At 43.1% G+C, this 288,358-nt stretch overlaps 1 protein-coding gene and 1 pseudogene across 2 annotated transcripts; one reads left to right on the top strand and one right to left on the bottom strand.

The window, feature by feature from the left end:
• Nucleotides 1–55,376: 55,376 nt before the first annotated feature.
• On the top strand, nt 55,377–67,814 carry LOC139317592 (uncharacterized; annotated as a pseudogene).
• An 11,740-nt stretch (nt 67,815–79,554) lies between these two features.
• LENG8 (leukocyte receptor cluster member 8) lies at nt 79,555–192,586 on the bottom strand. Of its 2 annotated transcripts, XM_070944409.1 has the most exons (15): nt 191,741–192,586; nt 172,431–172,593; nt 171,801–171,902; nt 170,277–170,390; nt 169,529–169,811; nt 168,094–168,241; nt 165,832–166,017; nt 164,631–164,945; nt 153,682–153,810; nt 150,716–151,004; nt 147,107–147,208; nt 105,615–105,683; nt 103,018–103,147; nt 82,885–83,092; nt 79,555–80,736 (listed from the first exon to the last, which is right to left on the bottom strand). In XM_070944409.1, the coding sequence occupies exons 1-15, from the start codon at nt 191,776–191,778 to the stop codon at nt 80,574–80,576; spliced, it is 2,439 nt and encodes an 812-aa protein (XP_070800510.1). In that variant the 5' UTR covers nt 191,779–192,586; the 3' UTR covers nt 79,555–80,573. The 2 variants fall into 2 exon arrangements, with proteins under 2 accessions (XP_070800510.1, XP_070800511.1); XM_070944410.1 differs by lacking the exons at nt 79,555–80,736; nt 82,885–83,092; nt 103,018–103,147; nt 105,615–105,683 and adding an exon at nt 120,996–121,397.
• Nucleotides 192,587–288,358: the final 95,772 nt, after the last annotated feature.

The raw sequence follows: 288,358 nt of genomic DNA, 5'->3' as shown, positions 1-288,358 counted from the left end.
CCCTTGCTGGCAGTATCACCATGGCGACTGGAGGTGGGGCAGGTACCTGTTGGGGTGCTGCAGCGGGCGGCGGGGTGAATGCCGGCGGCTGAACTGGAACCTGGGGCAGCGGCGCTGCTGGCTTGTGGATCAGACCCCACGGCAGTGCTGGGATCGTCGGGGCAAAATGGGCCCATGATGATCCTGTAAGAGTGGGAGGAGACAGTGCTGGCATCCACTGGCACTGGACCCACCCCTGGCCAGGATAGAATCCCCAGCCTGGGAGGATAAATTCCTCAGGGGGTAGCATGAAGGCAGGTTGACGAGAGCTGGATATGGGACGACATCCAGGAGATCGTTCTTTCGGTCCCATCTCTGGAGTTGGATCAGGCTGGTAACTTTTCCCAGAATCCATCTCCCTGGACCGAGCGCCTAGGCTTTGCATCATCTCTGCAGCTTCAAGGCCTCATACCACGCCTTCAGAAGGAGAATACCAGGTCTCAATAAACCTTCCGATATGTGCTCCCATGGCTCCCTCTGCAATCTCCTCTCTCTCTTCCATCTTCGCTGAGTCTTCGCACCACCCAAGCTTTAGGTTGGTGCTGGGGTTCAGCACCCCATTCAGCCCCCTTTTCGGGGTGCTGTTTAGTTATTTAGGAGATTCGGGTTAATGTCAGGGTTCCAAGGAACACCCCCAATGAAATAAAGCTCTGAGGCTTGAGATTCCTCAAAGTTCCAATTTATTAGAGATGTCATGTTGGCACATCTGGGAAAACCCGAATCTGAAAGCTTCCAGGTTTTCCACACCCAGCTGACAGTTCACAGCCCTGCCCCACACCCACAAATTCATCACATTGTCTAATCAACTCTTCATACTGAACTGGATACAATCTTCAGGCAGTCTCCATCAGACGCAGGCAAAAGTCCTTGAATACGGAATGTTGTTATGACTAACTTTCTACCACTCCAACAACAACCCCCTCCCAACTTCCCCAGCTAAAATATGTGGCAGTTAAGAAGCAAAGAAGAAAATTGTCTTCCAAAACTGACAGCCACACTTGGAATACTGCATCCAGTTTTGGTTGCCACGATGTAAAAAGGATGTTGAGACTCTAGAAATTGTGCTGAGAAGAGCAACAAAGATGATTAGGGGACTTTCGAACCGCTGCACCCCCCCGCAGGGAGGCGGAGCCGGTAAGACGGTTCCGCCCCAGGCGCCTGATGGAACCTGACAGATTCCAGACGGAGCTTGGGCCATTTCCTGAGGTTCTGGCACACGCCTCGACTGGAGACCTGGTGGCCGCCTGGGATAGGGCGGCTGCTGGTGCTCTGGATCGGGTCGTGCCTTTGCGGCCTCTGACCCGGCGCCGATCTCAATTGGCTCCTTGGTTTACCGAGGAGCTGAGGGAGTTGAAGCGCCGGAAAAGACGCCTAGAGAGTAGTTGGAGGGCCAGTCTTTCTGAATCTGACCGGACACTAGTAAGATCCCATATTAGGAATTACTTAGTGGCGATAAAAGCAGCGAAATGTAGTTATTTTGCTGCTCTTATTGCGTCATCAGATAATCGCCCGGCCGCCCTCTTTAGGGTGACCCGCTCCCTGCTCCACCAGGAAGCGCGGGAGGACCCCTTGGAGGGTAGAGCCGAGGATTTTGTTCAGTATCTGTATGACAAAATCACTCAGATTCGGGAAGATTTGGACTCCGACTGGGTAGTCTCAGGGGGAGAGACGGGGCAGGTCTTGAGAATGTTATCTGGGATGAGTTTGATCCTGTGACCCCTGAGGACGTGGACAGGATTCTGGGTAGACTGAACGCGACCACTTGTTTATTGGACCCGTGTCCTTCCTGGTTAGTACTGGCTTCCCGGGAAGTGACACGAGGCTGGCTCCAGGGGATTATAAACGCTTCGCTGAGTAAGGGTGACTTTCCCGCCGCCTTGAAAGAGGCGGTGGTGAGGCCTCTCCTCAAGAAGCCTTCCCTGGACCCGGCAATGTTGGTAAATTATCGTCCGGTCTCCAACCTTCGCTTTGTTGCGAAGGTTGTTGAGAGTGTGGTCGCACAACAGCTCCCCCAGCACCTGGATGAAACGACGTATCTGGATCCGTTCCAGTCGGGCTTCAGGCCCGGGTACAGCATGGAAACGGCATTGGTCGCATTGGTTGATGATCTCTGGAGGGCTCGGGACAGGGGGTGCTCCTCTGTCCTGGTCCTGTTAGATCTCTCAGCGGCTTTTGATACCATCGACCATGGTATCATGCTGCACCGGTTGGAAGAGTTGGGGGTGGGAGGCACTGTGTTGTGGTGGTTCTCCTCCTTTCTCTCTGACCGGTCGCAGTCTGTGTTGACAGGGGGACAGAGGTCGACCCCGAGGCCCCTTATATGTGGGGTGCCGCAAGGGTCGGTCCTCTCGCCTCTCCTGTTCAACATTTATGTGAAGCCGCTGGGCGAGATCATCCGTGGTTTCGGGGTGGAGTACCATCAGTACGCTGACGACACCCAGCTGTACATCTCCACCCCGGATCACCCCAACGATGCCCTTGAAGTGATGTCCCGGTGCCTGGAGGCCGTACGGATCTGGATGGGGAGGAACAGGCTCAGGCTCAACCCATCCAAGACTGAGTGGCTGTGGTTTCCGACGTCCCGATATAGTCAGTTGACGCCATCACTGACTATTGGGGGCGAATCATTGGCCCCCACGGAGAGGGCTCGCAACTTGGGCGTCCTCCTGGATTCACGGCTGTCTTTAGAAGAGCACTTGACGGCCGTGACCGGGAGGATTTTTCATCAGGTTCGCCTGATTCGCCAGTTGCGTCCCTTTCTGGATCGGGACTCGTTACGCACGGTCACTCATGCCCTTGTCACCTCCCGCCTGGACTATTGCAATGCTCTCTACATGGGGCTCCCCTTGAGGAGCACCCGGAGGCTCCAACTGGCGCAGAGTGCGGCCGTGCGGGTGGTAATGGGAGCGACATGGCGTTCCCATGTAACACCCCTCCTGCGCGAGCTGCACTGGCTCCCGGTGGTCTTCCGGGTGCGCTTCAAGGTTCTGGTTACCACCTTTAAAGCGCTCCATGGCTTAGGACCTGGGTACTTGCGGGACCGCCTACTACCACCAATAGCCTCCCACCGGCCGGTACGCTCCCATGGAGAGGGGCTCCTACGGATGCCGTCAGCCAAACAATGCCGACTGGCGGCCCCCAGGGGGAGAGCCTTCTCTGTGGGGGTACCTACTGTCTGGAACAAGCTCCCCCCAGAGATACGGAGGATCCCGGATCTGCGCACCTTCCGCCGCGCCTTAAAGACCTTACTATTTCACCAGGCCGGCCTGGCCTAATTTTCCCCCTCTTTTATAAAAGATTTTTAAAATTTTAAATATCTTTTAGTATTTTATATATTCAATTTTAAATTGGTTTTAAAAGTTTGGGGTTTTAAATTTGTTGGGGCCAAAATGATTTAATTTGATTTTATTCTATTTTTAAATTTTGTATTGTATGTGTTTTTATTGTTTGGCTGTGCACCGCCCTGAGTCCTTCGGGAGTAGGACGGTATAGAAATCTAATAAATAATAATAATAATAAAAAAAAAGAAAGACAAAAATGGAATGATATTTGGTTAGGATTTAAGATTTAAGTAACGGGTTTTTGGGGAGAATGGCATACTTAAATAGATAGAATTGAGGAAAATAACTGAATAAAATATTAAGTTGTGTTAATTGAAAATTAAGATTTGTTAGTGATTTGTATCAATCTGTGACCGGATCAAGGCTTCATTTTGGAAAAGATATGTTTTATGTTTATGTTTTAAAAAAATAATAAAAAACTTTTTTTTCAAATACCAGGTCTCGATAAACCTTCCGGTATGTGCTCCCATGGCTCCCTCTGCAATCTCCTCTCTCTCTTCCATCTTCACTGAGTCTTCGCACCACCCAAGCTTTAGGTTGGTGCTGGGGCTCAGCACCCCATTCAGCCCCCTTTTCAGGGTGCTGCTTAGTTATTTAGGAGATTCTGCTGCCTCTGCTGATTAGGCAACTCAGCTTGGATCGTCAGAGGCTTTGAAAAGAAAAAAAAACTTCTGCCAATCAGGCAATTCAGCTTGGATCGTCAGAGGCATTTAAAAGAAAAAACATCTCTGCCGATCAGGCAACTCAGTTTGGATTGTCAGAGGCTTTTAAAAGAAAAAAAGCCTCTGCCAATCAGGCAACTCAGCTGGGATCATCAGCTGACGATCCCTTTGACAATCCCAGCTGAGCCGCGCGATCATCAGAGGCGTTTTTTTTTTACTTTTAAAAGCATTTTTTTACTTTTAAAAGCATTTCTTCAAGCAGCAAGAGACAAAACCTTGAAATATAAAGATAAAGAAGTAGTGGTCTTGAGACAGATACCAAGGAAAATCAGAGAGCTGAGAAGAGAATATCAATTCTTGACAAAAATCTTGATTCAAAAAGAAATTAACTTTAGGTGGTTGACCCCAGAAGGACTGGTTGTTACATGGCAATTCCAAAGGTACAGGTTGAATACAATTGACAAAGCAAGAGCATTTTATGAACAATTCTTTCAAGGAAAAGACACGGAAACCCAATTTGAACCCCAACCGGTAGTCCCATTAAAACTTACTGAGGAAGAATTGATATTCCTTGAATCGACTGAGGGAGCAGTTGGCGGAAGCACTGAACCAAGGGAAAAATGTGAGATAAGATCGACTAGAGCAATAAAACCTATATATAAAGTATGAAGATGGAAGAGAGGAAATTAATCTCAATAAATATAAATGGACTCAATTCGGCCACTAAAAGAAAGACAGTATTTCACAAACTAGAGAAATTAAAAGCTGATATAATATGTCTACAAGAAGTACATATCAAAAAACAGCATGAATACCTATTGACACAACCAAAATTAGGGAAAATTTTTTCATCATTAGCGCAAAATAAAAAAAGAGGAGTGGTAATATATATTAAAAAGACAATTTTGGAGGAATGTAAATACTCAGACTCGGATGGAAGAATTCTGATGGTGGAAATACTTGATAATAACAGAAAAATTCTTTTAATAGCAATCTATGCTCCGAATGAAAACCAAAGTGACTTTTACAGAAGACTACACAATAAAGTAACTGAAATGGATTATGACAACATATGCATGATGGGAGATTTTAATGGAATTGTGGAGGAAAACTGGGATTACAAAACGAATAAAGCAACAAAGCACAGTAGGAAAATATTGCCAAAGTCCTTCTTTAAGATGATGGAGGAAATGAATATGAAAGATATATGGAGAGAAAGAAACAAAGGAAAGAAACAATATACATTTTATTCAGATAGACATTTATCGTGGTCTAGGTTAGACATGATATGGTCAACAACGGGATTGTTGTTGAATATAGAAGATGTGGAAATAGAAACTAATTTATGGGCGGATCATAACCCGGTGACAATAACTTGGAAAGGACAAAAAAGAAGAGCTAGATGGACTTTAAATAATACAATATTAAAAGAGCAAGAGTTTGTGCAGAAGATGGAAAGAAAATTGGCCTTCTTCTTTAAAGAAAACAAGAAAGATGAGACGTCTATACAAATCCTCTGGGATACAATGAAGGCATTTGCTAGAGGACTAATTATGGATTATACAAGAAAAAAGAATGTAAAAAAAAGATTAACTCTGAAAACACTGATTGACAATTATAAGAGACATGAGAAGGAACTTCAGAATGATCCACATAAGAAGATTGTTAAAATTAAAATGAATACAGTAAAGCATAAAATGGATTTATTGGAGAAGGAAGAATTGGCTCAGAAGATAAGAAGTGCTAAACAAAATTATTTTGAAAATGCGAATAAACCAGGCAGATGGCTAGCATATAAATTGAAAAAGGAAAGAGAATCGAGGAACATAACACACCTTATCGATGAACAAGGGGAAAGCAAATTTGGACATAAAGAGATGGGAAAGATTATACATCAGTTTTACAGAAAACTTTATAAAAGAGAGATAATACAGGAGGAGAAAGTGTCTAAGTACTTACAAGATGCAAAACTACATCGGATTAGTAAAGATATTGAGGAGATGTTGGAAAGAAACATAATGATGATGGAGTTAATAGAAGCAATTAAGAAACAAAAAAATGGCAAAGCACCAGGGCCCGATGGCCTACCAGCTGAATATTATAAGACATTACAAGAACCTTTGACCATCCCATTATTGGAGGTGATGAATGAAGTGATGATAAAGAAGGAAATACCCAAATCATGGACAGGATTAGGATATGGTGTAAGCCTACCAGGTTGTCCAGGCCATATATATGTGTGCTATAACTTTAAATGTATTCTGTAACTTTAAGATGTAATGCTGAGTAATTGTACTGATGAGTCATTGTAACTGACTGCTGACTGAGTGCTGACTGCAATTATCCTAATTGTACTGTTGAGTCATTGCACTGCTGAGTTCACTTATCTTAAGTGGATAATTACTAGTGTAAACTGTATATAAGGAGGGAGCCGAGCTATAGTCATTGTTGGTCAGAATTGGTTGGACTTGTTGGAACTGTTACAACTGTTACCATCGTGTGAAGAAGCTCTTATCGTGAATGGATCTGCTACCATCGTGATATGTTACCAGTGTTGAATTGCTGTTTATTACCTACTGCTGTTTTTGTATGGTAAGATTTCTGTAACTCTGGACTGATTTGAATGGCTAAAGACTTGGATTGACTAAAAGACTATGCAATTGTTTTTCACTACAAAGTAAAAGCTTTGTTAAACCAGTTTGTATGTATTGTATTCATTGCTCTCAGTACCGTTTCTCTGTGCACTTACTCTGCTGGTTGGTAACACAACAATATCCTTAACATTGGTTATGGGCCCAGAGCCAACCAGAATTAACTAGGATTGTTCAGAGCTAAACTGAGAGTTAATGTGAATAATACAGAAAACTGTGTTTGTGATATATAATCCAAGTGAAGATGGCATAAGAACAGTTATCGAATATTTCCATGATAACCCGGCTGGATGGAACAAACTATGTATCCTGGTCTACAAAATGTAATCTACTACTGCGTAGAGAAGGACTTTGGGACGTAGTAATTACTCCACCAGATGTAACAGCATGGAATCCTGATGACGATGAAGATGCGAAGAAATTAGCCAAGTTTACCAGAGACAACGAACGAGCTCTTTGCATAATTGGACTGACACTGAGTGACCAGCAACTTGTCCATATTCATGGCGAAGAGTCTGCTGCTAGGTGTTGGACCAAGTTGAAGAGACTATATGTTCGTGACACTGTGGGTGCTCATATAAATCTCACACGGAAATTGTTTAAGGAACATCTTCTTAAAGGAGGAGATATGATGGCTCATTTGGAATCCATGACCAGAATTTTCCAGGAGCTGCACGAAAAGGAACTTGTTTTCTCGGAACTACAGCAAGTTTATTTAATTCTTTCTTCTCTGGACAATAGTTATGACGACTATGTTTCTTCACTGGAGGTTTTGACCAGAGATGACCTCACATTGGCTGGCGTAACTGGTAGGTTATTGGAAGAATCCAGAAGAAGACAAGAAAGGGATCAGTTGAAAGTAAACCAACCAAAAGAAGACAACATGTATTCAACTGCTTATGTTGTAAAAAGATGTTTTGCTTGTGGGGCTAAAGGGCATATAGCTAAGTATTGTAAGAATAAGAAAATGTCTGTTAGAGATAATAATAGACCCAAGAAGGGTTGTAATTTAGCTATATCCAGTTCAACAACTAATGTTAACCAGGATTGGTGGGTTGTTGAGAGTGGTGCTTCTCAATCTATTACTAAGAATAGAAACAACTTTGTAAAAATGAATAAGAGTAACCAACATGTTAGATTAGCAAATGGTTGGAAAGTTAAGGTAGCTGGAGAGGGTGTTGCACGTTGGTCATTTAGCAATGAACCATTGCCTATGTTATATATTCCTGGGTTAAAGTATAATTTGCTCTCTGTTAAATCTTTATTGCAAGTTGGGTTTACAGTAACATTTAAAAATGATAAATGTATAATAGAAAAAGATGGAAAGGTTGTTACTGCAATATTAGAAAATGATTTATTCATTCTAAGAGAGAACCCAGCATTAGTAGCAAATTCTAAATCGGTGTACAGGAATGATAAACCACATGATGAATGTATTCATCTATTACATCGAAGACTAGGGCATATAAATTTCAGGTCGTTAAAGAAAACAGTTCAGCTATCTGAAGGTATAAAACTACAATCATGTAGTAAGTATTTGAACTGCAATGCCTGTAATCAGCAAAAGAGTAGGGTAACACCAGCAAATCATTTTAATGGTTTTAAAACCAAAAAGCCATTAGAAGTCGTGTTTGTAGATTTGATTGGACCCAAGAAACCCAGTATAGGAGGTGCCTGCTATATTCTGAGCATAGTAGACCATTACTCTAGGTACGGATTCTGTTATCTTATGAAAACGAAATGTGAAACATTCCAGCATATAAATAACTGGCTGAGATTTGTTGAAAGGAAACAGAAGTATAAAGTAATGTGCTTAGTAACAGATAACGGTACAGAATTCACTAACCAAAGGTTAGAGAAGTTTTTGCGAGAGGCAGGTATACAGCATAAACAGTATGCTCTGTATAGACCACAACGCAATGCTTATGTTGAGAGAAGGGGTCAAACATTACAAGCCATGACTAGAACAATGTTGGCAGATTCTGGTTTGCCTGAAACATTATGGGGTGAGGCTGTTATGTGTGCTAACCATGTATTAAACAACGTGGTACATTCATCTACTGGTGAAATACCATTTACATTATGGCATGGGAGGAAACCAAATCTTAGTTACTTACACACATTTGGAGCCCCAGCTTGGGTGCATATTCCATCTACTGTGAGAAGGAAGGAACAACAAAGAGCCAGAAAAATGTTTTTCGTAAGCTATGATTCAAACCATAGGTCTTTTAGATTTTGGGCACAGGGAACTACTAGCGTGTACTGTAATGCTAATGCAAAATTTCTAGAGCACGAAGGATGGGAGAAATTTGAGCGTGCAGATTATAAACAGGATGACAATACTGTTAGCATTGAGCATCAAATGAGTAACGATACACCTGATGAGGATATAGATAATGTAGATTCTTCTATTAAGGTTGAAGAAGAGGAGGTAGTTTTAGGGGAGGATGAAATTGAATCATCTGCAATGAGTCCTGTATTGCCTAGGAGATCCAGTAGGGAAAGAAATCCACCTGATAGGTATAAAGCAACTGTAGTTTGTCAGGTTAATATAGAACCTTCAAGTTATGAGGATATTAGGTTGTATCCTGAAAAAGAGCAAAATGCATGGAAGGAGGCAATGAGCAGAGAAATCAACTCCTTAACTAAATTAGGTGTTTATGAGGATGTGAAATTACCACCTGGAGAGAAATTGATTGGGTGTAGATGGGTGTTTAAAGTAAACAAAAGTATAGATGGGACAATAACCCATAAAGCTCGCCTTGTAGCTCAAGGTTTCGCTCAAATGGAGAAAGATTTTGATGAGGTGTTTGCTCCAAGTTTAAGAGCTAGCACGTTAAGAACTATGTTAGTGTGGGCGGCAAAGAATAAGTACATTATTAATCATATAGATGTGGAGACAGCATACTTGTATGCTCCATTAAGACATACCATTTATATGAGGAAGCCGTTAGGAGTGAAAATAAACGATCAAACTGATTGTTAGAAATTAAATAAAAGCCTTTACGGTTTAAAACAATCAGGGTTTGAATGGAACCAGTGTATAGTGAAAGAGCTGAATAATATTGGTTTTCAGGAAGGTGTAGCAGACAAATGTCTCTTTAGAAGAGAGAATAATGGTTTAGTATCGTTTTTGCTATTGTTCACGGACGATATAGCAATTGTAACTAAAACTGACAAGGAAGCAATGGATATTGTTAGACAGTTACAAGAGAAATTCAAAATTAGAAATTTAGGACATATTAGACACTATTTAGGTCTTGATATTGTTCAAACTGCTAGAGGGCATAAACTGTCACAGGCTAGCAAGATAAGTCAGATGTTGAAATGCTATAGCATGGAGCTATGCAAACCAGCTAAAACGCCTATGGCACAGGATTTTCAACATGAAGAAATCCAAAGTTCTGGATTTAGTAAAGAGATCTATCAATCGTTGATAGGGAGTCTATCATATATTAGCAATTGGTCGAGACCTGATATCTCGTATAGCATAAACCAATTAGCAAGATATAATTCAGAACCAACAGATAGGCATTGGCAAGCCGCAAAGCGGATATTGAGATATTTAAAGATGACAATGCATTATGCATTATATTTAGAACCTAACCGCGATCTTACACTGAGTGCATATGCTGATACTAGTTTCACTACTGATTTGACCACCAGAAAGTCTACATCAGGTATTGCGATAATGTTAGGTAATTATTTAATAGGATGGAAATCAATAAGACAGAAACATATTATGGCATAGGACCTGGGTATTTGCGGGACCGCCTTCTGCCGCCGATAGCCTCCCACCGACCAGTACACTCCCACAGAGAGGGACTCCTCAGAGTGCCGTCGGCCAGGCAATGTCGGCTGGCGACCCCCAGGGGGAGGGCCTTCTCTGTGGCAGCCACCGCCCTCTGGAACGATTTGCCCCCGGAGATAAGAAGGATATCGGATCTTCGGGTCTTTCGCCGTGCCCTGAAAACTCTTCTTTTCCAGCAAGCAGGGCTGGCGTGAACCCCACCCCCCTTTTTTAGTTTTTAATGGTTATTAATTGTTTAGTTTTAATTTGTTAATGGGTTTTAATTCGCACTGTTTTAATTCGGGCCAAAGTATATAATTCTTTTAATTAATTTTAAATTTTGTATTGTTATGTATTTTAGTTTTGGCTGTGCACCGCCCTGAGTCCACTAGGAGAAGGGCGGTATATAAATTGAATAAATAAATAAATATTAGTGTATCCACTATGGAAGCAGAATTTTCATGCTTGTCACTAGTATGTACTGATTTAATTTATTATAAACAATTAATGATTGATGTTGGATTAAAGGTAGATTATCCTATCGTAATTTATGAGGATAACCAAGCTGCTATAAAAATGGCAACAAATTTAGCAGTTAAGACAAGATCAAAATATACTGATATTCGTTATTTGAATGTTCGTCAGAGTATTCAAAGTAATATGGTTCAGTTGGAATATTGTATGTCTGAAAACAATATTGCCGATAATTTCACCAAAGCGCAGGGTGCAATTAAACATAAAATGTGTTGCGAAAGCTATGGCTTGAGAATTTGAACAGGTATATATTAGCCTGTCCAAAGGGGAGAATGTTAGGATATGGTGTAAGCCTACCAGGTTGTCCAGGCCATATATATGTGTGCTATAACTTTAAATGTATTCTGTAACTTTAAGATGTAATGCTGAGTAATTGTACTGATGAGTCATTGTAACTGACTGCTGACTGAGTGCTGACTGCAATTATCCTAATTGTACTGTTGAGTCATTGCACTGCTGAGTTCACTTATCTTAAGTGGATAATTACTAGTGTAAACTGTATATAAGGAGGGAGCCGAGCTATAGTCATTGTTGGTCAGAATTGGTTGGACTTGTTGGAACTGTTACAACTGTTACCATCGTGTGAAGAAGCTCTTATCGTGAATGGATCTGCTACCATCGTGATATGTTACCAGCGTTGAATTGCTGTTTATTACCTACTGCTGTTTTTGTATGGTAAGATTTCTGTAACTCTGGACTGATTTGAATGGCTAAAGACTTGGATTGACTAAAAGACTATGCAATTGTTTTTCACTACAAAGTAAAAGCTTTGTTAAACCAGTTTGTATGTATTGTATTCATTGTTCTCAGTACCGTTTCTCTGTGCACTTACTCTGCTGGTTGGTAACACAACAATATCTTTAACAGAGGCATATATTACTTTGATTCATAAAGAAGATACAGACCCACAACAAATCAAAAACTATAGACCTATATCCTTGTTAAATTTGGACTACAAAATTTTTGCTTCAATATTGGTGGAGAGATTTAAGAGATACTTAAATAATTTCATACATTCGGATCAAAATGGATTTCTTCCATTTTGACAAATTAGGCACAACATAAGAATAATCTTGGACACTTTAGAGTATTATGAAGCACACCCTGAAAAGCAGATGCCGTTGGTTTTTCTAGATGCGCAAAAAGCCTTTGATAATGTAAACTGGCTGTCGAGCGTCAAGAAGCACTCAACACCATATACAAGATCGCTGATCCATGGACGTTCGTCCTACCTGCCAGGGGGAGGAATGAGGCGGGCTGCACGGGTGTTGGTGATGGGGACAGGCTGGCGATTAGGCGTTACAACGCACGGGTGTTTATGGGGGCTCGCGGGGGTGTAGCAGAGGCATGAAGGCAAGCAGCATAAATGGATCAAGACAGCATGGATGACATCATCGCTGTGCGCGCGTGAAGAGAGGCGGGAAGTTGAAACCTCCGCGCAGCTGCCTGCCTTTAGAGAGACCCCTATAAAAAGACTCTATGCGAGGCGTGTGGTAGCCGCGTCTTTGACTTGCATAGCAGTCCGACTTCCATACGAGCTGTTTGTCACAATAAACCAAGTTGCTTCGAACCTCCGAGTGCATTGCTTGTGAATTCGTGATCACAGACCGAGGGAAGCCGAGAGGAAGACGCGGCTCACCCTCCTTTCATCTGGTCTGGATTTGGAGCGGCGCGATGGCCGAGGGTGTGGCCGAGGATGTGCTGCCCATGGAGACGTTGCGAGACGAGGAAGCGACGGGGGACGCTGCCGTTTCCGATGCAGCCGAGACGAACGCGCAGCTGGTGGTGCAGCCAAAACGACGGGAGCAACCGAAGGGCAGTACCGCGGAGCCGCAGCCAGAGGTGGGGCATGAGGAGCGGGAGTTGCAAGAGCCGGGAACGACTGAGGCACGTATACAAGCCCCACCTTATGCAGGCGCCCAGTTCCAGGGCTGGAGGGAACGGCAGTGGGTCGAAGAGGAAGAGGGGGAGTGGAGTTACTCCACTGGCCCAGGGGCATCCACTATGGACATTCTGCGCGATAGATTCGGGGAGGCCAGCTTTCGCGACGCGTCCTCCTGGCAGCCGTGGGCACCCACAGTGGAGTCATCTGGTTCCTGGTCCAGTGGTACGGCGGGAGGCAGCTCAGGCAGCAGATTCCGTCTTGCCAGCCCGAAGTTCAAACCTGAGCGGCGGGACCAACGTACACAGCGGGTAAGTGGAGAACGCCTGAGCACTAGCGCCGTTCCGTTATTAAGTGGGGACGGTGTGCACGCCTCTACAGGGGCTGTGGCGCAACTCCGCAGGGAGAGAGGGGCAAACCACGGTAGAGGCAACCAGCAGAACCAGCCCGGTCCGGAGCTTAGACCACCACAGCCACACCAACTAGATTCTGTGCCGATGTGGGGCCATGGACCCCTCATCAGACCCCCTGGAGCTTACCTCCCATACAGGCGGCCTTTGATGGCACTGCAGAAAAGGTGGCGCTCTTTCTCAGCCAAGTGATAAGCCATATGGATCTATATGGTAGGCTTTATCCCTCGCAATGGTCCATGGTGGTTGCTGTGACAGCGGTGTTAACAGGCAAAGCTGCTGATTGGGTCGCTGACCTGCACAGCGAACATGCTCGCGAATTGACGGATCTAGGGCTTTTCTTGGAAGCGTTGCGGAACCGATTCGAGGATGAAACCCGAACGCAGGTTATTGAAGGGGAATTGGTAAACCTTAGACAACGTGGCCGCCCAGCGAAGGACTACGTTAAAGAATTTTGTAACCTGGCCGGAAAGCTCCGCTCTTGGCCGGAACGCCTCTTGATTCATCAATTTCAGGCGGGGCTTGATAGAGACATCAGACAGGCCTGTGTCTACCGGGGTCTAGGGCCCCGCCTGTCTGAGTGGTACAAAGCGGCTGTTAGCTTGGACATTGGGTTGCGGGAATTCAAGCCCCGTAACGTAAACCAAAGTCCAGTACGACGAGGACCGATGGGCCGGTCTAGTGACAGGAACATGGCTCGAACAGCCCCGTTCTTTGGATCCACAAGCGGTGAGGTGGCCAGATGGCCGTTCCGTTGCTTCAGGTGCAATCAGGAGGGGCATCGAGCAGCAGAGTGTCCAGTGCTGCCGCCTCGGATGTCCACCCCACGACCACCGGGCCCAAGTACTACACCACAGGACCGGCCTGCACGGACGCCAGAACGATCCAGAGCGGTTATGCAGACATCTTTGGTAGAGGCAACACCCCGTTCCATCACAGGTGGTCCACCAGGAACAGCCCGTGTGCCCGAGGCTCCGGAGGAGAGTGATACCGAGGAGGACGTACACGATCCTATGGTGAGTGATCCCATTCGCCCATTCCTGATACCGGTAACCCTTAGGCACCCCGCAACCAACCGGGAGTGCGATCAAAACGCATTGATAGACTCTGGGTGCACCCGTTGCCTTATCCGCCGGTCCATAGCAGAGGCTTTAGGCCTCCGGATACTAACGCTACGCGACCCCATTAAATTCGAACAAGTAGATGGCACTACTCTGGGGGATGTACCCACCGCTAGCGTAACAGAACCTGTGGTGTTGAGAATAGGGGCCCATCAGGAACGCATCCGGTTCATAGTAATAACACAGATGATAGAACCAATTATTCTTGGTCTTGCCTGGTTGGATAAGTGGCAGCCTCACATCTGGTGGGAGGGGGGTTTCCGTAAATTAAGGCTTCCGATCACAGGAGAACCTTGTGTTGCACTCCAGTATGAGGCAGTGCCCCAACAGAAGTACCCTTCCGTGTATGCCGATCTTGCTCGAGTGTTTAGCGAGAACGAATGTGACATATTACCACCACACCGAGATACGGACTATGGTATCGAAATCGTCCCCGGAGCTCGACTACCGAAACCCCGAATGTACTCGATGACCCCAAAAGAGTTTATTTATTTATTTATTTATTTATTTATTAGATTTCTATACCGCCCTACTCCCGAAGGACTCAGGGCGGTGCACAGCCAAACAATAAAAACACATAAAATACAAAATTTAAAAAATAGAATAAAATCAAATTAAATAATTTTGGCCCCGACAAATTTAAAACCCCACACTTTTAAAACCAATTTAAAATTGAATATATAAATACTAAAAGATATTTAAAATTTTAAAAATCTTTTATAAAAGAGGGGGAAAATTAGGCCAGGCCAGCCTGGTGAAATAGTAAGGTCTTTAAGGCGCGGCAGAAGGTGCGCAGATCCGGGATCCTCCGTATCTCTGGGGGGAGCTCATTCCAGATAGTAGGTGCCCCCACAGAGAAGGCTCTCCCCCTGGGGGCCGCCAGTCAGCATTGTTTGGCTGACGGCACCCGGAGGAGCCCCTCTCTATGGGAGCGTACCGGCCGGTGGGAGGCTATTGGTGGTAGTAGGCGGTCCCGCAAGTACCCGGGTCCTAAGCCATGGAGCGCTTTAAAAGTGGTAACCAAAACCTTGAAGCGCACCCGGAAGACCACCGGGAGCCAGTGCAGCTCGCACAGGAGAGGTGTTACATGGGAACGCCATGTCGCTCCCATTACCACCCGCGCGGCCGCACTCTGCGCCAGTTGGAGCCTCCGGGTGCTCCTCAAGGGGAGCCCCATGTAGAGAGCGTTGCAATAGTCCAGGCGGGAGGTGACAAGGGCATGAGTGACCGTGCGTAAAGAGTCCCGATCCAGAAAGGGACGCAACTGGCGAATCAGGCGAACCTGATGAAAAATCCTCCCGGTCACGGCCGTCAAGTGCTCTTCTAAAGACAGCCGTGAATCCAGGAGGACGCCCAAGTTGCGAGCCCTCTCCGTGGGGGCCAATGATTCGCCCCCAATAGTCAGTGATGGCGTCAACTGACTATATCGGGACGTCGGAAACCACAGCCACTCAGTCTTGGATGGGTTGAGCCTGAGCCTGTTCCTCCCCATCCAGAGTTAGAGGAATTACGTGCATATATAGACAAAAACCTGGCGAGGGGTTTTATCCGCCCTAGTAGGTCACACCTAGCAGCACCGGTGCTCTTCCGAGAAAAAAAAGACGGGGGGTTACGGTTATGTGTCGACTACCGGGCACTAAATGCTGTCTGTGTCGAGCCGCTATATCCACTTCCGTTGATAACCGATTTACTGACGACCCTGGGCACCGGGAAGATCTTCACGAAACTAGACCTACGTGAAGCCTATTATCGGGTGAGAATACGTTCAGGGGACGAATGGAAAACCACGTTCAACAGTCCCCTCGGTAGTTACCATTTCCTAGTGATGCCGTTCGGCCTGCAAGGTGCACCAGCTGTTTTCATGCAGCTCATAAACGGAGTGTTACATGAACACCTATATAGGGGGGTCCTAGTCTACCTGGACGATATACTTATTTATTCAAACACGATGGAAGAGCACGTCCAGTTCGTTAGACAGGTAGTTACTAAATTACTGGAAGCACACCTCTTTGTTAAACTTTCGAAATGCGAATTTCACCAGAAAGAAATAGATTACCTTGGCTTTCGGATTAGTGATATGGGAATTCAGATGGATCCGAAAAAAGTAGAAGCAGTGATGGAATGGCAAGCCCCGCGAACACGTAAGCAGTTACAGAGCTTTCTAGGGTTTGCGAATTTTTATCGACGGTTCATCCCATCCTTTGCGAAGATAGCATTGCCTTTAACCGAGCTCTTACGAACGAAAGGTCTAGTGGCACCCAGAGTGAAACCCAGGCCGGGACATGTGCTGCAATGGTCGTCTGTGTGCCAACAGGCATTCGAAAGTCTCAAACGCCTCTTTGCTAGGGAACCTGTGCTCAAACATCCAGACACATTACAACCATTCATCGTACAGGCAGACGCGAGTGACGTGGCCGTGGGGGCTGTGCTACTACAAAAAGACACAAACGGTGACTTGCGGCCTTGTGCATATACCTCGCGTAAGTTTACGACAACAGAGAGAAACTGGGCCATATGGGAGAAGGAGGCATACGCCGTGAAGCGGGCCTTGCAGACTTGGAGACATCTGCTAGAAGGAAGCACAAAGCCCTTTGAGGTCTGGACAGACCACAAAAATCTAGAAGCGCTCCAAACCCCTCGAAAGTTGTCCCCAAAACAGATCAGATGGGCACAATACTTTCAGCGCTTCCGGTTCTCTCTCGTATACAAACCAGCAGGTAAGATGTTTTTGGCTGACGCTTTGTCACGAATGCCTCAATACAGAAGCAAAAGAGATGAGGTGTTACAGGCTATGATTCCACCCATAAAGACGTATATGCTTGGGACTCGACAACCCACTGACTGGTTATCGACACTGCGAAAAGACCTGCTAACGAATAAGTGGGTACAAGACAACCACTCTTCTGTCACCCACCGAAATGGCTTGGTATGGTGGGGGGATAGGTTGTATATCCCCGTTTCCTTGAGGCATCGAGTGTTGACTCAATGCCATGATAACAAAACCGCAGGACATTTTGGGTTCTTGAAAACATTGCATCTAACCCGAAAACAATTTTGGTGGCCCAAAATGAGGAAAGACATTGACCAATATGTCCGCGGATGTCACGTATGTGCTATGTCCAAACCACGTCCTGGAAAACCGTTAGGGCTATTACAAACAGTGGCAGATCCGAGCAGGCCGTGGGATGAAATCGCCATGGACTTCATTGTAGAGCTCCCTAACAGTAGGGGATATACAGTCATTTGGACGGTAGTCGATCTTTTTTCAAAACAGGCCCACTTCATTCCTTGTAAAGGCTTACCATCCACAAAACGACTAGTCCAGATGTTTCTCCAACATATCTATCGATTACACGGAGCGCCCAAACGGATCATTTCAGATAGAGGGGTGCAATTCACTGCCAGGTTCTGGAGAGGTTTCCTTCATGACATTGGAACAACACAAGGCCTAAGTTCAGCATATCACCCCAGCACAAATAGAGCAGCCGAGCGAGCGAATGCCATGGTGGAACGGTATCTACGTTCCTACGTATCATACCAACAGAGGGACTGGGTGGACTATTTGCCATTCGCTGAAGCGGCATATAACAACTCGGTGCATCGAAGCACCGGATATACTCCCTTCCAGGTTGTTATGGGACGGGACTTCCCAGCTATTCCCGACCTGGACCTCCCAGCTCCACACCCGATGACTCCCCAGGAGTGGGTGGCTAATATACGGAAGACATGGCCTCTAATAAAGCGAGCACTGACTAAATCAGCTGAGGAATATAAAAAGCAGGCCGACAAAAAACGCGCCACGTGTCCTTCTTTTCAGGTTGGGGACTTAGTGTATGTGTCCACTAAATATATATGGTTACGGTTACCCAGTAGAAAACTAGGTCCCAAATATATAGGTCCGTTCCCCATAGTAAAAATCATTAACCCGGTAACATTTATGTTAAAACTACCCTCTCTGCTTGGGAAAATTCATCCTGTTATCCACTCAAGTCTGTTGAAACCAGTAACCGTACCCCCTAAGCCAACACAAACACCCCCAGGCCCAGTAACAGGGGCACACTATGAAATTAAAGATATTCTCGACACGAAAATACGAAGGGGCCATTTACACTATTTGGTTCGGTGGAAAGGATATCCCGATACAGAGGCCTTGTGGGTTCACAAAGAAGATGTAAATGCTCCACGGCTGGTAAGGAAATTTCATAAGGAAAACCCCCACAAACCGAGGCCAATGTAAGAACGCTAACCACTATTTGTTTTCTATTCTCCTTTAGGTGGACACCTGGTAGGGGGAGCCGCCTGTCGAGCGTCAAGAAGCACTCGACACCATATACAAGATCGCTGATCCATGGACGTTCGTCCTACCTGCCAGGGGGAGGAATGAGGCGGGCTGCATGGGTGTTGGTGATGGGGACAGGCTGGCGATTAGGCGTTACAACGCACGGGTGTTTATGGGGGCTCGCGGGGGTGTAGCAGAGGCACGAAGGCAAGCAGCATAAATGGACCAAGACAGCATGGATGACGTCATCGCTGTGCGCACGTGAAGAGAGGCGGGAAGTTGAAACCTCCGCGCAGCTGCCTGCCTTTAGAGAGACCCCTATAAAAAGACTCTATGCGAGGCGTGCGGTAGCCACGTCTTTGACTTGCATAGCAGTCCGACTTCCGTACGAGCTGTTTGTCACAATAAACCAAGTTGCTTCGAACCTCCGAGTGCGTTGCTTGTGCATTTGTGATCACAGACTGAGGGAAGCCGAGACTGGCAGTTTATGACCCTTCAAATGGAAAGGATGGGCTTTGGGAGGAAATTTGTACAGGCCATTGAAACTATCTATTCTAAACAAACGGCAAAAGTAATGATAAATGGAGAATTGACAGATGCGACTGAAATAGAAAAAGGCACGAGACAAGGATGTCCTTTATCCCCATTGTTGTTTATATTGACATTAGAAATTTTAAATAGGCATGTCAGAGGAGAAAAAGAGATAAAGGGCATGAAGATTTGAAAGGAAGAATACAAACTCCAAGCCTTTGCAGATGATTTAGTGTTTATTTTTGAAGAACCATTAACAACAATAAGTAAACTAATAGAAATTATTGGAGATTTTGGAAAAGTAGCTGGCTTGAAAATTAATAAGGATAAAACGAAAGTAATGACTAAAAATATGTTGAAAAAACAGAAAGAAGAATTGATGGAGATTTCAAAAATGCAGATCACAAAGTGAAATACTTGGGGATACATTTAACACCAATTGAAAGAAAATCAATTTAACACCGCTTTGAAAGAAAATAATTATAACAAGCTTAAACAACAGGTAGGGCAAGATTTGTTGAAATGGGGTAACTTGCAATTGTCTTTGATTGGTAGGATTTCAACCATTAAGATGAATGTCTTGCCTAGAATCCTGTATTTATTTCAGACAATTCCAATTAAGTTGGATAAAGAATTTTTTATAGACTTAGATAAAATGATAACGAGATATATATGGCAAAGGAAAAAGGCGAGAATAAAGTTAAAGCTGTTACAAGATGCTAAATCAAGGGGGGGCTTCGGTCTGCCCAATTTTGAATGGTACTATCAAGCTGCAAGTTTAATGTAGACGAAAGAATAGATAACTCTGAGGAATACTAGATTATTAAATTTGGAGGGACATGATTTGTTGATGGGTTGGCATGCTGGTACAAGGAACAAAAATACAAGGGTATTTTAGAAGACATCAAATACGTGAAGCTTTATGGTTGAATTGGGAGAAGGTTAAAAAACTTTATTATTTGAAAATACCTGTTTGGGTATCCACAATAGAGGCTTTTTCTTATCCCGTAACATTTAGAAAGGAACAAACTATTAGGTATAGTGAATTATTGGATGAAAAGGGTGAACTCAAATTAAAACAGGAACTAGAGGAACAGGGATTTAAGATGGACTGGTTTTCATACTGTATATGCAAATATTTTCTAGGTATCGAGAAGATTGTAAGCAAGAAGGGTTTTACAATGCATTGACTAATTTGGATAAGATTTTAATGGGTGCTGATGATCATATTATTAAAAAGTTGTATGGGTTTTTGCTAGAGCTAAAATTGGAAGAACAAGTTAAAGAATCGATGGTAGCATGGGGGGAAAACTTTGGTTACGGGATTGATTTAGAAAAATGGCAAAAATTGTGGTCTCACAACTATAAAATGACAATGTCTACAGCATATAAGGAAAATTTGCATAAGATGTTTTACAGGTGGCATTTATCCCCATCGAGAATCGCCAGAATGTTCCAGAACAAATTGGAGAAGTGTTGGAAATGTCATCAGACCCCAGGATCCTATTACCACATGTGGTGGACATGCCTAGAAGCAAGGAGATATTGGTCTAAGATACACATGTGGTTGGAAAAAATGACCAAGAGACACATAGACTTTAAACCAGAGATATTTTTATTAGGGATTTTACCAGAAATATATAACAAAGAACTGCAGTATTTAATTGTGAATCTTCTAACAGCAGCTAGAATTGTATTTGCTAAAAATTGGAAAGAAGAAATGATGCCTACGGATGAAGAAATTATTAGGAAAATGTTGGACTGTGCCGAAATGAGTAAACTGACATTTGAAATAAGAGAGCAGGAAGAAAAAATGGTGATATGTAAGTAAATGTTGAAATACTTTAAATGATGATACAACTGATATATTTTATATAAGAATAAATTTTGGATATGTAGTGATATTGTGAAGAGAGGAGAGGGCACTAGGGATGTAAACCAACCGATGTACTGTCTGCACTTGATTGAATGAATGATATTTGAATGTTGTTTTTTTGTTGTTTTAAAATAAAAAATGATTTGGAAACATAAAAAGCATTTTTTCTGCCGAAGAGGTTGTAGAAAAAATGCTTTTAAAAATTAAAAGAAAAAGCCTCTGATGATTGTGCAGCTCAGCTGGGCATGGGGGGGGCAGGGATTTTTGCTACCGGTTCTCCGAACCACCCGCCTCCATCACTACCGGATCGGGCGATCCAGTCCGAACCAGGAGCATTTCACCCCTGTCTCCAGGAAGCCCAAAGTAGGGCTTAAAATCTTAAACTGCAACAGAGCTGTTGGTGGCTGAGTCCGTCATGGATTGTGAGTGGAGTAGAGAGAGGCTTCTTCACAGGAACCTGAGCCTGCTGTTCTCTTGGCTGTTCATCCCTTTGGTGTGTGTGAGATTAAAGGAAAATACTGACTCTGTACATGTCACTGTGGGAAGATTCTGTAAGCATCTCCTGGCTATTGTGTAAAACAGGATGTGGGGCTGTTGATAATGCTGTAGTTCCCTTTCTGTGCACTGTGGGGAGCTGTGTTTTTGTTTATCTGTGCATATAAAAATGCTAGCATTTGGGAAGAAAAAGTGGTTTAGCAGCCTAAACATGCCCAAGGGAGGAAATAAAGAGGGATGCTAAGATTATAAGATACTGGGGTCAAGCAGTACTTCAGTAGGGAGGTTAGCCCTTGGTCTGCAAGAACCATCAGCTTGAGCTCTAAAGTCCAAAGCAGTTTGACCCTTCCCTGGCAGATAGGGGGAAAGGAGAGAAAAAAGTGTGCTATAAATAACACAACTGGGGAGGGGGAAGAACAAAAGGGAAACACGTTGGTCCCACCTTCTACTCGTCATTGGCATGATTGTGGGTCTTCTCCAGCATTACTTTTGAAAGAATGTAGCTCTTGATGGGGCGGGCAGGAAGATTGCCTGCTCTGTTGAAAGGATATCCAGATATAGTGAATTGTAGAGCTGGGCTGTAATATCTGTGTGAAGCAGACAAGGGAATCCCATCAACCAAGATGAAGTTCTTCCAGAATGGAGAGGCTGGGAAATACAGCAGAGGTGATTTTCTGAAACTTCCTGATAGGTGTTGTGATGCAACAAGGCGGCTTTCCAGGACCTACTGCTCCCTCTGCCCTGACGGCATTTTGAAATTCTGTGCTGATTGTGATTCTGGGCAGCTCTTCTCTATGCAAGCATTAGTTCTTCCATTTTGGAATTTGCATTGGCAAGGACATCATGATGGGCTGAGAGGAACAGGTAGCCTTGTCTTGCAAAGACTCTGGACTTTGGGGCAGCCTTGAGGGTCTCAGTGGTCCCTCATGCTATGTTTGTATTAATGTAAATTGCATATTGGGCAGCCCTGCTTGAGAAATTGCTTGCTAACGATCCCAGGACTGCTTGCTTCTAAATTGTATTTTAAGCAGCTACATATATACTAGAGTAATTCCTCCATTATTTCCCCCTTCATTTGTTTATACAAACAATAATTTCTACAGTGCCCAGAGGAACAGAGGTGGTATTCAGCTGGTTCAGACTGGTTTGGGCGAATCAGTAGCAGAAATTTTACCTGGCTCAGAGAACTGGCAAATACCACCTCTGGCTGGCCCTGCCTGGTCGCCCAGTCACTGCTCACCCTGCCCGCCTGGTCACCACTCACCTTGCCCCACCCAGTCACTCCTCACTGTGTGTGGGTCCTTGCGCATGCGCACAGTCTCTGCTCCAAGTTGCCTGACTAAGCTGCCTTCCCACGCGGTACATGCCTGCTGCACCCCAACTGAGTGGCCCTGATCTGCCTCCTCCTGCCTACAGGTAAGCCTGCGAGTCGCACTAGCCCCCCCCTCCACCATCCCCGGAGCTCACCTGGCTGGCTTTGCCACCAGCACGGTTCCATCCCAGGTGGCAGCACTCGCTGCGGCCTAGCTAGCTGCCCCCCCATCCCTGCCTGCCTTCCCCTACTCCCTTCCACATGGCCCGCAGCCCTGCCATGCTTCCCTGCCTTCCACACAGCCTTCCTGGCAGTCCCCGACTCCCCGTGGCCAGGCCCGCTGCCCACACTCTCCTAGAGAACCATGCCCTGGCCTCATTGTTCCTCCTCCCCCAGGCCAAAGCAATTTACCCCACCTGCGGCCTGCCACACTCAGCCAAAGGGCTGTGGGGGGGGCAGCATGGGTGGGTGGCTAGTGGGGCGCAGCACAGATGCAGGTGGGCTGAAGCAGTTTGGAACCTAGTTTACCGAACCATCCGTAAAGCGCTGCAGTGGAAAGAAGCAGCCGCTGACCCGGAGAGCACATGGAGCCGCTCCACGTGTTCTCCGGCGACCTGTTTTGTCTCCCCTGCTGCTCTTTCTGGGAAAGGGTCTTTCGCACAGCAAAATTTACTTTAGCAACCGGGAGTTGCCGCTTTGGGTCCTGTAAGTCACACTCCCATCGGGAAAACACTGCTGGCGGCAGAGAGAAACAGGTGCTGGGTGCTTCTCTCTGCCGCCCGCAGCACTTTCCCGATGGGAGTGAAGTTGGACCCAAAGCTAAATTTCGCTGTGCTGCACAAAAAGCGGCAACTCCAGGTTGCTAAAGTAAATTTTGCAGTGCGCTTCCCAGGGCCCTAAAGGCCGCCCTTCTGGAGCACCGCTGCCGCCGCTCTGGAACTCTCCTTCCACCGCCACTACCGCCACCACTCTACAGCTCGCCTTTGGGATGGATTAGTAAGTTCTTGCTTTGCTCCCTGGGAAGGGCTCCGTTGTGGAGGACTGTGTGTCCAAAACAAGGGAATTTGCTTAAATTGAGTGTGTGTGTGTGTGTGTGTGTGTATGTGTGTGTGTCTTGGGTTGAATAAGCCAGATGGCAATGGCCGGTTTCATCCAAAGGAGTTTTTGTTTTGGGTGGGTCTCACTCACTTAGCCTTTGAAGGAGAGAGGGAAGGAGGAAGGGAAGGGAAAAAGAGAGAGAGAGAGAGAAGGAAGAGACAAGAAAGAAAGAAAAAAGAGAAAGAAAGAAAGAAAGAAAGAAAGAAAGAAAGAAAGAAAGAAAGAAAGAAGAAAGAAAAAGAGAGAGTGAAAGAGACAAAGAGAAAGAAAAACAAAAAGAAAGAAAAGAAAAAGAAAGAAAGTGAGAGCGACAAAAAAAGAAAAAAGAGAGGGAGGGAGGGAAAAGTGAAGTTGTTGCATGGATGGATAGATACATGAAGGGAGGGAGGGAGGAAGAAAGAGAGAGAGAGAGAGAAAAAGGAGCGGAAGGAAGGACCACAAACCCTGGCACTAGATGTGGCTTCAGAAGACGCTTTGAAACAGCATAGGAATCTAGGGCTAGAAGGGATCTCGGAGGTCATCTAGTCCAACCCCCAGCTCCAGCAGGAGATCCTTACAGAATCATAGAATAGCAGGGTTAGAAGGGACCTTGGAGGCCAACTACTGCAACCCCCTGCTCCAGCAGGAAACCTTATATTGTCTGGATTATTTTGGTGCCTCTAACAGAGAGGAAAATTGCCAGAAAGGAGGAGTTTACTAGGACAAGGCTGCCATGCAGAGGAAGGCAGAGATAGTCCTTGACTTATGACCACAATTGAGCCCAAAATTTTGGTTGCTAAGCAAGAGCGTTCTTAAGTGAGTTTCACCACATTTTACTCAATCCATGACATCTCCTGGCTCTATGTGCAAGCTAGGGAAGAACATCTGAAGGCATGTGTAATGTTCTAATGTACAGAAATTATAGTTAAATGTGTGGCAGAAAGTGGACTCTGGGTGTCTTTTTCCAAATGCAGTAAGTGTGATTGAATGTGAATAGTTTTAGAAGAGCTCTGTGTGTGTGTGTACATACACGTACAGTATGTATAGTAGATATATGCCACGGCATATAAAGAAAATCAATATGGCTTCCGGCGTGACGTCAAGCGGTGTGGGAGAGGGAGAATTTGTCAGCTCCCGTAAACCCACCCAGCTAATCCTTGTATAGGAGCCCCAAAAGGGCAGTTCCAGACCCGGAGAGTCTGGAACATTAAAGGGGAAGATTTCAAGCTTCGGACGAGGCACTAGTGTCCTGGAGTGTGAAGCCGGACCCCTTAAATCTAGCAGGGAAAAATTTGCCTTCTTAGGCAGATCGAAAGCGATGGCGGCCGCCTTTGAGAAGAAGTAAAGAGTGATTCCAGCTACAGCTACAGCGATTGAAAGGGGAGGAAGGAAGAAGAGAGAATTAGTGGGACGGCAGAAAAACAAAGGTGGCGTTGAAAAGAGAGTCACAGAGAATATTTAAAGAGGCGACTACAGAGAAAGGCGCTCAGCGGGAGATGAACGAAAGAAGTTAACAACGTAGCGGAAACAGTAAGCAGAATCAACAAAAGAAGGTACAAAGTAATTACCCTGGACTTTCTGGATTGATACAGAGGAGACAGTGGAGAAAAGAGAGAACAATTGTAAAACAGTGACTTTGCTTTAACGGATACTCTTGGTGGGTGATTTTGGAACGAGCTATCTGATTTGGTTTTGGAAAGGAGATTTTGGACAGAGCCAGAGAAGTAAGTAAAACAATTCGATACTGTGGATTTATAAATAACAAGAACGACAACAAAGTTTGAGACTGTGTAGGACTGGAAATAAGGAAGAATTGGACGGGGGTGAGAAGAGTGGAGGAAAAAAAAACTGAACTGGACAATCTGATGCAATAAGGAACAGAAGGAGCGGAGGAAGGCATCTTGGGGAAAAAAAAACCCTGGCTTTGAATTTGATTTAAGTAATCCTAAATAACTATTAAGTAATTACTATTAAGTAATATTTTTGAAAGATTTTTGTAATTGTGAAAAAGGGGGAATCTGTTTTGCTGATCGTATGAGCAAAAATTATATGCTTTATAGAAAGGAGTAAGAATTAAAGGAGATCAGACAGTGGTGAAAAAGGGATTGGTTTAAAAAAAAATACAGTGAAAAGAGAGGGGAGAAGAGGCATAATAGTTGATAATTGTTGTTTGTAAGGTACATTTGAGAGAGGTAGCAATTTTCTAACTAAGTATTAACGTTGCAAAGTAAAGTAATACCTAAAAATTTATGATATTGTGGAGGAATTGGACTAAAAATATAATAATATCAACAACAACAATAACGAAAACAGGGGAAAAAACCTATAGTAAACACAACTGCAACACCCTCACCTACAATGCAGCAATCGATTGAATCCATGCTGGGAAAAGAAAAGGATAAGATGGAACCAACTATAAGCAGCATGCAAAATATGCTACAAACAATTCAAGAAACTTTATTGAAATCGCAAGAAAAAATGGCAGATCACCAGGAGGAAGCCAGAAGAAATCACCAAGAAATTAAAGATGAACTAGGAGAGCTAAAGGATAATTTGAAAAGTATGAAAGAGAAGATGGAGAATATTCAACAGACAGTAGCAGAGAACGAGCATAAAGTAAAAAAAATAGAAGATAAAGTAGAACATTTGGATTTAAAGTTAGAAATGGCAGAACAGAAATTACAACAACAAAATAAAGAACTGGTTGACTCAATTACTTTCCTAGAAATGGAAAAAGCCTCCTTCTTCCTACGCTTCCAGAATGTCACTGAAGAGAGAAAAGAAGATTTGGAAGAGAAAATGTGTGATATAATAGCGGAAATAATACAGAAAGACAAAATAGAAGTAAAAGACTCGATAGATGAAGCATACCGAGTACACAATAATTACATTAGAAGGCACCGATTGCCACGGGAAGTATATATCAGATTTTGCAAAAAAAACCAATAAGAAATGAAATATATAAAAAATCAAGGGATGGAAAATTAACGTATAATGGGAGATTATTATCTTAAAGCAAACCCCACGAAGAGTATGGGACCAAAGACAGTTATATTACTTCCTGACATCCAAATTAATTCAACACAAAGTAATGTTCCGCTGGATCATGCCGGAAGGAATCCTTATTACATGGCAAGAAAAAAAAATTCAAAATCGATACAGTAGAAAAAGCACAGGAGTTCTATAAAAATCACTTAGAAGAAGAACAAGAAAGTAAGGAAGAAATAGAAGATAAAAGTCAGGAGGAGGAACAACAGGAAGAAATAGAAAGAGAGGAAGAACAAAAGAAAGCCCGAGAAAAGGAACGAGAAGAAAGAGAGGGAGCAAAAGGAAGAGTTAAGAGAGAAACAAGAAACACTAAAAGGCAAGTACAGTAAGAGATGGAAGAAAAAATATCTCTATTCTCAGTGAATATTAATGGCCTAAATGCTCAGAAAAAGAGAGCCCAGATATTTACGAAATTAAAAAAATTAGACATGGATGTGATCTGCCTACAAGAGGTCCATATAAAGAAAGACTTTCAAAAACTATTGGAAAATAAGAAATTAGGAAAACTATATGTGTCACTCTCCCAACAGAAAAAAAGAGGAATAGCAGTGTACATAAAAGAAAGATTAAAATCAGAATTGAAATATGCAGATGATGAGGGAAGAATTCTGATGATCAAATTAGATACTGAAACAATTCTTATTAGTAGTGATTTATGCCCCTAATGCAAACCAAAAAGATTTTTATAAAAAATTACATGATAAAGTATTAGAACAAGAAATAGAAAATATATGTATAATAGGAGATCACAACGCGATAGTCGACAGTAAAAAAGATTACTATAGTGATAATAAGAGTAAAAAAAAAAAAAAGGAAATATTACCAAAAGAGTTTTTTAATATGATATCTGAATTAGGTTTAAAAGATACATGGAGAGAAATTAATAGAGAAGAGAGACAATACACATACTATTCCCACCCACACCAATCGTGGTCCAGTATCGATATGGCCTGGATGACGGTGCAACTGCAATTGGAGATACAAAAAATAGATATTGGAACAAACGAATGGGCGGACCACAACCCTATAATAATACATTGGAAGGGACAAAAAAAAATACAAAAGATGGACTCTAAGCCAGTATTTATGTAAGGAGAAAGAATACAAACAACTAGTGGGAAAAGAGATAGAGATCTTCTTAAGTATAAATAAAAAAGAACACACCTCGCCCCAAAATCTTTGGGACACTTTGAAAGTTTACATTAGAGGGGTGTCAATTGCATATACTGCAAAGAGGAACAAACAGAAAAGATATCAACAAAATAAATCACAGGAAGAACTCCCAAAAGTAGAGGAAAAACTATATAAAGAGCCGCAAAATAAGAAATTTAAAGAGGAATGGAGAATAATCAAACACAAATTAAATTTGATTACACAGGAAGAAATTGCTCTGAAAATAAAGGCAGCGAAACAAAACCATTTTGAGCATGCAAACAAAATAAGTAGATGGCTAGCTTCTAAGCTGAAAAAAGAAAAAGAAAAAAGAATGATACAATACTTGAAGAATGAAGAAGGGGAAGTATGTTACAAAACAGAAGAAAAAAAATAGTACATAACTTCCTCTCTAAACTGTATACTCAGGAACAAAAAAAGGAAACTGAAATACAGAGCTATATAGAGGAAATAAATGTTTGCAAGCTGACAGAGGAACAGAAAGAAACATTGAATAGACCAATCTCCGAAACCGAATTTGGAATGGCAATGAAAAAACAAAAAAATAATAAATCCCCAGGCCCAGATGGATTACCGATAGAACTATATAAAAATATGATAGAACAGACTGGAGAACTTATGTTAGAAATATTTAATGAAGTATTGTAAGAGACAAAAACACCCAAATCCTGGTCAGAAGCTCTAATTACATTAATCCATAAGGAGGACTCAGACCCACAACTAATACAAAATTACAGACTTATCTCTCTACTGAATTCTGATTATAAATTATTTATGTCAATAATTGCGGATAGACTAAAAGTGATTCTGAACAAACATATACATTTGGACCAAAGTGGTTTACTCCCAGGACGGCAAATCAAAAATAATACACGGACGATAGTAGATATACTAGAGTATTATGAGGTACACACAGAGAAACAATTTCCACTGGTTTTCCTTGATGCGCAAAAGGCCTTTGACAATTTGAACTGGAATTTCATGATACAATTAATACAGAAATTGGACTATGGACAAAAATTTGGACAAATGATTGGGAAAATTTATTCAACACAGACGGCAAAGGCATTGGTTAATCAGGATATGACAAAAGGCTTTGAAATAACAAAAGGAGTAAGACAAGGCTGCCCACTCTCCCCACTTCTTTTTATTCTAGCACTGGAGCCACTTTTAAATAAAATTAGGGAAGATAAGGAAATAAAGGGCCTGAGAATTAAAAGTGAGGAGTACAAAGTCCAGGCATATGCAGACAATATGCTCTTTATAATTGAGGAACCTTTAGAATCTGGCCCCAAACTGATTAGAAAAATAGAAGAATTTGGTGAAGTAGCAGGGTTAAAAATTAATAAGAATAAATCGAAATTACTAACTAAAAATCTTACAAAAAACCAGGAGATAGAATTAGAAAGGATTATGAATATCCAAGCAACAAAAAAAATTAAATATTTGGGAATCTGGCTCACGGCAAGAAGTTCCTCAATTAAAAAAGAAAATTATGATAAATTAACTGAGCAAATTAGGAAAGATTTGGAAAACTGGACAAAGTTGCAGATTTCATGGATGGGAAGAGTGGCAGTAATAAAAATGAATATCTTGCCCAAAATTTTATTCCTCTTCCAGACTATTCTGATAAAAATGGGGAAAAATTTTTTCGACTTATTAAATAGATTAACTACAAAATTTATTTGGCAAGGAAAGAAGCCTAGAATTAGGTTAAAAGTATTACAAGATACCAGAGAGAGTGGAGGAGCCGCCCTCCCAGATTGGGAGACCTACTATCAAGCAGCAGGATTAGTTTGGATAAAGGAGTGGATGGAATTGGAAAATAAAAGGCTGCTAACATTAGAAGGACATGATCTAACTATAGGGTGGCACTCATATCTGTGGGGAGGAAAACAAAATATTTATGGATACTTTAGAAGACACACAATTAGGAATTCTTTACTAATAATTTGGAATAAAATTAAAAAACAACATTATATACAAATCCCGTCTTGGATTTCCCCAGAGGAAACTTTAACATATCCAAATTTAGTAGACTGGACAAAATTAATTAGATATAGAGACATAATAACTAAGAGGGGAATATTAAAAACTAGAAACGAATTGGAACTGGACTTAGGAAGAGAAGTGCAATGGTGGACATATCTGCAGATAAATTCAAAGTACACAGAGGATATAAAAAAAGATCAAGTTCGACTAGAAGAAACAGAATTAGATAAAATCATACTAGGGAATGATGGAAAACTAATAAGTAGACTATACAAATTTCTAATACGGTATAAAATGGAAGAGGAAACGGTGAAAGACACGATGATCAAATGGGCACAAAACTTTAACCATGTGATAGAACTAGAGAAGTGGGAGAGGATGCGGAAAACGAACATGAAACTAACAATTGTGACGGCATACAAGGAAAACCAGATGAAAATGTTTTATAGATGGCACCTTCCACTGGCCAGAATTGCGAAAATGTTCCCTACCAACTCCCCGAAATGTTGGAAGTGCAAGACTGGCTACGGAACATACTATCATCAATGGTGGACCTGCACGATGGCACAAAAATCAAAACTTGGATAGTAGAAATAACTCGGAATCCAATAGAGGGAAAACCGGAACAATTTCTGTTAGGAATCTCAATAGACAATTATACTAAAGAAATACAGTACCTTATATTGCATATATTGACTGCGGCACGTATTGTATATGCACAATATTGGAAGAAGGAAACACTACCAACGGAAGAGGATTTAATTAAAAAAAATTCTAGAATGTGCAGAATTAGATAAATTAACTAAAGAAATTAAGGGGGAAGAAGAATCAAAGTATTATAAGGTTTGGAGTAGATGGTGTGAATGGTTGAAACATAAGGAAATAAGTTAAATGAATGAAGAAAGGAGGGGGAAAATGTGTATGATCTTTTGTTAGTAAAGAAGAAATGATATAAATAGAAAATGAACGTCAAATCAGTTTATACTTAAATATTTGTAAATATTGATGCATAGAAAGAGCAGACCGCTGTGTATAGCTGAAAAGAAAAGTGATATTTTTCTTTTTTGTGTTACTTTTTGTTGTATGTACATGTTTGATTTTTAATGTGTTTTTAATGTGTTTAAAATAAAAAACTTTTTAAAAATTAAGAAAATCAATACAAGATGTTTTACAGGTGGCATTTCCCACCCACAAGACTGGCCAAGATGTGCAAAAATTGCTCACCAAAATGTTGGAAATGTAAAGCAACACTAGGCACTTATTATCATATGTGGTGGGGGTGCCCGAAAGCCAAGGACTTTTGGCTCCAAATAAAACAGTGGCTAGAAGAGATGTTAAACCAGACAATAGATATGACGCCAGAACTCTTCCTTCTGGGTATAGTAAGGGATAATTACAAAAAGAAGAAATATATCTTATGGTACACATATTAAGGGCAGTGAGGTTGATATTCGCACAAAATTGGAAATGCAGAGAGAACCCACAGGAGGTAGAAATAATCAACAAAATATTGACCTGTGCAGAAATGGACAGGTTAACAAAGGAGCTCAAAGATAAAGATGAATCAGAATTCTATGTAACCTGGAATACTTTTATAAATGACTAGAGAAAAGGAAGAATGTAGGGATAGAGAATTAGAAACAGAGTGAAGAAAAGGGGAGAAAAATAAATAAAATAATATAAGAAATATTAGATAGGATTAAATTGGATTTGAATAGATATGAAGGGAATATGTATGTAACTGAAGTGTGATTGAATGTACAAAAAGTATGTATGGAATATGCACGATGTTATATTGTAATATACACGAAAGGAAAAGTGTTACAAAAGTATGCACCAGACAAGTCGCACCAAGTCTAATGTTTTTAAATTTTATATTCAATAAAATTATTTGTTTTAAAAAATGTATAGTAGATAATGTATCTTTTTGTGTGCCTATACACACTCTATACTATGTAATACTAGCTGGATACCCGTGCTTCACTACGAAACTATGTGATCGGGCTTGATAAATTGACACTTACAGCTTGAAAATTAATGAGTAGTTACGATCGGCCTCTCCTCTCCCCTTCTCTCCCTCAGCCTTGCCCCACAGAACCCTATCCTATCCTATCCCCTTCTCTCCCTCAGCCTTGCCCCACAGAAGCCTCCCCTATCCTATCCCCTGGTTGCTGCTGCGAAAGTAAAACTGAAAGTGAAACTCCTGTCCTCTGCTTGTGTTTTGCATTTGGAACAGATTTCTTTTTAGGTGGGGAGGGGGAGTAGAAATCCTTAGCAACAGAGCACGTTAATCATAATATAGGAAATACTAATGCTCTGATGGTCATTTCGAAAAATCCTTTCTTAGTGAGCACCTAGAAGCCAAGAGGAACATACGTGGCAAATTTCAAGTTTGTAGGCTTTACGGTTCTGGAGATTTCATGATTACAGCATGAGTGGTTTTTGCATTTATATATATAGATGTTTGTATACATATGGCATATATACATAGGATTAAATAGTGTATTTTGGATGTTCAGTAGTAGTAAATAAATAGACAGGGAAATTGTATCTCGTTGAGGCCTTTGAGGCGAGGAGAGGCCAGGCAAGGCGCCCCTTGACGTGACTGATGTCAAGTTGGCCATGACCACCCAATCACATGACCACCAAGCTGTCAGGGCATTTATTAATCCCATGTTTGGCTCTGGGACTAATTACCCTGGTTTAATTAGAGGAGATGAATCGAGGCTCCTCCTTGTTTGCAATATTCTGAAAAAGAAACGCGAAGAAAGGTTTCTAATAAAACTCATTTATTTGTTATAAAGAAAATAAAACACCTCACTAACTAAGAAAGATAAATTGCTACATTTTTGAAAGTAATTCGGGCCGGCTGCCTTCCAGCAGTCGACACCCCCATGGCAAGAGAACAAAGGAAAAAGTGTGAGAAGGAATGTGAAAGAATGTGGGTGGATACGGAAACACGTAGCTTACTGATAAGAAGTTGGCAAGCTACGGAGAGTCTGACAGTCCAGAAATGATGAGTTCAGCTGGCAAATAAAATAACGCAGTGACATTCCCCTTCTTTGCCAGTTGAGCGAATATCAGTACATCATCAAATAAGGCACATCTTCTTGCGCAGATACTCATGTTGAGCTGCTGGAAGTGGTTTGTTGAGCATATCAGCAATTTGATCATGTGTAGATACATATTGCATTTTGACAAAACCTTTTTTCACTAAATGCTTTATGTTTTGGTAACGAATGTCAATGTGTCTGGACCTAGAACCTGTGAAATGAGATTCAGAAATATAAACCACCGATTCATTGTCTTCCATCACGGTGATCGGTCGGATCGGGTGTGTCCAGATATCTGTGACTAAAGCATCAAACCAAGTTAGAGAATTACATGCATCTGAAACACAAGCATATTCAGCTTCAGTAGATGAACAAGAAACAAAATTCTGTTTACGTACTTGCCAATAAACAGGACATCCATTTAAGAACATCATATAACCTGAAGTACTTTTATGTGATTTCTTATCACTTGCCCAATCAGAATCTGCATAACAACATAATTCTGCATAATCAGTATGTGTTGGTTCTAACAATAACTTCAAATGTTTGGTGTATTTTAGGTATCTCAATAATTTCTTAATACATGTCCAATGAAACTGTTTTGCCTTACCTACATGTCGAGATAAGAGATTAACACTAAGTGCAATGTCGGGTCTGGTCCAACTACTAATGTACAATAGTGACCCAATGACTGAACGGTAAAGTGTTTGATCCTCGAACTCAGGACTTGCTTCTTGTGTCAAGTTGTGAAAATCTGTTTGCATGGGTGTCTTTGTTGTGTTAGCATCTTTCATGTTGCAATGATGCAAAATTTGTTCAATTTTATCTTCTTGTGAAAGACTAAACCCCTTCTGTGTTTTTTCAATCTGAACACCTAAATAAGTGCTAATGTGACCTAATGATTTCAATGTGAAGTATCTCTGCAAAGCTTTGGCAAAAATCTCACTCATTTGCTTATTTGGACCAATATAAACAATATCATCAACATAAACAAGAACTATCTTATATGCATTGTTAGATCTTTTTGTGAACACGCACTCATCAGTTTCGGACTTAATAAAGCCCATTGAATTTAGTTTGTCAGTAAGACATAAATACCACATTAAACCAGATTGTTTCAGACCATAGAGACTTTTGTTTAGGAACCAGGTATCCCCTTCTTGCTGTCGGAATCCTGGAGGACTTCTCACGTAGATCTCTTCGTCTAGGTCTGCATGTAGATAAGCCGTGTCAACATCAAACTGGAAAACTTCTAAACCAAGGATAGTTGCAGTTGCTAAAGCAATTTTTACACTCTCAGTTCTGACTGTCGGTGAGTAAATATTTGTGTAGTCCTCAGGATAACGTTGAGCGAAATCCTGAGCCACAAGTCTGGCCTTGTACAATGACTCACCATTTGGCTTCTTTTTGATTCTGTAGACCCATCGAGTGCCAATGACCTTTTTGTTTGCTGGAGGTTTTGCAGGTGTAAATACTTTAAGTTTCTTTAGACTGTCCATTTCAACCTGCATTGCTTCATACCATTTGTCTTGCTCTGAATCAGGGAGCTGCTTGATTTGTGTGAAATTATCAGGTGGAAGTGTAACATTGCAAATCAAAGGCAAGGGTGCTTTTGTCAGTTGCCAAGAATATCGTTGTGGAGGAATTCCTTTTGTGGCCCTCTTGGAACGTCTCGGAACAACTGTCCAGTCTTCTTCTGCTTCGTCCTCATCCTCACTTTCGTCGCTAGCGTCAGCATCCGCGACTTGCGAAGACGGAACATCGGGTTGAGAAGAATCAGTGGAATCTTGATCATCAATCTGCGTAGCATCAGCAGTATCATCTCTAGGAAAATAAACTCCAGGATCATTGGAATGAATCCTGGACCAGTCAATATCTTCCTCAAAATTAGCAGATTGAGAAATCACAATTGCATGTTTAGAGTCAATAAATCTGCTCCATTTTGAGTTATCATCAATACCCATAAATCTCAGTCTCTTTGCTGCTGGACTTCCTTTTCTTCTTTGAGCTAAGGGAATGTTCACCATAGCATATGAACCAAAAATATGGATGTTTTTAAGATCAGGCTTGTAGCCATACAACATGAAGAAAGGAGTCTGATTTGTTACACTGCTCCAAGTACGGTTGACAATGTAATTTGCGTACTTGATAGCTTCACCCCAGTATATCATATCAAGATTGGTGTCTTCTAGGAGACAACGCATCATGGTTTGCAGTACCTCTCCGTTGTGAGCCGGTGTGTCAGAGGCCGAAGTCTGATGAATAATTCCATTCTTACGCATCCAGTCCTGGAAACGCTGAGACATGAATTCGGCACCACGATCACTCTGGATTCTGGCGATGCGAACTTGGTGTTGGGTAGAAACAAGGGTTGCAAAGTCTTTAAAGATCTGAAAAGTCTCTGATTTTTCTTTCATAGGATATACATATCCATATCTAGAGTAATTATCAACAATTGTTAGAAAATATTTTCTACCACCAAATGATGGCGGGAAAGGACCAACTATGTCAATGTGAACCAAATCAAAAATGCATGTTGACAGGCGTGTAGCGTGTTTGGGAATGGCTGCTGCTTTGGATTTGGCCTTCTTGCATACAGCACAATCCAAAAACACCTTACACCCCTTTAGATCCAAACCTTTTGCGAACTCCGGCATCTTCCTAAGAACACGGAAACTGGCATGCCCCAATCTTCTATGCCATTTGTGGATACACCTGGAATGCAAAGGTTTACCAGTTAGTGAATTCTCAACATTAACATTTTTATGCGGAACCTCAGGCTTGCTCTGAGCAACCTGTTTACCAATTCTATTTTTGTTGGCTTTAGGAGCCTTAGGAATAGCAACAGGATCTCTCACTGGAGCATCTCTCTCTGGGCCTGTGCCTTCCCTTTTTGGAGTTTGTATACTTGCCTGTGTTTGCGGTTTAGGCTTTGGCTTTAAGTAATAAACACCACCAATTAATATGGTTTAAGCAACAATATCTCCATCTTTAACTATGTAACTTGCTTTTTCAAGGTGGTGAACTTGGAACTTTAACATTCTAGACAAGTGACACTGACTAAGCAAATTACTGGTTGCTGTTGGTATGTAATAAACATCAGGAATGAATGCATCGAGCTCTTCAACATAAACAGTTCCTTTTCCTTTGACCTGACAAGGATGATTGGAAAAAGAATAAAGTTCACGTAGCTCTGGTTCAGGCTCGTGCATTTCTGTGAAAAGTTCCTTTCTGTAGGTAACATGCAATGCTGCACCACTGTCCAAAGTCCACAGGAATCGTCTGTCGTACTCTGGTTGAGGTTGTGGATCATTGGTTAAAGCCAATGTGGCGAGTGGAGTTTGTGGATCACGCCGGGGACCACGACGACCTTGTCTTCCGCCTCTGCCTCTGCCTCTGGAATCTGTTCCTCTGGGCTGGTACGTGACGGGAGCTGGAACTCGTTGGGGACAATCCCGGGTGGCATGTCCCACACGATCGCAGGTGTAGCATCTTGGCATCCTAGGAGCATAGGTCCTTCCTCGGAAGGGGCGTCTAGCTGGAGCTCTTGATGCGGGTGGTCCTCTCAAGTGTGGCGTGGCCAACATGAATGCCTCTTCTTCAATTAAAAGTCTACAGACATTGTCCACTGTGCGTTGAGCAATTGAGACTTGGTTAATTTTTGTAACAGTATCTTTCCATTCATAATTCAAAGAGTTAATAATGATGCTGATCATTTGAATATCTTCAATGTTATGGCCTCTTTCTCTCAATTCTGTTCTCAGACCTTTCAGTTTGGTCAAATGCCCTCCAATTTGTTCACCGGGTTTCAATCTCGAACCGTGGAGTTCAGACATGAGTAAACATGAAGATTCAATTGAGATAGGCCTGTAGCAATTTTCCAATTCAGCCCAAATTTGTCGGGCTGTTGTATTTGGTGGAAAAGTGACCTGCAGTTCAGTATCCATGGACATCAATAATGTTGTGCGAGCTCTTATCTCTAGATCTCGTATTGCAAAATCCCATGGTTGTGCAGGAGGGTTAAAAACCATGCAGTGAATGCCTTCTCTAAGAAGCAATAGTGTAATCTCACTGACCCAGGCTTTGTAATTGTGTCCTGACATTTTTAGTTTTGACTCACCAGTTAGTGGAGAGACAGAAAATGCCTGGTAAGGAGCCTGCACTTGATATGCTGGCTGTGCTGGCAGAAATGCCTGTGGTATTTGCTGTGCCTGTTGTGGACCTAAAAATGGTCTTGGTTGTGCCATTGGAGGTGGGCCAGGAGGTGGCCCTCTTTGCACTTGTGGCTGGGGCACATATGCAGGCATTTGTAGCTGCTGTGGCTGATGCACTGGAATCTGCTGTATTCCAGTTGCCATTTGTGCTTGATCTGCAATATTGGCATGACCTGCTGGAGATGCAGTCATTTGCCTTTGCTTCATAAAGCGTGCCTGTGTTCCATCTAAAAAGACACCAACACCACCAGGGGGTGTTTGAGATTGGGCCTGTGGAAACACTTGTGGCATTTCAGCTTCCTGTAGTAAATTACTTTTGCCAGCAGATGGTGCTGCACCTTTAGCTTCGGGCAGCTTTGCAGTTACAAGAAATGATTGCGTGGCAGGTTTATGTGTAACTTGATCAGGGAGACTTTCATGTGACGTATGCAGTGCTCTCTGCCTTAATTGGCCTGACACAAAATCCACCAGGGGGAGTGTCTTTGGCTCCGGAGAAGAAGGCAATATGGCGCTTTTTGAAAATCTTAAGTTGTCTCCCTTATCTTGCTCAAACATAGATATAGCCATTTTTGCCTGGGATAGCTGCTGTTCATAGAATTTTATACGGTCACGAAAGGCTTTCATAGCCAGCTCATCCAGGGTGAGCTTAGAGCTTCGAGGAGAATAATGAATTGTTTCTCTCTCTGCGTGGGAGGAATTTTGCTCAGCAAAATTACAAGGCTTTGGCCTTGCACCGAGCGTTACAAATTCAGAAGGTTCTGGGAAGACTTTTTCAGAGCTTGGAAGATCAGAAGAAAATGTTACTGACCTCAGTCGTAAATCATCATCTTCAAAAACAGCTTCTGTCTTATCTCCCTCCATTTCTGTTCCCACGGCTTTTTCTCGTTCCAGGCGTGTGGCTGTAGTAAGGGGCTGGAAATCTGAAAAACTCCTTTCTGCCACCTTCTCAGCAAAATACATTTTGTATTTGTTTTTCTTCTGTTTCGGCATCTCAGCAATATAATTAGCATACCTCAGTAGCTAAAAACTAATTGCCTATGCGCTCTTATCAGGAATAACAAAACAAGGAAAAAAACATAAATCAAACCATCTGAGCTACCAGATGTCAGGGCATTTATTAATCCCATGTTTGGCTCTGGGACTAATTACCCTGGTTTAATTAGAGGAGATGAATCGAGGCTCCTCCTTGTTTGCAATATTCTGAAAAAGAAACGCGAAGAAAGGTTTCTAATAAAACTCATTTATTTGTTATAAAGAAAATAAAACACCTCACTAACTAAGAAAGATAAATTGCTACATTTTTGAAAGTAATTCGGGCCGGCTGCCTTCCAGCAGTCGACACCCCCGTGGCAAGAGAACAAAGGAAAAAGCGTGAGAAGGAATGTGAAAGAATGTGGGTGGATGCGGAAACACGTAGTTTACTGATAAGAAGTTGGCAAGCTATGGAGAGTCTGACAGTCCAGAAATGATGAGTTCAGCTGGCAAATAAAATAACGCAGTGACACGTCCACAGAACCGGTAGTAAAAAATTTTGAATTCCACCACTGCTGTAAAGTGAGAAATAAGGCCATAAGATTGGAGTCAATCCTGGGCGTGATATAAGCACCTGGATGATTAAAAATAAATTGACACACATACTGAGAGTCAGAGATCAGATTAAAAGGCTGTTGAGAAAAAGTATGGAAAGCTAAGATAGCCGCAGACAATTCTGAGCGCTGAGAGGAAACTTTCCAGATGTCGTCATGAGGATCTTTGTAAGCAATCACTCCTCTCGTTCATCCTCCATAAAAAACAAAGAACTTACGATAGTGGAGAAGGAAAAAACAATGGACGAATAGGAAAGGAGGAAGTCATTAAACAAGTAAACCTAGGATCTTTAGGCAAATGATATGAAATGCAACCTACATAGTCAGTTAGAGCACACTGAAGAGCTAAATTATTCTGAAAATAAAAGTGAAAGTCAGATTTTGAGATAGAAAGAACAATATTTATTAAGTCAGTTCCATTTCTTCGACAGGCTCGAGTACGCCCCAAGGTTATAATTTCAGCAGCAGCTTTGATAAAGGGCAAAACATTTTTAGATGGTAATGAGGCAAATAAAGCCATTCAATACAATATACTTTTTGCTGTTCTAAAACAGCCATTACTCCTGTGGGTAGTTTACTAGTAGGAAATATTAACAGAGATAACTGACAATCTCTATGAGGGATTCGATCCACAGAGTACTCAAGATGTTATTAATTTTCTCAACTGTAGCAAATACTACAGACGGAATTATAATTAAATCTCCTGGCTTTTTTCCTTTAGTCAATAACTCAAATAATGGACTAAGTAAATGCGTAGGTAAAGAAAAATATGGGCAGACCCAATTAATAGCACCCAGCAATTGTTGCAAATTTACTAAGGAAATAACTTTGGGTAACTTTAAACAAGGAAAAGCCGGAGCAGAAAAAGACTACAACATTTTATGTCCTAAATACAGATAAGGAGCGTGCAGCTGTATTTTTTCCGGGGCAATTTACAATCCATAGACACATAAATCATTTTGTATTTCAGAAAGCCAATTAGATTGTATTTTTGCGCTCCAATTAAAATGTCATCCATACAATGATATACCAGGGTTTTGAGCCCTGATGAAAGAGAGTGTAGGAGGTTAGCACACACCCCTTTCCTGGAAGAGTGAAATATTTTGGGAAATATTAAAAAGGCAGAATATTATATTTCCCTGGATGAGAAATGGATAAGCATATTTTGAAGCAGCTCCCGTCTTCCTGCCCCCACCCTTTGTCAATGGGCCATTAAGGCCTGGGCCAGTCTATTCTACATAACAAAGATCTACCTCCTTCAGGCAGAGCCATAGTAGGAATTGCCAAAGATCCAACAAAGATAGGATTAGCCCTCTACACAATAGCAGCAGAAACTCACCACATGTGACCTGGGAAGCACATGTGAACATCAGCCAGCAAGGCTAGCTAAGACCCCCAGCCCCTGGGAGTCTGACAACCAATCAGGATACTCTTTCTGGGCCCCAGGAAGTTCAGAGCCAGGGAGAGCATAAAAAACCCAGGGACACACTGTATCTGCCCTTTTCTGTTCAGGAACTCAAGCCATGTGATCCTGTCCACCATTAAACCATCTTTCCAAGCAGTCTCCATGTTTCCAGTGTCTTTTTCTCCACTTGGAGCAGAACCCAGGAGGATATTTCTTCCAGCGAGAGGGCGAGATGTTACAGACATGCCCCCCCTTGGATTTTTACACACTCTTTTAAAATAACCAGGTTTTCCACAATCGTAACACTTTCCTTGAAGTTTGCTGCCTGGTGATAAAGCAGCTGCTAACAAATTAGTTTTATAAGAAGATGTTCCTATATCTTGACACACTTTAATCATATCTGCCAAATCAGGATCTTTTCCCAGCCCAACAATTGCTCTTCGGCATTCAGAAGTGGTGTTCTCTTTAGCTTTTTTCTTGATGTTAGAGAAGGCTTGTTGACGCTTGCCAGAAACAGGCACTTTTCCGAAAGCTTGATAAGCACATTCAGAAGAAACTTGCAAAGTTGCAGCCGGTGGACAAACAGAAAGCATATCAGCAATTTCTTCTATATTCCCCCCCCCCTTTTGTCTAACTGTTTCTTTAAATTCTGCCTAATGGGGGTGTAACTAGCTCCTAGCTCCTGGTTGTTAAGTAGTTAAGTAGTTAAGAGAACCGGTTGTTAAAAGAAATCTTTTGTTTTTTCCCACTTTACTATGGTGGAACAGGTAACAAATAAAATAAAATAATAAGTAAACACGGGTCCAGCTAGATAGTCACTGAAGGGCCCTCTTTGTTCTTAATACTGTAAGAGAGAAATTACTTGCAATTATATTCAGAACACAGGCAGGGACATTCCTTTCCGGTAGGACGCTTACTTCAAGGCCTCTCAGTTGTCACAGATAAGAACAGTCTAGGTGATTTACACTATTGAAGGTCAAAGTAACAGAGATGTCCACATTGTTGTTTCAACAAGAGATAATTTGAAAATTATGCTTCAATAACTTTTTAGAAGAATTATTATAACTGTTCTGCAAACTTAGTAATTAGGAAATGTCAATTAAAAATGATAAATGTATAGGACCATATGAATTGCTGACTTCACAGAATCCTTTGTTTGAAACTGTATAAAAGTTCTGAGTAGATAATCATATGGCGTTCAAACCTCTTCTTGATAGATTTGATCCTTTATTGCAATAAATAATTAAACTGATTCTGTCTGCCCTATCGGGATGTTTCTTGATCCCCATCTCCACAACAATTTTGGCACCCGGCAGAGGGGACTTTGAGAAGCAGAGATTTTTTCCTTCCTAGGCGAACTGCCCCAGCGGGACCGGCCTTTTTTACATCGAAGATTCAACAGCCGGCACAAGACTCCTTTGAAAGTCTCTAGAATTCTTCATTGAGAGACGGCCGTATGCTCGCTGGCGAAGCAGCTTCAGCCAAGGACCCACAAGAGGGCAGACAAGACCCAGTAACTCCGCAGACGGCCGAAAGAAAACAACGCCTGACAGGCAAGTAATCATTTAAACGGGGAATAGATAGGACTGTCTATTTTTGAGACAGAAAGGGGATCTGATCAATCTCCTGAGAGGGGAAAACGGTGTTTTTCAACCCTCTAGATCAGGCTGTGAAGGGTGGTTAAACCAACGCAGTTTCTGACGGTGACTGTGAGTGTCCAGCGCCCCAGGTCGTTGGTAGTGTGTTAGGATGGGAGGAAAAAACAGTGTCCAGCGGACACCGTTACAATGCATGCTAGCCCACTTTCAAACCGTTTTTTCTGAATCTTACGGAGGTCCTCCATGCGATCCTGACAAGTTAAAACACTTCTGCCTCAATGTTTGGACAACTTTAGGCATGAGATGGCCAGCAGGGGGCTCGCTCGATCCAATAATAATTTCAAAGGTGCATAAAATCATAACACAGGAGGGGCTTTGGGACCAGTTTCCGTACATCGATCAGTGGCAGCTCATTCAAATGGCAAACCCCAAATGGCTTAAAAAGTATCAGTTGGAATGTGTGCGTGTGTGTGTGATGGCAGAACAGAATAAGAAAACCAAACAGGGAGCTAAAACTAAGATTTTCAGCCAAGAAGAGGAGGAAGAGACAAACCGCCCCCCTCCCTATGCCCCCCTTCCTGCAGCACCAAGAAAAAACATTCATCCAGCGCTGCCTGCAAACATTCCACCTCGGAAACCTAATTTACAAGTCAAAAGAGAAGTTAAGAGTGAAGGAGAACAAGAGGAGGCAGAAAGCCCTGTTAGTTCCCGGACCAGATCTCAGACAAGTCTTAAAAAGGTAGCAATTGTGGCTCCTTTAAGGGAGATGCTGGATCATGGACAGGACCCACAAGGCCAGCCTATTATTAGGTCATTATTGCAATATCAGCCTTTTACAACAACGGATCTTTTGAACTGGAAACACCAGTACAGTCCGTTTAGCAAAAAACCCTTTGATTTTGTAGACCTCTTCAACACTCTTATGCAAACTCACCGACCCACGTGGGGAGATATCCAATTGCTGTTAAATACATTGCTTTCTATGGAAGATAGAGAGAAATTCAAACTTGCTAAAGGAAAAGTATTAAACCGCATGTTTCCTGATGCTAATCAGGCTGCCGCTAAGATTGCAGCAGCCACAGAAATAGACCCCAATTGGAATGCTAACCACCCCCCACATCAAACGCTGCTAAATAACTACCGCCTCTTATGTGTAGAAAGTTTGAGAGAGGCTGCAAAGGGTCCTGTTAATTATGCAAAGACCGCCACTGTTTTGCAGGAAAAAGATGAATCCCCGGAAGCATTCTTAACTCGTTTGATTGAATCTTATAAAACTCATACAGGCATAAATGTTGAGGATCCTGCAAACAGATTTATGTTAAATGAAAGGTTTATCAGCCAGAGCGCTCCTGACATCAGACGCAAACTTCAAAAGCTAGAGGGCGCTCTTGGCAAAAATACTTCTGAATTGTTAGAAGTTGCTAAGAAGGTTTATTTGAACAGAGAAAGAGAGGAAGAAAAAAGGCAAGTTGCTAAGGACAGAAAGCAGACGGAGATGTTAGCCTTGGCACTTGGTGGGGTCATTTTAGGACCAACTCAGTGCGCATTTTGTGGGGAAAATGGTCATTGGAAGAAAGAATGTCCCCGTAGAAGGATGGAACCCAGAGAAGTATCCTACGGGCGTGGATTTCAGATGGTGAGAGGAAGTCATAGAGGAGGATTTAACGGAAGGTCTGTGAGAGGGAATATGAGAGGAGTTTTCAGAGGAAGAAGAGGAAATGAGAGGCAATTTATTTCACCCAGCCAGTCAACCCAGAATCCAGAAGTTATTGGCTTAGCTGATATGGACTGGGACGATTGAAGCTGCCTCAGCTCCGCGGCTTCACCCCACCCCCCGGAGCCCTTGATGGATTTATGGGTGGGAAAACATCACGTACGCATGCTGGTTGATACCGGAGCCAGTCGATCAGTAATTAACACACAAGTGGCTCCTTTGTCAGCTAAGAAGATTAGAGTCCAAGGCGTTTCTGGCGATGCAGTTACACACAGTCTCCTGAAACCAGTTAAATGCAAAGTTGGAAACGGCTTAGTAGAGCATCAATTTTTGTACATGCCTAATTGCCCAGTTCCACTGATAGGCAGAGATTTGCTTTCTAAACTACAAGCCACTATCTCTTTCAATGATAATGGACAGTACTTAACAGTAACACACCCAGTGGAAGAAACGTGGCGATTAATGCTAATGCAAGACACACTCATTGAAAGCAATTGGGAGAAATTCAATGTTCCTACCTTGTGGGCAGAAGACAATCCCCCTGGGCTTGCTATATTTGCATCTCCAGTTGAAGTCAAGCTGAAACCAGGATGCCAGCCCATTAGAGTACCCCAGTATCACATTCCACAGGATGCGGCTACAGCCATCCAAGTCTTAATTGACAAATTCTTAGCTGCAGGCATATTAAGGGAAACTAAATCCCCATGGAATACTGCAATATTACCCATAAAAAAACCAGATGGGAACTTTAGACCGGCACAGGATTTAAGACCAATCAATAACCAGACTGTAACGCTTCATGCAATTATGTCTAATCCATATATTTTGCTTGGAACTATCCCTCCTTCAGCAACATGGTTTTCAGTCATAGACTTGAAGGATGCCTTTTTCACAATACCCTTACATCCTGATAGCCAGGATCTATTCGCTTTTGAGTGGAAAGACCCTAACTCACGTCGCCATTCTCAATATACATGGACTAGGTTGCCTCAAGGTTTTAAAAATTCTCCAACTCTTTTTGGTCAAGCCCTTGCTTTGGACTTACAACGCTTTCACCCAATTCAGGAAGGTGACTGTCTCCTTCAATATGTAGATGATGTCCTAGTGACAGGAACCACGCAGGAGACCTGTTTCAAAAATACCCAAATGCTTCTGGAATTACTGAGAGACTGTGGTTACAGGGCATCCAGAAAGAAAGCACAATTAGTTAAAAAGGAAGTTACATATTTGGGATATAATTTGTCTCAAGGCCAAAGAAACTTGGGCTTACCTAGAAAACAGGCAATTTTACAGCTGCCCCCACCTAAAACCCGAAAGGAATTGAGAGGCATTTTGGGAGTCATGGGCTTTTGCCATTTATGGGTCCCTAATTTTGCTCTCCTGGCCAAGCCTTTGTATTCATCGACTCGAGGCGCTGAAAACGATCCTTTTGAATGGGGCACGGAGCAAGTAAATTCCTTTGAGCAATTAAAAACACTTCTCACATCCTGCCCTGCTCTCGGCTTGCCAGATCTCACTAAGCCCTTTCGTCTCTATGTAGACGTCCGTCATAATGTGGCTTTAGGGGTGTTGACACAACAGCACGGGTCATGGCAACGGCCTGTAGCTTACTTATCTAAACAACTTGACGCCCCGGCCCAGGGATGGCCGCACTATCTTAAAATGCTGGCTGCTGTCTCAGAACTTGTGAAAGATACAAACAAACTGACTTTTACTTCAGACGTAGCAGTTTATACATCACATGCTCTGCAAACTATTTTAGAACATAAAGGACATTTGTGGTTGAGTAACCAACGGCTGCATACATATCAAGCACTCTTGCTAGACAATCCTCAAATTACACTTCATCAATGTGCAACCATTAACCCGGCTACCCTCATGCCTATCCCAGATGCATCTCTCCCGCTGCATGACTGTTTATATGTTTTAGATCATCAATATTCCTGCAGACCGGATTTAACTGACACCCCTCTTTTACATGCCCAGTTTACTTGGTTCACGGATGGATCCAGTTTTGTAGAACACGGGACTAGATATGCGGGCTATGCAATTGTTAGTATAGAGGGGGTCATTGAAAGTTCGTCTCTTCCTGTGGGCACCAGCGCACAAGCAGCAGAATTATGGGCTCTTATCCGTGCATTGGAATTAGCCTCAGGCAAAACTCTTAACGTCTACACTGACAGTAAATATGCCTTTTTGACTATTCAAGCACATGCTGCTATTTATAAAGAAAGGGGCTTCACTGATTCTTCAGGCAAATTAATACAACATGCCTCTTTAATCGAAAGGTTGATCCAAGCTGCACAATTTCCCAAGTCTTTAGCTGTTATTCATTGCCCAGGTCATCAGAAAACAGACACCTTCATTGCCCAAGGCAATCGATTTGCTGATAAAGAAGCTAAACTTGCAGCACATCAGCCTATAGACAAAACGAATTCTCATCTCTATTTGGCACATGAAATTGAATCATACATTGAGAAATCCCATCCAACCTATACACCTGTGGAAAGGGAGAAAGCTGTCGGGGATCTCAAAGCCACTCTTGTGAGGGGATGGTACACACTTCCAGACAATCGCCCAGTGGTACCAGTTTCCCTCGCTTGGCCCCTAGTAATGGAAGCACATCAAACATCACACATCGGCAAAACAGCTTTGGCCCAGCAATTACAGGCTGCTTTTTACATTCCTAATTTGCAGAGCCTGGTGGCCAAGGTCACTTCTCAGTGTTCCACTTGTGCTCAAGTAAATGCCAGGCAAGGACCACGTTTACCTGAAGGACAACAGCCCATCTCTTACTTGCCAATGGACTATTTAGTAGTGGATTTCACTGATATGCCCAGATGCAATGGTTATAAAGCTTTGCTCACCTTTATTGACACGTATTCTGGTTGGCTGGAAGCCTTCCCTACTCGAAACAAGTTAGCTATACAAGTTGCACGCTTTCTTTTAAAGGAAATAATTCCAAGATTTGGCTGCCCATCCCACATCAGTTCTGATAATGGCCCTGAATTTGTACAACGTATAAATCGCCACTTAGCTGAAGCAGCAGGTGTAAAGTGGAGATATCATTGTTCTTTTCGTCCTCAATCGGCTGCGAAAATTGAGAGAGCTCATCGCTCATTGAAAGCAATCATTACCAAGTTGTGTCTAGAAACACATTTGCCATGGCTTCAAGTTTTTCCTATGGCTTTGTACATTTTTAGAACTACCCCACGAACCAAATACCAGTTATCTCCTTTTGAATTTTTATATGGAAGACCCCCGGCTTTGTTCAAACACCATTTTCAAGGTTGGCCTGACTTAGCTCAGAAAGGGGGAGTGGAAGCCAAAAGATTACTTTTGCAGTTACAACAACATAACAATCATGTTAACCAATTAAGGCATTATATGCAGGAGTGCAGACCACCCCCTATTACAACAGCAGGTCATGATTACAAGCCAGGTGATAGAGTGTGGGTGAAACATTGGAAAGATGAACCTTTAAAGCCTAGATGGAAAGGACCATATACTGTTGTGATGTGTTCACCTCTTGCAGTTAAAACGCTAGAAGGCAAATCCTGGATCCATTGGACAAGGCTGAAACCGGCGAACCAGGCTGATCCAGTGACGTACCAGGTGATACAGACGGAGAAACCCCTAGTGCTGAGATTTAAGAAGAAGAACACGCCCTGCTGAGCCCTACCGGCAACGGGCTCTCTACGCACGGTGGTGATCGTCAGCCTTGCTGAATCACTCCGGAAGCTGATTCTCTACGCACGGCGGAAGATTCATCAGGAGGAAACTACCTTCACAGTGCACATATACATTTTCTTAGCTTTAATATAACTCTTTCTTACACATGCTAATGTCATTAGAAGTTTGGGAGTACGTTTTGTGGGTATTTGTTTTTCTAATCTTGCTAGTAATTTTGTTTTACATATATAAGGAACGTTTTTGTGGTAGACCTAGGATTTTTCTTGCTACTGCTATATCCCAAACCACACGCACCATTAACCCTCTCCCTGACGTTGTGAGCTACACACCACAGTGATTATGTTTTGCTTATGGCTTTGGACATTATTTGCTCTTGCATTCTCAAGTAACCATGTAGGGAACATTGATTCCCTAGGTGACTACACTTTAGGTCAAGTTCGCTCCCGCCAAAAACGCATTGTCTATGCACGAGGTTGTTACCTTAGACCTAAGTCAACTCCACCACCTAAGGTTCCTATCTTGACATACCCAGCTGAGGGGGGAGTAGATAAGGAAAATGGGCCTGTCATGGGTAAATGCCTTATTCTTAAATGAAAGAAATATATACTCATAGAATAGCAAGGGTTAATTTATTCTTCCTCTCCTAATGTATTCCTCTGTAACCACTCCTACTCCCTAATCCCGCCTCACTGATATAAAAGGGGATGCACACTCCTCCTCCTTGCTTCTATCTACAATCACTCAGTGAATATAGAATGCCTTCTGTAAATAAACAATACTTTGTTTGAATACTATAATTCTGAATTCTTTATTGAGTCCGATCCTCGAATTACGGCAACAATCTGGTAGCAGAGGATGGTTGGCTGACTCAATAAGAAACAGACATGCCAAAGAAAGAAAACTTCACAAACAAAAGAGAAAGACCCAACACCAGGGCACACAACAAAGAAATGGAAACAGATCAAGAAATGATCGATGAATCTACAACTATAATGACAAGAGAATCTGAAAACTTCACTACAGACAACAAAGAGGTAATCGATGAACCCGACGAACAAGAAACGAGCGAGACAGAAAACAATACGCTCAGATCAGAAATACTAAGACTGCTGAAAAGCCAAAAAGACGACAAAAATCTCATCGCGAATCTCCAAGACATCATAAAAGATAGCGGAGCAGCGAGAGAAAATCACACCAACGCACCAGAATCTAAAGACCACAAAATGGTAAGCGAATTACCTATAGATGAGAGTGTAACTAAAAGAAAGACTAATGGTCCCACGCAAAATTTTGAATGGCAGCCATCTTGGTTTTGCCAGCCCAGCAAAATGGCCGACTTAGAACCAATCAGAAAGCAGAGTTCAAAATGGCTGGCGCGAAAAGCTTTACACAGCATGAAAAATAAAAAAGAAAAATTCTATTCATCAGAAGAATCTGATACAGACACCGAAGAAACACCAACCGAACTACAAATCGAAACAGCTATGAAAACACTTTTTGCAACCTTCGGTCTGAATTTAAAAATATCGAAGAAATCGACGAAAATACCAAAGCCAGCCGATCAAACAGCAAAGAAAAGACAAACAGCACAATCCAAAAGCAAAGATGCAAAAGCAAGCAAGCAAACGTTCCAGCATCTATCCACTTCAACCTGAACGACAAGAACACTAACGCCCAAACCCAGAGAGCCTTGCAAGTACTCGCCCACACCGCAAATGCTTCCGGGAGCCAGAGGCCTCAACCAAGACGACTACGATGGAAAGAAGCAAGCCCCGATCATCACCTGGACACCTAAAGTCGAACCAGAGAGCGAGTCATCAGAGGAAGAACACTACGAGGGAGCTACAGCGACGAGAACCTCTTCCGACAGCTTCAGGAACGAAATGAACTACGCGCATGCGCAAATACGCCCAGATGAATATAGAGACAATAAAGAACAGAGAGAACCTTTCAGACTAATCGCGAGTATACCTACACCATCTGCAATTATCAACATATACAGGACCATGGACAGTCTCCAGTTGTAAGTAATGCAACAAATAACATTGGAAACTTGCCTAATGATTTTCCAAAATTGAGAATAGATGGTATTAATTTACAGGAATGGAGTCAACAACTCCAGGTTGTTTTCTTAAAAGAGAATTTATTATTTTTCATAACTAACCCTCCTAAAAAACCATGGACCCTAAAATTGGACTGCCTACACCACAGAGCATTTTATTTACTAATCTCTAGTATATCACCTGCTATCTATCATAGTATTAAGCATAATCTAACTGTCTCAGAAATAATTCATTGTATGTTTAAACTGTTTCATAGTGAAAGTGTGGCAACCACAACGAGAATGTCTAAAAACTTTTTCTCAGCCAGGATAAAACCTGGAACTACTATAAGTGAACATTTATTATCACTAAACACAATTAGAGCAGAACTTCATTTAAGGGGAGAAATAATATCTGACCAGACGATGAAAAGCATTATCATTAATTCATTAGACTCATCATGGGACAATTACATATCACATTTGGATACAATTAATTTAGGATATCTATCTATAGAGAGTTTATCAAATAGATTAATAGCTGAAGATAATTTGAGAAGAAGCCGCTACAGTACATACAAAGAACACAGACAGACCAAAAGGGTAGTATTCCAAGACAGGTATCAAGAATCAATTGAGTGTTATAACTGTGGATCCAAAGAACATTATAGAAGAGACTGTCCAAAACCTCCTAGGGAAAGACAAAAACATGACACTAGAAACAGATACCACGACAGACAATCATCTATTGACAGATACAGATATAGAAACTCACCAAACTTTAGAGAACATAGAGGGGGCAGAGATAACTCAAGAGATAGAAAGTCTGGATCATTGTATGGATTAGATAAGTATACTATAACCAAAAACCAAGACTCAAAGGATAATGCCTGGCTCATTGATTCCGGGGCAACAAATCACACAACACACGATAAGAAAATATTATCTTCCTTCGTAGAAGATAAATTTGTAATTAAAGTAGCAAATCAAGAGGAAGTCCAAGTCATTGGAAGAGGAAATGTAGAATTACCTGGTCTAGGGAAAATAGAGGGGGTTCTATTAATACCCAAAATACCTCACAACATTCTTAGTGCAATAAAGCTAAGCAGGGACTCTAACATAAATATAATATTCTCAAAGGGAAAAGTAACTCTAGAGAAAAACAAAATAAACATAGGTAATATAATTACCAAAGGAGATTTACCATATTTGATCACAGAGGAATGATGGCTACACAACATTGATTCAAACATAGAAAATGACACTAGCATAGAAAATGAAAATGATAATGACAGTGACAATGAGGAACATGAACCAGAACATCATGATGAAACTATATCTGTCAGCAATACACATACTAACAAAAGACCAATAATTGGAAAACCAATTCATGATGAATGTGCACATATATTACACAGAAAATTAGGACATGCCAGTTTTCCTGTAATACAAAAAATGATTGAACATGCTGAAGGTGTTAAAATAAAAGACTGTAAAAATTACTTGGAATGTTCAGTATGTAAGTCCTCAAAGCTCAGAACCAAGCCCAGACCCAAAAAGGCAGCAAGATCATCAAATCATATTTTTAACCTGGTACATATGGATCTAGTTGGTCCATTAACTCCATCAATTACATACAAAAAACGATATTTTCTTACTATTGTAGATGACTATAGTCGTTATGGCTTTGTCTACACCTTAAAACACAAAGATGAAACATTTCAAAAGTTTAAAGAGGGGTGGGGGAGTGGTGGTGATTATTAGGGAGAGTCTTTGTCCGAGGGAGACCACTGTTCCTCAGATAGCCGGATGTGAGTCCCTCTTTGTGAAGTGGGGCCGTGGGGTGCAGATGGGTTTGCTGACTGCGTACCTGGCTCCCTGCCACGTGGCAGCGACCCTACCCGAGCTACTCGACGTCATCGCCGGGGTGGCGGTGGATACCCCCAGACTTGTTGTCATGGGGGATTTCAACCTTCCATCCGCAGGTGAGACATCAGAGGTGGCTCGGGAGTTCATGGCTTCCATGACGGCCATGGACCTGACCCAGTTAGTTCAAGGCCCCACTCACATAGGAGGACACACTCTGGACTTGATTTTCATCTCTGGTCAGTGGTTGAATGATCTTGGTAGAGGGGACTTAGACATTAAACCCTTGTCATGGACAGATCATTCGCTCCTTCACTTGGACTTTCCTACCGCTTCCCCCTGCCGCAGGGAGACGGAACCGACTAAATGGTTCCGTCCCAGGCGCCTGATGGATCCAGAAAGGTTCCTGACAGAGCTTGGGCCGTTTCCTGAGACTCTGACACACAACTCGACTGAAGAGCTGGTGGCCGCCTGGGAGAGTGCGGCCGCCGGAGCTTTGGATCGTGTCGTGCCTTTGCGGCCTCTGACCCGATGCCGATCTCAATTGGCTCCTTGGTTCTCTGAGGAGCTGAGAGAGATGAAGCATCGGAAAAGACGCCTAGAGAGCATTTGGAGGACTAGTCATTCTGATTCCGACCGGACACAGGTGAGGTCTTATATCAAGACCTACCTAGTGGCGATAAAAGCGGCAAAATCTAACCATTTTTCCGCTCTTATCGCATCTGCAGAGAACCGCCCAGCCGCCCTGTTTAGGGTGACCCACTCCCTTCTTCGGGTGGGAGTGCGGGAGGATCCCTTGCAGGGTCGAGCTGAGGATTTTGTGCAATTCCTGCACGATAAAGTCGCTCGGATTCGGGAAGGCTTGGACTCTGACTGGGTGAGTCCAGGGGAGGAGACGAGGGTAGGTCTTGAGAATATTATCTGGGAGGAGTTTGATCCTGTGGCTCCCGAGGATGTGGACAGGGTTCTGGGTAGGATTAGTGCCGCCACATGTTTACTGGACCCGTGTCCCTCCTGGTTGGTACTGGCCTCCCGGGAAGTTACACGAGGCTGGCTCCAGGGGATTATAACTGCTTCTCTGAGTGAGGGTGCCTTTCCCGCCACCTTGAAAGAGGCGGTGGTGAGGCCCCTCCTCAAGAAGCCTTCCCTGGACCCGGCTGAATTAGTTAACTATCGTCCGGTCTCCAACCTTCATTTTGTGGCGAAGGTTGTTGAGAGTGTGGTGGCACGACAGCTCCCCCGGTACCTGGATGAAGCTGTCTATCTGGACCCATACCAGCCGGGCTTCAGGCAGGAGCACAGCACGGAAATGGCATTGGTCGCATTGGTTGATGATCCCTGGAGGGTTCAGGACAGGGGTTGTTCCTCTGTCCTGGTCCTATTAGATCTCTCAGCGGCTTTTGATACCATCGACCATGGTAACATGCTGCAGCGGTTGAAGGGGTTAGGAATAGGGGGCACCGTGCTGCGGTGGTTCTCCTCCTTCCTCTCCGACCGCTCGCAGTTTGTGTTGGCAGGGGGGCAGAGGTCGACCTCGAGGCGCCTCGCCTGGGGGGTGCCACAAGGGTCGGTCCTCTCGCCTCTTCTGTTCAACATTTATGTGAAGCCGCTGGGTGAGATCATCCGTGGTTTTGGGGTGAAGTGTCACCTGTACGCTGATGATACTCAGCTGTACATCTCCACCCCAGACCACCCCAACGATGCCCTTGATGTGATGTCTCGCTGCCTGGAGGCCGTGCGGGTCTGGATGGGGAGGAACAGGCTCAGACTCAACCCTTCCAAGACCGAGTGGCTGTGGCTTCTGGCGTCCCGGTATAGTCAGTTGACGCCATCGCTGTCTATAGGGGGTGAATCTTTAGCCCCTACAGAGAGGGCTCGCAATCTGGGCGTCCTCCTGGATGCACGGCTGTCTTTAGAAGAGCATATGACGGCCGTGGCCAGGGGGGCCTTCTATCAGGTTCACCTGATTCACCAGTTGTGTCCCTTTCTGGACCGGGACGCCTTGTGCACGGTCACTCACGCCCTTGTTACCTCTCGGCTGGACTACTGTAATGCTCTCTACATGGGGCTCCCCCTGAAGAGCACTCGGAGGCTCCAATTGGTCCAGAATGCGGCCCGCGCGGGTGATTATGGGTGCAACCCGTTGCGCTCATGTAACACCTCTCCTGCGCAAGCTGCACTGGCTCCCAGTGGTCTTCCGGGTGCGATTCAAGGTGTTGGTTACCACCTTTAAAGCGCTCCATGGCTCAGGACCTGGGTACCTACGAGACCGCCTTCTGCCACCGATAGCCTTCCACCAACCAGTTCGCTCCCACAGAGAGGGACTCCTCAGGGTGCTGTCGGCCAAATTATGTTGGCTGGTGACACCCAGGGGGAGAGCCTTCTCTGTGGGAGCCCCTGACCTTTGGAACGAACTGCCCCCGGAAATACGCACTATCTCTGACCTCCGAGTTTTTTGCTGTGCCCTCAAGACCCTGCTCTTCCGACAGGCAGGGCTATCTTTGTAATGGAGTTTTAATTTTGGAGTTTTTAAATTTTTGGGTTTTTAACGAATTTCGGCCGCAAATGTAAGAATTTTAATAATTTTTAAATTTAATTATGATGTTTGTATTGTGTTTTTACTTGGCTGTACACCGCCCCAAGTCCTTCGGGAGAGGAGCGGTATAGAAATAAAATTATCTATCTATCTTTTTTTTTTTTTTAAATTTGATTTATATGCCGCCCTTCTCCGGAGACTCAGGGCGGCTTACAATGTGCTAAGCAATAGCCTTCATCCTTTTGTATATTTATACAAAGTCAGCTTATTGCCCCCACAACTGGGTCCTCAAGATCTATCTATCTATCTATCTATCTATCTATCTATCTATCTATCTATCTATCTATCTATCTGTTTGCTGCCTTGAGTTACTTGTAAAGTAGTAAAGGTGGGATAAAATTCTAATTAATTAATAAAATGTGTATGGCAGACTAGTTGAAGCCATTGTACTGGTGTTTCTGGCAATCAGAAACTGTGGTTCTGAAGAAGCTAGCAGGCCCAAGGAAGGGGAAGGCAAATTTTGCCTGTTGAATCAACCAGGTCACTATTGTTTGCCCTGATAACTGGTAGTTCTGGGTATCAGCAATGCTTCTTTTATTGCCTGCTGTCTAATCCTATCAAAATGCCAGCTGGGGATACCAGGAATCAGACCTCCAAACATATTGTAATGCTGTACCTTTTCTTCAGTATGGTTTTGTATTTAACCGGGCACACAAATGCACTGATGACCCTTGAAAGGGCTTTGCAACAGATGGGAAGTTTCTGCCTCACCCTATTGGCCCTGCACTATGGATTTTCTAGCCATGACTGGACTAAGGGACAGGCTCGTGTCATGCACCCAATCTTGAGGCCTCATGCTTCCTGTGGCTGGGCCCAACCCTCCCCGCAGCTGCTTGTCATTTGCAAAGCATTTCCTTCATTTCTGATGGTCAGACTTGGAATGCCAAGGGGGGGGGGGGTGAACAGTATTCTTTGGGATTTGGAAAGTCGTCTTATCATAGATTTACAAAAAGGACATATTAAATTAACGAAGCTGTTCCTGAGAGGAAACAAAGAGAAAACGGTAAGAAATTAGTTTGTGGGACGTTATTTGATGGGATTTAAGATCAATCTATTTGATCAGGAGGAATTCAAATTGGAATTATTTGATCAGGGTTAATACTGTATATATGTTGTGATTTCTGATAGCTATTAATGGATTTCTTTTTTATTAGAACTGAACAGGGTTGATTTGATTTAAATCAAGTCAATGTAAATCACGATTTAAATCTTGATTTAAATCACTAGTAAAAAGGCTTGATTTAAATCAACTCGATTTAAATCATAATTTTTAAAGAGCAACTGTCATCTCTGTCCCACAGCGGCTCTTCCTCTGACCCGCTGTTGACTCACCGACAGTCCCATTCACTTTAATGGGATGGCTGGTGATGTGGCAGTGACACAACAAGGTGAGGGACATGGCGGGCAGCAGGTGAGTGGATGCCCACTAACAGGTACTGCCATGATGGATCTGAAATGACAGGTGCTCTTTAAATGTAAGGACTCATTCTTGCTGGTAGTTAGAATCTTTAATATTATTTGTAAACAAAATGAAGGTTTCCTATTTAGCTTGCAGAGCTTGGATTCATTGAATGACTTTACCAAAAATGTAAATATTGCAGAATATACAGCCTCATGCTACATAACTAAGCTCCATTTCATGCTGAATAAACTAAATTATTAATGTATCTTAAATAGAAAACTATATTTAGATAGATTTTTACTCCAAAAGCATTTTATTAAAATAAATTTGATAAAAATAAAAAAAATCTGATTTTTAATTTGTTTTTTAAAAAATCATCATTTTTATCCACCCTGGAACTGAATGATGAGGCTTTAAAGATCTGTTTATAAATGGGGAGAAATTTCTTTTCCTTCTCAAAGAAAGTGATAAACTGGAATACAACACTGATTTGTTAGATTAAGGTTAAAATATGATAGATTACTATTTCTGATAAGTCTTAATAGACTTTTGCTGATTAGAAATGAATGATTAATTTTTATAATAAAAGAGCCATGATGGTGCAGTGGTTAGAATGCAGTATTGCAGGCTAACTCTGCCAGGGGCGGGTTTCAAAACCTGTTGCTACCGGTTCACTCGTGGGCGCGCGTGCACAAGAGCACAAACACGCAGGTCCAGGCGGGTGGGCAGAGCTTCCCGCTGCTGCTACTGGTTCGCCCGATCCGGGGCGAACCGGTAGCAACCCACCACTGAACTCTGCCCACAGCCATAGGTTCGATCCTGACTGGCTCAAGGTTGACTCGGCCTTCCATCCTTCTGAGGTCTGTAAAATGAGGACTCAGATTGTTGGGGGCAATATGCTGACTCTGTACACCACTTGGAGAGGGCTGTAAAGCACTGTGATGCGGTATATAAGTCTAAGTGCTAGTGCTATTGCTATAATGTGATTATTGATAAAGGATGAGATATGGAAAGAAGGTATCTTTTTTAAATTGCAATATTAGAGAAAGCGTTAAATTACTGAAGTTGTTTATACTTGCCCAGAGGAAATGAGGAGTCATCTTTTATATATCTTATATATCTGTATTAGTCTTTTATCTTTGTTATCTGTAAACTCTAATCAAAATTGTTTTTTTAAAAAGCCCTTCTTATGTATCCAGTTCATTTGGGTTCTCCTCATTTCTTTCTGATCATACTTCCTTTCCTGGCCTCAAACCATTATGTGCAAAGAGTAAATACCTTCTATGAAGCAAGAAGGAAGAGAATTAATTGGGAAAATTTTTCCAAGAAGGTGATTTCCTCCACCTACTCTAAGATTTGACTTTCAGGAAACTCACGGAAGATGGTGATACAGGGGTGTCCACAAAGTATGATCAAAAAAGCCAAAATGGCAACCACAAGGGTGCAACAAAGCTGTGCCTGTTTTTTTTTTTTTGTGCATCACACATGAGAAAGTACAGGTAGTCCTCAACTTGCGATCACAATTGAGCCCAAATTTTATGTCGTTAAGTGAGACATTTGTTAAGTGAGTTTTACCTCATTTTACAACTTTTTTGCCACAATTGTTAAGTGAATCACTAAAGTTGTTAAATTAGTAATCCAGTTGTTCAGTGAATCTGGCTTTCCCATTGACTGCTTGTCAGAAGGTCACAAAAGGGGATCACATGACCCTGGGACACAGCAATGGTCATATATATGAACCAGTTGCCAAGAGTCTGAATTTTGATCACACGACCATGGGGATGCTGCAAAGGTTGTAACTGAAAAATGGTCATAAGTCACTTTATTCAGTGCTGTTGTAACTTTGAACAGTCATTAAATGAACTGTTATAAGTCAAGGACTACCTGTACTGCATGGATTTCTTTGAAAGAAGATGGAGCCAAGTCTTACAAACGTCTGGAAACTATAATCCTGTTTCTCAAACCTTTCTCCTTAATGGGCAAAGTGTGAGAAATGACAGTGATCACTCTGTTGTTGTGAAAGACCACTTAGCCTATGTGGCCTTTGACTATGGCCCAAAATCACAAGAATAAAACTCAAAGCCAGGAAAAGAAATACAGAAACTGCTAAAGGTAAAAGAACACCATCTTTTTTTCCTCTTCTTTTCTTCCCCTAATACAGGGGTGTCGAACTCAAGGCCCACAGGACAGATCCGGCCTGCAATGTGGCTAGATCTGGCCCACGGGGCTGCCCTGGAGACAGCGAAGGACCGGCCCCCGGCACCTCAGCTCTGGCCCAGGCCAGCCGGGCACTGATCTATAACTTGATGACAGCCATCCGGCCCGGGACACAGCCAGCCTTAGATCTGTGGGGCTGCCCTAGAACCAGTGAGGGGCCGCTCCCACCCTGCCCCCTGGGCGAATGCAGAGGAGGCAGCAAGTGCTTATGGGGACTGGCGTCCCTGGGGACCATCTTGCCCCGCAGGCTAACTGCATTCTGAGTGCTTCCCTTTCACTGAGGACATGCGCGCCACTTACTGTGTGCACGCCCAGGGGGCTGGGCCAAGGCATCAGGGCGGTCTCTCGCTGGCTCCAGGGCGGCCAGGGGGTCGGATCTAAGGTTGACCGTGTTCTGGCCTGGATGGCCGCACTAAGTTGTACATCACCGCTGCGCCCACATCAACACCTCCATGTCCCGCTGTCCAGCCTGGCCACACAGCCCCCTTTCACTGGGACCATCCCACCCCCATGTGGGAAAGCCATGGCCAGCGGCAGCACTGCCAATCTCCCCCTCCCCTAGTCCCTTCCTGAGCATGGAGGAAGGAAGGAGATGAGAATGAGATGGAATGGGACCTTTAGGGGCATGGTGCTTCTGCCTGCCAGCGTGCAATGGGCGATAGGCAATCACAGGGGCTGTGGGGGGGACGCAGCAGGCGAATGGCGGTGGCGTGCAGCTTCTGGCATTGCGGGGTGGGGGTGGAAGCAGAACTGCCCTTTCAGCATCAGGCATAGAGTCAGTCCAGGTGTGGAGGCAATGGAGGGGAGGGTGGACAAAAAGGGAAGCTGCTTCGCAGGTTTTTTTTTTTAAGCTGCCATAGGCTCCGGGCAAAGGCTTCCCATTTTGACCCCCCTCCCCCATCGTTGCCTCTGCGCCTGACAGGCCTCTGCGTGGTTCTCAGCTCACCTCTCCCAGACCCGTGCATGTGTTTGTGTGTGCGTGTGCACACGCATGGGAGTCTCCCTCTCCCTTGCGGCCCCGCGCTGTGACATTGGGGAGTAAAAGAACAGGAGAGATAAGAGAAGCTGGGATGGGAGCTTCTTGCAGCCTTCCACGGGGCTGGGAGCAGGAGCTGGGGGAGCAGGGTGTGATGCGATTGGTGGCAGGTTGGGGGGGATGTGCAGTCCACAGTATCTTGAGCACACACCATTGAAGTGGTAGTAGTGGTAGTAGGTGAGAAAAAGAAACACGCACTCCAAAAAACAGCTTTCATTAGTTTGCAGCCTGCCATCTCAGAAGGTCTGTTGAGGGCGCGGGTCTGCAAGGAGTGAGACCAGAGGTGGTATTCAGCAGGTTCTGACCAGTTCTGGAGAACCGGTAGTGGAAATTTTGAGTAGTTCAGAGAACTGGTAAATACCACCTCTGACTGGCCCCGCCCCCATCTATTCTCTGCTTCCTGAGTCCCAGCTGATTGGAAGGAAATGGGGATTTTGCAGTAACCTTCCCTTGGAGTGGGGAGGGAATGGAGATTTTACAGTATCCTTCCCCTGCCATGCCCACCAAGCCACACCCACCAAGCCATGCCACGCCACGCCCACAGAACCGGTAGTAAAAAATTGAATCCCACCACTGGGTGAGACCCCACTGCGCGTGCGCACACACACATAAACACACAAACAAACGTGCACGGGCTGGGAGAGGTGAGCTGAGAGCCACGCAGAGGCCCATCAGGCACAGAGGTAACAACAGGGGAGGGGTCAAAATGGGAAGCCTCTATCCACCGCTGCCTGCCTGTTGCCAGCTCTGCCCAGAGCCTCTGGTAGGTCAACCTGCAAATAGCAGCAGCAGCCCCTTGTGTGTGGGGGGGGGGGGACTCATGAGTAGAGCAGGACTGGCAAAGTGACTTAAAAAGTGAGCTCATGCTTTCAGTTTCCAATCATCATCATCATCTGCCTATCCCAGGTCCTTGGCGATAGAAGATGGACGAGCCCATCCCCACCTTAAACAGATAGGAAAACATGATTCAATAAAATAATAATCATTTCTTTAGTAAATAAGCCCCTAGCACAAAAGCCACAGAATAAATGTTCCCCAGAAAGAAAAAAAACCTGCCTGGCTCCCAGCCAAGTCAAATAGCCCCAGGTCAGCTGGGGAGCTTAGCTAATGGCAACAATGTAACCACTTGAGAAACCAGAAATATGCAGCTGGAAAGCAGCCCTTTCGCTTCCAGCTAAAGCAATCAATACTGAAAGAAGCTATACAAAACACACAGAAACTCACTGGATTTTCATCCCCACTCCTCCCCAGCAGCTAGGATTAACCTCTTCCTTTCTGAATGACCAAAAGAAATCATCCCATCAAAAGACAATGATTAAGCACCATTAAGAACCTCTAAAACTCAATAGCTAGGAAGGGTATAAAATCCGAATACCTTGCGCTCTATCAGTCTAGCTAGACCGGAACCCATTGCTGAATTGTCACTTGTTCTCTGGCTTCAAAAATGAAACTTCTTTCTGGCAGCTTGCTTCCTTGTCTATTTGTCCTCGAGCACTGACAGCTTCATCCCAGCTGCAGGAACTGACCTGGGGGAGAGTTCCTCGCCAAATTGGTAAGGACTCGATAGGTAGACCAAAATGCCTAATCCAGTCTGAACATCTGGCTGACTGTGCGATGATCAATAATAATAATTTATCAAATTTGAATGCTGCCCGACTCTAGATGGTTCATAACAATCAAAGAAAGTGCAATAAAACATAAAAGATTGCAAATGTGCTGAAGTACAGGAATGGTGGATGGGTTACTTTTGTCAAAATTAATTAATTTTGGTTTACGAATTTGTTCTGTTACCTGAACTCTGGTGTTCTGTGTTCTGTTTATCACCTCAGCTACTTTAAAATGTACTGATTTCAGTTCTGGGAGTTGAAGTCCACAAAACTTATGCTGAGGTTGAAAAAACATTGGACTAAAAGGAAATTGGTGACTCTTAAACTACTTTGTCTGTGGTGTCTTTATGCCCACATTTAAAAAAAAGGATTGAATTTCATCAAGGTGGTTGGAAAGCTGTGAGGTATGGACATATTGTACAGATTACAATTAGCAATGGAGGTTAATGTCTCAGTTTCTGAATCTCTGAAAACCCAACATTGTTGACAAAGATGAGTGCCTTGAATGAATGTGTTGGGAGGCTTCAATCTGAGACATTAATAGGCAGAATAATTCATTGATGGCCATTACTGTAGTATATTCAAATAGTGTCTCCATGGGAGAAGATTGGCACACACCTGAACTTGGATTTTATGACAAAACTTCCTGGTTCATCATTCATCATCACACTGCCTAGACCCTAGAGCAGTGATGGCAAACCTATGGCACATGTGCCATAGGGGGCACTTAGAGCCCTCTCTGTAGGCACGTGTGCTGTCGCCCCAGCACAGAGTTCATCAGCGTTTGCCGATTGGGGCAGCCCCGGTGGGATCAGGCATCTTGTGGGGCAGTATAGGGGGTGGGGTCCTCGCCCTGGCAGAAAGTGATGGGGGGGGGAAAGAAGAGCCTGATGGAGCTGGAGCTGCAGAAGCGGAGACCAATGTTTACATCTGTCAGCCTCAGCTTTGCCTGCTTCAGCTGCCATAAGAAACGGGGGGAGGGACCAGTTAAGGGGGCGAAGGGGGGGAAGATTGCAGGAGGTGTCTTTCCAATGCAGGAGGTGTCTTTCCAATGCAGGAGGTGTCTTTCCAAGAAACGAAACTGAATCTCCAAAGGGGCCAGCTGACCAACTGCCCTACATTCCTGATGAATGACGTTGCCAGACGTGATGCCACCTGACCTTTGGGAGACCTTTGGATTGGATGATGGTCAATGGACACAGGGGGGGGAAGAAGTTTACTAGATGCTATTTCGTGTGTTTTGCTCACTTCCAGCTTTACCTGGGTTGCGATCATTTCATATTCAGTAAAAGTACTAATCTCTTTTAAAATATTGAGTTTGGGTTTTTCTTTCCTGGATATTGAAGGAAGCACACCTGACATTAAGTTGGAAGTCACATCCAGTCATCCCGGACAAAAACCGCGGGGACTGTAAATCCAAATTATGTCAGATCGAGAGAGTGATGGAGAACAAATGTGGGCAGCGAGTTCAACTGCAGCCGCCCTCCAAGCGGAGAAAGAGAATGTGGAATGGTTGGAAAAACTCTGATTAGAGCTGGAGGAAGCCAGATGGTCAAAAGGAGTGGGGAGGCTACCAGACTGGGGGGAGAACCCCCGAGGAGTGACGACTTCCAGACCCCGTAAAAAGGAGGCAGTGTGGATGCAAGAGCAAAAGGAACGTCTCATGATGGAACAAGCCTTGCAGCTTATCCGTGATGTGGAAGAAAGCAGAAAAAACCGTGAGTCTTTTGGAATTCCTGTGGAGAAGGGGGGAGAAGGCCCCAGGGGGGAGCCAGAAGAGACAGCCTGTGGGGGAGAGGAAGATTTTGAGGAAGAAACATCCCAGGCTTCGTCAGCTCAAGGGAGAGATGCAGCTGGCCAGAGAACCCCAGCCTTGCAGCCCCCCCCTCGCAGACGTAAAAAGCCAAAAATCCCCCCCCCCTTCCTGGGAAGTATGATGGAAATCCGAAAACCTTGGGATTTTTCCTGACCCAAGTGTGGAACCACATGCAGGATTGGGGGGAGGACTACGTATCAGATGCTGCCAGAGTGAGAAGTGTCACGAACGCCTTAGAGGGAGTAGCCGCTGAGTGGATGGTGGTTCTCCACAATAACAACTCCCTCTTGCTGAGAAATTACAACCAGTTCATGGGGGCCCTTAGGAGGCGTTTTGAAGACCACTTAGCTGAACGAAAGGCGAGACTCAGGATGAAGAGCATCCAGCAGGGCCGGAGACCGGTGGCAGAGTATATCCAAGAGTTTCGTGAACTGGCACCCTATATGACAGGCTGGTCAGAAATGGCTCTTTTGGAGAGTTTCAAAGATGGTCTGAATGAAGAGATATATCGAGACTGTAGAAGTATGGGGGTCCCCGAAGATTTGCAGAGATGGTACATAGTAGCTGAGGATGTGGAGATCGAACTGAGACGGAGCCAACTCCGAGGAGGGCATATGGGGGACCAGTCATCTTCTTTCCACCGTAAGGGGGCACCAAAGATGGATGGGGGGAAGGCCGAACTCAAACCCAAGTCAAAGCCCTTCACCTGTTTCAAATGTGGGAAAGAAGGACACCAGGCTGCCGAATGCTTCTCCAAGCCACTGCCAAAAGCTGCCGGGGCCGGGCTGAAGAAAGGCGACAAAATACCCGCCAAAACCCGCGGCACCGCCCTGAAAGGAGAAGTCGTTGAGTTCGCTCCCCGACATCCGGGTGAGTTGGGAACTCCGACCCACGATGAAGACAGCGAGACGGACTCCGACTCCGACGATCGGGTGAGTCACACGGAAAAACCCTTGCTCATCCCCGTAGAAGTAAGGGTGCCATCCACAGGGGCCCATGCGCAAATGTTAGCCCTATTGGACTTGGGGTGCACTAGGTGCATAATTAGCCCCAAGGTGGTGGAGGAAATGGGACTGAGACTAAAAACTTTAAAAAGACCCATTGCATTCTGTCAATTAGACGGGTCGATTGCAGGAGGGGGCCCAGCTAGTTTTATGACCGAACCCCTTGAATTGCAGTTGGGGAATCATGTAGAGAATCTCAGATTTATTGTGGCCCCTGGTATGGAGAGACCCCTCATTCTAGGACTGCCCTGGCTTCAAAAATGGAACCCACGGGTGAATTGGAAGACGGGGTCCTGCGCATCCACACGGCAGAACCGAATCCGGGGAAGGAAGGCCCCCCCTTGAGGGATGACATAAAACCAGAAAGGGCGGCAGTAGCCATTGACTATATTGAGGGAGAAGAGAAGATTCCAAAGGAATATTGGGATCTCAAGGAAGTCTTTAGCGAAAAGGCATCGGATGCTCTGCCTCCCCACAGGGCTACCGACTGCACCATTGAAATACTCCCTGGGGTGAAGCTTCCCAAACCAAAAATTTACCCCATGACACCTCGAGAATTGGGGGAATTGCGAAATTTTATTGACAAGAACCTAGAATGGGGATTCATCGAACGAGCCAAACCCAAGGTGGCGGCGCCAGTAATGTTCCGCGAAAAGAAAGATGGATCCTTTCTTTTGGTGGTCGATTATAGAAATATCAACGCCATTTGCGTAGAAAATGTCTACCCCCTCCCACTCATGAAGGACATGTTAGCCCATTTAGGGAAGGGGAAAATTTTCACCAAACTTGATTTAAGAGAGGCATACTACCGAGTGAGAATAAAAGAGGGGGATGAATGGAAAACAGCATTTAATTGCCCACTGGGATGCTTCCAGTTCAGAGTGCTCCCTTTTGGACTACAGGGAGCCCCTGCTGTATTCATGCAGTTGATCAACGAAGTATTGCATGAGCACCTGTATAAGGGGGTGTTGGTCTATTTGGATGACATTCTGATCTATTCTGACAACATGGCCGACTATGTAAAGTTGGTGCGGACGGTCTTGAAGAAACTCAGAGCGGCTGAACTCTATGCCAAACTTTCTAAATGTGAATTCCACCAAGACAAAATCGACTATCTTGGATATCGTATATCGCATGAGGGAATAGAGATGGACCCTGAAAAGGTTCGGGCAGTGTTGGAATGGGCTGTACCACGCACCCGTAAACAGTTACAGAGCTTCTTGGGGTTTGCTAACTTTTATAGACAATTTATCCCCTCATTCGCGAAAATCGCACTACCAATTACAGACTTGCTAAAAACGAAAGGGGAAGTAAAGCCCAAACCCTCGAAACCACTAGAATGGACTATGGACTGTCAAGCCGCTTTCGAAAAATTGAAATGGCTGTTTGCGGCTGAACCAGTGCTCAAACACCCAGACATGGAACAACCTTTTGTAGTACAAGCTGACGCCAGTGACGTAGCTGTAGGAGCAATACTCTTGCAAAAGAATGAAAACAGGGTATTACAACCCTGTGCCTACACGTCCCGTAAACTATCAGAAACGGAAAGGAGATGGGCCATATGGGAGAAGGAGGCTTTTGCAGTTAGATGGGCGCTATTAACATGGAGACAATTTTTAGAAGGAGCGAAGCACCCTTTCGAAGTTTGGACTGATCACAAGAATTTAGAGGCGTTAAAAACACCACGCAAACTGTCACCAAAACAGGCTCGTTGGGCCCAACATTTCAATCGTTTCAATTTCACCCTACGTTACCTTCCTGGTGGAAAGAACTTCATGGCGGACGCACTTTCCAGATTGCCTCAGTACAACAGCATCAAGAAGGAGGTGTTTCAACCTATGATCCCCTCCACACAATTGGCAACACCTGCTACTACCAGAGCGCAGGCAAAAACCGAGCCAGAACTCTCGGGTGATTTACTCAAAAAATTGCGAGAAGCGCTAGAAACTGACGAGTGGTTTAAGAACCACTCGAATGAATGCACGCTTCGTGACGGACTAGCTTGGGTTGGATCGAAATTGTATGTTCCGACCACATTAAGAACAACCGTATTGAAATATGCCCATGATGCCAAGGCCGCAGGACACTTTGCATTTGTTAAGACTCTACATCTTGTTAAGAGGCAATTTTGGTGGCCTGCACTCAAAAAGGACATAGAGGCATATGTGGCTAGCTGTCCAGTATGTGCCTCGGCTAAAAGACCTCCAGGAAAACCCCCTGGATTACTGCAAGGTGTGGCCAGACCGAATGCCCCATGGAAGGAAATATCTATGGATTTTATTGTGGACTTACCAGAGAGTGAAGGCTGCACTGTCATTTGGGTAGTAACTGATTTGTTTTCCAAACAAGTACATTTCATCCCTTGCTCAAAGATCCCTTCAGCAAAAACCCTTGCAAAACTATTTATTCGGCAGATTTACCGACTACATGGATCTCCAAAAAGAATAATTTCTGACAGGGGTGTGCAATTTACTTCCAGTTTCTGGAAAGAGTTTTTGAAGTTGATAGGCTCCGCCCAGGGGCTGAGTTCCAGTCACCACCCTCAAATAAATGGGGCCTGTGAAAGAACCAATGGGGTTCTAGAACAATACCTGAGGTGTTACATAAATTACCAACAAGACAATTGGGTAGACTTGTTGCCATTTGCAGAAGTGGCATATAATAATTCCATACACAGTAGCACCGGTTTCACTCCTTTTAAGGTCGCATCGGGCCAGGATTTCATACCCATTCCCGAGCTACCACAAGATGATCCCCAGAATCCCTCTTTGATGGATTGAACAATTAAAGAGCACATGGGCAGTAACTCGGAAGGCATTAGATGAGGCACACCGGGCCCATAAGGCGCAAGCTGATAAGAAAAGGTCCCCAGCTCACATTTATAAAGTGGGTGATAAAGTCTATTTGTCTACTAAATACTTACAGACTACCCAGAAGTCAAAAAAGCTGGGCCCTAAGTATGTGGGACCATTTTGTGTGATTAGACTGATTAATCCAGTAACAGTTGAATTGTAATTGCCAAAAACGTTGAGACGTATACATCCTGTATTTCATGTTAGTTTATTAAAACCTGAACACTCGTCTCCCCTAAGGGCTGACCAAAGCACCCCTCCAGTTCCCATTCTCATAGAGGGGGAGCAACATTTTGAAGTTAAGGAAATCTTGGACTCTAGGAAACACCATGGTAAAGTCCAATATCTGATAGCCTGGAAACATTTTCCTTTGTCTCAGGCTGAATGGGTAAATAAACGGGATGTCCGAGCTCCCAAGAAAGTACAGCAATTCTATACCAAATACCCAGATAAACCATAATTATTGTATATATTCTGTTTCTCTCTCTTTTCCTTCCTCTTATCTAGGAATAATGTCTCTTCTGCAAGAGGGGCCGAATGTCAGCCTCAGCTTTGCCTGCTTTAGCTGCCATAAGAAACGGGGGGAGGGACCAGTTAAGGGGGCGAAGAGGGGGAAGATTGCAGGAGGTGTCTTTCCAATGCAGGAGGTGTCTTTCCAATGCAGGAGGTGTCTTTCCAAGAAACGAAACTGAATCTCCAAAGGGGCCGGCTGACCAACTGCCCTACATTCCTGATGAATGACGTTGCCAGACGTGATGCCACCTGACCTTTGGGAGACCTTTGGATTGGATGATGGTCAATGGACACGGGGGGGGGGGGAGAGAAGCTTACTAGATGCTATTTCGCGCGTTTTGCTCACTTCCAGCTTTACCTGGGTTGCGATCATTTCATATTCAGTAAAAGTACTAATCTCTTTTAAAATATTGAGTTTGGGTTTTTCTTTCCTGGATATTGAAGGAAGCACACCTGACAACATCAGGTCTTCCAAATAGTCTCCAAGTTGAAGAAGAGGTAGATGGGGATTCAGCCAAAGAGAAAGAGTTGAACGGTACAGCTAGTGGACAAAAGTTAGTGATGGCTGTGGGGGAAGCTGAGGATAATTTGGAGTTGGTTGAAGACATGTCCATCAACCAAGAAGGAAACATACCCAAGCAAAGAAAAGGAAAGGAAAGAGAGCCAGTCAGCTCAGTTAAGTGTGAAGAATTCAAACATATTTGTGCTGTTGGAATAGAAGATGAACCAATGATGGTGAAGAGAGAAAACATGGATTTGGAAAGGAGGGATGGGAAGAGCTTCTCCTATCCGAAGAAACGCTCCACCCATTTAATTGCTATCCCGATCACGAGCCCAGAAATCCAGGAAGCTGCAAAACATTTCCAGGAGGCTCTATGTGCAGTCAGCTCAGACTTTGCTCCCTTCTGTGTGCCCAGAGCTACACTGCATGTCACCCTTTGCCTGCTGCACTTTGGATAGCCCTGAAGAAATCCACAAAGCAATGATGGCTCTGGAAGAACTTCAGGCTGGTTTTCAGTGACTGCTGCCCCCAGTCTTACTTCTCTCCTTCTTTAACGTAGTCTTTTAATTCACAGGTTTTGTATTTGGCACCAGACCCTGTACCCCAATTGGGAGCCCTGGCTCAAAGTCTGGAAGACGCCTTTAGTAAAAAGGGCTTGACTGTGATTTGCCCTCCTTCCAAAAGCAAGTTCCATTTGACTGCTGTGAAGGTTCCTCCTAGGAAGGGAATGCTACAGCTCCCATCAGGTTTGACTTGGGCTGCTACGATGGAGGATTTAGGAGTACAGGCAGTAGAGTCCATTGGTTTGTATGAGGTAGGAAAAGGCAAAAGAACCGATCATGTGTATGTCATCATACTGAAATTGGATCTATATGGAGGAAGTTGAACTTAATGGGAGATGCCTTCCAAATGAATGTCTACTCTTACAGTGGGTAGGGCTGGGCAAGTGGAAGCTGTGTGGACTTCAACTCCCAGAATTCCCCAGTAGCATCTGTTTGGAGCAACTCTAATGGAAAAGTTGATCAAAACAGGGCAGGGAAAAAAAGAACAGGAGCATTGCAATAACACTAATGATATTTTTTGCCTTGATTTAAACATTAATAATGCACAATAAATGCATGACATTTTTACAATCTCTTTTCAGATACTTTTAAATAGGGTTATAGGTATGTCACATTTTTAGAGACTCCTTTATATTAGTAATACAAACGAAGGAAAAGGGGGCTACATCTTTTTCTGAAATTGTATAATTGCTGTCCACAGATGATCCTAGAAAAGGACATGTCTGCTTTAAGGTGTTGCAGACAATTATCATATTTGTATGCTCCAAGGCTGCTTCTGATAATTAAATCCAACATGCTAACCAACCCTGAAAAAAAGACCTTGATGCATAAATGCTGTAAAAGGTGCTGCAAAGGGCTGACTGAGATACTGGAATTTATCTGTATTAAACCAAAGCCCTTTGAGGTTGCAAAGGTGGAGGAGAAAGTAGAACAATATACTGTAAAGTAACTACCTGTCTCATGTCCTCTTAATTTTTTTTGTTTTGTTTTGTTTTTTAAGGTGCTGAAAGCTAAGGTATACGGCAGGGGTGAAATGCTCCTGGTTCAGACCGGATCACCCGATCCGGTAGCGATGGAGGCAGGTGGTTCGGAGAACCGGTAGCAAAAATCCCTGCCCCCCCGCCATGCCCAGCTGAGTTGCACAATCATCAGAGGCTTTTTTTTTTACTTTTAAAAACATTTTTTCTACAACCTCTTCAGCGGAAAAAATGCTTTTAAAAGTTAAAAAAAAAAAGCCTCTGATGATCGCGCAGCTCAGCTGGGATCGTCAAAGGCTTTTAAAAGAAAAAAACCCTTTTTTTCTTTTAAATGCCTCTGACAATCGAAGCTGAGTTTTTTAAAAAGCCTCTGCTGATCAGGCAACTCAGCTTGGATCGTCGGAGCCTTTTGAAAGCATTTTTTTACAACCCCTTCGCCGAAGATGTAGAAAAAATGGTTTTAAAAGTTTAAAAAAAAATTGGCCACGCCCACCCAGTCACATTACCCCCCCCACCAAGCCACGCCCACAGAACCGGTAGTAACAAATTTTAGATTTCACCACTGGTATACGGTAGTCTCTTCTGCTCTGGTTTAGCATTTCCGATCCACAGTCCTGATAGTCATGTAGGGTTGAGAGAAAGGTGCTTTTGCTTTGTTTAGTATAACCAAATTAAATGTGCAATTTTCAGTGGTTTAAAAAAATGACCCCAGTCGTAATGAAGGCCTTTGAACTGTACTTTAGTTTTCAATCAAGACACCTGTCTCTTGATACATATATTAACATTTGGGCATGCAATACAGATCCACCTTCAAATTTGGAAAGGTGTTTCCAGGACTTCCATCTCAGAAAAAAGACATTGGCTTGCCCTGTAGATAAAAAAATTAAGGCATAATCCTCTTAACTGGTAGTAAGCTTTCTCCGTCTAATTTAATTTAATTTAATTTTAATTTTATTAAATTTGTATACCGCCCTATTCCCGAAGGACTCAGGGCGGTGAACAGCCATAAAATAAAACATATAAATACAAAATTTAAAATAGAGATAAAACAAATTAAATAAATTTGGCTGAACCATTTTAAAACCCCAATAATTTAAAACCAAATTTAAAATTCCCATTTAAAAAGAGGAAAAGTTTAGGTCAGGCCAGCTTGATGGAATAGGAACGTCTTAAGCGCGCGGCAGAAGGTACGCAGATCCGGAATCCTCCGTATCTCGGGGGGGGGAGCTCATTCCAGATTGTAGGTGCCCCCACAGAGAAGGCTCTCCCCCTGGGGGCCGCCAGTCGACATTGTTTAGCCGACGGCACCCGGAGGAGCCCCTCTCTATGGGAGCGTACTGGTCGGTGGGAGGCTATTGGTGGTAGCAGGCGGTCCCGCAAATAGCCAGGTCCTAAGCCATGGAGCGCTCTGAAGGTGATAACCAAAACCTTGAAGCGCACTCGGAAGACCACTGGGAGCCAGTGCAGCTCGCGCAGGAGAGGCGTTACATGGGAGCGCCACGTCGCTCCCATCACCACCCGCGTGGCCACACTCTGCGCCAGTTGGAGCCTCCGAGTGCTCCTCAAGGGGAGCCCCATGTAGAGAGCGTTACAATAGTCCAGACGGGAGGTGACGAGGGCATGAGTGACCATGCGTAACGAGTCCCAATCCAGAAAGGGACGCAACTGGCGAATCAGGCGGACCTGATGAAAAATCCTCCCGGTCACGGCCGTCAAGTGCTCTTCTAAAGACAGCCGTGAATCCAGGAGGACACCCAAGTTGCGAGCCCTTTCCGTGGGGGCCAATGCTTCGCCCCCAATAGTCAGCGATGGCGCCAGCTGACTATATCGGGACGTCGGAAACCACAGCCACTCGGTCTTGGATGGGTTGAGCCTGAGCCTGTTTCTCCCCATCCAGATCTAGGGACGGTGCTTTAGCTTCATGCCATGTCCAGAAGCTCCAGTTTGGTGCTGCCATCACCAGAAAAAGCAATGTGGAACCCTTAACCTCTGGGGGAGAAAAAAATCAAAATTATACTGATATTTAAGAACGACAACAGAGGCTCTCAAATGTGCCAAGACCCTCAGCTGAGAATTAATATTCTATTAATGTTCCAGCCATATTTCCTCTGGGGGACCACAGATAGGATGCTGGGCAGCCACTTACTACCCACAGGTTACCTACCTCTCTTACATATACTTTGGAAATAATTGCCTCACCTAAGCACTTGTTATATACCCATTTCCATTAGTAAGACTACTCCACACCAGAACATGTAGCTATCTATAGTAACCTTGTCAATCATTCTAATCTATGATATTCTGGAAACCAAACCAGAGTTAATGTACCATGTTAGCTCATCAATCTTCTCCAATAAGTATAAGAATAAAATACTAAAGGGATTTAGCTTTAGCAGAAACTAGCAGAATCCAATTGAACAACTAACTTCTGTATCTTTACACTTGAAATAACTGCAGAAACACTGCACTAAGATCCTTGCGTTATCCATTTCTGCAGCATGAATAAATACTAAATCTCCAAACTGTTCTACATGAAATTTGCCTGCTGGAAAAAGTAGTCCAGCTGGAACTTAAACATTCCTCTCCCATGAGACAGCAACAAACTATACTACAAACGAGTGACACAAATATGTTAACACGTTTACCCTCATTGGCAGTAGCTGAAATGTGCAAGGCTGGGGAAAAGACAAAACTTGTAATTCAGGTAGTCCTTCATTTATGATGGTAAGGGGGTCTTTGCCCATCATGGCTGCAGTTGTGATGATTGTAAAATGGGTGTTGGTCCTACCTGAACACCTCTTCTACTGGAGGCTGGGAGAGAGAATCCAGGATGGGTGTTGCTCTGTTCTTCTTCTGCCTGGAGACTGAGCACGTGATCATAATTTGCGTGGGTAGTCCCTCCTTCCTGGCCTGGTGCTCCCCAGTTCAGCGAAGGCATAGCAATGAAAGAGTGTGACCTGAAAGATATATGCCCCTCCTGGACTGTGGACCAGACGCTAGTAAGGGTGGGGCTGGATTCTCTCTCCCAGCCTCCAGTAGAAGAGGTGTTCAGGTAGGACCAACACCCATTCTCACTGGAGCTGGATCAAGAGAAACCAGGATGGGACATACCAAAATCTGCCTGTCCCTGTATCGGGTGGGTAGCTGTCTGGTCCTACATCCCCCCCATCGTATGTACTCTCTGGAGGACTCACCTCCCAAATGCCGCTTCAGCCGAAGTGTATGTATCCACTTTATAATGTTGGATAAATGGGGAAGGTGAGGACCAGGTGGCTGCCCGATACACCTCCTCAATGGAAGTCTGTGTTGCCCATGCCACTGTGGTGGCAGCGCTTCTGGTAGCTACCGACGCCTTGGATGGCTCAACCTGCGACCTGGAACACCAGGTACCGAAGGCCTTCCAAGTTGCATTGTAAATTCTGGTGGTGGACTGCCTTCTGGATGCCTGAATAGTGTGGATTACTGTAGGGGAGAACTGACTTTGGTGCAGTGCCCGCCACTCAACCGCCAGCTGGTCAGGTGGAGCCACTGAGGCTCCAGGTGCAGCAAAGCTCCCTGACTGAGATCTTGTTGTGTGGAATCCTCCAGGATCGCTCCACGGATAAGGTCACTAGGTCCGTGAACCAGGGCCTCCTTGGCCAATGAGGCACTATCATGATCACCTCTGCCTCTTCCTCCAATATCTTCCAGATTACAGCTGGGATTAGAGGAAGAGGAGGAAAGGCGTACAAAAGGCCCAGTGGCCACGGGATGTGAAGGGCATCTATTCCTTCTGCACCCTGGTACCTGCTGAAAAACCATGGTAACTGGGTGTTCCCTGGAGATGCGAAAAGATCCAGGACCGGGGATCCGTATCTGTGTGTCAGCTGTTGAAACAGTGAGGGATGCAGGTGCCACTCCGCATGGTCCACTGGCACCCTGCTGAGACTGTCCGCCTGCGCATTCAGGGTTCCTGATGTGTTCCGCTCGCAATGAGAGGTGGTGCTGCTCTGCCCAGCGACCCAGGTGACCTGCCTCCTCCATGAGGGACCTGGAATGCATCCCCCCTTGTCTGTTTACGTGTGCTTTAGCCGTCACGTTGTTGGTTAAGACAAGAACGTGATGGCCTGTGATGGAGTCCTTGAAGCTCCTGAGAGCCAGATGTATTGCCCGGAGCTCTAGCCAATTGATCTGGTGGGATCTGTCACCCTGAGACCACCTGCCCTGGGCTATCAAGGCTTGGCTGTGGGCTCCCCAAACAGAAAGGCTGGCATCCATAGTAATGGTAATACGGGACGGCTCTTTGAACAGGCAACCCTTGTGGAGAGCTGGTGAGGCCCACCAATGGAATGAGTGTCGCACCGTCAATGGGCATCTTACCCTGTCCTGCGAGTGGCTCCTGCCGGATCTTTGATGGGGCAGGAGAAACCATTGCAGCTTCTTGGCATGTAGTCGTGCCCACGGTACAATGGAGAGGCACGACATCATTTTCCCGAGCAGCTGCGACATAAGTGCTAAGGGAACCTCCCTCATTGCCACGATACGTCTGATGAGTAGCTGAAGGCTGGTTTGTCTCTCCGGAGAGAGGAAGACTTGGCAGGTCACTGTATTTATTATGGCCCCCAAATGGAGCAAATTGGTAGTTGGAACGAAATGACTTTTCTTGTCGTTTATGGAGAAGCCATGTGCCTGCAGCGCCTGGATCATGGCCCAAAGATCCTCCTCTGCCTGGACGACTGATGAGGACTGGATCAAAATGTCATCCAGATAGCACTGGACTCTTATTGGGACCAATCTCAGGTGGGCTGCCAGAGCCGCCAAAATTTTGGTGAAGGCTCTCGGTGCTGATGAGAGGCCGAATGGCATGGCTCTGTATTGGTAATGATTGTCCAGATAGGCAAAACGAAGGAACTGTCTGTGCACATTCCTGATTGGTACATGAAGGTATGCTTCTGTTAAGCCTACTGAGGTAAGGAGGTCGCCCTCGTGTGTCCTGTCCAAGATTGATTTGAGTGACTGCATTTTGAACTCCAGACAACGGTTGAGGCATTTCAAATCCAGAATCGCCCTCCACCCCCCACCCCCCGAGCTCTTTTGTATCATGAATAGAATCAAATAGAAACCCTGTCCCTGTTGTTCCAGGGGAACTGGTTCGATAGCCTGGATATCGAGCAAGTGCTGGATGGCAGCTGCCATCAGGCTTTGTTTGTCTGGGTCCCTGGATTTGGGGCATCGGATAAAGAATTTGGGGGGGGGGTGGAGAGAAACTCCAGAGCCAAACCTGATCTCACCATGGTAAGGACCCATTTGTCTGAAGTTGTGGCCTCCCACTGATGGGCGTGGAGACTGAGCCTTTCACCTATAGGTGGCGTGGCCTTGCAGTCACTTTGAACGGTGGTAAGGACGATCTCCTGCCCCTCAAAAGGGCTGCTTGCCCTGAGACTGTTGGCGACTCCTGAAGTCTGGTCTGTCAGGGTGTCTATCCTGGCGGGTAGGGAACTGCCTTTGGAATTGCTGATAGTCGAGACCCGGATCTGGGGCTCAAAAGGACTGTCGCCTATAATAAGGGGAGGTCCTTTGGTCTCCCCATCTGTAAAGGGACGGCATGGCTTTGCCTTTGCCCCTGGTTTCCACCAGGATAGGTTCCAAAACCTCTCTGAATAATTTGCTGCCTGTAAAGGGAGACGAAGCTAATTTCCATTTGTTTTTATTATCGGCCTGCCAATGCTTAAGCCAGTGGGTCTCAGCCTTCCTAATGCTGCGACCCTTTAATACAGTTCCTCATGTTGTGGTGACCCCCAACCATAAAATTGTTCCATTGACCATTGAAAATATGTGTTTTCGGATGGTCTTAGGCGACCCCTGTGAAAGGGTCGTTTGACCCCCAAAGGGGTCCCGACCCACAGGTTGAGAACCACTGGCTTAAGCCAAAACAGGTGGCAGGTAGTAATGGTGGATGCTATGGACCTTGAAGCGAATTTGGCCACATTCAATGTGGCATCTGCAGAAAACTCAGCAGCAGTCAGTTTATTAATATCTTGGGGCACCCTAAGATCTTCTGGTGGAATGTGTTCCTGCATTTGGTGAAGCCATAGCAGGGAGGCCTGGTTACAGCCAAGGCAGCCGCCTGATGGGACTTACGTAACGATAATTCAACCTTCTTGTCATCAGTTCTCAAGCAATCTAATGCATCGGTTGGAAGAAGAGCCACCAATGTCAGTGCTGCCACTGGCTTGTCCACTGAAGGAACCTGTAAAATGCCAGACAGATCTGGAGCTACGTTATAAAGCTTCTGCTCTGCTCTGGAAGGGGGGATCCCTGCCCCTGGGTTGTTCCATTGATGTTTAACTACGTCTAAAAATAATTTGGGTGAGGGAAACACCTCAGCCTCAACTGCTGGCTCGGCAAAAAGGTCATGGCCAGATCCCCCTGGGCTAGGAGCAGGATCCTGAGCAGCCTCAGATTTCAAATTTGTAATGGACCTTGCTGTTGTGGCCCCGCCCTCTGAGCCTATCCCATCGGAGGAAGAAAGCTCCGAGCATGAGGAAGAGGAGTCAGCCAGGCCTCCCTCTCCAGGCCCCTCCCCTCTGGCACTGTCTCAGGTGCCGGCCGAGGGAGAGGAGATTAGCCGGGAAACAGGTGTCTCGGATGAGAGTGAAGGAGAGACATCATTCCTGGACGCACGCCACCGAAGGCGTGATAAACGATTGCAGCAGCTCAGGAGGCGTGCTAGGGATTAGAACTGAGTCACTGGACCACACCCCAGAGACTATATAATAGAGGGTGGTGGCCAGTGATCCCTGTGACGAACAAAAATAAACCTTGGATAGTCACTAAAGCTTCGTCCGAAACTGCGGAGAGGAATATTATTTTCTGTTGGACTCTTGTACGCTGAGTATATTATCTTTCTGTTTCTGTGGAAATAAAATCACTTGGCAGACGGTGTGTATATCGCTGCCAAGTTGGAGATAAAGACCTGGGTGTGTGCCAAGTGCTTCCTTAACCCTCGGCTGGCTGTGTTTGTGTGTGTGTGTGGACGGGGACAGATCACTTGCCTTGCAAAGCAAGGTTTTGAAAAGATCTGGTTTGAAAAGGCCTGTAAAGGGAGAGGGTTCTGCCTCCATCCCTTCATCCTCAGAAAATGCCATCAGGTCCTCCTCCTCAGCCGAGGAGTCACCACTTCTGATATAGTGGGCCACAGATGGAAGACTCTGCGGCTCCATCCAAGCCTCTTGAAGTGCCGGTTGCAATACTGGAGGCTGATGGAAGGGAACCCCCTGAGAAGGTTGGGTCCTTTGCTGTAAGCCGATAGCTATCCCCTGGGTAATAGCCTGAGAGATCAGTTATTGCAGTTGATCAGGCACAACCGGCCCAGCTTCCTCCTGCAGGTGGATCCCTGAGGCCATAGGAGTAAATGAAGCTGTAGGCCCAGGACTGGAGGGTAGGCGTGGCTCTGCAAGGCTTGCAGCTTGCACGCAGGGGTTTGCAAATGCAAAGGCTTCAGCCCTATCTAAAACCTCTCCCAAGGTTGGAGAGGACGACTCCCTGGCGCCATCTGGTGACCAGGCGTTGGAAGAGGCAGGCTGCAAAGCCGATAGATCATTAAACAGATCCTCTGAGTCATGTCCCTGAGGGCGGGAAAGTTCCGCACCTCCTGTGGGGGTGGGGGGAGGTCGTTTCGCTCCTGGCTTTGTTTAGCCTTCTGGAGCCTGGCCAGTTCTTTTTCCAAAGCCCTCTGATGCCACTCTGCGTCTTTTTGGGCCGATTTGGAGGTCGTCTTGCCACTTGAAATGGTGGCCTGACTCCTTGTTGTAGCCCCCTTCACTGCAGCCCTCTGGCTGGAGGCGCTTTGCCTCTGACCCGGGGAGGCTGCAGGGGAAGTCCTCTTATCCCCTTTCTGGGTCTGCTGGCTGGAGGAAGGCGTGTGAGATGCCATTTCCTCTTCAAAGCTGGCTAGCCGGCCCACGAAGGGCTGAAGCAGCCGCGGCTCTAATTAGCGCTCACACTGCTTTTCAGTGTGCCCAGCCAACTGGGCAGGGACTGATAGCCCCCTTCCGCCCTCCAGCGGGATGACTCAGGCCTTGGCCTCGAAGTCAGCCTGCTAAGGCTCTTCCACTGAGCGTGGCAGGCTGGGGCCTCGGCTTCTGAAAGCCGGTAGAAGGCCGCTAACAGGCAAACTGGTTTGCTGGAGCAATCCCTTTACAAGTTTAACCGTTTCCAAGCTCACACTTTGCTGATCACGCCAAATGTGAAGCCGTTCGCTCAAACACGTCTCTCTGTGCTGAAGACTGAGCTGGACTGGGGAGCACCAGGCCAGGAAGGAGGGACTACCCACGCAAATTATGATCACATGCTCAGTCTCCAGGCAGAAAAAGAACATGGCAACACCCATCCTGGATTCTCTCGATCCAGCTCCAGGGAGAACAGGTTGGTCACATAAGGAGTCCCCAACCCCTGGTCCGTAGCCCAGTACTGCACTTCCGTAAATGGCACATGCACGTGTGAAACCTTCCCCTTCCCCGCCCCCACCCCAGTACACAGAGCTGAAGAGTTTGGGGACCGCTGGGTCACATGACCAACCTGATTTTACTATCTTTTTTTTGCAGTAGTTGTTAAATGAACCAATGGTTTTGTCAAAAACTGGAAGCATATGCCGTTTTTTGTTAGACAGACTGGAATGCTGCAAACAACTATCTGTGGTCCAGCTGCTGAGCACCCAAAGTTTAGTCATGTGACCTTGAGAGGATCAAAATTTCAAATCTGGTTATAAGTAGCTCCCAGGTAGGTCTGTCATAATCTTGACTGGTTGCTAGCTGACCAGTCGTAAGTCAAGGACTACCTGTATAAATGGAAAAAAAACAATGGTCACCCTTTAGAATTTCAGGGGTGAAATTCAAAATTTTTCCCTACAAGTTCTGTGGGCGTGGCTTGGTGGGCATGGCAGGGGAAGGATACTGCAAAATCCCCATTCCCACCCCACTCTGGGGCCAGCCAGAGCTGGTATTTGCCGGTTCTCCAAACTGCTCAAAATTTCCACTACCGGTTCTCCAGAACCTGTTAGAACCTGCTGGATTTCACCCCTTGAACAGGGGTACCTCTGCTAGCCAAAATGAGCCACAGGGGGCCACGCATGAGCCGTTTTTGCCCCCCATGGCCTCCTACAGCAGTCTGGTGGCCGAAAACGGGTGGCAGGGCCCCACCTGTGTTTTATATGTTTCTCTCTGAGCCTCATGCACTCTTATCTTCCTTCCAGTTGGCTGCTTTACACGATTCCTGGTTTCATCCAGTTTAAAAATATGGAACAGGCCTAATCCAAAGAGTTTGCTCACTTATCTGTGGCTGTAATGTAATTTGCTTGGTTTTGACTTACAACTGAATTGTGTTATCTCCCCCATAATGGTTTGTAAACAATAGAGTCTAGAAACTTAAAATACAGAACATGACTGGATGTAGGATACGGTGGTATGCACAAGCTATAAGATTTTTTTTAATGCAGTATGTCAGGTGAAAACGTCCAGTGGTTATTTCTAAATTGTGATTTACTTTGTAAAGCGCAAATGGCTGAATTTACAGAACACAAAGAGTCAAAACCAAATCATATTATGACTGGATAGTGTGCAAATCTGGCAGATAGAACGCAGCTTTTGTCAGGTATGCACAAAACTCAGTGAAGTCAGTGAGATTTAATTGTGTATCCAGTTGTAGTCCAAATGGACCTGGAAATGTTTCCACACAGCATGCATATTTTCTGAATCTTTCTAGACATTTAGCAATATATTGTGATGATTTTGTTGTGTTGTACAGTGTTCCTCTTTACAATGGATATCTGGAATAAAATTTTAATGTTTTCAAAGAACTCTATTAAAAATGAAAAATGGGCGGGTCAGCTAAAGTATTCTACACAGAGTTAGTTAATATTTCAAAGGACAAATTCAACAGGGAAAAGGGAAACCTGAGTTGATATTGCCCAAGCAATAACAAAGAGTGTACAATTTTGTTATTTGGGGATGGAGACATGCCATGAATAAGGCAGACGGATTAATACATGAAGAAGACAAAAAAGGAGATATGGATGAATTAGAGAGAAATTAATTGTTTTGTTTAAAAGTATTTTAAGGTTCTAAATGTTAATTTATCATTCAACGCAGTTAAGTATAAATATAATACCCTGGATGCTGTTTAGGTTGTCTTAACTCACATTAGGCTTTTGAACATCTCTGTTCTGACAATATTATGCACATATTCAGATCTGCTCCTATACAAGAGTCAAGCCCCATAGCAGCTGGGGACTCTACAGGTCTTTAATCTCTACATTATGGAATTGAGACTATTTGTGCCAAAAAGTAAATCTCCCTTTGTCTGGAATAGCTGTTTTGAATGCAAATGGGAAAAAATGCATCTTGAGCCTGTGTCAAACGGCTACCATGGCCATGCCCACCCTGGCCCTCCGAGGTCAAACACAACCCTGATGTGGCCCTCAATGAAATTGAGTTTGAAACCCGTGCTTTAGAATATTAGATTGCACTGACAGAAAAGTTAGTTGCGCGTCACTGCTGCCCCTGACCTCTGCTAGGTTTTGAACACCACCACACTGAAGCAGATGGTGCTGTTTTAAAAAACGGACTTTAATGAAATGGGAGAAAACTCAGGTTTCTGAAAAGGAAAAAGGAATCTTTGAAAAATCCAGCCCAAGCCAAAATATCCCAAAATTACACATGTTCAAAAACAAAAAGAGGTGTTAGAGCAAAGGAGAACAGAGAGGAAGAAGGGATTATGAGAAGCTAAAGAGACTAAGAGTGGGGGAGAGGGTGGGAGAAAGAAAACAACAGAAAAAATTATTGGACAATCTTTCAAAACTTGAAAAACAAAATTGAAACAATGTGACAAGAGAAAAGTGAAAATGGGTGGTGCATTTTCAAGTTTACCTGTAAAGAACTGAGGACAGAGGGAGAAAAAATAAATTAAAAAAACTTAGCATGACAACTCCAGAACACAATAGAAGAGGAGATTGTGAAGATTGTTTGTTGATCTGATTTCACAGCTGCAAAACCGGGCCTTCACTGGATTTGCTTCATTTGTCGTGGCCACATCCTTGCAATGTTTTGTATAACAAAGAAGTCTCTCACATTCTTCTTTGCGTAGGAAAAAAGTCTTTGAACTGGTAGGAAATATGTGAAGACAGATTTTGCTTTGCTCTTTCCCCCTCGGGCTGTTTTTGTGTTTGACTGGAGAGGTGGTATCTCTCAAGCTGTTTCATAGCCAGACCGTAGCTCGGAAGAGGAAAAAACTGAGACAGTGTTAGTTTTTGAGGAGCATAATAAAGAACACAAAATGTGCACACAAAACTTGAATTTTTCATCTTTAGAGGGAACCATCTGTTAAATTCATCATTATAAAAGTAGAAAAACATGGATTTTTTTCTCTTAAGAAACAAAAAATTTGCCTAGTATTATTTACAACTGGTAGCTTCTGTACAAAACCATATTTCACATATATTCATATAGAGCCATATGCACTCATGTATTGGTGCCTTTTTCAGATCTGTCAAGTGGAATAAAACAGTGCCTGGTGAGACTTTTACCAAAAAATAATAATTAAAAATTAATTAAGAGGGATTGTTCTGTGGCTTAGGGGGAAAAACTTCTAGCTTCCTGAATCCTTATGACAATGAAGAGATGGTAACACACAAGGTGGCAATTTCCATCATCTCCCACAATTAATCCACAGATTTCCAACTTTTTATCTTGGCAATTTTGGACTATGGGGGAAGAGAGAGGGGGGCTCTAGCAACTCATGGATCTTGACATGAGAGGAAGGGGGGGAGGAACAGATGATTGTAAATGGTGCTAAACTATTCTTCCCTGAAACCTCCTTTTCCTGTTGCTGGCAAACCCCAAGACTCCTGCTCTTCTGCTTCTGGTGATCTCAGTTGCCATCTGATGTCCGTGGATCTTACCCTCTTCTATCCAAGTGCGTTGTGGACAGCGGGTGAAGTGGCAGCTTGCCCACAGCAGCCAACTGTATCTGATTTTATATATATACACACACAAACACAGACATATATCTCTCTATACATGTACATGTTAAAACAGGCTAGAACAGGGCAGTGGAGTTTTTTTCCTGCTTTCAGAAATTGGCCAGGACCGCCAAGCTCTGCTTGCAGTCAATCTTGGTGGCGTCGGGACTAGTGTACACAAGGGACAGAGCTGCAAGGAAAGCTTGGCACTCCTCCTCGCTCTCGAAGGCCAGCTCTGACACAACGTAGGAGATCGGAAGCACCGGGCGGAAACTGAGGGAAATAAAAAGAGAAACTGGTGAATGGGAAAGGACAGCACATGAGAAACTATGACAAGCAGCATCCTGCTGATGGCTGGCTCTTTACCTTTAGTTACCTTGGCAATAGGTGGAAATGAAGTCAACTCATCTTTCAAATTTTTCATTCCAGTATTTCAACTGACCTCAGAAGTTCAGCACTGAGGACATACCTACTGAAGGATGGTCCTGCATATAATATATGCTGCTTGTGGGCTTGCTACAGATATTGGTTGGTCACTGAGGGAAAAGTGCTGGACCAGACAGACTTCTGGTAGAGTTTAGGAGTTTCCTTGTGTTGAAAAGGGGAGAAATGGAACTACTCAAAGAGGCTTTGAGTATCACCATCGCCACCATCACAAAAATGACAAATATTGAGTTAAACTGCCTTCTACCTTTTAAGTGCTTCTGAAACATGGATCAAGGAAAAAAGAAAAAGTACTCCTTAGAACAACTCAAGATGAACAGATTGGGATGCTTGAGAATGGAAGCTGATATCTTTTTTTCATGCAATCTCTAGTAGAGATCATTTCCAAAAGATAGTTTGGTAAGATTCATTTTCTTAGTGTGTTTGCTGATCAGTAATAGTAGTATTACTACTGTAGGCTAGCGTACTACATCAGTGTGACGTGCTCTTTTTTTTGTAACTGATTAGCCAAACCAAAAGAAAATGCTGTAAGGGGTTAGTCATGACTCTTGCGCATCATTGGAGAGCAGGAGACTTGGGACTCAGAAAAAGGAAATGATGTCTCTTCACATCGATAAGGACAGCATTCTAAAAAATAAAGTTGTGCCTCCCATAGTAGAGAAATAACTCTATACCAGAATAACTTTCTATGGCATTCTTCTTAGTGACCAGAACTATTTTTTTGGAAAGAAGCAGGACAGAGAATGTTACATGTGTGCAGAAGCATACTACCTGAGCAACTAACACTTAAATTATTATTTAGAGCAAACTCAATTCTTCCTGCCTCCCTGGTCACTAACTATTCACTACCAGAGACAAGCATACAAAATAATAGATTTATCTTTTTATCATTCACCAAACATTTGCTCCTATGTCCTGGCCACTTCTTGCTCCCATACTAGAATTCCTTTCTACACTGAGGCTACCTTGATCCAACCACCGGTGTGTGTGTGTGTGTGTGTGTGTGTGTGTGTGTGTGTGTGTGTGTGTGTGTGTGATCTCTACAGCAGGGCCAAGCATCGGTACAGTACCTCACCTCGCTGTCTCCCTATTTTATCTGCCCAAAATGTGGGAAGGGAAAAGGCCAGAAAGGAGAGCTACAAATGGAGAGATTGCCTCCTAACTGAAGAGTGCGAGAGAACCAGGATGAATATTCAAAGCATAAGGACATCTATTGAGAATGCCTGTTTCTGGTAGACCGAGTCTGTCCTTTCAGGTATAAAATAAAAGATAAGAGCAAAACGTAAACCACGAAGGCAATCTGTGGTCTTCTCTGATTCTTCCCACAACCCCGTATTTTCAGTTTGGCTTTGCTTTGTCTAATGGCTTATTTTACTATTTGATTTATATCTCACCTTTATTTGTGAAATTCAAGCCAGCGTATGCAATGCTCTCGCCTCCTATTTTCCCCACAAGCACAATCCTGTGAGGGGACATGGGCTGAGAGACTTTCCAATCACCTGCCATGCCTAAAGAAGGACTAGAACTCACAATCTCCCAGGTTCTAGCTCAGCCCCTAAACCACTTATCGTCAGGTACCCAAAATAAAACTACAACCATGTCTCAAAGGAACATGACTTCTAGATCCACATTTCAGAGTCAAAGATTTCTGCAAAAGAATTTGTTTTCTATCTAAGCGAATCAAGAAAGTTCTAGTGAACCTGTCACCTGGTCAAGCGGGACAGCCAAGCCAGTTTACAATTAAACACCCTAAATGCTTGCCTTACTAGACTGCAATTACCATACTTACCTGCCATGGCCATAGACACCTTCCTTGAAGTTGCTGAAAAGAGTACCTCATTTGACGCACTTGTTACTACTGGATACTAATCTGCCCCTTTGCCAGACATTGCAACAAAGGTGGAGCGGGAGGGAAGTGTGCAGGTGTGAGGCATTCCCCTCCCATTTCAACCCGAGGACTGGTTCAGCTCCACATACGTTTTGATCATGGCTTTGAGGGCCGTTTTCCTCTCTCGTTCAGCAAACTTGTCAATGAGGTAGCCGGACATGCAAGGGGCCTGGTGGTACAGGCAGAAGAAACGGTGGTAATTGGAGAGGGCCCAGGCAGCTCGTAAGGCAAGAGCATGTGCCACACAAGGGTCCGTTTTCAACTCCTTTGTCAGGTATGCCAGCTCAGTCGTGATATCTGCAGGAGGGAGAAAGGCAAGTCACCCCAAAAGTCTCACAAAACAACCTGTTTCTCACTTACAGGTATTCCTCAACTTACGACCATTCATTTAACAACTATTCCAAGTTACGACAGCATTGGGGGGGAAAAGCAAATTACAACTAGTTCTTTGCACTTATGAATTGTCATAACATCCCTGTAGTCACATGCTCGCAACCAGGACACTTGGCAACTGGCTCACCCTTATGATGGTTGCAGCATTCCAGGGTCACATGATCACCATTTGCAACCTTCCCAGACAGCTTCCAACAAGAAAAGTCAATGGGGAAGCCAGCAGGGAAGGTTGCGAATTGAGATCATGTGATATCTTGCTTAAAAACTGAACTGATTAACAACAAAAGTTCCAGTTTCAAAGTCAATGACTTTGGAAGGACATGATTTACAATTGGGGTGGCACGAATTCCTATGGTATGAGAAAAATGAGATACATGGATATTTTCAGAGACATTATATAAGGAATGCACTCATGTTGGTGTGGGAGAAAACTAAAGAACAACACTATTTGAGGATACCAGTTTGGCTTTCAACAATGGAAGCATTGATTCACCCAAATATTATTAATATGGGAAATATTGTCAGATATAAAGATATTTTGAATGAAGAAGGGGAAGTTAAAACGAAAGAAGAAATGAGTGAGCAGGGATCGATATAACGTGGTATTCACAAGTACAGATACAGTCTAGATATGAGAAAGATGCTAAATTACAGGGTTTTTATAGAGAATTAACGGAGTTAGATAAAATCTAACAGAAGAAAGGTTAATAAAGAAACTGTATAGTTACTTACTGGGTATAAAATTGGAAGAGGAACAAGTAAAAGAGACAATGATAGCATGGGCGAAAAACTTTGGTTATACGATAGAACTAGATAAATGGCAGAAATTGTGGGACAGGAATTATAAATTAACGATGTCAACTGCATATAAAGAGAATTTGTATAAGATGTTTTACAGATAGCATCTTGCACTGGCGAGGTTGGCAAAGATGTTTAAAGATAAATCAGCTAAATGTTGGAAGTGCCACCAAATACCTGGATCTTACTATCATATGTGGTGGACATGTGGAGAAGCAAAGAACTATTGGACAAAAATTAAGATATGGTTGGAAGAGATGATACAACGACGTATCGAGTTGAAACCAGAAATATTTCTGCTAGGAATTTTACCTGAAATTTATAATAAAGAGAACCGCAGCTAGAATTGTATTTGCTCAACATTGGAAAAGTGAAGAGATTCCCATTGATGAGAAGTTGATTAGGAAAATATTAGATTAGGAGGGGTGTGGCTAGGGCCAGTGGCGATACAGCAAATTCTGGGGGCTCCTGGAAAATGCTGATATCTCAGCTGCTTTAAGGGATCCTCAGGATCATAGCTGTTCTGGAGGAACAGTGAAGAACGAAGGCACAGGCAGGCATGAACAGAGAAGCCGCAAATTCTCTGTAGTGTCTGCATCAGACCTCGACCTAGCAGTGTGGGAAGGCAGCCATTAGGAGCTGCCAAAAGCCAGGCGGTCACACGCAAGATAAAGGAAAAAGAAGAAGGCGATTATCTGGGTAAGATGGTGGTCTTGCAAACAAGATTCCTCTATATATTTAACTCCTGAACTTTTAAAACTATTTACTCAAGAAAATTGGCAAAGAGAGAGGGGAGGGAGTGGAAAAAGGCTACCTGCCCACTTCCGAAACAGTGGCAAAGAAGCGGAAGCCATTAATAAAAGCTAATTAACAAAAGCTGAAAAAGCAATTTAATAAACTGAAAGCAGATTGGTAAAAGAGGCATTTTTGGCTAAAGTACTGTAATTTGCAAATCAGAGTTTGGAGTTTTGAAGCTGGGGGTTTATTTTTTCTTTAAGACTATTTTGGATTGCAGAGGAAACTAAAGAGATAAATTGGACAAAGGAAAAGACAAGATGGGAGTGACCTTGGGATGTTTTGGAAACTGGCAAGAGGATTTTGATAAGAAGTGGTCTAGGGACTTTGTAATAGAAGGGGGAAGATATAGAAGAAAAAAAGAAGAAGGAAAGCTGTTTGTTGTTTCCTTTCATTTGATAGGGCTATGAATTCTGGATACATTTTTTTTCATCTTTTTATCGCCTGCTTGGATATTTTGGGCAAATACCTGAGTTTTGGACTAGTGAATTTTTATTTCTTTTTTTGCGCTGATCTGGTTCTATCTTCTTCCCCCCCCCCATCTTTTTAATTTTAATTTTTTTCTCTTCATTTTTGCCCTTTTGGGCTGTTTGATTGTTCTTGGCTTTTTGTATAGTTTATGGATTAAATCTACATGGAGTAGGGTATCAAGAACCTGAAGAATCTGATTGGGCATTTTGAATTTAAAGAAATTGAGTATTTGGATTATAAAACTGGGTAGTAAAATTTGAAAAATCTTTTTTCTCTTTTGCTTTTCTTTTTCCTTCTTTTTCTTTTGCCTTCTTTGGCTGTTTTGATTTTTCATTGTTTTTGGTGTTGTTTTTTCAGTTAGAGTCTACAGTCTACATTTTTTATCCTATATGGATTAAATCTATGTGGATTAAGGTAGCAAGAACCTGAAGAGTCTGAGTGGGCAGTTTGAATTTGAAGAAATTGAATATTTGGATTATAAACTGGGCAGTAAGATTTGAAAAAAACAACAACAACAAGATGAAGAAAACAACACAACATTCATCATCACCATCAATATCTGCAGCACATATTAGATTATTAGACCAAAAATATTTGATAAATTCAAGATTAGGTACACACTTTGTGGCATCAGCGCCAGAGAAGAAAAATGGGCTAGGCATATATGTAAGGAAAGGATTATCAGCTAATTTAATTGAGGCAGATGATCAAGGAAGATATATTACAATTGAATTATTAACACAGACTGGAAAAATGCTTTTAATTGGAATATATGCCCCTAATCAGCAACAAGACAAGTTTTATAAATTTTTACATACTAAAATAATACAATGGGATTATAAATCTTTTATATTAATGGGTGACTGGAATGGAGTAATAGACACGCAGAAAGATAAAAAAAGTTTATCAAAGATTTCAATACATGCAAAATTACCTAAATCTTTTTTTGATATGATGGAAGATATAGAACTGAGAGATATTTGGAGAGAACGCAACGTGGAGGAAAGAGACTTTACTTTTTTTTCTGATAGACATCAATCCTTCTCCAGGATTGATTTTATACTAACCACAAATGATTTTATTTCCAGGGTGAAGAAGACGAAGATATGTCCAAGAACTCTAACTGATCATAGTCCGGTTTGGGTGGAATTTGAACAGGAGAAGGGAGAAAGGAGGTCTTGGAGGTTAAATGAAAATTTATTTAGATATGAAGAAAATGTGAAAGAGCTTAAAAAACAAATGAAAGAATTTTTTGCTATTAATATGAACAAGGGTACCTCTATGGAAATGGTTTGGGATGCTAGTAAGGCTTATATGAGGGGTTCGTTAATACATATGAATAATAAACATAGACTAAAACAACAAAAGAAGCGGAAAGAGATAGAGGAAGAAATAAAAAAGAAAGAACAATTACTTATACTTAATCCAGGAGATAAGAAGGTCAAAGAAACAATAAATATATTACGAGGGCAATTTAATATGTTAATGGCTGATCAGGTGGCAACTAGTTTACAATATGCTAAACGTAATACATTTTGTAATGCCAATAAACCAGGTAGGTGGTTGGCCTACATGTTGAGGAGAAAACAGAAATCACGAGTCATTGGTAAGATAGAATTTAGAGGTAAGGAAGTTTACCAACAGAATATGATTAAAAAGGTTTTTCTAGAATTTTATACAAAGTTATATGCTAGTGACTCAATACAAGGTATAGATATAGATAGATACTTAAAGGAAGGGAATATTCCTGAATTAATGTTAGAACAGAGGGAAGGACTGAATCAACCAATAACTTCTGAGGAGATCATTGCTGCAATTAAGCAGTTAAAAACAGGGAAAGCTCCGGGAACAGATGGATTAACAGCTGTTTATTATAAGAATTTACAGCTTGAAATGGTAGAACCGCTTCGAGTTCTATTTTGTAAAATTCAATTAGGGGGAGGAGTTCCACCCTCTTGGAGAACAGCTTTTGTTTCACTGATCCCGAAGGAAGATCAAAATTGTACTAAACCTGAAAATTTTAGGCCAATTTCACTCTTGAACACTGATTATAAAGTTTTTGCTAAGATATTAGCGAATAGATTAATGCCAGTTATGCAACAAGTTATTCACAATGACCAATCAGGTTTTATAAAAGGGAGGCAAATGAAATATAATGTTAGACAAATTATAAATTTATTGGAATATTTGGAAAAAAACAACCAGGTCCCTGCAGCGTTCATATTTTTGGATGCAGAGAAAGCATTTGATCGATTGAATTGGCAATTTCTGTTTAAGATAATAGAAAAAATGCATTTTGGGGAGTATTTTATACACTCAATTAGAGCAATATATCAGGAACAAATAGCATAAATAATAGTTAATGGAGGTTTAACAGATGTTTTTAAAATTGAGAAAGGTACAAGGCAGGGTTGTCCTTTGTCGCCATTGTTGTTTATTTTAACTTTAGAAGTTTTGTTGAATAAATTACGTGACTCTGATAAAATAAAAGGAATTGTAATTAGACAGCAGGATTATAGATTAAGAGCGTTTGCAGATGACCTGGTTGTTACTTTATCTCAACCTATAGAAGTGGCTCCCTATATGTTGGACATAATAGGTCAATATGGTAAAGTATCTGGATTTAAAGTAAATCTACATAAGACAAAGATGATAATTAAAAATATGTCCATAACTCAAAGAGAAGACTTAGGGGGAATAACGGGGTTTGAAATAGTTAAAAAGGTTAAGTATCTAGGAGTATATATTGCAGCCTCAAACACGAAATTGTTTAAGAACAATTATGAAGTTCTTTGGCAAAAAGTACAGAAAGAAATGGAAAATTGGAAAAAGCTACAACTATCATTACTGGGAAGGATAGCAGCAATAAAAATGAATGTATTACCTAGGTTTTTATTTTTGTTTCAAATGATACCAGTGCTTAAGAAAGATGGAAATCTCATGGAATGGCAGAAAGGGGTTAATACTTTCATCTGGGGTGGGAAGAAACCAAGAGTGAAACTGAAAATTATACAGGATATATGTGAGAGAGGAGGTCTTAAAATGCCTAATTTAAGATTGTACTATGAAGCAGCTGCTTTATCACAAATTAGCGACTGGTTTAACTTAACTGAAGAAAGAATGTTAAACATAGAAGGTTATGATTTGTTATATGGATGGCATGCTTATCTGTTATATGAAAAAAAAGTGGATAAAGTGTTTAAGGCTCATATACTTAGAAATGCGTTGTTGAGGGTTTGGAAAAAGTATCAATATAATTTAAATTATAAGATACCCATATGGGCAAATCCCAGACATGCAATAGAAAATATAAGTATAGAGCAAAAAACAGAGGTGATTACTTATAAAGAGCTTCTTCTTTTGGAAAGGGGTAAGCTGCAACTGAAATCTTTAGATGAATTAAAAGAAGAAGGGATAATTTATACTTGGTTTCAGTACGGTCAGCTTCAAGCTAGATGGAGGGAAGATCAAAAAATTGGTCTTATGCAAAATGAGGAAAATCTGGTGAAACAGATTAGAGATCAAAGTCAGATGCATATTAAAAGGTTGTATAATGTTTTATTGGAAATAGATTCAGAAACGGAATTGGTTAAGGATTGTATGATAAAATGGGCACAAAACTTTCAGGAACCAGTGATGATGGAAACGTGGGAAAAGATTTGGGTCAGAAATGTTAAATTTATGCAAGCACAAAATTTGAGAGAGAATTTTTATAAAATGTTTTATAGATGGCACTTAGATCCTAAAAAATTATCATGTATGTACTCGAATTTGCAAGCTAAATGTTGGAGATGTGAATGTGATGATGCAACCTATTATCATATATGGTGGACCTGTAAGAAAATCAAGGCATTTTGGATAAAAATTTGGTGGGTGATGCAGAACATTTTGAAAAGAAGGTTGAAATTTACTCCTCAATTGTTTCTACTGGGTATAACGACGGATTGTACAGTATTAGAGACTAAATTGATTTTGAACTTAATATCAGCAGCTAGGCTGTTGGTAGCGCAATACTGGAAGAAGGACTCTTTGCCTACTATTGAAGAGTGGATACTGAAAGTAACGAACTTAGCAGAAATGGCAAAAATCTCAGCGTATTTGAAGGACTATACACAAGAAAGATACGTATCGGAATGGAGAAGATGGATTGATTATATTCAAAATAAGTATCAGACAAGAAAATATCAAATAGCTTATGAATGAACGTTAAGTATTAGAAGTATTATGTTATCTATAGTGGAGTTAAGGTTTCGGGGGGGAGTTAGTAGTTTGAGGATAGGTAGGTTAATTTAACTTATGATTGTTAACTGAAATACCTTGTATTTTGCTCTGGGAAGTCTGGGGGGAGGGTGGGATGAGGGGAGGGAAAGGGTGGGGGGAATATTGGGGGGAAAAATTCTTTTTTTTCTGTAAAACTTTTCAATAAAAAAAATATATCTGCAGCATCTGGTACTATTGGGCAAAAAACAACAGAACCCACACCACAGCAAGAGAAAATAAACATAGAATTAAAAAATATGCTACAGACTATTGGCCCCATAATTAAAAGCAATGACAAAAAAAATTAAGAACATTTAAAAAAAGTGTTAGGCCAGCCCGACTCGCTGAAAAAAGAAAGTTTTAAGGGCACGGCGGAAGGCACCGAGGTCTTGGATTCTCCTTATCTCTGGGGGCAGCTGGTTCCAGAGGGTAGGTGCCCCCACAGAGAAGGCCCTCCCCCTGGGGGGTCACCAGCCTACATTGGTTGGCTGATGGCACCCCAAGGAGGCCCTCTCTGTGGGAGCGCACAGGTCGATGGGAGGCCGCCGGTAGCAGCAGGCGGTCTCGAAGATATCTAGGTCCTATGCCATGGAGCGCTTTAAAGGTGATAACCAACACCTTGAAGCGCACCCGGAAGACCACCAGGAGCCAGTGCAGCTCACGCAGGTGTTGTATGGGAGCGCCATGCAGCTCCCGTAAGTACACACGCGGCCGCATTCTGGACCAGTTGGAGCCTCCGGGTGCCCTTCAAGGGGAGCCCCATGTAGAGAGCGTTGCAGTAGTCCAGGAGAGAGGTGACGAGGGCGTGAATGACTGTGCACAGGGAATCCCAATCAAGAAAGAGCCGCAACTGGCGGATCAGGCGAACCTGACAAAAAGTCCCTCTGGCTACAGCCGTCAGATGTTCCTCCAAGGACAGCTGCGTATCCAGGAGGACTCCCAGATTGCGCGCCCTCTCCGAGGGGGCCAAAGACTCACCCCCAATAATCAGGGATGGAGTCAACTGACTATATCAGGATGCCGGGAACCACAGCCACTCAGTCTTGGAAGGGTTGAGCTTGAGCCTGTTTCTCCCCATCCAGATCCGCACAGCCTCCAGGCACCGGGACATCACTTCAAGGGCATCGTTGGGGTGGCCTGGGGTGGAGATGTACAGCTGGGTGTCATCAGCGTACTGATGGTACTTCACCCCAAAGCCATGGATGATCTCACCCAGCGGCTTCACATAAATGTTGAACAGAAGGGGCGAGAGGACCGACCCCTGAGGCACTCCACATATGAGAGGCCTCAAGGTCGACCTCTGCCCCCCTGCCAACACAAACTGCGACCAGTCTGAGAGAAAGGAGGAGAACCACCGTAACACGGTGCCCCCATCCCCAACTCTTCCAACCGGTGCAGCATGATACCATGGTCGATGGTATCAAAAGCCGCTGAGAGGTCTAACAGGGCCAGAACGGAGGAGCAACCTCTGTCCCGAGCCCTCCAGAGATCATCTACCAACGCGACCAATGCCGTTTCCGTGCTGTGTCCGGGCCTGAAACCCGACTGGAATGGATCTAGATAAGACGTTTCCTCCAGGTACTGCGGAAACTGTCGTGCGACCACACTCTCAACAACCTTCGCCACAAAGCGAAGGTTGGAGACAGGACGATAGTTGGCTAATACTGCCAGATCCAGGGAAGGCTTCTTGAGGAGAGGCCTCACCACCGCCTCTTTCAAGGCTGTGGGGAAGTAACCCTCACTCAGCAAAGCGTTAATAATTCCCTGGAGCCAGCCTCGTGTAACCTCCCGGGAAGCCAGTACTAACCAGGAGGGACACGGGTCCAGTAAACATGTGGCTGCACTAAGTCTCTCCAGAATCCTGTCCACGTCATCAGGGTTCACAGAGTCAAACTCTTCCCAGATAACATTCTCAAGACTATTCCTCGTCACCCTGCCCGAATCTACCCAGTCAGAGTCCAAATCCCCCTGGATCTGAGCGATTTTGTCATGCAGATATTGTCCGAAATCCTCGGCCCTGCCTTCCAGGGGGTCCTCCCATGCTCCCGGATGAAGCAGCGAGCGGGTCACCCGAAACAGGGCGGCCGGACAATTCTCTGATGACGCAATAAGAGCGGAAAAGTAATTAAACTTTGCCGCTTTTATCGCCACTAGGTATCTAGGTATAGCCACCATAGCTATCACGTCGAGTAGCTCAGGCAGGGCCGTTGCCACGTGGCAGGGAGCCAGGTACGTAAGCAGCAAGCCATTCTGAACCCCATCTCACAAAGAGGGATTCACATCCGGCAATCTGTGGCACAGTGGTCTCCCTCGGACCAAGACCTTCTTTAATAATAACCGCCACCCCCCCGCCACTCCCCTGGGCCCTCGGCTGATGGAATACTCTGAAGCCTGGTGGGCACATCTCGACCAGAGGGACCCCTCCCTCCGGTCCCAACCAGGACTCCGTAATACCCTCCAGGTCCGCTCCCCCCTCCTGAATAAGATCGTGGATGAGGGAGGCCTTATTTACCACGGACCTGGCGTTGCACAGCATCAGCTGGAGGCCCAGGTCCTGAGTATCTGAGCCACCTAGTATCCGAGAGGAGCCTTGGGGACCAGGGCACGCAATTGCTCTCAAACAGTGAGTGCGCACCCCCGACACATGATATGGTCCCCTGCTCCTGCCATATCTGCCCCTCCCAACCACCGTGCTGATGGTACATCCCTCATTAGGATAGCCCTCCGTCCTCTCCCCAGTCCCTTGTCCTGCACCCTCCAAACCGTTACCCCGTGCTGGGCTCGACTCCGACCTTGGTGGATTACCCCCCCCATCCCCTTTGGTCGGCCTCCCAGTTCCCCTTAAAAGATTATTAAAAGCCCTAATTAAAAAACCCCTCAATCCCCGCTTTAAAACATGCCACCTCTCGGGGCTCCAAAGCCCGTCCTTAAGGTAGGCCTTCGATAAAGTGGAAGGCCATCGCCGCGAGAGGGGGGCATCTCGCAGCGCAAGCAGATCCGCTGAGGTATAAGCCATACAAGTGTGATGAGGTGGAAAAGGGGAACTCTGGGTGTCAGCGATAGTCATAGAGGCGAGAGATGGCAATATGGTTGGAGATGAGAAAGCTGCAGCCCCTTCACTCTCTCACAGTGGTGGGGCGTCCAGATCAAATAATTGCTTTGTTAAATAGTTAAAGAGATGATAGGGAAAAATGAACAACGATTGCAGCAAATGGAAGAAAAAGCAGAAGCAACGGAGAAAAAAGTTGAAGAGATGGACTATAGACTTACAATTACTGATAAAAATCAGGAAAAAACAATTATAACCCTGGAAATGGATAAAGCTGATTTTTATCTAAGATTACAAAACATTGAAGAAGAAAAGGGAGAAAATTTAGCAGAGAAAATTGCAGAGATACTAGCAGAAGCAATGGAAGAAAGTAAGGAAGGGATATTAAGTGGAATCGACGAGATATACAGAGTGCACACAAGATATGCGATGAGACATAATCTACCTAGAGAAATTCATGTCAGATTCACCAAGAAAACACTGAGAACAGAGATATTGCAATTGATGAGAAACACGACGATAAAGCATAAAGGGAGAGAAGTAGTGGCACTGAAACAAATTCCAAGAAGAGTGAGAGATTTGAGAAAAGAATATCAATTTCTCACAAAATGTTTGATAAAGAGAGGAATAAATTTTAGATGGTTGATTCCAGAAGGAATATTGGTGAACTGGGAAGAACAAAGATACAGACTAGATTCAGTAGAGAAAGCAGAGTTATTTTATAAACAATACATAGATGTCCAAGAAGAAGGAAGGTTGAGGAAAGAAAAAAGGGATGAACAACAGGAGGAGAAGAAAGAACAGCCAAGAGAGACAACGAAAGAACAAGAAGAGAGAGCGTTAAGAGAAGGAGCAAGGGCGAAAAAAGTTAAGGAACTAAGGGAGATAAGAATGACTAGATCAACAAAGCAAATAAATAAATAAGAAATGGAAAAAGAAATTAAAATAATATCATTGAATATAAATGGATTAAACTCGGCAATAAATAGAAGAAAAATATTCAATAAATTAGAGAAGTTAAAATTAGAAATTATATGTTTACAAGAAGTGCATATTAGAAAGCAACATAAAATTTTTTTGGAGCGAATAAAACTAGGGACGTTGTATACAACTTTGGCCGGTCAAAGCAAAAGAAGAGTAGCATTTTACATCAAACAGACAATCCAATCCAAACAAATATATGTGTCAGCGTTCCAGAAAACCCCCAACTCCCAGTAAAGACGCGGAAGCAGGCATTTTCCAAAGTTCTCTTTACTAGAATAGGTAAACTGGCACATCTGGGAAATCCCGAATCTGAAGAGCCCGGGCTTTCCTTCAGTAATTCAAAGCTCCCAAAACCATCCCTTTTCTCCCTAGTCGATCACATGCTCCAATCAACGTCCGTTCCACCTCGACCCAGCCCCTGACCACTCCTCCTCCAGATGCTGGATCACCCTGACCTTGACCGATAGGAAGAATGCTATTATGTCTACTAATTCCCCTCTCCTAAATCCCCCCTCCTACTTTCCCACACATGAGGAGGCGGCAGCATTGAAGCTTCCGGACTAATATCGCTTCCAAGGCTGACAATATGAGGATGAGGAAGGAAGAGTATTAATGGTAGAAATTGTAATGAACTATAAAAAAATATTACTTGTGGGTATATATGCTCCAAATGAAAATCAAGAAGAATTTTATGCAAAATTACACCGGAAAATATTAGAATATGAATATGAAGATATTTGCATAATTGGAGATTTTAATGCGATTGTTGATAATGAGTTAGATTATAAATCTACAAAAGTGAATAAAAAACCAAGAAAGACACTCCCGAAAACATTCTATACAATGGTAGATGAATTAAGTTTACAGGATGCTTGGAGGGAAAGAAATTTAAAGGAAAAACAATATGCATTCTACTCAAACAGGCATATGTCATGGTCAAGAATAGATATGGTGTGGATGTCCATAGACTTAATATCCAAGATAGACAAGATTGATATAGAAGCAAATATATGGGCAGACCACAATCCAATAATGATGACATGGAAAGGACATAGAAAAAGAATGAGATGGACTTTAAATCAAAGCCTATTAAATGAGAAAGATTTTACACAATATATGGAAAAAGAATTGACTTTTTTCTTCAAAGAAAATAGAAAAGAAGATGCATCACTGCAAAATGTATGGGACACTAGCAAAGCATATATAAGGGGTTTGGCAATGACATATGCAGGAAAAAAAACAAACAGGACAGACAAACTCAAAAGAAGTTGGAGCAGGAATATAAGAAGTTAGAGAAGGAATTGCAAAAAAATCCACAAGACAAAAAAACTAAAAACCTAATGGAATTGGGGAGACATAAATTGAATTTAACAGAAAATGAAGAATTGGCAAGGAAAATAAAAGCATCAAAGCAAAACTTTTTTGAAAATGCAAATAAACCAGGAAGGTGGCTGGCATACAAGATGAAGAAGGAAAAAGAAAGGAAACTGATAACTCAATTATTAGATCAAGGGGGAAAGATATGTTACCAAAATGAGGAAAAGAAAAAGATAATTGAGAAATATTATAAGAAATTATATCAACAAGAGCAGATACCAGAAGAAAAGACAGAACAATATTTGGAAAAGGTAATGATCCCTAAAATACCAGAACAATTTAAAAAAGCATTAAAAGAAAGAATAACAATGATGGCATTGATGGAGGGAATTAAAAGGCAGAAGAATGGAAAAACCCCAGGACCAGATGGACTACCACAGCAGAAATATATAAAAAGTTGCAAGATGTACTAAGTAATATATTGTTACAAGTATGTAATGATTTATTAATAGAAACCAAGGCACCAAACTCATGGATGGAGGCATATATAACTCTTATACCAAAAGAAGAAACAGATTTACAATAAATAAAGAATTATAGACCAATTTCACTATTAAATGCAGATTATAAAATATTTGCATCAATTATGGCAGAAAGATTGAAGAGGCTGTTAAATGAATTTATACACCCAGACCAAAATGGTTTTTTGCCTAAAAGACAAATTAGAGACAATATAAGAATGATTTTGGATACATTGGAATATTATGAGGCACATTCAGAGAAACAAATGGCATTGTTATTTTTAGATGCGCAGAAAGCATTTGATAATGTGAATTGGCAATTCATGATTTTACAATTACAAAAGATGGACTTTGGGGACAGATTTATCAATATGATTAAGACTATATATAAAGACCAAACGGCTAAAGTAATAATAAATGGTGAAATGACAGAGAAAGTAGATATAAGAAAAGGAACCAGACAAGGATGTCCATTATCTCCACTATTATTTATTCTGACCCTAGAAATTTTAAACAGAAAAATAAGACAAGACAAAGAAATAAAAGGGATGAGAATTAAAAAAGAAGAGTATAAGATACAAGCATTTGCGGATGATTTAGTATTCATTATGGAAGAACCAATAGAAACGGGTCCAAAGTTAATTGAGCAAATAGAGGAATATGGAAAAGTAGCTGGACTGAAAATAAATAAAGATAAAACAAAAATTATAGTTAAAAATATGAGAGAAAAACAAAAGAAGCAATTAATGGAGAAGTTAGATATTCAAATAGTGAAAAAAGTGAAATATCTGGGTATCCAATTAACCTCAAGATGTATTACAGTGAAGGAAGATAACTATTCTAAATTAAGAAATCAAATTGAAACAGATTTGGAAAAATGGAAAAATTTACAATTATCTTTAATGGGGAGAATAGCGTTAATCAAAATGAATGTATTGCCAAGATTGTTGTTTCTTTTTCAAACAATTCCGATCAAGTTGGAAAAAAAATACTTTGAAAGTTTGAATAAAATGATGTGGAAATATGTATGGCAAGGGGAAAAAGCGAGAATTAACCTTAAATTGCTTCAAGACTCCAGGTTTAGAGGAGGATTTGGTCTACCAAATTGGGAATTGTATCATCAAGCGGCAAGGTTAACTTGGATTAAAGAATGGATCTTATTGAGAAATACAAGACTATTGACTTTGGAAGGACATGACCTACAACTAGGATGGCATGCTTTCTTATGGTATGGAAAAAATCGGATTCACGGATATTTCCAGAGACATTCTGTAAGGAATGGCTTGTTGGTAGTATGGGAAAGAGTGAAAGAAAAACATTATATGGAAGTACCAATGTGGCTTTCAACAATAGAAGCGTTGACACATCCAAATATGATTAACATGGACAAGATTGTAAGATATAAAGACATTTTAACAGAGAAGGGAGAATTAAAACAGAAAAAAGACTTAGAAAAACAAGGGATTGAGACTGACTGGTATACATGGCTGCAGATACAATCAAGATATGATAAAGACTTGAAACAATATGGTTTTAATTTGGGGGAATCAGAGTTGGATCAGATAATGATTGGAAAGGATGAAAAAATGATTAAAAGACTGTATAATTATTTGTTTTAAATTAGATTGGAAGATGAAGAGGTAAAAGAGACAATGATAACATGGGCGAAAAATTTTGGATATGTAATAGAATTAAAGAAATGGCAACAACTATGGGAAAGGAATTATAAATTGACAATGGCAACTGCATATAAAGAAAATCTATATAAAATTTTTTATAGGTGGCATATGCCACCAGAAAGATTAGCAAAGATGTTTAAGGATAAATCAGCCAAATGTTGGAAATATTTGCATTTGCCGGGATCATACTATCATATGTGGTGGTCATGTTTAGAAGCAAAAAATTATTGGTCTAGAATACAGAAATGGTTAGAAGAAATATTACATAAATCTATAGAATTAAAAGCAGAGGTTTTTTTATTGGGTATTCTCCCAGAGAGATATAGTAAAGAAGATGTGTATTTAACTATACATATAATAACAGCAGCAAGAATTGTGTTTGCACAAAATTGGAAGACAGAAAAAATTCCGTCAGAAGGTGAAGTAATAAAAAAGATTTTAGACTGTGCGGAAATGAATAGATTAACTCTAAGAATAAGAGATAAAGAGGAATCAGTGTATTTCAAGACATGGGGAAGATTTTATATATGGTTAGAAAAGAAATATGAAGATAAGAGGATAGATAAATGATTTAGATAATAGAAAGTTAAACGAGAGAGAGGATAAAAAAGAAATAGAAACCCAGATGACACCAGAGTAAATGAAAAAGGGGGATGGGAGGGGGGAAAAGAAAGAAGATAATAAGAATAAGTGTACAATTATGATGATAATACTGATAGAATAAATCTGAAAAGAAATTGAAAGAAAGTATATACTATTAGAATGCAAAATTACCTAAATCTTTTTTTGATATGATGGAAGATATAGAACTGAGAGATATTTGGAGAGAACGTAACCTGGAGGAAAAAGATTTTACTTTTTTTTTCTGATAGACATCAATCCTTCTCCAGGATTGATTTTATATTAACCACAAATGATTTTATTTCCAGGGTGAAGAAGACGAAGATATGTCCAAGAACTTTAACTGATCATAGTCCGGTTTGGGTGGAATTTGAACAGGAGAGGGGAGAAAGGAGGTCTTGGAGGTTAAATGAAAACTTATTTAGATATGAAGAAAATGTAAAAGAGCTTAAAAAACAAATGAAATAATTTTTTGTTATTAATATGAATAAGGGTACTCCTATGGAAATGGTCTGGGATGCTAGCAAGGCTTATATCAGGGGTATCTTAATACATATGAACAATAAATATAGACTAAAACAAGAAAAGAAGCGTAAAGAGATAGAGGAAGAAATAAAAAAGAAAGAACAATTACTTATATCTAATCCAGGAGATAAGAAAGTAAAAGAAACAATAAATATACTACGAGGGCAATTTAATATGTTAATGGCTGATCAGGTGGCAACTAGTTTACAATATGCTAAACATAATACATTTTCTAATTCCAATAAATTAGGTAGGTGGTTGGCCTACATGTTGAGGAAAAAACAGAAATCACGAGTCATTAGTAAGATAGAATATAGAGGTAAGGAAGTTTACCAACAGAATATGATTAAAAAGGCTTTTTTGGAATTTTATACAAAGTTATATGCTAGTGACTCAATACAAGGTATAGACATAGATAGATATTTAAAGGAAGGGAATATTTTGGAATTAACGTTGGAACAGAGGGAAGGATTGAATCAACCAATAACTTCTGAGGAGATTGTTGCGGCAATTAAGCAGTTAAAAACAGGGAAAGCTCCAGGAACAGATGGATTAACAGCTGTTTATTATAAGAATTTACAGCTTGAAATGGTAGAGCCGCTTAGAGCTCTATTTTGTAAAATTCAATTGGGGGAGGGGTTCCACCCTCTTGGAGAACAGCTTTTGTTTCACTGATTCCGAAGGAAGATCAAAACTGTATCAAACCCGAAAACTTTAGGCCAATTTCACTTTTGAACACGGATTATAAAATTTTTGCTAAGATATTAGCGAATAGATTAATGCCAGTTATGCAACAAGTTATTCACAATGACCAATCAGGTTTTATAAAAGGGAGGCAGATGAAATATAATGTTAGACAAATTATAAACTTATTGGAATATTTGGAAAAAAATAACCAGGTCCCTGCAGCGTTCATATTTTTGGATGCAGAGAAAGCATTTGATCAATTGAACTGGCAATTCCTGTTTAAAATAATAGAAAAAATGCATTTTGGGGAGTATTTCATACATTCAATTAGAGCAATATATCAGGAACAAACAGCACAAATAATAATTAATGGAGGTTTAACAGATGTGTTTAAAATTGAGAAAGGTACGAGGCAGGGCTGTCCCTTGTCGCCATTGTTGTTTATTTTAACTTTAGAAGTTTTATTGAATAAGTTACGTGATTCTGATAAAATAAAAGGAATTGTAATTAGACAGCAGGATTATAGACTAAGAGCGTTTGCAGATGACCTGGTTCTTACTTTATCTCAACCTATAGAAACGGCTCCCTATATGTTGGACATAATAGGTCAATATGGCAAAGTATCTGGATTTAAAGTAAATCTTCACAAGACAAAGATGATAACTAAAAATATGTCCATAACTCAAAGAGAAGATTTGGGGAGAATAACGGGGTTTGGAGTAGTTAAAAAGGTTAAGTATCTAGGAGTATATATTGCAGCCTCAAACACGAAATTGTTTAAAAATAATTATGAAATTCTTTGGCAAAGTACAGAAAGAAATGGAAAATTGGAAAAAGTTACAATTATCACTACTGGGAAGGATAGCAGCAATAAAAATGAATGTATTACCTAGGTTTTTATTTTTGTTCCAAATGATACCAGTGCTTAAAAAAGATGGAAATCTCATGGAATGGCAGAAAGGGGTTAATACTTTCATTTGGGCTGGGAAGAAACCAAGAGTGAAACTGAAAATTATACAGGATATACGTGAGAGAGGAGGTCTTAAAATGCCTAATTTAAGATTGTATTATGAAGCAGTAGCTTTATCGCAAATCAGTGATTGGTTTAACTTAACTGAAGAAAGAATGTTAAACATAGAAGGTTATGATTTGTTATATAGATGGCATGCTTATTTGTTATATGAAAAAAAAGTGGATAAAGTGTTTAAGGGTCATATACTTAGAAATGCGTTGTTGAGGGTTTGGAAAAAGTATCAATATAATTTAAATTATAAGATACCCATATGGGCAAATCCCAGACATGCAATAGAAAATATAAGTATAGAGCAAAAAACAGAAGTGATTACTTATAAAGAGCTTCTTCTTTTGGAAAGGGGTAAATTGCAACTGAAATCCCTAGATGAAGTAAAAGAAGAAGGGATAATTTATACTTGGTTTCAGTATGGTCAGCTTTAAGCTAGATGGAGGGAGGATCAAAAAGTTGGTGTTATGCAAAATGAGGAAAATCTGGTGAAACAGATTAGAGATCAAAGTCAGATGCATATTAAAAGGTTGTATAATGTTTTATTGGAAATAGATTCAGAAACGGAATTGGTTAAGGATTGTATGATAAAATGGGCACAAAACTTTCAGGAACCAGTGATGATGGAAACGTGGGAAAAGATTTGGGTCAGAAATGTTAAATTTACGCAAGCACAAAATTTGAGAGAGCATTTTTATAAAATGTTTTATAGATGGCACTTAGATCCTAAAAAATTATCATGTATGTACTCGAATTTGCAAGCTAAATGTTGGAGATGTGAATGTAATGATGCAACCTATTATCATATATGGTGGACCTGTAAGAAAATTAAGGCATTTTGGATAAAAATTTGGTGGGTGATGCAGAACATTTTGAAAAGAAGGTTGAAATTTACTCCTCAATTGTTTCTATTGGGTATAACTACGGACTGTACAGTATCAGAGACTAAACTGATTTTGAACTTAATATCAGCAGCTAGGCTGTTGGTAGCTCAATATTGGAAGAAGGACTCTTTGCCTACTATTGAAGAGTGGATATTGAAAGTAACAAACCTAGCAGAAATGGCGAAAATCTCAGCGTACTTGAAGGACCACACGCAAGAAAGATACGTATCGGAATGGAGAAGATGGATTGATTATATTCAAAATAAGTATCAGACAAGAAAATATCAAATAGCTTATGAATGAATGTTAGTATTAGAAGTATTAGGTTATCTATAGTGGAGTTAAGGTTTCAGGGGGGAGTTAGTACTTTGAAGATAAGTAGATTAATCTAGTTTATGACTGATTAAATGAAATACCTTGTATTTTGCTCTGGGAAGTCTGGGGGGGAGGGGGGGATGAGGGGGGAAAGGGTGGGGGGAACATGGGGGGAAGAAAATTTTTGTATATTTTTTTTTGTAAAACTTTTCAATAAAAAATAAATAAAAATAAATAAGAATAAGTGTACAATTATGATGATAATACTGATAGAATAAATCTGAAAAGAAATTGAAAGAAAGAATATACTATTAGAATACAGGAGTTGTTTGGATACCAAACAGGGAGAATATTCCACAGCAAAGAAGATAGAAAGGAGAGAGGAGTAGAGGGTAGGAAGAGGAGAGGGAGGGAATGGAAGAAAGGGAAAAGGAGAGGAAGGAAGGGTAGGGGATAGGAGTAGGAGAGAAGGTGAGTAGGGGGAAAAGAAGAGAGGAGTGGGGGAAAGGAAGGGGAAGTAGGATGAGGTAGGAGAGGAGGGAAGAGAAAGTAGGAGAGGAGGGAGGGAAGGGAAAGAGGAGAAGAAGAAGAAGGGTTGTTGCGAAATGAGGGAAGAAAGGGTAGAAGAGCAACTCCAAATGTAATTAAAATGCCTTATTTTAATGCTTTCTTTAAGGAAAACATGTATATGTATGATTAATTATGTATAAGAAAATGTACATTTTATATTGTGTGTATAAGAAATAAAACTGAAAAACTGTTTTTTAAAAAAGGAAAATATTAGAATGTGCAGAAATGAACAGATTAACATTAGCAATTAAGGAGAAAGAACAAACTGATTATATGATATGGGAAGTATTTTATCAATGGCTGGAGAATAAAAAAAGAGTTTGGAAATGAAGAAGGCTAAAGAACAAAAGCTGAAGACTCTTTTATTTCATCAAGCTGGCCTCGCCTAAATCTTCTCCCTTTTAAGTGCAAATTTTAAATTTTAATGTGTTTTAAAATATGGGTATTTTAAATTATGGGTATTAATTCAGCCAAATTTATTTAATTCATTTTATTCGATTTTAAATTTTTATATGTATGTGTTTTATTTCGTGGCTGTTCACCGCCCTGAGTCCTCCGGGAGTAGGGCGGTATAGAAATTCAATAAAACTAAACTAAACTATACTAAACAAATAGAAAATACATTAAGATAGAGAGATAAATAAGATGAAAATTGTTAGTACATGTATGATGAGAATAATGTTTAATGTTAATATGGTATTATCACTAGAAGATATTAAGAAAATGGAGCTTTACATTTAATTGTTTAATATATTATAACATTTAAGTCTAGAAAAATAATGTGAATGTGAATGATGTTGTAAATGGTGAAAGAAGTAGCACAGAGATGTTTGTACCCAGACGATACACTACATAAGGAAAGATGGAATGTTTATCTTTGTAATTGAAAAATAAAAAAACTTTTTATTAAGAACAAATATTCCAGTTTCAATTGGGGTTGTAACTCAAGGATCACCAGTACTTTCACCATGAACTGACTTAGGCTAAAATATTTACTCTTCTTTGCTCTAAGATGTACACCTGATTGCGTTTGGCCTGCTCTATTAAATCCACTTTTCTTTAAAATTATCTTCACCAAAAGCTTCTCTAGAATTTTAAAGTCTCCTAAAATGACTGACACCAGCTATTATGGGAAAAATTGTTTTAAGAGATACAGAGTCTAGGAGCATCTGTACAACTGCTTGGATTAAACAGGCAAAGATCACAACATGGCCAAAAGGTTTATTAAGAATGTTTGTCAGAAATTCTCCACAACAGGAAGGATTCCCAGATGTTGAAGTAAATTCAAAGACTAGCCTCAAAAGTCTATCTCCCCACAGCCCCACCACGCACCTCCAGAGTTCTTGGTAAAAATGTAATAAAGAATACGGTAAGCAGTGAATTCTCCAACATTTCCTGGAAGATTCTCTGCATAAAGAGACTTCAACTGTGTCTGGCACTGGTTGAACTCCTCATGATCACCCTGGAAAAGATAAATCATCATTATGGGAAATATTTAAGGTGTAACACACCAGAACCTTTGCTAGGGTACAATAGCAAATTGAGCAAGTCTGAACTTTCTGGAAAAGTCTGTTATACTAGGAAAGGTATAAAGAAAAAGGAGGATGATCAGCAGCAAGGACTCAGAGATAGCAGTGATAGATACACCACTTCAGGAACTGAAGGCTCAGGTTGGGGATGGATCACCAATGGAGAAAACCTAACTCTGTGGTCAACTAAGAGCTGATGGTACAGGTAGTCCTCAATTTACAACAATTCATTTAGTGACTGTTCAAAGTTACAACGGCACTGCAAAAAGTGACGTATGAACGTTTTTCACAGTTACAACCATTGTGGCATCCCCATGGTCACATGATGAAAATTCAGAGGCTTGTCAACTGACTCATATTTATGACAGTTGCAGTGACCTGGGATAATGTGATCACATTTTGCGACTTTCTGACATGGGGAAGCCATATTCACTTAACAACTTTATCACTAAGTTAACAATTGCAATGGTTCACTTAACAACTGTGGCAAGAAAGGTCAAAAATGGGGCAAAATTCACTTAACAAATGTCTCACCTACCAAGAGAAATTTTGGGCTCAATTGAAGTCATAAGTCGAGGACTACCTGTATATAATCAACAATTCAATCAAAATCTGAGCCAGAGAAATTAATTCTCTTGTATTGCCATGTAGTTATGTGTAAAACATAAAAAGACAAATTTACACTTTTTATGCTCTGCCAAGTATAGAAGGGGCTGCAATCTTTATGTCAAGTTTATTTAATATTACACTACCCGTGTTTCCCCGAAAATAAGACTGGGTCTTAATTTTCTTTTCGGCCCCAAAATAAGCACTAGGGCTTTTTTTCTTTTTTTGCTTTAATTTATATGCTGCCCTTCTCCGGAGACTCAGGGCGGCTTACAATGCGTTAAGCAATAGCCTTCATACTTTTGTATATTTATACAAAGTCAGCTTATTGCCCCCACAATCTGGGTCCTCATTTTACCTACCTTTGAAAGGATGGAAGGCTGAGTCAACCTTGAGCCTGGTGAGATTTGAACTTGAAGTAATTGCAAGCAGCAGATGTTAGTAACAGTGCTTTAATCCACTGTACTACAGGGCATGTCTTATTTTTCCCCATGTACAGGAGGGCCACTTCTTCTGCTTGCTCGCTGGGGGGGGGGGGGCGCAGGAGGTCGCGTGGTGTGCTACTGCTGCTGCCTCACGCACCCCGCACCAGCTTACCTCGGGGACCCTGCAGCCAGGCCACCCATGTTCAAACACCTGCCTTGCCTTGCAGAGGCGGCTCCAGCAGCCCCATCCAGCAAGACCCTGTATGGCCACCGGCCCACTTCTGCTTGCTCACGCCCACAACGGAGGAGATCGAGCAACACACCGGTGCCATGACCATGAGGCGAGGCGGGGGTGGAGCTGCTCCACGCACCACAGACTGGCTTACCTGAGGGCCCACGCAGCCAGGCCATCCACACCTCGACACATGCCTCACCTTGTGGCCATGGCACCAACACCAGCACACCACTCTGCCTCCTGCTCTGTTGCGGCTGTGAGCAAGCAGAAGTGGGCCTGCGGTCACGTGGGCTCCTGCTGCACATGGCTGTTGGTGCTACCGCTGTGCGGCAGGAATTGGGAGCCTGGATGGCCTGGTTGCAGAGGCCCTGAGGTAAGCCGATGTGAGGTGTGTGAGGCAGCTCAACCCCTCCCCACCAATGTGGCCACAGAACTGCAAGCAACCAGATGAAATGGGCAGCTAGGCGGCTGCGCAGGCTCTTAAGTAGGGCTTATATTATGCGCACACATAAAACATCCTAGGTCTTATTTTCAGGGAAACAGGTTATATCTATACCGCCTTGACCCAAGAGGAACACATTCATCATAAAGTAAAATCAAATGTTTTCTACAATCCTTAAAAGAATATAAATTGCCCAAATATTTTGGGGGTAGGAAGGTGTACATGGTTAAAAAAAATTGTAGGGAGACAAAATTGTTGAATAGGACTTCCAAGTCATCTCTCTAGTCATTTTCCTGCTTTGGAATCTGTGCAGAAAATTAAAATCATATGTTCAAAATTTGCCCAAGAAAATAGATTTCCTTCCACAACTAAGAAACAAAGAGGGAAATGACTCCTTTACACTGTGTGGAAGTACCACATGACATAAGATGACTGCTTCAATATATTTATTCACTGTTAGTGGGGTTAAATCATTTCAAACTCAAAACAGGGTGTTTCAATTTCAAAATGTTTCAATTTCAAAATGTTTCAAATGATTACATTTTGCATGCCACTACATTCTTTTAGTGTACAATTATCTAATATTTATGTTAATAATAAGTCAAATAGGGGAAAGATAGCAATTGATAAAAATGGAGTTAAACCTGGATCCATGGATCATTATCTTATTAGTAGATTATACTGGGTCTTACCTTCTCCAGAGCTATTCTGGCATGGGTTTCATATACTTCCACAGTGAATTCTGCACGGATTCCTTGAACCTAAACAGAGCCGAGAGAGATTGCCAATAATTCATTTTATAGCTTGGGTGACTTGAAATCTCTACCTACAACAGAAGGGGTTGGAATAGAGATTCACTTAATCACTACCACCAAAACAGGTTGTAAAATTGGGTCGGTCACATGGGTGACCCACTTTACAACCATCATGACTTAGGACTCTAATGGCCAGGCTCCATTACAATTGTAAGTCGAGGATTATCTGAAAAACCCTTCAATGATCCCAATTCAGGTATATATCAAGGGCGGACTGTGAATATCTTTTACTTCCAGGGAAGTTTCTGTGAGGGGAAAATAATGGGGACCCCCTTCTAGCACAGTAAAGTTTGGGGGACCTGAGATGGGTTCAATATTGACATAAATTGCCTGATGCAAGTATAAAGGAAAATTTGTAATCAGCATGTGAATCTGATGAAATGGTAGCTGACATGGACATCGTAGTTCCCTATATGCCGAAATGAGGGGAGCTGAGGCTGTGGGAAAAGAGGAAGTCTATGCTTAAAGTACATGTAAAAATAACCATGTTGTAACATTGAGGTTAAAGGAATGGAAAACTGCCCCTGTTGCTCTGACAGTATGGACAGATTCCGAAAATCATGTGAGTTCTGGTTTTAAGGTATAAAAGACTAAGTTGAATAATGGGAGGTTGCCAATTGGCCTCAAGACATCCCTTTTGACTGCTTGTCTGATTGTCCCTCATTGCAATGTGATGTAAGTGCCTACAGTAAAGGCTTTATGTTTGCTATGCTTTAAATTCTAATTCTAATAAACCTCTGAATCCTAAAGTGACACTTTTGTGGTGTGCTGTCTGTTCAATTTTTATTAAGTGTAGCTATGCTCATAATCAGATTTTTCCCGACAGTTTGGTGCATTGGCCAGGAAGGACACGCTGACAGAGGCCTCATGTCCTGACGGAGCCCCTGACCATCTCCACTCTTGGACTGCAGGTAATCAGCTGCTCATTCTCTGCATCTACCCACATTTCCACTTTGGACCAGAGGTAAGAAGGAGATCCCTCTTCGGGGACTCTTGCAGGCATAAAACATTGAGAGCTTGGGCCTGGCTTTATGAGAGGGAAGTGGGATTTATTTGGCCGCTCAGGAAGGGTCAACTCCTATTTCTAAAATCTATTTGTTTTTACCCTTTGCAAGAGAAGGCAACAGTTGGCAATGGAATGTAGGTAAATGGAATAAGTTTTACGTTACTGTCCCACTAATGTCATATCAATGATAATCTATTCACAATGGGCTAGATTTAACTAAACTTTAAAAAATATGGTGTTTGTAGCTAATTCTCCTTTCATGGCATTTGAGCTAAACTCACAAATGTCATTAAGTATGTACACATCAAAATTTAGGGAGAGGGAGTGTGACCAGCACCGTGGCGGTACAGCAAATTCCGGGGCTCCGGGAAAACGCCGATATCTCAGCCGCTTTAGGGGATCCCCAGGGATCATAGCTGTCCTGTAGGGACAGTGAAGAACGGAGGCACAGGCTGGTACAAACAGGAGTCACATGTTCCCTGAAGTGCTGGCATTATCCTCCGACCCAGCGGCAAGGGAAGACAGCCATTAGGAGCTGTCAAAAGCCGGGGTGGCCACACGCAAGAAGAGAAGGAAAAAAACACGAGGTGATCATCTGGGTGAGAAACTGTGGTCTTGGAAACAAGATTCCTTTATATATTTAACTCCTGAACTTTTAAAACGATTTTACTTGAGAGGAGAGAGGGGAGGGTGCGGAATAAGGCTACCTCCCCACTTCCGGAATAGTGGCGAAGGAGCAGAAGCCATTAATAAGAACTGATTAATGAAAGCTGAAAAACTAAATTAAATGAATTGAAAGCAGATTGGACAAAGAGGTGAATGAACTGTACTTTGAAAATTTGAGTTTTGTGACTGGGAGTCCAAAACGGAAAGAAGGAAAGTAAATGGATATTTTTAAGATTTTAAAGACTATTTTAAGTGGATTGCAGTGCCATCTAGTGGTGACAGAGAAAACTAAATAGATGTATTGAATAAAGGAGACGATGAGAGTGGAATGACCTTGGAAAATGTTTTGGAAACTGGCAAGAAGTTTTTGATAAGAAGTGGTCTTGTGATTTTGTAATAGAAGAGGGAAATGCTGGGCTGTCTGTTTTCTTTTTTTTCCCCCTCTTGCCTGCTGGATTTATAAATTTTGGAAGACTTTGCAGTAGTGTTATTTGGAATATTTGGAATATTATTTTTTCTTCTCCGATTTGCCCTTTTTTTCTATTTTTTTTGTTGTTTACCTCTTTTCTTTTCTTTTTTGTAGAGGTCTTTGCTTCCTGGATTTAATTTTTTTTGTGATTGGCAGGGTTTTTGCCTTTTCCATTTTCTTTTCAATTTTTTTGGCGAGACTATATTTTATACTTTTTCTATTTTTCTATTGTTTGGTTGGACATTTTGAGTGAATATCTTGGTTTTGGAATTTTTTATTGGTGGATTTTTTATTTTTGTTCTGACTTGGCTTCTCCTTTTCTCTCTTTATTTTTTCGTTTTTGGCTTTTTAGATGGTTTTTCATAGCCTTTCTACCTTTACTTTTTATATGGATTAAACCTATGTGGATTAGGGTATCAAGAACCTGAAGAATCTGATTGATTTGGGAGCAGATCTGGAATTTGAATTTGGAATTTAAATAAAGGAACAGCTGGAACCTAAGAATTGGATTATCTGGATTATAAATTGGGTGGTGTGATTTGAAGAGACAAGATGAAAACAACACAACATTTATCATCACTATCAATATCAACAGTATCGGGTGCCACAGGGCAAAAGACAACAGAAAATGCATCACAGCAAGAGAAAATCAACACAGAATTAAAAAATATGCTACAGACTATATATCAAGATCTTAAGACAAGATTAGACAAGGTAGATGGGAGAATGGAAAAAATGGAAGGAGAATTGAAAGAAGCTAAAGAAATGATAGGGAAAAATGAACGACGATTGCAACAAATGGAAGAAAAAGCAGAAGCAACGGAGAAAAAAGTTGAAGAGATGGACTATAGACTTACAATTACTGATAAAAATCAGGAAAAAACAATTATAACCCTGGAAATGGATAAAGCTGATTATTATTTAAGATTCCAAAATATCGAAGAAGAAAAGGGAGAAAATCTAGCAGAGAAAATTGCAGAGATATTAGCAGAAGCAATGGAAGAAAGGAAAGGATATTAAATGGGATTGCCGAAATATATAGAGCGCACACAAGATATGCGATGAGAAATAATTTGCCTAGAGAAATTCACGTCAGATTCACCAAGAAAACATTGAGAAAAGAGATATTGCAATTGATGAGAAACACGACGATAAAGCACAAAGGGAGAGAAGTAGTGGCACTGAAACAAATTCCAAGAAGAGTGAGACCTGAGAAAAGAATATCAATTCCTCACGAAATGTTTGATAAAAAGAGGAATTTTAGATGGTTGATTCCAGAAGGAATATTGGTGAGTTGGCAAGAGCAAAGATATAGATTAGATTCAATAGAAAAAGCGGAGCTATTTTATGAACAACACATACAGTAGGTTCTCAAGAGGAAGAAAGACTGAAAGATGAAAAAGGAGATGGATGACAGGAGGAGAAGAAAGAGCAGCCAAGGGAGATGACTAAAGAACAAGAAGAAAGAGCGATAAGGAGCAAGAGCGAAAGAAGTTAAAGAACAAAGGGAGATAAGAACGACTAGATCGACAAAACAAGTACCGTATTTTCCGGCATATAAGACGACTGGGCGTATAAGACGACCCCCTACTTTTCCTGTTAAGATATAGGGTTTGGGCTATACTCGCCGTATAAGACTACTCCTCTTCCAACGCACACCAAATAAAAATTAAAAAACATCAGATTTGATTTCAATATGGTAATTTTAATTCAAATGCTTATGACATGCAGGTACTTAGCAGGAAAACTGTCACTTATAAACATAAGGCTGTTTGTCATCAAACATGTAAACATAAAACAGTGCAATTGGATTAAACTTTTCCTAATTCACTCTAAAGCTGAAAGGAAGGATAAGACAATAAACCCATGGGAGCTGCCATGCTGTTTGTTTTCTAAGCTGTCAACCAAACTGGAACTGATGATGATAGGAGGAAGATAACAAACAATAGAGAGCCAGTGCCGGGCAAGTCCCTGGCGAGTCAGCAACGCCCATCATAACTGCAAGCTATTTTTACAGGTTTTGCTGGCGTGACAGTTTCCCTTTAAAAGCCTTCAAAATCCTCCTGTTCGTCATCTGATATCATAAGTACATCAATGACATCTTGTGATACATTTGTAAGGCAGTCATCATATGGATCTAATTCCGTATCAGATGGTGTGGTCTCAGCTTCGGCTTCCTCTTCATCTTGCCACAAGTAGTCGTCCTCCATACCATCTAATGAATTTGATATGCCACACTTCTTGAAAGACTTGATTACTGTTTCTGCATCAATATCATTCCAGGCTTTTATGACAAACTTGCACAAAACATCCAACTGTGGAGCACGCATGTTTCCTCCTTTTGTGAATGACTTTTCACCGCTAACCATCCACTCATTCCACTGTTCTCGAATGCGAACTTTAAATGGCTTGTTTAGGCACACATCCAGTGGCTGTACCAACGATGTCAATCCTGCAGGAATAACTGCCGCATCTGTGTTTATTCTTGCAAGCCTTTGCTTGGTGCTGGGAGTTAAATGAGCCCTGAACATATCCCACACCAGTAGACTACATTTTTGAATAAGTCCACCTGGTCTCCTGCTCCATACATTATCAAGCCATAGCTTTACCCCTTCTTCATCCATCCAGCCTTTTTCATTCACATGTACAAAACAACCAACAGGGAACTTGAGTTTCAGCATTGTTTTTCTTTTAAAAATAATCATTGGTCTCAGTTTGGAGCCATCAGCTGTGCGTGCTAGTACCACTGTAAAACTGGACTTCTCATGTCCTGTTGTTTTAATTAAAATTGTTTTTTCACCTTTTGGATGGACAGTTTTATTTCCAATCATATCAAAATTCATTGGAGTTTCATCCATATTTCCGATACTACTTAACGCATAGCCATGTTTATTGCGCTGTTGTATTACGTATCGATGGAAACTATTTACTTTGGCATCAAGATCTGCAGGTAATTTTTGTGCAATTTTTATCTTTTGCCTCAGTACCAAATTATGCCTTTCCAAGAATCTAGTACACCAGGATACAGTGGCCTTAAATCTGTTGTTGTGATCTGGGTTAGATTTGGCCCACTGAAGTGCAAACAAACGTATTGTCAGCGCCTCAGCGCTAACATAGAAAGGGAGATAAGCCCTGGACTTTTGCCTGCTAAATCCCTTTGAAGCTCGGTCTCTGTGGAAATGAAGGGGGGGGGAACATTCCTGTGAAATGACGAGACAAGAAGTCAGGAGAGTGACTTGGAAGATAGCCAATGAGAAGCAGAGAATTGGGGATCGGAAAGGGAGGGATTGGGGGGCAAAAGGTCAGTCTTGTCCGCACGAGTCATGATCCGGTTGCTGTACTCGAATAAAAAGATTTCCTTAAAGATTGGCAGTTTGGAAATTCATTTATTTTGAGATAGCATCGAAGTCTGACAGACGGACAAGACACGTATTTTATTTCGTGTCACTACATAACCGTTTTGGCGATGCTCATTCACCATGTCTGCTACATGTTTTTCGAGTTCTGGCCAATGTGGGGTGCCTCTTCTTAATGCACACTTACCCCTTGGCATACTCTTTAATGCTTTTACATTTGCTTTCCAGTCCCAAACCATCTTTTCTGTTACTCCATATTGTCTTGCAGCAGCACAGTTATTATGTTCCATGGCAAAGTTTACAACTTTAAGTTTAAAACTGGCTTCATATTTCTTTCTTCTTGCTGGTGGAGCCATGATGGGGTCTTGACTGTTAGCTATTTGTATACTGTACTGTATGTACTGTTGCTGTACTGTATGTACTGTTGCTGTACTGTAGAGATACCTATGAGCCAGGCTGCACATCTGCTTGTCAAGGTAATGGGCTACGCTACGTGTAGTGGCAAGAGGGCTATTTTGTACCAGGTTTTTTTCCTGTCACCCATGCAGCCTTGACGAGATCGGCACAGCTTCATGAATCTGAGTTGCTGGCGCTGACTGATGACGCTACGAGAGCGCCGACAACATTGACAGGAAGCTGTGCCGATCTCGTCAAGGCTGCATGCCGCTCAATGCTGGACCCAGCTGGTTACTGTGCGGAGCTTCCCCCACCGTCCCAGGCATCCAGGTGGGTATTACCCACGCTCCGACTTCCCCAGACCCCCAGCGATGGCGAGCCCCAGCTGGGACTGGGGAAAGCTCTGCACAGCAACCAGCTGGGTCCAGCACTGAGCGGCATGCAGCCTCAACGAGATCTGAGTTGAATCTGAATCTTCCCAAATCTGAGTTGCTGGCGCTGACTGATGACGCTACGGGAGTGCCGACAACATTGACGGAAAGCTGTGCCGATCTAGTCAAGGCTGCATGCTGCTGAATGCTGGACCCAGCTGGTTGCTGAGCGGAGCTTCACCCAGGCATCCAGGGGGATATTACCGACGCTCCGACTTCCCCAGCTGACCCCCAGTGATGGCGAGCCCCACCTGTCTGGGGAAGTCGGAGCGTCGGTAATATCCCCCTGGATGCCTGGGTGAAGCTCCGCTCGGCAATTTATGACTACCGTGTTTCCCTGAAAATAAGACAGGGTCTTATTTTCTTTTGACCCCCAAAATTATCGGGGGGGGGTGTCTTATTTTTCAGGTGCAGGAGGCCCCTAAACATCGGCCTGGCTGCAGGGGGACTGGTGCCGGAGTGCCTACCAACTGTTTTGCCGGTGCCGCTCAGGCCGCTGCCTCCAGCAATCGTGGCAGCTTTTAATTTGCTTCCCGTGCAAACAGCATGAGGTGAGGAGGCGAGACCGGGGGGGGGGGGGGCAAAAGGTGGGAATAGAATAGAATAAAATAAAACTTTATTACGGTCATCGACCAGCAAGACATATTGCGAACGGTGGGGGAACATGCCCCACACGCACCTGCCATCAACCCGGGATGGCCTCGCGGAGGCCACTCCCGTAAACCATAGCTTGTGCACCCCTTCTCTTAGTGGCGGCCACAAAGAGCTGCCGCAAACAAACTCTTGCCAGCCCTAGTTTTTTTTGGGGGGGGGGTTATTTTCCGCGGGGCGGCTTATTATAGCATGTGCGCTCAAAAGCCCAATTGGGCTTATTATCGGGACATGTCTTATTTTCAGGGAAACACGGTATACAATTACAAAAGATGGACTTTGGTGGTAGATTCTGTCACTGCGTTATTTTATTTACCAGCTGAGCTCATCATTTCTGGACTGTCAGACTCTCCGTAGCTTGCCAACTTCTTATCAGTAAGCTACGTGTTTCCGTATCCACCCACATTCCTTCACTTCACCTCTCTTTCCTTTGTTCTCTTTCCAGCAAGGTCCGGCTGAGATAGCCGGCAAGAATTACTTTCAAAAATGTAGCAATTAACTTTTCTTAGTTAGTGAGGTGTTTTATTTTCTTTATAACAAATAAATGAGTTTTATTAGAAACTTTCCTTCGCGTTTCTTTTTCGGAATATTGCAAACAAGGAGGAGCCTCGATTCATCTCCTCTAATTAAACCAGGGTCATTAGTCCCAGAACCAAACATGGGATTAATAAATGCCCTGACAGATTCATTAATATGGTTAAGACTATATATAAAGACCAATCGGCAAAGGTGAAAATGGTAAATGGTGAAATGACAGAGAAAGTAGATATTAGAAAAGGAGCTAGACAAGGATGTCTGTTATCTCCATTGTTATTTATTTTGACGCTAGAAATTTTAAACAGAAAAATAAGGCAAGATAAAGAAATAAAAGGAATGAAAATTAAAAGAGAATACAAGCTACAAGCTACAAGCATTTGCAAATGATTTAGTATTTATTATGGAGGAACCAATAGAAATGGGCCCAAAGCTAATGAAGCAAATAGAGGAGTAGGGAGAAGTAGCTGGATTGAAAATAAAGATAAAACAAAAATTATAGTTAAAAATATGAGAGAAAAACAAAAAATGCAATTAACGGAGAAGTTAGATATTCAAATAGTAAAGAAAGTGAAATACTTGGGCATCCAGGACCAGGATATCTACGGGACCGCCTTCCGCCACCAACAGCCTCCCACCGACCAGTTCACTCCCACAGAGAGGGACTCCTCAGGGTGCCGTCAGCCAAGTTATGTCGGCTGGCGACACCCAGGAGGAGAGCCTTCTCTGTGGGAGCTCCTGCCCTCTGGAATGAATTGCCCCCGGATATTCGTAACATTTCTGACCTCCGGGTTTTTCGCTGTGCCCTCAAGACCCTACTGTTCCGACAGGCGGGGCTGTCAAATTGATTGATTTTAAATTGGGTTTTAATTTTGGGTTTTAAAATTTGGCCAAAACTATTTAATGATTTTAATTAATTTTAACTAGATATTGTATATTTGTATATTTGTGTTTTAATTCTGGCTGTACACCGCCCTGGGTCCTTCGGGAGAATGGGCGGTATATAAATAAAATTATTATTATTATTTATTATTATTATCCAATTAACCTCAAGATGTATTACAGTGAAGGAAGATAACTACTATAAACTGAGAAATCAAATTGAAAGAGACTTGGAAAAATCTACAACTATCGTTAATGGGAAGAATAGCACTAATCAAAATGAATGTACTACCAAGAATTTTGTTCTTTTTTCAAACAATTCCGATAAAGCTGGAGAAAAAATATTTTGAGAGTTTGAACAAAATGATATGGAAATATATATGGCAAGGAAAGGAAGCAAGAATTAATATTAAACTGCTTCAAGACGCTAGGACTAGAGGAGGTTTTGGTCTACCAAATTGGGAACTTTATCACCAAGTGGCAATGTTAACTTGGGTTAAAGAATGGATTCTACTGAGAAATACAAGACTATTGACTTTGGAAGGACATGATTTGCAACTAGGTTGGCATGCTTTCTTATGGTATGGGAAAAATAGGATACATGGATACTTCCAGAGACACTGTGTAAGAAACGGCTTGTTAACAGTATGGGAGAGAGTGAAAGAGAAACATTATATGGAAATACCAATGTGGCTTTCAACAATAGAAGCGTTGACGTATCCAAATATGATCAACATGGACAGTATTGTTAGATATAAGGACATTTTAACAGAGAAGAGAGAACTAAAACAGGAACAAGATTTAGAAAAACAAGGGATTGAGATTGATTGGTATACACAAGTGCAGATACAATCAAGATATGATAAAAGATTTGAAACAATATGGTTTTAATTTGGGGGAATCAGAGTTGGATTACATAATGACTGGAAAGGATGAAAAATGATTAAAAGGTTGTATAATTATCTACTGCAGATCAGATTGGAAGATGAAGAAGTAAAAGAGACAATGATAACATGGGTGAAAAACTTTGGATATGCAATAGAATTAGAGAAATGGCAACAACTATGGGAAAGGAATTATAAATTGACTATGGCAACTGCATATAAAGAAAATTTATATAAAATGTTTTATAGATGGCATATGCCACCAGAAAGACTAGCAAAAATGTTTAAAGATAAATCAGCTAAATGCTGGAAATGTTTGCATTTGCTGGGATCATATTATCATATGTGGTGGTCATGTACGGAAGCAAAAAACTATTGGTCTAGAATACAGACATGGTTAGAGGAAATGTTACATAAACCTATAGAATTAAAACCAGAGATTTTTCTATTGGATATTTTGCCAGAAAGATATAGCAAAGAAGAAGTGTACTTAATTATACACATAATAACAGCAGCAAGAATTGTATTTGCACAAAATTGGAAGACAGAGAAAATTCCGTCAGAAGGTGAAGTAATAAAAAAGATTTTAGACTGTGCAAAAATGAACAGATTAACGCTAAGAATAAAAGATAAAGAGGAATCGGTGTATTTCAAGACATGGGAAAGATTCTATGTATGGAAAGATTCTATGTATGGATTTTATGTATGGATAGAAAAGAAATATGAATAAAAGTTGATAAATGATATAGAAAACAGGAAGTTAAATGAGGGATAAGACAAAAAAGAAATAGAAGCTCAGATGACACCAGAGTAAATGGAAAAGGGGGATGGGGGTGGGTGGGAAGAAAGAAGATTATAAATATAAATGTACAATTATGAAATGATAGATTGGATCTCGGCTGTCTCCCTTATTTGCACTGGAAATTACTGAACCACCAAACACAGTCAAGTTGCGGCATTACCAAGTTTAATCCATGACAAACGAGCAGCAGAACTGAGGACAGCACACAAAGTCGGCTCTGAGAGCTAACGCCTCCCAGCGCTGTTTAAATAGTTCCCGCCGGCCGCGCCCATGGCCCGCCTGTAATCAGCGCGTCTCAGCTGATTGCCGGTATGCACTTCCTGGTTCTGGCCGCCATGCCGCTCCCATCGCTGTGTCTCTTCTGCAGTCTCTAATTGCAACCCGACCGACACCCACCACCACGTCGCCATGCCGCCATCACCACTAATACATCCCATGCCCATCTTCCCCCCTGGCAGTATAACGGTGAAAGATGTGTCTGCCTCCTCTCCGCTGGTACGTGTCAAGTGGCGGCTGGGCTCGACAGGCGCCCCCCCACCAGGTGCCCACCTGCAAGGAAGAGGAAACAATTAGTGATAGGTCTTATGGAGAGTCTCTCGGTTTATGCGGGTAGTTCTTGTGGAACCGCCTTAACAGACGAGGGGCTTTGATATCACAGCTGTCCACCCATGATGCCTCCTCGTATGGATACCCCTTCCATTTAACTAGGTATTTCAGTTTCCATCTAGTCACTTTGGAGTCTAATATGTCCTCTAGTTCATATTCATTTCCGGTAACGGGTCCTGGGCACTCTGCAGGGGTTATCTGCTCTACTGGTTTGAGCAAACTACTGTGAAAGACTGGATGTATCTTTCCTAACAAGGGGGGGAAGTTTCAACATAACAGTCACAGGGTTGATTACTTTTGTGATGGTAAACGGACCGAGGTATTTTGGCCCGAGCTTCTTACATGGGATTCGCAGTTTAATATATTTGGTGGACAGAAACACCCTGTCCCCTACATGAAAAGGCTTGGTCTCTGCTCTCCTCTTATCTGCTTGTACTTTGTATTCCTCTGCGGCATTTTTCAGTGCCTGTTTAACGTGTGGCCGAACTGTTCGGATCTTAGTAGCCCATTCTGTTGTAGATACCGCATCCAAGGCATGTGTTTCTAATTCCGGTATTGCAGGGAATTCCTTTCCGGTTACTATGAAAAAAGGGGTGAGACCGGTACTCCTATGTGCAGTGTTGTTGTATGCGGCTTCAGCAAATGGCAGTAAAGCAGACCAATCAGTTTGCTGATAGGATACATAACTCCGTAAGTACCGTTCTACTATCGCGTTAGCCCTTTCGACTGCCCCGTTAGTGCACGGATGGAATGCAGAACTCAAACCCTGAGATGATCCTATCAGGGCTACAAAATTCCTCCAGAACCAGGCAGTAAATTGTACCCCCTGGTCCGAAATGATCCTATGCGGGGCCCCATGTAACCGGTAAACGTGTTGGATGAACATTATCGCAAGGTGCCGTGCTGAAGGGAGCCCTTTACATGGAACAAAGTGTGCTTGCTTTGAAAAAAGATCTATGACAGTCCATATAACTGTTTGTCCATTGCTCTCCGGAAGGTCTACTATGAAATCCATGGTGATTTCATCCCATGGTCCTTCCGGGGCTGGCTACAGACTGTAATAGACCAAGGGGTTTTCCGGGTCGTGGCTTGCAGGTTGCGCACACTATACATTTCTTTGTATAGTCCTTGATGTCTTTGCGCATACAAGGCCACCAAGATTGTCACCTTGCTAGGTGCAAGGTTTTTAAAAACCCGAAATGACCGGCAGGTTTCACATTGTGACATTTACGTAGCACTGCGGCCCGAACATCCTTGGGTATATAGAGCTTATCCCCTCTCCAGGCAAGACCATCTCTTGATGTTATTATGTCTCTATTTTCCTTTATCCATTTGTCCGTTGCTAAAGCCTGTTTTACCATGGTATACCAGGGGATTCCTGTTCCCTCCTTTGTGATTCGAGCCATCGCCTGACGCGATGGTATCATGGCCTGTACCACCTCATCTCTTTTGCTTTTGTACTGTGGCATACGCAAGAGAGCATCCGCCAGAAAATTTTTCCCAGAGGGTATATACTGGAGGTTGAACATGAACCTTTGGAAGTACTGTGCCCACCTCACCAGCTTTGGAGACAGCTTTCTGGGGGTTTGCAGGGCCTCTAAGTCCTTGTGGTCCGTCCACACCTCAAAGGGGACCTCTGATCCCTCAAGTAAATGCCTCCATGTTAAGAGAGCCCACTGTATAGCGAAAGCCTCTTTTTCCCATATTGGCCAACCCCTCTCCGTGGCCGTAAATTTCTTTGACGTGTATGCGCAGGGCTGCAACCCCCCTTGTGTGTTTCTCTGGAGTAAGACAGCCCCTACAGCAACATCGCTTGCGTCTGTTTGTACCACAAAGGGCAATGTTGGATCGGGGTGTTTCAACACTGGCTCAAAGGCAAACGTTCTCTTTAAAGTCTCAAATGCTCGTTAACACCGAGGTTGCTCGGTGCGGCGGTAGAATCTCACATTCTTCACTACATACCTCTAGTAGGTCTTTGTATATATCTAGGAAACCCCCTCCCATTCCGGGTCCTGTAGTTTCCTGTTCTGCCTTCACCTGTTCCTTAGGCGGCTCGGGGCTGAGGGGTAGCCTGAGTTTCCTGAAGCCCTCCTCCCACCATATAGTCGGCTGCCATTTATCCAACCAGGTGAGACCTAGAATAAGAGGCTCGATCATGGTATCCACCACTAGGAACCGTATATACTCCCAATGCTCCCCTATCTCCAACCTGACAAGTTCCGTGATGTGTGTAGCCGGCACCCCTCCCAATATGGAACCATCCATTTGCTCAAATCTGATGGGTGTTCACAGTGTTCTAACCCATATGGCCAGGTTGTCCACCACCGACCGATTAAACATCGTGTGCACCCTGAGTCGATTAAAGCACTCTGCTCATCTCCCACCCCTGAACGCGTATTTCGGATGACCACTGGGATCACGAATGGGCGTACAGGATTGCTCACCATTGGGTCATTCGGGTCGTCCTCATCGCTCTCCTCGGGACCCATTGGTAATCGTCCTCCGCTCTCCTCAGCCGGGCTTCCACCATCCTTTCCCGGAATAGCAGGTTTGAGAGGCACAGTGTGTGTTGCCAACTGTGTACGTTCAGAGGTTGTCCTGGGTCAACCCCGAGCTCTCTCACCTGTAACCGGGGTTTGTGGCCCTGACGGCAATTTTGGTGGCGGTAAAGGGCATTCAGCCACCCTATGACCCACTTGGTTACAGCGGAAGCAACGGAAAAGCGGCCTCTGGGTCGGGTCCCCACCCCGTGGGACCAGGTAGGGCTACATCTCGTCTCGGTGGGGGTCTGTCCACTGTTCGTCGTTGGTAAGTCATTCTGTTGTCACTTCGGCCCCGAAACTCTTGTAACCCAACATCTAACTCCACGGCTGCCTTGAACCACTCTGTAAGGCGAGGGGGCAATCCTCTATAAACACACGCTTGTTTTAATTCCCGATCCAACCCCATATGGAATTGGTGGACAAGCAGGCGTTCCGGCCAGGCCTGTAGGCGGCTGGCGAGCTTCCAGAACTCTTTGACATACTCCTTGGCCAACCGACCACATTGTTTAAGGGCTACAATCTCCCCTTCCTCGGCTTGCGCTCTGGACTCGTCCTCAAACAGTCCCCTCAACCCCTCTAGGAACATGCCTACATTCGTTAGCTCTCTAGCATGCTCACTGTACAAGTCTGCCACCCAGTCTGCCGCCTCCCCGGTTAACACTGTTGTGACGGCTACAACCATTGCCCACTGGGATGGGTAGAACTGTCCATACAAGTCAAAATGACTGATCACCTGACTCAAAACTAATGCTACCCTGTCTGGGCTCCCATCGAAAGAGGCCTGTATGGGCGGTGGCCCCAAAAAGGTGGTTGTTGGGGCCACATTCCAACATGCCAGACAGGAACTGTCTCCTGTGTCCTCGCATTATCAGCCTGTCAGCGTCTCAGCGCTGACATAGAAAAGGGAGATAAGCTCTGAACTTTTGCCTGCTAAATCCCTTTGAAGCTCGGTCTCCGTGGAAATGAAGAGGGGGGGAACATTCCTGTGAAATGACGAGACAAGAAGTCAGGAGTGTGACTTGGAAGATAGCCAATGAGAAGCAGAGAATTGGGGATCGGAAAGGGAGGGATTGGGGGGCAAAAGGTCAGTCTTGTCCGCATCGAGTCATGATCCGGTTGCTGTACTCGAATAAAGAGAAGATTTCCTTAAAGATTGGCAGTTTGGAAATTCATTTATTTTGAGATAGCATCGAAGTCTGACACAGCCCCACTTGTGGTACCCGAGTGAGGCTCTGGTTGCTTTCTCCCAGTCGGAGGTCTGGTGGTGAGTGTCTCATATCCGACACCAGAACCTGCCCCAGGCCTGTACCCACCATTCCCCGTGGTTTGCATTGGGGCTGCTCCGTGATGTTGCTCTGTACCCCTGCTCTTTCGAGGCTCCTGTTCTCTTCTTAGTTTGGGGCTAGTCAAGCGGAACCGAGACTCGGTACCTGAACCACCTCCTCCCCCTCGCCACATATTCAATGGGTCCAGGCCTGTCGCCCATGGTTGCCATGAAGGCGCGTCCCTAAAACTAGCTTCACCAAACCGCTCCTTAAGCACCTCCATGGTAGCAGCACCAGGGCCTGTAGAATAACTCCAGTCCTGTTCGTCTTCCTCCATCCACCGGCGCTCTCTCCAACCCTGGAAGGGTGCATCAGATACTGGGGTGGGGGTTCTTTCACGTGACTCCCCAGGGCCCATTAAGGCAGAGCTGTGCCACCAATGTCCCGAAGCAGAAGTGGATTGTATGACCCCTTTCTCCGCTTCCTCCCAGCTCTCCACAAGGGGGTCTGTGCTCTGCAGCTTCTCCTTCGGCCGCACAAACCTGCTTTCCTCCTCTTTCAGTGTCACCTCTTCCTCCACCACCTCTTCCCCCTCCACACCTTCTGAGACATCCGGCGTCGCAGGCAAAGTCCGTTCAGCCATGGTCCGGTTTCCGTCCGCCTAGCTCACTATAATAGGGTATGTAGGATGAGCGCCGACTTTCTCTCGGCTATCTCCCTCGTTCGCACTGGAAATTACTGAACCACCAAACACAGTCAAGTTGCGGCGTTACCAAGTTTAATCCATGACAAACAAGCGGCAGAACAAACCAAGGACAGCACACAAAGTCGGCGCTGAGAGCTAACGCCTCCCAGCGCCGTTTAAATAGTTCGCGCCAGCCGTGCCCATGACCTGCCTGTAATCAGCGCGTCTCAGCTGATTGCCGGTATGCACTTCCTGGTTCTGGCCGCCATGCCGCTCCCATCGCTGTGTCTCTTCTGCAGTCTCTAATCGCAACCCGACTGACACCCACCACCACGTCGCCATGCCGCCATCACCACTAATACACCCTGTGCCCGTCTTCCCCCCTGGCAGTATAACGGTGAAAGATGTGTCTTTCTGCCTCCTCTCCGCCGGTACGTGTGTCGAGCAATGGCTGGGCTCGACATTGGGTGAAATGGGAAAGAAACTGAAAAGAAAGTATATATTATTAGTAAATGGGAGTTGCTCGGATACCAAATAAGGGAAATATTGCACAACAAAGGAGAAAGAAAGGAGAGAGGAGGAGAGGGAGAGAGGGGAATGGAAGAAAAGGAAAAGGAGAGGAAGAAAGGATAGGGGACAAGAGCAGGAGAGAAGGTGAGAAAGGGGGAAAAGAGGGGAGGAGTGGGGGAGAGGAAGGGGAAGTAGGGAAGAGGACAGGAGAGGAGGAAGAAGAAAGTAGAAGAGGAGATGAGGGAGGGAGGGGAAAGAAAGAAGAAGGTGGTTTGTTGTGAAAAGAGAGGATAGAAGAGCAACCCCAAATGTAATTAAAATGTCTCATTTTTATGCCTTCGTTGTATATATATGTATATACAATTTATTTATATATATTTATATATATATGTATATATATATATATAAATTATGGATAAGAGAATGTACATTTACAATCTGTGTATAGGAAATAAAAATAAACTTTTTTCAAAAAAACCCACAAAATTTAGAATGCATTCAGCTTCTGAAATCAGCTAGCAATTCAGCAGAGTTTTAAATCTGGTAATTTTTTTTTCTATGGCATGAAAAAGCTTGAAAACTTCCAATTTAGAAAATTACTGGACTTCCGGTGGCGATGTCGGGACAGTGCAGAGGGAAAAGGACAAGCACCGTCCTTTGACTCTGATCTTTCCGTGTCCGGGGACCCTTCGAAGGCGCGTTGAGTTTGGAGAGCCACACAAATCAGAGGGGAAGCCCGGGGGACAGTGAGGTGGAAAGCAACCACCTGCTAGAATGAGGGAAACACTCTTTAACTCGGCGCGAATGTGTCCTGTCATGTCATTTTGACATGGCGGACTCGAGGCCGTGACAAGCCACAACAGACTTGGAAGAGAAAGTGTTACTAGCAGACTGTGCCCATTCCCGTTTGTGAGGAACTCCCATATGTGCAGCGGCTTGAACTGTCAAAGTGAGTAATTTTTAAACATTTGGCAAAGAGGAAGGAAGCTCCAGCACAAAACTAGCAGTGATTTAAAGAGAAGAGCCATGATTTATTAAAAAAACAATTGCCAAGAGAGAGGAGCCAAAAGAAAGAAAAGACCGGGAAAAGATTTTAAAAGCGAGAGTGTAGGACGACGGAGGAAGGAAAAGAGAAGGAAAAGGAGAAAGGCGGGAACCTACGTTTTGGTAACCGACAAGAGAACCAGGGGTTGGAAAAAGACGATCCAAGACAGAAGAAGAATGGGTGACTGATCTGTCCCCGTCCACACACACACACAAACACAGCCAGCCGAGGGTTAAGGAAGCACTTGGCACACACCCAGGTCTTTATCTCCAACTTGGCAGCGATATACACACCATCTGCCAAGTGCTTTTATTTCCACAGAAACAGAAAGATAATATACTCAGCGTACAAGAGTCCAACAAAAATAAATATTCCTCTCAGCAGTTTCGGACGATGCTCTAGTGACTATCCAAGGTTTATTTTTGTTCGTCACAGGGATCACTGGCTACCACCCTCTATTATATAGTCTCTGGGGTGTGGTCCAGTGACTCAGTTCTAATCCCTAGCACGCCTCCTGAGCTGCTGCAATCGTTTATCACGCCTTCGGAGGCGTGCGTCCAGGAATGATGTCTCTCCTTCACTCTCATCCGAGACACCTGTCTCCCTGCTAATCTCCTCTCCCTCGGCCGGCACCTGAGACAGTGCCAGAGGGGAGGGGCCTGGAGAGGGAGGCCTGGCTGACTCCTCTTCCTCATGCTCGGAGCTTTCTTCCTCCGATGGGATAGGCTCAGAGGGCGGGGCCACAACAGTGACCAGGGAGAACTTGAGAGTGAAAGGAGAGGTGTCTGGAGAGGATTGGGGGAGCAGACAGAGCCGGAATTAAGCTGGTGAGGACAGCGTCCAGTGGAGGAGAACGGCGATATACAACGAAGAAGTGAAAGACGAGTGTTTTGGGTAATCCGGAGACTAATAGTGAAAGTAAAGATGCTAGAAAGAGACAGTGAGAGGGCGGAGAAGAGAAGAGAGAGGAACTATAGTGATTGAGAGATCCGGATATAACACTGAGTGACTAAGCAGAGAAGCAGACAGAGGCGGAGTGAACAACAAGGACGACACTATTAAGAACATTGAATAACCCGGAGAATTAAGATATTTAAACAGTGGAGCCACCCTATTCCGAGTGTCAATCAGAGTGTTACATTGTATATTGTGATCAACACCCTGATTAATACGATTTCCTTGAATATTCCTTCCATGATATTGCTCTCATAGCAAGATTGTATTTAGTTATATATATCTATATCAATATTAATTATAGCTATTTAGATTGTATTGAAGGTACTTTATTTAAAGCAGAATTATTTACAATTAATATTTACTGGAAATTATATCTATTTATTATAGTTAATTTAGTTTAACCAATCAAATTAATTTAATTGGTTGAATATAGAGGAAATATATTTAGTGAGTTCTAGCCATATTGTATTGTACTGTATACTTTTATGTTGATTCATAGCTATAGAGTATTGTGAAGATAACTGATGACAATAGAATTAGAAATAAAAACAAGTAAAAATTGATAGAAGAAAATACTATAATATTATAATATTGACAGAGGAAAAGAAAGACATTTAATAATTATTAGCAACCTATTGGTGGCTTATTGTAATCTATTTAAAAGAAAGAAATATAGATGTAAAAGGAGTAATCTCGAAAGATAAAAAATTGTTAGTATTTATAAAAGTGGTGGATGGTAATTTGGGAAAAGATTTATAAAATTTTGGGAGAACAAAACAGAATTCTAAAGGAAATGACAAGCATTACCACTACAACACTGAGAGCAGGGAAAAAGACAGCATCTAACCCTGTTGCAATGGCTTCCCTGTCAGGGATCCTGGGTAGCTCTGTGGTTTTCCATGGAGCTTAGGGAGATGAAGCGTCAGAAGAGACGCCTAGAGGGCTGTTGGAGGTCTTCCCGTTCCGAATCTGATCGAACACGGTTAAGAACCTATATTAGGTCTTATCTTGTGGCGATGGAAGCGGCGAAATGTGATTATTTCGCCGCTCTCATTGCATCTGCAGAAAATCGCCCAGCAGCCTTGTTCCGAGTGACCCGCTCTCTTCTCAATCAGGGAGCGAGGGAGGACCCCTTGCAGGGCAGTGCTGAGGATTTTGCTCAATTTCTGCAAGACAAAATCGCTCAGATCCGGACGGGCTTAGACTCTGACTGGGCAGGGTCTGACGAGGAGAGGGGAGCATGTCTTGAAGGTAATATCTGGGTTGACTTTGACCCTGTTTCCATAGATGAAGGGGACAGGATTGTTGGAAGATTGGGGGCCTCAACGTGTTTGTTGGACCCGTGTCCCTCCTGGCTTGTTGCGGCAACCAGAGAGGTGACCGGAGACTAGATCCAGGCGATTGTCAACGCTTCGTTGAGGGATGGGGTCTTCCCCGCCTCCCTTAAGGAGGCGGTGGTTCGGCCCCTACTCAAGAAGCCTGCCCTGGATCTGGCCTCCCTAAACAACTTCCGTCCTGTCTCCAACCTTCGCTTTATAGCGAAGGTTGTTGAGTCCGTGGTGGCGTACCAACTTCCACAATTCCTGGAGGAAACGGATTACCTCGACCCGTACCAATCGGGCTTCAGGCACGGACACAGCATGTAAACGGCTTTGGTCAACCTGGTGAATGATCTCTGGAGGGCCCGGGACAGGGGTTATTCCTCTATCCTGGTCCTACTTGACCTCTCAGCGGCTTTTGATACCATCGACCATGGTATCCTACTGCGAAGACTCAGGGGGTTGGGGGTGGGGGCCACTGTTTTACAGTGGTTCTCCTCCTACCTCTTGGGTCGCACACAGTTTGTCTGGGCAGGGGGGCAGAGATCCTCCCCGAGGCCCCTCATCTGTGGGGTGCCCCAGGGATCAGTTCTCTCCCCCTTGCTCTTTAACATCTATATGAAGCCGCTGGGTGAGATCATCCGCAGGTTCGGGGTGAGGTATCATCAGTACGCTGATGATACCCAGCTCTACATCTCCACCCTGGACCAACCCAGGGAAGCCCTTTCCGTGATGTCCAAGTGCCTGGAGGCGGTGCAGGTCTGGATGGGTAGGAACAGGCTCAGACTCAACCCCTCCAAGACAGAGTGGCTCTGGATGCCGGCATCCCAGGAGCTAGTGGCCCCATCACTACTGATGGGAGTGGAGTGGCTTACTCCCTCTGAAAGGGCTTGCAATCTTGGCGTCCTCCTGGATTCGCAGCTGTCCTTAGTTGACCATCTGACGGCCGTGACCAGGGGGGCTTTTGCACAGGTTCGCTTGGTGCGTCAGTTGCGACCTTTCCTAGACAGGGATACCCTCCGGACAGTCACTCATGCTCTCGTTATCTCTCGTCTGGACTACTGCAATGCCCTCTACATGGGGCTGCCCTTGGGGTACACCCGGAGGCTCCAGCTGGTCCAGAATGCGGCCACGCGGGTTGTTACAGGGGCGTCCCGTTACTCACGTGTTACACCTCTCCTGCGCGAGCTGCACTGGTTGCCGGTACTCCTTCGGATCCGCTTCAAGGTGCTGGTTCTTACCTATAAAGCCCTTCATGGCATGGGCCCGGGGTACTTGCAGGACCACCTCCTACCGGCCTCCCTGCGCCCAGTGCACTCACATAGGACTGCCCTCCTTCGGGTGCCATCGGCCAGATAATGTCGGCTGGTGGCACCCAGGATGAGGGCGTTCTCTGTGGCCGCACCGACCCTCTAGAACGAGCTACCCACTGGGCTCCGGACGGCCCCCGACCTCCGCTCCTTCCACGGCAACCTGAAGACATGGCTTTTTCAACAAGTCTCCTGATCTGTTGGGAATTCAGTTTTAATTGTTGGGTTTTTAATTGAATTATTTTTCTATTTCATTTTATTGTTGTCATTTTATTGTTGTGAGCCGCCCCAAGTCCTTCGGGAGAGGGGCGGCATATAAATGTGAATAAAATAAAAATAAAATAAAATAAAACTCAGAGATCAATAGAAGGGATGCTATCCACGGAAAAACCAAGCTCTAGCCTGACTTCCCAAGTGATGCAATCTACCCTTGCAATGATACAGGAAACCATGGTGAAACTCCAGATGATGATGACAAAAAAGCATGGAGAGCTGAAAACTGATATACAGAATTTGGACAATAAAGTTGGTTCAATTCAAGAGGCGATACAAAGAAATGAACAAAAAATTAAGTCGGTGGAAATGAAAACTGAGCAAACGGAAAAAAAATTAGAACAGATGGACCGAAAAATGATAGCGGTAAAGAGAGATCTAGAGAGTTCACTGATACACTTTGAAAATTGATCGAGCCTCCTTTTATCTGAGGTTCCAAAATGTTGTGGAAACGAAAGAAGACGACCTGGGAGGGGTAATGGCGGGACTGATTGCAGAAGCCCTCCAGAGAGAAAAAAATGAGATTATAAATGAGTTGGACGAAGTTTTTAGAGTCCAAACAAATTATGCAAAATGCCATCACCTGCCCAGAGAAGTACACATCAGGTTTGCGCGAAAGAAGGTCCGAGATATCATTTATAAAATTACAAGGGACGAACCTATGATTTATAACGGAAAAGAAATCATAACGTTGAAGCAGGTCCCCAGACGGATTTGGGAACAGAGGAAAGACTACCGGTTCCTAGCACCTCTGCTGAATAGAAAAAACATATTATTCTGAGGATCACCCCAGAAGGAATGCTGATATCCTGGCAGGGCAAAAGAATTAAAGTTGACGATTTAGATAAAGCCCAAGAACTATATGATCAACTGATGGGGATGGAGGAAGACTCAAGTAGCAGAGAGAATGGGCATTGGTCTTACCTGATACGCCCTTTCTAGTTCACTAGGAAACGCCGGTCACGCTTGGGAGGTGACTTATCCAGTATCCATAGGACGGAGTCTGCCAGTCAAAAGAAGTCCCGCCTCTTCCTGTATCCAGTTTTGAGACTAGGACGTTAGGCAGACTGTTGTGTCTGGAAAGGATAAAAGAGAAGTAAGAAGTCCCCAGGACACCCCCCCCCAACAGCCAAAGCCCAGCACGAGAGGTGCCGGACCACCAGGGAGGGGGTGACCGGCGTTTCCTAGTGAACTAGAAAGGGCGTATCAGGTAAGACCAACGCCCATTCTCAGTCACAGTGGAAACGCCGGTCACGCTTGGGATATACCAAAGCCCAGGTACCTATTGGGAGGGAGAAGGCCAGCTCCGCTCATTGTCCTGGATGCAGACCCTCTGAAGAACTCGTCTCCCAAAGGAAGCCTCCGCAGAGGCAAAAACATCCAACCAATAATGTCGGATAAATGGAGATGGTGAAGTCCAAGTGGCAGCGCGGCAGACCTCTTCTAGAAAAGCCTGAGTAGACCAGGCAGATGAAGTAGCCGCGCTCCTGGTAGAATGAGCTGTAATGCCTCGAGGCACAGGTAGAGATTGTGTCTCATAAGCTAACGAAATAGTAGCTCTGAGCCAATGACCCAGAGTTGTGGAGACCTTCAAACCCATGGAGTGAGGTTGGAATGATACAAAGAAGGCCTCAGAACGACGAAAGGAAGAAGTCCTGGCGATATAAACCTTGAGGGCCCGACGAACATCAAGCTTGTGCCAAACCTTCTCGAGTCGATGACGAGGCGAAGGGCAGAAGTTGGGTAGAATGATCTCCTGAGAACGATGAAAGGCCGAATTGATCTTTGGGATGAAAGTTGGATTCAAACGGAGGACCACTCGATCAGTATGAATAATGCAGAGATCCTGACGAACTGAGAGAGCGGCCAACTCTGAGATTCTCCGAGCTGAGGTTATCGCGATGAGAAAGGCTACCTTAAAGGACAGGAATTTCAAGGAGACCTCCCGAAGAGGCTCGAAGGGAGGTCTAGTGAGGGCCAAGAGCACCTTGTTGATCCCAGGTTGGAAAACGATGGATGGCAGGAGGTCGTAGATTGGAAGCACCTCTGAGGAATGAACGAATGAGAGGATGAGTAGAAACCGTCTCCGAGACACTGCAGGTGAGAATAGAGGAAATGGCCGAGAACTGCCTCCTGAGAGTATTGGGAGAGAGACCCGACTTGAACCCATCCTGTAGAAAGCCTAGAATATCAATGATGGAAGCAGCAGTAGGAAGAACCTTTTTGCGGCGACACCAAGCAGAGAAGGCCATCCAGGTGGCATTGTAGATACGGTTGGTTGACTCCCAATGAGAAGCCTGGATAGTAGAAATTACCTCCGAAGGGACCCTTGCCTTTGACAGGAGGAACCGCTCAACCTCCAAGCGGTTAGCTGGAGCCACTGAGGATTGGGATGTTCTAGCCGACCCTGCCACAGAGAAATTCTGTCGTCCGGAATCTGCCAATGAGGAGCTACGGATAGCGCCACCAGATCCGCAAACCACGGGTGCCGGGGCCAGAAGAACCAACTCGGCCCATTCCTGCAACAGCTTCCTTACGACCTTGGAGATGAGGGGAAGAGGTGATCTGTCCCCGTACCCACACACACACAAACACAGCCAGTCGAGGGTTAAGGAAACACTTTGGAACGCACCCAGGTCTTATCTCCCACTTGGCAGCGATAGACACACCGTCTGCCAAGTGACTTTATTTTCAAAGTAAAACAGAAAGATAAATACTCAAGAGTCCAAATGTCCGACACTTTAAATCTTTCTCTCAGCAGTTCCGGACGAGGCTTTAGTGACTATCCAGGGTTTGCTTTGTTCGTCACAAGGATCCTTGACCACCACCCTCTATTATATAGTCTCTGGGGTGTGGTCCAGTGACTCAGTTCTAATCCCTAGCACGCCTCCTAAGCTGCTGCAAACGTTTATCACGCCTTCGGAGGCGTGCGTCCAGGAATGATGTTTCTTCATCACTCTGATTCGAATCAGCTGTCTCCTCTCCCTCGGCTGGCACTTGAGACAATGCCAGAGGGGAGGGGCCTGGAGAGGGAGGCCTGGCTGACTCCTCTTCCTCATGCTCGGAGCTTTCTTCCTCCGATGGGACAGGCTCAGAGGGCGGGGCCACAACAAGAGGTGGGAAAGTATAAAGAAGAAGACCACAAGGCCACGGGCTGATCAGGGCGTCCACGGCTTCCGCTCCCTGGGTAGGAAACCTCATGAAGAACCTCAGGAGTTGGTGGTTGGATCCGGACGCAAAGAGATCCACCGCTGGAGGACCGAAGCGTGTTGCAATGTCCTAGAACAGAAGTGGATGGAGACTCCACTCCGTCTGGTCCACCATGAAGCGACTGAGAGCATCCGCCTGGACATTCGAGGTCCCCGATATGTGTGTAGCATGGATGGAGGCCAAGTGAATCTCCGCCCACCTGACCAGGTGGGAGGCCTCCCGCATGAGGGCCCTGGAGCGGGTCCCTCCTTGCCTGTTTATGTGGGCCTTGGCCGCTACGTTGTCCGTCAGTACCAAGACATCCCGACCCCGAAGGTGGGAGGCAAAATGGCGAAGGGCCCAGTAGATTGCTCTGAGCTCCAGAATGTTGATGTGAAGACCTCTCTCCTGGAGGGACCACTGTCCCTGAGCCAGATGAGACCCCAGGTGAGCCCCCCATGCGAGGAGACTTGCATCTGTGGTGATGCTCACCCGCAGAGGTTCTCTGAAGAGGCAACCCTTTGCTACAGCCGGGGAGGTCCACCAAATCAAGGATCAAAGGATTGCTGGAGGCAGGGAGACTCGAGCCGCTGATGTGCTCCTGCAGGACCGTTGAAATGGAAGCAGAAACCACTGAAGGACCCGGCTGTGAAGACGAGACCAGGGAGTGATTCCAAAGGCCGAAACCATCTTCCCCAATAAACATGAAAGACCCAGGAGAGAAAATGAACGGGAAGCCCTAACCCGACCAGCTAACTCAACAATGCTGGCCTGACGTTCCTGCGTAAGGGAAACCTGTAGACTCACAGTGTCAATAACTGCCCCTAAATGCTGAATGCAAGTGGAAGGAACCAAATTGCTTTTTGAACGATTAACCAAAAAGCCATGAGACTGCAAGGTCTGAAGGGTGATCTGAACATCCTCGCTACCCAGGGCTTCTGAACTAGATAAGAATATCGTCTAAGTAAAACAAAATTCTAATAGGAAATGATCTCATATGGCCCGTAAGGGACTCCATGACCTTCGTGAAAACTCTAGGATCCGAAGAGAGACCAAAGGGAAGGGCTCCATACTGATAGCGCCTACCCTGATAACAAAAACGAAGAAATTTTCCGTGTTCAGGAAAAATAGGCACATGGAGATAAGCTTCCGTCAAGTCGATGGAAGACAAAAAATCACCCTGACGGATGGAGAGAATGGTTTGGAGGGATTCCATCTTGAACCGGCGATAGACTATATACCTGTTCACGGATTTAACATCCAATATGGCCCTCCAGCCTCCAGAAGCCTTAGGAACTAAAAATAAACGGGAATAAAACCCCTGGCGGATCTCCGCCTGGGGAACACTTTGGATAGCCCTAATATCTAATAGGTGTTGTATAGCCTCATCCAGCAGAACCCTCTTGGTTCTGACATGGGAAACCGGGCACTTGACAAATTTGGGGGAACTGAAGAGAATTCAAGGGTTAAGCCAAATCTAATCATGCGCCTAATCCAGGGGTCTGAAACTGAAACTTCCCACTGGTCAGCAAAGAACGCTAACCGACCTCCAATTATGGAGTCAGGGACTGGATTGGGAGAACTAACGGGATCTGCGGAATGGACGACCCCTACCTCCTCTAAAGGGCCTGCGGGAAGAGAAACAGGACCCCTGCCTGACCTGGAATTCCTGTTGTTGTCCACCTCTGGGCTGTGAGGAACGCTGAGGTCTGGATTGGAACGTAGAGTAGTCAGAACGAAAGGAGTGAGAGCGAAAGGAACTCTGCTGACGAAAATCAGACCTCCTTAGTAAGGAAGGCAGAACCTTGCGGTGATCTTTTGTCTCAATGAGAAGAGGATCCAACGCCAAGCCGAAAAGCTTGTCCCCCGAGAAAGGAGCTGAAACGAGCCTCCATTTGTTTCTGGCATCTGCCTGCCACTGCCGAAGCCATAGAAGCCGGCGAGAAGTCACAGAAGCTCCGTTAGCCTTCGCTGAAAACCTGGCTGCGTTCATAGTTGCATCAGCAGAAAACTCAACTGCAGCCAGAATCTTATTAATGTCCTGGTGAGATCGGACATCAGAAGCAGGAAGCCGTTCCTGCAGTTGACGAAGCCAAAGTATAGAAGCCCTGTTAAAAAAGGAAGCGGCAGAAGAGGCCTGAATAGACCAAGCCGAAGCCTGGTGATCCTTGATCAAGGAACGTTCAGTTCCGCCTTCTTATCATCAGGACGAAGAGACTCCTCTGACGGACCAGTAATAGGAGAAGATGAAGACAGCGCAACCACAGGTGTATCTACAGAAGGAACTTGGAGAATGTTAGCAAATTCAGAAGCCATATTGTAAAACCTTTTATCCAGACCAGTAGGAATTGGACCAGTGCTAGGAGAAGACCATTGTCTTTGGACCACATCAGAAAACAGCTTGGGAGCTGGAACCACCTCTGCACGAATGGAAGGCTCCTGAAATAAGGAGGATGAAGAAGGATGCTGCGATGAAGACGAAGCAGACGCCTCCTTTTGAGCAGAAGAAGAACATCCCAGGCCAGTAACATTTTGAGCTTTATACAACAGCGATTTAAATAACTGAGGCCTAAAGAGCCCAACAAAAGATGGTTGGTCTGGTTCTAGACCCTCATCTTCAGAAAGATCTTGGTCCAGGGCAATCTCACCTTCTGAGAGCGAACCTTGACTCACATTGTCCTGGGGATCCTCTCCAGCTTCACAATCCACCATTTCAGCAACAGCCTGGGCCCTCACTGAGCGACTCTGCTGACTCACATAACTGGAAACCACAGAAGCGGCCCTTTGTTGCAGGCCTTCAGCAATACCCTGCCTAATTGATGAAGAAATAAGATCTGCCAAGGCAGGAGTTAAAATCAGGGAAGCCTCAGCCCCTTGCCTCTCAGTTGGAGCTGGAACCACAGAGGGTTCTTGCCTGGAAGAGGCCTGAACAGACACACTGGGGGATTGAGGCCTATCAGTTGGAAATACAGAAGAAGCATCAGCAGCCAAGTTTTCACCCTGAGTAGAATGATCTGGAGAAAAATCTTGTTCTATTTGAATTTGAGAAGGAGAAATGGCCACATTGGAGGTGGGAAGGGCAGAGGATTTGGAGGGCCCCACAGCAGGAGAGGAAACTTTGGAGGCCTCAGATGCAGCCTTCTGAAAGGCCTTTTCCATGGCCTTGTGCCTCCTGGACTCTTCCCTAGATGATGCAGCAGGATTAGCACTCTTAGAATGAGAGGATCTGGTAGAAACTCTGGCGGCCTTGGAAGGACCAGGATCCCCTGAAGATCCTTCTTTAGGATCAGAAGTGTGGCCTCTCTTTCCTTTGCCCTGGGATTTATTGCTCCTAGCATCTGCCATTTTGGAGCTGTAAAAACGTTCCCCTTTCTTTGGGAGATTGAGGCCAAATGGGGAATAACCACCCTCTAAACACACACCCAGGGAATTATTGGTGATTCAGGTAACTCACTGCGCCAGGAAGGAAGCTGGAATGCTGCCAGTAGTCAGGATGGCCTTGTGGAAGCTCAGAAATAGCCGCTAGCCAAAGGGCGTTAAAACGCGGCAAAATTGGGCGTGGAAAAGCCTCACGCCAAGGAATTGCTGCCAACAGGGCTCTAACAGAAGCTGGAGGCAAGGAAACCTTCCCAAATGCCTCAAAAAAGCAAAATAATGCTGCCTGCAAGCGCGGCAGTGCTTCCGCACGTGCGCGCTGCTCCGGGGCTGCTCGCGGCCGTCCAAACGCTCCTCGCGCTTCCCAGCTGATTTTAGAAAGATTCCTGCCGCTCCGATGGAATTAGCCAGCAAATTAAAGAATTTTAGCCAAAAAGCTCTCCCCACGTGGAAATAAGCAGGAGAGCTAAACAGACACGACTGTCCTGTACCAGACCGAGTCGAAAAACTGGATACAGGAGGAGGCGGGACTTCTTTTGACTGGCAGACTCAGTCCTATGGATACTGGATAAGTCACCTCCCAAGCGTGACCGGCGTTTCCACTGTGACTGAGAAATTGGAGACAGCTAGTCTAGAAGAACAGAGACAGGAATCCGGAGGTGAAGAGTTGGAAGACAGAAGCAAGGTGATAAAAGAGAACCAAGAGGAAGAAAGGGGTACTAGGACTAGGTCTCAAAGAACTACCAGAACAAATAGAAACCAGAGATCGGCGGACAACTAGGAAAATGGAGAAAGAAACCCAACTATTGTCAATAAATGTGAATGGATTGAATGATTTTGTGAAAAGGAAAAAAATACTCACGAAATTGGTGAAGCAGAACGTAGATATTATGTCTCCAGGAGGTGCACATCAAAAAGCAAGACCAGAAATATTTAGAATATAATAAATTGGGGAAAATGTTCTCAGCACTGGCAGAGAAAAAAAAGAGAGGGGTGGTGGTATATATCAGAAAAGAAATAAAAACTAATCTAGTTTATGCGGACCCTAAGGGAAGGGTAGTATTGCTCGAATTAACAATAGGGGAAATTAAAATGTTGCTAGCTAATATTTATGCCCCTAATAAAAATCAGAGGGAGTTTTATAAGAAAACCCATGAAAGGATTATTGAGGCAGGTTGTAAAAACATATGTCTAGTGGGGGACTACAATGGAGTAGTAAACATCAAAAAAGATTGTTAGTGATAAGAAAAAGCAAAAAAGGAGAAATGTACTACCGAAAACTTTTTTTGACATGGTCGAGGAGTTAAATTTGATTGATGTGTGGAGAACATTAAACCCCAATGAAAAAAAAATTACCTTTTATTCTAAGCCTCATAAATCCTTCTTGATAATTGACATGGTATGGGCAAACAGAGAATTAAGCAAAGAGATAGAAAGTGTAGAGATTCCCCTGAACATTTGGGCAGACCATAACCCTCTGATAATAACATGGAGAGGTCAAAAAAGGAAAATTAAAAGCTGGACCTTGAATCCGCAGATATTACAAGAGAATGAATATCTCCAGAAGATTAAAAAAGAACTGACTCTATTCCTCGACGTAAATAAAAAACAACACACCTCACTGCAGAATTTATGGGATACAATGAAAGCGTACACAAGAGGAATAACAATAGCTTATATGTCAAAAGGTAATAAGGAGAAACGGAAACAACAGGATATATTATTGAAAGAAATAGGTCATCTAGAAAAAAACCTTCAAGTAAAGCCAGGCGATGAACAAACCAATGAAACGTTAACATTAGTTAAACATAAATTAAACTTAATAGAACAAGCAGAGTATGCAAAAAAACATTAAACATATGAAACAATATCTCTTTGAAAATGCAAATAAACTGAGGAGGTGGTTGGCATACAAATTAAAAAAAGAAAAAGAAAGTAGGATAATACATCAGTTGCAGGATGAGATAGGAAATTTACAAAACAAGGAAGAAGAAATAAAAAAGATTGCATTAAAATATTTTGAGAATTTATATAGGCAAAAGGAGACAGATAAAATAAACGACTATTTCATCCTTCCTGCGATTACGCCCATAAATATTTTATAATCTGTATTAAGTAGGGAGATCGGCCTGTAATTTTTTGTTTCGAATCGGTACCTTCTTTTAACACTAATGTGATGTACGCCTCCCTCCACGAGTCTGGAATCTTGGATCCCCTCAGAGCCTCATTGCATATTACCAACAATTTTGATGTATTTCTTCCAGATCTCGATTTTTGTATAGCTCTCCTGGGAGACCATCCGGGCCTGGTGATTTATTGTTCTTTAATTTAGATATTACCCCCTTTAGTTCCTCCGTTGTAATCTCTCTATTGAGCATTTCCCTTTCTTCCTCTTTTATCTGAGGGAGCTTCTCCTTTGCCAAATATTGTTTAATGTTCTCGATTGGGGTTTCCTCCTCCCTATACAAAGCCTCATAATATTGTCGGGCAAATTCAAGTTTTTCCTCCTCTTTGTTCAATAATTTTCCTTCCAGATCTTCCAGTTGATGTATAATCCCCTTTTCCTTCTCCTTTTTTAATTTGTACGACAACCACCTCCCCTTGAATAATTGGATCCACCCTGACCAAAATGGATTTCTTCCAGGAAGGCAGATTAGAAATAATCCGAGGGTAGTGATAGATGTTTTAGAATATTATGAAACACATTCCGAGAAACAAATGGCACTAGCCTTCCTTGATGCCCAGAAGGCGTTTGATAATTTAAACTGGGGATTCATGATTCAGCAAATTAAAAGGATGAATTTCGGAAAAAATTTTGAGAATGCAATTACAAAAATATATGATAAACAGAGAGCTAATATTATATTAAATGGTGATATGACCAAAGCCTTCCAGATTAGCAAGGGAGTGAGACAAGGCTGCCCGCTGTCACCACTTTTATTTATACTGGCCTTGGAGGTCCTGCTAAGAAGAATTAGACAAAACAATGAGATAAGAGGATTGAAAATTAGGAATGAAATATTTAAAATCCAAGCATTTGCTGTTGATGTTGCATTAATTATGGAAGAACCGTTAGCAACGGGAAAAAAAGTATTGGAAGAATTGGACGAATATGGGAAGCTATCTGGATTCAAATTGAATAAAACCAAAACCAATGTTAACCAAAAATATACCAGAAGGGCAACAGAAAATACTAGAAGAAACTTTGGGCATGCAAATAGTTAAAAAGATAAAATATCTAGGAGTCTGGATAACGGCTAGGTGTTCAGCCTTAAAGGAAGACAATTACGTACCATTATTAGGTAAAATTAAGCAAGATTTGGAACGATGGGGGAAGCTACAAATATCACTGCTAGGTAGGATAGCTACCATAAAGATGAGCATTCTACCCAAATTGGTATATTTATTCCAAACTACGCCAGTCAATATAGATAAAAAATATTTCTTAGATTTGAATAGGACTATAAGGAAATTTATTTGGGGAGGAAAAATGCCGAGGATCGCACTTTGAACACTACAGGAAAAAAGGAGTAGAGGTGGATTTGGCCTCCCAGTGTGGGAGATATATCATAGAGCTGCCAACCTAGTGTGGTTAAGAGATTGGGCTACATTAGGAAATAAAAGAATCTTGACATTGGAAGGGTACGACCTGCAGAAAGGTGGGCATGCCTATCTGTGGGACAAAGGAAAAGGGGCAGAGACGTATTTCCATAGACACAAAATTAGAGATGTATTAATGCGGACCTGGAAGGAAATTAGACATATACACTATACAAAAATTCCAAAATGGACCTCCACAATGGAGGCAATGATTTATCCGAATATGCTAGGCATGGAGAAAATGTTTAGATACCAAGATATTTTAGATGACAGTGGTAATCTTAAAACAAATGAGGCCTTGGAGGAGCAAGGGATCCACATTGACTGGTGGCCCTATCTACAAATTAAATCACGATATAGAAAGGATAAGGAGGAATGTGGCATAGAAATGGGGACTAATGGATTCGATAAGATATGGATGGGAGAAGAGAATAAACTACTGGCCAAACTATATTCGTATTTGCTTGAATATGACAGGGAAGGAGAAATACTCAAGGATCAGATGATTGATTGGGGGAAAAATATTGGACAGAACATAAATTTAGATGATTGGGAAGAAGCGTGGAATAATAATCTTAAATTGACAAGAGCAGTAACATACAAGGAGAACCTGCTGTATAGATGGCACCTAGCGCCATCCAGGATAGCAAAAATATATCCGAACGCAAGCCCAAAGTGCTGGAAGTGTGACCATTGTCAAAGTACCTTCTACCATATGTGGTGGACGTGTCCTGAAGCGATGAAATTTTGGAGAACAATACAAAAATGGATCCAAGAAGTAATAGAGGAGAATATCAATCTGTCGCCAGAAATTTACCTCCTGGGAGTACTAAAACGGGCATACGGGAAGAAGAAGAAATACCTAATTATACATATCATTACAGCCGCTAGATTATCATATGCAAAACATTGGAAAGAGAAAGGATGTCCAACGGAAGAACAGATAGTCAGTAAAATATTAGAATGCGCAGAAATGTGCAGGTTAACACATGTGCTAAACAAGAATGAGGACTCGGAATTTTACACGGTATGGGAAATGTGGTATAGGTGGCTGGAAAATAGATGTAAAAGTTAACTTGAATTAAGAGGGACAGTATCAAACTATTTATGTAATTCATATATTCTAAGTAATACCATAATTCACACTGTAATAATTTATAAGTATTCTATATCTTAATTTCAAAATATTTATGTAATCTATTAGATACCACTTATATAAGTATATAGCATTGTTAAGGATATTGTTGTGTTACCAACCGGCAGAGTAAGTGCACAGAGAAACGGTACTGAGAGCAATGAATACAATATATACAAACTGGTTTAACAAAGCTTTTACTTTGTAGTGAAAAACAATTGCATAGTCTTTTAGTCAATCCAAGTCTTTAGCCATTCAAATCAGTCCAGAGTTACAGAAATCTTACCATACAAAAACAGCAGTAGGTAATAAACAGCAATTCAACGCTGGTAACAAATCACGATGGTAACAGATCCATCCACTTCTTCACACACGACAGTAACAGTTTCAATCAACAAGTCAAGCGGCAAGTCAAGCAATGATGAGAGCAGGTCCAACAATGATATAGCTCGGCTTCCTTCTTATATACAGTTTACACTAGTAATTATCCACTTATGATAAGTGCAATGACTCAACAGTACAATTATGATAAGTGCAGTCAGCATTCAGTCAGCAGTCATTAGTCATTACAATGACTCAGCAGTACAGTTACTCAGCATTACATGTTAGAGTTAAAGAATACATTTAAAGTGATAGCACACATATATTGCCTGGACAACTTGTTAGGCTTACACCATATCCTAACAAGCATGATCACACGTCGCCAAACCGAAAATGTTGAATTGTAAGATATTGTTTATTTAATAAAAAATCAAAAAAATAAAATAAACGACTATTTAAAAGAGGAAAGTATGCCCATATTGGAGGAAGAAAAGAGAATGTTGTTAAATAGGGAGATAACATCTATGGAACTAAAAGAAGCAATTCAAAGACAAAAGAACAATAAGACTCCGGGACCATATGGTCTGCCAGGGGAATTTTATAAAAACATGGGGGAACTAATAGAACCAATACTTTTAGAATTGTATAATGAGGTTTTGTTGGAAGCAAAAATGCCTGTTTCGTGGAGGGAAGCATACATCACGGTGATTATGAAGGAAGGTACCGATGCAAATCAAATCCAAAATTATAGGCCAATTTCACTTCTGAACACCAATTATAAAATTTTCATGACTATTATAGCAAGAAGGATAAAAAAAATATTAAATGAGATTATTCACCCTGACCAAAATGGTTTTCTCCCATTGAGACAAATCAGAAATAATACAAGAACAGTATTGAACATACTAGAACCGTGATGGCGAACCTGTGGCACGCGTAACCATATCAGTGGGCACACGAGCTCAGCTTCCGATGGGACTGGAAGTTGTCAAACGGGCCATTTTTGGCCTCCGGAGGGGTGGGGAAGGCTGTTTTCGCCCTCCCCAGACGCCTAGAGGGGTCCTGGAGCCAGGTGAGAAAGAAAAACGGGCCTACTGGGCCATTGCGTGCCAGGAGCAGGGTGAGCGGGGGGGGGGGTGTCACATAGAATTATGGGTGTGGGCACGTGCACACGCGACCCCCCCTTCCTGGCACGTGATGGCAAAAAGGTTAGCCATCATTGTACTAGAATATTATGAAGTCCATCCAGAGAAACAAGTAGCGCTTGTTACTGCACCTGCAATGACACCCCCAGGACACCCTCATGACCAGACCCCCATGTTAGGGTGGGGCTGGAGTCTCTCATTCCTGCTGAAAAAGGGTGTATCAGGTAGGACCAACACCCATTTTCCAGCTAGGAACCCGAGACTCCAGGCATGGGACTTACCAAAGCAGACAATCCTCAAGGGTGGGAAGATGTCTGGTCATCCACTCCGGGCGTCTCCAACACACGCTGCAGAACTCTCTGACCAAATGCTGCCTCTGCTGAGGCATAAGCATCAATCCTATAATGTCGGATGAACAGCGAAGGTGTTGACCACGTCACCGCTCTGCAGATTTCTTCAACTGATGCTCTAGTAGCCCAGGCCGTGCTTGTAGCCGCACTGCGTGTCAAATGAGCGGTCACTCCCCTGGGTCGAGGGAGCCACTGAGCTTCATAAGCCCTGGCAATGGTCGCTCTGATCAATCTGCCCACCGCTGAACTGGTAAGCTTCAGCCCCATAGTTGACGGCAAGGAGGACACAAATAGAGCCTCCAACCTTCGAAATGACCGTGTCCTCTTAATGTAGATCCTTAACGCCTGCCTGATGTCAAGCTTATGCCAGACCTTTTCTCTAGGATGAGATGGATTTGGGCAAAAATCCAGGAGTACTAACTCTTGTGCCCGATGGAACCAAGAATTAATTTTGGTCATGAAGGCCGGATCTAAACGTAAAACAACTCTATCCGAATGAAAGATACATAAGTCTTCCGTCACGGAAAGGGCAGCTAGCTCTGAAATGCGTCTGGCCGATGTAATGGCCATGAGGAAAAGAGTCTTATATGTTAAGAAACTGAGGTGAACCTGCCTAAGCAGTTCAAAAGGGGCTGTAGACAATGCCTGTAAAACCTTCTGGAGATCCCAGGTGGGATAACGGTGTACTACCGCCGGTCTCAAGTTAGTAGCCCCCCTGAGAAATCTCCTTACGTCTGGATGCTGTGCCACTGACATTCTCCTCCCACATGTTAACACTGACGCTATAGCAGCAACCTGTCTATGAAGTGTTGCTGGTGCTAACCCCTTCTCTAAACCTGCTTGCAGAAAATCCAGTAGCTGCCAGAAGGAGTGCCAGAGGAGGGAAGGCATATAATAGGACCCTGGGCCAAGGACAATGAAGAGCGTCTACTCCCTCTGCCCCCTGCCACGGGAACCGGGAGAAAAAACGGGGTAGCTGGGCATTCATCTGTGAAGCGAAGAGGTCGATGATCGGCTGACCGAAGCGTCTCCCAATCTCCTCGAATAATGTCGAGTTCAGACGCCATTCTGACTGATCTAAAGTTGCCCTGCTCAGCCAATCCACCCATGTGTTGTCCTGTCCTGCCAGATGTTCCACTCTGATGGACCTCAAATTGTGCTCCGCCCAGCGACAAAGCCACCCTGAATCCTTCATGAGAGTCTGGGATCGTGTACCCCCGTCTGTTGATATTGGCTTTTACTGTAATGTTGTCTGTCATGAGGAGCACATGGCGGTTCACGAGATAGGGCTTGAATTCCTTGAGCGCCAAACGGGCCACTCTCAGCTCCAGCCAATTGATGCACCTCCGTGACTCCGCCCATGACCAAACTCCCTGGGCCATCTGATTCTGGCAATGAGCCCTCCCATCCTACTAAACTGGCATCCGTGGTCACTGTGACCCTCTCCTGTACTAGGAAGTAACATCCCCGTGACATCTGTCTGGACATCCACCAGCTCAGGGATGCTCTGACCATCCCCGGGACCCTGACCTTGGCCCGCAACATTGCTCTTCCCGACCTCTGGAACGGTAACAAGAACCATTGCAGAGGCCTGGCGTGAAACCTCGCCCAAGGGACAATCTCTATGCACAAAACCATTTTGCCGAACAGGGTGGAGAGCTGTGCTAAATGTACTCTGGGGGTAGAATGCACCTGTTCTATCAATCTCCTGATGTCTTCCAATCTGTCCGGAGACAGAAACACCTGGCCCTCTAGTGTGTCTATAACAGCCCCCAGGTGTATGAGTCGATTTGTTGGGCGGAAATGGCTCTTCCCTACATTGATAGAGAAGCCATGGGCCTGCAGACATTGGATCGTGATGTTCAGATCTGACTCCGCCCGAGCTAGAGATGTTGACTGCACCAAAATGTCATCCAGGTAGGCCTGAAGACGAATCGGTTTTGTTCTGAGGACTTCCCCCAATGCCGCCAGGATCTTTGTAAAGACCCTGGGGGCAGAGGCTAGACCAAATGGAAGGGCTCAGTACTGGAGATGCCTGCTGTCGTAGTAAAACCTCAGGTACCATCTGTGATCCCGATGAATCGGGATGTGCAGATACGCCTCCGTGAGGTCGATGGAGGTCAAGAAGTCCCCACTCCGGACATTTGCCAAGATTGACCGGAGGGAGTGCAACTTTTTTTTTTTTTTTTTTAAATTTGATTTATATGCCGCCCTTCTCCGGAGACTCAGGGCGGCTTACAATGCGTTAAGCAATAGCCTTCATACTTTTGTATATTTATACAAAGTCAGCTTATTGCCCCCACAAACTGGGTCCTCATTTCACCTACCTTAGAAAGGATGGAAGGCTGAGTCAACCTTGAGCCTTGGAGAGATTCGAACCAGCAGTAAATTGTAGGCAGCTGTGTTAATAACAGGGTGCGTAGACCACTGTACTATCAAGGCTCCGATACCTCAAAAACTTGTTCAAGCCCTTCAGGTTGAGAATCGGTCAACAGAGGTTTTCTGTATGATGAACAGCATCGAATAATAACCGGTCCCCTGTTCTCATAATGGGACGGGCTCCACTGCAACTATGTCTATCAAATGCTGGGTGGCTGTTTCCATAAACCTTCTTTTGGTTGTTTCTCTTGACTTTGGGCAACGAACAAAAACCTTTGGGGGAACTGCGAGAAATTCGAGCAATAGCCCTGACGTAATGGTCTCCCTTACCCATGCACTTGTGGTGGATTTCTCCCACTGGTCTGCAAAAAGGCCGAGACGGCCACCAATGGGAGCTTTGTGGCTCCAGTCAACGGGGTCTGCGAGAGGAACGATAGTTCCCTCCGCGAAAGGAGCATTTGTGGACTGTCCTGATCTGTTCCTATCTGTATGTCCCTCCCCTGACTGATGGAACTGCCCCGACTGACTGCCCTGGCCCTGCTAAAACCTTCTCTGACCTCTATTGAATCCTGTTCCCCCATAGGGACGAAAATAAGACTTTCGATCCTGCAATGAAGGTCAGGTGTCCGCCTTATGTGATAGTGCTGGAAGAACCTTCTTCCTTTCCTTTGGCTCGGATAAAAGGGGATCTAAGGCTGACCCAAACAACTTGGACCCTCGAAATGGAACAGAGGCCAAACGCCATCTACGCTTGGGATCTGCCTGCCAATTTCTTAACCATAAGAGTCTCCTTGCCGTCACAGTAGATGTGATGGCTCGTGCTCCAAATTTTGCTGAATTTAAGGTGGCATCAGCTGTATACTCCGCTGCCACTATCTTATTGAAATCTTGATGAGCTCTAAGGTCCGAAACCAGCACCCTATCCTGCATTTGCTTAAGCCACAACAGCGATGCTCTGGTAAAGAAAGACGCTGCCGTGGCTACTTTTATTCCCCAGGCCGCCGCCTGGTGAGCCCTCTTGAGAGCCCATTCTAGTTTACGATCATCAGGTTTCAGCACTTCTTCCGGCTCTGCCAAGGTGGCTGAGGATGAAGACAAAGCCACCACCGGTTCATCCACATCCGGAATACTCAGGAGCTCCGTGAGAGCAGGTGTGGCGTTATAAAACCTCCTCTCATAAGAAGAGGTATTAGCATATGTCCCTGGCGAGTCCCACTGTTTCTTAATCATGTCTATAAACAACTGGGGAGCCGGTATATCTGTCTCTGTGACTGGCTCCGAAAACAGTAGCTCTGCTGGGTCCTGCTCTGATCTAGCCCCCGTCTGGTCCGAAGTACCCTGCTTCGTGGTGACCTTAGCCTTCATTAGTAAAGGCTTAAAAAGATGTGGCCGAAACAATCCCCTGAATACAGGTTGGTCCGGCAGCAGACCTTCTTCCTCAGATAACTCCTGATCCCACTGGTCAGTAGCCCCTGCTAATGAGTCCTCTGAATCTGAAGAGGAAACTGAGGCCTCAGATTCAGACTCTGGCCTGGCTGGTCCAAGACCAGCGGAACTCTGTGTCTGCACCATCTCCACATTTCTCAGCTGTGATCGTTTGGACCGTGTCTGACCAGCTGCTAAACCCCGCTGCACTGCTTCTGCAATCCATTGCTGAACCATTGCTGGCATCTCAGCTTCCTTACTAGCTGCTTGCCCCGCTGATTGAGGTGCCACTGATAGTGAAGGAGATACACTATGTCGCTGTTCTCCTTCCTGCTCCCTCTCCAAAGGTGAAGGAGACAATTCCCTAGGCAATAACAAACTGGTAGACGGCCCTGGTTCTGCTAGGCCCAAACCAGAATCTTGAGTAGGCTGTTGATTATCCAAATGCCTATGCTTTTCCGCTGCCTTTAGGCTCTTTTCCACCTGTTGTTCTAAGAAATGTAAGCATTTCTCCGCCCTCTCCTGTGCTCTGGACGGGCACGTGATGGCCATGGCTTTGGCCTTGATCTTTGCCGCTGCAGCCTTACTACCAGATTTTGTCCCATGGCCACCTTTTGTGCTGCGGGTCGATCTTTTGCAAGAATGAAAACCTTCATTTCTCTCCATAATGGCAACAAAAAACTGTCTTAAATCTCTATTCCACCAGAATTACAAGGAACAATCCCCAACTGAGAAAGAGATGAAACAGCCTCACTTGATCGGCCAAAACCGATTATACGAGGCAAAATTTGTAGTAGATCAGATCTGGGAACTGAACTAATCAAGTCAGTCTCTGCAGTAAGTCAAAGAGACTAATGAAGCCTGGGCGGTCCAAAACCGGCTGCCCTATGGCCCTCCGGTCAGCAATGCGTGACCGGACCTCCTCTTCACCTCAGGGTAATTGGGACCCGGGTCCGGACTCCCCACTGTTCTCCTCTGAGGACTTAAGCTGCACTGGAGGGCCGAGAACCGAGCCCTATGGCAGCTGCTGCTCTGTGCCTTAAAAGGGGTCAAACAAAATGGCCGCCGCGTCCGGTGACCTCCTCAGCTCTGTTTTGGTGCCAAAAAACAAAAAATCCTCCAGCCGGTGCTTCCACCCCCCTCCTTACTACTTACAGTCTCGGAGGGTAGGTGGTGAAAGCACAAGGCAGTACTGTCCTCTCCTAAGTCCCCGCAGTCCACTGCCTGAATAGAGCCAACACACGGCTCAGTGTTCCTCAAAATGGCAGCCGTCTTCCTCAAGTCGCCAAACAGTTGAGATCCCCCAGCCCAACACCCTGCAAGCAGAAGCGAAAATTCAATGATTAAGGCTGGGCACGGATGCAGCAAGGGGTCCTCGGCTGAGGAAACCCCCCTCTGACGAATGTTGCGCCTTTGGCGCGCGTGCTCGATGGCAGTCGCCACCAATGCCGCACCGCTGCTACTCTTCTATCCACCTAAAACTATAAAGAAGGGAAAGAGAAAAAACAACAAAGATATATATATATTTCTAAATTTTCACTTTAAATCTAAGCAAGAGAAAACTCCAAATCCGTCCGAACGAGCTCAGGACTGAGTTGAATCTGGGGCCGTGTGCAAAGGAGGGCGTCTCTTTAAGATTGAACTCAGTCCATAGAGCCAGAAGACAGAGTGATACCCATGCCTGGAGTCTCGAGTTCCTAGCTGGAAAATAGAGAAATACAGAGAAGTATCGGTCCTTAAAATTAATAAAGCAAAAAAAAAAAATGATAGTTAAAAATATAGCATTAAAACAGAAAAGAGAATTAGAGGAAGAATTGGGACTAGAGCACGAAAAAAATTAAATACTTGGGAATTTGGCTGACAGCAAGGTGTCCCTCGATTAAAGATAATTATGTGAAATTAATACAACCAATAAAATTGGATTTGGAAAGATGGGGGACATTACAGCTATCTATATTAGGTCGAATTGCAACCATCAAGATGAATGTTTTGCCAAAACTGCTCTACCTTTTTCAAACTATACCTATAAAATTGGACAATATTTTTTTTAGATTTGAATAGAATTACAACAAAGTTTATATGGGCAGGTAAGAAAGTAAGAATAAAATTAAACAGATCTTCAGGATAGTAGAACCAGAGGTGGTTTAGGGCTCCCAGATTGGCGACTTTACTATAAAGCGGCAACTTTAGTATGGGTCAGGGAGTGGATTAACCTGAGAAATAGAAGACTACTTACTCTGGAAGGACATGATCTACAAAATGGCATGCCTTTTTATGGGACAGGGAGAATAAATCTCATTTATACTTTTTTAGACATAAAGTTCTGATGCAAATATAACAAGAGATTAAGAGAAAGCATTATATGAAAATCCACAGTTGGTTATCGACAATGGAAGCGATGATACACCCTAACACTCTGGATATAGGTAAAATGGTCAAATATAATGAAATTCTAGATAGCCAAGGGAACTTAAAAAATAGACAGGAATTGGAAGAACAAGGCATAATCATAGATTGGTGGCCGTATTTGCAACTTCAATCACAGTATAAAAAAGACAAAGATGAGTATGGAATTGAGATGGTGCCGCAACAATTGGATAAACTATTGATTGGCCCAGATGAAAAATTGATAACAAAAATTTATAATTACTTATTAGAATTTGATACAGCTGAAGATATAGTGAAGGGAGTTATGATAGCGTGGGCAAAAAATGTCGGGCATAATATTGAATTGGAAGATTGGGGGAAAATTTGGAATAGAACTTATAAAATAACTAAATTAGCAAAATACAAAGAGAACCAGTATAAAATGTTCTATCGCTGGTTCTTGGCACCCTCTAGACTAGCGAAGATATACCCAAACCTAAGCCCGCATTGTTGGAAATGTGGCCAAAAACAAGGTACCTTTTATCATACATGGTGGTTGTGCCCTGAAATGAAAAAATACTGGAAGAAAATACACAGGTGGTTACAGGAATTAACAGGACTTCAGATAGAATACACTCCAGAACTATTTCTCCTAGGGATAGTTAAAAGAAAATATGAAAAAGGAATAATATACATCATTTTACGTATAATAACTGCAGCAAGGATAGCTTTCGCACAATGTTGGAGAAATACAAACATACCTTCCAAAGGCTTAGTAATTAAAAAAATATTTGATTGTGCAGAAATGGACAAGTTGACAATTGAACTGAAAGGACAAATAAATTTGTAATACTACGCAATATGGGAGAATTGGTACGACTGGATTGAGAACAGAAAAATGGAAAAGAAATAGACAAAATAGAAGTAGAATTAAAATGTATAGTAAAATGTATAAAATGTATTTGAACTGGAATGTTATGGTATGTAAATGGTTGCAGTTATGCATAAGATGTGAGTAAGATTTAATTGTAAAAATGCAACAAAAATAAAATAAAAAAAAAATAAAAATAGAAAATTACTGTCAAGATATTTTCCAACCTTAAAAAAAAAAGGGAGGGGGGAAGAGGAGGGATTGTTCCAGGTTGCCAAATTTTGCTTCTTCTACCAGATTACTCCAATTAGTGTATAAAGCTCTACTCTAATTTAAAAACCCTTCTTATTCTAAAGTAGCTAAAGTTCCTCTAACTTCACCTATAAAATGACAACTAGCAACCAAATATATTAAGATACATTTTAGTCTAACTATCACAGTGGTGGTCAGCTTCATACTGTGCTGCTGTTTTGGCTTTAATTCTGGCTTTGAATGATGCATGAAGTCACACATGTGATTTAACATGGTTAAGTCTAATCATGGTTAGAAAATTATAGTTTAGCATGCAAATTGTGAATTGAGCCATGACTTTCTGCCCTCACCAGGGCCTGAACTGGCTTACTGTGAGGTCCTGCCGGATTGATTTCATCTGCTCGCAAGCGTAGGCATAATCTTGCTTCTCTTTCCAGTGCGATTTCACTGCAGATAAAGATTTTTTAAGTACCTGGGAGAAAAGAGGGAAGCACAGTTTAAAGATACCTGGCAAACAGGGTGGATTTGATTTAAATCAAGTTGATTTAAATAACCAGTAAAAAGGCTTGATTTAAATCAACTCGATTTAAATCATAATTTTTAATGAGCACCTGTCATCTTTGTCCTGTAGCGGCTCCTTCTCTGACCCGCTGTTGACTCACCGACAGTCCCGTTCACTTTAATGGGACGGCTGGTGATGCGGCAGTGACACAAGGTGAGGGACATGGTGGGCAGCAGGTGACTGGATGCCCACTAACAAGTGTTGCCATGATGGATCTGAAATGACAGGTGCTCTTTAATATTATATTTATAAGCTGCTTAGAAGGTTTCACTTTCATTTTTACTGCTTGCCCTTCCTGCTCACACTTAGAGCCTGGTACAGATGCATTTCTCTTCAATCATACAGTTTGTAGCGTACATAGATTTGCAAAACAATGGGATAAAGGAATATTCCTGAACTTTGTTTTATGATTTATCTCATGGTTACTGTGAAATTGTGTGAATGCATCAATGCAGTGCATTTTATCTCCAGCTTGCAGAGCTTGGATTCATTGAATGAATTTACCAAAAATTTAAATATTGCAGAATATACAGCTTCATGGTACATAACTAAGCTCCATTTCATGCTGAATAAACTAAATTATTAATGTATCTTAAATAGTAAACTATCTTTAGATAGATTTTTACTCTAAAAGCATTTTATTAAAATAAATTTAAATTTAAAAAATCTGATTTTTAAAACATTTTTTTAAAAAAACCATTGATTTTTATCCACCCTGCTGGCAAACATTAAACAACTTCTAAAACAGCTCTGGGATGAGACTGGACATAGCCCAGGAAAAAGAGCCTTCAAAAAGGGACAAACAAAATATTTTGTACAGACAGACATGAACTGCTGATGGAGGAATGATGACCATTGCCAAGACTGCAGGGTGGCATAATTGATCTCCTGGATTAGCCTGCACTTTCTGTCCAAGGAACATTCAAGGCAATTAACAGAATTTATATTTTACAGTTCTCCACCCCTCCCCCAAAAGAGCACATCCAGTTTGTCATTTCCTGCCTACTACTAATAATAAAAAAAGGTCAGCCTGAAATTCAGCAGTCCAAGTTGGGAGAAGATTGTCCATCCACGTAACTTTAAAACATGAATACTGGACAAGAAGAGCAGAGTGGATGTTTATGACCATAATAGGAGTAAAGGAATATTTATCTTTTTTTGTACCACTTCATCCTGTCTAGTACACTGTCTCTATTTTTGTACACCTGGCTGGGCAAATCTGCTTCTTCTTCCTCTTCCTTTCTTAGAATTTTTCACATCCTGAGTGCCTATTGTCTTGAAACCAACCCAGAACTGTATAAAGCAGTGGTCCCTCAACCTTTCCGACTTTGTGAACCAGCGGTAGCAGGGGGTGAGAGGGGATGGTTCCGCGTGAGCATTGGGCGAGTGTGTGCAGCTCCATTTGTGCCTGCACCTGTTGCTCCCACAAATGGAGCTTTGCACACATGCGCACTTGCCCGTTGCCCACAAAAGTGGATCTGCGCACATGTGTGCTTGCCTGCCACTTGCGTGGCCTGGTTCCAAACAGGCTACAGCCTGGTACCGGGCTGTGGCCCCAGGGGTTGGGGACCTGTTATGACCCAGGGTTGGTGCGCAAGCAACATGTGCTAGGCAGAAGCTTGACAACTTTTATTCAACCACCATCCCCCACAATCCAGCAATTCCCAGTCCGTTCTCCAAGGTCTCGGCCCCAGGTTACCCTTACAGTCCAAGAGCAAGGCTCGAACACATACACCTGTACACACTTCGTGCAACTTCCCAGGAGTGAAAGTCCATGGGGGCAAGACAGGGTCTCAAACTTGGAAAAGTTCATGACGAATGTCAAAGCAAAGGATCAAACCTCAGTCCACACCAGCAAGGATTCTGGAGCAAAGTTCTTCTCGGAGCTGTGGAGCATGTTGCCACAAAATACAACGCTTGTTCCTGACAAAACGAAAATGCTACTCTCCAGGTGATCTGGGGGGGGGCACCCTCCTCCCGAGTAGTCAGGTCGCCCTGCGCTGACTCTGCCTCCTCGCCATTCTCTGCACTCGGGGATCAGATGGGGGAAGCATTTACTTGTCTCCGGAGCTCCATCCCTCCTCTGCTCCTCTGCCTGCCCTTTCTATCACCTCCCCCCTTCCTCAGTCCACCTGCGCCCTCTCTTCCTCCCTGCCTACTCTTCCAAGGCCTGAGGGACCCGGGACTCCCTTGTCCTCATCCCCAGGTTGTTCCTCATGGGCCATAGGGATTGCGCCCTCCCCCTCCGTCGGCACCAGCTCCATCTCCTCTTTGGCCGCAGGCTCCGACGGGACCATAACAGGACCCCTGACATAAAGGACAGGGCAAAATAGAAGCAAAAATATACAGTTAGTCCTCAAATCAGTAGAGATTCTCAGTCATCCAGGTCATGGTTGTCCCAAAGGTGCTTTTTCAGGAGGCAACTGGACTTTCTTGTTTTTCTTTTGAAGACGTTTCGTTTCGCTTCTCATTCAAGAAGCTTCTTTAGCTCTGACAGGATAGTGGGGAATGGAAGGATTTATATTCCTTGCAGACAGCTGGTCATTTGCATGCTTTTAGAGGGTTGTTGAAGCACTTGAATGGTGTGGGAGTAGGAATGGATTTCCAGAGGAAAAAATTGCAGACTACAGGAACCAGGAGCACTACTCAGGTGACCCTGAGGACACGGATAAACCTCCAAGTGCTTCAACGACCCTCTAAAACAGGGGTGTCAAAGTCATGGAGGCGTCACATGACGTATCGGGACTTTTTCCCCTTTGCTAAACCAGGCGTGGCCAACGTGTGATGCAGCTGGGCCACATGCCAGGGAGTTTGACAGCCCTGCTCTAAAAGGATGCAAATGACCAGCTGTCTGCAAGGAATATAAATCCTTCCATTCCCCACTATCCTGTCAGAGCTTGAAGAAGCTTCTTGGATGAGAAGCAAAATGTCTTCAAAAGAAAAACAAGAAAGTCCAGTTGCCTCCTGAAAAAGCACCTTTGGGACAGATAGTCCTCGACTTACAACAGTTGGTTTAGTGACAAAGTTACAATGGCACTGAAAAAAGTGACTTATGACCATTTTTCACACTTATGACCATTGCAGCATCCCCATGGTCATGTGATTTACATTCAGACGCTTGGCAACTGGTCTGTATTTATGACGGTTGAAGTGTCCCAGGATCATGGGAACTCTTTTTGTGACATTCTGAAAGCAAAGGCAATGGGAAAGCAAGATTCAATTAACTATGGTTTTGCTAATTTAACAACTGCAGTGATTCACTTAAGAAATGTGGCAAGAAAAGTTGTAAAATGGGGCAAAACTCACTTAACAAATTTTTCACTTAACAACATAAATTTTGGGCTCAACCGTGGTCGTATGTCGAGGACTACCTGTACTAGGCAGGCTCTTTTTGCTTTCCCCTTGGTGGTTACTCACTGACAGAGGACGGACAGTGGACGGGTCTGGGGCACAGGTGAGGCGCAGGTAATGCTTTGTGATATCTTGGCAGGTGCCTACAATCTTCAGCTCATTCCAGTCAAGGCCATCAGAGCCAACAGTGTCCAGAGCATTGATCTGTAAGATAAGAGGTTCCAGACGCAGCTTTTTGGGATGGGCTCTGTGCTGGAAGCGTGCTGCCCTCCGTTCCTTCTTGAATTCCTTTTCAGGGTCTTCATAATCCATAGTGTTGCGGTTCCGATGGCGCTTGAGAGGACCTTGATCATGTCTAGATGGATAGAGAGAGATGAACTGGATGGGTTGCTAAGACCCTTATGCAATCATCCATGCAATACTTATGAGTGTTTGTGTTGAACTGTTTTATACTAATTACTCATAGATAGCAAGAGCACTTAGACTTACAGTCATGGCCGTAAATGTTGGCACCCCTAAAATTTTTCCAGAAAATGAAGTATTTCTCACAGAAAAGTATTGCAGTAACACATGTTTTGCTATACACATGTTTATTCCCTTTGTGTGCATTGGAACAAAACCAAAAAAGGGAGGAAAATAAGCAAATTGAACATAATGTCACACAAAACTCTAAAAATGGTCTGGACAAAATCATTGGCACCCTTCCAAAATTGTGGATAAATAAGATTGTTTCAAGCATGTGATGCTCCTTTAAACTCACCTGGGGCAAGTAACAGGTGTGGGCAATATAAAACTCACACCTGAAAGCAGATAAAAAGGAGAAAAGTTCACTTAGTCTTTGCATTGTGTGTCTGTGTGTGCCACACTAAACATGGACAACAGAAAGAGGAGAAGAGAACTGTCTGAGTACTTGAGAACCAAAATTGTGGAAAAATATCACCAATCTCAAGGTTACAAGTCCATCTCCAGAGATCTATATTTGCCTTTGTCCACAGTGCGCAACATTATCAAGAAGTTTGCAACCCATGGCACTGTAGCTAATTTCCCTGGGCGTGGACGGAAGAGAAAAATTGATGAAAGGTGCCATCGCAGGATAGTCCAGATGGTGGATAAACAGCCCCAAACAAGTTCCAAAGCAATTCAAGCTGTCCTGCAGGCTCAGGGAGCATCAGTGTCAGCGCGAACTATCCGTCGACATTAAAATGAAATGAAACGCTATGGCAGGAGACCCAGGAGGACCCCACTGCTGACACAGAGACATAAAAAAGCAAGACTACAGTTTGCCAACATGTACTTGAGTAAGCCAAAATCCTTCTGGGCAAACATCTTGTGGACAGATGAGACCAAGATAGAGCTTTTTGGTAAATCATTCGACTGTTTACCGCCAACGGAATGAGGCCTACAAAGAAAAGAACACAGTACCTACAGTGAAATATGGTGGAGGTTCGCTGATGTTTTGGGATTGTTTTGCTGCCTCTGGCACTGGGTGCCTTGAATGTGTGCAAGGCATCATGAAATCTGAGGATTACCAACGGATTTTGGGTCGCACTATAGAGCCCAGTGTCAGAAAGCTGGGTTTGCGTCAGAGATCTTGGGTCTTCCAGCAGGACAATGACCCCAAACATACGTCAAAAAAAGCACCCAGAAATGGATGGAAACAAAGCGCTGGAGAGTTCTGAAGTGGCCAGCAATGAGTCCAGATCTCAATCCCATTGAACACCTGTGGAGAGATCTTAAAATTGCTGTTGGGAAGAGGCGCCCTTCCAATAAGAGAGACCTGGAGCAGTTTGCAAAGGAAGAGTGGTCCAAAATTCTGGGTGAGAGGTGTAAGAAGCTTATTGATGGTTATCGGAAGTGACTGATTTCAGTTATTTATTCCAAAGGGTGTGCAACCAAATATTAAGTAAAGGGTGCCAATGATTTTGTCCAGCCCATTTTTGGAGTTTTGTGTGACATTATGTCCAATTTGCCTTTTTCCCTCCCTTTTTTGGTTTTGTTCCAATACACACAAAGGGAATAAACATGTGTATAGCAAAACATGTGTTACTGCAATACTTTTCTGTGAGAAATACTTCATTTTCTGGAAAAATTTCAGGGGTGCCAACATTTACGGCCATGACTGTATATACCACTTCACAGTGCTTTACACCCCTCTCTAAGAGGTTTACAGAGTCAGACCCCCAACAATCTGGGTCATTTTACTGACCTCAGAAGGATGGAAGGCTGAGTCAACCTTGAGACTGGTGGGATCTTCATGATCATTACTGCTGTACTATCTTTGTTCACTGATTACAATTTAGACACAACATAAGCACTTTAGAGTATGAATGGAAGTGGGAAATGTCACAGGAAGCAGACAAATGGGCTAAGATGGACTCAAACAGCTGCAAAGGAACCGTGTTAAGAAATGCAATGAGCTGGAAAACTGAAAATTACAACAGATACCAAGAAGAGGAATTTATGAGGTCTCTAAGAAAATGATTTGTTATCTGCAATCCTAACTACTGCGCCATCACAGCTCCTCAATATGTATGAATGTAGGGCCAAAACTGAAACTTCTGAAGAAATGTATACCTGAAGGAAAAGCCACATCTGCTATACAAGTAATCACACATGTCAGTAGGAAACAATCTCTTTAATAAAACTGGATTAAATCTGAGTTGGGCCTCACACTTGAATTGTCCAAAATCCCTAAGGATCTTGCAGAGTAGGATTGGCATGTATTAAGGACTTTGTGCATAACAGTTCTGGATACAGCACTGCTGCGTGCATGATTCTATTCATCTGAGGGTCAGACAAAGACTAAAAATTTCTTGCAATCACTCTTAAAAATTCTATTTCCAAATCACCTACCGTGTTTCCCCAAAAATAAGACCCTGTCTTATATTTTTTGAACCCTGAAATAAGCGCTTGGCCTTATCGCCATGCACTCAAAAGCAATCAGCTTATTATCAGGGGATGTCTTATTTTGGGGAAAACAGGTTATTAGCAACTAGCAATCACACTGAAGGCCCTCTCCCCATGCAACTTGCCTTTTTCCTCGCTGTGTTCTCATCTGCCCTCTATCCACGTGGCCTCCACGCCCTTGGTTTTTCTGAGCATTCCGGCGGTCACCCAGGTGACACTCATTTCCAGAATTGGAGCTGTCTGAATCGGAATCACTATATAAAGATGAAGAAAAGATTTACCTTTGGCTGTTACGTTAAACTCAAGGTCTGGTATTGTAATCAGCCCCCCCCCCCAAAAAAAAAGCTCAATAAAATGAACAGTATTATTGGTGCTGTAAAGCAGGGGTCCTCAAACTTTTAAAACAGGGGGCCAATTCACGGTCCCTCAGATTGTTGGGAGGCCAGGTTGGCTGGGTGGGCGTGGCTAGGTCATGTGACTAGGTGGCCGTGGCCAATTTAGCAATCCATTAAACAATGCACACAAATTAAACTTGAATTTGTTTTGCTCCTGGGGGTGTTTTATTTGCTTTTGTTTGCATGTTGCGCTTTTGGTTGACTTTTCTTTTTACTAGATCATTTTTTCAGTTGTTTAGGAGTCTAGTGGTCCACTTCAGGAAACTCAGTTTTGCAGCAATTCTTCTCAGCCCCAAGGAGCTTACAATCAACAAGTCTCTCTCTCTCTCTGTCTATCTCTATCTCTGTCTCTTTCCCCCTATCTCTTTCTTTCTTTCTCTCGGTCTATCTTTCTGTCTGTCTCTATCTCTGTTTATCTCTCTTTCTCTATCTTCTGGAGGCGGGGGAGGTCAAAAACGGGGCACGTGGATGCCCCGGGAGGCCTCCGTGCGCCCCGTTTTTGGCCTGCAGAGTGCTACTGGAGGCAGGGGGAGCCAAAAACAGGCCCGTTTTTGGCCTCCCGGGGCATCCATGTGCCATGTTTTTCACCTCCCCCGCCTCCAGAAGCATTCGGCAGGCCAAAAACGGGCTAAAATGGGCCCGTTTTTGGCCTATCTCTGTGTGTGTCTTGTCTCTCTCTTTCCGTCCCTCCCCCCCCTCCCTCTGTCTCTTATCTTCTGGAGGCGGGGGAGGCCAAAAACAGGCCCATTTTTGGCCTCCCAGGGCATCCGCGCCCCCTGTTTTTCACCTCCCCCACCTCCAGAAGCATTCTGCAGGCCAAAAATGTTGGCCTTACCTTCCAGTTCCAGCCCGCGGAGCTCGGAAAGGTAAGTCCTGCGCTCCGCAGGATGGGGACCGGCGGGTGGGTGGGGTGATGTGGGCAGGGCAGCCTCGTGGTCCCACGCAGGCTAGATTAATGGCTTCGGCGGGCCGTATACAGCCAGCGGGCTGTAGTTTGAGGACCCCTGCTGTAAAGGAACAAGTTTCCACTAGATAGTCCTCAACTTACAACAGTTTGTTTAGTAACCTTTCGAATTTACAATGGCACACAATGAGTTATGACCATTTTTCACACAACCATTTCACCATCCCCATGGTCACATGATCAAAATTCAGACACTTGGCAACTGACTCATATTTACAACGGCTGCATTGTCCCAGAGTCATGAGATCTCCTTTTGCGACTTCCTGACAAGCAAAGTCAATGGGGAAGCCAGATTCACTTAACAACCATTACTAATTTAACAACTGCCAACAATTCCCTTAACAAACGTGGCAAGAAAAGTTGTAAAATAGGGCAATATGCACTTAACAAATGTCTCACTTAGCAATATAAATTTTGGGCTCAATTGTGGTTGGAAGTCGAGGACTACCTGTAGTCTTGGTTTATAACTTTTTTCTTTTAAAAAAATGATGATTCTAGTTCTAGTGTAATAGGCATGTCCATATCAAACAGGTGAAACTTTGCAGGATCCAATCTGAGTCAGTCATCGGTAAATTCCCTGAGGATGAGCTCCAGCACAAGTCCAAAAGCTTGGAAGACTAAACCTCTGGTCCTGGTGACCAACTCAGATTAGATCCTGCAACATTATTCTGGGACACATACCGTATTTTCCGACGTATAAGACGACTGGGCGTATAAGATGACCCCCGACTTTTCCTGTTAAAAGGAGCGCTGGTCTTACCTGATACGTTCCTTCTCGTTGAGTGGAGACAGCAGCCAGCGTGGGTAGTGCCCATCCAATCAGCTTGAAGGACTGAGTCTGCCAATTATTCTTAGTCCCGCCCTTGTTGCCGGGCAGGCCAGCTTTTGGCGAAGACTGGAAGACAGACTCAGTGTGTGGGAGAAGAGGAGACACCAAGACAGGAAGAAGGAAAGAAACACAACAGGTCCAGCTTGAAGTAAAGGGAGGGTCTGGCTGCTGTCTCCACTCAACGAGAAGGAACGTATCAGGTAAGACCAACGCTCCTTCTCCCTTGAGAGTGGAGACAGCAGCCAGCGTGGGACATACCCAAGTTCACTGTCCCTGAGTCATGGGGGGATCATGCTGGACCGCAGAGTCCTCTCCGGCAACAACCCTTTGCAAAACCCAGCGTCCAAACGAAGCCTCGGCTGACGCAAACTGGTCAAATTTGTAGTGTCGGATGAAGGGGCTAGGCGAAGTCCACGTGGCCGCTCTACAGATTTCCAGTAAAGGGGCCTGAGTAGCCCAAGCGGCCGTTGTAGCTGCGCTGCGAGTGGAGTGAGCTGTCAAACGTGAAGGACGCGGCAGGGATCTAACATCATTTATTTATTTATTTATTTTATTTGTTTAAATTTCTATACCGCCCTTCTCCAAATAGGACTCAGGGCGGTGCACAGCCTAAGTAAAAACAAAGCATACAAAATTTAAAAAACAGTATTAAAATAATTACATATTCTGGCCGTAAATTAAAACAACCCAATTTAAAACCAATTTAAAATTTAGCTCAAGCCAGCCCAGCTAGTTGAAATAAATAAGTTTTCAGGGCCCGACGAAAAATCCGGAGGTCTGTTATTATACGTAACTCCGGGGGAAGGTTATTCCAGAGGGTGGGCGCCGTCACAGAGAAGGCTCTCCCCCTAGGGGTCGCCAGCCGACATTGTCTGGCGGACGGCACCCTGAGGAGGCCCACTCTGTGCGAGCGTACTGGCCGGTGGGAGGCTATTGGTGGCAGTAGGCGGTCTCGTAAGTACCCCGGCCCTAAGCCATGGAGCGCTTTAAAGGTGGTCACCAACACCTTGAAGCGCACCCGGAAGACCACCGGGAGCCAGTGCAGCTCGCGCAGGAGAGGTGTCACATGGGAGCGCCTCGTCGCCCCCATAATCCCCCGCGCGGCCGCATTCTGGACCAGCTGGAGCCTCCGGGTGCACCCCAGGGGGAGCCCCATGTAGAGAGCGTTACAGTAGTCCAGGCGGGAAGTGACTAGTGCCTGAGTGACTGTGCGTAGAGAGTCCCGATCTAGAAAGGGGCGCAACTGGCGTATCAGGCGAACCTGATAAAAAGCCCCCCTGGCCACGGCCGTCAAATGGCCGCTGCAATAGTCTGACGAATCCAACGACCGATGGTTGAAGAGGAGACTTTACCGCCTTGTGAGGTAGGTAAGAAGGAGACAAAGAGAGACTCCGAACGTCGGAAAGGTGCCGTTCTCTTCAGGTAAATCCGCAGTGCCCGCCGGACATCAAGGGTGTGCCAACAGCGTTCCCGAGGATGAGTAGGCCGGGGGCAGAAATTAGGCAGGATAAGTTCTTGCGCACGGTGAAACACAGAGTTGACCTTCGGAACAAAGGTTGGATCCAAACGGAGTACCACTCGGTCAGTATGGAAAACACAAAGGTCCAGACGAGTGGACAAGGCGGCGAGCTCGGATATACGGCGAGCCGAAGTGATGGCCACTAGGAAGGCAACCTTGCAGGTGAGAAGTCTGAGACTGGTAGTCCGAAGTGGTTCGTATGGCGGACCCGTGAGAGATTGCAAGACCAGAGGAAGACTCCAGGTAGGATAGCGGTGAAGAGTCGGAGGACACAAGTTCCTTGCACCCCAGAGAAAACAGCGGATCAAGGGATGCTGGGCCAGGGACGACAGGGAACCACAGGTAAGTACCGAAGATAAAGCTGCAATGTGACGGCGGAGAGTGTTAGGAGAGAGACCTTGGGAGAGGCCCTTTTGTAAAAACATCAGAATATGAATAATAGATGGTTGTAGAGGCATCACATCAACCTGGTTGCACCAGTTACAGAAAATCCGCCAGGTGGCCGAGTAAATGCGTTCCGTGGAAGGACGTCGGGAGGACAACAAGGTATGGACAACATCCTCCGGAACGAGAACCTCCTTCAACGTGCACCGCTCAACCTCCAGATGGTCAGATTGAGCCAGGCCGGGTCTGGGTGCATCAGTGCACCTTGCGATAGGATATCGTCCGAGAGGGGGATGCGCCACGATGGGGTCACTGATAGGGACACGAGGTCCGCAAACCAGGGCCTCCGGGGCCAATGAGGTGCCACAAGGATCACTTCCGCTTGCTCGGATAGAATTTTGCGGATGACCCTCGGAAGGAGGGCCGTCGGAGGGAAGGCGTACAGGAGGCCCGAAGGCCATGGAGCCCGAAGAGCGTCGACGCCAGTTGCTCGAGGGTGAGGATACCGAGAGAGGAACAGCGGAAGTTGAGTGTTCTCGTGAGTCGCGAACAGGTCGACCACTGGACGGCCGAAGCGAAGAGATAGCTCCTGAAAGATGCGCGGGTGGAGACGCCATTCCGCATTGTCTATCCGCCGGCGACTCAACCAGTCCGCTTGAACGTTCTGCACCCCGGAGATGTGTTCCGCCCGAAGGGAACACAGGTGACATTCTGACCAGAGTCCCAACGCGATTGCGACGGCCAGAAGAGACTTCGATCTGGTGCCCCCCCGTTTGTTCAAATGTGCCTTGGCGGCGACATTGTCCATGAGGACGAGGACATGAGCTCCGGAGACCAGGTGGCGGAATGACTTTAGGGCAAGGAAGACCGCTTTCAGCTCCAGCCAATTGATGGGACGACGAGCTTCCGAAGGTGTCCAAGTCCCTTGGGCCAGTTGACCCTGACAATGGGCTCCCCAGCCCAGGAGACTGGCATCCGTCGTCACCACCACCCGCGAGGGCTCGAGGAAGAAGCAACCCACAGCGAGGGCAGGGGAGCGCCACCACCGGAGAGATCTGCGGACCGCAGAAGGAAGTGGAATCGGTCTCGATGATGTGCCTCTGCCCGCCTTCTGCAAAGGCAAAAGAAACCATTGGAGCTCCCTGGCGTGAAGCTGGGCCCAGGGAACTATGGCTATCGCAGAAATCATCTTACCTAAAAGCTGAGATAAGACTAAGGGTGAAACCGCCCGACTCCCCTCAACCCTGGAGACTAACTGCTTCAGGCTAGTCTGTCTGTCGGGAGAAAGAAAAACCTTACCCTGAAGAGAATCAATCAGGGCACCCAAATGAACTAGCCTAGTGGAAGGGGAGAGGTGACTCTTCTCCAAATTAACGGAGAAGCCGTGAGCCGCTAACGTCTGAACCGTCAGACGAATATCCAAGACAGCCTGCTGAACAGAAGGGGACAAAATCAGAATATCATCTAGGTAACACAAGAGACGGACTGAGAGAAGACGGAGTCGGGCCGCCAAAGCAGCCAGCACCTTTGTAAAGGGGCAAGGGGCAAAGGAAAGGCCAAATGGGAGAGCCCTATACTGATAATGTGCTCCGCCATAACAAAACCTTAGAAAACGTCTATGGGAAGGAAGGATAGGGATATGGAGGTAGGCCTCAGTTAGGTCAATGGAGGAGAGGAGATCGCCTCGTCGAACACCGTCCAGAATGGATTTCAATGATTGCATTTTAAATTTCCGATACACAACGTACCTGTTTAATCGTTTGAGGTCCAGGATAGGACGCCACCCCCCTGAAGACTTAGGGACTAGGAACACCCTTGAATACAATCCCAAACCTTCCTGACCCGGAGGGACAGGTTGAATAGCCTTGATAGTCAGAAGATGCTGAACCGATGAGTCCATAAGAGACTTCTTTTCAGGATTGCGAGAAATCGGACAGCAGACAAAGGTGTGAGGGGGGGGGGCAATAAATTTGATGGCTAACCCAGATTTCAAGGTGGCGAGGACCCACTTGTCCGAGGTGGATTGTTCCCAAACAGCGGCAAAAAGGCCCAATCTACCGCCAATGGGAGGATCCGGAATGCAATCAGCGACGGCGACGGACGAAACGACCTCCTCCCCCGCGAAAGGGCCGCCTGGAGTTAAAGGGACGCCCCCTGAATGACCTGTCAGAAGAACCCCGCTGTCTGCTAAAGGACCCATCTCTCCTAAAGGGAGGGAAGGACGAAGAAGAGGAGGGCCCCCCGTCAGTACCTCGGGAAAAGGTACGAGGAGGGTAAGGTGAGAAACGGGGTGCTCCTCTCCGGTAAGCAGCTGCTAGCACTTTCTTTTTATCCCTGGTTTCAGTGAGGAAAGGATCTAAAGCGTCCCCGAACAGCCTCGTGCCCTTGAAGGGAACCGATGCCAAACGCCACTTGTGCCTGGCATCCGCTTGCCAGTGACGGAGATACAGCAAACGACAAGCCGTGACTGACGAAGCCAAGGATTTTGCAGAAAACCTGGCAGCATTCAGGGTAGAATCAGCGGAAAATTGTATGGCAGCCACAATTTTATTCAAGTCCTGTCTGATACGCGTATCTCCAGGTGCTAACTTTTCTTGTAATTGGCGTAACCAAAGCAATGTTGTCCGATTGAAGAAGGATGCAGTAGTGGTTGCTCTAATCGCCCAAGCAGAGCTCTGAAAGGCCTTCTGAAGAACCTGATCAGATCGACGTTCATCAGGACGAAGACCTTCGTCGGGGTCGCCCGGAACATTAGAGTTAGGAAGAAGAGCAGCCACGAGGGCATCAATCGAAGGAATTTGAAGTAAAGCCTCAAGGTCCGGAGAAACGTGAAAGTTCCTTTTGTCGTTTGACGAGAGGAGAGGAGCAGCGGCTGGGGATTCCCACTGCCGTTTCACTACATCCAGAAACAGAAGAGGCGTAGGGACAGATGTTATAGGTCTAGCGGGCTCCGCGAACATTGGGTCCAAAGATCCAGAGGAAGTCAAAGGAGGAGCCGGATCAGCGTTAGGAGAAGATAAACGGGCCGTATTAACTGCCTTGAACAACAATGATTTGAACAGGGCCTGCGGGAAAAGGCCTGTGAAAGCCGGCTGGTCCGGGGGAAGATTCTCATCCTCCGACAGGTCGGAACCAGGATACTCCTCCTCATCTAGAACTGAAGGATGACTGTAGTGAGAACAGGTAGGAGAAGCAGATCGGACTGAATGAGAACCGACTTGGTCACTGCAGCTCGATGGAATAGGAGAAGCCTCCCGTACCAAACCATGTCTGCTGGAAGAACCTGAACGGGCAGCCAATGACTTTTGAACTGCCGCCTCGATCAATTGTTGAAGCTGATCTGGAGAGACGATTGAATCCAAAGGACGGACCGGGATAGGATCAGCGGGAGGAGCCATCTGAACAATAGCCGGATCAGGAACCAGAAGTTGAGAAACTGAGCCAGAGCCCCACAGATTGTCATCGGAAATAGTCACTGGACAATCCTGAAGAGACAGCTGGTCAGGAATAGGGGAGCGAGGTACAACCGCAGGAGAAGAACCAGACGGAGCAGGAAGAGATTGAGAAGTAGAAGGAGGCAACTGGGCGGAAGCCTTGTCACATAATCTGGTTAAAACTTTGTCTCTGCGTTTTTCCACTCTAGAAGAAGACGAGGATACCCCTTGTTTGGTAGTCTTGTGTTGAGATCGAGAGAGGTGGGAAGACCTGGAAGAAGGCCTTGGATCCTCTAAGTGAGATTGCTGGGTAACAAGACGTGGAGTCTGATTGGCCAATTTCGCCTGCACTATCCTTCCGGCTGTGCTTAGATTTGGAAAGGGCCTTAGGCATGTCAGAAAAAGGGGGGGGGGGTTTAATGTAAGACCCCACACACCAGATAACGCTTTGATAATTAGATTCTGATATTACAGAAGGGAGCGAGAGGAACTCCACAATAAGGCAACAGCGGAAAGACTGACACTCAAGGATACCAGCAGAAAGTCAAATAGGTGTGATAGGGAGCGTAAAAACTCCACAAGCGACAAACGTGGTAGTAGAAAGGCCCAATGAATTGCTAAGGCGTTGCTGAAGAGGAGGCACTCAACGTATCAAATAAATAGGCAGATAAGGCCACCGTCTTGTGGCTGAGCAACGTAAGGGGGAGGGGGCGCGAAGCTCCACTAGATTCAAATGATGAGCAGTGTATAAAGAATTGATTATTGCCTCAGGAGAAGGGGGCGTGAAGCTCCACAATGAGAAAATTATAAAGCACAAGGATTAGGGCCACAGCAGCAAAGAACGGGGGCGCAAGGCTCCGCAGTAGCAATCGTTTCGCCTGCAACGTTTTTAACCAATTTTATTAGTCTGCAGAGATCGGCAGCTAAAATAATTAAAGCGGTAGGCAGAAGCAGGCCACAGTAGTTGAGAGGCGAGGCTGCGAGGCTCCTCCGTGAATTAACTAGCCCGCAGCACTTCAAAGGCAATTTAAATCGTTTTCGGGTGAGCGGTTGGGAGAGGAAACGCTCCGAGAGGGAAATTCGCCCCAGCCGACAAGGATTGATAACAGGGGGAGCGCAGGTTGCAGGAAACAGCGATCTCCTCAGCGGCGGGAAAAATGGAATCCAAAATGGCCAGCGCGGCTGCAATGCGCCCTCCGAACTGCCGATAATTAAAGGAAAACGAAACTGGGCCAAACGCAGGAGACGAAGGCAGCTCAATCCAAGGGGAAAGTCCCTCGAAGCTCAGATGATAATAAAACCTCCTTGGGGGGGGAATCAAGGCCAGGGAATCCCCACGCCCCTGGCTAAGCCAGGGGAAACCGAAGTTAAACGAGGAACTAGGCAACTCACGAATTCGATGTCAAAAGCAGTCCAAGGTCAGCCGGAATAATTAGTTAGTGTCCAAATCGACGAGATAGATCACAGTCACACAATCCAAGTCAAAGAAACCAGAAATCCAACACGAGAGATATGAATAAAAGAATTTAAGCTAGAGAGAAGTCCCACACACCAGCCAGCGCTGAAGGACTGAGTCAAAAGCTGGCCTGCCCGGCAACAAGGGCGGGACTAAGAATAATTGGCAGACTCAGTCCTTCAAGCTGATTGGATGGGCACTACCCACACTGGCTGCTGTCTCCACTCTCAAGGGAGAATATAGGGTTTGGGCTATACTCGCCGTATAAGACTACCCCTCTTCCAATGCACACCAAATAAAAATTAAAAAACATCAACTGGCTCACCCACAATGTAAAAGCAGCTGTGCTAGACCCAAAATGGCCCCTGCAACAAGCAGGAACCTCACACAGCCACAAAAAGCCCAAAAAAACAACTTTCACGCTTTACACACACACAACACAACACAACTGGCTCACCCACAATGTAAAAGCAGCTGTGCTAGACCCAAAATGGCCCCTGCAACAAGCAGGAACCTCACACAGCCACAAAAAGGCCAAAAAAACAACTTTCACACTTTACACACACACAACACAACACAACTGGCTCACCCACAATGTAAAAGCAGCTGTGCTAGACCTAAAATGGCCCCTGCAACAAGCAGGAACCTCACACAGCCACAAAAAGCCCCCAAAAAACAACTTTCACACTTTACACACACACAACACAACACAACTGGCTCACCCACAATGTAAAAGCAGCTGTGCTAGACCCAAAATGGCCCCTGCAACAAGCAGGAACCTCACACAGCCACAAAAAGCCCAAAAAAACAACTTTCACACTTTACACACACACAACACAACACAACTAGCTCACCCACAATGTAAAAGCAGCTGTGCTAGACCCAAAATGGCCCCTGCAACAAGCAGGAACCTCACACAGCCACAAAAAGCCCAAAAAAACAACTTTCACACTTTACACACACAAAAGAAGAGCCTTGCTGGTACAGTGGTCTAAGCACCCTGTTATTAACACAGCTGCCTGCAGTTTACTGCTGGTTCGAATCTCTCCAAGGCTCAAGGTTGACTCAGCCTTCCATCCTTTCTAAGGTAGGTGAAAAGAGGACCCAGTTTGTGGGGGCAATAAGCTGACTTTGTATAAATATACAAAAGTATGAAGGCTATTGCTTAACGCATTGTAAGCCGCCCTGAGTCTCCGGAGAAGGGCGGCATATAAATCAAATTAAAAAATAAATAAATAAAATTCCACATACAGCTTTGTGAGATTTTGTGTGTTTGTGTAGTTAGAGTGAAACACTACAGAAACACACTAAATCTCAGAAAGCTGCACAAATATTATTTTATTTTATTTTATTTTTATTTTTATATGAAAACTAAATTTAAAACTTCCTAAACTTTAAATGGCTAGGTCTAAAAAAGAACAACTAAAAAAAACCCAATTAACTATTTTTTTTAAAAGGGGAAAAAAACTTACCCAATAGAACAGGGGTCTCCAACCTTGGCAACTTTAAGACTTGTAGACTTCAACTCCCAGAATTCCTCAGCCAGCTTTGTTTTGCTGGCTGAGGAATTCTGGGAGTTGAAGTCCACAACTCCCTGCCTGCTTCATTGCAGGCAGGGAGTGGCTTGCTGATGGAATGGATTCAGGCAAGCGAAGCAAGGCAAGCGTTGCGACTAGCAGCTAAGGTAAGCAAGCTGGAGGGGGAAAACTTTTTTCCTTTTACATGGCTCTGGCGATCCCAGCTGCGTTGCCTGATTAGCAGGCAACTCAGCTGGGATCGTCAGAGCTTGGATCGCCAGAGCCATTTAAGGCTCGTCAGAGCCTTTCGCGCTGGTCTGCCTGGTTACAGGAGAACGATACCCGGCGTATAAGACGACCCCCGACTTTTGAGAAGATTTTCAGGTGTTAAAAAGTCGTCTTATACGCTGGAAAATACGGTATATTTGCCTTCATTCATCAGGTGGAGTTATAATCACTGTAGCTGTGCACATATGCAAGGAATAAAGTGATACCTCCAACACAGAACCAATGGAACTACACAGATTCAAGATAACTGTCACAAATATATTCTATTCTTTGACTGCCATTGTTTACCTTCTTTGGAAGTGGCGACCGGGAGATCGGGATGATGACCTTGATCTAGAACGTGAATCAACACTTGAGGAGGAGCTATTTTCCTTCATGAAAACATTGCGGTTTCCAAATTTGGTGGGGAAGGCATTCCCACGTGTCCAACCAGTCCCAGCTCCTCCACTGCCCCCCCCTCGCTGGGGCTGAGAATTGCCATCACCACTCCTCTGCTGCTGTTGAGCAAGACTTGACTGCATAGAGGCATGTGGCGAGTGGAGAGAAGACACTTCCCAGCGCTGCTTTTTCTTGGGGCATTCAGCCAAGTTGTCTCGGCCCAAGCTGTAGAAGAAATTATAGATCTGCTGAATCTTAGGAAATGGTTTTGTGAATGAGCAAGCTACTCACAATGGCAACTAGGCCATCCATTATATGCACTCTAAACTCTAAAACATACATGCCAGCTAAAAAAGTTGAACATGTTGCGTGCTAACTCCACTAGATGCTATCAAGTCTACTAGCCTTATTTGCCTCTTAAGGAAAATATATCCTTAATAAAAAAGAACAGAAATCTTGGTCTTCCAAGCATTCTCCCCTTCTTAGTTCATTAGACAGAGGTAAAGAATATTACAGGTAGTCATCAACTTATAACTGGTCACTTAGTGAATGTTTGAAATTATGACAGACCTCCCAAGAGCTACTTATGACCCAGATTCAAAGTTCTGACAGTTGGGGCACCCTTACAGTCACATGATCACATTTTGGGAGTCCAACAATCAGCCCATTTATAGCCATCTCCAGTGTCCCACAGTCATGTCACTGCAAGTTATTATGGGTTGTTGTTGGTTTTTTTTGCTGAAAACCAATGTTTCTGGCAAAAATGGCCATTTTGGACAACGGATTTGCTTAATGACTGCTGAAATAAAGGTAATAAAACAGATACGTCACATCTTGACCCACTTAATGACTGGAACGACTTACAACCATAATTCTGAGCTCAATTATGGTCATAAGTTGAGGACTACCTATATTCAAATCTCTAGTCAGTGACCACGTTCATCATTCTCTAGCTGATCACTATCTTTTTGCCTCTTCTTATCTTAAAAGTAATACTATCAGGAAGGACATATGTAGAAAGCACTAAGCTAATTTGGCTTAATTTATGCACTAATAAAAAGATCAATGCTCTCCAAATCCCATCTCCACCTCTGCCCCCAAAGCTACGCACCCAGGCAATGGTTCCCTGCTCCAGTCAATGGTATAGGCAGTGCCATCCTGCAGCCTGCCCTGTAGGACCTCCTTAAGCAGCTTCTCTGTGCGGTCTTTATCCTCCTCTGACTCACAGACTGTGAAGCAACGCTGGACATACTCTTTCATGTCCTGTGGCCAATCTTCAGGCTTACCTGTTGAAGAACTATACACAAAAAGAAAATTTTAAAATAGCAAGACTCCACTAATACATTTAACTGCAACACACACTTTAGAAATGGTTAAGATTAGTTGAAAGGAAGCTAAACAGTTTGCAAAACTTCCATGACTGGAAGATTAACTATCTCAGTATGCAGCTTGTTCCATTCCACCTCATTTTTTAACACAGAATGCGCCACATTTCAATGTTTGCATGCTGTCTCATTGGCCCAATTGTTCCTAGGTCATATTGTCACATGGCAATTCATAGGCAGATTAGCTGAAATTCAACCACCAATCTGAATAACCCTCCTAGGGCCTTACAAGGTGATACAGGTAGTCCTTGACCTATGACCATAATTGAGCCCCAAATTTCTGTTGCTAAGTAAGACGGTTAAGGGAGTTTTGCTCAATTGTACTACCTTTCTTGTCACAGTTGTTAAGTGAATCCCTGCAGTTGTTAAGTTAGTAACATGGTTGTTAAGCGAATCTGGCTTCCCCGCTGACTTTGCTTGTCAGGTCAGAAAAGGCAATCACATGACCCTGGGATACTGCAACCGTCATAAATATGAGCCAGTTGCCAAGTGGCTGAATTTTGATCACATGACTGTGGGGGATGCTGCAAGGGTCAGAAGTGTGAAAACCAGTCATAAGTCACTTTTTTCTGTGCTGCTGTAACTTTGAATGGTCACTACACGAATGGTTGTAAGTCGAGGACTACCTGTATTCCTTAACCAACAAACACAATAGCCATGAACTCTAACCCTTAGCATCCAAATGTGTGGGCCTAAAAGGCAGCACTAAGATCTGATTTACCTGCTTCTGTCCTCTTGACATTACTGTTTCCCTCCCAAATGCATCATAACCTATCTAATGAGAAAGAGACATCCTTGAAAAGGCTACTGCCACATTATCACAGCATTCCCCTGGATATGAGGGATGCTCTTTTACAATTTGCAAACATCCTCACAGAAACACATATGACTTTATTCCATACTTGTACTCTTCTCTTAACTAGTTGCTTAGCGACCATTCAAAATTACAACAGATGCCCAAAAGGAACAACCCAAGTATGGAATTCCGACAGCAGCACCCCACTGTGGCCACATCACCATATTTTGAGCGCTTGGCAACCGGCTCACTCTTATGGTCGGTTGCAGGGTTCAAGGTCACATGACCATGGTTTACAATGTCATTTGCTGGTTTTCCAGCAAAAAAACATTCATGGGAATGAATTGACTTGCTTTATGACCGCTGTTTGCTTTACAACCATTGCATAAAAGGTAGTAAAATTGTGTCAGTTGTGTGGATGCCTCCAACTTACAACCATCATGATGATGGAAATTCTGGGCTCCATTATGGTCGTTAAGTGGAGAATTACCTGATGGATCACCTGGTGGTATGACCTTTACACTCCATAAAACACTACTTCCTAAGATCCCTCAAGAAGAACACATAATTTCCATAGCATATTCATATTTGAAGCACTACCACTTAGTGTAAAATATATTTCTGCTCCTCACCCCAAATATGCCACAAAATCAGCCAGCTAAGATGACTCAAGGATGGGTTACTGGAACCGAAGTCAACATACTATGATAAACTAAAGAAAAAACACCAGTGTTTTGAGGTTTCCATGCACCACTTGACTGGCACAACTTCTGATGCACAGTCTAGGCATGGTTGGCAATCCCTAGCACAATTTAAGAAATTTCAAATGAACGGAATCCAATATATTTTATTTACATTATGTTTATATTATTCAGACTCTAAAAGCTCTAAGGATGAGAAGCAGCAAGAGGTTGCTTCCTATTAGGCTTACTGCAGTTTTTCCCCAGTCTGGGATTTGCTCAGTACCTCATCTGAATCTCTTTCACTTTACTAAGAATAGTAAACAAGTAAATAGGACAAAAATGGAGGAAATGTTTTTAGGACATTCCCACGTTTTGTTCACACACCAAATTATCTGTTTTTGTCCTCTATCCTGATTTTATCATTGCTTAAACCCCCATGATGTAAACTACCTAGAGTTGATTTGGGCTGTATATAAATAAACAAATGAGAAGAGAGGAAAGTTGCAAACCTATGATTGTGACATTTCTCTGAATTCTGCTGGGAGGCAAAGTTTGGATGCTGCTGCTGCTGCTGCTCCAAAGAGCTGAAGTTCTGATTTGTTACTACAAAGGGATGCTTTGGAAGGTTGAATTTTAGACCACCAGACCCAGGTGCTTCTGTTTATAAAAATAAAAAGAGGATTCATAGGTGTGTATGTGCATGCATTTTTTAAAAAAATATACTTTGCAGATTTAGTAGTCTCTCTCTCTAAATCTATATGTATAAACCTTCCCCTCAAGAGAAGCAAAGGCACCAAGGATTATTTTAACATATTTTGATACTCCCCAAATTTGTGACCACATATGTGAGGAAACAGCCTTATGCATTTACAAATGCCCTTACAGCAGTACTGAGAGCATTTTGTGCATTTTCATAAACATTATGGGACAATATAAGCTACAGTTTCCATTTAAGCCATACATAGCTCTTGCCAAAACTCTTGAGACAAGGGCAAGAACTTAGTTTGACTTCAACATAATGGATTGAATCCATAGAGCTTCTAACAACATGAATGAAAGGTTTTCCACTTGCCCACCGGGACCCATATATTCATATTATTCCATTCCTATTCCATTATATCCTCCTTTATCAATTTATTCATCAGCTTTCTTCCATTCCCGTTCTTAATGCTGAACTAACAATAACAACAAAATCATGATTCTAGAATCTGGCCATTTTGCTGCTTGAATTCGACAACATATTCTTGGAGATACGCTAAGATGCTCAAGGCTACCTGTGGCTTGCAGGATATCCAGTATATCCTTGTGGGACTAAAATGTCAGCAGCAGGGAAGCCCCAATCATGATGGGGTTTCCCAAAGCCCAAATGAGATTTCCAAGTTCAGTAAAGTTGAAGCTTTGGCACCACTGTCCAACAGAAATGAGGGGGGACTGTGCATGCAGTGCCAACAATTCCTCTTTTAATCTACAACAGAAACTTGATGTGAATCAAAGGTGGTTTAATATGCCTTCTTGAAGAGTCAGTAACTCTTTAAAAAAAGTTGGATATTATTTATTCTACATTAGAGAACATTCTCGATTTGCCAGCTGAGCTAAATTTGTTACAAATGGCTTGGCAACTCTTTGTATAGGCTTAACCCAACAAATGAATGAAAACGATTTTTGATGTGTCACAGGAAGCTAACCATTTCAGGGCCGTATTCTTTTCTCTTTCCACCTCCCTATATGCTAATAAACCTCAAAGTAGAAATTACTTCATTAAAGCAAAGGCTTTAAATTATGCCAGAAACTATGGCACAACTGATAATACACCAGAAGCTGGAAATAACGCTTCCTCCAGCTACTGCCAACTCCCCTTCCCAGTAACAAAGTCCCTGAAAATGCTTTGCCTTCCTTTCCTGAAGGCCTATTCAAGCCCCTCCACTTCTACTCCCAGAAGCTCACGTTTCATGCGGTTCCACAGCTGCTGTCCTTTCTTGGGCTTGGCTGCTTCCTGGTAAGAGTGCTGCTGTTGGTTATAGGAAGCACTTGACTGGTTTGGCTGAGAGTGCAACCCTCCAGGAGGACCACCCTGCTGCTGCTGCCCCCCAGGGCCCATGGGTAGGTTGCTATGCTGCGAAGGGTGGTTGGGATGCTGCATAGGGGACTGCAGCGGGTTAGGGATTTGCATTTCTTGAGGCTGGCTTGAGTATGACATCCCTCCATCTTCCATGCCTGGGACTGGAGGCTAGAGAAAGGAGAGTTGTGCCATTATTACCTCTGCCAGATGCATTTTTAAAAACAGTTAAAAGCAGAGAGCTTACTTGATGGAGTTGGGGTTTGGTTCAATCTGTTTCTCTTGTGTAAACTGGTGTAACTTCTATTTTTTCTGTACTGTTACACTAAATCCCCCATTTTCTGTGAATATCAAATACAATGGCTGGGCCAACAGAAATATAGTACAATGCCCCGAGGACCACAAATTGTTCCACTTGTTTATTCAAAGAGTTTACTTCTTTCTCTAAAACCCAAGTTTTATTGTTTAAAAATCCTGCTGTCATTATTTTTACAAACAACTCAAGGCAGCAAACCACCTATTTCCCCACAATTTGTGGGGAAATCCATACAAAATGGATTTGTGTATTTATATTTTCTTCCCCTCCATACTGTATCTAAAATAGAAAACAGTATTTAATAAAGTGAAATATATTACCTGGTTCATGCTCCCTTGGTGCTGCCCAGGAACTGGTAGCTGTTGGGGTGTTGGGGAATAAGAGCATGGGATACCATATTGCCCAGGAGAACCATAGCCAGAGTAGACATTTTGCTGGGAAGGCAAATCATGGATTCAGATCAGTGAAGAGATATTTTACATGATAGGCAGTATATAATTTTTGTATAAAAACAGAAGCTATATGAGTTTCCACTCAATGTCTTCTCTTGCCTGGATTCCATTTAATTGATTTCTGACATTTTGAAATCCCAGTCTCCTTTGTATGACCTTTATGAAACTTCTGCATTTATCTCATATATAATAGGTATGTAGAGTCCTATGGTTAAGCCATTTCCCCACCCCCTTGTGAGCAACTTTTTTCACAAGTTAATAAGCTCTGCTCTGTGACTTAATTATTTCTTAGAACCCTCTGGCCCCCTCTGGCTGCCTGAAATTGACAAGACCCGAATCAGTTACATACCCAAGGATTTTGCCCCCTAAGAGTCTCACTAGGAAACAGCAGGAACTAGCACATTCCTCTCAATGTGTATTCCCCATTGTGTGCCAGCATTCCAAAGGGTGGGGGAGGAAGGAAAAGGTTCATTCCATAAACCGATGTCCTTGCCATTTGGGCTCACACAGCAGTAGGAGCCCCCTGGCACTGTGAATATACTCGGGGTCAATTTCTGAATAAACATTTGCTAACAGGTTTGTTGCCATTATGGTGACTTCCTTGGTGTTCCCATTCTTTGGTATCCATCCAGCAAATCCTAAACTAAGTTTTGGCACACAAATTAGCAGCAACGAGGACCTATTTGTTTTCATCACACGATGTGACAATTTTGGGATCATTCTATTAAAAACTGTATGGGGTTGGAGTGCACAGCTGAATTGTCTGTGGAAAATTCTGCCTTGCCTCATTTATTCTGCAGTATTATACAGGTAGTCCTTGATTTATGACAATTGAGCCCAAAATTTATGTTGCTAAGTGAGAAATTTGTTAAGTGAGTTTTGCCCCATTTTACAACTTTTCTTGCCACATTTGTTAAGTGAATAACTGAAGTTGTTAAATTAGTAACACCGTTGTTAAGTGAATCTGGGTTTCCTATTGACTTTGCTTGTCAGAAGGTCGCAAAAGGTGATCACATGACCCCGGGACACTGCAAGTGTCATATTTGAATTTAAATTACATGACCTGGGGGATGCTGCAATGGTCGCAAGTGTGAAAAATGGTTTTGTCACTTTTTTCAGTGCTGTTGTAACTTTGAATAGTCACTAAACTAACTGTTGTAAGTTGAGGACTACCTGTATCTTGCTTTTATAAGACTTGAGTCCCTCTCCAACATCCTAGTTAAGGAATTCTAAAGCAGGCCTGTCAAACTGGCGGCCTGGAGGCCACACCCACCCTGGCTCCACAAAGGCAAAAAACATTGCGATACATCACGATCCGGCCTGCAATGCAATCAAGTTTGACACCCCTGTTCTAAAGGGACCTTATGAGGTTAGCCAAATGCTATTACTTACCATAGGATAATAGTAATTATAGGGGTAGAGATAGCTGCATTGTTGATACCACTGGTAGTACTGCTGTTGCTGCTGCAGGGAGTCTCCTTGCTTTGCTGTGTACTGTGAAAAGTAGCAGAAGTGTGTCATGAACTGATCAAAATGTTTCCACCCACTACTACAAAGTGAAAATAGGAGTACTTGTCTAACAAGTCCAAATCTTTTCCTCCTATTGATTTCAGGATGGCAGATTAGTGTGTGGCACTCCAGTGCTTAAGAATCCCCAAAATGCAGACTCTAAAGCCATTTCAGAATACAGAGGTTCTCTTCCTTTTAGTGTCCCCAATTTTAAAAAAAGTGTGTTCCAGTGTTTCCAAGAGATACATCAATAGAATACTGACATTAACTTCATTTCCAGCTTCCCCACTTAAGACTCATGTGAGCTTCTAGAAAACTGTCCTCAGAATACTGGTTCTGAACAGAGTTTGATTTCTTATTGATTCTGAAATCCCAAGTTAGCAACAAAATGAAGTAAATTTTAGTCTGAGTCTTAAACGATCAAGGCTGATACAATTGTATGTTTTCAAATTATAAATTTAAGACGCAAACAGTAATGCAAGGGCATCTAAAGAATCTTTGGCTCCCTCTTACCTGTGCGTTAGCTTGACCGTTGGTCGTACCTTTGCTGTTGCCAGAAGCAGCTGCAGCATTGGCCTTGCTAATATTAGCCAGCGCTTGCCGAGCCTTCTCCCATTCGGGGTTCTCATGCATTGGGCCTTCGGTGCTTGCAGTACCCAGGTTGTACTGTGAAACCCTATAAAATACAAGAGAAAATAGATAAAAAAGAGAAACTTTTATTCCCATGTATCATTGAAATCACATAGCATCTTCAATTTTCAGATGTGTTTGTCTTCAGTTTATAGAACTTGCCGCCCAAGAGTGCCAACAAGAACATCTGGTAGGTTAAATATGAACTCGGGTTCAGTCTAATTGAGCACTATTATTCAGTTCCTGAGTCATCACAGAAAATTCATATACATGAGCTATTATGACTTTAGAGCTTGCTAAAGAATAGTTTCAAACCAGGGAGAAAAGTCAGTTCCTAATTCCACCTTGAAATAAGTTTAACAAGCTCACACATTTATGTAGGCTATTATCTGCCCATCTATTTGCATCCAAAACATTTAACATTTATAATCTCTTTACTTTTGAAAAAAAAATTCTTTTATTTTTAAACAAAACATAAAACAACCATCATCCATTACAATTACAGAAAGTGTATCGGTCGGTTACAAATCTTTTGTGCTTAATCCCATATCCAAAATTCTCCTATTTGACAATTTATTAAATCCCTTTGTATTATTATTCTCATTTACCAATTATTTAACAATGGCTTATCTCCCATAAAAAACCGCTTCATATATTTTATTATTACATTTATTTCATGTTTCATATTTCATTTCCATGCTTTATTATCTAGCCATTGATAAAATAAATCCCATATCAAGTAATATTGTTTGTCTTTTTTTTTGTTTTTTTAACATATTTTTTGTCAAAATCTTCGTTTTATCTTTATTTATTTTCAGGCCTGCCACCTTGCCAAATTCTCCTATTTTATCTATCAGTTTATTTATTGATTCAAGTGGATCTTCCAGAATAAACACCAGGTCATCCGCAAATGCTTGCAATTTATATTCTTGATTTTGAATTTTCATTCCTTTTATTTCTTTTTCTTCTCTAATATTTCTATTTAGTACTTCTAGTGTTAACATGAACAACAGTGGTGACAGTGGGCAACCTTGTCTTGTTCCTTTTTGTATTTCAATAGATTCTGTCAATTCTCCATTTATCATTACTTTAGCTATTTGTTTATGGTATATAGATTCTATGGCTTGAATAAATTTCCTCCCAAAGTCCATCTGTTTCAATTATATCATAAATCGCCACAGTTCACATTGTCAAAGGCTTTCTGTGCATCTAAAAACATCAAAGCCATTTGCTTTTCAGGATGTGCCTCATAATATTCCAAAGTGTCCAGAATTATCCTCAAATTGTCTCTGATCTGCCTTTTTGGCAGAAATCCATTTTGATCCGAATGTATGAAGTTGTTTAAATATCTTTTAAGTCTTTCTGCTAATATTGTAGTGAAGATTTTATAATCTGAATTTAGCAGAGATATAGGCCTATAGTTCTTGACTTGTTGTGGGTCAGTATCCTCCTTCGGGATAAGTGTAATATATGCTTCTAACCATGATTTGGGTATTTCCTTCTTTGACATTACTTCATTCATAACTTCTAACAGTGGGAAACTCAGTGATTCCTGAAAAGTCTTATAATATTCCGCTGGCAAGCCATCTGGGCCTGGCACCTTCCCAATCTTTTGTTTTTTAAGTGCTTCAGTCAATTCCATCATCGTTATATTTCCTTCTAGCATCATCTCAGTATCTTTTGAAATCTGGGGTAGATTCGCCTTATATAAATATTGTTTAACACTTTCCTCTTCTATATTTTCTTTTTCATATAGTTTTTTATAGTAATCTTGTATAATGTTTTTCTTCTCATCATTCCCAAATCTAATTTGTCCTTGTTCATCTAATAATTGTGTTATTTTCTTTGATTCTCTCTTTTTTCAATTTATATGCTAGCCATCTGCCTGGTTTATTAGCATCTTCAAAATAGTTCTGTTTAGAGACTTCCGGGTTGGCTCCGCAGCACCATTGACGGTCTTTTTAGACCGCCGCCCCCGTGATTCCGTTGAGCCGTTCTGACAGCGTTAATCAGCTGTCAAACGGCTTGAAAATCTCCCCTTCGGGAAAAGAAGGGGAGGAGAGCAGGTGGGTGAGGGTAGAGCTCCCTGAAAACCCCTGGATTAATTCCAGGGGTTAGGAGGGTGAGAGCTCCCCGTTCAGCCCACTGAAGCTCCGGATCCGGGGGGACTCTGTTTTTTTTTACAGAGCTAGGTGTTGCGTCCAATTTCTGCTGTCAAACAGAAGATTAAATGATTTCAAAAAAGCAGGCGGAACAGAAGCAGGAGGACAAGCTTTTTGCAAGTATAACACTTAACTCCGGGGATACAATGTTTCTAATTGGATTTTCTGAGCTGGAAGTTAAGATGGCGTTTCTTTGTTGCGATTTTAAAAGGGAAAGTTAGAAAAAGTTTTTGCTAATAGACTCGTGCTCAGAGACTGGCTTTAAGTTGCTGGAATAGATTTTGAAGAGCTGTTTGGGAAAAGATTGTTTATAAAGAAATTGCTGAATGCTGCTCAAAAGGATGGCTCTGACTTTATGATTTTATGGCTGTGGGAAGAAAGAAAATTTCTTTAAAATAAAATGGCTTCTAAGAAAGGAGATCTTGAAAGTGCTGGATGCTATTTGGAGGTGTCAGAAACGAAACAGTTGTCTGATTTACAGAGTTGTAAGGATTTTGATGCAGAACTTACAGAATTTATAAAAGAAGCCATGAATAATCATACTGCAGCTATAAGTAACCAAATAGCAATTCTTAAAGGGATAACAACAGAAATGACTGAGGAAATCAAAACAACTACGGAGCATGATGACAACTCAGGAGATATTGCAGCAGAGAGGGTGGAAGAATTTTCTCAAGAATTTTCGAGCTTACTCTCTGCTCTTTTCGGAAAAATTGATAGAATCCTTCAAAATTATGACTTGGTTTGGAAAAAAGTAGTAAATGACCAGACTTTCGAAGTTTCAGAAGATGAAGGAGACTTGTCAGTGGCATCTATACATTTAATAGAAAAGAAACAATTGAACTTTTCTTCACAAACTCTTGACAAACTTTGGTTTTACAGACGAAGGAATGAACTGATTTATATAAGCATGAAGAGGCGATTTGGGGGCTCTAAATCAGAGGAAACTTTTTTAAAAAGGGGACAATTTTTGCAGTTATATCAACCTCAAATTAAAATGAAAAACCTCCTCAAAATAGAAGTAGGAGGGATGCAGAAAGATTGGAAAAAATATAAAAAGAAAGCAAGAATGGAAGATTAACCTTTTCTTTTGGCTTTGTAGTTGTTCTACTCATGGTTAAAAATGATTATGTTGTAGGTATTATAACTACTGAGGGGGGAAAAAGTATAAAGTTAAATATTGATTTTTAAATATGATGTACTAATGGTTGATTAATCCTTTTTGGTTTTTTAGTTTATGTATTAATGGTTAATTATGTTGTTGATTATCTTTTAAATTTTAAAAATTGGAGGGAGGAATAATGAAGGGGGGAAATTTAGAAACTTAAAAAATGTAGAAATTTAATCAGTGAATATCTAAGGTTTATTTTTTGTTATGAGATTTCAAAATAAGAAACCAAGAATGGAAGATTAATTTTTTTTTTTTTGGCTTTGTAGTTGTTCTATTCATGGTTTAAATTGATTATGTTTTAGGTGTTATAACTACTGAGGGGGAAAAAGTATAAAGTTGAATATTGATTTTTAAATATGATGTATTAATGGTTGATTAATCTTTTTTGGTTTTCTAGTTAATGTACTAATGGTTAATTATAAAAATGTAGAAATTTAATTAGTGAATATCTAAGGTTTATTTTTTGTTATGAGATTTCAAAATATCTGAACTTTGAGAAAAGTAGGAGGGGGAAAAATGTTTTTAGGTTTGAATGTTTAAGATTTGTTAATGGTTTTAAAATTCTTAGAGTTATTGGATTACATGTTACTTTGTGTTTATATAAAGGGAGGTTGATGAAATTGTAAAAGGGGAGTTAAGGGGTCTTGGGAGTTATTAAATCTTGCAGTTAGCTAGTTTATTTTAGCGAATGTTTGGTGAAATCTATGCCCTGTTTTTGTTCTGGGAAGTCGGGGGTGGGGGGTGGTGAGGAGGGGTTGAAGATTGAGTTTACCAAATTGATTTTTTTTCTTTTTTTCTGATGATAGTATGAATGATTGTTTATATTGTATACTTGTTTGATCAGAAAATAAAAACTTTTTTATTAAAAAAAAAAAATAGTTCTGTTTAGCATTTCTAATTTTTTGTGCTAAATCTTTTTTCTATTAATCCCATTTTATGTTTAATTGTGTCCATTTTCATTTTAATATCCTTTTTTTGTGGGAACTTCTGTAATTCTTTTTCAAAGTCCTTATAATCATCCTCCAACGTTTTATACGCTTGTCTTTTCTTAATATTTCTTTTTCTTATATAGTCAATTATCAGGCCTCTGGCATAAGCTTTCATAGTGTCCCACAGATTTTGCATTGATGTATCCTCTTTTCTGTTTTCTTTAAAGAAAAAAGCCAATTCTTTCTCCATTTTCTGTACAAAGTCCTTTTCTTTTAATACTGTAGTATTTAAAGTCCATCTGGACCTTCTCCTTTGTCCTTTCCATCTCACCGTCATTGGATTATGGTCTGCCCAAGTATTAGCTTCTATAGCAATTTCTTCTATATTCGAAGTCAATTCCATTGTCATCCATATCATATCTATTCTAGACCATGATAAGTGTCTATTAGAATAAAACGTATATTGTCTATTTTTTGCATTTCTTTCTCTCCATGCATCTTTTAAGTTTATTTCCTCTATCATCTTAAAGAAAGATTTCGGCAGAATTCTTCTACTTTGTTTTATTGTCTTTTGTGTATTATAGTCCATTTTCCCATCCACTATTCCATTAAAATCTCCCTGTCAATTTGCACAGCTTTCAAGTTGCCATGAGCAGGAGGGAGGGAGAACTGATAGAGCTGATTGATTTCCCTAACTGAAGTGCATTCCATACATTCTTCCTGACCGCAATCAGAAGGAGGGTGTTGGATTTCACAGCCAGCCAAAGTGGTTAATTGGAGAATGTGATTTATGACATGGCCAGAGAGGAGGGGAGAGACAGGGTCATAGGGGAACGTAAATCTACGTGGGATTAGTTCTAACTGCATCCGAATATTGCCGAAATGGTGCTCCTAATAAATGACTGTATTTCTTTTGAAGTTCGGCTCATGGCTCATTAATTAATTAGGGCATCTTTCGGAAACTTCACACTCACATCATACAAATATTGTCATAATCCAACTCAATTAATTTCATGTGTAGTTTTCTATAAAAATCATCTTGGTTGTCACTTGGAGCATATATCGCTATTAACAATATTTTCCTGTTGTTATCTGTCATTTCCACCATCAAAATTCTTCCTTCTTCATCTGCATAAATTTCTTCCGCTGGCATTGTGTCTTTAATATACAAAACCACTCCTCTTTTCTTACATTGTGGCAATGAGGCAAATAATTTCCCTAGTTTAGGCTGTACCAAAAGTAGTTCATGTTTTTTAATATGCACTTCTTGTAAACGAATTATGTCCAATTTTAATTTCTCCAATTTGTGAAATACTTTTCTTCTTTTAGTTGCTATATTGAGTCCATTTATATTCACTGTAATCAATTTTTTCTCTTCCATATTTATACTTTATATAAAGGTTTTGCTGATCTAGTGGATCTCAATTCACATTGTTCTTTATATTCTACAGTGCCTCCTACTGCGCCTTCTAGTACGCCTTCCGCCTTTTCAATCATCACTAGATCCTCCTCTTGCAACTGAAGCAATGGCTCTTCCCTTCTTGATTCTATATCCTTTTCTCTTAGGTATTCCGCATAGAATGCTTTGGCTTTATCAATTGAGTCTATTTTAAATCTTTGCAATTGCCATGTAAACACCAAGCCTTCTGGTATCAGCCATCTGTAATTCACACCTTTCTGGAGCAGTATTTTTGTCAAAAATTGATATTCTCTTCTCATCTCTCTCACTCTTCTCGGTATTTGCTTGAGAACCACAATTTCCTTACCCTTATATTGCAGTGTTTTCTCTTTTGTAATCTGCAGTATTTGTGTTTTGATTGATTTCTTGGTAAATCTTATATGGACTTCTCTTGGTAGTTTATTTCTCATTGCATATCTAGTATATTACTCGATACATCTCATCAATACCATCAAACATTTTTTCTTTGGTAATTTCTAGTGCTTCTGCCAAGATTTCTATCTTTTTTTCTGCCAAATTTTCTCCTTTCTCTTTTTCCACATTTTGAAATCTTAAGTAGAATTCTGATTTATCCATCTCCCATCCTAAACCACTCTTATCACGTTCAACCTCTTCTAATCTACTGTCCATATCTCTAATTTTTTTATCTCTTTGTTCCTGCTTTTCTTCAATTTTTTCAAGTCTGTCCTCATATTTCTTTATCATCTGTTGTATATTCTCCACTTTTCCATATGTCTCCCCTGTTCTTTGTTCAATTTTCTCTATTTTTAATTTTATATCTTGTATTCCTTGTAGAATCATCTGCATTGTCGCATCCTTTTCTTTCTCACATTCTTTCTCTTTTTCCTGCTGCAACATTGCCTGTATTGATCATTGTCCTCCCGCTGGTGATGAAGAAGGGGTCGATCCAGCAGAGCTAACAACTGCTGCTTTTTTACTCATTTCTATATGTAATCCAAATCAAGACAGTAAAATAAGATGTCTTCAGGTTCTTCTCAACCCTAATCCGTTTTTATGGATAGCAAGTATTATCCCAAATAACCATAGGCAAAAAAAAGAAAAAGAAAAAAAAAGAAAAAAAAACCAAAAAGAGAACAATTTTCAGGCTCTTGTGTGCCCTAATCCAGTCAGGTAGAAAGGTAAAAAACAAAATTAAGTAACAGTACCCAAACAATAGGGGAAGAAGGGGAAAAAAAGGAAAAAGGGAAAGTTAAAGAGAAAAAAAAAGTCCAGAAAATCATTTCTTCAGACTCTTGTATGCCTTAATCCAATTGAACAATAACGTGTTGTGGGAGAGTAAAAGGGAGAATAATAAACAGAAATAATAAAAAAAGGAGAGAAAAGAAAAAAGAAAAATTCTGTTCTAAAAACTTAAAAATACTAAAGGTCTACAAGCACAGACCTAGTTCTATTAAAAATAGTTAAAAAGTGAAGAAGTGAAAGTAAAAAAGGATATTGTTGTGTTACCAAGCAGCAGAGTGTAGAACACAGAGAAACGTTGCTGAGAGCAATGAATAAGAGATGTGCAAACTGGTTTATCAAAAGTTTACTTTATAGTGAAAAAACAATCTCATCGTCTTTAAACAATCCAAGTCTTTGCCAGTTAAATCAGTCCAGTGTCCAATGTCAATTAGCATGGTGAATGATACTGGGAGTTTCAGTCTAACAACATAGGACCAAATGTAGGAAAAGAGTGATGACAGTTTGGACAAAAACAGTTTATATAGGTAGCCCTTGACTTACAACCACAATTGAGTCCAAAATTTCTATTGCTAAACAAGACAGCTGTTAAGTGAACATTGCCCCATTTTACAACTTTTCTTGTGATAATTGTTAAATGAGCCACTGCAGATGTTGAGTTAGTTGTTAAGGATATTGTTGTGTTAACCAACCAGCAGAGCGTAGAGCACAGGGAAACGGTGCTGAGAGCGATGAATAAAATACATACAAACTGGTTTATCAAAGTTTTTACTTTATAGTGAAAAGCAATCTCATAGTCTTTAAGCAATCCAAGTCTTTGCCAGTCAAATCAGTCCAGTGATACAAAAATCTTCTTACCATACAAACAGTAGTTGGTTAGAAGAACAAGTTCACTCTGGTAACAAACCATGATGGTAGCAGATCCATCCACTGATAGCACAATGGTAGCAACTCCACACACAATGGTAGCATATCAACTGAATAGTTACAGTACCTTTCTTAAATACATTTACAACTAGTGATTATCTAATTACAGCATGACTCAGCATTACAATGAATCAGCAGTAAAACTTTAAAGTCACACAATACATATTCATGTTAAAGTCACAGAACACATATATTGCCTGGACAACCTGTTAGGCTCAAACCATATCCTAACACAGCTCTCTTTCCAGAGTCAGTTATCTTCTTCTTTCAAATTTTAGCCACCTGTCAGCAATATTTTCTCCAAAGAGCACCTGTATAAACAATCCTGTAAACACTTTGATGCTCTTATAAGTTTTGTCTATAGGCAAGCTCAGTGGCCTTGAAAAATAACACAGTTGCTACTTTCTTTTATCAGTGGAAAAAAAGAAAAAAAAAGAAATACAATGTTTCAGTCCACTAGATGGCAATATTTCTTGTTTCTTCCACTCTCCTTCTATCTCCAATTTACAGTAAAGCCAATGTAAAAGAGAATTAAAATGTAAAAATTAACCAAGAGGAAATAACAAAACTAATCCAGAAACTTATAGATTCAAAAGGCACCAAAAATTTAGTATATGAAAAAGTAAAAAAGAAAATCTCCTTTCCAATCCAGTCCAGTCAGATTTAAAAAGAGAACTTTCCACAAGCATCCACAAATGAAAATAGTTTATATTTTAGGAAAATTAACTTAAGTTCAGGCTCAATTCTGCCGCTAAATTTCTTCTATCTTCAATTCTAATTGTATTTGCACTCCAGGGTGTTCTTAAAATCTAGGTTTAAAAAGCCTCTCACCAGATCGTAACACTTTCACTCATTCTCTTCCGTTCAGAGCTGTCCCAACTTCAGCAGCTTAATGGCTGTCTCTTCAGCACCGGAAAAAAGGGCTTCTCCTGGATCAACCAGGGACTTTGCGGTGTCCCTGGGATCAGCAGGATGTGCCCTCCTCTATCAGTCTCTACGGGACAGTGAGCTCCGATTTGGACTGTCCAGCGGTGAAGATATCGGCGGTGGACTCGGAGTGCCGAAACCTTCCATCGTCCCGTCGCGACGTCAGCCCCGCCTTCCTATAATCTCTTTACTTTGTTCTCCATATAGTATACATCAAATTAATTAATTGTGAAACCAGCTTTCAGCAAATTTCTCAATTCAACAGACAGAATAACAACCAATTATATGAAAGAATATTATCAAGTACTTGCTTCGTAGAAGTTGGAATCTCTGGTAACGCCAAGATAGACAATACTTCCCTCACTGCTGCTTCCCACTAAAAAACAGTATCTAGGCATACAGTAGCTTGGTTCCATGGCCAGGGATGACAATAATACAATCAACAGATTTCTGACAGGTCAATTACCAATTCTAGTCACAATGAAAGTTGTCATAAGTAAACCTATACATTACAGGTATTCCTCGATTTACAACCATTCATTTAGTGACTGTTCAAAGTTACAATGGCACTAAAAAAAGTGATTTATGACTGTTTTTCCACACTTATAACCATTTCAGTATCCCTATGGTCACGTGATCAAAATTCAGACCCTTAGCAACCGGGATGTATTTATGATGGCTGCAGTGTCCTGGAGTCATGTGATCACCTTTTGTGACCTTCTCACAAATAAAGTCAATGGGGAAGCCAGATTCATTTAACATCCATATTACTAATGTTAGGATATGGTGTAAGCCTAACAGGTTGTCCAGGCAATATATGGACAATATATGTGTTCTATGACTTTAACATGAATATGTATTATATGACTTTAAGAAGTACTGCTGAGTCATTGTATCCTGATTGGATAAGCTCTGTTGTAACTGCATTTAAGAAGGGAGCTGAAATGTAGTCATTGATGATATGCTACCATTGTGTGTGGAGATGCTACCATCGTGATCTGTTACCAGCGTGTATGTGCTGCTATTATTACCTACTGCTGTTTTGTATGGTAAGAAGACTTTTGTATCACTGGACTGATTTGACTGGCAAAGACTTGGATTGCTTAAAGACTATGAGATTGCTTTTCACTATAAAGTAAAAACTTTGATAAACCAGTTTGTATGTATTTTATTCATCGCTCTCAGCACCGTTTCCCTGTGCTCTACGCTCTGCTGGTTGGTTAACACAACAATATCCTTAACAACTAACTCAACATCTGCAGTGGCTCATTTAACAATTATCACAAGAAAAGTTGTAAAATGGGGCAATGTTCACTTAACAGCTGTCTTGTTTAGCAATAGAAATTTTGGACTCAATTGTGGTTGTAAGTCAAGGGCTACCTATATAAACTGTTTTTGTCCAAACTGTCATCACTCTTTTCCTACATTTGGTCCTATGTTGTTAGACTGAAACTCCCAGTATCATTCACCATGCTAATTGACATTGGAGGCCCAGACACTGTCCACATGTGATACAAAAACTTTGTTAAAAATGACATTACCGTATATTCCCGTTTACTGGATTTTTATGATACATATTTCTCAGGTACGCCAGGATAGTTAAAACTTTTAATGAGACAGTACCGTATTTTTCGGAGTATAAGACGCACCGGACTATAAGACGCACCTTAATTTTTGGAGAGGAAAACAAGAAAAAAAATTCTGCCTCTGCCTACCAGCATTTAAGGTGGTGCTGCTTTACGCCGCCCTCCTCCTCCTCCTGCAAGTTAGAGGTGCCTCAGAGACTCAGCTGGGAAAGAGGGCATCGATTACTGAGAAGTTCTTTTCCAGAAAACTTATTGGGGTGCTCCTGCGATCTGCAGGGACTACTTGCTTTCCCCGAAGAGACCCCTCACATGCTCTGGGGGGAGGGTCTTAAACTCTTAAAGTTACTCCTATCACCAGAACATAATAAGAGGGCAAGCTCTCAAACTGATAAAAAAAAGGAAGGGAAAAATTGGAAAATCTCAGGTTCTTAATATTAAATGCATGCCGCAAAGAGGGGGTTGTGGGGTTTTTTAAAATTGTCTTTTTGTAATCTTTTAAGGGGCTTAGGGCGGGGGGTGGGGAGGGAGGGGCATAGGTCAGGCCCGTTACAGGGTGAATGGAAGGCGGGGAGCGGGGTGTGGAGGAGCTCAGTGTGGATAGGGTGGAGGGCAGTTCTATCAGGACCGTGGTTGGGAGGGGCAGATATGGCGGGAGTAGGGGGCCACATCAGGTGGTGGGGGCACGCACCCGCTATCTTCAAGCGGTGGCATGCCTCGGCCCCCATGACTCTTCTCGTCTCCCCAGCTGTCCAGAGTCTCAGAGCCCAGGCCTTAGACTGATGTTGTGCAACGCCAGGTCCGTGGTTAATAAGGCCCCCCTCATTTGTGAGCTAATACAGGAGGGGGGTGCGGACCTGGCAGGTATTACAGAGACCTGGTTGGGCCAAGAGGGGGAGGTCCCCCTCGTAGAGATGTGCCCACCAGGTTTCCGCGCATTCCATCAGCCAAGGGCCCAGGGCAGGGGTGGGGGGGGGTGGCGGTCGTTATAAAGGAAGGTCTTGATCCGAGGGAGGCCACTGTACCTCAGATAGCCGGATGTGAGTCTCTCCTGGTGAAGTGGGGCCATGGGATGCAGGTGGGCCTGCTGATCGCGTACCTGGCTCCCTGCCACGTGACAGCGGCCCTGCCCGAGCTTCTCAACGTTATTGCCGGGGTGGCGGTTGATACCCCCAGACTTTTGGTCATGGGGGATTTCAACCTGCCATCTACCGGTGGGGCGTCTGGGATGGCTCGGGAGTTTATGGCTTCCATGACAGCCATGGACCTGACACAATTAATTCATGGCCCCACTCACGTGGGAGGACACACTCTGGACTTGGTTTTTATCTCTGGTCAGTGGCGGAGTGGTCTGGATATAGGGGATATAGTTATTGAACCCCTGTCATGGTCGGACCATTCTCTCCTGAGACTGGACCTTTTGACCGCTGCACCCCACTGCAGGGAGGCGGAACCGACCAGGTGGTTCCGCCCCAGGCGCCTGATGGATCCTGATAGGTTCCAGAGGGAGCTTGGGCCAGTTCCTGAAACTCTGGCTCACGACTCGGCTGAAGATCTGGTGGCTGCCTGGGATAGGACAGCCGCCGGTGCTCTGGACCGAGTCGTGCCTTTGCGGCCTCTGACCCGACGCCGAACCTGCCCGGCCCCTTGGTTTTCCGAGGAGCTGAGGGAGATGAAGCGCCGGAAAAGACGCCTAGAGAGTGGTTGGAGGGCTAGTCGCTCCGAATCCGACCGAACACTAGTTAGGTCTCATATTAAGACCTATCTAATGGCGATAAAAGCGGCAAAGCGTAACCACTTTTCCGCTCTTATTGCATCGGCAGATAACCGCCCAGCCGCCTTGTTTAGGGTGACCCGCTCCCTCCTATATCAGGGAACGCGGGAAGACCCCTTGCAAGGGCAGGCTGAGGATTTTGCACAGTATCTGCACGATAAAATCGCTCAGATTCGGGAAGGCTTGGACTCTGACTGGGTAGATCCCGGCGGGGTGACTGAGGCTGGTCTTGAGAATGTTACCTGGGATGAGTTCGACCCTGTGACTCCTGAGGACGTGGACAGGATCCTGGGGTGGTTAAACGCAACCACGTTTATTGGACCCGTGCCCCTCCTGGCTGGTACTGGCCACCTGGGAGGTAACACGAGGCTGGCTCCAGAGGATCATAAATGCTTCTCTGAGAGAGGGTTTCTTGCCTCCCGCCTTGAAAGAGGCGGTGGTGAGGCCCCTCCTCAAGAAGCCTTCTCTGGACCTGGCCGTTTTGGCAAACTATCGTCCGGTCTCCAACCTTCGCTTTGTTGCGAAGGTTGTGGAGAGTGTGGTTGCGCGACAGCTCCCACAGTTCCTGGATGAAACCGTCTATCTAGATCCGTGCCAGTCCGGCTTCAGGCCTGGGTACAGCACGGAGACGGCATTGGTCGCATTGGTGGATGATCTCTGGAGGGCTCGGGACAGGGGTTGTTCCTCTGTTCTGGTCCTGTTAGACCTCTCAGCGGCTTTTGATACCATCGACCATGGTATCATGCTGCGCCGGCTGGAGGGACTGGGGGTGGGAGGCACCGTGTTGCGGTGGTTCTCCTCCTATCTCTCTGACCGGTCGCAGTCTGTGTTGGCAGGGGGGCAGAGGTCGACCTCGAGGCGCCTTGCTTGCGGGGTGCCGCAAGGGTCGGTCCTCTCGCCGCTCCTGTTCAACATTTATGTGAAGCCGCTGGGTGAGATCATCCGTGGTTTTGGGGTGCGATGCCATCTGTACGCTGATGACACTCAGCTGTACATTTCCACCCCAGACCACCCCAATGATGCCCTCGAAGTGATGTCCCAGTGTCTGGAGGCCGTGCGGGTCTGGATGGGGAGGAACAGGCTTCGGCTCAACCCTTCCAAGACCGAGTGGCTGTGGATGCCGGCGTCCCGGTATAGCCAGCTGGTGCCATCGCTGGCTATTGGGGGCGAGTCATTGACCCCCACAGAGGGGGCTCGCAACTTGGGCGTCCTCCTGGACACACGGCTGTCTTTAGAAGAGCATATGACGGCCGTGGCCAGGGGGGCTTTTTATCAGGTTCGCCTGATACGCCAGTTGCGCCCCTTTCTGGATCGGGACTCCTTGTGCACAGTCACTCATGCCTTGGTTACGTCACGCCTGGACTACTGTAACGCTCTCTACATGGGGCTCCCCCTGAGGAGCACCCGGAGGCTCCAGCTGGTGCAGAATGCGGCCGCGCGGGTGATTATGGGAGCGACGTGGCGCTCCCACGTAACACCTCTCCTGCGCGAGCTGCATTGGCTCCCGGTGGTCTTCCGGGTGCGCTTTAAGGTGTTGGTTCTCATCTTTAAAGCACTCCATGGCTTAGGGCCAGGGTATTTGCGAGACCGCCTGCTGCTACCGATAACCTCCCACCGGCCAATACGCTCTCACAGACAGGGCCTCCTCGGGGTGCCGTCGGTCAGGCAATGTCGGCTGGCGGCCCCCAGGGGGCGAGCCTTCTCTGTGGGGGCACCCGCCCTGTGGAATGAGCTGCCTCCTGGAATACGATTGATCCCGGACCTCCGGACCTTCCGTAAAGCCCTGAAGACGTTTTTATTTCATCAAGCCGGCCTAGCCTAAATGGTTTTTTAATTGGGATTTTAAATTTTATGGATTTGGGGTTTTAAATTTGGGTAGCCAATGATTTAATTCTTTTAATTATCTTAACTTTTGCATTTGTATGTTTTTTAATTTTGGCTCTTCACCGCCCTGAGTCCCTTCTGGGAGAAGGGCGGTATACAAATTAAATTAATAAATAAATAATAAATAAATAAATGTGAAACTAATTTATTGTGGCATTGCTCACATACATGAATCAAAATTCTAATTGTTGAAAATTGTGAAATTAAGAAAAAAGTATGTCTAGGTATTAGTTGAGCAAAACTGCTTATGCTTGCCAGTTGGAGTGACTAAACACATTTTGCTAGCAGGAGAAGTCAAATTTCTCAGTGCATAGTACTAAACAGCACAGAAGACACTTCTATTCTTGCTGGCAGGAAAAGCATATTGCTCATTTAAGATGTGGTAAAGATTCCAGAATTCTGGATCGGTGCAATATGCAACTGGTTGTGTTCTAGCAACAGTCTAAAATTACCGTATTTTTTGGACTATAAGACGCACCTTTTTCCCCCCAAAGACAGGGTGAAAATCTGGGTGCGTCTTATAGTCCGAATGTAGCCCCGCCCACCTACCGCCCACCACTCTTGGGACATTTTCGGCCTCCGCGCACGTCGCATTTTCAGGCGGTAACAGATGGCGGGAATCTGGGTCAGGGCACAGCCTGAGGAACGAGCCTCTTCGGGACGTTTGGGGGGGAGGAATCTGCCCGGCGGCTTCAGCGAACATGGCGGGCCCCATTGGTTCGCAGCTGGTCCCTCCTCTGGCCACTCAGCAGGCAGCTCAGAGCAGACAATGGCCACGATGACTTCACTCCCCAGCAATGTGAGGAGACTCCGCCGCTGCCTAAGCCCTCTCCACACTCGGGAGCCGAGCAGGAGCCCCTAAAGCGAAACGTCCCTCCTTTCCAGCCACCGCCGCCCATTGGCCCGATGCAATTCGCAGAGCTGCGTTTCAGGTGGCGGCCAGTTCCCCTGCAATGTGCATCGGGGAACCAGGGGGGAAAGCATTTTCAGGTAGCAGCGCCAGCTGCACGCCGCGTTTTTGGATTCGGGGAGGGCATCACAGCACTGCCACCTGAAAATGCTTTCCTCCCCGATGCACATTGCAGAGCCGGGAAGGGGGGTGGATCAGCCGTTTGAAGGGGAGGGGGAAGATACAAGCTCTTAACTTTGCACGCGCCGTGGTCAGTGTTGGAGGAAGAGAGGCGGAGGAGCTAGGGGTGCTGATGCTCTGGCCCTCTGCCCCCCCACCCTCAAGCTGCCCCTATGACTTTGTCTCCCTGGAATGGCTGCAGCAGTGGCTGGACGAATCAACGCCCCCACAAAGCCATCGACAACACGGCCTGTTTGTGCTCCCACGGCAAGCTGCACCCGGATAAGCTCTCCACTGTCAAGCGGGTCTCGGAGGACGTGGCCGACTACTTCTACAAGAGATATGGGGGAGGACCCAGGCTGACTGGTGGGGGGGGGGCACCATCCTGGACGAGGCCAGCTTTGGCCCTGGCCTCATCCTCCTCCTTGATGTGATCCCCTCTGCTTTTGGGGAGGGGGGGAGGAGCAAGGAAGGAAAGGCGAAGGAATACCAGGCAGATGGAGGGAGCCTTCCAGCTCTGCAGGAGGTGTGATCTCTTCACACTGTTGCAAAGTTGGTGTTGCACCTCACTGGTGTGTTGCCACATTTGTCAGTTTCCTCCCTCACCTAACCCCCTCGCACCTTCCCCAGCACTGTTTTCGGAGCTGCCTCTGAAGAGGCGAGTTGAGACCCGAGGAATCCCCATTGGCAAAAGCGGCGCCTGCCCACGAAAGCTCAGGGAGATTGCCTTTCACCTTCCTTCCCCAGGTGGGAGCTCTCTGCTGGGTCTCCTCCACAGGGTTAGGGCAGTGGGATGGCAGAGGCTCCCCCCTTGTCGAACGCCTCATTTTTGGATTCGGGGAGAGGAAAAGCCAGCCTTGTCCAGGATGGTACCCCCCACCTGTCAGCCTGGGTCCTCCCCTGTATCTCTTGTAGAAGTAGTCGACCTCGTCCTCCGAGACTCACTTGACGGTGGAGATCACCAGAGGGTGAGCGGGGCTACATTCGGACTATAAAACGCACCCAGATTTTCACCCTTTTTGGGGGGGGGGAAGGTGCGTCTTATAGTCCGAAAAATACGGCAATTTTAGACTGTTGCTAGAACACAACCAGTTGCATATTCCACCGATCCAGAATTCTGGGATCTTTACCTGTTCTGCCCCAGCTACAGACCCCAAAGAATGCAGCACACGCACAGTCTGTACAAACCTTAGTTTACTAAATTAAATAAATCTTTTTACAAACAAAGGCTGTTAATTAACTTTCTTAACAGCCTACAAGAATCCAAAGAATAAATAATCTTAATCTTACTATGGTTGGCAGAAAGCCCAGAAGCAATTTGCAAAGAACTAAGATCAAGGCATGGAGGAGAGTGAACGAAGTTGTTCCTTGCAAATTGCTTCAGTCGGCATTCCTCCTTAAATAGGCTAAGGGAGTGGCCGATTAGCCCCAAGCCTTACTCTCGAGGAGACCTCCTCCTGAGGAGCCACTCCTGCCTTTTGGCAGCTCTGCGCACCCATGCATCGAGAAGAGGCTCCTCCTCTTTGTCCTCTTCACTTAAGGGAGCTTCTGGAGGTTCTGAAGGCCTTGGCTGAATCCCCGCCTCTGGCACCACATCTTCTCTAGCCTCATTGTTCGACTCGAGTGCCAGCTGCACAGGCTGTTGGCGCAGCACACCAGCCTCCTCGCTGTCCGAATCAGCCACCAGCCGCACAGGCCGCATACAGGCCACAACATTACCACATCTTAAATGAGCAACATGCTTTTCCTGCCAGCAAGAATAGAAGTGCCTTCTGTGCTGTTTAGTACTATGCACTGAGAAATTCGACTTCTCCTGCTAGCAAAATGTGTTTAGTCACTCCAACTGGCAAGCATAAGCAGTTTTGCTCAACTAATACCTAGACATACTTTTTTCTTAATTTCACAATTCTCCTCCTTTACAATGTATGTTATGGTAAGTCTGTAAGGTGCCACAAGATAACTGGATTTTGTTTTTCAACAATTAGAATTTTGATTCATGTATGTGAGCAATGCCACAATAAATTAGATTCACATTTAATATTAAGAATCTGAGATTTTCCAATATCAGTTTAAGAGCTTGCCCTCTTATTATGTTCTGGTGATAGGAGTAACTTTAAGAGTGTTTATGCCTAGCTGCCTTACAACCAAATTCTCAGGACATCTTACAATAAAAACAAGAACAAATTAAAGCTGCCTATATATTACAAAATAGTCAAAAATAAAATTGTCAATATTCACACAAATTTTACCAAGACAACAAAATTCAACATTATTTGCCCAGGAATACATTTTTATCAAGTAATGAATGAGACAAAACGAATACTCATCCACATCTGATGGCTAAAATAGTTATATTTAATTGGAAAGTGTTACCATGATATCTTGGTCAACTACGCAAGACCTATAAGCCTGTGATATTATCAGCAGTATGTCGTCATAAGCAGAATGTCAATTTCAACTTGAATCAAGTCTAAGAAAGTGGTTTTGGTTTGAATTTTTTTTGTTACAAAATACTGCTTTTTAAATAGTACACCTCACTCTTCGTTAAAATTCAAATTTCCCCCAGTCTAACTGCTGGCAACTATTTAGCTAGTACTGTCTGTAACAAATAGAACTTTTCTGTACAATACATCAAATGGATTACCCAAGCAGCTCGGACAAATACAATAATACAGTTTCAATTACTTGTCAAAAAAACTCAATCAGAATATTTCTCACGAAATTGCATTCTTTGAAGAATTCTATGAACAACTTTACTAAGACTACATTCACTCAGAAAGCTGTTGTAATTACAAATCTTTATTGATGAGGGTTTTTTTTACTCTATTCTATAAAGCCCTAAAATATTTTATCTAACTTTATTTTACTTATTTAAAAAATCCACACTGACCAACCCAAATCAAGAAAGTGTATTCAGCTTTAAAGTCTTTTATAGCAGAAACCAAAGCAGTCATCTTCAGGGAATATGATTATATTATTGAATAGAAATACTTTATCCTTTCACATGCAAAAGGCAGTTAGCTCCTAGAAAAGTTGGATCAGTCCTATGGGTTAGTAGTAACTAAAATATAAGGTTAGATAAAATAATAAAAAAGCAAATCCAAATTGATCACAGAAAGAAAATACATTTTTTAAAAAAACAAGCAATTCTGAAAACAAAACTCAATTTTTTAAAAGAACTAAATTGAAACCCAAAGAGTAATCATTCCTGATTAGCATAACAAAATTTGCATATGAGGCATCCTAAAGATCCTAAATAATGCATCCTACTGCATTATTCCTTTTACCTCAAACCTCCCTCCCTTGGGAATTTCATTTGGAGTTCCTATCAAAAAGGTCAACATGACACAATTCAGTAGCCTTGCCCTCCCATAAGTACAAAGGGGATGCAGTTACTTTTCTTCCCTCTTCCTCAGTTTTGACTGTGATATCAGTTGTAGGTTAGAATCCTCACCTTAGAGCAGGGGTGTCAAACTCAATTTCATTGAGGGCCGGATCAGGGTTGTGTTTGACCTTGGAGGGCAGGGGTGGGGTTGCAGTGGCCATGGTGGGTGTGACACGGGACGTTTTTGGCCACAACAGGCTCCTGCAGTCTTCTGCCAGCAAAAACAGGGAGCGGGCGAGCCATGCCCCCAAAGTTCTGTTTTCGCAGGCAGAGGCACCACGGGCTGGTCCTTTGCTGTTTCGAGGCCGGCCCTGCAGGCCACATCTAAACACCCCACGGGCCAGATGCAGGCCACGGGCCTTGAGTTTGACACCCCTGCCTTAGAGGTACAGAAGAATAATCCAATACCTAGTATCTTTCAATTCAGAAGTGAATAATTTGTATTTCAAAAGATGTTGTTGTATCAGCAGCCATTACAGCACATGGGAGTTGGTCCATCAACATCTAGAATGTTGCATGTTACCTACCTTTAATTACAACATGGAAAAGTTAGTGTGCTTTTAAAAACAAATACCTACTTAAAAATAGTTAGTACATCACATAAACAATGTCAAGTAATAAGGCTTTGCTAGTAGACGCATATTTCAAATTGGCTCAACCCTACCCAAACCTTAATTCTCCCCCTCCCCACGAGCTAAAATTAAAATAAAGTTTTGCAATCACCATTCTGAAGAATGCTGGTCTTCTATATTGGCAGCCATTCTAATTCGTAGAACAGGCAACTGTAGGTATCGAATGGTTGCAAATCCACAGCCTGGCAATGTTTTTTTTTTTTTTCGTTCTTCTTCCAAAAGCAGAGGCCAAACAAAGGAAATTTACCAGGGAACAGGCACACCTCAGGATCGTGGATACATCTCTATAGCACACTTCCTGATGCCCCTTTTCATCATAGGGCAAGCCAAGGGCTCAAGAGCCTCGGGAACTTCATATTTCACAACTAGTAGTCAAGGGACCCCTCTTCAAGCTTCTTGCAACAAAGCGAGATGCTATGTCCTATCACCCCACGTTTTTTCTGGGGGGTTTTCTTTGCGCCGTTTGTAATTATATCACATGTGAGGCCCTTCTGTAGTGTAACACACTCCCCCTTTGTGAAGCATTAAAGGCGAACATTCCGTTACCCTCGGGGCCCAAAAGCTTCACCCACAACCCTCTTCCTTGGCAGCAGACCCCGCCGCCCACCCTTCCCTGCTATCCCCTCTCAGCGCCCCGAAAAAGACTCCCACCAAAAATTACTCGCTCGCTGCCTGCCTGCCTGCCTGCCTACCATAGGCACCGCTGCACGAGCTGCCCTCGCCCACCCACTGCCGACTGCTTCCTCCTCCTGCCCTCAACCTAACGGAAGGAGCGGCGAGCCACCCGCTCAAGCCCCGACCGCCTCGTGGCCCGTGGCAAAAGAAGGCCACTCCCTGGCGCCACAGTCCGAAGCAGGCCACAAGTTTCGTCGGTTCGAGTGCAGAGAAGAGGAGCCCTAACGCTTCCCAAAATGGCGCCCGGTGACTCTTCCCTTCCTGTCCCAGTCTCGGCTGCCAGACTCCTTCCTTCCGGTTGCTCCCAGGAAGCGGTGCGCCCGAGGACGGCGAGAAGACGTCGACGTGCGTGGTGACGTTCCGCGAAGCTTTTTCACGTGGTTTGTTCTGGTGGGTGGGATATTACCTTTCCGCTTCAGAAGCGTAGAACTGCAACTCCTATGACCCTGCAGGTTTCATTTAACTTCAACCTGATGGGATCCACACAAGATGTTACAGTAGTGGCCAAAATTGTGGAAACCTTTTGGGAAAAGTGTATTTTTGAGATTTAATGGCTAATAACACCACTTTTTTTTTGAAGTTTCAAGATAATCATATTCCACTGCTGGAATGGCCTGGGAATAGCCCAGACCTTAACCCAATTGAAAATCTATGGAGCCGACTAAAGAAACTTGTCAGAAGCGACCCAGCAATAAAACCCAGTTAATAGAAGCAATCATTCAATCTTGGTTTCACATTATAACAGCTGCAGAACTAAAAGACTTGGTTCACTCCATGGGAAGACGTTGTAAGGCCGTAATTCATGCTAAAGGTTACCCAAGTAACCTTAACTGACGTGATACTTTTTGTATATCTCGTTTTTTCTACGTGTTTCACTTTTCTTCTTTATACTGTAACTGCTATTCTAATAGCAAATCCTTCATAAAAGTTATTGCATTACATTCTTGTTTAAATTATCTTTCCATTGATATATAATTTTATGGTACTACGCCAAAAAAAGTGGTATTATTAGCTAGTTTTAGAAAATACACTTTCCCCAAAAGGTTTCCACAATTTTGGACACTACTATAGAAATAAAATTATTTATTTATTTATTTATTTACTGTATCTCAGGACATGGGACATGCAGGTTGTAACCTCCATCCAGCTCAGTGTCTTTGGACCATTCGTTTTCTTGTATCCTAATGTTGTGGAATGATGAGACCAAACAACATTCCTGGGTCAGCCAGAGACAGTTTTATTGCGCAAGGTTCAGAGCCAGTTTTGTACCTGAAGCTTTGAACAAGGAGAGAACTCTGATACAACTGGTTTTATACATTTCTAAGACAAAGGATTCAGTGAGATCATACATTTTCCATATATGGTTAACATGAGATCATACATCCGATTTTCCCTATATGGTTACATACATTGGATAATATGTTCATCTAATTACTTAAACCATTAATTTTAGTTTATAAAATTATCTTAGCCACACAACTTTTCCTTAAGTGCTCGGAGTTGCTAATGGGAGATTTACTACTGTCCTTGGGTAAATTTATTGGATTAAGTAACTCTTTGTAACATATAGGTCTTTGTGTCATTCACAGTGAGGTCACTCAGATGTTTTCCATATGGCTGTCCTTTCGTGACATCTAGGTTTCATCAGAAGATTTATTACCACTTAATGAGGTTTAACTGTTTGTTAATATAATCTCCAACAAGCACTTTCCTCTCTTATAATAATGTGAATAGAGAGGTTCTCTCAGAGTTCATGTATCTAAGCACGTCTTCCCCTTATAATAATGTGAATAGAGAGGGTCCCCCAGAGCCCATATATCTGACTTTGTATGATTCCTATTTTATTCACATTATTTCTTTTATCTACATTACTAACTTACCTTATGCAGTTGTTTTGAGGATATAAAAGGGGGAAAAGAGACTCGAGGTCCCCTGCCTTGAAGATTCAGAAGAAAGACAAAACACACATGAAATTGTTGGAAGTGTTGGAAGAAATGTCCATCTGGGTTCAGTCCCAAGTGTGAAGAAAGACACTGGAAACATGGAGGCTGCTTGGAAGGATGTTTTTTTTGGGGGGGGGCGGGATTTTTATTGAATAACATAATAGTACAATTCAACATTTTCGGTTTGGCTACGTTCAACCATGCTATATACTTATATAAGTAGCATCTAATAGATTACATAAATGTTTTAAGATTAAGATATGAATTACTTATAAGTTATTTCTATGTAAATTATGATGTAGATTATTGCTTAAGATACATAGATTACATAAATGGTTTGATACTATTCCCCTTAGTTCAAATTAACATTTACGTTTATTTTCCAACCACCTATACCACATTTCCCATACTGTGTAGAATTCCGAGTCCTCATTCTCATTTAACACGTGTTAGCCTGCACATTTCTGCACATTCTAATATTTTACTGATTATCTGCTCTTCCGTTGGGCGTCCTTTCTCTTTCCAATGCTTTGCATATATTAATCTAGCAGCTGTGATGATGTGCGTGATTAAATATTTCTTTTTCTTCCCATATACCCTTTTTGGTACTCCCAGGAGAAAAGTCTCTGGTGCCAAATTGATGTTTTCCTCTATTACTTCTTGAATCCATCTTTGTATTGTTCTCCAAAATTTCGTCGCTTCAGGACACATCCACCACATTTTTTTTTTTTTTTAATTTGACTTATATGCCGCCCTTCTCCGGAGACTCAGGGCGGCTTACAATGTGCTCAGCAATAGCCTTCATCCTTTTGTATATTTATACAAAGTCAGCTTATTGCCCCCACAACTGGGTCCTCAATTTACCTACCTTAGAAAGGATGGAAGGCTGAGTCAACCTTGAGCCTTGGCGAGATTCGAACCTGCAGTAACTGCAGGCAGCTAGTCTTAATAACCAGCTTAATAACAGGGTGCCTTAGACCACTGTACTACCAAGGCTCCTTCTATGGTAGAAGGTACCTTGACAGTGGCCACACTTCCAGCACTTTGAGCTTGCGTTAGAGTATATTTTTGCTATCCTGGATGGTGCTAAGTGCCCACCTATACAGCATTTTATATTGGTTCTCCTTGTATGTTACTGCTCTTGTCAATTTGAGGTTACTATTCCAGATTGCTTCCCAATCGTCTAAATTTATGTTATATCCGATATTTTTCCCCCAGGCAATCATCTGATCTTTAACTATTTCTCCTTCCTTATCATATTCAAGCAAATGAGAATATCGTTTGGCTAGTAATTTATTCTCTACTCCCATCCATATCTTGTCAAATCCATTAATCCCCATTTCTATACCACATTCCTCCTTATCCTTTTTGAATCGTGATTTAATTTGTAGATAGGGCCACCAGTCAATGTAGATCCCTTGCTCCTTCAAGGCCTCATTCGTTTTAAGATTACCACTATCATCTAAGATATCTTGATATCTAAACATTTTCTCCATGCCTAGCATATTTGGATAGATCATTGCCTCCATTGTGGAGGTCCATTTCGAAATTTTTGTGTAGTGTGCATGTCTAATTTCCTTCCAGGTCCACATTAATACATCTCTGATTTTGTGCCTATGGAAGTACGTCCCTGCCCCTTTTTCTTTGTCCCACAGATAGGCATGCCAAACTTTCTGCAGGTCATACCCTTCCAATGTTAAAATTCTTTTATTTCCTAATGTGGCCCAATCCCTTAACCACACTAGGTTGGCAGCTCTATGATAAATTTCCCACACTGGGAGCCCAAATCCACCCCTATTCCTTTTTTCCTGTAACGTTCAAAGTGAGATCCTCGGCTTTTTCCCTCCCCAAATGAATTTCCTTGTCTTATTCAAGTCTAAGAAAATTTTTTTATCTATATTAACTGGCGTAGTTTGAAATAGATATACCAAGTTAGGTAGGATGCTCATCTTTATGGTAGCTATCCTACCTAGCAGTGATAGTTGTAGTTTCCCCCACCGTTCCAAATCTTGCTTAATTTTCCCTAATAATGGTACATTATTATCTTCTTTTAAGGCTGAACACCTTGCCGTTATCCAGACTCCTAGATATTTTATCTTTTTGACTATTTGTAAGCCCAAAGTTTCTTCTAATATTCTTGTCAACTTGCCGCTGCGTTTGGAGCGAACGAGAAGAAAACGCTATGGACAGCAGTTGATTGCTTCAGTAGTTTAATCTGTTCGAACAGCGAGCGGTAACAAGTGGTACGAAATGCGATCAGCACAAAGTCGGCGTTAGGAGCAAGTGCCTCCTTACGCTTTTTAAATACTCGCGCCAGCCGCTATAATGCCCTTCCGGCTGTGGTGATAAAGGGCGCATGCGCGCAGCGTCTCCTCCGCAGCCCCATCAACGGAAGGTAGTTGAAGAGGACCCTCCCTATGCCGGCCGCTTACGTGACCGACCGCCTAAAGGAGAACACCCCCCACCACCAAGGTGCATATAAATTGTCAATCACCCCCCCATCCACCCCCTGTCAGGTCCTTCGGTGTTGTTGGACGTCAGCCAGGGAGTCATGTATGCTGCTACGGATCATGATGTCGAGGGGATCTCGACAGGCGGCTCCCCCTACCAAGGCTGCTCCTGGAAGATACAAAGGAACATATTAACATCTGGTTAAGGGTTTAGACTCCCACCCCAGGGACCAGGTTTCTGTGGATAGCGTCTGTGGAACTGTTTAAGAAGTTGGTTAGCATGTACATCCTTAGCCCCCACCCAGGATGCGTCCTCAAATGGGTACCCTTTCCATTTGATTAGATAGTGTAAGTTACCTCTGCTAAACCTAGAATCTAACACCTCCTCTATTTCATATTGGTCTCCGTTTATCGGGCCAGGTCTTTCCAACTGTTCACGAACATTATCCACTGGTTTTAATAGGCTACTATGGAATACAGGGTGAGCCTTGCCTAGCAGTGGTGGTAATTTCAACTCCACAGTTACTGGGTTAATGACTCTTATCACAGGAAAGGGTCCTATATATTTGGGTCCCAGCTTACGACTAGGCGCTCGCATCTTTAAGTATTTCGTAGACAGATAGACACGATCTCCTACAGCAAACGGCTTGTGTTCTGCTCTCTTCCTATCTGCTTGCGTTTTGTATGCTTCGGCTGCTTTCTCTAACGCCTCTTTTATTCGTGGCCATTGGTTTCCGATACGAAGGGCCCATGTATCAGGAGACACCAGTTCTTGATCTTGTGTATCTAATTCGGGAATGGCAGAAAACTCCTTTCCTGACATGACCTGGAAAGGGGTGGCTCCGGTACTACCATGGACCGCATTATTATATGCTACTTCAGCGAACGGGAGTAATTCCGACCAATCGGATTGTTGATATGATACGTAACTGTGTAAGTATCGTTCTACCATGGCATTAGCCCTTTCGGCTGCCCCATTAGTGCTTGGATGGAAGCCTGAACTCAGCCCCTGTGACGACCCTATCATCCGGATAAACTCTCTCCAAAACCTAGCGGTAAATTGAACCCCCCTGTCAGAGATGATACGTCGGGGCACTCCATGTAGTCGATATACATGCCAAATGAACAGCTTTGCCAGCCGTCGAGCTGATGGTAGGCCGTGACAGGGAATAAAATGGGCCTGTTTAGAAAAAAGGTCAACTACGGTCCATATCACAGTATTCCCGTTACTTTCCGGAAGGTCCACAATAAAATCCATACCAATCTCATCCCAGGGCCTTGTTGGTTCTGCAACAGACTGCAAGAGGCCGAGAGGTTTTCCTGGCCGTGGTTTCGCCGTGGCACATGTCTTGCAACTGTTCACGTATTGTTCGATTTCTTTCCGCATGCATGGCCACCAAAACTGTCGTCGTACTAGATGTAACATTTTGAGAAAGCCGAAATGGCCAGCTGTTTTTGCATCATGACATCTAGTCAATACGGCCTGTCGCAATGACGCGGGAACGTATAATTTATCTCCAACCCAGGCAAACCCGTTACGGTGTGTGATCATAGTTCGGTGTTTTAACAGCCACTCATCTGCAGCCAAGGCCCGTTGTAACTCATCTTTCCACGTGGAGGACAGGTTGGTCTGCGACGTTCGGCCCACTTGTTGCTTTCCTGGCATCATTGCCTGCACCACCTCTTCTCGTTTACTAGCATATTGTGGTAACCGTGACAGTGCATCGGCCAAAAAGTTTTTCCCTCCTGGCACATATTTTAAATCAAAATCGAAACGTTGGAAATACTGGGCCCACCGTACTTGTTTAGGTGACAGCCGCCTAGGGTTCTGGAGAGCCTCTAAATTCTTGTGGTCTGTCCACACCTCAAATCGGATACCGCTGCCTTCTAGCAAATGCCTCCAGGTAAGTAACGCCCATCGTACCGCAAAAGCCTCTTTTTCCCAGATGGCCCAGCGTCTCTCAGTTACAGTAAATTTACGAGATGTATAAGCACATGGGTATAACGTGCCTTTCGGATCTTTTTGCAACAAAACTGCACCTACCGCAACGTCGCTAGCGTCTGCTTGCACAACGAATGGTAACGTGGAGTTGGGATGTCATAATATAGGAGCTTGCGAAAACATAGTTTTCAATCCGTCGAAAGCCTTCTGACAATCCAGAGTCCAGAGCAGTACCTGGCCTGGTCGTGCTCTTAAGCCCGTTGCTTTTGTACGTAATAACTCGGTTAACGGAAGGGCTATATGGGCAAATGCGGGGATAAACTGACGGTAGAAATTGGCGAAACCGAGAAAACTCTGTAGTTGTTTTCGTGTTTTCAGCACCTGCCAACCTAATATCGTATCCACTTTCTTCGGGTCCATTCCTATACCAGCCTCGGATATGCGATACCCTAAGTAATCTAGTTCTGTACGATGGAACTCACACTTCGAGAGTTTCACGAACAGTTTTGCACGAAGTAGTTTGATTAACACCTGTCTCACCAAACTTATATGTTCCTCCATTGTTTTGGTATAAATCAGAATATCATCTAGATAAACGAGCACACCTCGGTATAGGTGCTCGTGTAACACTTCGTTTATTACTTGCATAAACACGGCCGGGGCACCCTGTAAGCCGAAGGGCATCACGCGAAACTTATAGCTTCCCAAGGGACAGTTAAAGGTAGTTTTCCACTCATCACCGGGCTTTATCTGCACCCTATAATAGGCCTCTCGTAAGTCCAGTTTGGTGAATACTCTCCCAGTTGACAAGGTGGACAACAGGTCTTTCATCAGAGGCAGGGGGTATAAATGCTCGACGCACACAGCGTTCAATCCCCAGAAGTCCACACACAAACGTAGGCCCCCATCCTTCTTTTCTCGAAACAACACAGGAGCGGCCAAGTGCGAACGACTCGGTTGGATAAAGCCTCTAGCTAAATTCTTATCAATATACCGTCTGAGTTCCTCCAACTCTGCTCTGGTCATGGCATACATACGCGGCTTGGGCAATTTGACACCCGGTTTTAGCTCTATGGCACAGTCGGTGGCTCTATGAGGAGGCAACACCTCACATTCTTCCTCTTTAAACACGTCCGCTAAATCCTCATATACATCAGGATACCCTAGCTGGGAAGGGTTATCGGGAACCTCACACTGTACGGCTGCTTGGTCTACACGGGCTTCTGGCTCTGGTTCCGGGCCAATGCTTAGGCGGAGCCGTCTGAAACCCCCCTCCCACCATATTCTAGGTCTCCATTTATCAAGCCATGCCAATCCTAGTATAACAGGCTCAACCATATCATCCACCACCACAAAACGGATGCTCTCCCAATGTTCGCCTATCTCTAACCGCACCAGCTCAGTTACTCGTGTCGCCGGTTTACCACCCAAAAGGGACCCATCCATCTGTTCAAACCTAATGGAGGTCTGCAATTTTAGTGTCCGCAAACCCAATTCTCTTGTTACTGCTTCCCGGATGAGACAGCGGGTACAGCCCGAATCTATCAAGGCGTGTTGTTGGACTACCCTCCCTGTTTGGGGATGTCGGAGTACGATAGGGATAACAAAAGGGCGTATCGGATCGCTCACCATAGGGTCTACTGGAGCGTCTTCTCCACTGCTATCAGAAGCCTCCTGCACCACTTCATGCCCAGCAGGCGTCTCAGGCTCCGTCCGCGGACCACGGGCCGCCGTCGGCGTCGTTGCTCTGGACCAATCCGACGAAGACCGGGCTCTCTCCCGTCCTCTGCCAACCGATGATGGAACTCGGGATGTAGTGGTAGACGCGACAGCTGGTGCGGGACAGTCAGCTGCTCGATGGCCTAACTGATTACAGCGAAAGCAACGGATTGTCCCTCTCCCAACAGGTACTAACGAGCGAGGCGGGGATGAGCTCACCCCGCGCTGAGGCGCTGGCCTCTCTATGTTACGTCGGGGAGGGAGCGGATAGCTAACCACCCCACGTGCACGAAATTCTTTTAAACCAACGTCCAGGTCTACTGCGGCACTAAACCACTCTGACAGCTTCGGTGGCAAGCCTCTGTATACACAGGCTTGTCTTAGCTCTCTATCCAGCCCCATCCGGAACTGGTGAACTAAGAGGCGTTCGGGCCAAGATCGTAAGCGGCCGGCCACAGTACGAAAGTCCTTAACATATTGTCTAGCAGGGCGTCCTCCTTGTCTTAACGCTACCAACTCCCCTTCCAGAAGTTGTGTTCTCGACTGGTCCTCGAACCAGGCACGTAGTGCTTCCAGGAACAACCCCACGTTTGCCAACTCTTTTGCATGATCGCTGTGAAGGTCAGCGACCCAATCCGCTGCCTCGCCTGTGAGGACAGTAGTGATGGCAACCACGACCGCCCACTGGGACGGGTATAAATGGCCATAGAGGTCCATATAACTCAAAATCTGACTGAGAAACAAGGATACTCTATCCGCGCTGCCGTCGAAGGTCGCTTGTATAGGGGGAGGGCCCCAGGGCAGTTGCTGTTGGCCCATCCCGGACAACCCCCAATGAGGTGGCCCCGCCCCCCGAGCATCCGGGACAGCGCCCACCCCGCCAGCCGGCGGACCTGAACGGTTACGGATAATTGAGGGACCCATAAGGTGGGGGCCCTGCCAGTGCTCGGTCGTTCCACGCGAAGGTCCCCCCCCTGATAACGAGGCTGACCCAACAGGGGGATTATCCCGCCTTCCAGGGTGGCTCACTCTCTCGATACAGAGCTTCGGGCTGGCGAGATGGAACCGGGTCTCCGTACTGCTCCGAGTCTCCCCCAGCCCCTGCCAGGCATCCTGCCCTGGCGCCCACGGCTGCCAGGAGGGGGCGTCTTTGAAGCTTGCCTCGCCGAATTTCTCACGTAGCACGTCCAGGGTGGAGGCTCCCACCCCCGTGGAGTAACTCCAATCATACTCGTCCTCTTCCATCCAACGCCGCTCCCTCCAACCCCGAAACGACGGACCGCTCGACTGGGGGGGTCACCTGTTTAGTCCCATCGAGTGCTGGGCTCTGCCACCACTCCCCCGCATCGGTCCTCCCCTCGCTGACCAGTCCAGTCTCTGTGGAGAGGGTCTCCTGCAATGGCGGTAACCGTTCCTTGAGGCGTACCACCTGCAGCTCCGTCTCCCCCGTCGTCTGGACCGGCTCCACCACGGCCTCCTCCACCGCCGCGTCCTCTAGCCCTGGCACACCGGCCACAGTACCTTCTGCCATACTGGTCCTGGCGCCAGTCAAACCGGGTTTCAAAACGCCGACTTTCTGTCAACTTGCCGCTGTGTTTGGAGCGAACGAGAAGAAAACGCTATGGACAGCAGTTGATTGCTTCAGTAGTTTAATCTGTTCGAACAGCGAGCGGTAACAAGTGGTACGAAATGCGATCAGCACAAAGTCGGCATTAGGAGCAAGTGCCTCCTTACGCTTTTTAAATACTCGCGCCAGCCGCTATAACGCCCTTCCGGCTGTGGTGATAAAGGGCGCATGCGCGCAGCGTCTCCTCTGCAGCCCCATCAACGGAAGGTAGTTGAAGAGGACCCTCCCTATGCCGGCCGCTTACGTGACCGACCGCCTAAAGGAGAACACCCACCACCACCAAGGTGCATATAAATTGCCAATCACCCCCCCATCCACCCCCTGTCAGGTCCTTCGGTGTTGTTGGACGTCAGCCAGGGAGTCATGTATGCCGCTACGGATCATGATGTCGAGGGGATCTCGACAATTCTCTTTTGCCCTTCTGATATATTTTTGGTTAACATTTTGGTTTTGGTTTTATTCAATTTAAATCCGGATAGCTTTCCATAATCATCCAATTCTTCCAAGACTTTTTGTCCCGTTTCTAACGGTTCTTCCATAATTAATGCTACGTCATCAGCAAATGCCTGAATTTTAAATATTTCACTCCTAATTTTCAATCTTCTTATCTCATTGTTATGTCTAATTCTTCTTAGGAGAACCTCTAAAGCCAATATAAATAAAAGTGGTGACAGCGGGCAACCTTGTCTCACTCCCTTACTAATCTGAAAGGTTTTTGTCATGTCACCATTTAATAAAATGTTTGCTCTTTGCTTATCATATATTGTTGTGATCACTTTCTCAAAGTTTTCTCCAAAATTCATCGCTTTAATTTGCTGGATCATGAATTCCCAATTTAAATTATCGAACGCCTTCTGGGCGTCTAGGAAGACTAGTGCCATTTGTTTCTCCGAATGTGTTTCATAATATTCTAAAACGTCTATCACTACTCTCAGGTTGTTCCTAATCTGCCTTCCAGGGAGAAATCCATTTTGGTCAGTGTATATCCAATTGTTCAATATTATCTTCATCCTTCCTGCAATTACACTCATAAATATTTTGTAATCTGTATTGAGTAGGGAGATTGGCTTATAATTCTTTATTTGTTTCGAATCGGTACCTTCTTTTAACAATAATGTGATGTACGCCTCCCTCCACGAGTCCGGAATTTTGGATCCCCTCAGAGCCTCATTGCATATTACCAACAATTTTGATAAAAGTATTTCCTCCAGGTCTCGATTTTTGTACAGTTCTCCTGGGAGACCATCCGGGCCTGGTGATTTATTATTCTTTAATTTAGATATTACCCTCCTTAATTCCTCCATTGTAATCTCCCTATTGAGCATTTCCCTTTCTTCCTCTTTTATCCGCGGGAGTTTCTCCTTTGCCAAATATTGTTTAATTTTCTCCTTTGGAGTTTCCTCCTCCTTATACAGAGCCTCATAATATTCTCTGTGAGGGAACTCACAAAGAACGATGGTTCGTTGAGGGCGCTTCCAAGAAAAGGTCAGCACGCAACGATGCAATCAAATAAGTCTTTATTTAGAAGTGAAAGTAGAGTAAAGTAAGTTCCCAGGCATGGAGGCATCCATGCCTGGATTGAGCCCATGGATCAGTCCCATAGGAAGGTAGAACAAGAGCAGGGAAAGAGCGGGGGTAAAAAGCAGAAGAAGCAGGGAGCAGCTCCTGTGCAGGGGTTCTTATAGGGGCCCTTGACCCCTCCCTTACCCATGTGTGTGAGGGGGCCGGAGGGCCATTAACTCTCCCAATGGGGCTGCAGGGGCCAAAGCCCCTTGACCCACCAGTGGGATCAAAGGTGCCTCTTTGCTCCCATCTGGTGGCCTTTGAGGAAACTGCCATGGCTGGCACAAAACACCTAACATTCTCGGACAAATTCAAGTTTATCCTCCTCTTTGTTCAATATCTTTCCTTCCACATCTTCCAATTGATGGATAATCCCCTTTTCCTTCTCCTTTTTTAATTTGTACGACAGCCACCTCCCCGGTTTATTTGCATTCTCAAAATAGGATTGTTTGATTTTATATGCCAATTCTTCCTGGTCCAACAGGTTTAGTTTGTGTCTTATTGTCATCCAGTTTTCTTTTATTACCTCATCGCCCGGATTCCGCTGCAAGCTCTTTTCTGCTTCTCCTAATTGCTCTACCAATTCCTTCTGTATCTTCCTTTTCTCTTTATTCTTATATATGCTATGTGATATTACTAACCCTCTTAAATATGCCTTCATTGTGTCCCAAATAATCGCTCGAGGCATCTCTTGACTTTCGTTTTCCACAAAGAATGATTTTAGCTCTCCCTCAAGTTTTTTAGTGTACTCCTTATCTCTCAGGATTTGGGAGTTTAACCTCCATCTCTTCTGTTTTTTTCTTTGTGAATTTTTCCACCTTATCTCTAGCGGATTGTGATCAGCCCATATATTTGGGGTTATTTCCACTGAGTCAATTTCCATCCCCAAACCTCTACTGACCCACATCATGTCAATTCTTGACCAAGATTTTTGGGGATTCAAGTAGAAGGTATATTGCTTCTCATTCGGGTGTAAAACCCACCATATGTCCACTAAATTTTGTTCATCCACTAGATCAAAGAAGGCTTTTGGCAGCTTTTCCCTCTTTTTCTTTTTTTCTTTACTACTCCTATAGTCCTTATCCGGATTTACTACCACATTAAAGTCCCCAACTATACAAATATTTCTATATTCCATTTTGCTTATTTTTTCACCCAATTTCTTATAGAATTCTCCCAGGTTTCTATTTGGAGCATAAATAGCTACTAATAATATTGGGATATTCCCCCTCATGATCTCAACTGCCAGTATTCTTCCTTTAGTATCAGTATATTTAAATTCAGTAGTAATCCCTTTTTTAACATACAATGCCACTCCCCCTTTTTTTTTTTTTCGGCTAAGGAGGTAAAGGTCTTCCCAAATTTATCAAATTCTAAATATTTCCCCTCTTCTCTTTTTATATGAACCTCTTGGAGGCATATTATTTCAGCATTTTGTTTTATTAATTTCGAAAATAAGTGTTTTCTCTTCCTACCATCATTTAAACCATTAACATTAACAGATAGTAATTTCCATCCTCCCATCTCTCTGTTGAGCTAGTTTAGTTCTTGTTTGCTCGTACGGCTCTTTGCGGTCTTTGTTTCTTTCCCTTAGTCTCTTTGGTTTCTTTTTCTTCTGTCTCCTTTTCCTCTGGTGTTCCTTCTTTGGACCTTCTTTGCTGTGCGCTTTCTTCCTCTTGAACAACTACCTCCAGCTCCTCCTTACTACTATGATCTTCCTCTGCACCTCTCAGCTGGTCCAGAAATTCTTGTGCGGTGATGAGGCTGTCTATTTTAATTTTTTTCCCTTGCTAAGCGATCAGCATTCCCTCCAGTAAAATCCATCTGAAGGGAATATTTCTCTTATTTAACTGTATCACAAGGAACCTATAATCTCTTCTCAATTCCCTCACTGTCCTAGGGACCTGCTTCAGGATTATCACCTCCTTCCCTTTATAGGTCACAGGTTCCTCTCTTACCATGTTGTATAGGATATCTTTGACTTTCTTCCTTGCAATCATTCAATCTTGGTTTCACATTATAACAGCTGCAGAACTAAAAGACTTGGTTCACTCCATGGGAAGACGTTGTAAGGCCGTAATTCATGCTAAAGGTTACCCAACTAAGTATTAACTGACGTGATACTTTTTGTATATCTCGTTTTTTCTATGTGTTTCACTTTTCTTCTTTATACTGTAACTGCTATTCTAATAGCAAATCCTTCATAAAAGTTATTGCATTACATTCTTGTTTAAATTATCTTTCCATTGATATATAATTTTATGGTACTACGCCAAAAAAAGTGGTATTATTAGCTAGTTTTAGAAAATACACTTTCCCCAAAAGGTTTCCACAATTTTGGACACTACTGTATCTCAGGACATGGGAGATGCAGGTTGTAACCTCCATCCAGCTCAGTGTCTTTGGACCATTCGTTTTCTTGTATCCTAACTTACCTTATGCAGTTGTTGTGAGGATATAAAAGGGGGAAAAGAGACTTGAGGTCCCCTGCCTTGAAGATCCAGAAGAAAGACAAAACACACATGAAATTGTTGGAAGTGTTGGAAGAAATGTCCATCTGGGTTCAGTTCCAAGTGGGGAGAAAGACACTGGAAACATGGAGGCTGCTTGGAAGGATGGTTTAATGGTGAACAGGACCATATGGGTTTGAAGTCTTGGGTAGCTGACCACATGGAGTGGAGAGTGAGTGTTATTTATACCCTCTCTTGGCCTTTGACCTTGAGCTTCTTGTTCCTGTGGCAAGGGCATGTATCCTATTGGTTGCAGACTCCCATGTGGAGTCCTGTTTGTCTTAATCAAGTTTGGTGGAACCTTGCTGGGTGATGTAATGAAGGGCAATTCCTATTGTGGCTGAATGGCTTTACCCTGAAGGATAATTCCATCATCCTGAAGCTGAAGGTCTTTTGTCTTGTAGATAAACTGGCACCAAAATGTCTGCTGGGGGCAGGGAGCTGCTTTGTCTTTAAAAACATGTTTCTCCTTTTCTCATCCAGGTAAATATAATATTCTGCCTATAATATTAGGTGAAGCTAAGCAGAATCACATCAGATACCTGTACAATTAGCACAGCCTCCCCCCCCAACAAGGCTGTGTGCTCTCCCCACTTCTCTCTGTATACCAATGACTGCATCTCTAACAATCCATCTGTTAAACTACTGAAGTTCACAGGTGACACAACAGTGATCGGTCTCATTCGAGACAATGATGAATCCGCATACAGACGGGAGGTTGAACAACTAGCCTCGTGGTGCGACCGGAACAATCTGGAACTGAACACACTCAAAACTGTAGAAACAGTGGTAGACTTTAGGAGAAACCCTTCCATACTTCCACCTCTTACAATACTAGACAACACAGTATCAACAGTAGAGACCTTCAAATTTCTAGGTTCTACCATATCGCAAGATCTAAAATGGACAGCTAACATCAAAAACGTCATCAAAAAAGCACAACAAAGAATGTTCTTTCTGTGCCAACTCAGAAAGCTCAAACTGCCCAAGCAGCTGCTGATACAGTTCTACAGAGGAATTATTGAGTCTGTCATCTGCACCTCTATAACTGTCTAGTTTGGTTCTGCAACCCAACAAGACAGACACAGACTTCAGAGGATAATTAAAACAGCAGAAAAAACAATTGCTACCAACCTGCCTTCCATTGAGGACCCGTATACTGCAAGAGTGAAAAAGAGGGCTGTGGAAATATTTACAGACCCTCACATCCTGGACATAAACTGTTTCAACTCCTACCCTCAAAACAACGCTATAGAGCACTGAACACCAGAACAACTAGACACAAGAACATTTCTTTCCCAAACGCCATCACTCTGCTAAACAAATAATTCCCTTAACACTGTCAAACTATTTACTAAAACTGCACTACTATTAATCTTCTCATCGTTCCCATCACCCATCTCCTTCCACTTATAACTGTATGACTGTAACTTTGTTGCTTGTATCCTTACGATTTATATTGAAGTGAATAAAGTAGGAATTATAGCAAATAAATAATGTGAATAAAATAGGAATCATACAGAGTCAGATATATGGGCTCTGGGGGACCCTCTCTATTCACATTATTATAAGGGGAAGACGTGCTTAGATACATGAACTCTGAGAGAACCTCTCTATTCACATTATTATAAGGGGAAGACGTGCTTAGATACATGAACTCTGAGAGAACCTCTCTATTCACATTATTATAAGAGAGGAAAGTGCTTGTTGGAGATTATATTAACAAACAGTTAAACCTCATTAAGTGGTAATAAATCTTCTGATGAAACCTAGATGTCATGAAAGGACCACCATATGGAAAACATCTGAGTGACCTCACTGTGAATGACACAAAGACCTATATGTTACAAAGAGTTACTTAATCCAATAAACTTACCTAAGGACAGCAGTAACTCTCCCATTAACAAATACGAGCACTTAAGAAAAGTTGTGTGGCTAAGATAATTTTATAAACTAAAATTAATGGTTTAAGTAATTAGATGAACACATTATCCAATGTATGTAACCATATAGGGAAAATCAGATGTATGATCTCATGTTAACCATATATGGAAAATGTATGATCTCACTGAATCCTTTGTCTTAGAAATGTATAAAACCAGTTGTATCAGGGTTCTTCCCTTGTTCAAAGCTCCAGGTACAAAACTGGCTCTGAACCTTGCGCAATAAAACTGTCTCTGGCTGACCTAGGAATGTTGCTTGGTCCTTTCATTCCACAACATTTATGGCACCCCAGATGGGACTAAGGAACAAAGAACTTTTGTTCTGCCAGACAGCCTGCCCCAGCGGGAACCGACGCCTCCCCAAGGAAAGTTCACTGGCCGGCCACAAAGACTCCATTGAAGTCTACGGAATCTTTCAGTGAGGAGCTGCCGTGAACCCGCTGGTGAACAGACTAGTCAAGGATCCTCAAAGGTTAGCCAGACACAGAGACCTCAACAAAAAGAAAAAGAAAAAGAAAAAGAAAAAGAAAAAGAAGAAAAACAGGTAAGTATAAATCAGGGAGTTCAAGTCTCTCTGCTAAGAAGTACCCACCAATTTAGTGGTGAAGAGGGGGCCTGATCACCCCCCTAGGAGACAAGGCGTCATCCTAAAGTCTCTAGTAAGGAATTAAGGAATTAAGTATTGTGTGGGATTGTGTGGGTGGTTAAACCTTTGCGGTTCTCATTGATGACTGTCGGAACGTCCAGCGTCGTGAGCCAAGGGTAGTGTTGTTAGGATGGGTGGTAATAGTATTGATCAGTGGAAGACTAAAAGAGAGACTCCCTTGATTACTCAAGTATCAGGCAGAGTTTGCTAGGGTCTGTTTGATGAAATCTAAAGAAAGGAAACCTTAAGAAAACCTTATGCAATAAAAGTTAAAAAAAAATGTGTGTGATCTTATGTGTGGTAAGAGAAAAGAACTAATTGCAGTGTTATAAACATTCTCATAAATTGACCATTCTTAAAAAGCCAGAGAACTCTGAAAGAACTAAGAATAAAGAAGAAATTGTTTACTGTTCTTCCCACCCGGGGTTTAGCAGGCAGTAAAAAGGTAAAGCCTGTCTAAATGGGAAGACTCAGATAATTTGACTTGATCAATTTGGTGTGATTTCTGTTAAAATTAAAACAAAACAACCTCCACAGGTCTGGAAATGTTTGAAGATATGTGTGCATGTGTATGTATGTAATCATTTCCAAACCTGCAGGGAAGATGAAATCCTCTAATAATAGTGGCTTGTGAAAAAGCTCCCTGAAATAATTTGGTTTGCATGGAGGAAGCATTAAATGAAATTTTTGTATGTGAAATTGGTTTATACAAGAAGTCTGATTGCAGTACAAATGTGAATGTGTGTGTGTGAGGTGTCCTGAAGCTCATAAGGAGTGATAAAGTGAAGTGATCTTGAGCCCTGTGAATGCCTGTGTGTTGAGAATGTGGGAGATTAGAGAGAAATGCAGAGGGTTGTGTTGTTGAAAGAATGATGAATGAAGGGGGGAGTGAGGCTTGTCTGCTTGCTGTAAAACATTTTTTTCCTCTCCCTCCCCCCCTTCCTTTGGAGGAGAGAAGCAGGAAAAGGGTGGGCTGCGGGCTTTTCATCATCTCTCTCTCTCTCTGCTGAATGAGCCTGAGAAAGGCGGGGTAAAGGGTGATATCTGATACCTGCCTTTGCAGTTTCACTGTTTTTGATTCATTCTTTGTTCCAGAGAGGGGTTGGGAGAGTTGTCGGAGAGGACAGTTCGGTATGGTGTGCCGTGTGGTGCCCTCCGGTTGACTTGAGGGGTCTGAATGGCTTCATTGTGCAGCTCTGCTATAGCACAGTCATGGCTGCATATTGTGAGCAGGAATGAGATATTTTGCGTTCACAGAGGTTATCGTGCAGTGCTTTTCCTGCAGCTGTACTACTGGGGGATACAGTTGAGAAGGCATTGTTTGGCTTGATTCTATTTTCCAGCACAGTGAGCGGAGAGAGGGTGTGATGCAGCTGATATGGATATCTGTTTTTTGTGGCCCATGGTCAAATGCTTGCTGCTTTGTACTCACAGGTGGAGGGGTGTTTCGGGGCCAAGGGCTTTCTTCTCGGGCATTGTCTGGTTCTAGCTCAGTGTAGCTGGCGATGTGGGGGGGAGCCTCCCAAAACTGCCATTCTGATTTTGATTTTCTTTTTCCTTCTGGAAATTTTTGAGGTTTAAAACGCTTAATTAAACCTATATAAAAGAAATGATTTTGTAAGATTTTTTTTGAATCTGACTTGCATTTTACTAAAGGCAGAGAACTGATGCTAAAGTTTGATCCAAATATATTTCAGATTTGCTTGCTTGTTTGTTTGTTTGTTAGCAGCATAAGTTGTTGTTCCTTTCGAAGAAGGAGCTAATTTGTTTATAGAGGGATATACAATAGTAGAAGGGAGAGAGGAAATTTTAGTGGGAGCCAGAAAGTTGCCTTTAAGTTGGTCTGCACAGACTTGTGCTGACTTGGAAATCAGGAGGAATTGAATGTTTTATAAGAAGAAGGAGTTAGAGAAAGTAGAATTGATGGAAGGGAGAAGGTATGTGATTTGTTTTTGGAAGGTTATGGATGTTGTATAACCTTTGGACGGGGAAGAAAGAAAGGAATGGGCAGGGAAGACAGCGTTAAAGATTGCCCGATCCAAAGAAGAGGAAGTGGTGTTTTTAATTGACAGAGATCAGATTAAGTGGACAAAGCATTTGAATACACTTAATTAGTGAAGGGAGTGTTGGAAGATATGAGAAGCTCAATATTAAAAGAGCAGGGAAATTCCCCTAAAGAAAATAAGCAGAAACTCAGGCAGAGTTTCAGCCCCCACCTTTACCAATGGGCCATTAAGAAGCGGAAGCCACCTTATTTTCCACAACAAAGGAAGAAAGAGAATTACAGGGGCCTGCAACATCCAAACAGATGTGGGACACAGGAAAGAAAAACAAACACCTAAAAAGGAAAAGAAATCAAGCCAAAGTAATTTAAACACATGAGGAGAAAAAAATAAATAAATAAAAGAGATATTCACTAAAACACAGAAATAGCAAACTGAATAATTATAGGGAACGAACAACTACAAAGGGCTAGGAAAAACAGAGAGTGGACTATAAAACAATTACTTATTTGCCAGATCCAGGACAGAGGAACCTAATCACAAACAAAAACAGGATTTAAACACCATAAAACAATCACACACACAAATCAAAGAATTCACACACCAAATCAAAAGACTTTAAAGGGTCACATAGAAAATCAAAAGATGTTTTAGGATAAAAAAAAGGGGGGGGTTACTCTTACAGTTAAGACAGGCTAGCCTCGGAATGTTGTGCTTGTATTTGTTTCTTGCCTGCCTTCCTGGAAACAGTGGGTTGATTCTGTTCTCGGGCAGCTGACTTCCAATCATTTCGAAGTGGTCTCCCAGCCGGGAGTTTTGAATTCAGGAAAGGGAAGCTCTGCCTTTCAACAATCCTTAAAGGGAAAGGCTTCTTTTTTCCTTCCAACAGGAGTAGGAAAATCACTCCTGATAGAAGGGGTGTTGGCTCAGAAAGTAGGAAATTGACTTTTGGGGGAGCCCTTATTGTAAGCACCCCACATCAAGTCAGAACCATCCTTCAGCAAAAAGCAGGGCGGTGGTTAACTGATTCCAGAATTCTAAACAAAATATGAAACAATTTTAATGCAGCAGACAGACTTGATTTTAACTACAGATCACAATTTGATTCAAGCACAGTTCTTAGCCAACACCAGATCAATGGATCAATTTGGATTAGAACATGATTGTACTGAAGTAATTGATTTACTGTCACATATAAATGCCTGACCTCAAGTCAGGTCGACTCCCAGGGTCCACCCTAACCCATTGACCCCTCCTTACCTTAGCTCCACCCCAGGGGTACTTAAGGTCCAACCATGCGGTCCAGGTCCAGTTCCAGAGCTGCACCTGCAAGAATGAGATACTTGTGAATAAAGATTGCTGATTCAAAGACTACCTGTGTAATGGAGTTATTGGGCTTGATCCTTGAACACCTTTAACAATATGGTAGCAGAGGATGGTTAAATGGCCCAAAAACCACTCCAGGATATGCCAGGGAACTCCAAGCAGGTGACCACAACGAACAGGGTGAATACCAGGGCATTCACCAAGAAAATGGCAGAACGGCCACCATCGACAGGAACCATGCATGGAGAGACGCCAGAGGCGAGCGGCCTGCTCTCCAATCCATGCACCCCAACCAGACACGACAAGGAAGGAAAAGAACCCGAAAGCCCAGCACGCGAGGGGAACGACCTAAAAGGAAAACTTCTAAAACTCATAGACTCAGCCCAGAGCAACACCGACCTCATCGTGGAACTTCGGAGCCTGGTCGAGGACTGTGAAGTGGTGAGTGAGGAAGACTAGGGCGAGTCAGACTACAGCACCGAAGACGCGGTAAGAAAAGATTGCCCCTACCAGAGACCCACCGAAAAGTCCGAAATAGAATTCGCGCCCTTTTCACGGTGGCCATCTTGGACGGTGACATCACCAAAGATGGCCAACCAATCACCAATGGATTCCCAAGATTTAAATCTCATGGCGGGAATCGGGGCCTACACTGAGGCGACCACCCAGGACCACGACAACGACTGGGGTGACCCAAAACCAAAACCCACGAGCTCGCCTACCGAGCTCGAGATCGATGGGGCAATAAAACTAATTACTGCGGCCCTTGGGGACAAGATGAGATTACCAGACACATCCTCCGGCTCCACGTGAAGGCCCAGAGGGACCACCGACCCGAGGGGAGCCAGCACCGACACCAACCCAGAGGGACCAACCACCGCGGTGTGGGCCCAATACCAGCCGCAACTCACAGGGGGCCCACCCATGGAAGCACCGGGACCAGGGATGGAGTACTGAAGGCGATGGGACTACTCACCCGACCGGTGACCAGGACCAAGGCCTACAGGACCATCGGCGGGCAGGGGACTCGGCCCGACCCCAGGACACAGCCTCCGCGCCAGACCGGGCCATCCAGGACCACACGCGGCCCCAACAGGACCTCCAACCTTCATGGACGATCCGCACCGCTTTCCGGGGATCCAGACGATGATCCGAAGGCCCTTCGAGCAAGCGAGGCCAGCCAAAGAGGAGCTGAAGGCCCATCTGGACGAATGAGGCCTTCACCCGGGAGCTACAGGAACGAGCTCCTCACTCCATGGCTGCTGGACTGGAATGGAGTTCGGGCATGTGCAGAATCCACCTACGAGAGAAACGGAATGGAACATAGAGATAAATCAACGCAAGAACATAGAAGCAAGTCAGTACAGACTCGCAACAGTCATCCCTCTGCCTTATTGCGAGTTTCCATATGCCCAAAACCATGGACAGCGACACAATGTAAGTAATTTAACTTACAATTCAGGAACTTTGCCAAATGACTTTCCCAAACTGAGGCTAGATGGGGATAATTTTTTGGAGTGGAACCAACAACTCCAAGTCATCCTCCTGAGGGAAAACCTGTTGTTTCTAGTTACTGATCCCCCAGAAAAACCCTGGACTTTTGATTTAGACTGTGCACATCACAAGGCATACTACATAGTAATTGCCAGCATTACCCCCAGCATTTACCCTAGCATTAGCCATCACCTAACAGCCTCAGAGGTAATACATAAAATGCACAGCCTGTTCTATAGCCAGAGCGTAGCAAGTACCTCCAGGGAGTTTTATTCAGCCAAACTCAAGGCAGGAGCCCCCATGAGCGAACACTTATTATCATTAAATGCCACCAGGGCTGAACTAACACAAAGGGGGGAAATTATAAGTGAGAGAACCATGATTAGCATCATTGTCAATTCCCTGGATTCCAGCTGGGACACATTCATCACACAAATAGACAATCTCAGCTCAGAAAAACTCACACTGGAGACACTAACTAACAAACTCATTGCTGAGGATAGTCTAAGGAAGGACCGCTCACTAAGCTGCAGGGAGCAGAGGCCCACTAGGAGGGTAGAATCACAGAGTAGGAGCCACAACAACACAGAATGCTTCATATGTGGCTCAAAAAACCACTATAAGAGGGATTGCCCTAGAAACTCTAGAGACAGGGATAGATCACATCAGAGGGATAGGCCAGAGCAAAGGACAAGATTCACTGACAGGCATTCGCCCGACAACAGGCACAGACGTAGGGATTCCCCCAGCCCCAGAGATAGAAGAGGTTACAGGGATAGCTCCAGGGAGAGTCAAACCGGGTTGCTGTATGGACTGGGGGACCAAGAACAATACACTGATCAGGACAAGAAAGAGGGCACATGGTTACTAGACTCAGGGGCCACCAACCACACCACATACGACCAAAATTCACTGACTTCATTCACCAAAGAAAATTTCATAATAAAGGTGGCCAACCAAAATAACGTCCAGGTGACAGGGAAGGGGAACACATACGTGCCAGGGATAGGAGTGATAGAGGGGGTACTACTAGTACCAAACATACCCTACAACATTCTTGACACCCTGAAGCTGAGCAGGGACAACAACGTTGAGGTAACATTCAAAAAAGGGGAAGCACACGTAAACAGAGGAGGCAAAAGCGTGGGTAGGACAGTAGTTAGAGGAGGCCTACCATACTTTCATCCAGACAGAGACACACACCCAAAAGTGAACACCAACCTAAGAGCCAAGCCAGACACCACAGATAGCAGAGACAAAGAAAGCCACAGTAAGGAAGTAGAGGAGGTTAGCCACAAACACACAACCAACGAACCAAGAGATCACGGGTCACCTGGCAAAAAGAAACCATCAGTAGGGAAGTTAGTACATGACAATTGTGCGCACCTAATGCATAGAAAATTAGGGCATATTAGCTTTCCAGTTATACAAAAAATGATGGAATGTTCTGAAGGCATAAAAATAAAAAGCTGTGAGAACTATCTCGAATGTTCTGTTTGCAAATGCTCTAAACTAAAAACAAAACCCAGGCCAAAGAAATCGATACACACCACCGATTCCACCTTTCAACTCATACACATGGACCTAGTGGGACCACTAAGACCCTCCATTAAGTACAAAAAAAGGTTTTTCCTAACCATAGTTGACGATTTCAGCCGCTATGGCTTTGTATACACCCTAAAACATAAAAATGAAGTGTTCCAAAAATTCAAAGAATTCTATGCAAGGGTAGAAACACAGCATAACGCTAAGATCAAACAGATAATGACAGACCGTGGGTCTGAATTTCTGTCAAGCAACTTCTCACACTGGTTGAAAACACGCGGGATATTACACTACACTTCTTCTCCATTCTCCGCCTTTCAGAATGGCGTCGTAGAATGAAAAAATGGAACACTGCAAACCATGATGAGGTGCGCACTAGAGGATGCAGGGTTAGGGCAACACTTCTGGTCAGAAGCGCTCATATACTCAAATTATACATTAAACAGACTGTGGTCCAGCGTGCTGAACAAAACTCCATATGAGTTAATGTACCAGAGGAAGCCACAGGTGGCACATCTACATGTATTTGGGGTTACAGCTGATGTACACATCCCCAGGCAATTGCGACACAAAGGCAATAAAATATCCAAGAGATTGAGGTTTATGGGGTATGAACCGGGGACAAAGGGATTCAGGTTCATAGATAGCAACAACAGATTCGTAATATCCCGAACGGCTGTTTTCCATGAGAACACCAACTGGTTCAAAATACACCTCAATGAGGTGTTCCCCAATAAGGACGGACCCAAAGACAGCCAGGGGGAGACAGAACACACCACAGAAGAGACCATAGAGCAGAGAGAGGACAAACTCAAGAGACGGGAGATACAGGTCAGAGAATGGAATGAGAACCACCCCAACATTAAGCTAGACTCACTCACAGAGAAGGAGGCTAAGTACCTACATGACACTGAGACACCGCCAGCCAGACCAATCAGGGCAAACAGGGGCAAAGCACCAAAAAAATTAGAGGATTATGTCCTATCTATGCACACTAACCAACTAACCCCCAACACATACGAAGACGTGTTAAGGTTACTGGAGGAAGAAAGGGCCAAGTGGGAACAGGCTATGGAACGGGAGATGAGTAGTCTAAGGGAGCTAAAGGTATACACCCCTTCTGAAGTCCCAAAGGATAAGACACCCATAGGCACCAGGTGGGTCTACAAAATTAAGACATTGGAGGGCAACAAAGTCCTATACAAGGCCAGACTAGTGGCACAAGGGTTCACCCAGAAGTACCCAGAGGACTACACAGATACATACTCTCCCACCGTCAGAGCTGAGAGCGTGAAATGCGCCTTGGTGATAGCATCATTACTAGGCCTAGAAGTACATCAGTTTGATGTACAGACCGCCTACCTACACACTGAGCTTGATAAGGAGATTTATGTGAGGGCACCACCCAGCAAAAGTACCACAAAGGGAGAAACCTGGGTCCTTAACAGAAGCTTATACGGACTAAAACAGTCAGGGAAACGTTGGTACGAGTGCTTGTCTAGAACCTTGAGATCTATGGGATTCTCAGCTACCTCAGCGGACAATTGCTTCTTCATTAAGAAGGTAAACAATTCCATTGAATATGTCCTGATATATGTGGATGATATATTGTACATCAGTGACCAGGCCAGCAAATGTAATGATTTCGCTGACGAGTTAGGGAGACACTTCTCGCTAAAAAATTTAGGTAAGGTTGACAAGTACTTGGGGGTACAGATCACGAAGACTGACAAAACTTGTGAGACACCAATGCAACCAGACTTTCTAAAGGATATGTATAATGAGGCGGAAGCATTCAAGGACAATACACTTTATAGGTCCACCATAGGGTCACTACTGTACATTGCGAACTGGACAAGGCCCGACATCGCCTTGCCAGTTAATTTATTATCCCGGCACATAGGCAATCCCACCGTGTACCATTGGGAGGCCATCAAGAGGGTACTGAGGTATCTAAAACATAGTGCTGACGCCTACCTATCCCTAGAACCTGAAGTAACCGCAAAACCCACACTAACTTGCTATGCCGACGCTGACTGGGCTGGAGACGTGAAAAGTAGGAAGAGCACATCAGGCTACATGTTCTTCCTCAACAACAGCCCAGTACATTGGTACACAGGTAAACAGAACCTGGTAGCCACCTCTACGACAGAGGCAGAATACATATGCCTATCCAAAGCCGCCAACAATCTGGTCTGACCTACTCACCAATGTTTGGGTTGAACCCACCTACCCAATCACTATCCACGAGGACAATAAAGCTGCCATTGAAATATCGAAAGCTGATGCAGTAGGCCAGAGGTCGAGACACATCGACATAAAACACAAACATGTCAGACAATTTTCAAACATTGGGTTCATAAAGGTCATACACTGTGATACCGAAGAACAGACAGCGGACATACTAACAAAACCTTTACAAAATAAACAACATACGTACCTAACATCCAAACTGGGCATTCTCTCAAAAACAACCTCTCATGTACACACGATCCATGGTCATTCAGATCAGGCATTTAGAGGGGGTTTTGTCACATATAAATGCCTGACCTCAAGTCCAGGGCTGGATGCAGGGGGGCTGGACAGGTCGACTCCCAGGGTCCACCCTAACCCATTGACCCCTCCTTACCTTAGCTCCGCCCCAGGGGTACTTAAGGTCCAACCATGCGGTCCAGTTCCAGTTCCAGAGCTGCACCTGCAAGAATGAGATACTTGTGGATAAAGATTGCTGATTCAAAGACTACCTGTGTAATGGAGTTATTGGGCTCGATCCTTGAACACCTTTAACATTTACAAACAAAAAAAAAAAGACCTGATTTGGAGGAACACCCCCTGGAGACAGGAGAAGCAATTTGTATAAATAGTTCCTCTAGGGTGGAGGAGGGAGTACGGAAAAATGGATATGCTATTATAAAAGGAAACACTAAAGAGATCCTGGAAACAAGGGGTTTGCCTCGAAATTGGTCTGCTCAAACCTTTGAATTGTATGCACTAAATTAAGCTCTATGGATAGGGAGCCTGGATAGCTCAGTAGACAAATGCATTGTAATTTAACTCCAGCTGTCTGTAATTAGTAAGTTCGAATCTCACCAGGCTCAAGGTTGACTCAGCCTTCCATCCTTTCTAAGGTAGGTAAATTGAGGACCCAGTTTGTGGGGGCAATAAGCTGACTTTGTAAAATATACAACAGTATGAAGGCTATTGCTTAACGCATTGTAACCCTGAGTCTCCGGAGAAGGGCGGCACATAAATAAAAAAAAAAGGGGGGGGGTGCTGTATGCATTTGGGATAGTGCATTCATTTGGCAAAATATGGGTGGAGTCATTGGGGAATTCAAGCTATTGTAGATGAAGTTTTAAAAAGCTATGGTTGTATTGGGATATATCCTTTAGTAACATCAATTATAAACAAATGTTTGATTTGTAAAAAGGTGAATGAACAAGCTGTCAGGAAACAACAGATGGGTGGGAGACCACCAGCTTTAAGACCATTTCAATGTATTCATGTGGATTTTACAGAATTACCAAAAGTGGGGAGAGTAAAATATTTATTGGTCATAGTGGACCACCTCACAGGGTGGGTTGAAGCTTTTCTCTGCAGTAATGCTACAGCAACAGTGGTGTCAAGAGTTTTACCCAACCTAGAAAGATTATCATCATATGAACTGTTGTTTGGAGTAGTTTTCACTACAGGAAGCATATGCATTGATTCCCTGGAAACCAGAGACAAAGTATTGAAACAATATGTGTATAAACTGTCCAGATATTTTAAAGTTTTTAGGAAACAAGGACTATTAGCCCAAACACCACCTTTGAAGTTTCCAGTCCACAAATTCCACCATGATGATTGGATGTTGATCCGGAGCTGGAAGGAAGTTAAACCCCAAGTGAAAGGGCCCGTGCCAGCCCCAAAGGAGTGGAAGTTGGAATCTCACCAAGGAGATCCATTGAAGTTGACGATCCAAAGAACCCAAGGGACTGGTGGGCAGTAACCAGTGGGAATAGCGTTCTTCATCATCTGGACTATTTTTGTATTTTTTTCTTTCTTAGGATTGAGTGGTTGCCTATGCTGTTTCCCAACTGAAGAAGACTACAACTGATCAGATTCCTTTGCGCACTCTCCCAGATGTATTGGTTTTGTAATTGTGCTTTTAAGACCTTAGAAGGAAGATCCTGGATCCACTGGACGAGACTGAAGCCTGCAGACCAGAGTGATCCGGTCACATACCAGGTAACAAAAACTGACAGGCCATTGGTGCTGAAGTTCAAGAAGAATACACTCTGCTGAGTCCTACCGGCAACGGACTCTCAATGCACGGTGATGATCGTCAGCCTTGCTGAACCACCCCGGAAGCTGGTTCCCGCGCACGGCCGAAGCTTGGAACGGAGGAAGACAACATTCCATGACTGTAGTTTGTAATGTAAAATCCATTAACTGTAATAGAATCCAGTGTGCACTACTTAAAAAAACACTCATGGTTGAGGAAGATTGGGTGTGGGGACTCTGGGCAACAGCTACTTTAGCCCTTCTGTTGGCATTGTTTTTATACGATTGATATCGCCCTCTCCCAAGTTATGCATACCCCTAACCCTCTTCCTGACGTGGTGAATTTGTAAACTATGGGTCTTGCACTCTTAAGGCCTTGTGGGTGTTCAAGAAATTCCCCTTGTCTCTGCGGAAGGATTTGAAGATGTCAAGAATCCCAGGGGACCTAGCAGCATCAGGACACTGAATGGGGACACTTTGGGTCAAGTCCACTCCCGCCAACAACGTGGCATCAGAAGGTGGAGTGGGTACCTTATTCCTAAACCAACTCCTAGACCTGGGGTCAAGAGTTTAACAATCCCGGTACAGGGGGGAATAGAAAAGGAGAACGGACGCCTACAACAATTGAAAAGAGGAGATTGCATATCAGGGATACTGGAATTGGGTCAAAACCTTGTTAAATCATAGGGTCACCTTCCCTTTGTATAAAGAGACACCAGAAACCTGGTAGGCCTATAGGATCCCTGACAAAAGAACAATGTCCATCAGAAGTGTACCTTGGTCCTAGAATGAACCTTAGGGATGTAAAACTAACTTTTTCCTTCTGCACACCACTCACTTTCTCATCGCCACCAACTGCCATCATCACAAGATGGGGAGGATGGAAGAGGTCCTGGAATGTATCCAAGGAAAGGTGCACCAGTCTGTTCCAGCCCCCTCGCTTCACTATCTGGCTCTCCATTAGGTCCAACACAGGTTTATGTGTCTTCTTTCCCCCTGGAATACTACCTCCCGGTATCTTTTTGAAGGTCCAATCCTCAGAGATAAGTAAAAGGACTCTTCACTAGAAGTCCCATTACAGCCGCTTGCTGGAAGGTTTGTGGCGGGGACTTTGAGGGTCTGGACTAATGAAAAGAACCATCGGACCCATGCTTTCTCCATGAACATAGGCATATGTGTAAGGGAAAAAGGGAGTTTTCTTCTTCTGCGGAAAAGATGCGTATTTATGTTTGCCAACAAATTGGACCAGAACATGCACACTAGTACACCTTTTTCCTAAAATAGATGTTGTCAGTGGAGAACATACCATCCCTGTTCCTCTCATGGGGCATGTTCAGAAACGGGCACCAATCCTAGTCCCACTATTAGTAATCATGGGGATAGGAACTGCAGTGGAACAGGTGTAGGTAGAGTGACACACTCAGTAATACAATTTCAGCAATTATCAAAGGAGCTCCAAGAAAGCCTGAACCAAATTGCTGGAACCCTGGTAGAAGTCCAAGAACAGATAGATTCATTGGCAGCAGTGGTCCTACAAAATCAACGTGCCTTAGACCTCCTAACCGCAGAGAGAGGAGGTATGTGTGTATTTCTGGGAGAAGATTGTTGTTTCTATATGAATAAATCAGGTGTGGTCAGAGAAATTGCCAAGGAATTGCAGGATAGGGCATCCAAGATAAGTCAGAGGTTACAAACAACTGACAGGTGGTTTTCTTGGTTCCCTGGATCTGGCTGGATTAAACAAATGTTATTCTTGTTGATATGGCTGTGGCAGGCCTAGCTTTTATTCCTTGTGCAATCCCTGTGCTGAAACAGCTATCTATCAGAGCAGTGAAAGAGATTTATTTTATTTATTTTATTTTATTTATTTGATTTGTATACCACCCTACTCCCGAAGGACTCAGGGCGGTGAACAGCCAACAATAAAATACATAAATACACAAAATTTAAAAACCCGATAAAATCAAATTAAACTTTTTGGCCCAGACAAATTAAAATACCCCAATAATTTAAAAACAGATTAAAATTTACATATTTAAAAAGGGAAGAGATCAGGCCAAGCCCGCTTGATGGAATAAAAAGGTCTTCACAGCACGGCGGAAGGAGCGCAGATCCGGGATCCTCCGTATCTCCGGGGGGAGCTCATTCCAGATGGTAGGTGCCCCCACAGAGAAGGCTCTCCCCCTAGGGGCCGCCAGTCGACACTGTTTGGCTGACGGCACCCAGAGGAGTCCCTCTCTATGAGAGCGTACTGGCCGGTGGGAGGCTATTGGTGGTAGTAGGCGGTCCCGTAAATAACCAGGCCCTAAGCCATGGAGCGCTTTAAAGGTGGTAACCAAAACCTTGAAGCGCACCCGGAAGACCACCGGGAGCCAGTGCAGCTCGCGCAGGAGAGGTGTTACATGGGAGCGCCATGTCGCTCCCATTACCACCCGCGCGGCCGCACTCTGCGCCAGTTGGAGCCTCCGGGTGCTCCTCAAGGGGAGCCCCATGTAGAGAGCATTACAATAGTCCAGGCGGGAGGTGACGAGGGCATGAGTGACCATGCGTAACGAGTCCCGATCCAGAAAGGGACGCAACTGGCGAATCAGGCGGACCTGATAAAAAATCCTCCCGGTCACGGCCGTCAAGTGCTCTTCTAAAGACAGCCGTGAATCCAGGAGGACGCCCAAGTTGCGAGCCCTCTCCGTGGGGGCCAATGATTCGCCCCCAATAGTCAGTGATGGCATCAACTGGCTATATCGGGACGTCGGAAACCACAGCCACTCGGTCTTGGATGGGTTGAGCCTGAGCCTGTTCCTCCCCATCCAGATCCGTATGGCCTCCAGGCACCGGGACATCACTTCAAGGGCATCGTTGGGGTGATCCGGGGTGGAGATGTACAGCTGGGTGTCATCAGCGTACTGATGGTACTCCACCCCGAAACCACGGATGATCTCGCCCAGCGGCTTCACATAAATGTTGAACAGGAGAGGTGAGAGGACCGACCCTTGCGGCACCCCACATATGAGGGGCCTCGGGGTCGACCTCTGTCCCCCTGTCAACACAGACTGCGACCGGTCAGAGAGAAAGGAGGAGAACCACCGCAACACAGTGCCTCCCACCCCTAACTCTTCCAACCGGTGCAGCATGATACCATGGTCGATGGTATCAAAAGCCGCTGAGAGATCTAACAGGACCAGGACAGAGGAGCACCCCCTGTCCCGAGCCCTCCAGAGATCATCAACCAACGCGACCAATGCCGTTTCCGTGCTGTACCCGGGCCTGAAGCCCGACTGGAACGGATCCAGATACGTCGTTTCATCCAGGTGCTGGGGAAGCTGTTGCGCAACCACACTCTCAACAACCTTTGCCACAAAACGAAGGTTGGAGACCGGACGATAATTTACCAACATTGCCGGGTCCAGGGAAGGCTTCTTGAGGAGAGGCCTCACCACCGCCTCTTTCAAGGCGGCAGGAAAGACACCCTCACCCAGCGAAGCATTTATAATCCCCTGGAACCAGCCTCGAGTCACCTCCCGAGAAGCCAGCACTAACCAGGAGGGACACGGGTCCAATAAACAAGTGGTCGCGTTCAGTCTACCCAGAATCCTGTCCACGTCCTCAGGGGTCACAGGGTCAAACTCATCCCAGATAACATTCTCAAGACCTGCCCCAGTCCCTCCCCCTGAGACTATCCAGTCGGAGTCCAGATCTTCCCGAATCTGAGCGATTTTGTCATACAGATATTGGACAAAACCCTCGGCTCTACCCTCCAAGGGGTCCTCCCGCGCTTCCTGGTGGAGCAGGGAGCGGGTCACCCTAAACAGGGCGGCCGGGCGATTATCTGATGATGCAATAAGAGCAGCAAAATAGCTACATTTCGCTGCTTTTATCGCCACTAGGTAATTCCTAATATGAGCTCTTACCAGTGTCCGGTCAGATTCAGAAAGACTGGCCCTCCAACTACTCTCTAGGCGTCTTTTCCGGCGCTTCAACTCCCTCAGCTCCTCAGTGAACCAAGGAGCTAAATGAGATCGGCGCCGGGTCAGAGGCCGCAAAGGCACGACCCGATCCAGAGCTCCAGCGGCCGCCCTATCCCAGGCGGCCACTAGGTCTCCAGTCGAGGCGTGTGCCAGAGCCTCAGGGAATGGCCCAAGCTCCATCTGGAACCTATCCAGACTGCGATACAGACTGCGAAGGAATTAGTTTTGACAGAGCGCTTTCTTGAAGATAGAAACTCGGAAACAGACACATATGTCGAAATGGGGTCTGGGAAAAGAATGGAGGGAGTACCTCCAAGGATTAATAGTGTGAAGATCAAGAAATACCTATCTCTTGCCTAGATTAGTCATATGTTGTGGGATATTATATGTTAGCTTTGGGTATTAAAGGACATAGAGTGTTGTGTAGGAAGTAATGGAAGTTTATGCATGGAAAAACTTCCACAGGGGGGAAATGAGGTAAATATAGCAAATAAGAAATAATGTGAATAAAATAGGAATCATACAGAGTCAGATATATGGGCTCTGGGGGACCCTCTCTATTCACATTATTATAAGAGAGGAAAGTGCTTGTTGGAAATTACATTAACAAACAGTTAAATCCCATTAAGTGGTAATTTATCTTCTGAGACCTAGATGTCACGAAAGGACCGCCATATGGGAAAACATCTGAGTGACCTCACTATGAATGACACAAAGACATATATGTTACAAAGAGTTACTTAATCCAATAAATTTACCCAAGGACAGTAGTAACTCTCCCATTAGCAACTCCGAGCACTTAAGAAAAGTTGTGTGGCTAAGATAATTTTGTAAACTAAGATTAATGCTTTAAGTAATTAGATGAACTTATTATCCAATGTATGTAACCATATAGGGAAAATTGGATGTATGATCTCATGATTAACCATATATGGAAAATGTATGATCTCACTGAATCCTTTGTCTTAGAAATGTATAAAACCAGTTGTATCATGGTTCTTTCCTTGTTCAAAGCTTCATGTACAAAACTGGCTCTGAACCTTGCACAATAAAACTGTCTCTGGCTGACCTAGGAATGTTGCTCAGTCCTTCCTTTCCACAACACTTTGAAGCCCCGCAGCAAGAGTTTAAACAGTTTTTTTCCCTCTAGCCATCAGCTGGGACTCAGGAGGCAGCAATAGATTAGTGGTGGTGCCAAATAAAAGGTAAGAATAACGCGGGGGGTGGGGGGGTGGGGCGGGGGGCCCCAGAACCGGTTCGGTGATGTCATATCGTCACCGCTACCGGCTCGGCCGAACCGGGCCGAACCGGGAGGAACCCACCACTGTCTTGGAATGATTTATATAGTTCTGCTGGTAGTCCATCTGGGCCGGGTGTTTTCCCATTTTTTTGTTTTTTAATTGCTTCTGTCAATTCCATCATTGATATTCTTTCTTCTAATATTTCCTTATATAGTTCAGGTATTTTAGGTAAATCAGATTTCTCTAAAAATTGTTTTATCTTTCCATCAGGTATCTTCTCTTGATTATATAATTTCTCATAATAGTCTTGAATTATTTTTCTTCATTTCTATAACAAATATTTCCTTTTTCATCTTGTAATTGATTAATTAACTTCTTCTCTTTTTCCTTTTTCCTTTTGTATGCCAACCATCTGCCTGGTTTATTTGCATTTTCAAATTTATCAATTTATGTGCCAAAAATTCTTGTTCAATTAAATTTAATTCATGTTTTTTCAGTTCCATTTTTTTAACTTTATCTTTTTGTGGGTTTTTTTGTAATTCTTTCTCTAGTCTCTTCTAATTCTTCTTCTTCTAATTTCTTCTGCATTTGTCTTTTATTTTTATTTTTTCCCCCAAATATGTTATCGCCAATCCTCTAATATATGCTTTCATTGTATCCCATATGTTTTGCAGTGATGTATCTTCCTTTTTGTTTATTTTGAAGAAAAACTCCAATTCTTTCTCCAAGAATTGTTGAAATTCTTTTTCATTTACAATTGTTTGGTTCAATGTCCATCTATACTTTTTCTTTTGTCCTTTCCATGTTATAATAATCAGATTATGGTCCACCCAAAGATTTAAATCAATATTTATTTCTTGTATATTGTGTCAGCATTCCAGAAAACCCCCCACTCCAAGTAAAGACGCGGAAGCAAGCATTTTCCAAAGTCCTCTTTACTAAAATAGGCAAACTGGCACATCTGGGAAAACCCGAATCTGAAAAGCCCGGGTTTTCCTTCAGTAAGTCAAAGCTCCCAAAACCATCCCCTTTTCCACCCAGTCGGTCACATGCTCCAATCAACGTCCATTCCATCCCGATCCAGCCCCCTGACCACTCCTTCTCCAGATGCGGGATCGCCCTGACCTTGACCAACAGGAAGAATGCTATTATGTCTACTAACCCCCTCTCCTACTTTCCCACACATCAGAAGGTGGCAGCACTGGAGCTTCTGGCCTAATATGGCTTCCAAAGCTGACATATTGTCTATTAAGTCTGTTGACATCCATAACATATCTATCCTGGACCATGACAAGTGTCTATTTGAATAAAAAGTATATTGTTTTTCTTTCAAATGTCTGTTTCTCCATGCGTCTTGTATACTTAATTCCTCTGTCATTTTGAAGAAAGTCTTCAGGATGGTTTTCCTGGGTTTCTTATTTACTTTTGTTGTTTTATAGTCTAAGTCCACATCGGTTATCGCATTGAAATCACCCATTATACATATATTTTCATATTCCAATTCTACTGTTTTTCTATGTAGCTTCCCATAAAATTCTTCCTGTTTATCATTTGGTGCATGTAAAGCTATTAAGAGTATTTGTTTGAAGTTCATTCTTACTTCCACCATCAAAATCCTTCCATCTTCATCTATAAATATTGGTTTAGGCTCTAGTTTTTCTATGTATAATACTACTCCTCTTTTACTTTGTTGTATCAATGAAGTAAATAAAACCCCTAATATTGGATGTTCCAATAGTTTTGTGTGTTGTTTTCTAATGTGTACTTCCTGTAAGCATATAATGTCCATTTTTATTTGTTTAATTTGTTCAAGAATCTATTTCTTTTTAACGCCAAATTCAGCCCATTTACATTTGATATTGCTTTGATTTCTTCTTCCATGTTTTACTTATTACTAACTTTCGATCTTGTCGCTCTTATCTCTCTTTGTTCTTTTGCATTTTTTGCTCTTGCTCCTTCTCTCATTGCTCTCTCTTCCTGTTCCTTTGTTTTCTCTTCTTTCTCTCTTAGACTTCTGTTTTGGTATCCAGTCTCTCTTGCTTCTCCCACTTTCCCCTCTTCTAATGGTCCCCAAAACTGCTCATAGAATAATTTTGCTTTTTCAATAGAATCTAATCTGTGTCTTTGTTCTTGCCATGTCACCAGTATCCCTTCTGGTATTAGCCACCTGAAACTCACTCCTTTTGTAATCAAAAGTCTTGTTAAGAAATGATATTCCTTCCTCAAATCTCTGACTCTTCTGGGTATTTGTCTCAACACCATTATCTCTTTATCTTTATATTTCATTGCAGTATTTCTGGTTATTTGTAGTATCTCTGTCTTTATCACTTTCTTTGTAAATCTTACATGAACTTCTCTTGGTAACTTGTTTCTCATTGCATATCTTGTGTGCACTCAAAATATCTCATCCATCTCATTTATTATCTTCTCCTTGGGTTGTTCCAACACTTCTGCCAGCATCTCTGCCATTACTTTCGGCAAGTTTTCCCCTTTCTCTTCCTCTATATATTGAAATCTTAAGTAAAAATCAGCTTTGTCCATCTTGAGAGAAATAATTGTTCGTTCTTGGTTTTTATCCACTGATGTCAATTTTTCCTCTAATTCTTCCACTTCCTTTTCCGTTAACTCCGCCTTTTCCTCTACTTTTTGAATTCTTTCTTCATTTCTCCCAATCATCTCCTTCACTTCTTTTAAATCTTCTTTGAGATCATCATGCAGTGACTGTATCAGATTTTTTAGATCCATCGTTTCTGATGTTTTCAAAGTGCTAATTCTCAAAGGGCTCCTTTTGCACCTCACACCAGATATGCTGCAAGATGGTATATATGTAAAAAAATAATCACAGGAAATTTCAGCATCTACCAAAACTTGGAGGTGTGGGGAGGAGGGAGAAGAGAAGGAAGAAAATTGGACCAGTAATCTTTGATGTCTCTTTTAATGTCAGGAAAATGCAGCTGTACTACTTTTCTGCTTTCAGGCACAAAAGACATCAGAACTGAAGGCAGCTGCTTTTGCTCATTGCTTTCATCTGCCTTTAATAACAGGTTTTGGATTTACAGTCAAGCCATGCAAAATAAATCCGACTGAAGCAATAACACCAGATGGGTGTATGATATTGTGAGATATAAAACCCCCAAATGGTATACTCACAATGCAAAGACAAGTCTGGTTCACAATTCAAAGGTTTATTTCAAAAAGCATTTGCAAAGGCGGCCTCCAAGTCTCTTCCCAAGTGGATTGAGTACAAGGAGAGCAAAGCACAATTTTCAATCCATACATTTTATACCCTCTCCACAATGCACGCCACACCTAAGAAACTCCCCCTAAACCCCCTTATTCTACTAAGTCATTCTTTTAAGTCATTCTATATTCTAAAGGGTCATCATGACAATTTCTCCAGAGGAACAGATATCTTTTTTTTTAAAAAAAAACAATTTTTTATTTTAAAACAAAAATAAAACATAAAACCATCATCATTCCAAACAATTACAGACAGTGTATCGATCGGTTAACATCCTTTTGTGCTCAATCCCATCTTCAAAATATCAATATATGACCAAAGCTTGTTTTCATAAAGAAGAATTTCACATATTTTATCTTAACTTCCACTTCATATTTCATATTTTATCTCCATGTTTTATTATCTAACCATTGATAAAATAAATCCCATATCAAATAATATTGTTTATCTTCCTGTTCTCTTATTTCAAATGTCAATTTACTCATTTCAGCACAGTCCATCATTTTCTTAATAACTTCTTCATCAATAAGTATCTTCTCTCCTTTCCAGTTTTTAGCAAATACAATTCTGGCCGCTGTTAAAACATTCACAATTAAATATTGCAATTCTCTATTATATGTCTCTGGTAAGATCCCTAATAAAAATATCTCTGGTTTAAAGTCAATGTGTCTCTTTATCATTTTTTCCAACCACGTGTGTATCTTAGTACAATATCTCTTGGCTTCTATGCATGTCCACCACATATGGTAATACCACATATGGTAATAAGATCCTGGAGTCTGATGACACTTCCAACATTTCTCCGATTTATTCTTGAACATTCTGGCTATCCTCGTCGGGGGTAAATGCCACCTGTAAAACATCTTATACAAATTCTCCTTATATGCTATAGACATTGTCATTTTATAGTTATGCGACCACAATTTTTGCCATTTCTCTAAATCAATACCATAACCAAAATTTTTCCCCCACGCTATCATTGATTCTTTAACTTGTTCTTCCAGTTTTACCTCTAACAAGTATCCATATAACTTTTTAATTACATGATCATCAGAACCCATTAAAATCTTATCTAAATTAGTCAAAACATTATAAAAACCTTCCTGTTTGAGATCTTCATATCTAGAGCATATTTGCATGTATGAAAACCAATCCATCTTGCATCCCTGATCTTCTAGTTCTTGCTTTAATTTAAGTTCACCCTTTTCATCCAATAATTCACTATATCTAACAACTTGTTCCCTTTTAAATACTCCTGAATATGAAAAAGCTTCAATTGTAGATACCCAGACTGGAATCTTCAAATAATAATGTTTTTTTGACCTTCTCCCAGTTCAACAATAAAGCTTCTCGTATCTGGTGCCTTCTAAAGTACCCCTGTATTTTTGTTCCTTTGTACCATAAAAAGGCATGCCACCCCATCAACAAATCATGTCCCTCTAAATTCAATAATCTGGTGTTTCTCAAAGTTATCCATTCTTTAATCCACATCAAACTTGTTGCTTGGTAATAAAGTTCAAAGTTAGGCAAGCCAAAACCACCCCTCATTTTAGCATCTTGTAACAACTTTAATTTTATCCTCGCCTTCTTTCCCTGCCAAATATATTTCAGCATCATTTTATTTTAATCTTCAAAGAATTCCTTACCCAACTTAATTGGAATTGTCTGGAATAAATACAAAATTCTAGGCAGAATATTCATCTTGATAGTTGAGATCCTACCAATCAGAGATAGCTGCAGATTTCCCCATTTCACCAAATCTTGTCCTATCTGTTGCTTAAGCTTGTTATAGTTATTTTCTTTAAGTGCGCTACATCTTGCTGTCAAATATATCCCCAAGTATTTTACCTTATTTGTGACCTGCATCTTTGAAATCTCCATCAATTCCTCTTTTTGCTTTTTCAACATATTTTTAGTTACTATCTTTGTTTTATCTTTATTAATTTTCAAGCCAGCTACTTTCCCAAACTCTCCAATATTTTCTATCAATTTATTTATTGTTATTAATGGTTCTTCAATAATAAAGACCAGGTCATCTGCAAAGGCTTGCAATTTATATTCTTCTTTTTGAATTTTCATACCTTTTATATCTTTTCCTTCTCTAATATTTCTATTTAAAACTTCTAAAGTCAATATAAACAACAGTGGGGACAACGGGCATCCTTGTCTAGTACCTTTTTCTATCTCGATAGAATCAGTCAATTCTCCATTTATCATTACTTTTGCTGTCTGCTTAAAGTATATAGCTTCAATTGCCTGAATAAATTTCCTGCCGAAGCCCATCTCTTCCATTTGGAGCATCATAAATCACCAATTTACATTGTCAAAAGCTTTTTGCACATCTAAGAATATCAAGGCCATCTGCTTTTCAGGATGTGCTTCATAATATTCTAAAGTATCCAGAATTATTCTAATATTGTCTCTAATTTGTCTTTTTGGAAGAAATCCATTTTGATCTGTATGTATAAAATTATTTAAATATCTCTTAAGTCTTTCTGCCAATATTGAAGCAAAGATTTTATAATCTGAATTTAGCAGGGATATAGGCCTATAATTTTTGATTTGTTGTGGGTCTGTATCTTCTTTGTGAATCAATGTAATATATGCCTCAGTCCATGATTTGGGTATTTTCTTCTTTGTCATCACTTCATTCATAACTTCCAATAATGGGAGAGATAAAGATTCTTGTAATGTCCTGTAGTATTCAACAGGTAAACCATCTGGCCCTGGTGCCTTTCCATTCTTTTGCTTCTTAATTGCTTCTGTCAATTCCATCATCGTTATATTCCCCTCTAACATCTCCTCAATATCTTTGGGAATCTGAGGTAATTTTGCTTCTTGTAAGTACCTTGCCACTTTTTCCTCCTCTATCGTCTCTCTCTTGTAAAGTTGTCTATAATATTCTTGTATTAGAATATTATATTGGAGAAGGGCGGTATAGAAGTTTGAATAAATAAATAAATAAAAATAAAAATTATTTTTTCCATCTCTTTATTTCCAAATTTACTTTGCCCTTGATCATCAATTAATTGTGTTATTTTTCTTGATTCTCTTTCTTTTTTCAATTTATATGCTAGCCATCTTCCTGGTTTATTCGCATTTTCAAAATAGTTCTGTTTAGCGCTTCTTATTTTTTGGGCTAATTCTTCTTTCTCCAGTAAGTCCATTTTGTGCTTTATTATATCCATTTTCATTTTTACATCTTTCTTATATGGATCTTTCTGGAGCTCCTTTTCAAATCTCTTATATTCATAAATTAATATTTTAGAAGTTTGTCTTTTCTTCATATTTCTTTTCCTTGTATAATCCATTATTAGACCTCTGGCATAGGCCTTCATTGTATCCCAAAGATTTTGTGCCGATGTATCTTCTTTCTTATTCTCCTTGAAAAAAAAAAGCCAACTCTCTCTCCATTTTCTGTACAAAGTCTTTCTCTTTTAATATTGTATTATTTAAAGTCCATCTAGATTTTCTTTTTCGACCTTTCCAGGTAGCTATCACAGGATTGTGGTCAGCCCATAAATTTGTTTCTATTTCCACATGCTCTATATTCAAAGTCAAATCCATTGTTGTCCATATCATATCTAGCCTAGACCAAGATGAATGTCTATCGGAAGAAAAGGTATATTGTCTGTTTTTCCCATTTCTATCTCTCCATACATCTTTCAAATTTATTTCCTCTATCATCTTAAAAAAGGGTTTCGGTAATGTCTTTCTATTATGTCTTACTGTTTTATGTGTTTTATAGTCCAGATTTTCATCCACTATTCCATTAAAATTGCCCATCATACATATATTGTCATATTCCATTTCAATTATTTTCGTGTGTAATTTTCTATAAAAGTCACTTTGGTTGTTGTTTGGAGCGTATATTGCTACCAAAAGAATTTTCATATTATTGTCAATTATTTCCACCATCAAAATTCTGCCTTCGGCATCTGCGTATATTTGCTCCGCAGGTTTTGAATTTCTAATATATAAAACAACTCCTCTCTTTTTACTTTGTGACAATGATAAAAAAGTTCTTCCAAGTTTTGGTTGTATCAATAATTGTTCATGTTGCTTTTTAATATGTACTTCTTGTAGACAAATTATGTCAAATTTTAATTTCTCTAATTTGTGAAACACCTTTCTCCTTTTAACTACTGAGTTAAGTCCATTTATGTTTTTTGAAATTAATTTCGTTTCTTCCATGTTCATACTTTATATGTAGGTTTTGTTGCTCTAGTAGATCTTACTTCATGTTGTTCCTTGTATTCCACAATCCCACCTACAGCGCCTTCTGCTATTTCAATCATTGCCAATTCCTCTTCTCTGAATTCTACAGGCACTACTGTAGCTTGGGTTTCCGTTTCCATTTCCACTTCCTTTTCTTCAAGAAATTCTTTATGGAAGGCTCTCACTTTGTCAATTGTATCCAGCCTATATCTTTGAAGTTGCCATGTTAAGATTAACCCTTCTGGTATCAACCATCTGTAATTAATTCCTTTTTGGATTAATATTTTAGTCAAAAATTAGTATTCTCTCCTCATCTCTCTTACTTTTCTTGGTATTTGTTTCAAGACCACCACTTCTTTCTCCTTGTATTTCAAGGTTTTTTCTCTGGCCACCTGAAGAATTTGTCCTTTAATTGATTTCTTAGTAAATCTTATATGTACTTCTCGTGGCAACTTATTACGCATTGCATATCTAGTGTAGACTCAATATATCTCGTCCACACCGTCCATCATCTTCTCTTTGGTAATTTCTAATGCATCTGCCTGCATCTCAATCATAATATCTACCAAATTCTCTCCCTTTTCTTCTTCCACATTTTGAAATCTAAGGTAAAATTCTGCTTTATCCATTTCCCATCCAATTAAACCACTCCTTTCTCGTTCAACCTCAACCTGTCCTGGAAAATGTAAGGGGCTGGCCCATGTTGCTTCAGCCTAGTCTACCCAATGCAAAGAGGAAACATCAGGCCAGCGTGGCTTTGGCCCGGTCTACCCAATGCAGAGGAAACATGCCAGCAGTTTGGGAAGTGGCATCAAGCTGGCCATGCCCAGTCAGCCATGGCCAGTGAGCAGTGTCAAGCTGACCATGCCCACCCAGTCGGCCACACCCACCGTCTGCCAAACTCGCCCGGCCCCCCAAGGTTGACCACAGCTCTGATGCGGCCCTCAATGAAATTGAGTTTGACTCCCCTGTTGTAGATCAACAGGTAGTAGAGCCCCAGCAGCAGCACCGCACCTACCACCAGCACCTCCGTCGGCCACTCACCGGCCCAGCATTGCCTGCTAGCCTCGCAAGCACTTCCCCTTCACTGGGATGGCCCCCACATCTGCATGGTAAAGCCATGGACAATGGCAGCGCTGCCACCCTCTCCCCCTCATCCCTTTCTGGGCACGGAGGGAGGAAGGAAGGAGATGGGAATGGGAGGGAGGGAGGGAGGAAGGACAGGAGATTGGAATGAAAGGGAGGGAGGGTCTGAGGGAAGTCCGGCCTTAGGACTTGGCTACCAGCAGCCCTCCTGCCCTTTCGCCCCCATTGTGAACAACCAATGACAAATTTAATTTAAACCAGACATTTAAATCAGATTTCCTGCTGGATGATTTAAAACATGAATTAAAGTGTGATTTAAATTGATCCACCCTGCTATACACATTCCATTTTAAATAAAATGCTTCAAAATTCTATGCTACGGAAACGAGTACTGTAATATAAGCAACTTGGATTAGAGGAAGAGAGGTTTGTAGAGCACTGAAATCTGCCCCCTTACCAGTGCAAAGTTTGAGATCCCTTCTTGAATATTCCTTCATAAATTCAACCATATCTTCCTAGGTTTATGTATGAGAAATTTATAATGCAGAGACACCCAATGTACCTTGATGAGCTCTTAGCTTCTCTTAATTTTTATACAAGTGGGTCCTTGACTTATGACCATTCATTTAATGACAATTCAAAGTTACAAGGGTCCTAGCAAAAGTGACGTACAATGGTCCTTGCACTTACAACAGCATCCACATGGTCACACAATTAAAATTCAGATGATTGGCAACCAACATGTCTTTACTTAGGCTGTGACGTTCTCAGGGGGCTTCCAACAAGCAAAGTCAATGGGGGGAGGCCAAAATTGCTTAACAACTGTGTGATTCACTTAACAACCATGGCAAAAATGTAATAAAGCAAGCATGACTCATTTAAAAACTTCATTGCTTAGCAACAGTAGTTCTGGTCTCAATTGCAGTTTTTTGTCAAGGACCACCTGTATCACACTGGTTGCCTTCATAAATGAGTAGACTAGTTATGTTGTGTAATGGGACAGGTGGAATGCCTGAAAAAGGAAGTCACCCAAGACAGTTTAGCTGGAGCTAAATACCAGATTCCACTTCTTCAAAGGTTTCCAGAAGGTAAGAAAACCATGGGCTGGGTTTTGAGAACATGGATTCAAATTATTTCTACCTGAGACATGAGACTCCAAGACCTCAAAAATTTCTCTTCTGCTCTTACTCTCATTTGGGTCAAAAAAGCCAATTTGAGAAATCAGGATATGAGTTAAAGAGTCCTATTGGATGAAGTGGCACACGAGATTTGGGGTGGGGGGAGATGCTGTCTGTTTCACAAGCCATGTGAGGACCAACATTAGTAGCCTCTGCTCAGAAGGCAAAGATTTCCCACCAAAGGAGAACAATTTACTTTGGTTGCAGAAACATTCCTGAACTGACCATGCCATAAAACCACCCCAGGTCTCCTTCTTAGGCCCTGCTTCTATTTAATGAGCCCAGGAATCTGGACCCTGATCCTCCTCCAAAGCAGCGCACATCCATTTGAAAGGTTTGAGAGTATGATTAATGGTAACAACACTAAGACAGGGGTGTCAAACTCACGTTGTCATGGAGGTGTCACGTGACGTATCAGGACTTCCCCCCCTTCGCTAAACTGGGTGTGGCCAGTGCGTGACGCATCCACCCCTGCCAAGATTTTCTCTCAGTGTGAACCACCCACTGCAAAATGCCCCTGCCTCAGGGAAATCATGTATTTTTAGAAGAACATTCTTGTTTGCTTGCTTATTCCAAAGACTGCAGCATCTAAATATAGTTCCCTCATAAACGAAAAGTTTGCAACCTGAAAAATGTTGTTGTCAGGGTTCCAAGTAACAGCCCATAGGAAATCAAAACTCCAAGGCAGGGTTCCTCAAAATATAGGTTTATTAGGCATGTCTTTTGGCACAGATGGTGAAAATCCGAATCTGAAGTTCCCCGGGTTTTCCCCACCCAATTCAAAATCCAAAGTTCTTCCCCACATTACACACAACCATTACATGCCCCAATCAGGTCTCTCTCTCAATCCTGGATGCCTCCCATCCACGCCCCTCTAGGTGCTGGTGAGAGTGTCCTTGGTCCCCAGAAGAATGAATGTTATTTTGGCTACATATTCCCCCAGCTATCTCTACTCCCCACTCCCTTTCCCACAGCTCCATCCAGCCTCACTGTGGCAACCCTGAAGATACTCAAAGATGGCTCCAGGGTTGACAGGCTGCCCCTCCTCAAGCGAAAAGGACGTCCTGGAAAAGGAAAGAAAGACCATAGAGAATTAAACTGACACCACTCAACCTCCCCAGCCTCCTCCAGGTGATTATTTAGGTTTCCCTGGATACTTATCATGAAACTGCTTGACTAATCTGTCTTCTTTCACATCCCAACTCTTAACCCAGGTGGCCTCAGACAGGGGGTAGCCTTTCCAGTGGACTAAGTACTGTAGTCAACCCCAATGCAGACGCAAATCCAAAATCTTCTTCACCTCATAGTGGGTCTCTCCCTTCACTACCATAGGCTTTGAGGCTGCCCGGTCAACTGGCCTTAGTTGGGAACCTACCACTGGCTTTAACAAGCTGCTAGGAAAACTGGATGCACTTTCCCTAGCAAGCATGGGAGGCTAAGCTGAATCGTTACAGGGTTTATTACTTTCACAATTGGAAATGGCCCCAAAAATTTAGGTCCTAGCTTTCTACTTGGCAACTTCAATTTCAAGTACTTTGTTGACAGATACTTTGTTGCCAACTCGGAAAAAAGGTTGGGGGAGCAGCACTTGTCGGCTTGTGCTTCATAGGTTCTCGCCGCTTCCACCAGGGCTCGCTTGGTATTTTCCCACCCCTGCTTCAAGGACTCCAGTCGTTCAGGGACATGGATGATGGTGGCTCTGTGGGTAGCTCTGGCATGGGGACAAACTCCATGCCACTGGTAAGCTAGAATGGGGTCAGGCCAGTGCTGCTATGCACCGCATTATTGTAAGCCACCTCTGAGAAAGGCAGCAGGTCTGCCCAGTTGGACTGCTGATAGTCCACATAGCACCTCAAATATTGCTCCACCATGGCATTTGCTTGTTCCGCTGCCCTTTTGTGCTTGGATGAAAAGCTGAGCTGAGGCCCTGGGTTTACCCTATGGCTCTCAAGAACTCCCTCCAAAATTTTGCTGTGAATTGGACCCCCCTATCCGAGATAATCCTATGGGGGACCCCATGAAGCCTATAGATTTGTTTTATGAACATCCTGGCCAACTTCTTGGCAGAGGGTAGACCTGTGCAGGCAGTGAAATGGGCTTGCTTTGAGAATAAGTCAATCACGGTCCAAATGACCATGTTCCTGCCACTCTCCAGGAGCTCAACTATAAAACCCATGACAATCTCCTCTCATGGACGAGTTGGTTCTGCAAATTGTTGAAGGAGACCAGGGGGTTTCCCTGGCCTCTTTTTCATGGCTGCGCAGGTAGTGCAACTTTTTACATAGTCCTCCACGTCCTTCATCTTCGGCCACCAGAATTGGCATCTGGCTGGGTGCGGAGTTTTTAGATAGCCGAAATGTCCAGCCAGTTTGGCCTCATGGCTGTGCTGCAGGACCTGGAGTCTCAGGGTGGTGGGGACATACAGCTTGGTCCCTTTCCATGCCAGTCCATCTTTAAGGGACAGGCTTCCCTGTTGGTTTTTTTTTTTAATTTGATTTATATGCCGCCCTTCTCCGGAGACTCAGGGCGGCTTACAATGCGTTAAGCAATAGCCTTCATTCTTTTGTATATTTTATACAAAGTCAGCTTATTGCCCCCACAAACTGGGTCCTCATTTCACCTACCTTAGAAAGGATGGAAGGCTGAGTCAACCTTGAGCCTTGGAGAGATTCGAACCAGCAGAAATTGCAGGCAGCTGTGTTAATAACAGGGTGCACTAAACCCCTGTACTATCAAGGCTCTCTCTTGTTGAACCAAGAGTCCACAGAGAGGGCTGTCTTCAGCGCTGCTGTCATCTGGTTGTCTCCAGTGGGTGGTTGTTGCCAGGCTTGGCCTCAGGTGGTGACTTGGGCTGCCGGCTGGGAGGTGGGGATGACAGCATGGATGACCTCCTCTCAGTGACTGTTGAATTGCAGCTTTCTGGATAGAGCGTCAGCGCGCAGGTTCCTCCCACCTGGGATGTATTTAAGGTCAAAGCTGAACCGTTTGAAATATTGGGCTCACCTGACTTGCTTGAGGGAGAGATTTCGGGGTGTTTTCAGTGCCTCTAGGTTTTTGTGATCAGTCCAGACTTCGAAGGGCACTTTGCTCCCCTCTAAAAAGTGTCGCCAGGTGAGGAGAGCCCAGCGGATGGCGTAGGCCTCCTCCCACACCACCCAGTGTCTTTTGGTGTTGGTGAGTTTTTTGGAGGTGTAGGCACAGGGTTGCAGCAGGCCTTGGGGATTCTCTTGTAACAGCACCACTGCTATGGCCACATCGCTGGCGTCCACTTGGATCACAAATGGTTGCTCTGGTTCAGGGTGCCTGAGGATGGGCTCCTGAGTGAATAGTTTCTTTAGGGCCTTGATGGCTCGCTGACAATCTAAGGACCAGGCCAGGGGCTGACTTGGCTTTGGCTTGGGGCTCTCCCCTCCCATTTTTAACAGTTCCGTGAGGGGGAGTGGCACTTCAGCAAATGCAGGGATGAATTGTCTATAGAAGTTGGCAAAGCCGAGGAAGCTTTGAAGTTGCTTATGGGTGCGTGGGGGCTGCCAATCTAGGACGCTTTTCACTTTCCCTGGGTCCATCTCGATCCCTTCGTTTGACACTCGGTAGCCAAGGTAGTCTAGGGAGGTCTTGTGGAACTCGCATTTTGACAGCTTCACATAGAGCTTGGCAGCGAGAAGTTTCTTTAGGACTTGGTGTACTAATTTGACATGGTCCTCTAGGGTTTGGCTGAAAATGAGTATGTCGTTCAGGTAGACTAGGACCTCTTTGTAATGGTGATCATGCAGCACCTCATTGATTAGCTGCAAGAAGACTGCTGGGGCTCCTTGTAATCCAAACAGCATTACTTTGAATTGGAAGCTGCCTAGCGAGCAATTGAAGGCCGTCTTCCACTCATCTCCTTCCCTAATTCAGACTCTGTAGTACGCCTCTCATAGGTCGAGCTTGGTGAGCACCTTCCCCTTTGCTAGGTGGGCCAGCATGTCCTTCATTAAGGGCAGGGGGTAGGTGTTTTCCACACAAATGGTGTTGATCTCACAGAAATCCACGCAGAGCCTCATTGAGCCATCTTTTTATTCTTTAAACAGCACTGGGGCCGCCACCCAGGACTTGGCTGGCTGGATGAAGCCCCTTGCCAAGTTGGTGTCGATGTAGTTTCTTAGCTCGTCCATTTCCCTGGGGGTCCCTGGTGCGGTCAATAGGTCGGTAAGGGGGAGGGCGTTACAGTCTTGCTTGTTGAATGTGTCGGCCAAGTCCCTGTATTCTTTTGGCACTAGGGGGCAGCCGGGCGGTGTAGTTGTGACAGCAGCGGCTTTCTAACAGGGATTCAGACCATGGTGCGGCTTTACAGGGTTGGTTTTCCCGCTAGAGGGAGGCGGTAGTGGGCCGACCCCTATTCTTAATTTCTTATAGCCACCCTCCTACCTGATTGTGGGTGCCCACTTGTCCAGCCAGGCTACGCCTAGGATAACTTGAGTCATTTCTGGCACTACCACGAAGCGGATGAGCTCCCAGTGGCGACCCATTTCCAATCTCACCGGTTGGGTGATTAGTGTGGCTGTAGCTCCCCCTGTCAGCATCCCATTGACTTGTTCGAAGCGTATGGGGCATGCTAGGGGCATCGTGGCTATCCCCAACCTGTGGACTGTAGGGAGAGTAATTTGGCATCTAGTGCAGCCAGTGTCTATGATGGCTTATATGTCCCCTTGGGCCCCCATTTCTGGGCACCACTATTTGGGATTTGATGGCAAAGGGGCGGATGGCTTCACTCACCATCAGATCGTCTCCACTGTCATTGGTGTTGTCTCCAGTGGCGACGGGCAGGATTTCAGTAGCCGGAGTTTCCTCACTTCCTGTTGGGGGAGGGAAGACTTCAACAGCCTGCTGGGTGAACTTCCCCTTCTCGGTTGGTTTCCGTGGGGTTTTCTTGGCTCTCACCATTGCTGGAGTTCTGATCTGAGGAACCGGACCTGGGGTGAGGCATTTGGATGCTCAATGCCCTTGCTGGCCACACCTGAAGCATTTGATGGCTGAGGCCAGGGTTGGCTTTGGCTCCTCTGGAGGTCATGAGCCAGACCAACGTCCGAAGGTTCTCTTTGGCTTCTTCTTGGAAGTGGGCTTGTGGTGGGGGTGGACCTCTGGGTCCATGGCCACCGCCATTCGGTACCAATCCTGTTTGAGTCCCGTGGTGCCTCGATAAGCACAGGCCTGTCGGAGATCTAGGTCCAAGGCCTCCTTGAACTAATGGACAAAGAGGCGTTCCGGCCAGTCTCGCAGCTTCCCTGCCACTCTTCGAAACTCCCAGACTAGATCCTTTACAGGACGGCCTCTTTGCTTGAGGTCCTTGATCTCAGCCTCGGCCTCTTGCCCCTGGCGGGTGTCTTCGAACCGGGCCCTCAGTGCTTCCACAAATTCATCGGCATCGCCAACCTCAGGGGCTGCCTGATTGTGTAATTGGGCTATCCAGTTGGCTGCGTCGCCCTCCATGTTGTCAGCTATGGCCAAGACCATGTCTTGGTCGGACTGATACTGGTCCCCATAGCGATCGAGGTGGGACCAGATCCGGTTTAGGAAGTAAGCAAGCTTCCCAGGGGTTCCGTCAAATTAGTTAGTACCGATATCAGGATAAACAAACTTGGTTACTGCTTTTGCGTGCTGAGGTTTATTTTTCCAGTCTTTACGGAACCTGACAGATTGTTGGAGCTCACTTCCAACAGCGATGGCTGAGGAAACTATTCCAGGCCTAGAAGCAGCAGACCTGGAGGAGTCTGTTGCAGCAACAGAGGTAACTGTGGTGGGCGTGCCGGAGGATGGGGCAGAGGCTATGATCGATGTGCGACCAAAGGAATGGCCAGCTGCGGCCCAGGGGCCATTGGGGGTGTCAGAGAGGCTACCTGAAGGCCACGGGGTCGCTGGGACAAGGTGGTTGGGCTCTCTGGAGCATGGTGAACCCCGGGTCTCGACTACTGCAGGTCCTGACCTGACACCATCAGGCAAACATTTTTCCCAATGGAGGGAGCAGAGAATCTTGAGAGGACAACTGGAGCTACTCCACGGCTGTGGGTAGCCAGACCACTGAGGTCCTGCAAGAAATGTATGGGGCTGCTGGGTTTCGGGGTCAAGGGATGGTTGGCATGATACCCCTCCCACACCCCAGCTTTTGCCTCAACCACACCAACTGGGAGGTGTAGATAGAGGTGTCCAGTCCCCTGGTGGTGTCCAGCACATTGGGCCATATCACACCTTGACCTCAGCAGTCCATAGGCCACCCGTGGAACAGGCACGAGTTGGCAGGGAAGGTCGTGGTTTAGGTGGGGAGGGCCTTAGGGGCTACAGAGACCATCAGACGCATCACCCAGTGGCGGGACTGGGACCGGCTCTGCAAGTACTGGGCTGCTGGGACCCACCGGCTATTAGAGTGACCTTCAATGGAGTCAGGGAGGGTGGCTTTGCTTATTGGCCAGGTGTTGAACCGCATGGACAAGTATGGACACCTTTATACCTCCCAGTGGGACCATGTGATGGCAGTAATTACTGCAATGGAGGATGAGGCTGCGGAGTGGGTAGCCAGCCTCCATGGAGAGCATGCGGCAGAGCTGGGGGACCTGGGCCTTTTCCTGGGCACTCTGCACATTTTGAGGATGAGACTGTAGCACTTCAAGATGAAGGAGACCTTTTAGGGATTAGATAAAGGGGTAGGCTTGTTAAAGACTACATCCAGGACTTCCACCGATTGGCGGGCTGGGTATGGGGCTGGCCTGAGCACTTATTAGTGCACAACTTTAAAGGGGGACTTGACCGAGTACTGAGACAAGCGTGCATGTGCCAAGGCTTACCACACCGATTGCAGGCGTGGTATCAGGGCGCTACAGAATTAGACACTGAGTTTAAGGAGGACCGTTTGCCCAGAACGTGGGTCCCTCATGCTCCGAAGGGCTCATTTAGGCCTAAAGAACTAGTCAATCAACCCCTGGAATCAGGAACTAAGGCTCCGGTTACGAGAATGGGGATGGATACTCCGGCCAGGCCACCACTCACATGCTTTCACTGTGGGAAGCCGGGGCATCGGGTGGTGGAGTGTACTACGATGGCCACAAGATCATCACCCGGAACTCCCAGTCTAAAGCAAAGTACCGCTCGGAAATCCATCAAGTCCCAGTCGGAGACATCACAAGTGACTTGCCAAACTACGCCATCGACCCCAGGGAACGATAGACCCTACGCAGGAGGTTCAAGACATGAGTGGCAGCAAGGAGGATGGGGACGTAGATCCCATGGTAACCCCATCCAGCCGTTTGTGATCCCTGTGGTACTTGAGGCTGCTGGGAGATGCAAGTCTACAGCTCTTGTAGACACTGGTTGTACCCGATGCCTCATAAGTGCTGAGGTGTTATGACCCAGGCCCAAGTAGGTATTATCAGATGTAAACAGTTCAAAACAAACAGACTTTATTAGAACAGCTGAGAATTAACTCATTCTCAGCGTAGTCCAAACTAATTCAAAACAAATTCTTCATAACACAATTCTTCAGCCTTATCACCAACCTTGGTCTAATTAGGCAACCTAATTAAGAGCCTTGGTGGTGCAGCGGACTAAGTGCTGTTATGTAGCACTTAGCTGCCAGCTGCCTGCAATTAGTGTGAGTTCAAATCTCACCAGGCTCAAGGTTGACTCAGCCTTCCATCCTTCCGAGGTAGGTAAATTGAGGACCCGGATTGTGGGGGCAATAAGCTGACTTTGTAGAAACACCGCTTATGGGGGGCCAAAAGCCCTAATAAGCAGGTATATACAAAAGAATGAAGGCTATTGCTATAAGTGCATTGTAAGCCGCCCTGAGTCTTCGGAGAAGGGCGGCATATAAATTGAACTAATAAATAAATAAATAAACCTGCCAAAGGCTTTTCTTGGCAAAAGTTCAGAAGCAGAAGACGCCGACAAGAAATAAATGCAGCAAGACAAGAAACAAATCTATCAATGTTGTTTTCCGACAAAGAGCCCAAGAGCCATTGCTGGTCTTTTAAGCCTTATGGAAGGGTCCAATCATCTCTTGGCCTTACTCCCGAGTCGTCCTTTTTGCTTTAGCTGCTCTTGCCTTCTGGCAGCTCTTCTCATGTGTGCACTAGGAACAGGTTCCTCCTGTTCCTCTGCCTCTCTGCTGTCAGCCTCTGGAGGCTCCGGAGTCCACACATCACTCCCAGATGGCCCTGGCCCCATCTCTGCCTCTGACACAGAGCCCTCGTTCGGGCCTTTCCCAGCCTCCAAGACTGGCCCATGTTCTTCCTCAGCCTCCTCACTGTCCGACTCCACTGCCAGCTCCTCAGGCTGCTGGCGGACCACAACATGAGGTGGCCGACAGCCTGGGGGTTACTCTGTACCGGTTGGCCCGACCTATTAGATTTGAACAAATGGATGGGTCATTTTTTGGGGGCCGTCTGGCTACACATTACGGGGAGGATGGCCCTAGAGATAGGAGCCCATCGAAAGACATTACACTTTGTCGTTGTTCCAAAGATAACTGAGGATATAGTACTCGGACTGTTGTGGTTAGATAAGTGGGGCCACACTATATGGTGGGGGGGGGGTTGTAGGCATCTGTCTGGGATCTATCTATCTATCTATCTATCTATCTATCTATCTATGTAGGTCTTTGGTTATTCGAGTTTTCTCCCGCGTAAAATTGGAAGTGTCTTGGCGACACTATCTATCTATCTATCTCTCTCTCTCTCTCTATCTATCTATCTATCTATCTATCTATCTATCTATCTATCATCTCTATCCATCCATGCATCCATCCACACATCCATCCATGCATCCATCCATGCATCCATGCATCCATGCATCCGTCCGTCCGTCCGTCCGTCCGTCTGTCTGTCTGTCTGTCTGTCTGTCATATCTGTCTGTCTGTCTGTCTGTCTGTCTGTCTGTCTTTCTGTCTGTCATATCTATCTATCTATCTATCTATCTATCTATCTATCTATCTATCATCTATCTATCATCTCTATCCATCCATGCATCCATGCATCCATGCATCCATCCATGCATCCATCCATGCATCCATCCATCTATCTATCTATCTATCTATCTATCTATCTATCTATCTATCTATCTATCTATCTATCTATCTATCATCTATCTATCATCTCTATCCATCCATGCATCCATGCATCCATCCATGCATCCATCCATCTATCTATCTATCTATCTATCTATCTATCTATCTGTCATCTCTATCTATCATCTATCTATCTATCTATCTATCTATCTATCTATCTATCTATCTATCTATCTATCTATCATCTATCTAATCTAATAAAATGAAATGAATCTAATAAAATGAAATGAAAATGAAATGAGGCTCAGCATAGGACCCATACCACTGGCACATGAAGACAGATGTTCGTCCCCAGAGCAAATCACCGACGGGGAGAGGAATAGGGCACCAGTGAACACTACCATGGAAGTGGGTTACCCTGTGAAATACAAAGACCTGCAAGCGGTCTTCAATGAACAGGAATGTGACAAACTACCTCCTCATAGGGCCACCGTCTGTGGGATAGAAATCCTCCCTGGGGCTGTTCTTCCGAAACCTAAAATGTACTCAATGACCCCTCCCAGGAGATTAAAAAAATGAGGGCCTATATTGACAAAAACCTAAAGGTCCAGGGTGGCAGCTCCTGTCCAGGGAGAAAAAGGATGGGGGTCTTCGCTTATGTGTGAATTTCAGGGGCCTTAATGTGGTTTGTGTAGAGCATCCTTATCCCCTGCCACTCATGAAAGACATGTTGGCTAGGTTAGCGGAGGGTAGGACTGTTGACGGTAAAACTTCCCTCTGCATAGTAGGCAACGGACCGGACAGCAAAGAGATATGTTGCTGGTTAAACACACAGATACTCACAGACTCTGAACGGTGAAAAAAAGAACATTCTTTACTTTTAGTGAAAAAACAAACTTGGTTTCTCAAAACAATGATAACACGTCTTCGAATAATCACTCTCCAACACAAAACATAGTTTGCTTACAGTTCTCTTCAGTCACACACAGTCCCTCTTCAGGAGATCAACCATCAAATAGCAGGAGCAGGAGCTCCCGGGCTTCCTGTCTACTTTTATGGCTGCCTGATAATAGCACAGCCAATCATTCTTCTTATATCATTTAAAGTCACAAACATAGTTTTTCTATATATTACCTACCCAACCATAGGATAAATATCCAACAAGGACTTTTACAAAATTGGACCTCTGAGAGGTGTTAGGATATGGTTTGAGCCTAACTATGTTGTCCAGGCAATATAAGTGTACTGTTACTTTATCTGTATATGTATTATGTGGCTTTAATGCTGAGTCATGCTGTAATCACATAATTACTGGTTGTAAGAATATTTAAGCAAGGTACTGCAACGTGTTCAGTTGCTGCTATGATATGCTGTTGAGAGGTTGCTGCTATGATGCTGCTGTTGATGATAAGCTACCATTGAGAGGAGTTGTTATCTGTAATTATCATTGGATGGATCTGCAACCATCGTGGTTTGTGAACCAGAGTGAGTTTGTTATTCTAACCAACTACTGTTTGTTGAGTAAGAAGATTCTGTAACTACTGGACTGATTTACTGGCAAAGACTTGGAATTTGTTTAAAGACTATGAGACTGTTTTTCTACTATAAAGTAAGCTTTTGATAAACCAGTTTGCTTATCTCTTATTCATTGCTCTCAGCAACGTTTCACTGTGCAATCTACTCTGCTGGTTGGTAACACAACAACAATAACCTTAACAAGAGGCATACTATAGGGTGAGGATTGGGCTAGGGGACGAGTGGAAGACCACCTTTAACTGTCCTCTGGGTAGTTATCAGTTGAAAGTAATGTCTTTTGGGCTGCAAGGGGCTCCTGCCATGTTCATGCAGCTGATCAATGAGGTGCTGCATGAACACCTGTATAACAGAGTCTTAGTGTATCTCAATGACATTTTGATATAAATAAAAACAATGCAGGAGCACGTAGCATTGGTTCGGCAGGTCCTCACACAACTCTTGGAAGCCCAGTTATTCGTAAAACTGTCTAAATACGAATTTCAGAGAAAGCGATTGGACTACCTGGGGTTTCGTATCTCCCACGCAGAGATTGAAATGGATCCTGCCAAAGTTAAGGCGGTACTAGATTGGCAGGCACCCAGAACTAAGAAACAATTGCAGAGCTTTTTAGGGTTCGCCAATTTCTACCATCAATTTATTCCTGTATTTGCACAGATGGCCCTACCACTGACCGATCTTTTCAGAACAAAAGGCATAGCTGGGAAACCTCGACCTGGTTTATCAGGATAAACAAACTTGGTTACTGCTTTTGCGTGCTGAGGTTTATTTTTCCAGTCTTTACGGAACCTGACAGTAGCCCTGAAGCGCAGCAGAGTGGTTGGTGGCGGTGGAGCCACTGTGGGCTGAGGAACCGGTACCGGCACCCATTGGCACTGCACCCACCCCTGGCTGGGGTAGAAGGCCCAACCAGGGGGAATCTGGTTGGCTGGTGGGAGCCTAAGGGGTGGCTGGTGCGGCCAGCCAGCCCCAGCAGTCCAGAGGTTCCTCTTTGCAGCGGCGGGCTGGATTGTCTTATGGGCCCAGTTGGCAGGTTGACAGCTGTCAATATGGTAAATCGGGCCTGTCATGGAAGACTTTGGTGCAATCCTCTCTGCACTGAATGGAACGAGGGGGAAACTACACTCGGAGGGGTCATGTTTCCCTGGTTTGGGAAGGTGAACGTTGGCTGGGTCAGAACCTTAACTACCTGACTGGTTGGAGGGTGCTGGCCAAGGCTGCTGACGCTCAGCTGGCTGAACTTCTCTGGTAGTCCCTCCAGGGTTTGGCTCCTCGGCAGCGGCTGGACTCCCCAGTCCCAGGATTCACTGAGGTCGACGGGCGTCATAGCTCTCCACTCTAATATTGTGGTCCACTCAGCTCACACTGCAGCAATCTGGCGTTCCTGGAGCAACGGCTGGCCAGCAAACTGCTCCTCTGCCTGGTACAGTTCCTGGGTGGCTGGCCATGGCATTGGCTCCCGGTATGTTGGGATCGTGAAAGCACCGCCGGTGCCATGGCCACAGCGGTGGATCTCGCAGGTCGGCTCCCAAAGGATGGACTCCTTAGGCTGGGTTCACAGCTGACACTCGAGCTTGGCAGATGCTCGCTCAGTTGTCGAGGGGAAGCTGAGCTGTCCCTGGTGAACCTGCTGGCTCCAGCAGCTCTGCTGGCAGCGGTCAAGTCCTCCTCTAGCTGTTTTTTCTCCTCTATCTTCCCTGAGTTTTCCTGCTGCCCGGTAGACCAGGTAAGCGGCCGGAGCTCAGGACCCTGGACAGCGCCCCCTCTGTGTGGGGGGAGGTGTTGCTTCTTTTAAAAAGAGGCTTGGGTTAATATCAGGGTTCCAAGTAACAGCCCATAGGAAATCAAAACTCCAAGGCAGGGTTCCTCAAAGTATAGGTTTATTAGGCATGTCATATTGGCACAGCTGGTGAAAATCCGAATCTGAAGTCCCCCAGGTTTTCCCCACCCAGTTCAAAATCCAGAGTCCTTCCCCACATTACACACAACCATTACATGCCCCAATCAGGTCTCTCTCTCAATCCCGGATGCCTCCCATCCACGCCCCTCTAGGTGCTGGTGAGAGTGTCCTTGGTCCCCAGAAGAATGAATGTTATTTTGGCTACATATTCCCCCAGCTATCTCTACTCCCCACTCCCTTTCCCACAGCTCCACCCAGCCTCACTGTGGCAACCCCTGAAGACGCTCAAAGATGGCTCCAGGGTTGACAGGTGTAACATCTGAATTCTGATTGAACCAGAATCCTTTTAAATTTCCCATCACATTGCAAAACTCTATTGGATACTAAAGTATCTCAGCACTGAGAGGATAATGCTCACATAGTATTTATTCAAAATTACAAGGACTAGCAATTTTAAGGGAAAAAAATCATGAGCTGGTTTAAATTGAAGCCACACCAACTATATATTCAATAGATACTCTATGGCTTCACAGGTTCTGATTTTTAATTTTTTAACTTCTCAGTTGAAGCTAGACTTACTCCTCCAAAACAGGACACACTGCCTTTTCAAAAAGCCATACAAATATCCAACCATCAGTCTCAAGTTTACCTACTATTCTGAGTATTTATGGCTACACTTTAGAAATTGGTTCTATGCACAATTCCCAGGCTTTTTTTTCCAGAATCAAGGGAAACTGAAGAAACAGGCCTCATCCTGCAACATTTCCAGCTGTTCGCAGGTCATGTGCTCCTACAACCCTTCTAAATTCTGGTTTGTTGAAGTCAGAGGGCAACCTGGCACAAAGAATAAGCATCCAGGACTTCTGGCAATACATGGCAAGGAGAAAGTCCCTGGGCTCTTAGACCCCAAGCCAATCATGGGAACAGTTGGGAAACAGGTTGCAGCTCCATGAAGAGCTCTAAATGACTACCTTAACAGGGCCAAATTGCCCCCTGCCCAGGGCTGTATCATAGGATCACCTTTTGTGTTCACTTAGAACCATGATGGTGAATCTGTGGCACACAGAGCCCTCTCTGTGGGCAGGTGCGCCGTCACCAGCTGCTGTTCTGGTTTCTGGTGTGCGCATGTGCACCAGCCACCTGGTCTTCGGGTTTCCGGCACTCCAGTGCACACACCCATTCCGGTTTGGGCACTCAGTGCCAAAAAGGTTCACCATCACTGACTTCAAAGATAAGCATTGGTTGCATTTTTAATAACAGAACTGTTAAAGCATATGTAGAGCAGCTTCTTTTGAAAAATTAGATTTTTCAGGTTCCTTATACCATTGCCTTTTGGATGTGGCCTTCAAGCTTCTCCAAAGGTTAAAATTATAACTTTTAATTTGGCACTAGGGGAAAATTAAAGATCATTAGCTTTATCCTGGTTACTTCAAATTTGTCATCTCTTCTACCATCTGTGTGTTGTGTGATATTATCTGATACTGAAACTACCCAACAGTCAAATTGTAGCCCTCAGCTCAATTTAAAAAATGGGAGGCACATCCTTGCAGAGTAAAACAAGCATCTATTTATCTATTAATGTTCTAGTTTCAGCTATCTCTACACATAAAACAGAGAAGTGATTACATAGGTAATTAAATCCACCTATCCCCATCCCATGAAAGCAACTACCACACTTTTGACCGACATCCAAATAAAAAAAATATGATCAAGGACTTCTTCCTAGCATTTATCTTACTTCCTTTTCTATATTTTGAATCTCTTAATCAGTTCCAGCCTTCTGCAGCTGGCTTCCCCAACTTGACACTTTCCAGCTGTGATGTAACTTTGCAAAGTTCTGAGTCCCAACACAGCTGGAGGCCACCAGTTTGATGTTAGCTGAACTAATGGAGAGGCCTTCAGTTTATCTCAAGATGGCAATTCTATCACCTCCAAACAGTCTGTTTATGCTGAATAATTTTTTTAAAAAATTTGATTTATATGCCGCCCTTCTCCGGAGACTCAGGGCGGCTTACAATGCGCTAAGCAATAGCCTTCATTCTTTTGTATATTTATACAAAGTCAGCTTATTGCCCCAACAACTGGGTCCTCAATTTACCTACCTTAGAAAGGATGGAAGGCTGAGTCAACCTTGAGCCTTGGCGAGATTCAAACCTGCAGTAATTGCAGGCAGCTGGTCTTAATAACAGGGTGCTTTAGACCACTGTACTACCAAGGCTCTGAATAATCCAGGGAATGCTGCTAAGGCTGGGGTTCCAAGAAGCAGGCACACCAGAGGCAACACACATAATTTCCCAAACACTGAAGAAAACATAAACATTTAGTGCAATGTGCAAAGCACCATCATTCCCTAATTTTATCTGTATCTTTAATCCTTCTCTGTGATAGCAAAAAAAGTGGCATATAGTCCTCAACTAACAAAAGTTTTTAGTGACCATTCAAAGTTACAATACCACTGAAAAAGTGGCTTATGACCAGTTTTCAGTTACGACCTTTGCAACATCACCATGATCATGTGATCAAAATTCAGATGCTTGGGATTCGACCGGAAGCGTCACAGCGAGATGGGGAAATAGCAGGCTCTGATGAGCTCTGCGAAAACCCGGACTGACAAGCCGCTGCCGAGAGGTCTTTGAACCAGAACCGTCTCATAGGGACGGGGAAGAAGGAGAGGCACCTTGGAAGACCAAGAGGAACAGGCAAGTTCCTCAAAGGTCAGATGAAACTCTTTCCGACTTGGCAGCGGGGGTGGCAGCCATTATGGCCGCCAAGAAGCTGGGGCAACCGGGCTAAACATTGAGCAGGACCTGAATGGAGTTTTGAGCTGGGTGAGTGACAGCCAACTCATAGGCATAAAAAAAATTTTTTTTTTAAATCTGAAAGAGCCCCAGAGGAATAACAGCAGCTAATGGGCATGGGGGAAAGGAAGGAAGAAGACTAAAATGGAAACTTAAATTGACAAAACCCGAAAAGAAAATAGACTCTTGGATAAAAATATTTGGAGCATTAAAAATTAGAAGAAATAAAACCCCATAACTGTGTAAAGGATTGGAAAGAAAATAAGCAGATCCTTTTTTGAATGTTGGAGAAAAACTAAAGAGAAATTGGAAATTAAGCCCTGTAATAGAAGTTTTGTACCAAAAAAAAAAAAAAAAAAAGAGGGAGAAAATGGACTGTGTAATTTGGATTGGACTTTAAAACTGATTTGGCATACATAAAGGTAAAAAGAAGAAAAGAAAAGAAAATTTAGCAAAGACTGTTAATGTGGATTGCAAACAAAATGGATACTGTTTCAGGCTGCTGATTGGGATTGTGGATTGTAGAGAGACATCTACAAAAGAAATAAGATTATTACAACACTGAACTTTTGCTTTGGAAAAAACCTTGAGCTTTGATGGCGATAATAGCCGTGAGAACTTCTAAGGAGGATTTGTTTGTCTGTAAGTGGCTTGACTTTGATTATTAAAAAAAAGAGGAATACAACGAAACTCTTAACTTTTAATTGGAAAAATATTAATCCGGAAAGAATAAAATGGCACAGGAAATTAGAGAAATGATGAAAATGATGTATTTGTCACTGAAAACGGAAGTAAGGGAAATAATTACAATGTTGCATGGAGAACCGAAACCTGATAATTCAAAAATTGTGTTAAGAGTATACTCAAGCTGACAAGGAAATAACGAATGAGAAGAAAGACACAGAGATTGAAAATAAAGAAGAAGACAAAGACAACAAGATTGACTATGGAAAACTAAATGATTATATGGGTAGTAACAATAAAAAGGAGAATTTTAAAGATTACATTGGGATTAACAATGGAAAAAACAGAAAGGGTGGAAAGAGACAAAGAGGGGAAAAAGGGTGGAATAGAAAGAATATAAAAAACTTAAATGATTACACTGGGATTAGCAGTGGAAAGACAGAAAAGAGGGAGAAGGGATGGAAAACAACAGGAAATACAGGGCAACATAGAAGAGTCCATGACTTTGAAACACAAAATGATTACACTGGGATTAACAGTGGAAAAATAAGAAAAAAGAGATGGAAAATAATGGGAAATACAGGGCAAAACAGGAGAGTTCAGGATTTTAAAATACAAAAGAAAAGAAGGGGAAAGAAAAAGAAAAAAATAGAAAGGGGGAAAGGAAGAAAGAAATGAAAGAGGGATATGTTATATATTATTTATTTATTTATTTATTTATTTATTTATTTATTTATTTATTTATTTATTTTATTTTATTTTATTTCTATACCGCCCTTCTCCCGAAGGACTCAGGGGGTGTACAGCCTGATTAAAAGCACAAAGACAGACAAAATTTAAAAATAATTAAAATTATTAAATAATTGGCTCAATTATAAAACCCCCAAATTTAAAATCCCACAATTAAAACCAATTAAAATCTTTACATTGATAGCCCGGCCTGGCGGAACAACAAGGTTTTGAGGGCACAGCGAAATACACAGAGATCGGAGATCTTACGCATTTCTGGGGGCAGTTCATTCCAAAGGGCAGGGGCTCCCACAGAGAAGGCCCTCCTCCTGGGTGTAGCCAGCTGACATAATTTGGCCGATGGCACCCTGAGGAGACCCTCTCTGTGGGAGCGGACTGGCCGGTGGGAGGCTACTGGTGGCAGAAGACGGTCTCGAAGGTACCCAGGTCCAATGCCATGGAGCGCTTTAAAGGTGGTAACCAACACCTTGAATCGCACCCGGAAGACCACTGGGAGCCAGTGCAGCTCGCGCAGGAGGGGTGTCACGTGGGCACAATGAGTTGCGCCCATAACCACCTGCGCGGCCACATTTTTATTATTATTATTATTATTTATTGAATTTCTATACCGCCCTACTCCCGAAGGACTCAGGGCGGTGTACAGCCATGAAATAAAACACATAAATATACAAAATTTAAAATCGAATAAAATAGATTAAATAAATTTGGCTGAATTTATACCCATAATTTAAAATACCCATAATTTTAAAATACAATTAAAAATTTAAAATTTTCATTTAAAAGGGAGAAAATTTAGGCGAGGCCCGCTTGATGAAATAAAAGCGTCTTCAACTCGCGGCGGAAGGTGCGCAGATCCGGGATCCTCCGTATCTCTGGGGGGAGCTCATTCCAGATCGTCGGTGCCCCCACAGAGAAGGCTCTCCCCCTAGGGGCCGACAGCCGACATTGTTTGGCCGACGGCACCTGGAGGAGCCCCTCTCTGTGGGAGCGTACTGGTCGGTGGGAGGCTGTTGGTGGTAGTAGGCGGTCCCGTAGATAACCAGGTCCTAAGCCATGGAGCGCTTTAAAGGTGGTAACCAGAACCTTGAAGCGCACCTGGAAGACCACCGGGAGCCAGTGCAGCTCGCGCAGGAGAGGTGTTACATGGGAGCTCCATGTTGCTCCCATAACCACCCGCGCGGCGGCACTCTGCGCCAGTTGGAGCCTCCGGGTGCACCTCAAGGGGAGCCCCATGTAGAGAGCATTACAATAGTCCAGACGAGAGGTGACGAGGGCGTGAGTGACTGTGTGTAACGAGTCCCGATCTAGAAAGGGACGTAACTGGCGAATCAGGCGAACCTGATGAAAAATCCTCCCGGTCACGGCCGTCAAGTGCTCTTCTAAAGACAGCCGTGAATCCAGGAGGACGCCCAAGTTACGAGCCCCTTCCGTGGGGGCCAATGATTTGCCCCCAATAGCCAGCGATGGCGCCAGCTGACTATATCGGGACGTCGGAAACCACAGCCACTCGGTCTTGGATGGGTTGAGCCTGAGCCCGTTTCTCCCCATCCAGATCCGTACGGCCTCCAGGCACTGGGACATCACTTCAAGGGCATCGTTGGGGTGATCCGGGGTGGAGATGTACAGCTGAGTGTCGTCAGCGTACAGATGGTACTTCACCCCGAAACCACGGATGATCTCACCCAGCGGCTTTACATAAATGTTGAACAGGAGGGGCGAGAGAACCGATCCCTGCGGCACCCCACATATAAGGGGCCTCGGGGTCGATCTCTGCCCCCCTGTCAACACAGACTGGACCAGTTGGAGCCTCCGGGTGCTTTTCAAGGGGAGCCCCATGTAGAGAGCATTACAGTAGTCCAGTCGGGAGGTGACAAGGGCGTGAGTGACCGTGCGCAAGGCATCGCGATCCAGAAAGGGCTGCAACTGGCGAATCAGGTGAACCTGATAAAAAGCCCCCCTGGCCACGGCCCTCATATGTTCTTCTAAAGACAGCCGTGCGTCCAGGAGGACGCCCAGATTGCGAGCCCTCTCTGTGGGGGGCAAAGTCTCACCCCTAATAGTCAGCGATGGCACCAGCTGACTATATTGCGACGCCAGGAACCACAGCCACTCGGTCTTGGAGGGGTTGAGTCTGAGCCTATTTCTCCCCATCCAGACCCACACGGCCTCCAGGCAGCGAGACATCACATCAAGGGCATCGTTGGGGTGGTCTGGGGTGGAGATGTACAGGTGAGTATCATCAGCGTACAGGTGGACTCTCAATTAGAATTGAAATATGAATTGATGAATAGAAATGATTTTTAGAAATATGCAATAGTTGGAATATTTTTTAACTAAAATTATGGAAATTGTAACAATTGGAATATTCTTAATTGCATTGTTGGAATTTATATAATGATAAGTTTTAGAAATATGAATAAGTATAATAAATTAGAAGATAACAGATAGAATATCTTCAAATTTAATTAGGGAAATTATAACAATTGGATTTTTTTTTTAATTGAAAAGTTTTAAAATATTTTACAAACAAATTTTTCCCCCCTTCCTCCCCCCACCCATTCCCTCCCCCCCCCCCCGACTTCCCAGAGCAAAATACAGGGTATAGCATTCAGCAAACATAATCAAACATAATCAAACTAACTATAAGCTCTTAACTCCCCTTCACATTTTAACTCCCCCATACATACCAAAAATAAAAATTCACCCAAATTCATTCGTAAGCTATTTGCAACTTTTTAGTCCCATATTTGTTTTGAATATAATCAATCCATCTTCTCCATTCCGATATGTATCTTTCATTTGAGCGATCCTTCAAATATGCAGAGATTTTAGCCATCTCCGCCAACTTAGCTACTTTTAATGTCCATTCTTCAATGGTAGGTACGTCTTCCTTCTGCCAATACTGCGCCACCAAAAGTCTGGCTGCAGTTATTAAGTTCAAAATCAAATTAGTCTCTATAACTGTACAGTCTGTAATTATACCCAATAAAAACAACTGTGGAGTAAATTTTATCTTCTTTTTAAAAATATTTTGTACAATCCACCATATCTTAATCCAAAATGCCTTAATTTTTTTACATGTCCACCATATATGATAATACGTTGCATCATCACATTTACATCTCCAGCACGTAGATTGTAGGGTTGGATACATACAAGCTAACTTTTTGGGATCTAAATGCCATCTATAAAACATTTTATAAAAATTTTCTCTCAAGTTTTGGGCTTGGGTAAATTTTACATTTCTGACCCATATTTTTTCCCATGTTTCCATCATTATTGGTTCCTCGATGTTTTGTGCCCATTTTATCATACAGTCCTTCACTAGCTCGGTTTCTGAATCTATTTCTATCAATGCATTATACAACCTTTTAATATGCATTGGGCTTTGATCCCTAATTTGTTTTATCAGATTTTCCTCATTTTGCAAGATACCAATTTTCTGATCCTCTTTCCATCTAGTATACAACTGTCCATACTGAAACCAAGTTTGAATTATCCTTTCTTCCTTTAATACCCCTAAAGACTTTAACTGCAATGTACCTCTTTCCATAATAAGAAGCTCTTTGTAAGTAATCACATCTTGTTTCTGTTCTACACTTATATTCTCTATCATATGTCTAGATATTGCCCATATAGGTAATTTATTATTTAATTTATATTGATACTTTTTCCATACACGTAGTAATGCATTCCTCAATATATGACTTTTAAAATTCTTGTCCACCTTTTTATTATATAGTAAATATGCATGCCACCCATATAGCAAATCATATCCCTCAATATTCAATATTCTTTCTTCTGTTGAGTTAATCCAATCGCTAATTGCTGAGAGAGCAGCTGCCTCATAATACAATCTTAAATTAGGCATTTTGAGACCTCCTCTTTCACGTATATCTTGCATTATTTTTTGTTTTACTCTCGGTCTCTTTCCTGCCCACACAAAATTACTAATGCCCTTCTGCCATTCATTCAAATTTCCATCTTTTTTCAATATTGGTATCATTTGGAAAAAGGATAAGAACTTTGGCAAAATATTCATTTTCACTGCAGCTATCCTTCCCAACAACGATAGTTGCAATTTTTTCCAGTTTTCCATCTCCTTCTGTATTTTTTGCCACAACAATTCATAATTATACTTATATAATTTCGCATTTGATGTCATAATATAAACCCCTAAATATTTAACCTTCTTTACTATTTCAAATCCCGTTATTCTTTCTATTTCTTCTTTTTGACTTGTAACCATATTTTTAGTTATTATCTTTGTTTTCCCTGCATTTATTTTAAATCCAGATACTTGTCCATATTGATTAATTATGTCCATTAAACCTATAACCGATTTTACTGGTTGAGTCAAAGTCACAACCGGGTCATCTGCAAATGCTCGTAATCTGTAATCATCATACCTAATTTTAATTCCCCTTATTTTATTTTTTTATATTTTTTTTATTAACATATAAAAAAAGAAATTAACATACATAACATACATGATTCATAATATATGATATATAGCAATATACAGAATACAAACAATCAACAAGTGCTCCCCCACCCCTCGGGATCATTCCTGCTTCCAGAATCTTAAAGCTTCTTCTGGTGGTGGTATCCCTCTTCCTCCAGAAAACACATATATTAGGAACTGTTTCCAGATTCCATTGAAATCGTTTACCTTCATTATACCCCTCCTTACTTTAATATTACAAGTCAATTTATCATTTATGGCAATATCCCATACCTCCTTATACCATTCTTCCAAACTATAAACACCTTGTATCTTCCAGTTCCTAGAAATCATTAGCCTTGCTGCGGTCAACAAATTTATTATCAATTCTTTAGTCTCTTTTTTACATTTTATATCTTCCAATAGTGAGAGTAATGCTACCTTTGGTGCCTCTTCTACCTTTATTCCTACAATTTCTTCAATCTCCTTAAACACCATCTTCCACAATTTTTGCACAAATTTACAATCCCACCACATATGTAAATACGTTCCTTTTTCCCCACAACCTCTCCAAAAGTTATCTGAATAGTGCTGATTCATATTGCTTAATCTAACCGGAGTTAAGTACCACCTCCATACCATTTTGTAGTAATTCTTTTATTCTTACTGACATATTTCTCAACACTCTTTGTTGCCAAATTCTGTCCCAACTCTGTTGCCCTATTTGTATCTTCAAATCAGTTTCCCATACCATCTTTCCTAAATTTCCCCTCTCCTCTTCCTCCAACAATATTTTATAAATTCCGCTCATTAGGCCTTTTATCCCTTTATTTTCTTCCTTTACAGTTTGATTTTTTTCAATTAATTCCTCAAACCTCGTTAACTCTCTACGCTCTCCATTTTCTCTTATCCAATTTTTAGTCCATTGTTCCACTTGGCTATAATTTAACCAAGACAACCGTTTTCCTCCTAGAACCTCTTCCAATTCCCCACGTGTCCTCATTCCTCCTAACCATTCCCTTAATTTCATTTTATTTTTCTCTTTTAAAATTTCATTCACTTTATTCTTCAAATTCCCTGGGAACTTTTCCAAAATTACTACCGGTGATAATGGAGAGTTCTTCGGAAGCAACCTCCCTTTATATTTACTCCAAATTTCCCAATGAAACTTCAGAAGAGGATTGCTTATGCTCTCAGCCCATTTCTTTCCACCTTCCATAAAAAATATATTTTCCAACTTCCATTCTAATTTGGTTTTAATTTTAGATTTATCTTCCAACCATTCCAATGTCCCTATTCCTAAAATTGCCTCTATAACATGTCTAAGCCTGTTAGCGACATAATATAATTTAATATTTGGGAGTCCTAAACCCCCTTTTTTTTGGCTTAGATACCACTTATTTTTATTTATCCTCGCTTTCTTATTCCCATTACAATAGTTGTTCAGTATATTCTGCCAACTCTTTAACTCTAATTCTGATATTTTTATTGGTAGCATCCTAAAAGCAAAATTGATCTTTGCTAAAATCTTCATTTTTACTAAGGCAATTCTTCCAAACCATGATAAATTCAACCTTTTATATTTATTCAAACTTTCCAAAATCTCTTTCTTTAAGCTGCCTAGATTTTCCTTTTCTAACTTCTCCAAATTTTTTGTAATTCTAACTCCCAGGTATTTAATATGATCTTTAATTCTCATTTCGCTTTGCTTCCCTTCCCAATCCTTCTCTTCCCTATTAGTGTAATTAAACAGCATCAACTCAGATTTTGACCAATTTATTCTTAATCCAGTTATTTCTTCAAATTCTTTTAGATGCCATCCAATTCTTTCCATCTTATCCACTATATTCTTAACTGTTAACAATGTATCATCAGCAAACATATTTAGTTTTATTTTACCTATCCCTTCTATCTCCCCGTCATCTCTTAATGCATTGGCCAAAAGTTCCATAACCAATACAAATAGGACAGGTGAGAGTGGGCACCCTTGCCTTGTTCCTCTGGTGAGTTGTATCTTGTCTGTAACTCCATCATTCACTACCACTAAGGCAGAGTTCCGAGAATATAATTGATCTATTACACCTTTAAATTTCTTTCCAAACCCCATTCTGTCTATTACCATCTTTAATGCTTGCCAGCTCACACAATCGAAGGCTTTATTTTATTTTATTTTATTTTATTTTATTTTATTTTATTTTATTTTATTTTATTTTATTTTATTTTATTTTATTTTATTTTATTTTATTATTTTATTTTATTTTATTTTATTTTATTTTATTTTATTTTATTTTATTTTATTTTATTTTATTTTATTTTATTTTATTTTATTTTATTTTATTTTATTTATTTTATTTTATTAAATTTCTATACCGCCCTTCTCCCGAAGGACTCAGGGCGGTGAACAGCCAGAAGATAAAACACAGAGATACAAAAATTTAAAATAGATTAAAAACGAATTAAATAATTTGGCTGAATTTAAAATACCCCATAATTTAAACAGATTAAAATTTGTATTTAAAATTTATATTTAAAAGGGGAGAAGATTTAGGCCAGGCCAGCTTGATGAAATAAAAATGTTTAAAGATATCTAACGCTAATATCCCCGCTTTAAGCTTTAGATTTTTGATCTCGTGAATTACATTTAGCACTCTTCCAACCAAATTATGCATTTGACGGCCCATTACAAATCCACATTGATCTTCCCTTATATAATTACCTATAAAATTATTCATTCTTCTTGCTAAAATAGTTGAAAAAATTTTTGCATCTTGATTTATTAATGATATTGGTCTATACGAGTCAGGGAGCATCGGATCCTTATCTGGTTTAAGTATTAATATTATTAACGACTGCTCCCATGATTCTGGAATCTTTTCCCCTTCTAATATTGCATTATACAGCTTTAATAATTTCGGTACTAATAATGTTTTAAATGTTTTCTAGAATTCTGTTCCTAATCCGTCTACCCCAGGTGATTTACCCACCTTTAAACTTTCTTTTTTTTTTTTTATTGAAAAAGTTTTACAATTACATTTTCTCCCCAATTTCCCCCCCCCAGACCTCCCTAACCCTCCCTAACCCTCCCCTCCCCCCCAGACTTCCTCAAAATGTAATCCAAATCAAAATCCCCTTTTTATAAAACTTGAACCCCTCCACCCCCTGTATATTTTTCACATCTTCACAAAGTTCTATTATTATTCTATCCCTATATAATACTTTCAGTTAAAAGCTATCTGATATTTCTTAGTTTGATATTTATTCTGCACATAATCTAGCCACTTTTTCCACTCCCATACGTAAGTCTCTTGTGAGCGATCTTTTAAATATGCTGAAATCTTCGCCATCTCTGCAAAACTGGCCATCTTCAAAGTCCATTCTTCAATAGTAGGCATAGCTTCATTTTTCCAATATTGACCTATCAGTAATCTCGCTGCAGTTATCATATACAATATCAACTTTGTTTCACCCAATGTAAAACCCTTAGCTATACCTAATAAAAACAATTGTGGAGAAAACTGAATTTTTTTCTTCAAAACATTCTGCATAACCCACCAGATTTTTATCCAAAAAGCCTTCACTTTCTTACAAGTCCACCACACATGATAATATGTGGCATCTAGGCAATCACATCTCCAACATTTTGGCTGAACATTAGGGTACATACTCAACAATTTCTTAGGATCTAAATGCCATCTATAAAACATTTTATAAAAATTTTCCCTCAAGTTCTGCGACTTTGTAAATTTAACATTCTGAACTCAATTTTTTTCCCATGTTTCCAACATCACTGGTTCTGCAAAATTTTGTGCCCACTTTATCATGCAATCTTTAACCAATTCAGTTTCTGAATCCCTTTCTAACAAAACATTATAAACCCTTTTAATATGCATTGGACCTTTCTCTTTTATATGTCTAACCAATTCTTCCTCATACATCATTATACCAGTTTTTTGGTCCTCTTTCCATCTCAATTGAAGTTGATTATACTGTAACCAAGTTAAATTAATCCCTTCTTCCAACAGCGTTTCTAAAGTCTTCAGTTGCCATCTGCCCGCATCTGCAAAAAGAACTTCTTTATATAAAAACCCCCCGAGTGACATTATATTTGTATTCCACATGATATGACCAAGATCCAGCCATAACAGTATTTTGTAATCCCATTTGAGTCAGTGCTTCTTCCAAACTCTCATCAAAGAGTCTCTAAGTATGTGGCTTTTGAATACTTTATCCACTTTGTTCTAATAAAATAAGTAAGCATGCCAACCAAATTCAAGATCAAAACTTTCTATATTCAATATTCCAGTCTTTTTCCTTCCAAACCAATCACTTGCTTGCGTCAAAACTGCTGCTTCATAATATAACTGTAGGTTTGGAAGTTTAAGGCCTCCCCTTTCTGGAACATCTTGCATAATTTTCAGTTTAACTCTTGGCTTTTTCTCATTCCAGACAAACTTATTCACTCCTCTTTGCCATTCTCTCAGTTGTTTATCACTTTTAAGCACTGGAATCATTTGAAACAAAAAAAGAAATCTTGGCAAAATGTTCATCTTAACTGCTGCTATTCTTCCAAGTAGAGACAGCTGCAGTTTTTTCCAAGTCTCCATATCTTTCTGTACGTCTCGCCACAACACCTCATAATTATTTTGAAACAGTTTCGTATTTGATTCTGCAACCTGAACTCCTAGATATTTAACCTTTGGTACTATCTCAAAACCTGCCTTGCTTTCAAGTTCCTGTTTTCGATCTTGTGTCATATTTTTAACTATCATCTTAGTTTTTTTCTGGTTCAATCTAAATCCTGATACTATACCATATTGTTCTATAATGTCTTTCATCTGGATTATTGATTCCATCGGCTGTGTTAGGGTAACAACCAGATCATCTGCAAATGCCCTTATTCTGTATTCCTCTTGCCTTATCACTATTCCTTTCAAGGTGCTCGAGTCCCGTATTGTATTCAACAAGACTTCTAATGTTAAAATAAATAACAATGGGGATAACGGACAACCTTGTCTTGTTCCTTTTTCAATATTAAAGTCTGTTGTCAAACTTCCATTAATAATAATCTGTGCCTTTTGTTCTTGATAAATTGCTGAAACCGCCTGTATAAATTGATCCCCAAAGTCCATCTTTTTTAAAGTCTTTAATAGAAAGTTCCAATCCACTCTATCAAAGGCCTTCTCCGCATCCAAGAAAACCAGCACTGCAGGGATCTGTTTGTTCTTCTCGAGATATTCCAATAAATCCATAACTTGCCTTACATTATCCTTCATGTATCTGCCTTCTATAAATCCCGCTTGATCACAATGAATCACCTCTTGTATAACTGGCATCAACCTGTTGGCTAATACTTTTGCAAATATTTTATAGTCATTATTCAGAAGTGATATTGGTCTAAAATTCTCAGGTTTTTTAGGACCTGTTTGCTCTTTCGGTATCAATGAAATATAAGCTGTTTTCCATGATGGGGGTATTTTACCCCCTTGTTGTATACTACAAAATAGCTCTTTAAGATGTTCAATCATTTCTGCTTGTAAAGTTTTATAATACACCGCAGTTAAACCATCCGTCCCAGGAGCTTTAGCTGTTTTCAATTGTTTAATTGCTGCAATAATCTCCTCAGCTGTTATAAAATGATTCATTCTCTCCTTTTGTTGATTAGTAATTTTTGTGACTCTTTTATTTTCTAGATATTTCTCTATAAGTCCATTCTGTGTATCATCTTTGGCATATAATTTAGTATAATAATCTACAAAAACTTCTTTAATTAATTTTTGTTGAGAAATTTCCTTCCCTCCAGTATCAATACTATCAATGATCCGTGTACTCTGCTTCTTCCTTAGTGTATAAGCCAACCATCTGCCCGGTTTGTTAGCGTTACAAAATGTGTTATGTTTCACAAATTGTAAATTTGTTGCTGTTTGTTCCGCCATAAGCATTTGAAATTGATCTTTCAGAAGTTTTATTGTTCCTCGTATTCTTTCATCTGTTGGGTTTTTTATAAGTAACTGTTCTTTATTCTTTATTTCTGCTTCCATTTCAGATCTTTTCTTTTGTCGATTTAATTTGTGTTTAGAGTTCATATGGATGAGTACCCCTCTCATATACGCTTTACTCGCATCCCACACAATTTCAATAGGGGTACCCTTATTCAAGTTCATTTCAAAAAATTCTTTCATCTGCTTTATAAGTTCTGTTATATTCTTTTCATATCTAAACAGATTTTCATTTAATCTCCATGATCTTCTCTCATTCTTTCCCATCTCAATTTCTATCCATACCGGGCTATGGTCAGTTAAAGTCCTTGGAAAAATCTTTGTTCTTTTTGTTTTTACAAGTAGGTCAGCTGATAGTAAAATAAAATCAATCCTAGAAAAGGATCTGTGTCTATCTGAGAAAAAAGTAAAGTCCAATTCTTTTGGGTTATGTATTCTCCAAATATCTTTTACTTCCAAATCTTCTTTCATATCAAAAAAAGTCTGTGGTAGTCTAATCCTTGACTTCGCCGAACTCTTTTTATCTATTTTAGAGTCAATTACTCCATTCCAATCTCCCATAATTAAAATAGATCTATAGTCCCATTGCAATATTTTAGAATGCAAAGTTTTGTAAAAGTTGTCCTGTTGTTGATTAGGAGCATAAATTCCAATCACTAGAATTAGGCCACTTGCTGTGCGCAGTTCGATTGCTATAAACCTACCACATTCATCTGCTTCTATAATTTTAGCTGACAGTTTTTTATTTATATAAATAACCACACCATTCTTTTTTTCCAAATTTGAAGCTATAAAATGTGTTCCTAATCTTGAATTTATCAGATATTTTTGGTCTTGTGTTCTAACATGAGTTTCTTGTAAACAAATTATATCATTGTTAAATTGTCTCAAGTATGTAAATAATTTCTTCCTTTTCTGTGGTGAATTTAATCCATTCACATTCCAAGATAAAAACTTAATCGTCATGTACACTTTTTTGAAGCGACAAGCACATTTGCCGAAGATTTTCCGAGTCGGTAGTCTTCGGCTTTGCTCCCCCCATGGCTTCACATTCTTGTATATTACCCTTGACTCCTTTCTTATATTGCTGTGGCTTGGGCCTTTCCTGTTGTTGTTTTTCTTTGAGTTGCTTAGAAATTGCTCGAGTTATACACTGATCTTTAGCTTCACACATCTGGGCTAGGTCCAAAGCCACTTCTCTTGTAGTCTTAGGTGGTTCAGTCACAATTTTTGAAGGAAGATCTAGCAGGGGCTCATCCAGAAAACCTCCTGTAGCTCCCTGCATTTCCATTACCTCTAGTTCCAGCTGCTTAGGCTGCTCTTCCATCTCCCGCTGAAATTGCTTCTCCTTATCACTCTCCTTTATCTCCAACACAGAAGATGTATGTGGGAATGGTGAGCTCTCTTTAAAAACATTAGAATAAAATTCTTCCGCCTTCTCAACAGTATTTAATCAATATCTTTCTCCCTTATACCTCAAGATTATACCAGTTGGAGCATCCCACCTAAATGGAATTTGTTGTTTTTTTAATTCATTCACTAGAAATCCAAAATCCTTTCTATCTTTTAACATCTTAGGTGGTAGCTCTTTATAAACTCCAATCTCCTTCCCCTCCACTTGCACAGCAGAGAGAAAAGACTTTTGCAAAATATCATTTCTCATGTTTCTATCACCACATCTCTGGGCAATTGTCTTTGTCTGGCCACCCACGAATTCACTCTGTACACTTTATCCATTTTGCAAAAAATCTCTTCAGGGCTAATCTTTAACAGCACAGCTAGGGCATCAGCACAAGTCTGTCTCAGGTCTTGTCTATCATTCTCTTTTAAGCCTCTCAGCCTTATGGCAAATTCCATAGACCTGAACTGCATCATTGTGATCTCATTTTCAAGTCTCTGCATTTTATTGTCAGCATCAAAGATTTTATAATCAGTCTCCTTCATTTTAACATCCATTTCTGATCTAAATTCTTCCACCTTAGCATCAGTTTTAATAATTGCTTCTGACAATCCAGTCACCACTGTCATTAATTTTTGGGTCACCTTGTCATATTTTTCTTGCACCACCTCTTTGATTTCTTTAATCTCCTGCTTAATTTCCTGTTGTGACTTTTTAAATTTCTCATCCAAATTTTCATCTTGCCTCATCAAAGCCTGAGCAATAAAATCCTTTAAACTTTCAAGATCAATCTCTTTTTTCTGGTTTTGCTGGCTGGGAGGCTGCTGTTCAGGTTTGCGTGTGGGGGATCCCCCCCTGCCGCCTTCACATCCTGTTTAGTCTGCTTAGAAGCCATCCTGCCACGTAGCCTAGCTTTTCCAAAAAAGGAAATCCTTTTTCCCTTTCCTCCACCACAAAGTCCTCTGAAAAATTCCCCCAGGTTTAGTCAAATTAAAGGTGAAATTGAGGCAAAATCAGGCCTGTTTTAAAAAAGATTTTCCTTTCCTCCACTTGTTGCAGTCAGTGCTACTTTGTAACTTGTTGAAATAACTTTGCTAATGCACTCTCGCTTTCAGCTCGTTAACGCTGAAGCCGGGCACCATTTTTAAGAGACTTTCACTCATTCACTCTTCTGTTTTAAAATTAATCACAGGGCTAGTAATACTTGCAGTTTCATGCTTCAAGTTGTTATTCCACCCTGGTTGTTTGAATTTGCTTTGTTTTCAGTAGAAAGGTTGCTCCTGCCTCCTTGTTCTACGCTGGGTAGACTCGTCCCACGCTGTCCGGAGTCTCGGCGAGCTGAAAGGGAGCCACGCCTGTTTCCTCCCCAGAAGCAAAGGGTAGCTATCTGGGGGCTCACAGGGGCTCAACCTGCTTCTCACCAACTCTATTCCGCTAATCCTTGAGGATTCGGGAACTTCCAAGCCGCTTCTCTTGATCGAAGTGGCTCTGACAGGCAGCGGGGCTGGCGGTCCAAAAACGGGACCGTCTTTCGGCGACAGGAAGAAAACCGGAAGTCCCCACCTTTAAACTTTCAATTACTTCTACAATTTCCCTTTGCGATATACTCCTTTCCATTAATTCTTTATGCTCCGTTTCCACACCCCTTTTTATAAATTTCCCAATATAAGCTTACATTCTATCCTTCTTAACCTCCTTACCCTTGTACAACTCTTGATAAAATTCCTGGAATATTTTTAACTTTCCTTTCATTGTACTACAATAATTCCCCAATTTATCTTTCACTATACCTATTGAATTTTTAGCTTTCTCCTTTTGTGTGAGCCTGGCAAGCATCTTAGAATTTTTATTGCTATTTTCAAAAAATTCTCTTTTCATGTATATTAAATTATTCTGAACTTCGTCTAAATTTTTATTCTCTAATTCTTTTTTTTTTTAGCTTGTAATTCTATTAATTTCTGTTTATTTCTTGTATGCCAGTACTCTTTTTCCAATTTCTTAATCTGTTCCTCTAATTTTTCCCGTAATGCAGTTTCTTGCCTTTTAACACTACAGGCTTCCCTAATACATATTCCCCGTGTCACCGCCTTCATGGTGTCCCACACCATTCTCGTTGCTGTTTCTCCTTTTTCATTAATTTCCCACAATTCTGATACCTCCTTTTGCATTTTCTCAACCACTTTCTCATTTTTAAGAATCCTTGTAGTCACCTTCCATCTAACTGCTTCTCTATAGTCTTTTTTTACCATAAAGTCTAAACTAACCACCGCATGATCTGTTACTTTAATTACTCCCACTTCCATTCTACACAATTTAGTTGCCATATCCCTAGAAATGAAAACATAATCAATTCTAGAATAGGATTTATAAATTGGGGAATAATATGTGAAACCGGGCTCCTCACCTTTAAGAAAATGCCACCCATCCACATAATCTTTTTCTTTTATTAATTTATTTAAAATGGTGATATTATTCCTCCTTTCAGCACTTGTGGGATTGGTCCTGTCCAATCTATTATTCATAACCATATTAAAATCTCCACCTAAAATGACATGTCCTTCTTTAAATTCTTCTATTACTTTAAACAATTCTAAAAAAAATTCTCTATGTCCCACATTTGGGGCATAAACATTAACCAATGTATATTTTGTACTTTCAATTTGACCTTTAATCATAATAAATCTACCATGCCCATCTTTTTTTATACTCTCCATAATAAATCCAGTTCTTTTAGAAATCAGTATGGCCACCCCATTTTTTTTTTAAGTCCCCAGTGACTTTTCATAATGGAGTGACCACTTCAAACGCACTTCATTTACTCCCTCCTTATCCTGGTGAGTTTCCTGCAAGAAAATGATGTCAGATCTTTCCTTGTTTAACAATTGTTCGATTCTCCTCCTTTTCACTACTGCCCCCAAACCTTTGACATTGAGTGTTGTAATTATAGTTTTATCCATATTCAGCACATACACATTCTTTACGATCCCTTGTGCACTTTAACTTAAACCAACATATAAGAAAACACAAAACGACCTCAACTAAATAACCCTCATAACCTACCCCCCTTCCCCACCCTCCCACCCCCAAATCTCCCCAAACTCTTTTCCCCCCACTAAATCCCCAGTAGCCTAATGCTCCAGCCATTCCCTTAAGGTGGGGGGGGGAGATGAAGCCCACAGTCCAGAACCAGCAACCTTCTAGTATTAATATTTTACAGATTTATCATCTCAGTCTTGTCGATTTCACTTCCCACTTGCCATGGCTCCTCTTCCTCCACCATTGGCACTTTTAGGAACAGCATCGTCCTGCAATTCCAGCCCCATACTTTTAAGTAGCTCAATGCCTTGCTCCAAAGAGGTAATCCTATATTGTTTCCCATCATACATAAACCTCATAAATACTGGGTATCCCCATGCGTACTTTATCTCCCTTCTCTTGAGCTCTTCGGTGATTGATTTAACGCTGCGCCTCCACTTAATTGTTTGGTAACAAAGATCGTTATAAACTTGAACTGTAGATCCTTGAAACTTCAGCACAGCTAACGACCTCAGTTTCATCATCAGCTGCTCTTTTTTATAATAATTAGAAAATTTTACCAAAATGTCTCTGGGGCGAAATCCAGCTCTGAAAGTGCCCACTCTGTGGACGCGTTCAATGTCCTCTTCTCCCGTGGCCAAATTAGGGATTATTTCTTTAAACCATTGTGGGATCAATTTCCTCAAGTCCTCTCCTGTCATCTCTGGTAAATTTTGAATTCGTATTGATGATCTTCTGCTTTGATCTTCCAGAGAAATCAGCCTTTTCTCATGCTCATCAAACTCTAGAGAGTGCTTTTCTTCCAACTGCCTCATTTGTTTCCCTAATTGGTCAGTTTCCACTCTAAGAAGCTTAATCTGTTTATCATTATGACTAATATTTATAGCTAATTGGTCCATGCGCTTGTCAACTTTTTCTGCATACTCATCCATTCTTTTGAAAATCGCTTCTTTAGTGCTAGTCAGCATTTCTCTGAGTTCATCGACTGTTGCTGGCTGTGAGCCAGTTTTCGCCGCCATTATTGTTTCACTTTCTGAGCTCTCTTGCTCCGGTTCACCCAGAGATTGTCTTTTTAATCGTGCCGCGGTGTGATTTGAAGGATGGATACGTTGCCACTTATATTTGCTAACACCTTTTTGTTTTTTCGGTGGCATAAATCTTCACAGCCTGGGCAACAATCAAATAAACCTTCTGCTTCCAGCGGGTGTTTTTTTTTTCCTGTTTTTCTTTTTTGTCCGTAATAAAACAGGCTGCTTAACTGTGTGAGGTTGTAAAGTTATTAATCACTCCTTGAAGCTAGCTGCTGTCTAAAAACAATTCCAAACATTCTTCTGTGGCATTCCAACAACAGTGATTAGGCCCCACACTTTAAACACTCTTTATCGGTTATTCACTGTCCCAAACAACTCTCTTTTTTCCTCCGCTGTTGGCCCAGATAATCATAAACAGACCTTCACAACTTTCTGTCCATTTTAGTTAGATGATAAATTTTATCGGCCCACTATTCCGGAGCCGGGAAAAACTCTTACCGGCTCATCAGGCTGTCAGGCTCCACCCCCCAATTCCCCTTATTTTATCTGAACCACGTATTTTGTTTAACAAAAGTTCCAAAGTCAAAATAAACAGTAATGGAGATAAAGGACATCCTTGTCTTGTTCCTTTTTCTATATTAAAAGTTTCCGTTAAACTACCATTGATTATTACTTGTGCTGTTTGTTGCTGGTATATTGCCTTAATAGATTGTGTAAAATACTCTCCAAACTGCATCTTTTCAATTATTTTCAATAAAAAAATCCAATTCAATCGATCAAACGCCTTCTCCGCATCTAAGAATATAAGCACTGCAGGGACCTGGTTGTTCTTTCCCAAATACTCCAATATATTAACTATTTGCCTTACATTACTTTTCATATATCGCCTATTAATAAAGCCAGTTTGATTGTTATGAATCATTTGTTGCATAACTGGCATTAGCCTATTTGCTAGTATTTTAGTAAAAATCTTATAATCTGTATTTAGAAGTGATATAGGTCTGTAGTTTTTTGGCTGAGTATAATCTTGATCCTCCTTTGGGATCAAGGAAATAAATGCTGTTCTCCAGGAAGGAGGTACTTCTCCTCCAGTCTGTATTTTGTTAAATAATTCTTTAAGTGGTTCCACCATTTCTATCTGCAGGTTTTTATAATAAACAGCTGTCAATCCATCTGTCCCAGGGGCTTTACCCATTTTCAATTGTTTAATTGCTAAAACAATTTCCTCAGAGGTTATCAATTGATTCAAACCTTCCCTTTGCTCTTCTGAAACTATAGAAATATTCTCTTTCTGTAAATATTTATCTATATCTATACCTTGGATTTTATCACTCGTATACAACTTCGTATAAAATTCTAAAAACGCTTTTTTAATCATATTTTGCTGATACACCTCTTTACCCTTATATTCTATTTTCACTATGGTGCGTGACTTTTGTTTTTTTCTGAGCAGATATGCCAACCATCTACCTGGTTTGTTAGCATTACAAAAAGTATTATGTTTGGCATATTGCAAGTTAGTTGCCGCCTGGTCTGCCATCAACATGTTAAATTGCCCTCGCAATAAATTAATTGCTTCTTTTATTCTCTTATCTGTTGGATTTAATATTAATACTTGCTCTTTATTTTTTATTTCTTCTTCTAGTTCCTTCCATTTTCTTTCCTGTCTACGTCTATGTTTATTATTCAAATATATTAAAATACCTCTCATATATGCTTTACTTGCATCCCAAACCATTTCCATAGATATACCTTTATGCATATTCATAACAAAAAATTCTTTCATAAATTTTTTACATTCTTTCACATTTTCCTCATATCTAAACAAATTTTCATTCAACCTCCAGGACTTCCTGGGTCCCTTTTCGTACTCTAATTCCATACAAACTGGACTGTGATCTGATAATGTTCTTGGACATATCTTCGTTTTCTTCACCCTGGAAAGAAAATCATTAGTAATTAATATAAAGTCAATCCTGGAAAATGACTGGTGTCTATCGGAAAAAAAAGTAAAATCTTTTTCTTCTGTGTTCCGCTCTCGCCAAATATCTCTCAACTCCATGTCCTCCATCATATCAAAAAAGGATTTAGGCAGTTTGGCATGCATTTGAATATTCTGCAAAGATCCTTTTTTATCCTTTTTAGGATCCAGAACTCCATTCCAGTCTCCCATCAATATTTATTTATTTATTTATTTATTTATTTATTAAATTTTTATACCACCCCCTCTCCCGAAGGACTCGGGGCGGTGAACAGCCAAAATTAAAAACACACAATACAAATATTAAAATACATTAAAACAAAATTAAATTATCTTTGGCTTCTCCAATTTAAAACCCCTTACCCATAAAATTCCCCAATTAAAAGATTTTTAACCCAGCCCGGCTTGCTGAAATAAAAAAGTCTTCAGGGCCCGGCGGAAGGTCCGGAGGTCCGGGATCAGTCGTATCCCTGGGGTTAGCTCATGATTTATAATTCCATTGTGTTAGTTTAGCATGTAAAATCTTGTAGAATTTTTCTTGTTGTTGGTTTGGTGCATATAGTCCAATCAAAAGTGTTTTTTTCCCTTCTATTAAAATTTCAATTGCAATGTATCTTCCTTGCACATCTGCTTTGATTAATTTAGCTATTAAACCTTTTTTTAGGTATATAACTATACCATTTTTCTTTTCTGGTGCAGATGCTACAAAATGTGTCCCCAACCTTGCATTTATTAAATATTTTTGATCTTTCGTTCTAATATGTGTCTCTTGTAAGCAAATAATGTCATTTTTATACTGTTTCAGGTAATGAAATATTTTCCTCCTCTTTTGCGGTGAGTTTAAACCATTGACATTCCAGGTTAGAAATTTATTTGCCATCTTTGGCAATTTGAAGCTTTTGAAGCATTAGCTGGAGATCATCTTTCACTTTGGTCTTCGGCCTTGCCCCCCCCCCCCCCCCACTGCTTCTGTTTTGGTAGTTTCTTGTGTTTTTATCTGAGCTTGCTGCCCCTTTAATTCCTCTTTGCGTTTAGTTGCTGCTCGAGTCTGTCTTTGGTCCTTTGGTTCCTCTGTTTTGTCAAATAGCTCCAGTTCTTGGGCAGAGCTCATGAGTTGTATTAAATCTTCTTCAGCAATCAAGGCCCCTCCTTGAGCCTGTATCTGGGCCTGCATAGCTTCTTTCTCTCCCTTTCTTGCTCCTTCTACTTCCTTTCTTCTTCTGGTTTCTGGGGAGAATGAACCTCCAGCCTTTAATACATTGGAGTAAAAATCTCTTGCCTTCCATACAGTATTAAGACAATATCTCTGTCCTGAATAGTTCACCACCAATCCAGTTGGAACCTCCCATCTATACTGTATCTGGCGCTTTCTGAGTTCTTCCACCAAAAAAGCATAGTCCTTCCTTGTTCTCAACATTTTTGGGGGGATTTCTTTCAATGTTAAAACCTCCTGCCCTGCCACTTGGAGTTTGTTTTTGTAAGAAGCCTGTAAAATTTCATTTCTTATCCTCCTTGTTGTGAAGTAGATTACAATATCTCTTGGTAAATTTCTCTGTCTAGCCACCCATGAATTTACACGATAGATTTTATCAATTTGCCATTCCAAATCTTCCTTTCTTTCTCCAGTTATCTGCACAAAAGCTTCTGCAAAAATCTCTCTCAGATTCTCTTGGTTATTTTCTTTCAAGCCTCTTACTCTTATAGCAAATTCCATCAACCTGTATTGTATCATCATCACCTCTAAATCTGCCCTCTCCATCTTTGTCTGAACCTCCCCCATTTTATTATCCAAATTCACGTTGGTTTGATTAATTTCCTCTAGTCTTTCATCTAACCCTTCAATGTGACTTGCCAAGCCCTGAAATGCAAAGATAATATCTTCTCTAATTTCCTTGTTTCGAGCTTGGATCACATCTTTAATTTCTGCCATATCTTCAGTTACCACATTCATTTTTTCAGTCACCTCCTTCATTTTTTCCTCAAAGGCAGAGGTAATTTTCGCCTCTAAGGTAAAGGCTTGTAGCTTTAAAGCTTGCTGCAAGGCTTCCAATGTTAAAACTTGTGGTTCTGCTGGGGCTGACAAAGATTGTGGTTTAGATGGTGGGGCAGGAGAACTCACAGTACTTTTGGGCACAGCAGTTTTTATTTGCCTGGAAGCCATTTTCCAATTTTCAGTTCCAATTTAAAACTTTTACAACAGCCGGAACAAGTCCAGTAAATCAGCTTAATTTCCAATTAGTTTCCAGTCCTCAGTAAGTTCTCATTTTATCTGCAATCCACTTTAATTCTTCTTTCTTTTAAAACAAATTTCAATTATTATCAGCAAAGTCTGTCTGCACTGAGAAGTATTTTACAGTTAACTTTCATTACCACACCCAATTAGAGCTCGGCGCCATTTCCTTTCGCTTTCTTCCCTTGGCAATCACGAAGGAAGTATTCAATACACAGGAGTTAAAGATTGATACTTGCAATTAGAGTCCCTCCTGACTTCGCTCTGCCTGCTTTTGTATCCAATATGTTGTAAGATTGTTGCAGGAGTGGTCGCGGTGTCTTGTTCTGCTTTAAGCAGAAGCGTCCTGGGTCCGGAGCTTTTTGTCAGGCTTCCAGGGAGCTCTCACCCTTCATGCCCCAGGATTGTTCCTGGGGCTCTTGGGGAGCTCTACCCAAGCCTGGCTGATCTCTTTCCCCCCTTTTCCCGAGGGGAAAATTTCCAACCCGCTAGACAGCTGATTTTCACTGTTCTAGCGGCTTTAACAAGACCGCGGGGCTAGCGCTCCAAAGGGAGCAGCCATCAATGCCTGCGGTGCCACCAGAAGTCAGAATATTTTTAATTGCATATTTGGAACCCAATCAAAAAAGGAAAAAATTGAAATGATATTGTATTATGAATTAATTAGACTGTGGTGAAAGCAGAAATGATTAAGATGTTGTTTGAAGATGTATAAATACATATGTTTGATAAAATAATTGAAAATTAGAGATAAGATTCAGAATTATACGGTAGAAAGTTATTTGGTTTATTATTATTATATAAAGAGAAAAGATGACTATATAATTAACTGATTTTTATTAAGATGTTGGATTGTATTATTTGGAATAAGATTTAAGGAAATGTATGGTATAAAACAGTTGGGTTTATTATTCTTATAAGAAATGAATGATTGTAACATCACATAATTAATAGATTTGTATTAAGATGTTGGATATTGAAACAGCTGACAATGGAAAACATTAGTGATTATATTAAAGGAATATAAGGGAATACTAGGAATTATATTTGTGAGATTTTAAATTTAAGGGGTTTAATATAGAGATGAAGGGAAAAATTGAATTTGGTTAAGATTAGAGGTTAGGATGAAGGGTAATATTGGTTTAAAAAAATAGAGAGAATAAATATTATGGCAAAAAGGGAATATATAAATTGTAAATTCAGTTGAAATGACTAAAAACTGTTTAAATTTGTGAACCGGCAAATACTCTGTTCAGAAAAAATACAGTGTATTTGTGTAAAAAATAAAAAAACTTTTTATAAAAAAAAATTCAGATGCTTGGCAACTGATTCATATTTATAACAGTTCAAGTGTCCTGGGGTCATGTAATCACCTTTTACAATCTTCTCACAAGCAAAGTCAATGGGGAAGCCAGATTCACTTAACTGTGTCACTAACTTATCAACTGCAGTGATTCACTTAACAACTGTGGCAAGAAAGGTTGTAAAATGGGGCAAAACTCACTTAACAAATATCTCACTTAACAACAGAAATGTTGGGTTCAATTGTGGTCGTATGTCAAGGACTACTTGTATCCTGTCATGGCCCAACCAACCACTTCATGATCCCCTACTCCTGCCAATTACTGACCTTAAACTCTGGAATAGTAAACCTGACAGAGGAAGAAAGCAGGACCCATTCCTCCCCAACTACCTAGCCAGTTTGACAAATTGGTAACTGGAGATGGCGGGAGGATGGGGAGCAGGGCAAGAAGCCAAACTGCTTCAAGAAAATGAAGTAATGGAAAATTTCACAGGAGTGAAATTAAAGGGGGTGGGGTGGGGGAACATACAGAAGAGACAGCAGCCCCAGTGCCTTCTAATGAGAAACCCTGGTTTCTCATTAGAAGAAGGGCCTGGTGGCTCAGTAGACTGATAGCATTGTGATTAACACCAGCTGTCTGCAAGACTTAGGGCTACAGCATTAAACACACTTGCAATAACAAGCATTGTTGGCCAGAGTGGGAACTGTGTTGCTCCCCCTCACTCATGAAGATTATATTTTACCATTCTCTTTGAAACAGGAATTGTAACTGGACTATTCAAGGATCAAGGAAGAGGACCAATAGAAGAGAATATTTGTAGCTCAGGGTTGATGTCAACTCTGAAATGGATCAGGCCTGTCCCAGCCATCTTTCTGTTTCTGAAGTTGCCACACAGCTGGGGGGGGAGAGGCTTGGAATGCACACCAGCCAAAACAACTTGATATCTACTGGAAACCAAGGTCATTCCAATGGGCACTGACCAGAAACTGAACCGGGTTGCCAAGGAGACACCAGAGCACCTAATTGGACAATGTGATCTTTGACATGGGGGGAGGGGGATGCCTAACTTTTAATTATACAAAAAAGTGGGAAATAGAGCTGTTTTTAAGTTTCATTCGTGCCGAATTGATGTACTCAATAAACCGGTGCTTTAAAGAAGATGGAGTCTCAGAGTGCTGAATTACTTGGGTTTGTCAGTCAGAACCTTGACAGTTGAATTGTGGGGTCCTTGGTGCTCTCTGAGTTTGGTGGTTTTCTTGCAGAAGTTTCATTACCAAACTAAGTAACATCATTAGTGCTAGACCTGATATTGTCTAACATTGATGATTTTACCTAATTTGATAATGAAACATCTGCAAGAAAACCACCAAGCTCAGAGAACACCAAGAAAGAGGACCTTGAGGAAAAGGAGGATTGTAAGAGTTTGAAGCATGGTTTGCGAATTCTCAAATTTGGACGAGGCTATGAGGCACCGTTTAGTGTTGGGGCTGAGAGATCTCACGTTGCAAAGCCGTTTACTCACAAAGTCCAGAATAACATTTCAAGAGGCTATGGAGGAAGCAACGACGACTGAGGCATCCCAGAAATCCACAGCCGCAATGAAGAAAATGAATAAGGGGCCACAAGGGAAGGAAGAATCCTCAATCCACTACGAGGATGTAGAAACCGAGTCGGAAGAAGATGAGGGGACGAAGTGCATCACCTCCACTCAGAACGTAAGGGGAGACCCCAGAAAAAAGGGAAGAAAGAGTTCTGGTGTGCAGGATGCGAAGGGAATCACCCAAGGACGGAGTGCAGGTTCCGAGACAGAATCTGCCAGCGGTGCGATCAAAAAGGGCACATAGCAAGAGCCTGCAGGGCATCTCAGCCAGCATCCCGCAGGAGCAGACAAACCAGCCCGCCACCAAGATCCAGACAATTCCAAGCAGGAAACCAGAAGCAGACATTTGGAAGAAACCGCGGGAGTGAGAACCATGGATCAGAGAAAGGGGAAACCCATCAGACAATAATAGTCGTCCACGCAAGCGCGGGAAAGTCAAAGAAGATGGTGGCGACCGTTTACATCAAGGGGAGACCATGCAAAATGGAGGTCGACTCAGGGTCATGCCTGTCCATGGTCTCCTGGACGACCATCAAGCAATTAATCCCCAGCCTCACAACCAGCGCACTCAAGCATCAAAGACTCACCCTGAAAGACTATCAGGGGAACTGGATTCCAGTGCTAGGCATCGGGAAGTTCAACATAAAGTTCAAGGACTTCCAAGGAAAACTGCCTCTCACCATAGTGGACTGGGACAGACCTAGCCTATTGGGTCTGGAGTGGTTTGAGCCTTTGGGACTGGCAGTGACCAGAATCAATCAAATTGAGGACGACGGCTGGGAAGAGGAACTGATGAGGGACTTCGCAGACGTTTTCGATGGCAAATTGGGCAAGTACACGGGGTCCCCAATATTATTTAACCTAGATCCCCAGGTTGCCCCTGTCAGAATTAAACCTAGGAGGGTTCCTTTTGCTCTACGGCCCAAGATAGATGAGCAACTGGATAAACTTGTTGCCCAGGGGTTTTTGGAGCTGACGGACCATGCTCTCACCCTGCAAACCCCAGGCTTAAAAAAAAAAAACCTGGGGGTCTAGGCGAGCTCTACTCAGACCCTTCTGCTCTTCTCTCCCCCTTTTTCCCTGGGGGAGAGTTTCGAGCCGCTAGACAGCTGATTTTCGCTGTTCTAGCGGCTAACGGAATCACGGGGCTGGAGCTCCTGAAGGAGCATCCATCGGTGTTCGCGGAGCCACTGGAAGTCCCAAAATCAACTCTTTCTCAACCCTTATCTCCTTCACTGCTCTCATAGCTAGCTGTCTGAACAGAGGTATTGAGCAAGGAATAAAGGCCAGGCCTGCCACGGCACATAACAACAGGAATAACATCTGTTTAATCCAGCCAGACCCAGGCAACCAAGAGAACCATATCTCTGTTGCTTGTAACTTCTGACCCATTTTGGATGCCCGGTCCTGTAAATCCTTGGCAATCTCTCTGACCACACCTGACTTATTCATGTAGAAACAACAGTCTTCTCTCAGGAATACAAACCACCTTTTTCAGCTGTTAAAAGGTCTATGGCATGCCTGTTTTGTAAAACCACTGCTGCCAAAGTATCTATTTGGTCTTGGACCTTAACCAAGGTCCCTGCAATTTGGTTCAGGCTTTCTTGGAACTCCTCTGACAATTGCCGAAACTTTATTATGGAGTGTGTCTACACCTGTTCCAACTGCTGTCCCTATCCCCAGGATTACTAATAGTGGGACTAAGAGTGGCACCCTTTTTTGAACATGCCCCATGAGGGGGACAGGGATAGTGTGCTCTCCACTGACAACACCTATTTTGGGGAAAAGATGTACCAGAGTGCATGTTCCAGTCCAGTTTGTAGGTAAACACAAATATGCATTTTTCCCACATAAGAAGAAAACTCCATTTTCCCCTACACACACACCTATGTTCATGGAAAAGGCATGGGCTCGTTGGTTTTTCTCATTAGTCCAGACCCCCAAAGTCCCTGCCACTAGCATGCCAGTCAGCGGCTGCAATGGGACTTCTAGTGTAGGGTCCTTTTGCTTATCTCTGAGAATTGGGCCTTCAAAAAGATAACGGGAGCTTGCATTTCCAGGGGGAAATAGGACACATAAGCCTGTGCTGGACCTAAGGGAGAGCCAGACTGGAAATCGGGGTGCTGAAATGGCCTCGGGCACTTTGCCAATAAATGGGGCGAGCGAGCCAGCAATTTAACAAACGGTTCGGTGTTTTTTTGTAATTTATTGACCCCCCAGCACACCGAACCATTTGTTAAATTGCTGGCTCGCCCGCCCCGCCTCCCACCCGTGCGGCGCCAGCCTACCGTAGCCAGGGGTAGGCAATTGTGGCTCTTTTACAACCTGTGGACTTCAACTTCCAGAATTCCTGAGACAGCTTGGCTGTCTCAGGAATTCTGGGAGTTGAAGGCCACAGGTTGTAAAAGAGCCACAATTGCCCACCCCTTCCCTAGCCTGAGTTCCGCTGCCTGGGATCCACGTGGGCTGCCACGTGGTTCCCCACCGGCTCCGGACGCAAGAGAGCAGGATGAAGAAAGCAGCTTCCACGCCTTCACTCATCCTCACTCTCTGCTCTGTTGGATCACCGTCCGTTCGCTTACCCCACCCACTCCCAATCTATTGCTGCCTCCAGAGTCCCAGATGATGGCTAGAGGAAGAAAAACTTCAAATTCTTGCCGCGGGGCTTCAAAGGGCCGCCCTATAGCCAGTGGTGCAGCCGAACCATTTGTCAAATTGCTGGCTTGCCCCGCCCCTCCGCACCACTATTTATTGCCAATAAATAGTGGTGGGCGAGGGGCGGGCAAGCCAGCAATTTAACAAAGGGTTTGATGTTTTTTTGTAATTTTATTGGCCCATGGAGCTTCAGCATAGGCTAATTAGCCCTTGATTCGATCGGCCTCCCGGCTCTCAGCTGATTTGTCTCAGCTGTTTTGCTCAGGGCTCGGCTGCTTCCTGGCAAAGAGTCCTGGAGCAATTTTTTTTTCCCCTAGCTATGCTGAAACACGAAACTGAAACTGCTTTGCTGTTGCTGCAAGGTTGGAAAATTAGGCAGGCAGAATTCTTTTCTTTTTCCTCACCAAAAAAGGTAGGTGCAAACAATGGGAAATTTAGGGAAATTAGAGTAGGAGTGAGGGTAAGAGAGGGAGGAAGAGAGGAGGAGAAGGAGAAAGGAAGAGGAAGTAGGGAGGAGAAGAAGAGGGGGAGGAAGAGAAAGTAAGAAGGAAAGAAAAGAGAGAGGTGGTAAGTTTGAGGAGAAAGATTGCTGTACAATAAAAAAGATGAAAGGGAAGAAAGCCAACCCCAAACAAATATAAAGATATTAAGATAAAGAATGAATTGTTAAACTTTAAAGAATAAAAGAGAACAAATATGAATAAATAACAATAATTAGAAACACACATACAAACATACAATGTATTTTCTTTGAACAGAGTATTTGGCCGGTTCACAAATTTAAACAGTGTTTAGTCATTTCAATTAAATTTACAATTTCTATATTTCCTTTTTGCCATATTTATTCCTCATCTATTTTTGTAAAACACCAATATTACCCTTCATCCTCATCTCTAATCTTAATCAAATTCAATTTTTCCCTTCTATTCTATATTATACCCCTTCCCAATGTCATCTATTTTTATATCCATCCTCACATTGGTTAATTATGTAATATTACAGTTGTTTAATATAAATTCAACATTTTAATATAAATCAATTAGTTATATAACTACCTTTTTTGTATATCAATAAATATGAACATGAATATTCCAATTATTTCCATGCAATCCAATTTCTTAGAAATCAATTAATTATATTTACCGATAATAATAAACCAAATAATTTCCCCCATATATTCCTCCAAACCACAACTTAACCATTTCTGCTTTCAACACAATATACAATTAATAGTATCTCAATTATTACAATTCCCTAGTTAAATAGAGCTTTTTTTCTTTCATGTTTTAAAATCTTGAACTCTCCTCTTTTTCCCTAAATTTCCCATTGTTTGCACCTACCTTTTTTGGTGAGGAAAAAGGAAAGAAATCTGCCTGCCTAATTTTCCAACGTTGCAGCAACAGCAAAGCCAACAGCCTGCTTTACTTTCAGTTTCGTTTTTCAGCATAGCTAGGGGAAAAAAATTGCTCCAGCACTCTTTGCAAACAAGCAGCAGAGCCCTGAGCAAAACAGCTGAGAGCAAATCAGCTGAGAGTCAGGAGCCGATCTAATCAAGGGCTAATTAGCCTATGCTGAAGCTCCGCGGGCCAATAAAATTACAAAAAAAACACTGAACCATTTGTTAAATTGCTGGCTCACCCGCCCCTCGCCCACCACTATTTATTGGCAATAAATAGTGGTGCAGAGGGGCGGGGCAAGCCAGCAATTTAACAAACGGTTCGGCCGAACCCCCTAGAACCGGCAGAATCCCACCACTGGCTATAGGGCGGCCCTTTGAAGCCCCGCGGCAAGAATTTAAACAGATTTTTTTCCTCTAGCCATCAGCTGGGACTCCGGAGGCAGCAATAGATTGGGAGTGGGCGGGGTAAGCGAACGGCCGGCGATCCAACAGAGCAGAGAGTGAGGGTGAGTGAAGGCATGGGGGGGCGCGAGAGAGGGCTTTGGCGACCCCTGTGAAATGGCCGTTCGACCCCCAAAGTGGTCGTGATCCCCAGGTTGAGAACCACTGCTCTAGGGTCAAGGCGTATTTCTGATGGACATTGTTCTCCAGTCAGGGATCCTACAGGAATACCTGGTTCCTGATGTCGCTTTACATACAAGGAGGGTGACCCTAGGATTTCCACACCAATGGCTATAGGGCCAGCAGTGGGGAGGCGGCTCATCCCCAGCCTTTTGAACGCATTATAAAAGTCTCCTTGCAATTTGGCTACTGCCGCTTTGGTTCTACATCTAATAACTTTCTCAAGGACTATTGTGGCCCTGGTCCTGACCCAAAGATCTGGCTCAACTGGAACAGCATTGTAAGATGAAGGACCAGCAGACAAACACAACCAGCATTTTTGACCTAGGGCAGGGTCAGACTGATTAACTAGGCTTTGACCCAATTCCAGTATTCTTAACATGTAGTTCCCTTTTCTCAATTGTTGCAGGGACCTGTTCTCCCTTTGTTCTTCCCCACTCTGTACCGGGATTGTCAGATGCTTGTCCTTAGGTCTTGGGGTTGGCTTAGGTTCAGGGTACCGACCCCACCTATTGATGATACGTCGTTGGCGGGAGTGGACCTGTCCCAAAGTGTCCACACCTTGTGACCTGGTCCTGCCCTGTTCTTTGGGGTTCTCAACTCCCCCGGATCCTTCCTCAAGGGCAAGGGGGGTTGCTCAGGCATTCTCACAACATTGGGAACTACTTTTCAGGATGTTATCACTCATTAGGTCCTTTGCCAATAATAGCCAAAGCCACAAAAAACTCATAATTGTCCCCTACACAGAACCTATCCAATCACAATTCCCTTAATCTACAAATTTACCACATCAGGAAGAAGGTTAGGGTTATATGTGACTTGGGAAAAGGCAATATCAGTCTTAGGTATCCCACAGAACCACCCCTTATTTGTTAAATACAATATCCACAGTCCTAGAGCTAGAGCAGCACCACAGAGAGCCCACTCTCAGGCTTCCTCAAACATAAGTATCTACAGGAGTTTCGTACTGCTCTCTGTCACAGTCAATGATTTTAGGCTGAGCACCTGTCTTTCTGGGGAGAAGTTGATTCCAGCGGAATGAATATCCTATACAGCAAATCACAATAAGGGCAAGCACGCTCATTAAAATAAGAGATAGTATAGCTATGGCTATATATGTTTGACTTTCCATTCCCTGACAAGTGGTCAGGTTCTCTGTCTCTTTTTTTAATATATATATATATATATATATATATATATATATATATATATATATATATATATATATATATATAACTTCTAACAATTGAAACGTTGTCTTTCTCCTCCAAATCTTCGGCTGTACGTGGAGGGTCAGCTTCTGGTGTGACGCCAGTAAGGCCTCTTCTGCCCCGTATGTAGCCTGTCCGTTGCCAGTAGGACAGTTATAGGGGGCGCTTCCTCAAATTTACCACTAGGGGTCGGGCCTGGGCCTGGTCTGCCTCCCCATACTCCTCAGTAGCTGGCTTAACTTGTGTCCAGTGAATCCAAGACTTGGATTCCAACACTTTTACTGCAAGTGGAGAACACATGACCACAGTATACGGGCCCTTCCATCTAGGCTTTAAATTTTCTCTTTTCCAGTGTTTTACCCATACTCTGTCTCCCACCTGAATATTATGACTAGAGGTGGTGAAAAACGGTGGGCTAAGAGACACACAGTATTGTTGGATTTCTTGTATTTGCTTATTTAATTCTCCCACCATCTGATTCACTCATGAGGTTCCTATCTGGCTATTTCACCTTGCCCCTTCTGATGTCCCTTGCAATGCATCACCGCTACTGTCTTTGGCATTTTGACAGCGGCTATGAGTCTCTTGATTAGAAAGGGATGTTTAATTTCTTTTCCTGAGGCTGTTAAGAGCCCTCTCTCCTTATAAACAGCGGCATGGTCATGTAAAGTGAGGAAAGCATATTTAGAGTCATTCCAAATGTTTACATTTTCATTCTTTGTCCTTTCAAATGCCCGGATCAAAGCCCATAATTCTGCTACTTGGGCACTTTTGCCCTTTGGGAGTGGTCCACTTTCTATGACTTGGTCAAGTGAGACTACTGCATAACCTGCATAGCGTTCCCTTACTGAGATGAAACTTGACCCATCAGTAAACAAATTATGGTCTGCTGCTTTCAGCAGAATGTCAGTTAGGTCAGGCCTGCATGAGAACTGGCTCTCGATGACCTGCATACAGTTGTGTTCAATTTCAGGACCCGGTGCTGTCAAGAGAGTGGCTGGATTGAGGGCATTTGTTTGTTTCAGGGTCACTTGTGGGTTCTGAGTGAGGAGAGCTTGATATTTGTAAATGCTGGGGTTTGTCAGCCATAAATGGCCCTTTGTCTCTAAGACTCCTTGAATTGCATGGCTGGTGTAAATGGTAGTTGGCTGCCCAAAGGTTAATTTATTAGCTTCCTCCATCAGAAGAGCAGTTGTGGCCAGGATTTTTTTAGGCAATGTGGCCAGCCCTTCGCTACTCCGTCAAGTTGCTTTGACAGATAAACCACAGGCTGTTGCCAACTTCCCTTTTCTTGAGTCAGTACCCCAAGTGCTGTATTATTCTTTGAGTCAACATATAAATTAAAAGGCTTCTCTAGGTTGGGAAGTCCCATGACAGGAGCCTGAGATAATTTTGACTTTAAGGTTTCGAATGCCCGTCGTTGTTCCAGGTCCCAAACAAAGGGTTCCTTTTCTACAATAGCCTGCTGCTCCCAAAAATCCCCGCAATTCTCTCCTATTTGTTGGTTCTGCAATCCGACAGACAGCTTCCTTCCTCTCATGTCCTATCGCTCTCTGTCCTTGGCTTATAGTGTAACCTAGGTATTTAACCTGGGACTTCACCAACTGGGCTTTCTGCCTTGAGGCATGATATCCCTTGTCCATTAACAGATGAAGCAGTTGGTTGGTATTGTCCCAACACGTTTCCTTCGTTTGCCCAGTTACTAATACATCATCTACATATTGGAGTAGTACATCTTCATCTTCACAAGGCTGGAAGTCTTCTAGGTCTGAGGCTAAGGCTTCGCCAAAAAGGGTAGGTGAATTTTTAAATCCCTAACAGTTTCTGACTGTCTCTATGTATTATGTCTGCTCGGTGGTAAGGCTGGTCAGTCAGGCTTGGGAAGGTCTGTTCCACTCTGGTTGCTGTGATGACCATTTTTGTGACTGGATCCAAACCCAATTCTCTGGTTCAAATGGATGGGAGGTCTCCACTGGAGAAAGCATCTGGAACCAAGTGTTCTGCTTCCACAGATTTGAGTCATCTGTGCAGGGCTAAAAGACATGAGAACGAGGTCCCCTCCCCCCTTTCTGGGTGAGGAAAGGCATTGCAGGATTAGAAAGGGGGGGATAGATAGCTTGCAGGCAGAGTTTGAAAGAACAACACATCAGTATTGCAGTTAAGTGAACTTAAAACGTTTCCTCATAAACTTGGGCTTTTCTTAAAAGCACAGAGAAGAAGGAAATGTTGAACTCTGTTCCTCACCCTGTCTAGGTGGCCAGACCAAACTGGGCGAAGTAATTTTCCTCCTTCTCAGTGGTTTCAACTCTTTTCTAACAATTTAAAATTCATATCTCTAGAGATCAGGCATTTAACAGTTGCAATTACCTTGAAGGAACACAGAGACTTAGACATACACACTAGTCATTCCCACTTTAAATCTCAGTTGAATTAGGGAAGGCACAGATCTTAACAAACGTACCACGTGGTTGCATAGAAGACAGAGAAAGAGACAAACAAACAAACAAACAAACAAAACCCCCAACATTTTCCCTCTTCTTTTAAGGACCTTTATTTAGCCAAATTGGTTTTCCTGTGTCATCCTTCAACAAAGCCCATTTCCTACATATGTTTTCCTCTCTCTTCTTCATACTGGGCAGGACAGGCATCTGCCTCTCATCCCATGCCTCAAACAAGTTTCTTGAAGGGGTATCTACCACCCTCGAGCTGCAACTTCCCATGTTTCCCCTTCCGATGTGGGGTTTCACACTTTGGTTCAGCCGGGCTACACAACATCAGTTTTCAGGAAAAGGGCCTGGAGAGGACGCCGGTTCCCTTACAGAGTATGCGTGCTTCTTCTTGTTAGGAAATTCTCTGCCACTGGTTTTCAGGCCCCTCTTAAAAAACAGGAATCTGGGAGGACCTGCTGCCCCCAACACAGACTACGGACACCTCCTACACTTCACAACTTCCTAAAAATCCTGGGGTTTGCTTTTGGGATTTTCACAGGACAAAAAAACCAACAAAATTTCCTTGAGTAGGATTCTAGGCACTTCACGTGCCTATTTTGTCTTGGGTGGGAAAACATTCAGGCCATCCAGTATAATTGCACACCATGACTAGCATTGCCTTATAGAGTCCACACTTGGGCATGTCTGTGAAATCAACAACTAGTGAATTCATAGGATAATATCCCTTGGGCTGACTTCCAGGTGGAAGTCTAGGTCCTTGCCTTGAATTAACTTGAGCACATGTGTTACATCTCTCACTTGCATGGGCACATAGTGAGTGGAGGCGATCGATGTAAGCTATGTGCTGAACTGCTTCTGCTAGCGCAGTCTTGCCCATATGTGTTGTTGAATGAGAGGCTTTTACTACTGGCCTGGCTAAATTGGCGGGCACAAAAATTCTTCCGTCTGGGAGTATATACCACTCTCCCAGCTTATGTCCCTTCAAATCTACAGTTGCCTGGAGTTCCTCTGCTTTAGAATATCTGGGGCTCAGTCCCCTTGGCATTTCCAATGCTACACAAGCTGTCATGTCAGGGTTCTGTTTCACTACTATTTGCCACTCATTTTCACAGAATTTCTTTAGGTCACCTGGATTGGCCTTGGGGTCTCCATAATCCCCACTGAAACCTTTCTTAAAATTCTTCAACATACATTGAAGAGGTGTTCAGGGAACACTTCCTTTGCCACCCATTTCTAAGACACTGCCACTGACCTACGGTGCCGGACGTTCCAACGGTCATCAATAGGAACTGCAATGGCTTAACCACCCACACAATTATAGAGTCTCATTAGGACACGCCGGTTCTGTTAGGAAGGGACGTTCCCGGACCCAGGGAGGTGATCAGGCCCCCTCTTCCACTCTCAAGGAGTGGGCCTACAATTCCCACAATACTTGCCTTCAGGCGTCTTCTTTTCTCAGCCAGCGTTATTTATTAGCTTGTCTTGATTTTGTCTAGTTCTTGGATCGGTTGGAACCACCGAGTGTACAGAGGGGCTGTCTGCTTCCTTCCAGAGAAAAACTCTCAGTGGCGCCTTAAGGTTGGGCAAGATGGCCCCGCCTGGGCACCGGCTGGTCCGTTCCGTCCTTAGCGAAATATCGCTCCAACTCCTGGCTGGCTCGCCAGAAATGTTGCAGAAAATTAAAGAAGTTGGATTTCGAAATCAAGAAAAATTTTATTTTGGCCAAAATGGTTCAGACAGAAATATATTCATCTAACATCTGAACAAAGTTCTGTTTAAGACACGCGTTCCTATGATCTTCAAAAGTAGCAAAACCAGGAAATATGTGAAATCAGTCCTAATGGCTAGGCCCCCTTATTGCTTAGGCAGGAAAGCTGATTCATGCTGATCCATGTGGTTTTCAGTTCTGCATTTTGACATGGAAGGAGACAGTTAGTTAACTCTGCGGTTTGACTTTTTGAACTCAGCAACTGCCTCTTACAATAACAAGTCAAGGGACCTTTAGAAATCATACAAGCCAACCCCGTATTATTTCACTCTTATATCCAAATTTCATTTTACGTCCTACTTTATTTTGACAGAGGGACTTTGCAGGGTGATGTCATTGAATACCCATAGAACTGGAAAAAGTATCAGCATCAGAGTGCTTTTATTGTCTACGGTTGCTCCCTCTAAGCAAGCAGTCTAACTATATTGTCTATTTACACTATATAAATATAATAATATAATATTATATTTATACTATAAATTTTATAAAGATGCCAAGGGCAGTGTGGAGCTAGTACATCTGGGCTGCTTATTTTAAGCCACTGGGGGACCTCAAAAAGAGGTTTCTTTTCTGTTCAGTATCTCATCCTCTAATTGTCCAGATTTTGGGACTTCAGGATTACTTAGTTTTTCCTAAATTTTAAATAATCTGTTTTTCTTCTATACTGTATTTATACAGTTCCAAGTATGTCTTCCTTCATTTTTTTCCTTCTTTCTTCATATACAGAAATATAGTTGCACACATAGGTGAAAACTCTTTTGTCTGAAGCCTATGAGAACTACTGTACTTCTAATTTATATAAACTACACAGAAACCCCAAGCAAGAAAGACAAAGAATGTATCTGACCCACCATGGGTAAGAAGTTAGGTCTGAGCCTACACAGTGGCTATATGGCAGTAAAGCACCAATATTAATACTCTTCCACTCACATTACTTCTGTGGATGGTCATGTAACAGCACCATCTAGGTGTCAGTTTTGGAAGACAATTTTCTTTTTTGCTTCTTAACTGCCACATATTTTAGCTGGGGAAGTTGGGAGGGGGTTGTTGTTATGACTAACTTTCTACCACTCCAACAACAAGCCCCTCCCACTGGAACCCTGACACTAGGACAGTGTTTCTCAACCTTAGTAACTTTATTATGAGTGGACTTCAATTTAAAGAGTGCTCCAGCCAGCTGGGTGGGGCATTCTGGGAATTGAAGTCCATGCATCTTAAAGTTGCCAAGGTTGAGAAACACTGATCCAGGATGACTCCCTCCATATTGGAAAGAAATGGGCAAGACAACTTCCCCGGAGGCTCTTGGCACCTTTTCACGGATAAAGTCAATCTAATTTGCCCAAGTCTTGACTCTTTGTAGGATGGTTCTGAAGCAACAACTGTGAACAGTCTTGTGGTATTACCTAGGACTCCTCTCAGTCCATGGATTGAATCAAGTGAATAAAGGGACCTTTTACATAAGTTCTGCCAGTTGTGATCCAGACCATGACCCTCCTCACTTTTTTGAGGACTTGATAATCTGGATATGAGAGGTGAGCCTTTCCTTATGAGAGAGCATGATGCCAGCAACCTTGAAAGTGGAATTCCATAGCATGGCATTGCAGCATCAAGTACCCCTTCACATCAGTATAATAATGAAGGTAAAGGCTGGGTGTAATTAACAGCCACATCTTCTCTCTTCTCTGGTTTTATTATTATTATTTCTTCTGGATTTTTAACAATTTGCTGGATGTATTTCCACATTCAAAAGAAATTATGCTTTTTTGTTAATCTTCTGTTCTCTGATAAATATCTTAATATGGGTTTGGGACACACAAAGCAGAAGTAGGCAAGCTTTTGATGGCTCGGGGAACTGTTCTTAATGTTGTGGGGGAGAGGTGTCTAGAGATGGCAGAAGGATGGTTCCAAATGGGCAATGCCATATCAGATATTGATGGGATTAAGATTTGGTTTTTGAAGGGGGGAGGCTAGAGAGGATTCTTCCTTCCTTCCTTCCTTCCTTCCTTCCTTCCTTCCTTCCTTCCTTCCTTCCTTCCTTCCTTCCTTCCTCATTTTTGTTGAATTCCCCACTGCTAGTAAACAGTGCCTCTGACTTGGAGATGTTATAGTTGGAATGAGATCCAGAGGTCTCAAACGAGCTTTGAGACCTCAGACAATTTTGAGATGATAAACTGTTCACTCCTGATATAAGCAAAAGCGAAAAATAAAAACAAAACAAACAGAGGGGTATGCTTCTGGGAGCAATACTTTGAAGGGGGAAAACATCTTCCTACTGGGTAAATAAAGATACGGTAAATAGCAGATTTTACTCCGCTAGTTGTTGCCGACTAAGGGGATGGTATTCATCTCTGTTTCAAGGCCATTGAACCAGTGCTGTCCAAAGACATTTCTGCAGTCATGTGGTCAGCATGACATCACAGAGTACTGTTACCTTCCCACTGAAATGGTACCTATTTATCTACTCGTATTTGCATGTTTTCAAACTGCTAGGTTGGCAGGAGCTGGGGCGAGGATGGGAACTCACCCCGTCGTATGGCACCCAGGTCTTGAACCTGGGCTGCTGGCTTTCCAGTCGACAAGCCCAGTGTCTTAACCACTGAGCCATGACGCCTCCCTATTGGGTAAATGCAAAAGTGCATATATTTGGTGGAGCTAATAGGGTGTATGACAGAGAAAATGCATTAGATTGTGGGATTTTAAATACTGTAGTAGAATGAAGCAGAATAACTTAATAACTCAAATGCAGCTTCATTCACATTTCCATGATGGGACCTTGAAATTTAAATACCCATTTTACAAAAATTGAAAGATCTGGATTAGAATAAAGTAATCTGTTCATTTTCCCCCTGAACCCTAGGGCAAGCTTTCCTGATTCAGCTGTCTCCAATAGGTTGGACTAAACTAGAGTTTCTCAACCTTGTCGGCATGAAGATGCATGGACTTCAATTCCCAGAAATTCCTAGCCAGCCTTGAATTGCTGACTGAGGAATTCTGTGAGTTGAAGTCCACACATTTTCAAGCTGACAAGGTTGAGAAATGCTGGCCTAAAGTGACATAGTCTTCAGCCAACATTAAGGGGAGGAACAATGTTTATTTAGAGCATCCAGCAGTGAGACCCTTGTTAACCCAAAAGATCATTTTTCTCATGCCCAAACAAATCAGAAGGAGGTTGGCAAGGTCAGCCCAATAGCTCATAGTGTCGCAGAAAAATAAAAGAGATGAATTTCGAAATCAGAAAAAGCTTTATTTTGGCCAAAAGGTTCAGACATGCATTCTGTTTTACATTCTGAACAAAAGACCTTCTTTAAGACACGTATCTTTATAGAACAAAAAACAGGAAATGTGAAATAAACCTCCTACATTTTAGGCTTTGTCACTGCGTTCTTGTATTTGTCAGCTGGGCTTCCATTCTGAGACTTACGGTAGGCTGATCTGAGTCTTATCTCTGAACCACTGTGCATATCCACATTCTTTTCACCCTTCTTTTTTTTTCTTTTGTTCGTCTGCCAGAACTTCTGCCGGCAAGGCAGGGAAGTTTGCCAAGATGTAATTAATAGCTAGTAAGATTGTTTTTTTATTTCTTTATAATAAAATGTGTTTCTTAGACTATATCCCAGCTTATTTTCTCCTAAAGTATGCTGCAAAGGAAAGCCACGGTCCGTCTCTAATTAAGTGCAATTACCCCCCCGCGGGGGGGGGAACGGGATTTATACACCCTGACACGTGGTAGCAGAGGATGGTTGGAATTATGGCTTTTTCCTTTGCTAGTTACTTTAACTGATAAGTGTCTAGGCTAATTGGACAGATTATTAATTTAGCGACTGCAGAACGCTGATTAATTAACTGCTAAGATGCCAAAAAAAGAAGAAAAAAGGGAAAATGAAACTCAGAGCATTCTCTACAAGTGATTTGCTTCTCTCCAACAAAGAAGAGGCAGAAAGGTTTTCAAATTTCCAGCTGCTCGCTTCAGCCACCTGGCTAGAAGAAGGAGCCGTGGGAGGAGTAGAAGAAACGGACGAAATGCTGTTACAGAGGCTTCAGGAAGAAGAAAATAGAAAAGATGCTTTGGAAGGCGAAGTGCTAAGGTTAGTGACTTCCCCTTCTGATTATGCATGCTCTCAAACAATTCCTGCAGAAGCCCAAAGTTTTGAAAGGCTTGGTGCAAAACCAAAAATTCCACAAGCGGCAGGGGATTCTTTTCCCAAAGAGATAGGTGAAACTCATTATTCTCCTGTGCAAAGCTATCTTGATCAAATAGAGATGCTAGAACGTGAACTGTACAAGGCGAAAGCAGTTGTTTC

Source organism: Pituophis catenifer, unplaced genomic scaffold (assembly GCF_029215685.1).
Source record: "Pituophis catenifer annectens isolate HBS135680 unplaced genomic scaffold, rPitCat1.0.hap2 SCAF_5, whole genome shotgun sequence".
Classification (NCBI taxonomy): Eukaryota; Metazoa; Chordata; class Lepidosauria; order Squamata; family Colubridae; genus Pituophis; species Pituophis catenifer.
This window is presented reverse-complemented; position numbering and strand designations above follow the sequence as displayed.

Excerpts from the sequence above, each read along its gene's own strand:
- LENG8 (XM_070944409.1), bottom strand. The coding sequence starts at position 191,778 with ATGGCTGCCAATATAGAAGACCAGCATTCTTCAGAATG. Across the intron at positions 164,946-165,831 it reads AGCAGGGAACCATTGCCTGG|CTTGGGCCGAGACAACTTGG; the intron begins GTGCGTAGCTTT and ends TTTCTTCTACAG. Across the intron at positions 153,811-164,630 it reads GGTCGCCACTTCCAAAGAAG|TGATTCCGATTCAGACAGCT; the intron begins GTAAACAATGGC and ends ATCTTTATATAG.